Raw genomic sequence first — 265,647 nt, 5'->3', positions numbered from 1 at the left:
GATTTGACCTCAAAAGCCGAGATCACTTTAAGTGCTGCCTGACTATCGCTGAGTATGGCGATGCTCTTATTGCGGTAGTCGCGTTGGAAGTTTATTTCTACACACCGACTTATAGTATAGACCTCGGCTTGGAAAATGCTCGGAAAAATTCCCATGGGAATGGAGAGTTTGGTGTTTGGCCCAGCGACCCCTGCGCCAATCCCCTCCGCCGTTTTCGAGCCGTCGGTGTACCACTTGATAGTACTGTTCCTTAGTAGTATGTCCAGCGTGGAATCTTTCCATTCTGCCTTACTGGCAAGGGTAACCCTGAATTTTCTAGTGAAGCTTACTGTTTTGGTAATGCTGTCCCTTGGAAGAAGGGCCAGTGGCATTGCGTCACTTAGGGCCTTCATCTGCTGGGACGAGATTACCTTCCCTTTGCCAAACCCTTCTGCTGACATTTGAAGCAAGGTCTGTTTGGCCGTCTGCTCGATCACTATATGTAGCGGTGTTAGCTCCAGCATTATTTCCAGTGCTGCGGTCGGACACGTACGCGTCGCGCCCGACGCGCAGATGCAGGCAAGTCGTTGCAGCCTCGATAGTCGAAGTCCTACCGAGGTCTGCGATGCTTTGGAACCCCAGGCCACCGCTCCATATGTTATGATCGGTCTCACAATCATGGTGTAAAACCATCTGATAATCCTTGGGTTGCAGCCCCATGATTTCCCAGCAAGTCGATTGCACGCCATGAGCGCTTTCGTAGCTTTGGCTACGGTGAGGTCCACATGCTGCTTCCACCGTAGAGTGGAGTCCAGCGTAAGGCCCAGGTACTTTACCGTGCTGGCCATCTCCACCTCCGTTCCACCTAGGGATAGGTTTCTGAGGGCTGGCAGTAACCTGCGTCTGGTAAACGGTATGATTGTAGTTTTGGAGGGGCTGTTTAGGCCAACCCCACTACACCATTCCTTTGCCAGCCTTAATCCCCTTTGTACAATATCGCAGGGAGTGTCAACGAATTTACCCATAGCTAATATAAAAATATCGTCCGCATATCCCTGACAGCGGATTCCGTTGCTAGTTAGCAGCTCGAGAAGATCGTCCACAACTAGGCTCCAAAGAAGGGGGGATAGCACTCCACCCTGTGGTCAGTCTCTTGTTGTGTCAAGACGAATCTTAGTGTCGCCTACTGTGGTTTCGGCAATCCTGGTGCACAGTACTGTTTCAATCCATTTGCGCACCGGTATCGCCACACCCCTTTTCTCTAGTACTTTTGACACGCTCTCGTGTGACGTATTGTCAAAAGCACCTTCGATGTTAAGGAAGGCGCATAACAGCACCTCACTGAGGGTCAGCTGATACAGAGCAGTATTGGTTGATCTGCCTGCTCTGTAAGCATGCTGCGTCGCATGTAGCGGTGCAGCTTTCAGCACCATCGATCTTATTTCGTAATCTATGATCTTTTCCATGCTTTTCAGTAGGAAGGAAGTTAGACTTATTGGTCTGAAGGATTTTGCCAACGAATAGTCTTTCCTTCCTACCTTGGGTATGAAGATCACCTTTGCAGTGCGCCAAGGTTCTGGGATATACGCCAGCGCCAGGCTATCCCTCACCAGCCGAACAAGGTGGGGCAGTAGGACCTGCCCCCCCTGTTGCATAAAAGGTGGAAGGATGCCATCCGCACCCGGATACTTATATTTTTCGAAGGAGGCCACAGCCCACTTAATGGAGTCCGCAGTGAAGAGCTGTTTTGTGGTTGTCCAATCTAAGCGAGTTCGCTTTCGTTCGACCCATGGTCGAATTAGGTCTTCTCGAATTGTTTCCGGGAAATGCGCACGTAGAAGGGCCGTGGCTCTTTCCTCTGCGCTGGACGTATAGGTCCCATCCGGTCTTTTAATTGCTAGAACTGTGTCGGTCTTTCCTCTAGCCAGAGCCTTATGCAGCCTTGCTGCCTCTGGCGTTGAGGAGACACTTTCACAGAAATTTCGGAAGCTCTTCTGCTTTGCGGTCCTAATTTCCTTATTGTAAGCAGTTAGGCTGCATTTGTAATTCTCCCAGTTTCCGGTGCACTTAGCCTTATTGAAAAGCTTGCGTACCGTTTTTCTTAGTATTGAGAGCCTGCTAGACCACCAGGAGCAGTTACGGCTCTTGGTGGTTGTCTTTAGGGGACAGCTGCTCTATATGCTGATATGCCTCTGTAATGGATTGGTTTAGAGCAGACAGTCTGCTTTCCAATCCAGAAGCAGTTGCACTCCCATCTACCTGCTCCCTGCTTCTAACAATTGTTGCAAGCGAGTCCCTGAAAGCGGGCCAGTCCGCGTTCCTTGGGATACGCTTAGGAGGGAGTTGTTTGACCTCCATCCCCAGTGCGAATCTTATGATACGGTGATCCGACATGGAGGGTTCCGATGACACCCTCCATTGTGAGATCAGCCCTGCCACAGACTCGTTACTGAGAGTGATGTCCAGCACCTCCCTTCTAACACTAGTTACAAAGGTGGGTTCACACCCCACGTTTGCAATACTTAAATTCTTAATAACTATAAACTCAATAAGATACTCACCCCGTGTGTTGCAGTCTACGTATTCCTCAAAAGTACCGGAATTTAGAGAGTTGTCAGGAATAGTTGCCAAAGGTAATCGATGTTCAATGAACTATCCTCCAGTAAATCATCGTTTAATATTTTACTGAAACAGCTAGTATGGTAGCAGTTTTGAATACACAATATGCTAATGTTTTTTCACGCTTTATGAGGAATTGTAGTTATTGTCATTTACGTTTTCTTATTATGTCGATAATGCACTGGAAAGCTACAAATATTTTTAAAGCACCTTAGTTTTGCTGACTTTCCAGTTAGCATGGGCTTACGTTTTTTTGGCCTGCAAAACCCAACGGTGATTTAACGACAAGAAAAAATTTCATTAAAACTCGATACGAACTCTTCAGCCAGCGTGTTATATGGCAGAAGACCCATGAGAAGAGCGCGATTACTACCAAAGTACAGAGCCGCAACAAAATCCTCAAGTCGATTAGCCGGCAGCTCATGGGAAAAGGACAAAGAAACGTTTTTGGCAACATACAAGGCAATCGGCAATGATATGGTCGCCTGGATGTACGAACGATTACAGGACACCTTTTGATGCCTCCTGTTAAACATTTACATAGCGGGGCCCGCATACTTCCAATATACAATACAAGGAACATTATACACTCTCCTCTAAGCAGTCTCTGCGGAACATCAAGCGATCTTTCCTTGATTACATCGACGCCATCGAACAGTACGCCGACCAGACAATACCTTCACCGGCTTCGTCTCAGTTAATGGCATACTTGGAGTCAACCCTTCACACATTGCAGACGAAGAGCTCGAGTTGCCCCGAGAATCTAGCGTGACCCTTGCTGTAACAACTTCGTTTTGGTTATTGTTGCAGATTAAACTACTACTTATCCAGAATCAAACTTGAAACCAAATATATATCTAGCCCCCACATGGCGCTAACTACCTATTTACATGCACAGCGAATCCCATTCATCTAACACCGAACTCGACACATTTCATATTTGTTTAAAACATGGTAAACCCTGCAATTTCCTAGAAAAATGTACAAATGTACAATAAAAACACTAAAAATATTTAAGACAAATTAATGTTTTCATGCCTACAATATATCCAATATAATATTGATGTACGAAAATAAGAATTAAATGCAAAAATACAAAATTTTCTTGCTCAAAATTTCGTTAACAATAAATAAAATTAATTCGAGTATTTTTTACCAATAATAACTTATAAGAATTTTCCTAATTGTTTAAAATGCGATTAGTGAACTTTAGGCCAAGTAAAGTGCAATTGTTACTTCACATTCCCGTCCATCTCGTCAGGCACACGTTAGGATTGTTGCGGCTTGCTGCCTGATGGTATTGGCGGTGGCGGCACGTCCGGCACAGCGCTGTTCTTGCTCTTCGACGCATTCTTTATACTGTCGAAGTCGACAGTTGGTGGCGGTGTCTGTGGTGGATCTACCGGTTGTGGTTCTGGCTCACTTGCTGCTGCTTCCTCGGGCTGATCTGGTGCTGGATACTGTGGTGCCGGCGGTGGCGAGGTTACTGCTGGTCCAATGGATGCAGCTGTTGGTGGTTGTGGAAATGGTGGTCTGGCCACACCACCGAGAGCAAAATGCTGATGCTGACTAGGGAAATATTGATATGGTGGTAGATATTGTTCACGATAACCCGTGATGGGATCATATATGACTGGGTACTGATTGAAAGCATACGGCGGAAGTGCTACCGGATTCTGAGGATTACGATTTGGATATTGCTGCAGCGGTATAAGCGATGGTGGTAGGCCATATTCGTTCAAAGGAATAGGCAATTTCTCGTTTGGCATCTGCTTGGGTGGATTCTGTTCGAATGGCGGCATAAAAGCGGGATTTTTCAGTGGCGGTGGCTGAGTTGGTGGTTGTACGGGTTGTTGGTCTTCGGTTGGTGGTGTTGCTGTAGGCGCTGCACCCTCTACCGGCGAGCCATCTTGTGGTGGTGGTTGTTGCGCAACTGCATTGGGTGTGGGTAGCAGTTGTGGCCCACTGTTCGGTGGCGGCTGACGCATAAATTGCGGTGGGAAGCGTTGTTGTGGTAGTGGGTAGGGAAACTGCGGATGTAAAGACTTTTAGTAAATATTTTTTGACATTTTTTTTTTAATATAACATACTTGTTGACTTGGTGGCAAACCCGGCACAATAGGTTGACCGAAACGCAGCACCGGTGGCGAGTAGTAACCATACGGATTATATGGCCCGAAGGGATAGTGCGCCACACCACTCTCGTGTATGGTCGGTTGTATGACGGGATAGGCACGGCTAGAAGTCAGATTATCATCAGTTGTAATGAGCGCATTATAGACTTTTGGCGTGCGCCTTAAAGCTGCACCACAGCTGGAGTAACAGTTGCTGGCGATTACTAGCGCGATTAGTATCTGAAAAACACATGTAAAGTTTCAAATAAATCTATTAATTCTTTTCTGAATTTTATGATTTATAAATGGTCTAATCTACGAAAACAATTTGTAGCCGGGTATGTGTGTATATGTGCCCCTATTTTTTATGAGCTAATAAACTTCTATTGCTGAATAGTAAGCAATTATGTAGATGTTTGAGGTGAGTCAGCCGCGGATACCGCATACAGCTTTTGACAGTTGCAGATATGCAAATGAACTTTATCCAACCGGTTTAAACTGGGCTTCGCCATTGAATTGCCTCTGGTACATGTTGTGCGACTACAAGAGAGGGGTTGATCACTGTGGTAATAAATCAAATCTGGAGCAACACCCAAGTTCAATAAAATGGACGAAAAAAAGCTTATACTGCTGACACCAGTGGCTGCGCGGTGCCATATGAACGTAGCGTTTCTGAAACCAAACTTGTTTTGAGCGCTTGGCTAATTCCAGGTGAGTAGTAGGCTCACGTCTCGAACGCGGTTAATTGCCAGTTAATATTTAAAATACGAAATTTCAAATCCTTCCAGTCTCCGGATATTTGGTTCTGAAGTGGCAATTAATGTGAACCTATTTCAGCTGTTGAAAGATAACCGGCTTAGCATTAAGATTAGCGTAGTATTCAATTTGGTTTTGACGAAGTTCGTTATTAAAAATATTGTAACCTATCTATCCACATTCTCATGTTTGATAATTGACGAACTCTATGCATTATCTGAGCGAATTAAAACTAGCAGGGAATGAATCACGATCCGTTTTAGTATCGTTCACTTGTGTTCAACCAATGAGCCGTTTTGGATATTTCTCTTTCAAATGTGTGACATCAACGGTGCTAACTGAGCTAAAGTGTGGTCAGCTAATAGAGCTACTGGCTGAGCGAAACTACTCTGGAACACTGATAAACGGTAATCTCATAGTAAAACAGTGTTACCAATATTGATATCGGTAGTAAAGTATTACACGACTCAATTGAATTATTCTTAGACTTGGTATTCGTAAAACCTGTCATAGTTAGATATCATCACGCTAGAAGAAACTGAATGCTAACGAAAATTCATCTCTGGATGCATCGAAGAAAACCTGTCCTATAAATTAAGAAATTACCTTAGCGAAGCGGAGGAAGTTAAATAGACCGAGTAGCTTTAAATTTGGATCAAGTGTAACCATATTATTGACCTACTTATCCAAAGAAACAAAGCACAAACATTTTCTCTCAGTGCCCGTTTAGTTTTCTACTCCCTCAGTATTTATGCGATATAATATATGCGAATGCGAAACAAATCTTTTTTATGTCAGAGCTGCCAACATTTTAATTCATATAATGGCAGTAATGACAGTTCGGGTGCCTTTAGTTAACGATTTAACATTAAAATATCGTAATTTATGCAACACGCCTGATACGGCTCTTTTCGTCCAAACGCCTTTCTTCATATAAATTACGTATTGTTTATCTTTCCGCATTATTTATGCGCTTATTTAGTACAGTAATTATAATTAAAACTCGAATACTCGAATATCATATTATTAGTTATGTACAAAGATAAATATATTTATAGGTAAACATAATTAACAAACTGCTAATGGTCCGTTATAATGTGATCTAATTACTTAAAGCGTGACTAAATGATGTAATCGTGTAACAGAAAATAGATTTCAAGAGCATCTGAAATAGAAACACGTTTTTCACATACATAATTACTTACTGTTAATTCTGATTTAGGAAAGTCTAGTGTAAAAGGTTTAATGTACTCTAGCATTTAGATATTTATACTCTGAACAGTCTGTCTGTGCAAGCTGAAACTTGAATAAAAACTGAGTAATCTTTATGAAACTTGGTACATATGTTTCTTGATTGGACGGTTGCTATTGCAGATGGGCGTAATCGAAACACTGCCACGCCCACAAAACTCCATTAATCAAAAACAAATAAAAAGCCATAACTAAGCTCCTAGATAAGATACAATACTGTTATTTGGTACACAGGATCATATTGGAGAGGGGCATACGCAGTTAAACCTCTAAAGCTATAGCCCACTCCTCATATAACGGTACTGTTAAAAACTACTAAAAGCGCGATAAATCAAGCAATAAACACGCCAGAGACATTAAATTTTATCTCTTTATAGGAACCGCGTTCAAAATTAGACAGTGGGCGTGGCACCCATATCTTGGGATCTGCTTAACCGATTTCAACAAAATTCGGTACATAACATCTTCTCATATTTCTATGTTATAGTACAAAAATGGGCAAAATCGGGTTACGGTTTATCACGAACACAAGTATTTGAGTGGCACAAAGAATTCAGTGAAGACCGTGAAGTCATCGTAAACTTTCCTCAGGCGAGTCGACCATCCACATCTGTTCGTAAAGATAATATCAAAAGAGTTTAAGAAAAAGTGCTTGAAAATCCTTGTGTTGGCATCAGAGAGATAGCAGAAGACCCAATATCTCGTATGGATTGACTCAACACATTTTGGCTAATGTTTTGGGTACGAATCAGTTCAATGCTAGACTAATACCAAAAGACCTGAATCTTTTGGAAGAAGAACGTCGAGTAGAGGTCGCAAAAGAGATTTTTGACGGCGTAGCTGGGGTGTCCACATTCACCAAACACATCATTACTGGAGACGAGATATCGGTTTATAAATATGACGTCAAAACAGTCCAAAAATTTAGCGAATGGCCCTTCAAAAATATGCCGAAAGCAATAAAGTCGGTAAAAAGTCAAGGTAATGCTGATCGTTTTTTTGATTACCGTGATCAAACGGTCAACAATCAAATACGGAATGCGCCATGAGTCTACTGAATCCATTAAAAGTTATTTTCAGAAGGCACTGAAGGCTATTACAGCAGAGGCTAATAGCAAGTGTAAAAAAATTGGATTAAGTGTTGGCTATAACCGGAACCTACTAACTGAAGATTGAGAACAAAACTTCAACCAGAAAACTTCCCATTGAAAAAAAGTACAAAATTAATGACGTCACACAATGCAACGTAATATACCTGTAAAGAATAAAGTAAAAATAAACTGAAAAATTTCCACCATTTATTGCAAATTTATGTAGTCTCGAACCGAATCACAATTGAGGTTATGGCGAACCCAGTTCATAGCTGTGCAGAATTGTGTAAAAGTAAACATAAAAATTGAAATAAATAACGGAAAATGACGCAAAACTTGGCTTTTCAAAACAATTAAAATATAATATGCTTTTTCTGTGGAAATTATGAGGCCTATAATTGCTTTAAAGCGGAAAGATTGCCTTTAGTGGGTAACTAGGGCAGCTGACTGTGAGATGGTAAAAGTAGAAAATCGGCTGAGTCACTAGCGTGTTCTATGCAACGGCATAGTGTATGCATGTGTAAGAAAAGGTTCTGCTTTAATTTTACTACTAGTTTAGTAGTTTACTAGCTTTTCATAGCTGACATATCATATGACATTTAACAATGTGCTTTCTTAATTGCGGCCTAGCAAAACAAAGCTGTCAACTAGAAATTCACTGCACTCCAAAGAGCTTATAGGTACTTATATTCATATACATACTATATAGATATCTGTGTGATTTTTTTTCATTTAGAAGAAAAGTATCGCAAAGTGTTCGCATTTGTCACGCTGTTGCACGCTTAGCTCATGTCTTGCAATGCTTTTTACGAGAAACGGAAGTTGGAGTCATGCTCTTGTTTGTAAGTATCTGTATGTAAGTACACATATGTGGGATTTTCCATTATACTGTCCATAATTTTGTTTATGAAAGCGTTGTCGCTCTTTCTTCGCTTTGGAAATTGGCACAAAATTCGCTTGGAAATGTAACAGGTAGTTGTCCATTCTGCGGGTTAAGCCCAGAGGCATAACATATAAAGTGTGTACGTATCCATGTGCGAAAATCCGTGTATGCCTTCATTTGGTTATTTAGCTGCTGATTTGATATTTTCTACGATTAGCTGTCAGCTGCTGGATTACTTTTTCGATATGATTAATGATGTGTCACAAATTGTATTCAAAGAATTCAAATTACTAATTTTTCATTTCAGAATATTGTACTTATAATTATATTTTTGCAGGTATAATACATATTTGATATTATTAAATAATTTCTTCAATTATTTTGAGTATCACAAAGCTTTTGTCAAGAATGGCTTGAAGCCATTTCTGCAGGTTGAATGTCACTTTTCTTTGTATCACAATTAACTAATCGATTGATTTTATTGATCAACTAGTTGATTGTCGCCTTGATAATATCTGCTCGTATTTTCGACAAATCTTTGCGTCCGCGACTTGCCACTCAAGTAGCGCCGTTTACAATGTTTGTCATTTCAATCAAATTTATTTAATATGTATGGAATATGTACCAAGTGCCGACGAAAGAAACAGTTGTTTTATGTTTTTATCTGAAACTAAAAATGGGAAAACCGACAAATAGGCATTTTCCAAAAATGGGTAATTATTTATAGAACTTTACATTGCGCTCTCTCTTTTCTAAAAAAAACCTGATGGACTATTCAGAACGTCCTCCATTTCGTCTCTGACTAAGCACTGACCTGAGTTCCCAACTTATATAAAGAATAACTTGAAATTCGTAATATTTTTTATCCTTTCCGTGTAATAATATTTTTCCCATTGGGCTCAAAGTTTATGGAAGCCTGACAGCTTTCAAACTTTCAGCCCAATTCACTCAAATTCCAATTAGGCGTATGCCTGCTAATAATTAATTTTTCATTGTTAAAAAACATATTTCTTTAAACAAAATTCTTAACTTAATTCAACGATCTCCCAACTATTCGATACACCTTTTTTATACCATTTATGAATTGTTTCAAGCATTGCCTTTTCATAGAAAAGAAATTTCAGTGCATTTTTTTGAAGTCTGAGAACAAAAGATTGTGTTAGGGGTTAAATGCCGATAATATGTCACTATCTTTCTCTTGAAGTTGAGCTATTTTTCAAGACTTTGTCATTTAAAATTTCCAATAACCTTACATTATAGTCGCTGAAATTCCAAGAGCATCCCAAAATATAGACACCATAATATTTTCCATTATTATCAAAACATCTTTCCACGTTTTAGATTCGATTTATCTATTTTATTTTACATATTTTAAGAAAAAATGCAACAATAAGTAATTTAGTCTTGAACGCTGTTTACAGTGACTCTTTCCTTTCGATGGTGACCATCAAAAATTGGTGTAACCAGTTTCAAGGTGTCGAAATTCATATTGGTAGCTCGCCGATTGAAAGTATGTACATGCAATAAGGTAGTAGGCAGTTCAAACGACTGACACTCCTGCTATCGTAGATCTCCAAAAAAATTATTTTCAATATGGGCCGAAAAAGTAAAGTATTTATCGGACCGTCTTCGTACAGTCCTGAGGCGGATGAGTAGTTGAGCAGGTCAATTTTTTTCTATAAAATCGCGTATGCGGGAAATGTTTTACGGATCACTCTGAACGAATTTGCCTAAGAGCATATGCGTGTAAAACCGGTTTCCAGTAATTTTTAAGGTTAAGTTTAGTTTGTTAGGGATTATAAAAATTTCGCATTTGTCAGAATACCATATATATTTGCCTAAACTAATTTTAAATAAAAATTATAATTAATAAATAAATAAATATGGAAAACTTTTTTATTTAAAAATAATACAAAATTTAATATTAAACATAGAATTTTGCTCGTAGTTACACTGCAATCTGCGAATTATTTTTCAGATCGGATCACTATAGTATAAACATAGCATTTTGGAATAAGTTTTTAATAGATTTGTCATTTATAGAATATCACTAATGTCTTTTTGTCCGCCAATTTCCGACTGCTTATTAGCCACAATATGCGTGTAGATTCATGATAGTAGAACTTCATGCTTGAAATTTCATATCAGCACAATTAATGGGATTAAAATACCTACCACCATTATATTGGAACTCCAATAGTTAAGAGTCGATGGTGTGTCTTGTTTCTGATTGGCTTTGCTTGGTATTCTAATATGCACAACTCAGAATTGAATTATATACATACACACGCACACTGGCCGCAATAAAATTCCGTATACAAATTCAATTACCATTATCACAATCAAACCAAATACAAAGCGAAATAAACTACCGTATTGTATTTTACGCTAAGTTATTTCAAATGCCTTTGTTTTCTTCTTGGAAATTAATTGTCAATTATGATATTAGCCAGCACGCTTTTTGCTATTCCCTGTGAATGAAGGCATTTTCTAGCAACTTCCGCATTGAAATGCGGAAACTGGCGGGTGTGTATGTCGCTAATGTACATATGTTGCTCTTGTTTTCATTTTTATCAATTGAGCAGCAAAACCAATTTCATATCAATGTTAATCAAGATTACAGCAAAAATAACTCAATCGATACAAAAATAGATTTACCAATTGCTCACCGAAATTCCAGCCTAAATTGCAACAGAACGTAAATTTAATATTTCTGAGCATTTTCTCAGACTTTTGTTATTTATTGGTGCTAAATAAAAATATTGTTACAATTCTTATTGTGTAGTGCGGCTGTCAACATTATATTAGCATTCTATGCATACAATAAATATTGTTATATGTATTTATAATTATGTTTATGTATTTATATGTACTCGCACATGCAATGTATGTATGTTAACGGAACTTGCAAGTCACTCTTGTATTTTACCACAACAATTTAGATTGCATGTAGCATATGCAAATTTTTTTCCATTCCCTCTCATATGTGACATTGTGGCGTGGCATGTCGCTTGGCGCTTGTGGCCAGTGTCGGTTAACGTTTGCTCCAAAATGCTTTGAAAATGCTAAAAATTCCGGTATATTTCAGTATATATGCACATAATTGTATTGTATGTATTTTAGTGTTATGTGGCTGCAAAGCTTTGAATATCTTGAGTCTTATTCAACTTAGCTTAGCTTATTAACCGCAGGCGTCCTGAAGCTCAAGGCCAAATGGTTCGCTCTTTGTTCTACAACGGACTTTGAAATTTTGTTGTATAAAATGAATGAGATTCAAAGCAAATCCACACTTTTTGATTACTGTGCAGTTATTTATTGGTAAATATGTAGGTACAAGTATGTCGCTACTGATAAGAAGTTTGAGTGGTCGCCACTATTTATGGGCAAATAGAAGCAATTTATGATATATCAAAAAGTAATACTGAAATTATTACATAATTATTTCGATATATGCGTATCATTATAAAACATAAAACAACGTTTACTTTGGTAACACCGAAACTACAACACCTTTTACAAATAGAAAAAATCAGTTCCATGCCAAATTTGATAAAGTTATCTCGTCAAATGAAAAAGTTTTCCATACAAATATTTGATTCTGATCGTTCAGTTTATATGGCAGCTACACATACTCGTATGCTAGATGAACATAGCTAAATCGACTCAGCTCGTCACGCTGATTATTTATAAACATAAATATATATATTTTATAGGGTCTCCAACGTTTCCTTTTGGTTGTTACAAACATCGAGGCAAACTTAGGATACCTTGCCTTACTTAAGATACCTACCTGCTTAGGGTATAAAAATAATATCGTGCTTACGATCGTTGCTGAAACAAGTTTGCTTCTTAAGTCTTCTGCTTTAGTATACTCAAAGCAAAGAATCGATTAAAGTATTCAAAATTTATTCGTATAACAGATAATCGCTGCAAACAGCTAAAAAAAAGATCTTATATTGATTTTGATCGGCCAGAAGTTAAAACACGTATTTAAAATAAAATATGCAATAATATTTCGACCAACAGAGTCATTTATCAGAAAACTTTTTAAATTTTAACGAACTCGTTCAATATAACTATATGATTTTTATCTACTTTGATCTCTGCCTCACCTAGCGGGTCATTTACATATCAACCTATGCAACTTCTTTGCTTATAAAAAATAAATCAAATTGATCTATATTATAATTTTTAGCTAAGGAAGAACCCCGCTGGTACATAGCGAATTACAATTTATTCCCGATTTTTTTCCCCAGCATAAAAATCTCTAACGGTTCACTTCGTAAATTCGTTTCAACTTTCCTTACGCGCTTAACCTTTTGCCAGCGAATAAATGAAATAGAAAACTGTGAAGCATGAAATCAAAGAGAAAAACAATTTGATACACTCCTACCCAAAAGATTTAGTAAACACAAATACTCCACTTATGTACAGAATGTATGTATGTATGCCTGAATATACATACACAAACATTGCGTCGCGGCATACTCGACTCCAGCGTATGCCCACTTATCCGATTTCAACTCGAGCGCGCTTAAGCGAGGTATCGATTTTTACTACTTTACTCTGCGCATGCGCGCCCACCGGCTATATTCGGTATTTGCATGTACTTGACCTCAGCTACATATTTCGAGTGGGTGTTAAGTGTCTGACTGACTATCTAGCTAACTTGAGTTGTGAGCAGACAAGCTGTCTGCCCCACTAATTGACTAACGGACGGCTTGAGTGACTGGCTGACTGATAGCCAGAAACATTTGAAAAGTGAAAGTGTAACAAAAAGTCAAAGGAGCGGCAGCAATCACAGATAAAACGGTATGCTCTTAAATGCTTTTCTGATTGCTTTTGTTTATTGTTTTTTTGTTTTTGGTTGTTGTTTTTTGGTCTTATAGAGTATCGACCATGTGTGAATTAGATGTTGTTCAAATAACTTAGTGCATATGCACCAAATACATATGTATATGTAGAAAAAGTGTTCTTTCGAAAATTGGGAGATCTACCTTTGACAAAAGTTTAATAGTCCGAATCATCTCTAGCGAGTTTCATCTCTATCTGACGTATACGTAGATAAAAATTGGAAATATAAACCGTTACTCTCTACTTCAGAACTACAGGGTAATTTTCAATTGTGACTCTCGCTTGTCAGAGGTGCAAAATCTTGAGATTTAACAACAGTAGGATTTGATATTTGTTTTAAATATATAAAACCATATATTTGAAAAACTAAACGACGATAATCTTTAAATGCTTTTCTACCGAAACAGTTTACGATTTTTTCGAAAAAAAGTATCCATAAAATTTCCTTAGAAAATCCTTAAGATTGAAGACTTGCTATAAGGGCAGCAGTCATACTTTAAACTGGAAAAGATTGAACTTTTAACATATATTTTGGAAATTTTTGTTAAAAAGGTCGTAATTCCTCATCACTGAGCGCCTTTGGCTTCGATATAATAAGTGGACTATTACTCTTCGATTTTACAGGAGGGAGAAAATAGCTTTTAAGAAATAAGTTTTTCAGATCCTCTATAAATAAATATTAAATGGTTAAACTGTTGCTCCGAAAGCCTTTGAGCTAATATACATATGTATATTCCTATAGTATATTTTGTTTGCTTTCGCTTGATATTTTTAAAATGAAAATTGTTTGCAATAAAAAACATTTTATATAAAAAATGGTTTTCAAGAAAGAAGTATTTTCCCTCATAACCTTCAAAAAAATATTTTTAACATAACAATATTAACTTTAAATTTCTCTTTAATATGGTTAAACGTTTAACGAAAAAGTGAGACCCTATAAAGTATATATCTAAATGATAAGCGTGACAAACTGAGTTAATTTAAGCATGTCCGTCTGTTTGTCTGTCTCTCTGTATATACCCGAAATTGTCCCTTAGTTTTTGAGATATCGATCCGAAATTTTGCATACGTCCTTTTCTCCCCAAGAAAATGATCATTTGTCGGAACGTTCTTTTCTTGGTGTAAAAAATTTCGTGGCAAATTTAATATACCCAGCTCGGTGTATAAATATTGCTTAAACCTGCACAACCTACAAATAGCCAAACCTTTTCAATCACACTCACCTTCGCATCCATATTGCAGCACTTTAATCACTACAGTTCAGTGGGCTGTTGTTGCTTTCGATTTCGTCAACTTCAGCGTACCGCAGCTGTCACTCACTTTTTCTTTAATTCTTGTTTTTTGTGTTTACTTATTTAATTCGTACAATTTGTAACTTATCGTGTCACTTGTTCAAGTTCCCTGTGCCACTTAACGTTCAATGAATTTTAAAAATTTCAATATTCGGCAAGGCCTTTTCACACACACAACCCACGTGTTGTTGTTGCTATTGCAGACACGTTCGCTTTCAAAGGATGTTCGTTGCGCATGCGTTGTGCTGTCCTCCCGCACGTCACGTTTCCAAAATATGTGAGTTTATGAATAATTAATCGCCGCACTAGCGTTCAAGGAATCGAGTATGCAAATTTTTATCTATTTACAGAGCACGTGCATCTAGATGTGGTGCAACAAGCGTGAGAAAACGCACGCTGCAAGTTGCGAAATTGTCAATAAATTAAATTTTAATTTGTCGCTTTGTTCGTGGGCTTCGTTCTTGTACGTGATTTGCAGAATGTTTCACTTTACTTGTCTAAACTTGAACCGAGTTCACTTGATAAAAAGCGCCTTCAAAATTATTATTGCATTACTGTTATAGCGGTTGAAAAATATTTCCGTTTCGGCTGCTGTCGCCGTCAATCCAAAAGCGCAGACGTTTCGCGTCGAATTGAACCGCTCAGCGATAGCAGCGAACCTTTTATACCTTTTCAGCGTTTCAAGCGGCTGCAGCCACGACGAGTTGGTCAGCGGCAACTATGACAACAGCAACGACAACAACAACATCAACCGCAACAACAAATATGACTTTGATTTTGACTCGATCGCTGTTAGAAAAGTGTAATGTTGTAGTTGTGGCTGCTGCAGCTGCTGCTCCCGCTAAGGCGGCGTTGGAGTAGCGGCTGCGTCAAATCGTGTCTTGATCTTGCTGCGGCAATTAAAGTTGCTTATAAGCGTTAACCGGCATAATGTTGGTTAACTGTCTGACATACACATTTGCCAATGTTGGTAAGTATTTTCTAAATGAACGTTTTGTTGTGCTCTCAAGCGCGCTGCAAATAGGCTTGCTGCTGTTGTCGTTGTTGGCACAAAGAGATTCTTTTGCATACTGTGCGTAGTTGCCGCAAAGATAAACACAATTTTTTATTGCAACTTTGTTTACTTTTTGAATTTTATTCAAATTTTCTTGTGCCTAAAAGTTGTTAATTGTTGCAAACTGAAAGCTTTTGAGTCAGCCTAGAAATGCTTTACTTGTTTAAGCCTAGAATAAGTTGTTATTCTGAGTTCTTACTGAAAATTAAATGCAATCTAATTGATTTAGTGCTATTTTGGTGATTATATCTATATTATGAACTTTAAGTTAGATGGTCAGATTATGTTTGTTTTGGCAAAGTATAGACATTATATTGATTGTCCTCATTATTTGGTGTTCAAGCGGTACTTTAAGATTGAGAGATGACTGACGAATGTTCGCTGTCTGTATTTTATATCATAAAGTATGCTGTCCTTGTCGTTGTTAAAGATTAATTTCAGAGTAGTCAATAGTTGCTGGAGGGTTTTAAGCTTACTTCCACACTCTGAGCCCGTATCTTCACGAAATTTGGAATGTATTATTATTTAAAGCATTAATCGAATTTCCGAAGAAATTGTATAGATCGGATGACTATAGCATATAGCTGCCATATTAACCGAACGATCGGAGTAAAGTGCTTGCATGGAAAATTTTTTTATTTGACGAGGTATCTTCACGAAATTAGGCACGAGTTATTGCTTAAGGCAACAAATTATTCTCCACAGAAATTGGTCAGATCAGATCACTATATCATATAGCGGCCATACAAATTGAACGTTCGGAATCAAGTTCTTGTAAGGGGCCTTTGTATTTGTGAAGGGTATTATAGCTTCGGCGCAACCGAAGTTAACGTTATTTCTTGTTTTATACTTAAAACAAAAAAAATTTCCTTTTTTATTTTACCGATTTTCATTTTTTTTATTTATGTTCTGTTATTTTATATCTCATTCTTCCATACTCGTATTGGCAAGATATGTGTGAGAAAACTCAATGTGTGGCAATGTGAAAGCGATCTTTAACAATCAAAGTCTAAGTATAAGTAAGCCAATTAGAAATGCTCTTGAAGTGAATATTGTCTACGTGCTGTGGCAGAGCAATGACAATCGGCAGCAACGTTTTTCGAAAATGACGCGCCAGAATACGACGGAGAAATGCATTAAGGTAGGAAAAATCGAATTGAAATTATTTGTAGATAACTCACAAAAGCGATTTGAAATCAAGCAATGAATGTGAAATTTTCGCTTATTAATAATTAATAGCAATGTAGTGAATTGACGCTTTAATGAATATGAAAGATACGTTGCTATGTACTTGTATTACATTTGATATACAAAAATTTGTTGTTTTTTGGTCTAATGCACAGTGTTTGGTGTTATTGATTTGCCGTTATTATTTCACGAAAATGATTTATATTGCCTATTTATTGCTAAATTTTATGAATTTATTTTGATTTGACTTCCAAGAGCTTTATTAATATTATTACAGTTTTTGTAGTTGCTATTGGCGTTGCCGTTGTTTGTTTGTCATTTACTTTGACCCAATTTCTATTTCTTGTCGGCACCGCGTACTTATGTATAGCTTTGGTATGTGCATGTATAGGTAAGTGCGCAGCAGAACGACACTGACAGTGGTTGCAGCATTGTCAGTCAAACCAAGCAGCCAAACGGACTGAAAGATTGCAGCCACGCTTCAACAAGTGGGCGTGTGGACAATGGAGGGAGATACGCGCAGCACGGTGGGCATGTCAATTGTTGTAAAGCAGTCAAAAAGCGCAACAATAAAAGAGTAGCAATAGTTGCAAATTTTCGGGCGTTGTGCGGTTGAGGGGCAGCAGTGAGCCGGTCATTGCATTCGCTTAGCAATTTCGTGTGAATATGCAATATGAATACTCCAAAATGGCCAATGTAACGCTTGTTTGTTGGATTGCGCTTGCAACTTGGTCCGCATGTCAAGCCATCAGTCAAACAGTCATACAGTATCACATGAGGCAGGCATCACCACTCGGATCATTCAACCGGCAAATGTGCAATATTTATTTTGCTTGAAATTGTGAGCTGCAAATTTAGAAAAGTACAAGAAGAACGCTAACTTCAGTTGCACCGTAGCTATAATACCCTTCACAGTTACATTTCTTAGTGCAAAGAAGGTAGAAAAATAACTTTTACTTGATTTTGATCGGTCAGTTTGAAGTATGTAAGTATATATTTTTTGAGTATCAGTCAGTTCAGGATATAAATATAGATTCTAGCTTGTAAAAAAAAAATTTTATCACAACTTTTTCTCCTCACAATTTCATGTGCTCAAATTTCCTTTTGTTCATTTTTCGCTATGCATTGTAATTGCACTTTCGCATGCTATGTATGCGTGGGTGTGTGCTGTCTGCACAACGCTGACGTTTGAACTGTATATCCGTCGCTGCGATCGCATTTGATCGACTAACCGCTATAATGCGCTACAGGCGACACTACTTTTATGGCGCGGTTTTTTGTATTATTTTATTGTTGTTGTTTCTGCGCGCGATTATCGCTTTTGTAGCTATTTAGCTGGCGCAATGATCGCTTTTCAATGGGCATTAGGATATTAAATGCTTCCGCTCAGCGTCTGCTCAAGCGAACGACCGCCCGCCCACTCGCTTGCCTGCTGGCTGTGGCCTATCAGCTGTGCTTGGATCTTTTGTTTACAACTCCCTTACGGTAGTAAGCGCAGTGCTGTTCAAATATTCTGCATTGTGTTTACAAAAATGAGTTTTTATTATGGGCAGTTATAATTTTTTGCAAATAAATAATTTTAGGTTGTTTTCAAAATTTAAATCTAGTATTTCTAATCTGCATATTCTTTCCAATAATGTTTTTGACGTTGCAGACGTATAAGGCCTAGTCCTAAAAGTATTTTTTTTTTTAATTCTATACTAATTTATCCCTTTGCATATCCAAAAATTTCTCGAAATTTTTCATTTTGTTTAAGCTGGAAATGACGATTAAAAGTCTCTTTAGACGAATACGAATACGTTTAGACCATACGATTCTTTACTGGTAAAAAAGTTTTGACGAGTTCGTGGATGAGCTTATTCGGACCATTGCCACGTCCAAAAAACACCGATAAGCGATAACATATGAAATGCTATAAGTAAGCATTAAATTAAGATAAAAAAACTGTAATTTAGTACAAGGGATTGCAGCAGTAAGAAGTACCTGTGTGCTAAAATTTTTATAAAAGTGGCTGTTGCGTCGCTCTCTAATAAGTTGAATCTCTCAAGAACCCCTACCGACGGTGTGAAAATGGACGAAATCGGATTATAATGGCTGACTTTTTGTCGAAAATATCGGACAATCTGTAAGATATATTATTGAAATTCGAGGAAAATGTTTCTCTGATAATAATATACCCCTGTGTTGAATCGGGTCAATACTGCCCTTAGTCCCCATATACCTCATATAAAGATTTTCGAACATCCAGTTGATTTTTTACCACATGTTTCGGCCAATGTGGGTGTTATTTTGAAGAAATTGAGAAAGCGTATTTTCCTAATAACAGTGTATCTTTGCGTCTAGAATAGATAAAATCGGCCTTAGCCCCCATTTAACTGATATTCACGATTTTGAAACATCCGGCTAACTTTACTCCTTATATATGTTTATACTCGTATATTTATAACATTGTTTCAAAATAAAGTTCTCAAGAATACCTGAGCAATGTCATAAATTAATGCAATCAGCTCTTCCATTTTGTGTTAAGTTAAGTGAATTTATGACCTTCAAAATAAATTAATATGCTACCAACATTTTTTAATATAAAATTTTGCCGACACCTGAAGGTATTTTTCCTGCATTGATCCTTGCAAGTGGCAAGAGTATGAAATGCTCGGTTTTACCCGAACTTAGGCCTTCCTTACTTGTTTTAACTAAAATATTACAAAGAAAATTCATATTAAAAGAAAACTTTTCAATCAAATTAAAAAAAGCTCTACGTTTACACAATTTTTGCTCCCTACTGTAGAAACTGCTTGTTGATGCTTCATATTGCGGCATTGCGGTTATTAAAGTAAATTGCATTTTATTTTATTTTCACATTCGCTAGAAATTTGTCCCATTTTTACAATTAGACAATGCGCGTCAACCACCGTGAAGCACAGATCTGTATGTTTGCCCTGAGTGCATATGGGTGAACTCATATGTTGCAGAGTTGTTTAAGAATGAAAGTTCTGGAAAGTTGTAAATAATCAATGGGAATCTGATTTGATTTCCACAGTGCTGGGAATGTCGCACGATTGTGTGTTCAATAAAGGTATTTGCTTTGGAACTTACGTTTATTTTCTAGGTCACATTTTATGTTCAATCCTTTGAATTATTCTTCTATTAGTTTCTTAATAGTGCAATGGCATCATGAATTCGTGTCAATTTCAAGCTTCAGCTTTTCCCTTCAGAGAAAAGTAAGTTGAAAATTTGTGAAATTCAGCATACATACATATGTATGTATGTATGTAAATAGTTAATTTTTTTTGGTTTAAATGACAGCTACAAATATTTATGAAAAGGCAAACACGAGTCATTTGAGCAAAAAATTTACTATTATACTACAACTATGTTGAAAAAGTAAACTATTTTCTTTAATCCAAGGTCAGCGAAAAACAGTCACCGATAATTCAGAACGCAGGGTTTACGATCTGTAAGTTCTCAAAATTAGGATAATAGGATTATAGAAATTGAACGAAGTTATATGGTTCGAGTAAATAATTCCGATCTTTACTTTGACTTGAAGGTATTGGCACTCTCTTATAATTCCTCAACCCTATTGGCTAAAAACTGGGACAGTCGATTTTCACAAATTTCTCTTGAGCCAAATTTTTCACCAGCAAAATCATTCTCCATAGACAGGAACAGGTAGTAAATCACTTGATGTGAGGTCAAAGCTATAAAGTGGATACATAAGAACAACCAATCTGCCGGAGCTTTTGGCGTGTATGGACTAGCGTTGTCCTACTGGAACACAATTTCTCTCCTATTGGCCAAAGCTGGCCACTTTTGGGTGATTGCTTATTACAGACGTTCTAATTGTTGAGAGCACAGGTTCGAATTAATAGTTTGGTCGTAAGGGAGCAGTTTATAGTAGGAAATTTTCTGCCACTCCCACTAAACACACAGCAAACCATTTCAGACAGTCAATCTCAGCTTGGCCACTGGGCATTATTATAGAACAAACTTTATACAAACTTTCAAAGAAAATAAGTCACTCAGAAATGCAGGAAGAATTGTAGTTTTCGAGCTTGCTGCTCAAGAAAAAGATATTAGATAATATCTTTCTCTATTGTAAACTTGGGGAACGTTTTCTGGGCGGGATAGCGCATAAGGTTGCGAATAAAAATTCAGTTGAATATAAAATTCTTTGGCACAATTTTAACTATTTCAAAATTATTTACGAAAAAATTAGCTGAAGGGGGGAAAAGGGGTTTAAAATTTTATTTTCCGATTTTTTTATTATTATTTTGAATTTTTAATATTTTTCCATACAATTTTTACTCAATATATATATATTTTAATAGATTGATTTCAACTGTTTCATAAAAAAATGTGCCTTTTTTTAACACGAATTAAGAAAAGATGCGGACTTCATAATTGGCGGAATTTTTTATTTAACTAATAGACTCCAGTGAGTAAATTTTTGTTTATTTAAACCTCTATACTTAACCCTTTTGAAACAACATGCTTTTAATATGGGTTTACACTTTCAATGCTGGATAAATGCTCGTAAACTTTCTTCGCTCACAAATAAATAAAATGAAGATTTTATGGTGTAAAATTTCCAAAGAACGATATACATACTTATGTCATTTTACAAAGTAATTAGCTGGTTGCTGTGAAGTGTAAATGTCGTTTTTTCTTTAATTACCCAGCAGTGCAAAAAGAAGTAGAATTTTCCAACTAAAATTGAACAAGGCTGAATACTTGATTCTATTTTAAAAAGTTTATTTGGAAAGAGAACAATGCTACGTGAGTAAGTGAGTACTTCTTCAGTAAAAAATATGAAAGAACTGAGCACAATCTACTTTAACAATTACAAGTATACAGTTCAAAATAACGCACATTTATGTCGAAAAATCAAAACTTTTTATATTAAAAACGCAAAACTTAAGTGAAATTTAAATAAAAAGTATTGTAGTTTGTTTTGAACTAGTAAAGTATTGGTTTATTTATGATAGAAATCTAAAATTTGACTTTATTTTATATAGAAACAAGAAACTTGACTTAACTTCGACTGCACGGAAGCTATGTATAATACCCTTCACAGATGCCACAAAATGATTAAAAAAAATATCTTAAACTTGATTTTGTTCGATTAGCAATAGTGGTCCGATCTGAACAATTTGTTTCGAGATTGTAACGTTGCCTTAAGCAATAATCTATGCTAAATTTCGTGAAAACACCTTGTCAATTAAAAAAGTTTTCCATACGAGGACTTGAGTTAGATCGATCAGTTGATATAGCAGCTATATGCTATAGTGCTAGTATATAATTTCAAACTTCATGGCAACCAAATATAGTTTTGTTGGTTTATACTAGTTGTTAAGTAGTTTATAACTAGTTGATATGTCTGCGGTGTAAACATGGTTATGCCAAAGCTCAGATGTTTCTGTTGCATCTTCTATTTACACAAGCGCCGAAAAGTGCTGCATCATATATACTTACATAGGTATATGTAAATTATTGTATAAACGTACTTACAAGTATAAGCGTAAGTGTCTGTAAGCAACTGTAACATATTTCGCTCTTCCCTTTCAAGTCCACTTACACATTGTTCGATATTCGTGACGGTATTGGAGAAACTTTCTTTTTCATTCAAATGCCTCAAGTGTTTTTCTACGGTCACCCATTTGAATGCTGAAGTGATTCTCGTTTTCATTTAATTTTCAATACTTATCTCGCACTACAAAAATCATTGATTAATGATTCAAAAAGTGAACAAGTAATACCAAATAGCAACAAACAATTTGTAGCAACTCATTGGAAAATCTGCAAATTACAATTTAATATATGTTTTGTTATGACATCTATCACGAGCGAGCTTAGATAATAAAATTAGCATCAAGAGTATGTGCTTGCCAGCTGTTTGATTAGGAAGTGAATTGTGATTTTAAATATGACCCGCGGTTCGTCTCGGTTCACAGCTTCAATGCCCATTTTACTCATTTATCTTCATTTATTTTCCTCTTAGATTGATGTTGTTGTAGTTTTGCTTAGGCATCGTTTCGCACGTTTACATTGTGGCCGCCGGAGTTACCTACTTAACGCTTGGGACACAAAGCCGTTAACTGTTATTTTTTCACTTTCTTTGCTTTGCGCTTCGTGCCTGGTGTTTCACTTCTTCACCGGATTACGCATTATTTCTGCGACTTTTTCGCATAAGCGGCAAGTGTACGTCTCCATGGCCGCCGTTACATCAGCGCGGTCAAATAGCGCGAAATCGCCTGTTAAATGAAATTGTCAATAAGTGCAACAATCGATTTGTTTACTTTTCGTATTTATTTTGCCATTGAAGTTGTACATGGCCTACATGCTATTTATAGTTCCGTTGTTATGTGAGCCGTACTGCAATAGTTAGATGACATTGAAAGTGGGGGCGCTTTGAACCTTATATAGGATTAACAACATTCTCCATACTAATATAAGTATGTTAGATAAAAACAACGTTTTAAAGAAAAATTGGGTATTAGGAACTTCGGAAGAAGTTTCTGGGTGTCATTTCTTTAAAAGAAGACAATTATCGGAACAACAGTTTTGACTGTGTCATCACCATTAGTCATATGGCATATTTCGCTGATAAAAAGTTTTTTATTTTGCTAGTTAGTAATGTTATTACAAATTACCAATTTCTTATAAATTTAACCATATTACGTCTCAGTGATATGTATCTACCTAATTTTATTAAAATATTCTTATGGGATAAAACTGTAGACAGCGTCTACCAATAGGGGTGAGGTGCCGTGATTTTGACAGCTTGTGGCGGTCATGTATGTTAACGGATTTGTGTAAAATTTTGCCAGTGTGTTCAGTAAGGTTTGTCATTTCATCATGGCACGTTTAACTTAGGTACAACACTTCGAAATTGCTCCCGTTCACGTTCTCCGGGGGCTACTGTAAGCGCTTTTCGCGCAAAAAATCATATTCTCAGATAAGTCCCATTTCCGGCTTAATGGCTTCGTCAACAAACAAAATTGTCGCTATTGGGGTGAGTCATATTCTTGTGTGGTTAAGGAAACGCAATTGCATCCCCAAAAAGTGACCGTTTGGTGTGGATTGTGGTATGGCGGCAATATCGAGCCTTATTTCTTTCGAAATCGAGGCAGGAAAAGTCATTATCATTAATAGCGAGCGTTATTAAACGATTGACTATTGACTATTGACTTGAGTTATGCCAGTGAACAATAAGGTTTTGGCCAACAGTGAGGCTTTTTATTTATTGAGATGAAATATTTCGTCTTGCCGTGGTTTAACTTCATCTATAGTAATATATAGAGAAAGTGGAAAGGGCTGTTGTTTAGCTCGATGATGTTTATATATATAAAACTATCTGAATGATTTAATTTGCTGCTCGATTCTTCTTCTTCGTCATAAGATTACAAATGTGCAAAATATCTAGGATCTTGTCGATAACCTCGTTTAGTATCAAACAGCTAAGCCTGACTTGCAATGATATTGTGGGCTATCAAACTTAGACATAAAGCTGTAAACTCTTTTTGTGCTGTCAAAGAAACAGTGACAATCAGCGCGTGATTTCCTAGTTCTAAAGCCAGTTTTATAAATAAGTACATTGTCCAATATATTCGTATTCCATATTTTGTATAAGAGCTCATCGGCACCATAGTCCCGCCAAGGTTACTGGAACTTCTTCATAATCGATTAATTGTAGTTATATCCTCTTCATAATTCTGGAACTTTACACCCATCTTTACAGACCTTTGGTCTTCAGCACTTAAATTTAGCTTATGAATCATGATCTCAGAATAAGCTCTGAAAATCGAAGCGTTAGAAAAAACCTGATAATTTAAAGAATTTTAATTAGTGGGCGTCAAATTATTATGAAGAGCGTGTAAATGGCGTTAAATAAATTCGTGGTAAATTGCTCGCTTGCCCTTTTTCCAACTCACGTAAACGCTATTACATGGACATTAGAATCAAAATATTTTTACACATATTTATATTCATATACATATATTTTTCAGAACCATAGCACAAATCGAGGCAAAACAAGCCAATTGTTTATTAATAATTGCTTAAATTAACTGTTAACTATTGGGTTTTCATGTCAATCCCACTTGTGAATATGCGCCTCACTTTGTTTTATAATTGCTGGTCATTTGCTTAGCCATAACTAACTTGGATGAATGAACAGCGCTGATTTGCTGTGGGAGTTGCGCGGCATGCCGGCGATAATTCAATTTTGGGGCTGGCTTATCACGTTCTCGGCGCAAATCTTTTGCGATTAAAAATATGCAATTTGATTTGTCTCGTTGTGATTCTTTTAGATTTGTTTTATGTGATTTTATTGGTGACCATTCGGAATTTCCATAGATAGATGCAGCTGCAAATTTGTTATTAAATAAATTACATAGGCATATTTGGTAATAATCATTACTCATATTAAATGATTGATAACGCACATCCGCGTTTTATTACAACTATTTCTAGACTTATTTTGAATTTAGTTTTTATTTTATTTTTTTCAAATTTATTCAGTAGCAATTTATTCGTGCCTAGAAAAGGAAATCTTCATGTGAATATGTCTAAATAAAAAGGTAATCAAAGTGATTAGCAGCTAGCCCCAGGACAGAGAATGTTAATAAATAAACGCTTGTATGGCACAGTTCCTTATTGCAAATTTACATCAAAGATATTGCCTGAGTTCAAATCCTATCACAGATGTTTAATTTAATTTTTATAAACCTTTTTTATTGAATTTACTTTAAATTAAATTTTTGCCTCATTATATAAATGTTCTTTAAAATCTATTATTTCTTGTTTTTATTCTAATTTTCCCTAACACGCATGCCAAAGAACATCTGCGCATATATATAATACATATATTAGTCGTTCCTTTATAAGGTGGTGACAATTTACTTGGTTCCAGCAGAGAATGTTAATGAATCCCTCATCTGTAATTACAAATTAGTACTCAAAAAGATTTCATTTAACATTTGCTCCTTCTCTATTCATTTACATTCTCTGGTTCCAGCTTAGAGTGGTGTAATTTGTTGAATTCGATTATCATGAGGGGAAGGTACCTTTTTGACGTGGTGTAATTAAACTTTCGAATTTGCGCATTTTCGATGTTCCCTTTTTATAGTTTACATTTTAGAACATCAATAAATGATGAACGCCAGAACGTCAATAAATAATTATTATTTTTTATATAATAAATATGAATTCATTTACGCTCTCTGTTTGCGCCTTCTCTCTGCTGATTGTTTAACCACGTATTCGCCGCTAGATGGATCTGCATCACATGGTTTCATTATTGGCTTTTGTGTGCTAGTGGGATTTTCACAATTTATCGCATGCGACTTATTTGCGGTGCAATTAAAACTTTTGCGAAGTTTTGTGGCCATTATGTGGCGATCAAGTTATTTTCGCAGCCATTGCGCCGATATGCAATTTTATTAAACTTTACTAAATGCTTTAGTGTTATCTTTTATATTATCACAACATAATCCTGGGGATACAAAGCTTTGCTCATATTATCATTATTTTGTCAAACCTAAAAGTAATCGGCATAGATATGGTGTTATGATCATATATCAAAATATTCTGTGTTTCTGAGGATTTCACCACCTCCATAAAACGAGAGTATTCGAAAAACAAACTTCAAACTGGGTACAGAGGGTTAGACATATATACCGAAATTTAAAATATTCTCCATTTGATTCGACTTATTACTCTCTTATTACTTTGCTGAGAGGAATTCTAATATACACAGATTTTTTCTAGGTTTTACTTCTTTTTTACTTTATTTTTATAACCGACTGCCGTGGGTTCGGACAAAGCTCACCGAAACTGCTTAAAACTTTTTTAATTTGATTGTGTTTATTTTGGGTCTTTGCGGAGATTGGTATCTCGCATCCATTTCTGCGCTGTGTGGCGTTAGATTTCTTACTAAACAAAACTTCACAGATATTTTTGTGATTGCTTGACTCAGTATTTTTTCAGTACGCGTCAAAATGGACAACAGCAAACAGAGTATTTTCCAGTTTTTTTTTCGTTAAAGACGAGAAAGCAAGACAAGCGGCTGAAAATGTGAAAGTTTTAATAATGTAACAACCAATCACGCGTAATTTCGTTCCGGTAATTTTGAGGTTAATGATGCACCACGCTCTGGAAGGTCAATAGTCAAAAATATCGATAAAGTAATAGAAATCGTCCTAGCCTAAACCGTTCGAATACCAAATTGTGAGATCCTTTTTACCGAGTGGACGCAGATGTATAGACTTTTTATTTAGAAGTACAAAACAATATTTCGGGAAACCTACAGGGCAAACACTGATATAGCTAATATCTCTTGCTTCTAAACACCATAACTCCAATAAGTTCTACATGGTTTATGCTAAGTATTATAATGACGAACACTCCAAGAAACTTCTCCCGTTTTCACAGTCTCGCGGATTTTTGCTTAAAGCTTGGAACAGAACCATCTCTCAGAAATACTAAAAAGGTCTCATAATAAAATACGATGACGTGTTCTGATTTTTCATACAATACAAATGGGACGCAATATTCTTCAAATAGGCGCTTCAGATTTTCTCACAGCGTCAATCAAAACCTTTTCTACCTTTTTTCGCAAGAATGATAGTGGGGGAGTTGCACAGCGGCATCTATGGTATACGAGAAACTCATACATCTCTTGGCGTAACCCCGTCATACTGTATAAAACTTTCCCTGAAAAGATGTCATACCATGAAGTGCCACCCTAATGTATACGTTTATAATATATTGGCATATCGCAACCATTTGATTTTACTTTTTTTGCAAGCCTAGAGTACTTGCTGTGACAAGTTAACGTCTCTATCGTGTCTTCATGTTATGTGCCTGAGCAGAAGATAAGCTCGATGCTGTAAATATGTAACCTAACCTACTAAGGTGTATACTCGTATTAGTTGTTCCCCTGCGAATATAATTTTTATAATTTGTAACCAAGTGAAATGAAAACTTAATGGATTTACAATAAATTATACCGATTGAACTCAATAAAAAGCTGAAAGAAAGTGAACAAGTCGGCAAAACGCCGGTGCCCGAAGCATCTGGCGCCAGATGTACTTTGCATATATTCTCTTTATAACTATAAGTATAAGTATATATATAAGTGTGTACATTATCACTTTAGGCGAGAATTGCATTTGCCTCTTTTTCCTGTGGATATTGCGAGCTATAAAAGCCGCGCGTTAACCTCCACTGCTCAACAGTCACTCCAACTGCTTCGCTTAGCGCATCTCGTCCAACAACAACAACTAAATATGAAATTTTGCTTAGCTTTACTGTCGCTGCTCATCGCTGTGGTTAGTAAGAATGCATATTTTTGAACCGGTTCTATAATAATGAGGCCCTTACAACTTTTGTTTTTAGGTCCTCGCCGTCGCAGATCATCATGCCGATCACTCCGATTATGTGGTCAAAACCAATGCGGATTTGGTACGCTATCGCGATGAGTGTGTCTCACAGTTGAGTATACCGTCCGATCTGGTGGACAAGTACAAGCAGTGGAGCTTTCCGGATGATGAGAAAACTCACTGTTATTTGAAGTGCGTTATGGAGAAGTTCGATGTGTTCGATGCTGAAAAGGGCTTCGATGTGCACAAGATACACCACCAATTGGAGGGCTCTAATGCCGATCACTCAGATGCAACACATGGTGCTATTGAGAATTGCGCAAAAGAAGCCGCTGCTGCTGGCGATGACGCATGCGTTCGGGCATATCGTGGCTTTACGTGTTTCCTCAAGGACAACATAAAGCTGGTACAAGCTGGCGTCGAAAAAAGCAGCAAGTAGTGTTTGTAAATAAGAAAATATTGGTGATGGTGCAAAATATATGTCTCTACTCCAAAATGATTTGTTTTACTCATATAGTGATATAATATATAATTTATTATAAGGTGAAATTAAATCTTCGAGTTTATTTCTGTCTTGGCTTTACTTGATTGGCTAACATCGAGAAATTACTATCGAAGCTGCTCAATATGTTGTTATCGTCAGCCGCTTTTCAGCAAGATTATATCGATTCGGCTACAGTGGTTGTAGATTGTGGGTGCAACCCCTCTTACATAACCCAATAACAAATTGGGCAGCTTTTTTGATACAAGAGGATATATACACGTTTCTATAGGATCTCTGGGTGAAAATTTATTATTGTGTAGAAAAACTTCGCTAAGAACAAATATTTTCTTTGAAGTTAGGTTGGCGTTGCAAATGGACGATGAAGACCCCGTCTATAATCCATTATTAATATCAGTAGGGGCTTGAAACCGTTCTGAGTGAATGCAGGGCGCGCTTCTCAAGTCCTCAGTACGTATATCGGGAACTAATAGTACTATTTCAGTACAAAGCTACTACAAGTATATCGTAATAATCTATTAAAAAAAAAAAAAAAAAAAATTTAAGTTCGGCTGCACCAAAACAATAATACCCTTCACAGATGCATAAGCAATTACTTCAGATGTTGTAACGATTCCTTGGATAATAATCTATACACAAATTTCGCGAAGATACCTTATCAGACCAAAAAGTTTTCCATGCAAGGAATAGCTCACTGATTTCCGTGCCTATGGTTAATTTCTTAATGAAACTAAATGAAAATATTTTGATAACCAGTCATATGGCAAAACAAATAACCGAAATAGGTCCTTATTTTATTCAAGTTCCCATATACCTCATACACCGTACATTTTTATTCCGAATATATCGCTTATTATGTGAGATAAACCAATAAAAAGATAACATCGTCACAAGGTTAGCTAATATCAGATCAATTAGAAAAGGTCCATAAATTCACCTAATAACAAACACTTTTTTAATATTTTGCATTTATGGTAATTTTGGAATTGCCTACACTGAAATATAATAGAAATGTGAACAAAACAAAGTTTTATGGTTTTTATTTATTAATACAATATTATCTGCAATTAAATGAATATGTATAACAGTTGATAATTGCAATTATAAATCGGTAATATTCTCATTCTGCTCATTGCAAATATACCATATGTACATACTCGTAGCACACAGCCATATCGCATATGGGTGTGTCAAGAAGTTGAATTTATATAAGGGTAACATTAAAAACAAGTACAAAATGTGGAATAAGTTCACATTTCACTTTCACACATATTCTTGCAACATGTTTCTACAGAGTATAATAGATTTGTTCACCTAACGGTTGTGCGAATTACCTAAAACTAATCGTGATAGATATAGGGTTATATATATATAAATAAATGGGATGAGGAGACGATTTGTCCGTTTGTCCGTCCGTGCAAACTGTAACTTGAGTAAAAATTGAGATATCTTTATGAAACTTGGTAGACATGTTTCTTGGTACCGTAAGACGGTTGGCATTGTAGATGGGCGTATTCGGACCACTGCCGCGCCCACATAACGCCATTAATAAAAAAAAAGAAGAAATTGCCATAACTAAGATCCACAATAAGATACAAGACTGTTAATTGGTATACAGAATCACATTAGAGAGGGGCATCTGCAGTTAAAATTTTTTTTTTAAAGTAGGCGTGGTCCCTCACTCTAATTGCTTTAATGTGCATATTTCCTGAACCGATAAAGCTATAATAACAAAATTCACTGAGAAAAAATTCGCGTGACTTTATAGGAACCGTGTTCAAACTTAGATAGTGGGCGTGGCACCACCCACTTTAGGTGAAAACCCATATCTTTTGATCTGACATCTTGACAAAATTCAACCAAATTCGGTACATAACACTCTTTTCATATTTCTATATTATAGTGCGAAAATGGGCGCAATCGTATTACAACCACGCTTATTTCCCATATTTAAATTTCATCTCATTATTTCACTTTCCACTATACAAATCAAGCAACAATGATTGTATCGGGGTAAAACTTTGCGCGAATAATGCGTTTAAAGTATGCCACCTTGTGACCAAAAATTGTCTAAATCGACAGTTGTAATGCATTCTACTTGTATATAAAATCAGTTATGAGCGTACAACACAACAAAACACAAAAACGATTTCTCATAATTTGAGTAAATTTAGTTTACAAATTGGTCTAATTAATTTTACTGTGAATGTAAATAACTGAGGCAACAGTTCCTACTTCTAATTATTAAAATATATAAAAAAATCTCAAACGAGTATACCATTTGACTTTGCGAGAGTATAAAATGTTCGGTTACATCCGAACTTAGATCTTCCTTACTTGTTTACTATAAAGTTTTCCTAAACGCTGAGGATATATTCTTTGCATTGATCCTTGTAAGTTGCAAGAGTATAAAATGTTCGGTTCCACTTGAACTTAGCACTTCCTTACTTGTTTAATAAAAAGTTGGTTTTTTTCTTTAAGATCTTCGACCTTAGCATTCTGGGAAAGCAGGTGCGAAACTATGCCAGTCTGAAGGGACCACAAAAGACCTATTAAACACAGTTAAGTGTACAACACCCTTGGTTCTTAGAATACGAAAACATTCTTCATATAGATTTATCAGGTTAAAATGGAAAATGTGTGATTATTTTGACATTTGCTTCGCACAAATAATGTTAGAAATGCTGGTCGTAAACCTGCCAGTCGTGCCATCATCTTGTCACTATACTTGTATCATTCAAATCCCCACCTACTAGTGAATAATAACTTCAAGTTTTAACAGTTTACGGTTATGATGTGCGATTTTAGTTTACAAAGTCAACGATAGTTGTAATTGTCATTATTTTAGAATCTCTTAAAGAACTTTTCGACCTAAAAGGGCAATCTATTGCACTATTGTTAACTAAGAAATATATATTTATTATTTCGATTCCAGTGTTATCTGTCTAATGTTCCGAATACTCTTTTTCATGTGTCATATGTAACACGAGATCCGAATATGAACTAGATTGAATGTTAAGCATGATACTTGAAAAAGTTCGACCAAATTGTTACCTATTGGATCTAGACTCTGTGTCCTCTTTGAACAGATTCTGAGATTTCCTCGAAATTTCATTAAAATCATTCAAACCATTTTTAAGTGGTTATTTTGCATATGTCATTACTATTAGTTTCTGAAAAATTTTACTTATAACACCATGCCGCGACGTTTTTTCTGAGTATTGGACCAAACTTATTTTTTTCGAGATACTGCGTGCTAAGTAAAAAATGAATTTTTCCGTTTGTAGAAAGCTTAGTTTTCGAATTATTTGTTTTCGAATTTGGAAATTGGGCCTATTGAAAACATCATTACATAAAGTAATTACAGTATGTAAGTTCGTAAAAAAGTAAAAATATGGGCATCATTTACGGTTCCCTCTCATTTTAATAGTGTATAACATTAATAGTGTATGACAACAGTCTGACATACTTAACTAATACGACCCTGAATTTATAGCTGTCAGCTGCTGTCATATTCCTCTAAAGGTTTGGTGAAACGTTTCAAGTTGCTGCTTCAAAAACAACAAGATGGAAAATTGTTTGTTTTGAATATTTTCCGAAAAATACATGTTTCCCTCTTTGTCTTCATTTTTTTCTCAATGCATTACGGAATTTTTTCGAAGTGTCATTCAGCTGCGGTGTAGCATAGTTTGAGACACTTATACTGTTTATAGTTGTGGTCTTAAATTACTTCTTCATCTTTCGATAAATCCACGATTATTTCATTGGATTATACTCCAATTTTTTAAGCTTTGCTTGCCAATAGTTTATAAACTCTGTTTTCTTGTAAGTTCTTAAATAAAACTATTTGAATTTGACTCTTGTCAATAAGAAACGAGGTGCTAAAGGGTTCTTCAGTACCAGCGAGCGAAGTTGCTCTAATACCTTGCCCTTGAGTTTAGTAGCTGTTAAAACTTTTAAAGTTCAATTTTGAAGAAGCTTAAGCAAAAAATTTTTGACATATGTCATAGCCTTTATTAATCTACACGTTCACTTTTGGCACACCCTAATGGACCTGTTCGTAGGTCATACATGCTAAAGCAAGTATTGTATATATATGGATGTGTATAATATTCAATACTAAATTAAGAAATTAGTTACAAACTGTAGCAATTGCTGTGGTTATTGCTTGTGAGATAAGGTCAGTTATGACCTGATATACATATATATATATATATGTATATACACGTATACGTGAGTAGACAAATACATATAGTAATATGCAAGCAAATAATCTCACAGTTTCAGTAGCTCTGAGGCACTATTTTAATTACCAGTTTCGTTACTTCTATTTATTTTAAGATACGTTTGCTGATCAGCATATTAAGTAATTATAAAAGCACCGGCATTCACGTATTTTTCAAGCTTCATAGGAGCTCAGCGCCGTTGATAGTTAGAAGAAAATATAAAACAATGAGTTATAGATGAAGTTCAGCTTTACGGTGGCTTTGTAAGTTCTGATTTATTCATATATAATTTGTAAAATTTATATCTACTAATAAATTAGTTCTACTACTTTTAACAACAATTAATCATTGTTTCTGCATTGCTCGACAGAACGTTGTAAAATAATAATTAATAAAATATCCATTTATTTAAGGTTCGGTTACTCGGTAAATTTAAGGCTTGGTTTGTATACTCCCGTAACATGTTGCACAGAGTATAATAGGTTTGTTCACCTAACGGTTGTTTGTATCACCTAAAACTAATCGAGATAAATATAGGGTTAAATAGATATGTATAAATGATCAGGGTGACGAAGCGAGTTGAAATCCGAGTGAGTGTCTGTCCGTCCATTTGTCTCTCCGCGTAAGCGATAACTTCAGTAAAAATTGAGGTTGATGAAACTTGGTACACGTATTTCTTGGCACCAAAGGGGTTTGGTTTTGCAGATGGGCGTAATCGGACCACTGCCACACCCACAACACGCCATAAATAAATGTTTTTTTGATAATAATATAGCCTTGTGCCAAAAATGGGTAAAATCAATCAATCAGTCAATACTTCCCTTAGCCCAAATACCTAATATTATATAAATATTTTCGAACTTCGTTTTGACTTCATACTGCATCTATCGGTCAATATGTTAGAAATCTCTTTCTAATAATTGTGTAGCTTCTTGCCTATGATTGTAAATAATGCATGCAATACTTCCTACTTTTAATTAAAATATATTCGAAAATCTAGTATATCACTTTACCTTGCGAGAGTATAAAATGTTCGGTTACACCCGAACTTAAACATTCCTTACTTGTTTTGGTTGTTCCAATTATAAATTATAGGTTTGTATATTTGTTCTCGCTTTAACAGAAATTGAAAATGTATTCAGTTGAATTATCGAAAACACTACTGACGCTTTTTATGAATTCTAACAATTACCTTATTTGAAAGATGGCAATTGCTTATTCACAGTACTCTATAGACAAGGGAAGCAGTAGAAGAAAGGAATAGATATTGCAAAATAAAGATGGTAAAGAAAACATATCGGTATATAATTATCGATAATTTCAATTATATCGATATATTTTATTTTGCATATATCGATAATTTCGAGCCGCAATTACCTAAAGGTATATCGAAATATCGAATAATGAAATTTCGTCAAGAAACTTAATTAAAAAGTCAATCAGTTTGTCTGGCAGCTATACGCTACAGTTGTTCGATATCGGCTGTTTCTACAAATGAGCAACTTCTTGGTGAGAAAAGGACGAGTGAAAAATTTCAGATAGATATCTTTAAACTGAGAGACTTTTTGCGTGTATATAGACGGACAGACAAAGAGGGCTAAATCGACTCAACTCGTCATGTTGACCTATAAAATATGGTCACGTTTCTTTGCGTGTGACAAACATCGTGGCACGCTTAAAAAAGATTTTATCCCGAAATTGTTTAAAATGGCAGTTATAATTTTTATGAGATTGCAAATTTTCGAGTTGCTTGTTTTAAACTTATTTAAAGTGAGGTGGTAACCACATTATATCACATTTTAGTTATAATATTGTCTTAAATCGTATTAGTTCATGCAATGCTAAATTTTTACTATTTTAAAAAGGGTTGCAACTCTGGAACAGCCTTAATTTTTAATTTCTTTTCGCAATATGTTACATATGTTTTAGCTTTTTAATGTTTTCCTTTTAATTTTTATATTAAGGCAGGTTGCAACCCACACCATATTGTAACAATTTATAAAACCTAATGTTACTGCAATTATTTTTATTAAATATATATGAAAACCATTTTTTAAAGAGAATAATTATATAGATATATAAACAGTGTTGGAATTTGGAACCAAAAACAAACATATTTAAAAATATTTTCTTAAGTTGTTCTTCTAAGCTCTCAAGCTCGCATACGAACTCAGTTAAGTGAAGGACTTTTCAGTTTGACTATTTTGCTACTTCCGAACTAGGCTGTAACAGTAAAGCCCTTATTAATGTTTTTTGTTTCTTACACACAATTTTATTTTATTTTTAGCTAGCGATTAAATGATTTGCATTTGCTTCGTGTAAACTGTACTCGCTCATCCATATTTACATACAGACACCACATACTGTTTGTGGTTTTGACATCAAACGGCGTCTTTATACTTTTCAGTTGCTGTCTGAACTTGGACAATGCCACAAGCAATGAAGTGCACAGTGTTCGTTCACATTATTCTCTTTGCTGCATTATTCGCGCACGTAAGTACTCGCATAATCGCACAGCATCAATTTAATTTAATTGCATTGTTTACTGTTTTTTATTTGATCGCCAATGTTTGTGTGACAGATCAACGCCGATTACGAGGAGAAGACGGAGGATGATTTCTTAAGCGCCGGCGAGCGTTGTTTCCAGCGTGAGCGCTTGGCCGCCCCCTATCAGCGTCGCTTCGACACTTTTGATTATCCGGACGAGGAGCCAGTACATCGTTATGTGCACTGCATTTGGACAGAGTTGAAATTGTGGAATGATCGCACCGGTTTCAACGTCGAACACATAGCGGCACTTTATCGCGATAAGGCGAATACGGAAGTGCTGGTGCCGATATTGAGTGACTGTAATCGGAATGCACAGAATGAGCCGAGCCTCAAGTGGTGTTATAGGGCCTTCAAATGTGTGCTAAACAGTCAGGTGGGTCAGTGGTTCAAGGAGGATGTGGAACGCAAGTTGCAAGAGAGGCGTGTGGGAAATCATGTCGCTTGAATTGCTTCGTTTTTATTAAAGCTTTACACTTACTAATAAATATGATTTAATTGTAAAAAAAAATAATTATATATTATGGCTAGACACATATAATATCAGCAAATATATGGAATATGTATATGAACAAATTTTGAATTCTCTCATAATTTTGCACTCAGCATGTACTCTCTCAGCCAAATGCCCATTCGTCCTGCTGTCGCGCAACGATACGCCTCGTAAGCCCATAAATCCAAATTCATTTGCTGATGTTTTTGATTGCAATAGTCCACCACGGTCATTACTTCGTTCTCACTGTGCTCTTTATTAAAGAATTTCGCTACGCGTTTGGCTTGGTAGCCAGTGGCATCGGTCCATATGCCCATATTACTAGCTATGCAGCGTACATAGACGCCGACTATTTGTTCTGTACTGATATGATTGTCTGTCGACTTGGGCGTAGAGATGTTTTGAACACAAATTCCGTGCGCTTTGTAAAGGCGTCGAGAAGCATCTTCGTGTTCGGAAATCGGTACGGCTGTTGCAGGCGTGAAAAACTGAAGGAATTAAAAATCAAATGGATTTGTGAAAATATTAAAGAATGGTTTTTCATTATCTATAACTGTTTATTTATTTTGACATTATAAGAAATCCCTCAAAGTTCTTATAACCAGTCCTTAAACTACTTATGATAAATTCAGAAAGTTCCTACAGTGATGTGAATTTTTCATAAGCTTCTTTATGGTAATCAGGACATTAATCAATAATTCAAGAGCACCTGAACTATGCGCGTTTGCTCGTGAGTTAGTAAGCTCTCAACGGCATCTGTTAAAAATTGCTAAATGTTTCAGGAAACGCCGACTTTTATGGGAAACATTTTACCTCCAAAAATACTTGTTGATTTGAAACATTATTATTAAAATTAGTATTACCATTTTTAAGGTTCTCTTGTAAAATTTGGGATTGGGTGAAATCAGTCAACAAACGCTCCATTCAGATAAAACGCCTTTTGAATCCCGACAACCGGAAAAGTGATGAAACTCATATAGTATATAATAATAGAATATACTAACTTTCCTTACTCAATTTAGTCAGTACTGTACATATTGGTTAGTGAGGGTGAAATCTCAATAAAGAAGATAATATAAGAGTGATTCATACTTTCCGTCTCCGAGGACAGTCAGTGCAAAATTGCTTCCAATAATGAATTCACTAATTTAATGACGTTCAGCATTTTTCGAATTTCCATCTGCCTACTTCTTTTTATTCAATTGAATGGCCCGATACTATACAAACCCTACTTATTGTATTATTATTCCCTGAACAAGGTATATTAAGTTTGTCACGAAGTTTGTAATACCCTGAAAGCAACCTCGGGGATCCTATAAATGACGATCTGAGTCGATTTAGTCATGTGCGTATGTTCGTTTTTCCCTCCATATGCATATAAGCGACGTTTTTAAGATATCGATCTAAAATTTTGCACACTTCCTTTTCTCCATTTGTCGGGATCATACAAACTGGTCGATCAAAATCATGTTCTTATATGGAAAAATTTTTTATTTGTAATACTATAATATTCCAAAATATTGATTAGATCGGACCATAAATCAACCAACGTGGCTATGAAGAACTAGCTCTTGGACTAACCCTAAAATCACCTCTTTTGAATGAAAATATGGTTACATTGTTTGACGTAATCCTCACCTAGAGAAATGCATTTGTTGTAATGATCCTCCAACAGTTTTCGAATTTGTTGTTATTTTTTCCAATCAAGAAACATTGTTTTATTGAAATACGAAATTTCCTTCTGTTAAATATAAAATAACATCTAAAAACGAAAAACGAAAAATTCAAGAAATAATTAAGGAGAAACTCATCTAGTATCTCTATTATAGATTGTTGCTACATCTTTATTAGAGACTTTATCAAGTTATTTTCACTGTTTGTAGTGCGAATGATATTTGTGATAAACTTCTTTATAGCAGTAATACCTTTTAAGATAAGTTTTTGCCTGTCGAGTGGCGTTTAGTATTAGAATACATAATTTCAACAATTTTTCGAATACGCGGATCAAACTCGGATTCTGTCGTATACCTAGTCTTATAGTCTTATTTAACATAAAATAATTCAATAAAACCTTCGCCAACCATAAGTTTTGCTAAATTTATTTTCGAATGTTGCTGTTATTTGGAGGTGATTTTAGCGGTAGATGAGCTTATAAATCATTTTCAAAAATAAAAAAAATTAAAAAATGCATTTTGATAGCATTTGAGGGTTCAGAAGATTTGAGAAGTCGTGGAGGCCATTTGAATGATGTTTTATTTAGAACTTAATTGTGTCGATTGTACTTCACATTAAAAAAAAAACATTTGAATTTCCTTAACAATTAGTGTGTTAAAAACAAAAAAAAAAATCATATGACTCTTATTTTAAAACTCTTTACATATACGTATACACATTTTGTTACATTTAATAAAAATAATTAATTTAATTATTCAAATGCTTACACTGATTACAACACAAAGCACAACTGCCAACCGTATTATCAGATATCTCCGTATAAACATATTTAAGCGCAATTATTTTATTTCCTTCAAGAAATCAAAAAACTAAAAATATTTTACGCGCTTTTATGGAATATTCGCTGTACCGTTATCACTTTGCACGCATTTGACTCTCGACTATTTGAAACAAAATAAATTGCATATGCTTTTATAGTTACTTCAACCTGAGTTGTTATTACTCAATTACTTATATTTATACATCATATATATGTACATATAAGGTATCTGATTTAAAAAATGTTTCGTTGAAATTGGCAAAAAGTGCTACATAAAAATTATAAAAAGCAACTATGGCAAAAAACCTGGTCGACGCAAATGAGTTTTAGCAACACGCGTAAATACATTTTAGACATACATACATACATATGTGCGAGTATGCGTCATTAACCTAGAATTTAATGGTAGCGGCTTTGACAAACTCGTAGTCAGACATGCAGTCTACCATATGTTTAATCGTATATGTAGATATGTATGTATATGTATATGTGTTTTTGTAAAATGTATACACATGCACCCATTAAGCATAAAATAGTTTTCCAACCTTTGCCGTTCCCACCACAGTCGGGTCTACGTAACCGGAACGGACCTGGATTTTATCCGGCCAAGGATTGTCAAATCGGCAGAATTCTACCGCTACAACAACAACAAGTTCTCCAACCTTTGCAAATCTTCATTATTCTCAATTATTCGTTATTTTTTGGAGATCTTATAGTCCAATGATTATTATTGTCGCACAAGTAATACAAGATCTGTTGTGAGCGGTTATGATTCTCCAATCCAGGTGCCGTTTGAAAGCATTATGGCGATTTAAGTAGTACGGTTGTTCCCAAATTCGACACTATTGTATTTTGACTCAGACCTAAATGTTAGCTGGGCACATATTAATATATTTATAGAAATGCTACTAATAAGCAAAACTTCACAACTAAATTTGATAAGTTGCAAAGTGTAAGCATTCGAGTATTTCATTACATTGATTTTGTTATTTTGACATTTCGATTTCCAATGCTGTTTTACGTCAAGCTGTATATCATTCCTTGGCCACTTATCACTTGCAATTATTCAGTGAAATGGAAATGCTCTCTCTCTCTGAAATTTTTTAGAAGACATTCGAAACTGGTTTTAATTGTGATAGTTCAGAGATGTATTGGTTCAAACACAAATTAGTTTACAATATTTGTGCATAAGTATGAAGAAAGATATTTATGGGCCAGTACAGATGAGATATGGCAGGCTAACTTGAAATATCATCGCACAAAATATTAAATATTAAAAAAAATTATATTAAGGTATTTATATTATTCTCAATAACTCCTTAGTTCTGGGAAGTCCGACCCTATTAGATGCCGACCTACTGAAAAGAGTAAAACTTCGCAAAATGTTAAAAAGCCTGTGATATACCTACAAGTATATACCGAATTTAAGAAATATGATCCAAAAGTATTTGTTTTCGATGTGTGCAAAATCCGATTGTGGTTTGTCGAAAAATCAACTAAAAAAAAGTATTTTCATTATCAAAAAGCTTTAAAAAAATGGAATTGATGTCCATGGTATTTTATTATTTGTTGTTGGCTCTTCTGGACCAAAAAAGAATACTCAAATTACATTCAGCAACAGAATTACAAAATTTTTTCAATATGCTTTAGAAAAATGTAGGAACTTTTCATATAATGTTTTAAATGAGAAACAACTAGGCGTCTTCGGATCTTGTCGTGTCGGAAAAAGCATTTTTGAACTTTAAACTATTACGAGTATACCTCCTCCGAACGTTACATAAAAATTAGTCGCGTCTTGTATTTTAGAAATCTAGAAGTAATACTATGATTATTTCAATTATTATGTAATTACGAGTAAATGGTTATAAAATTACCTACTCAACGATTTAATAAAACTTTTTATAAAAATAAATTATATATACATATATAAGTCAAACATAGACCAGAGCGCTGCTGGTATAAACATGAGTATCAATTGTAAAGCGAAGCAGCACATTTTGTCTACCGAAATATCTCGAAGTTTCATCGCACGAACTGGGTTGCTGTCAAATCAATGGTGTATGACAAGGCTAAAAATTTAGATTCTAATAAAACTAGAGAATAATGATGCTTTCATATTGTTATTCTGGTAAAACAATCAAAAGGTATTTAAAAATTGAAAAAATTGTAACAAATTTGACGATTTAAAGACATTCATATATACATTTTGAACACATATACATACATGTTTATGTATGTATGTATGGAGATATAATATAATTGCCGAAATTAAATGTTATTATAATTTACTGCAACCATATGTGTATGTGAGTGGGTTTGCACTATGCATACATCACCAGCTTTGAATCAGTTTGAGATAATTTAATTGTGTCGTTATATGAACTATTTGAATTTGGTTTATAATTGGTGGAATATTCCAACAAAATTTAATTATAAGATCTTCAAATTCTACCGATTGTATTTGTATATGTATAATGGCTTGTGGAAGTCTGAAAGACTTTGCAAAATACAATGTAGATTAAAAATGACTGTGAGCAAACCGAATTGATAAAAATTTTCAATATATTCCGCATGAAAAACTCGAATACATTTTGTTTGTATATTTTTTACACAGAAAGAGCATATGTAAATTATATATTTATTATAGTCACGCCATATCTTATGTACATACGTATGTATGTTTGTAATATTTGTGGAAAAAACACAGAATCAATGAACGATTCCATCTGAAGAGTTTATTCTCTCCAGCTGATTGATGATGTTTTTAATTTTCTCTTCTATCCTTTGCTTTTCATTTCAACAAATTGAAGAGTGTAAAGAAAGCGAAGAAATTAAGTTTGAAAAATAATTGAATTGCAGGTTGTATTGAGTGGCAAAAACACATTTGCGCTGAAAAAACTTATACAGAGGTATAAATATGTATTTGTATGTACATACATATGTATTAGGGTGTCCGTTATTAACCAAGTTGGTTTGTGCTTTTGCAAACACCCCCTGAAGTTTCAGTTTTTGCCCTAAAAAGGGTCAAGCTAAAGCATTTCGTTTTTCCCATATATTGTATTTTACATGATAATTTTTTGATATTTTTATACTCTTGCAACATGCTGTTACAGAGTATAGTAATTTTTTTCACCCAACGGTTGTGCAGATCACCTGAAACTAATTGAGATAGATATAGTATTATAATGATCATGATGAGGAGACGAGTTGAAATCTGGATGTCTGTCCGTCCGTCCGTCCGTCCGTGGAAGCTGTAACTTGATTAAAAATTACGATATAATATTTCTAAAACTTGGTACACATGTTTCTTAGCACCATAAGCACCATGAGCGAAACCGGACTACAACAACGCCTACTTCCTATTTAGCACAATTTCACATTCCAAATGATTCTATCACTTTCCAGTATACAAATCAAGCACCAAATAATATATTAAGGCAAGACTTTCTACAAATAGTGCTTTTGAGGTATACCATCTCAAGTATAAAAATTGTTAAAATCGGAGCATAACTGTTCAAGCCGCCAGTTACGGGATATGGGAACCCCAGTGCGTGATGCTAACTTCGGGTCAATACTTTCCTTAGCCCCCATATACTTGTATCTTATTGAAATATTTTCAAACTTTCGAGCCAATATTAACCCAATCTCTCATATACCTAATATATAATAAGATTTTCAAGCTTCCGGTTGGACCTATGCCATATATATCAGTCAATATGTAAGATATCTTAGCAAAATTAATCGAACGTATAATATTGCAAATACTATAGTTTAACGTACAATATTTGTAATATATATATTATTATGTGTCTATATATATCTATATATATATATAATTATAAATTACTGCTGAAAATATGCGAATTTAGTCTACGAATGCCCCAACTTCCAAATACTAGCTATATTGATTTTAGTTATTCTAACAAACATAAAGCCGAACACTTCGTTCAATGTGTGTATTATATATTTATAAAAGTGCTTGAAAATATGATCTAAAGTATACCTCAGCAATGTCAAATTTAACAATAAAACAGCCTATCCCTTTCTCTATCTCCAATATAGCCTGTAAAATAATTTCCGACTTTCCACCCGACAAAATGTGATTGAATTCTTCGATTTGTGCCTTGTAAGTTGCAAGAGTATAAAATGTTCGGTTCCATCCGAACTTAGCCATTCCTTACGTGTTGCAATAATTTTTTTTATCTCCAAAATAAATAAATCTACAACATTGAAAAAATTACATTCTTTTAAAAAAATTGTTCGCTTTACAAAAAAGATGTGAATAATGTTTTTCATAAAAATACTGGTCTAAGAGCTTATGAATGGTCACTTACTCAATAACGGAGACTCAGTGCATTTAACGTAAACTTTAACATCGTGTAACTTTAACTTCGCATAACTCTTAAAGCAGTGGTTTCATGAAAAAAAAAATCAAAATACTTTTTGTAGAGCAAAAACTGAATTTTTAGAGAGAGTTTGCAAGTTTGCGGTTGTACCGTAGATAGAATACTGTTCACAAATACAAAAGATTGCAATCGTTCAGTTTGTATGTCATCTATATGCTAAAGTGATCCCATCTCAACAATTTCTTCAGATATTGCATTATTGCCTTAGACAATTTGAAATTTTGTACAGATATTTCGTCAAATAAAAAAGTTTTCCTTGTAAACACTTAATTCCAATCGTTCAGTATGTATGGCATCTATATATTATATAATACTACAGTGGTCCGATATGAGCAATTTCATCAAATATTATATCGTTGCCTTGGACAATAATCCAAGACAAATTTGGTGAAGATATCTCGTTAAATGAAATAGTTTTCCATACAGAGACTTTATGTAGATCGTTCAGTTTAGATGACAGCTATATGCTATAGTGGTCCGATAGCAGTGATTCTGAGAAATGAGCAGTTTCTTGATGAGAAAAGTACGTGCACAAAATTTCAAATCGACTCAACTCGGCATGCTGGTCATTTACGAACACATGAGTATATATTTTATAGGGTCTTCGACGTTTCCATCTGAGTGTTACAAAGTTCGTGGCCAAGTTAATATATCCTGTTCAGAATATAAAAAAAAAAATCAACTTGGGATATAACGGACGCCCTAATATGCATGTGTGTATGTACATAGGTATGTATGTGTTTGAACAATATTAAGAAAACTCTTGCGAAGCTAAAAATCATTTTGATATGACGTCAAAGTGTTTTTTATTTCTGTTAATGGTGGAAAAAGTCGAGCGGTCTCAATTGTGTTTCACACTCACACATCCACTAACCAACATCTGCAATTGCTTGCTATTAAATCGTTGCAAAAGCTAAACGATTGTTGTTGTTTTTGCATTTTTCTGCTGCTTTTGTCACAAGTACGAACTTTGCATGCAATGGACACCCGCCAGGACCCCTTTCAGTCCTCCCGCTTATAACCCCCAATGTGTAAATTCTAAAACACAAGGACTCGGCTCCTTTCAATTGGCGTGATTAGCTTTGTCAATTTGCCACCGTCAATGGCGTCAGTGCTGCGCAAGTGAAGCGTTACAGTACGCTGACAAACAAACAGCAAAACAATGGAGAAATTAATATGCCACCAAAGTGCATGCAAAATCCAAATATGCAACTGCAGTGCATACAACAACAGCAAATTTCACCAAATGCAACTGCAAAGGGCTAAATGCAGGATGCAAAATGCTGCGATTGCGTCAAAGTGAATGGCGAAATGGCACTCGCTTCACTTGTGATTTGAAAATATGTGACTTAATGACTTGACTTGCGCCTCCTTTATTTCCCATGTTTTCTTTTTGAATTTGTTTTTGTTTGGTGTTTGTTGCAGTCTCTCGGTGCAAGCTGCAGCTAACATTTATCGTTGTAAGGTTTAGTGTAAGAATTTCCAATCAGTTTTCAAATTGTGTTCAATGAGCTGTTTAACGCCTTGAACCACACACAATTGTAGGTGGGGTGTGGGGGGTGTTAAGTGCTCGTAGTTAGCAGTGCACCAGACCAAAAATGCTCGCATTGTCCCATTATGCGCTTTTTGGTAACTTAATGTGTTTAACTTTTGTTACACACAGTTAAACAAATTTGAATTTCAGTATTTGGAAGCTCGAAACGGAGCTTCTTGGTTGCAATTTTCGAGAAATGTCATTTTAACCAACTCCTGTTCCCTGAATTAAAATTTGTTGACACATGAAGACTACAGCATACTCGTTTTAAGAATCGCTTCCTCTGAGGGTTATCAAATTCTCACTTCTGTACCTAATATACCTGTACATGATTTCTGCTGATGGAAAAGTAAGGAAGGCGTTGGGAAAAGCGAAAATCAATTAACTATTTTAAAGTTAAGAAATAATAGGAAATAACGACATCGACTTATACATATATATCACTCATTGTTTAAGATATTCATTGCGAAGTGAGCGGAGCAGGCTGAGCTCTGAGTATAAGATGTGTACATATATGGGAAGTAGTGGAAATCGTTAATAATGAAGTGACTTAAGACTACTGAAAGATGGTGCTAAAGATAAACAAAGCAACAATAAAGGTATATCTATTTATAAACAAAATTTATCGGACTCAATACCAAAGTTTTTATCTAAGATTGTCATCTAAATTAGTCTATCAAGGATTTCGAACTTCCGGTTGACTTTATTCCGCAAATGTCAATCATTGTAAGATATCTTAGCAAAATTAAGTTAAAGTATTATATTGCATATATTACAGTTTAATGCATAAATTATGTATAATTGGTCAACGAATTACGACAGCTATTAAATACTACATATAATGATTTTCGGTATGCTAGCAGATTTCTTGACTTGACTTTAAAGCGTTTATGTCGGCCAATATGCGTGATATTTTGATGAAATAAAGTGGATAACTTTTTTTTAAAAATAATGTGATATATGAATCTTGGTCTAAGCCTCTTATCCTTTATATACTGATTTAAGATCTTCTAGTTGATGCTTTTCTCATATACAAGTACCCCAAATATTAAATTTAGCGCTTCTGCTTGAGTATATTTCACCATTATCTCAATGGTGTTAGTTTGCTTGATTTTAAGATAAATACGAGTATTACGGACAAGCAAGATGTTGCAATGAAACTAAGTTAGTCTATGACCAATAATATATGTATGTAAGTTAATAAGATAGCTAATTTCATTGTAATCTATTTCGTTTCTTCAAATAATACATGTGGAATTTATACGCCACAAGTCTGAGAGTACAAAATGTTCGGTAACACCCGAACTAAGCCGTTCCTTACTCGCTTTAATTCTAACTGTTTTGGTTGTTTTTTAAGTTTGCATATATCTACTACAATACATACTCACATAATTTTAAAACCACCTCACTTTTTGAACACATCTCGCATGTAAATAAGAATGTGTTGCCAAAGGATAGCAATTTGTGAAAACAAGTAAGGAAAGCAACTGAGAAAAAGTAATTGAGTTCCTGAAACTAAATGTATGTATGAGAAATGAAAGTGTCATCGAAATGATTTGATTGACATATTCGTCACAAACAGCATTATTAATATTTTTTAATTGGAAAGACGTTGGAATAAGATGAGTAGACAACCATCGCACCATAGGTAGCGTTCATAATATAAAAAAAATAATATTTATTTTTAAGTATAATACAAATCTTAATATTGGAAAATAGGTTTCCTTCTTTTTCATGAAATTATTTAATTTTATTAAAGAGGAAATCGAGAAAAATTCACGCCCACCTCTCATATAATATATTTATAAAAAGTAGCTAATGAAAAAAAAAATTGTGTAACGCTTACAGCGTACAAGAATTTGAGAATGTGATGTGAAAGAGAATTTTCCGATAATGAGCGGCAAAAGTCTTTATGTGTAAACGCGGTCTTAGCATAATATAATTTGGTTCCAAAATTATGTCAAAAGGGGTCTTATCTACCACCAACATTTAAATGACGAACCACTTTTAAAATTCGTTTAAAAAAATATCCAAATATTTTTCCAATGTACTTGTATACCTAGTTATATACCATATATTACAAAAGATGAAGTACAACATCACTCAAATTAAATATAATTTACTCCTTTCCTTTCGAAAGTGTATTTAATAATTACCTATTTACTCATGACGCAATAAACCCCGTTAATTGAAAGCTACCCACTACCTAAACTCAGCTAGTCGCACGGTCATGTAAATTTTCAGGTTTTCCATATATTCTTATTCTGCATTCATGATATTAAATGCATGCCTTTATTTATTATATAAATTATATTTACTCTTAATTCCTTTCAGTGCAGTTTTTATTGTTTTTGTGTTGTATTTATTTACATTTTTTTCATAATATTCATATTTTAAATTGTCGGCTTTGCCATCACACTTCTCCACCATTGCGCCGAGCCTACACGCGTTACTATAGTTACAGCTGCTGGCCAAACGCCGTTCACTTGAGGCCAAGTGCTCAATATTCAGTGTTCGGGCCAGTTGCTCAGTTTAACATGCGAAATGCAAGTGTATTGCTTTAACTGCAATATATTGTGCTCGGATTGGGGTAAATGGGCTAATGGTCAGCGCGTTCTGTTCTACAATTGAATTGGAATGGAGGACGAGGTGGCGGCTATGACGGTGGCAACGATGTCCTTCACATCCGCCGTTGTTGTTGGCGATACTAAAAAAAATACTCCAATTAATTTCGAATAAAAATACTGTGTTTTATTTGCTGAAGAGGTCAGCCGCGATATGCGAAAGTAGTCACAGGGCGGGTGTTGGGCGGCTGTGGCTTGAACGGCGCGTAAAATTGCGCAGTCAACAGCAGCTTTGCACTGCACTTTTCATGCTTCAGTTTCAGGCAGTTTTTCTTTTTTATTACATATACACATACGAATATTCACATAATTTTATTTTTTAATTTGTATGCTATTGAAATATGCGGGTTTCTTTTATATTTGTAACGCTTCATATGTCAAGAGTTGCATAGTGAAACAAACTTTCTTCATATATGGCTTGGTTTTATTTTTTTTAATTAACCAATGGATATTTAATCGTGATTGAAAAACCTCCGTATGAAGAGTAGGCGGGCTAAAGTTTTAACATTTTTTTTCAATTTTTTTGTTTTGTTTTTATATATATATTATTTATTTATTTTAATTGTTATGAACGTATTTATTCGATTTCTTAGTGTTCAAAACTGTAAAGTGTTTTCTTCACAACTCACGTCTTCAAAGTGTGCCCTTCCTGACTTCAAAACTACTGAACCGATGTAATGAAAGATATTTGCAAATTTCTTAATACTTTTTTTTTTACAACAACAAGCTTGCGGATTTTTTGCAAAGTGTTCAAAGTGCTTCAAAGTATTCAAAAAAATAAAAAACTCATATTCGAAAAACTCTTTCGGCATTACCTGAGGAAAACTATTACGGTTTTAAGTTATCAGTAAATCAGCCAAGTTGCCACGTAACTCAAACGACTATTACTTTGAAAATAATTTTAGTTTTGAAAAATTCTTTATAGTGCGTTTTTAATATATCTAAAATTTCGAAAATTAAAAAAGTTTAGATTTTTCCAAAAGTTTAGACTAATATCCTCCCAAACTTAATCTTCTGTGCAAAATACTCATATTCTTTTGTTTTAGAAGATGAGCGGTTTTGAGGATATTGCGATGGCTAAATAGAGTTATTTATTGTAACTAGTCAGAAAAAATTTCAGAGCTTCTGTTGCTTTTTTCTGCATTTTATGATTTTAGCTAGTGTTCTTTTGCTGCTTGTTTAGGAGAGAACTGGGATGTTATATTATATTTAACTACAAATAATTTTAAAAATAAGTAAGGAAGAGCAAATTTCTGGTGGAACCGAAATTTTTTTACTCCAGCAATTTGCAAGAATCAATGAAGGGGAAATATTTTCAAGTGGTTGCAAAAATTTTGTATTACAAAAAGTTCGTTAATCGATGAAATTGTGCAACGAAAATAATGGAAATACGCATATCGGTTCTATGTGAGTTAGGGGAATAATCAACTTAAAATCTCTGTATCTCAAAGAGTATTAATATTATCGATTTGGTGCCAAAGACTTTTTTGTAGGAAATTAAATTTCTTACAATTTTGTTATTAACAATTTTTCTGTAGCTAGTGTTGTTTACGAGATAATTCCAAAAAAACGCGAATTTCATGGAAAAAATAGGTTTGGGGGCCTGTACTACCCCGCAGGTGCAAATTATAACTTTACCGCAATGGAGACTTTTGTAGAGCGTTCAATTCTGAGGAATACCTAATGACGGGTGAGATAATCCCATCAACTGCCGCTGAGTTATAAAATTAAAAAGAAAAAAAAAATCAAATTTTACGTGTATTTTATATGGGAAATCTTTACAGGCCTAGGTCTAGTACTTAATATTATTTTTAGGGAACTTTTTTTTTGGTATTTCCAACAAAATTCCACCATGGGATCGAAAAACAAAAATAGTTCAAAAAAAAAAAAGCAGTCTAATATACATATATACTTATATATTATATATACATATATACTTATACATATATATATTACTCCATATCTATCTCTACCGTTAGGTGAACAAAGTTATTATACTCTGTGCAACATGTTGCACGAATATAAAAACACTTTTACTAAGTTTTATTCCGATATATTCCTTGGTACGTGATTTATCAATTGTGATAGAATTGAAAGTGGATGTCAAGAGAGTTTATTTCATTATAAAATTTTATATTATCAAAATGGTCAAGTAGATGCTGGGGTAGAGCAATCCATTTTGTTCAATTTTGATACCAATTCACCTAAAAAGTTTTTTTGAACATGGGATCATTGAAGATATGTTTTTGGAGGTGGATAATTTCTCATACTCATTATAAACATTTCAAATTTTTTCAACAATATTTATGACTTTAATCACTCAAATTACTGATTTTGTTTTTATTAAAAAAGTGTCTTATTTTCATCATTTCCAACCACTGTGCTACAAACAGTGCAACTCATCGCGAGTGATATATATGTAGGCATGTATGTACATATATAGATATATGTATATATTGTGAATATAAATAAATAAATAAATATAACTTATTTGAATGCAGTCAAACGCGTGTACTGTGTTTAAGCGTAATAAAAGAAGAAACGCTTTAGCATCAGAAGAAAGGAAACATTGCCCTTTTTATATATATTCCAATGTTTTTTATTTAGAAAAAAAGTACATTTTTGTTGTTGCCTTGTTTTGCAATTGTACATACTATATACCATTTTGGTCAATGGACATTCAAGTGTTCGGGCTGTAAATTGTGCTGAAAATATGGAAAATAAATATTGAATGGAATTGGATTGGACTGCGCTTCCAGAAAGAGAGAGATGGGGGTACAATATCTGACTATTGACCATTACGGTAACTTTTATTTTCGGAGCGTGCCTGCATTTAAGGGCGAAACTTTTGCAATTTAGTGCAACAAAGCGAAATGAAAGCGGTTAGCAGCAATTCTATGGATGAATAGATTCAACGATGCGCAATGTGAACAAAACAGTTACTTTGCAGGAAAATATAATGCCAACAAACAACAGTATACAAATGTAATTTGTTAGAAAATACTATACACATTTCTTTATAACAATGTTAAAATACTTTGTATTTTGAGTTTTTAATTCGGGGAGTTTTTGGTGGAACACTATTTATTTTTTTTTTTCAAAATGTAGACCCCCATTGATTTTTGAGCGCATCAAATTCAATTTCATTTAGATGTGTTAAATTTTGAATTGAGGTTCTATCCAAATTTCAAATCCGCGAAAATCGACGATTAGAAGCTGTTGTGTGTTTCCTTTTGAAATATCGTAAAAATGTATGGTCAAAAGAGACAATTTTCTATAACTGAATATTTGCCAAACAACTCAGATCAAAGATGGAAGGCACGACATTTTTTAAATGCACTCAAATAAAAATTTCAGAATCATCAAAACGTATACGATATAACACAGGACTACAGTGGTTTCGTTGCGCGAAGATAAAAGCTCTATTTTGAATATATTTGGGCTCACAAATCAAAAAACTAGCAATGGTTTTCTAAGACTTGCGCTCGTTTTATTTTAAATCTTTATTTTCATTTTACATTACAAAAATCAGAAAATATAAAACCAAATAACATATTACTTTTGATGTTAGTTTAGTTTTGAAAAAAATAAGGATACATTTAAGTAAATAGTTAAGTTAATTAAGTAATAAGTTATATTTTAATAAAACTGATTTTATGAAATTTTTTTTATAATTTTCCATTTTTCAATCTCTTTTTAAGGATGAACAGTAATCAGCTATCATGTGACGATCCGATCAACCTTGGTACCTTTCTTCCATCACTTTTCGATACTGTTGGAACCGCTTTGTGTGTTCCTTACTATAATTTTTAAAATTGATTCATATGACTTTGAACTTGATAATCATATTATATTTGCTTCTAGAGTCTGAAAGTTTGTCTGCATATGTTAGTATTTTTCAAAATTTCGTCATAGTTGGTGATTTATGGTTACCTAGGAAATTTTCGACTATCAACACAAACATTTTCCAACCTTTAATTTGCGGAACCTTAATAAACTCTGTAGCTTTCATTAATTGCTGTGTTTGAGTACCAACAAATATTTCGCCTTTTAACTTTTCTAAGCCTCTTACTAAGCTTCGAAAATGTTTTCTACAAATGTGAGTAAAAAAATATCCTTCCTCGCTACCGCTTTGAAAAAAAAAACAATGTACTAAATCATTCAGTTCATTTTAAGAAAATAACTTTGGCGTAGATGTTTCAACCTCCCATTCACTTTCACTGGTAGAATTTAACGATTTCTAAGAATATGGCGACATCATTGTTTCTGATCCCATACCTTGGAACGCAAGGCGAGAGTTTCATTGATTAAAACACGAAACTTTGTTGACTGTAGTTTGCCACGATGTTTGTAATACGACAAAGTAAATGCCAGGGACCCTATAAAATATATATAAACGATCAGCGTGACGAGCTGAGTCGATTTTTCTTCATTTCGCTCCTTACCGTTCATATCTCTCCAAGAAGCTGTTCATTTGATCGAAATGGTCGATATCGAACCACTTTAGCATATAGCTGTTATACCAACTGACCGATTAAAGTTCTTGTAAGAAATTATTTGTATTTGTGAAGAGTATAACAGCTTCGGTGCAAACGCACGGTGCCATATCAGGTGAATACGGGGAGTGGTTGATTGTTAAAATGTGATTTTTGGTCAAATAATCGGCCACAAGCGTCGATCGATGAGACGGCGCATTATCGTGCAACAAACGCCAACTAGACTAGAGTTTACTTTGTTACTTTTTTACTGTTTACTTTGGAACGCACCTTGTACATATGTATATAGGTTTTATAAAGCGTGAAATAGCACTGGAAACTGCGACTGAGAAGGAGAGACTCATACATGTATCTCGAATTACCTTGACTGTTTTTGTCCTCGGTTTAAAAAGCTATTACATAATATACACAAGCATTAGATATATAAGTAAAAAAATTTCAGTAATTATCGAAATCGTAAAGAAATTATAGAAAGTACGCTAATATATCTAAACTAAAATCCTAATGTATGTGTATGTAATTTCAAGAAAATGCACAAATTATGCATTGCGCAAAAGATGCAAGTTCTGCAATGCTATTAAAATACTTAGAAACTTTTGAGCGTCATTTGCTACTAACACCCAAAGAAAAACGTTAGCAAATCTAACACTTTTGGCCTAATCTAGATATAGGACTATATTTATTCCCAAGTATATCTCTCGGGAGTGCTGTAACGAAGTCAGCAAATGTTCCTTAACATTTTTCAAAAAGTTGTATAAATATTATACAAAAAGCTTCTTTTTATTTGCTATTTCGAAATAAGCTTGCTAGTGAGAACACTAAAATATTTATCTTAACTCTCGAAGCTTTGTTAAGTCGTCGGGTTGACGAAAATCGATGGATCTCACTTGGACATATATTTCCTCTTTGTGTTATCTAAAAACTCATCACCACATATATCGGCGAAGCGATTTGAGCTCACCACTAATTTATTAGAGCGGTTAATATCTATCCCAGCAACTTTGCTAGGTTCTCCAAAGGTGTGTCTACCGAGATATTTCAATCTCAGTCTGACAAAAGCCGATAAATAGAGGAGAAAGTGGTAAGATGATGCCACCTTGTCTTCCTCCATACAGCTTTGCAAAGAGCCAATTGGACAGTGTCTAGTCAGAACACCTACAATGGCGGCAAGAACGACTTTGTTAAGTGTAACTAGTTGGGAGTACCTATTACGGTTCAATTTGCACTCCTTGACTAGTTTTGATCGCACGGTCATCGATTTCAAAGTTAGTATAGCCGCTCTGCTATAGGAGGGAATGCATACCTCTCTAACGAGGCTGCACTTTAGAGCAGTATGTACAAGTATATCTACCGCTAACTTGATGGCAGCCACCTCCGTTACAGAGATGTCAGAGAATCTTAAATCAACTATAAAATTCTCCAAGTCCAGTTGATCCAGGGGTTAAAAATTATAACCATACGAGTATCTAGCTGAGTTACTCTGTTATACGCAAGCCAAGATCACTTTTAAAAAGCATTAGACTATGCTGTGGATAGTTATTCGGGCTACGATGATTAAATTACAACGAAGAAGGTGAATGATAGCTTACTATAAATACTTTTAAATATAAGGCGAGGGGAGCATAAAAATTTTTTTTTTTGAATAAAGGTCGCTGGCCTTGCTTACTGAAATGATTCCGGTGACCTAACTGTCATCTAACGAATTTTTTCGAGCTTTAGTTGTCGAACTTTTTCAGCCGGTTGTAGATTCATTAAGTTTCCACAGTGTGTGCATTGAATCGAGTTGGCAAGAAACTTACGTAAAAATTCCTTACTGACTAACTACTCGTACTTTGCCATTTCTTTGTAGGCATACTCATATTTCAACAACTCACTACGAGAGTTAGTTAAGGAGGGATGCATATAAAAGCAAAAACAACAAGTGGAAAACAAATTCATCCTTGGCAGCGCATTCTTGACGATGCCAAGAAGTGGAAGCAGAAGAAGAAGATGAAGAAGGAAAAGTAACAGCAAAAGAAGAAATTTGCACAGCGTAGCACTGCAACTACTTGGGGCGAGGACAAGACGAATTCTGGCAAATGACTTTTACCCGTGCTTGCCACATTTGTTAATGAAGAAAATGTTCAAGTTTTCTCCGTCTTCATAGTTTATTTTTATTTTTTTTCCTTTCTTTTGCAGCCAGCATTTTGCTCTACATTTACATTTTCATTTCATTTTTCCGCACAGAAGTATGCAAAAGAAAACGATGAAAAAAATTTAATTAATAGTAATTAGTACGTTTAGCGCCCGCATTGTGCGTGCTCAAGAGCGGGCAGTGAAAACGGGGTGGTAATGATTACACGACGCCTTTGGCCGACTCGTCGCAAAAGTTGTGCTGCCACAACCCGCGGCGCCAAGTGCCACTCTCGGCCATTTGCGGTTGGTGGATAAATGCAAATAAAAGCAAGTAAGGCAGCGCTAATTGCGGATGTGGCCGAAAATTGTATACTTTCGCAATGTTGCTTAAGAATTTCATATTCGCTATTCGATGCAATTGTGATTGGATTACATGCAATCATATATGGTATCAGAATAATTTATGGTGTAGGTCTTAAGCTCTCATTGTTTAATTAAGATTTATGAGAAATGCTGTGCAACCCAAAACTTTGGGGGGCTGCTTATTTGTTATTCGCAGATAGTCCCTATATCCAAAAGTTTTGCACTATCTGTAATCTGTTATTCGGATTATTCCAAACCACTACCGAAAAACTACATATAGTATATAGTAGTAGTTTTTCGTTTAACGGCATTTTGTGGGCGTGCCAATGGTCCGATTACTCGCATCTGCAATACCAACCTTCTCCGAGTGCCAATGACCGTGTACTAAGTTTCAATACAACCGTTAGTTTAATTAACAAAACTATTGTACTATATGCAACATGTTGCCCGAGTATAAGGTGAATCGAGTTAAAAAAAATTATGGAGAGAAGAAAGAGCGACCACAGAAAAAAATGAAAGAATATTTAATTTATGTTAAAAAGAAGTTAATTGCAGATGGCAAGGCGACGCGGCGTGGGCTAAGCCATGTAGCTAAATAGCTGTGTGGGTGGCTGAATAAGTGGGCGTTTGGCTGGTTGATCGCTTGAAAAGCGGTTGCAAGTGCACATTAAGTGGTTCCATAAATGCTGGCAAAGCGGGCGGAATAAAGCTAGCCAATGTACGGTTATTATCGCGCGTAAGTGTGTGCGCGTGTGTGTGGGTTTATTGCATTGCAAGCGCAGGAGTTAAAACGCCAATTCCACGGATATAAACATAAATAGACATAAAGCCCTGACCACAAGCTGTTGGCCAACAGCCATCTCATTGACCATGATGCACGCTTATTTCAGCCGCTAAATTGCTTGACAGCGTTGACGTTGCAACCACAAGAGGATGCTTTGCGGCAGGATAACACTTGTATGGATTACAATTTCACTACGCGGGCGTGGAATATCAGAGCTGGGTGTGCGCATCTTGCTTGCACTTCTGCGTCGCTTGGTAATCATAATTAATTGGGTTTATTAAGTAAAGCTTGCACTCCCACAAACCTGCTAAAGCGTTTGCGATCCAATATGTGTATACGTGTGTGTGTATTGTTAAAGCAAAATGTAATACTTATTTTCATGCTCAAACGCATCGCTCAGCCAATAGTTGTTGGCGCAGCTGCCGCCTCGGGATCAGTCTACACTCGATTGCTGGCGAACAAAGGCGCCTGCAGCACAGGGTACAACCATTGAATTCGCTCTAATGATTGACTTTTGCTCAATCCTTAACTAAGTATACTTTGTTGGCATGCAAATCAATAGACAAAGCCCGCGTGGCGATTTTTGGTTGGCGGTTTGAGGTTATGTCTACCTCAATTGTTGGCATATGCTTGGTTTTGCAGTCAGTCAGTATTGACCCAATCTACTGTGTTTATCTTCAGTTAGTTTCAAATACATATGGTGTAAGTGTTGTATGAGGCAATATTCAATTTGTAAGGGAGCCCACCCGCAGTATTGGCTGCTGAATGAGAGCTGTCGAAATCAGAAACATATACTAAAATTTGTAGCCAAGCCAATCGGTAGTTTGTCGCAAAGAAAAGAGTTACATTATGGAAACAAAAGCATGTATTGAGTACAATTTCTGCTGGCTTACAATGTTGGAGAAAATATAAGATTTGTGAAAGAAGACATAGCTGGTGTGTTGTACATGCTAGAAATATGTACATATGCGGGTTTGATAATGAGGATATCTCGATATCAATTTCCATGAATACATTTTTAATGCGCTCATACTCTCACTTCTCTATTTGAATGCAATGTTTATAGTTATTAACATTATCATAATTTTTGACCGCTACTCTCTTACCAATAGACCAGGGTAGATAATTTTTGAAAGCAAAAAAATCATAGTAGGATAAAACCTATTGGAAAAGAAAGAAAAAATATCAATATGCAAGAAAAATTCACGGGCGATCTGACTTTGCGAAAACTAAAGGAAGGGGTGTGGCTGTTAAGTTTTGTGATATTTTATATTTATCTTGTCCAAAAATAATCAAAGAAATTTGGTATAAACTAACCTTTTTTGCAATTTTTTTGCTTTAATATTATTCACCTTATTTTGACTTGATATCGAAAAAGAATCCTAATTTTCAAACAAAAATTCTCACTTCGAAATATCAAATATTTTATCAAAATAAATTTCATCACTCATGTTATTTTGTCATCAAATTTATATGTAAGGCCTGTAGTCTTGGATTCGCGAATATCACATATATGTAAGTATATAAGATATTTATTGAAACGACCTTTGTAAGCTGGAAGTGATTTGATATTTGATCGCACGCATAAAACACGTACGACTCTCTCTTCCATGGCTGTTTAGAAGAAAGTCTTAAAATTTAGGCAAACAACAGTGGTTTTTTTTAGAAAATTAATAATGGGTTAAGAAAACTTGCATGTGAATAGAACTTAGCTTCACATCTGATTGAGTTTCGAACCTGAGGAATTTGTTAATAAAGTATATTTAAATATCACTACAAACTCTAATAAAGTCGACGAAATTTCAAAATAGACAATAATTATAGTATAGTCTATTAAAAATAAGTATCTTGACAACGCTGTTTTTTATGTTTTTTAAGTTTCTACTGTACAGTGTTTTTATAAGCAAATACTATAAACTTTGTTTTTTATATTCTTGCATTACGTCTGCAAGTGGATCAAGTAAAAACGAAGCTATGGAAGTGGTACTCCCTAATTTAAGATGAAATGTCATATCTATGCAACTACTTCAACAATTTGAATCAAATTATGTTAGAAATGTTATGGTATGAAAATGGGCGAAAAACGAGATGTAAGCATGCTTACTTCATATGTGACATCAATAAAAATTCCATTAGATTACTTCATTTTACAATACATAATGCAAGCAATGAAAACTATCAGAAAACAGCTGGCAGAAATAGTGACCCTGTTTAGCAACGCTCATTTAATCTCTATGATCGAAAACAACACTGACGACTAGCCTTCATGTATCGCATGTGAGGACTTCCGTGCACATGGTAGACTTTATACCGAAAATTATCGTTAAATTTGTACGATGCCTACTGAAATGATGTGATTATACTTATACCCATATAGCGTATATAAAGGTTGTCACAAACTTTGTAACACCTAGAATGAACCGTTCTAGCCATTGCTGAGGTAGCTGCGAACTGATTGATCAAAATCAAGTCCTTGTAAAAAAAAACTTATTTAGTTGGCAAGATATCTTCACGAAATTTGGCATTGATTTTTTCCAAGACAACAGTATGATTTCCAAAAATAATTTTTAATATCGGTGCATCACAGCATAAAGCTGCCATACAAACTGACCGATCTGAATCAAGGTAAAGATCTTTTTCAAGAAATGCACCTGTAATTATAGCTTCGCAGCAGCCGAAGTTAACGTTCCTTCCATTTGACTTTATAACGTATATATCAGTTAATATGAGAGAAATTAAGCCAATAAGTATTCTTGATCAAATGTACTTCAGCCTATAATACGAAATGATCTCCGATATTGGTCTACATCCTATATCCCTATGTAATGAATTCCACCTTTGCGATTGATTTTCCCCTTAAATCCTAATATTTTGTATATCGTTCCATTCCTTTAGTTTTTACTATACCATATACAACACTATTACCGCAAGGTATATCAATAAAATTATGCCAAGAAATTTCGTGTGTCACCATGTAATCCAATAGTAAGAATTATTCATTCGGTATCTTCCATCTATTCCGGTTATAAAGTAAGATATAATAATTATATTTCCAGCTGTTGATACTTCCTACGAGTACCTTCGCATATACTGTATCTATGTAACCCCTTTAACTGTGTTGGCTCCTGAACTTCAACCTACCAGCAGCTTCATTGTTATTGTATTGTACTCATTTCTAGTTGATTTCCCTTCAGCAGCCAACCAGCCATGTAAGTTACAATTCTCGGTGAAGGCACGGTTGGGGGGGTTTGAGAATTAATACATACATACATATATACCACTAATACGGTGAGCGACGAACATGCTTAATGGCTTTGTTTATATTTGACTGTGTGCAAATAAGACAATGAAGTCAAACCATGATCTCATCTATGTGTATGTATGAGTATCTGGAAGAGTGAGGGTTTAATTGATAGCGGTTGTGGATGAAACGTATGAGAGTTAGTATTTATGTATGGTAAACACAGTTTGAAGCATGAGTTAGTAGAAAGTGGATTTATATCGTATATACTTGTAGCTATGTATATACATGTATAGACAACATAAATACTTGCATGTTTGTGTAGAGACACGCTTATTATCCTTCGTTACCGTTAATAAGTCATAACCGCGAGTGTGCCGAAATCTAAACAATTGCGACCTCGTATTTAAAATGCTTTCTGATGGCAATGTGTCATGGTACAGGGTACTCAAAAACGGGGATTTGTGATAATAGGAAAAATATATTGGGTGTGAAATTCAATGCAATAGCTTATAATATGTCGAGATATTAGTTTTCTTAACTTTGTTTTATCAATATGACTTAATAACATTTGTTGAAAAGCTCTTGAGTCCGGCAGTTTTAAAAACCAAAATTTAAACTTTAAGGGCATACCTACAAGTAGTGTGTACTTTTTAAAAAATCATTTGTTTTTTTTATATTTCGATAGGTTACCTGGACCTAAAAAAATAACATACTAATAGTTTAAATCGATATCTTTAATAGTTTTTGAGTTACAACCTTCTGAAGGTTAGCCGCGAAACTGATCTGGCCAAAAAACGACCTGAATTTTGGTAAAATTCAAATTTCAATTTCAAAACACACCATTTTGAAACTTTTTGATTTTTTTTACCGTTGGTCATTATATAGATAATATTATTACATTATTATTATTATATTATATTATTGTAGTTAAGAATTTGGTTTATAGGTTTCATCCACAGAGAAGGCAGGAATCACTGCAGCAGTTGAAGACTTTTTTATCGCCGTCTGTGGTAAATTTAATGTAAATAAAAGAGTATGTATAAATATACTCATAAAATTTTTATACTATTGATGCAGAAGTTCTTAATTCCCAAAAAGCCTGTCAATTTGGTGTGCCCCTTGAGACATTAAACGGCGGGAATTATGGTCATACAACTCTTGGTTACTTTATCACGATAATACAGCATGGCATACAGCTCGACACATATAGTTCCCCAACCACCGTATTCGCCGGATTTGGCTCCGTGCGACTTCTGGCTATTCAACAAATTTATAAGGCTAATGCGGGGACGCCGTTTTGACACGATGTTGGAGATAAGTACCAAATAGTTAAAGCTCTTGAAGACTATATCGGAAAAATACTATTCGGACTGTTTCGAGGACTGGAAAATGGGATAGCCAAGGGCGTTTTATCGGACGGGGATTACTCTGAAGGGGATGGAATTGATTTCGAAGAATAAGAAAACCCTTCACTTATACAAAAATTCCTTACATGATCTTTGATTGGTCAGTTTGTATGGCAGCTACATACATGTATATGCTACTTGTATAGTGACTCGATCTGAACAATTCTTTTGGATATTGCACCGTTACCATGAACAATGACCTATACCAAATTTGATGAAGAACTCTCGTCAAATGAAAAAGTTTTCCATACAAGCACTTCATTTCGATCGTTCAGTTTGTACGACAGGTATATGCTATAGTGGTCCGATATCGGCAGTTCTGACAACTGAGCAGTTTCTTGAAGAGAAAAGGACGTATGCACAGTTACAGATTGATAACTCAAAACTGAGGGACTAGTTCGCATATATACAGACAGACGGACATGGCTAAGTCGACTCAACTCCTCATGCAAATGATCAGCATGACATGTATATATATATTTTATAGGGTCTCCGACGTTTCCTTCAAAATTCGTGGCATACTTATATATGTTCAGGGTATAAAAATGTCTAGCAATTAAAAACTTTTTCGGAGAGGCAGTCATGGGATGATTCTTAAATTCGAAATGGAACCTGAAGAATAGTATTCTCGAATTATTAACTAATATGGAATTCAGGTCAATGAGATCTTACATTATTTTATAATCTCATTTTTTCCTAAAACAACACCCTTTATAATTATATTTTAACATATAAACACTTAAATATGTATGAGTATGTTTAGATAACTTACACTATGCTGCATATACATACTCGTAGATAAGTGTATATTTGTGGCCACTTCAAAATCGCCCGGATAATAGATAGGCCTACAGAAGCAGTGCCAACAACATTGTAAATTATTCATAGCAACTGTTTGGCGTGTTCGGCAAAGCTTTGCCAACATTTTACAAGTACTTGGAAGTGTTTTTGTTGGACCCATTCATAATTTGCAGTTGTTGGCCTGAGCCATTGTGTGGACTTTTTATGATCTGGTACTCATACTTGCCATTCACGGCATAATAATCTACTATTGTTTGCAAATCTGTTAGGCAGTTGGCAAGGTAACAAATTAGTTATAGGTGAGCACATGCCGATTTGCGCATATACATATATATATATATAGGTATATATGTGTGTATATGTATGCCTGTGCATCATTCTGTCACTGAAAGCAAGCTAAAATTGGCGAACAACCCGCGATTTGTAGAAACAATAGGTGTTGCTCTGGATATGGTTACTTATACCTAGTTATATTTATAAGGACAAGTATGTTAGTGTGAGTGTCGTCTTAAAGGATTGCACTTGAAGGAGTTTAAATGAAGCAAATTAGTACTAAAGAAATTACTAAAATATTATAAATACAACCAAAATTCCAAACATTGTGCCATCTTATCAAATTTGACTAGGACTGGGACTTTTGGATTTTGATCTTTTGCAAAATCGACATCGAATAGAGGATACTACCATGATTACTGGTGAGGATACGTGAATTTCTGAAAATATCGACGAAACTGTCCAAGAATCTAGCGAATGACGCTCCTAAACCTAAATTCGCTGACGGCACTGAAGACATCCCAGCCGAGAATTATAACAAGTGATAATAAAGGTTTATATTAAAATACGTAAAAATGTAGTTTGCTTTTGTCAGTCTTGGCCAAATTTGATAAGATGGTATGATGGAGATTGCAGAGTTGTGTTGGACAATAATCTATGCCAAATGTCATGAAGTCAAATAAAAAAGTTTTCCATTGAAGATTTGGTCAGTTTTTATGACAGCTTTATGCTATAATGGTTCTATCTGAGCAATATGTTAGGAGATTGTAGAATTATCTTTAACAATAATCCAAGTAAAATTTCGTAAAGGTATGTTGTCAAATGGAAGGTTTTTTCATACAACGACTTGATTTTGAACGATTCTGCAAATTTTAGAATAATGATTTTATATTTGTGAAAATATTGAGATTTTGTTGAAATGCAATATGGCTACTCATTTTATCATTTGAATTTGTCTCGTCACTTTGATCACATTTATATATAGAAGTATGTAATTTTCTGGAGGGAGAAGTTTGACACTTCCGTTCAGCATATTTTGGCAAAACACATGAAGTGGCTTTTCAGGCTCCTTACTATTCAGAAAAAAAAATACTGTCCTGTCTAGTTTTTATGCCATTATTGCGATATCAATTGTCGAAGTACTAAATTGATCCAGTCGGATGTTATATCAAGCCACTGAGCGCGTGAAATCACTAAGTTATGTGGTCGAACTCTTGTTGACCGAAACATAACATGAAACGGTGTTGTGAAATGGCAACCATTGTTTAGTTAGAAGCCAATATTCGGCGACTTACTTGATAAACTAGTCTGGACCAAAATGATGCATCATTGGAACAAGAGTAGGGGGTTCATAAGACGGTCACGATGATTATATGGCTGATATGCGGTTCAAACTATAAATTTCATGAAATATGCGAACTAGTTAAACCAAAATATTCCTAATTTCACTTAATTTCCTGTTTTTATACTCTCGCAACCTGTTGCTACAGAGTATAACAGTTTTGTTCACCTAACGGTTGTTTGTATCACCTAAAATTAATCGAGTTAGATATAGGGTTATATATATATAAATGATCAGGATGAAGAGACGAGTTGAAATCCGGGTGACTGTCTGTCCGTCCGTCCGTCTGTCCGTCCGTCTGTCCGTCTGTCCGTCCGTCCGTGCAAGCTCTAACTTGAGTAAAAATTGAGATATCTTTATGAAACTTGGTAGACATGTTTCATGGTACCGTGAGACGGTTGGTATTGCAGATGGGCGTAATCGGACCACTGCCACGCCCACAAAACGCCATTAATCAAAAACAAATAACTTGCCATAACTAAGCTCCGCAATAAGATACAAGACTGTTATTTGGTACACAGGATCACATTAGGGAGGGGCATCTGCAGTTAAAATTTTTTTTTAAAAAGTGGGCGTGGTCCCGCCTCTAATAGGTTTAATGTGCATATCTCCTAAACCGCTAATGCCATAATAACAAAATTCACTGGAAGCAAATGTTTTTAGCACTTCTATTGACGGTGTGAAAATAGTTGAAATCGGGTGGCAACTCCGCCCACTCCCCATATAACGGTACTGTTAAAAACTACTAAAAGCGCGATAAATCAAGCACTAAACACGCCAGAGACATTAAATTTTATCTCTGAGATGGTATAAGATGACTTTATAGCGTGGCACAGCCCACTTTTAGGTGAAAACCCATATCTTGAGATCTGCTTAACCGATTTCAACAAAATTCGGTGCATAACGTTATTTTCATGTTTCTATGTCATAGTGCGAAAATGGACTACAACCACGCCTACTTCCCATATAACACCATTTTAAATTCCATCTGATTCTTTCACTTTCCACTATGCATATCAAGCAACAATGATTATATCGGGGTAAAACTTTGCGTGAATAATGCGATTAAAGTATGCCACCTTGTGGCCAAAAATTGTCTAAATCTAACCAAAACTGTTTAAGCCCCTAAGTACTAAATACGTGGACCCCAGTGCCTATAGTTGACCTTCTACCGAAAATATCAGTCAATCCACAAAGAAATCTCAAACGAGTATACCATTTGACTTTGCGAGAGTATAAAATGTTCGGTTACATCCGAACTTAGCCCTTCCTTACTTGTTTTATTTGTCTCTCTTGTTTATGCAACTATAGAACACTCTAACTATGTATATACAACTATCTATATATATTATTTTAAGAAGTTGCAAAATGGTATAATTGTATTTAAATTCATCGACTTTTATGATAGCCGATAGGTCTATATTCCGTGTAGAAATAATTCTTTAATATTTTGTCTTTATTATGCCAGTGGAATTTCTTTTAAAGGAGATATCGAAGAAAGTTCAGGCAAAGCGGAGAAAGGACCTCTTATATTACCTTATGTTTTGTCGACTGTTTGTACTAGAAATTTGCAAGACCAATAATTGGAAATTACTAGATCTCGTCTGATAATTGAGCGTCGCTAACCATACCAAATCATTTCGACTCTAATAATTCTGTTATAAAATAAAAATTCTCTTATTAGAAATTTTTCCAAATGATCGTTAAATTCGTTCGTGTCCACCACCTCAAAGCTCCACTACAGTAATAATAATGACAAATTGTCGAAAATGCCTGCAGATTACTTACTTTTTATTCAAATTTTTATTAGAAAATTCCAAATGGTTAAGTGTCAGAATTGCCGTAGCAATGAAATATCGAAGTCATTATAGCCGAAAATGTCTGCTTTTGCCTCTTCACTTTACGCGGTGCCCGAAATTGTCTTCAAAGATATCCACATCTGAAGCGATTTTTGTGAGATCTTTATATATTTTTACATATTCGTATGAGAGTATGTTAAGCCGTGTAAGAATATATAAAAAGAAAATTTGCATATTTTTCCAACCATTTCGAATTCCACACGAAAATGGCAAAGCAAGGGTTCACTTTCCTCTCATATTCTTTACATGTTAGAACACCACTTCAGCGAGTTGATTCTGTAGCCGTACCGGCAAGCTGCCGAAGACCATACCACGACATTAAATAATCACATTTCTAGTTGACTATTATTTTTTCTTATTCAACAGACAATTTTACTTTTTATGACCCAAAAATATTTTTGGCAATTTTATTTTTGTAGTTGTCACAGTGCATGTTTTTAAGAGCCTCGTTTAGAAGGATATTTTGTGCTTTTTATTTATTTCTAATGGCATTTAACATCGATGTTCGTTCGACACTCACGCCAAATCCTTTGCGAGACCGAAACACTAGATATAGCACACACGTACATATTTATATATATGTCTATATGTTGCAGATTGCTCGTTGGTTGATTGAAAAGGGAAACTTGTTAAACAAGTAGAAGTTGGGTTTGGCAAGGATGACAGGATAATATGCTGTTTGCGTGTTGGAATGCAGCTTGCGCCTATCACCAGCATACGACGAAAAGTTAACGAATGTCGAAATTTCTCAGAATATGTATGAAAGATGTCCTTACGTATTTATTGTAATATTTCAGCATGTTAGATTATAATTCTACCAGTTGTTTGTAGGCGAATTTCTGCTCTGAGATACATACCTATACAGTTATGGACAAAATAATAAGTTCATTCATAAAGGGGGTATTCTGGTCTAGAGGCATGATTTTTAGGTATTTTTTAAAGTGCTGTATAAAATAGGCAATTAATAGTTTTAACATCCATTTTTTTATATGTTATTTATTAACCTTTTAAGAGTACAGAAAAAAATTAAAAATTTTTTTTTTCAAAATCCAAAATGTTAGCAGCCGATGAAGTGGGGGGTCTCGAAAAATTGGCAGGTGGCCATACCCATGATTTCATCCCTTCCAGTGGTCTAAATTGAAAAAAATAAAAAGATTATTAATCTACATGAATGTCGCAAGGTCATGAACTAGGGACAAGTTAAAAAAAAAATTTTTGATAAAATGGCGACTGTTTGAAAAAAAAACATAATTTTTGGACCGCTTTTTTGACTTTCTCAATTTTTTTAAAAATACTAAATTTTGGAAGTTGGGAATGGGGCTAGTTCATGGCCGAGAGGAGTCTATGACGAAGATTCCCTGAAAATTTCAAGTCAATCGGTTCAGTAGAACTTGAGATATCATGGGTATCAGGTTGAAAAAGACAGTTTCGAGAAAAACGCGTTTTAAGTTTTGCCCGCCGTTCGTTTCGTTTGATTGCCGCGCCAGCAAAATCCTCCGAAAATAGTTAGAATTTTCAAAAATCCTCTAGTACACACATTCTTGAATAGGTCAACTTTGAAAATATGAAAAAAAAAAAATTGATTTCTTGAAATTTCTAGACCAGAATACCCCCTTAAGTTTTTGCAAAGACCAATAAAAACAACTTTTGAAAGAAATCAATTCAAATACTATATTACAGATTAGTCTTCTATGCAAATGTGTAAGAAATATTAATTTGAAAAGAAAAAAAAACGTTCTCAAATAACATGGAAAAATTGACCTCATTAGATTTTCATTGGATATAAAAATGAGGTCAAAACCAAAAAAGAAGTTTAAAGTCAGAAATTATATTTAAAACAAAATTCAAAATTAATATTGGTAAAATATCTTTTATTAGCAATTGTGTCTATGCAGCATTTGAAAATTAGATTATTATTAGATCCTACCATCTATTTTGTAAGATCAAGTCCATACTGAGTTTACTTCCATCATTGGACGTCAGCGTTCCTTGACTGCTTTCCGACATTGTCTATCGAATTTAAGTATGGAGATTGCGCAGGTCATCACTTTAATTTCGAATTTTCGAAATTTTAAAATGCCTCACACGTCCTATATTTAAACATCCCTCTGGAAATTAACTGCTTTTAATACAAATATGAACACAGGGTCAAAACCAAAATATACAAACAGTTTATATTTTGTTGATGAAAATAAAATAACAATTAATATTAACACACTGAACTTTTTGTCCCTGCGCTACGGCAGGTTGAATTGATTTTTAGCGTTTATATATTTTACCGTTTGTTTTGAGTGTTCATAAAAAATTGCTTTCAAACCCCGAAAGGATCACTAATAATTTCCTCAAACTAACAATTAAGTGTTCCACTCCAAATAATTTGAGTAAATTTACACTTTCAAAAAATGATGCTATTATTTTGACCATAACTGTCAATACGTATGAAGGTAAAACATTTTTTTTAAATTGGTATTTATTAATCTTGTCGTGAGCTCCTGATGACATCCTTCGGAAATGCCGAAATGAAGTGTTTAATGAATTCATGTTAGTAATTGAATACATATTAACATTGAATTTAATTAATTAATTAAGAAACATGAGGGCATGAGCTATCTGAGTTTGTTTTCAATTAATAATAACTAAACAAATTATTTGTGTACTTGCCAGACTTGTTTTATATGATATTTACTGGAAATAAATGGTCGAAAACTGAGGGCTAATGCAAGCATTGACCCGATTTTAGACACAAGTTAACATTATTTCAATAATATCCCTCAAAGTTTTACCGATGCAAAATTAGCTATAAGCACTGAGGTCCACAAGTTAGGTATCTAGGAACTTTAAAAGTTATAGCCCGATTTCGAACATTTGTGAAAATGCGATTACATACTTCAGGAGCACTATTTGTTCAAAGTTTTATCCGATAACTTTATTTATGATTTAAGTATGTTCTGTAAAGTGCAAGATTTATATGGAATTTTTTATATATATGGGAAGTAAGCATGGTTGTTTACCGACTTCGTAAATTTTAATAACATAACGTAAAAATGTCAAAATAATGATATGAACCAAAATTGTTTGAATTTGGTCAAGTAGTTAATATAGGATTTCATCCTATACACCGGCTCTCTTGAAGCCCTTTCGTACCATCTTATGTATAAAACTTAATGTCTCCGAGATTGTGTAGCTCTCCGAGAGCTCTACTGCCGTATTAGTTTAGAAAATTTGAGGTTTAACTAGTCAAACTTTATTATTAATTAGAATGTTCAATTTATTTAATTTGTAATTTTTACACTGTAAATACCTGAAAGCTGCAACTAAATGTTCTCACTCACTCACCCCCTGCCCTCTCCGATGATTACATTTTAAATTGAGTCTAAAAGCAAACATACGCTACGTAAAGCTACACACCGTTTATGCAAAAGTATTTCAAGCAGAAAATTACACTTTGACATTGTCTGCACACACCCAAAGTCAATCGGCAATCGTCAATCGCAAACACACCGACTCGCAGACACCCACTTTGCCGAAATCTACTTTTCAATATGTTTGCTCGCTGACAGCAACAACCGACCCACTTATTGCCAATAAACGTCGTTGTTGCCGCCAAACATCAACAACAACAACATCAATACAAGAGCGAAGCGTTAAACGACGTAGCAAATAATAAGCAAAACGCCCATACCACAGCGTTTAGTGCGTTCCCTCTCCTCCCCCACCAACACGAGCTGGCAATGTTTAAATGCTTAACGCTTTTGTGTAGCAAAGTCACCCTCGGCTACGTGCGCATCGAGATGCTACATTGGCCCACACAAGTATCATGACAGTTCTTTGAGACCGGCGGTGAGTGGGTGCAGCAGAGAGGAACGGGAGCGTGGGGAGTACCAGCACAGGCGTGCAAATGTCTGCGGGTGACAAGCCAAACACCAAACAAATTTTATTTGGTGTTTTCCAATTTTGCTCCCCCAAGCCCAAACTTCTCCCACCGTCTGCCGAAAGTCAATGTACGACGGTACTTTTACTTGTATGTTCTCCCCTCGATTTGGTAACGGGATTCTCGTTTATTGGGCGATTGCTCTCGACCAGGCGACATTGGCAAGTGTTAAGGGTTGTTGTTGCTTTATTGTTATTGTAATTGTCGTTGTTGGTGCTGACGAAAAGATACAGACAACGGTGACAGGCGACAGAAGGTTTTCGGTTAAGTGTGCGTGTGTGTGCAAAAGTGTGGTGAAATGTATTGTGCTTGCAGTGGTTGGGGTGGTAGGAGAGCGTGTCATAAATATTTACCGTTAGCTCGTTCAAAGCTTGAGTGTTGACAAATTTATTTAATAAACTTGCGGTTTTTGTGGGGCACTCATTGCACGAATGTCAATAATTTTACAGTTAATTCGAAAGTAATCAAAAAGAGAGAGCGTGGTATATGAGATGGTTAGAGGCGGGAGGAGATGTACACGTATTTATCTGGGTAGATATACCAAAATTATTTAAAAAAAAAGAAGATTTTAAAAAATGTTTACATTTGAGTTATTGGAAAGTATGAAAAAGTAAAGTAGACAAGAAAAAAAAACTTTTAGACGCTTGTCTGAAGCAAATAAACTGAATTGGAATATGTATTAAAATTTTCTTTGATTTAGGTTAGGAAAATTTATTGTTGTATATTTATTTTTATATTTTATTAAATAGGAGAAGCCTATTTTCGGTGTACATTTTGAAGTTAACTAGAAAGTCGAAGTTTTATTAAGCTTCATAATGTTTCAAGTGGAATTATCGAGTGTCATCTGATACTAGACATGCCTACACCCATTAACTTGATCATAAATTATAACCGAAAGAATTACGTTTCACGGATTTGAGTCTGTCATTAAGTATTTAACCAGCATTTTCTACAAATCGAGTAATTTGTTTTCCTTCAAAAACACTTTAGGGTCCTAAAACCATTATACAAGTGGTAGAGAAGTGAAAAAATATTTTTCCAGTCAATTTCGTTGTTGTGTCGACGCATTTGGAGCAGCCAGCATCAGCAAGTAAAAGTTTGAACGCCAATGGTACTCGGAGACTATCGCACGGATAACAGTAACAACCACTTGCAATTTTATGTTATTATTGTTAACTATATTTAGGAACAGTTTCCTATAATTTTTCATTTGAATATTTAATAAATTTTTACAAGTTTGCCATCTTGCGAAAATTTACGTAAAGAAAACCTTAAATGCAAATTAAGATCGTGCTTTTTATTTTGCTTCATATTGCACGAAGTCCGTTAAATACAGTCGCCCGTAAGGCCCCTTCGTATTCCGAAGACTGCCCCAAAATGACTTTTATATTCAAAAACAGATTTAATAAAGTCTGATTGAGACAAATTGATTTGGATTGTCGATTCATTTTTTCTAACTCCCACAATGAACTGTTGAAATTAGGATTGTTAGACTGGCCTAAGGCCCCTTAAGCTAAGTACTGCTTAATACAGGGTATTTATTGTAATAGTTTTCTCCGAATTACCAACTTGGGTGGAGAGGTTCTGTCATTGTAGATTTGGCTGAGCACTCTAAGTTCTCCTTTACCTTACTTTGAGTATTAGATTAGTATTTTGGTAATAATTTATTTTCACACTGTATGCATTTGAGTGTACATTGTCCGAGCCTTGGGATTTTCTTTTATTTATCTTTCTTCTTAAATAATAATGCACCCGTTTAGAATTGCTTTAATTCCTTATATATGTACATATGTAGGTGCGAGATACAATAAAGGACTTACTAAATTCCAAAAAGCTTTAAGTTTTTGCTCCACATCAGGCGTTTTGACTTTAGTGCTTAATTCAACTCACAAGAATTAAGAAAACATTAAAAACCAAAAAGCACAGAAAGCCTTGTATAAAGTTTCAGTAAACGGGTATACCTAAGTATTAAGAAATAAATAAATTTTTCAGAGAGAGAAAGTCGATGGATATCTCTCTATTGTTCTCTTCACTTTTCACCTTAAAACATTGCTTCTGTCATAGCTCAGTGATCAACACAGACATATTTTGAAACATCCTTTCCTGATAGTACACGCTTAAGTGGACATACCTATATGTGGTATGGCTTCGTTCAAGCGATCTCGTCTAGATAATGTTTGCGCGGAGCTTCTGCTCTTCTTTGTGAATGTCCGTCTCCAAAAAGCTTTAAATTCTTTCAAAACAATTGAAGTGTGCCAATGCCTTTAGAAGATCGACAACTATTAGCAACACCGTTTCTTTCTTTCGGGACTGCGATCCAACCTTGATAACCTAGAAAAAGCAAGCAAAAACATTAACTTCAGCTGCACCGAAGCTATAATACGCTTCGCAGGCACATTTCATATAGAAACTATATGTACAGTGCGTTCGAAAAGTAACGCTTTCGTTTTCCAAAATGTAGGTAGCGTTTAAAAAAAATAAGATAGTTTTTCGCGAATTGATCGTGCAAGGAAAAACATTATTTTTTGAATGCACTCTGCGTATAACTCAGTTTGAAAACGTTATCGGCTAACCGTTTGCATCCAACGGACTTTATAGCAGCTTTGTTTGACTTAAACAAGTAGAATTAACTTAACAATGAAAAATGATATTTTATGAAGATCTTCATCTTGAATTTGATTGGATTTTGATTGGGAAAACATTGTCTTATTGCCCATTCGTACCAAATTTCGTTAAGATATTAAGTCAAATAAAACAGTTGATCAGCAAGGACTTGATTTATTTCGATCAGTTTGTATGTTACCTACATGGTCGGCGACTCTTCAAAATAAGCAGCTTCTTTCAAAACCTGTAGGACCAGTTCATATAAATACAGACGGACACGGCTAAATCGACTCAGCTGGTGCCTCTTATCATATCCCGACTTTAGGGTCTGACGTTTTCTTCTGGGTGTTACAAATTGCGCGTATCAAATAAGTATCGAAATAAAATGAAATTGAATTACCGTTGTTTCATTGTGACCGTGCGAAATTGCCGACCACCAAAGATATCAAATTCGTTCTCCAAATACATATCCGACGAAAGTAATGTAATTAAGTTTTAATTTAGTGCAATTTCTAACCAACCGTTTAATACACTTCACTACACACAGTTATTTTTTTCCCTACTATACCTATATGTAAGTATGGGGTAACGGGGTAACCGCATATCCACAGCAAAGAAGTCTGTGAAAATGATTTATGTGAATCCAGGTATATACCGAAATATATACCCATAAATTCCATATATATATATATATATATGCATGTATAACTGTTTGTGCGCCCCTTTATGCGCTTAAAAATAAATACTTTAAACTCTCAACGACAGGGGTCACAAATTTCAAATTCCAAATATTCTAAAATGCTTTATAAACTCCTCTTATTTCCTTTTCCTTCTTGTTCATCTGCTTTTTTTTAGCTTTGTTTAGTTGTTGCTGGTTACATCTATTATTATGCATTTGTAAATATATTTGTGATTGTTTCCGTGGACATAAACGGGGGTGCAAATCGAGGTTTAATAAAGCGCTACAGAAATTTCACCATCTGATTCTCTATTTCATTATTACATTTATTTCTTGTTGTTGCTGTTTGTGTATGTGTGTCTATTCGCCTCCATACCCCTCTGAATGGCAATCACATTTACCATCAACATTGAGTGAGTGTTCTTTGGTTGGCCTCATTTGACTGCGCATCACTGAATCAATTGTCGCTGTAACGGATGCATTTAATTTATTAGATTTATGACACGGCAATTACAGAAACAACAAAGTTCGCTGCTTTTTTTCTCTATTTTAGCGAAGAGGAGGGGTGCAGCAGCACTTTGGACATTTATGCATGGTTTAATATCAGCAAGGGTTGCCGGAGCGATTGACGAAAAAATTCGTGGTCTTTATCGCCAGAAAAGGAGAACAGTAAGCTACTTCGTATGAAATGTAACTAAAATAATTTAAAAGCCTAAAAGCATTTAAATACACATGTGATTAAAAAATGCAATTTACCTCCAGATCAAATTTGACACGGACTGGTCCATTTTTTTTCCTAGGTTTGATCTCAATAAGTGTGCATTTGACAGCTTTTTTTGAGTTGTCTCGTACATCCTCAATCGACGGTCTGCCAATATGAGATCGTCATCGAAAACCCAAGTGCTAACGCGTTGAAGCTCATGAAACCCATTTTTGACTATTGTCATCGAATGAGGATATTCGCCATATATAGCCAACACTATTTTATTTCATTGCTCGCTTTCGCTTCAAAAAACAGGAAACGGAACTGACTGTTTCCACTTTTTTTGCATTTGTGTGAAACCTACAACTCCGCTTCCACACGCGATTGAAATTTTGACAGATCAAAGGTCGAAATTGAATTTCCATGTTTTCGGATATATTAGTTTTTAAGGATATGTACTCCGTAGACAGTAAAACAAGTTTATTGGCATTAAAAACTAGAGATATCTGAAAAAAATTACGCATCATACTCATTCAGTATTTCTATACCCTGAAGAGAATATTCTAAGTTTACCACGAAGTTTGTAACACCCCGAAGGAAATTTCAGAGACCCTAGAAAGTATATATATAAATGATCAGGGCAATGAGCTGAATCGATTTAACCATGTTTTTCTGTATAGTTTTTGAGATATGGATCTGAAATTTTTTACCCGTCCTATTCTCCTTAAGTAGCTGCTGATTTCTCGGAACCGCCGACATCGGACCACTATAGGATATAGCTGCCATACAAACTTAATGATCAAAATACTCGTAATGTTTATGTATGGAAAACTTTTTTAGTTGACAATATATCTTCATTTACTCTTATATGGATTAGTGTCCAAAGTAACGCCATAATCTCCGAATAAATTTTTCAAATCGAACTACTATAATTGCCATACAAACCAACCGACCTTTATGAAGTTCTTGTATGAAATTTTTTTTTATTTATTTGTGAAGAGTATTCGGACTTTGGTGGAATTGAAGTTAACGGTTTTCTGTTTTTTTCAAAACTTTGTGAAAAAACATAAATAAAATATGACTGTATCGAGATTTTAAAAAGGGAAGTTTGGATATGCAAGCTGTCACAGACTTTATGTGTACCCGTCACAATCACTCTTGTACCACAGTGAATTGAACATCGAATGCGTATTTTTTACACTTTCAAGCATCAAATACAGAAACCCGCTTGATTCATACAAACATTCGGAGTGAGGTTGCGGCGTTACGCTTTCGTTTGCGATGTAACAAATAAACGCTATCAAAAGAAGGAAGATACTGACCGCTCACCAACAATAAATATGCTAACAAATTACTGCTTCTAACTGAAAACTCACAACTACACTTACTTCTCACTTACCCACTCTCTCACTTTGGCGGTGGCGCCGCAAAATGTGGCAGGTCAATTTGATTCTAAATAATTTCCTTTTTGGGCTTTTGTGCGCGCTGAAATATGTTTTGGTGACAGTAATCTCCACGCGATGGGATTAAGCGTGTGTGCAAGGATGCGCTCGCCACAAAACTGCACACACACACGAGTGCCTGGCAATCGCAGTTCCACGCATATTCGGTCGCATTCGAAGGGAGTGAGTGGCACGTGCTGTGTGGTGTATTATTATGATTCTTTTTTAATAGTAAGTAACAAATTTAATTTTGATAAGCCGTAACTTGGCAGCAGCACAATGACCCCACACCACCGCGCTCACTCCTTTCCAAGCTGCTCTCGCACTAATCTGCAGCGTTTCATCTGTTTCAGAAAAAGAAATCTGTCAACGATTTCTAGTGTTTGCGACATATGAAATTGTTGTTATCTCTTTGGATCGCCGTTGGAAACGTACCGACGTAATTTATAGTCCATTCTTGAATGTTGCCGCTTTGCGTTGCGCCCACTCACTGAAACCGCTGTAGTATTGGCATATGCCATCATTTTCTATTACAACAACACAACTTGTTTTTATTGTGTTCGCGCACAAAGTTTCTGTTTAGAAAATTTGTAGTATGTAAATTTTTGAATTATTTGTATGTACGAGTATGCAATCGTTGTATGCTCAAATATTTAACGCAGATCTAACCAGATCGCTTGAGACCGTGATGAATGCGATTTTAATTAAATTACAACTGTGCACTGTGTGAATTGTTTGCATGAAATATTTATTACATATTCAAAGCACATCGCAAACTCGTTCATTCGATATTCGTGCACCTTTTAACAACAACAACAACAACATCAATAATAATAATAAGTGTTTGTTAACTTTGGAATTGGTATAATTAATTTTTAGTGCGTGTGGAAACAGCTGAAAGAGTTGAGGACTTTGAAGTGAACTTGTTACATGGAAATATTTGTATGTATGTATATATAAAAGTTGAATTTGAGAACTTATTTGTTGTTGTCAGCAGCACATTCTTCACTTTTAATAAATAATTAAGATGCGAATATATTTCCTAAAGGTTACGAGCGAAAATTTTGCCGTATTTTTTCATATTATATTTACTGCTTCTGAAAATCTACTTAATTTTTATATGAAAAAAAAATTACTGAAAAGATCCGTTTTGTGTTGGGGGAAACCCATTCAACTCCTTAAGACATCTTAATAACGTTGCGACATACCGTAGTGGCTCGTGAATTCAATTTTATAACTTTCTCTTTGCTTTCACTTGTAAATTTTATGATAAAAAAGCGGGAAGAGTTTTAATCGAAACTCGGTTTTTTTTAAGTAAAGGAATCTGGGAACTACTCCAAAATCGGTCGCTTTGAATTTCAGGCATATGCTATAATGGTTCGATCTAAACAATTTTTGCGGAATTTGTAGCGTAGCTTTGCGCAATAATCCATGCCAAATTTCATGAAGATACCGTTTAAAATAAAAAAAACAAAAACTTAATTTTTTTTTTACAAAAACTTAATTTTGTTGAATTATTTTTTATGGCAATTATAAGCTAAAGCGGTCTGATAATAAAGCAGCTTTTTGGGGAGGAAAGATTGTGAAAAAAATTATTGTATCAATTTCATTGATTTTTGACATCATCGCTTACATACATTCTTTCCTTAAGATATCTCACAAGTCGGTACGGAATACAGTGTAAAGTCATCCTGAAAAACAGAAAGATTTTTTTAGAACTGCTGATTAAACTTTGTTCAAATAAAATTATGCTATAAGTATTTTGACAGAGTTTTAGTTTTTAACCTTTTTTATACCATTCCAGGTTAACTTGGGTATAGCAGAGTAGAAGCTATTATGGAAACTCGTGGTATTTAAGTCAAAAACTTGTTGACGTAAATAAATATTGTTGTATTTTACTCATAAAATGTTTAAACAGATCAATTAGGTAATTAATTATTTTTAAGTAAATGCTAAATCGTGATAAAGTTGCAAAGGAAGAAGGTCTGAATTATAAATTGGCCAATGATTACTCACGAGTTGGATAAATCTCTTAAAAATCGGATTGTAGGTAGACTTAAAGATCATAAAGAATACAAATTAAATGAAATATTTAAATGAAAAAATGGTAAATAATTTAACATGAAAATTTTTATCTGAGCCATAAAAGCTATTAAAAAATCTGGATATATATGTAGTTTATTAAACGCATGTATTTTGTTGTTGGAAAATTTTATACCATATAGTTTATTAAAATCATTACAGTTTGTTGTTAGAACACTTTATATGGTTTATTAAATTCATCACAGTTTTCTTAAGTAATTTTTTCACTACAATTTTATTTTGTTTAAATTTACACTTAACTCAATTAGCGGTTGCTGCTGCTTTTGTCAGAGGTATAAAAAAAAGCCACAGCCAGACCATTTACCCACAGGTTTCACTCCCACATATATAAGTAGTATTGGTTGGAATTTATGAGACCAGGATGATAAGATGATTTTATGTATTTCTTATTTGATTGATGGTGTTGCTACAGAGTATAATAGTTTTGTTCAACTAATGGTTGTTTGAATCATGTACAACTAATCAAGATAGATATAGAGTTATATATATATAAAAATGATCAGGTTGACGAGATGAGAAGAATTCCCGGTGAAGGTCTCTTCGTATGGCTGTGTAAGTGAAACTTAAGTAAAATACAAAGTACATCTGTTGGCAAACATTTTTTTTAAAGTAGGCATAGACCCAACCCCCTAAGCGCTGAAGCTAAATCAACCAAACATGCTGAGAACAAGTATTTTAATCAGATAATAACCACGCCCACTCGCCCTACAAGGGCTATGTTGAAAACTTCTAAAAGTGCGGTAACTAACTGAATAAATAACAATTTCAAATTGGGTATGTGAGGTAAGCCATAAATTTCTATCAAAACCTTGAAAATGGACGAAATCGGTTAAGAACCACACCTTCTTCCCATACAACTAAACTCTGCATTCCATCTGATTCTTTCACTTCCAGTAGACAAGTCAAACACCAACGAAAATATCGGGATAAAGCTTTGCACAGTGGTGCCCTTAAGTTATTTAATTTTATGCCCAAAAATTGTCGAAATCGGGCTACAACACCAACATCTGGACCCCGTTTTTATAATCCCCAAAAACTAAACTTAACCTAATAAATCGCTATCTCGAGACTGGTTTAAGATCTATTTTCGCTTAGACAAAGAACATTATCCGGATACGCGATTTTTCCGTTTTTTGCCTCCCTGTAAATCAACCCATACATCTTATTAGAGTGATAATTTTGTCCCACATAGGAAATCGCCTTATAAACTTGTCACGTTACAAGAATAAGTCTGCGAATTTAGAGATTAGCAATGATTTCAGTGCTTTTTATAGATGTGCACTTTTGAGGCAACTATAAATAGCCAAAAAAAATAGTGGTATGTTTTCTTTTGTGTAAAAAATATACCTATGTTTATTATTTAAAAAAACATCAACTCGAATAGTATTAAAACCCCTTTTCCATAACGATTTATTATCTTGAATACATTTGCTGTTACATACTCTACAGTTTATCAAAGCAATTACGAATTAATCCATTCAAATCAACAATGCCAATTCAAGCGCATATTTATAAGTATTTATTTACCATATATAGTTTTGCTTACTTTGGACGCATTGTATCCAGAAGATCAACAACAGATAATTGGAGGCACTTTACATGAATATTATTATCATTGTACAGGACCTTGTATAAATGCGTATGTGAATCATTTCGATATCAAACAACGCATGAACACAATGAAAGTAAATAAGGTAAAATCAAAATAAATAAATAAACACATAGACAAATGCTGTTGAACTCTGCAGTATCTAACCACAACAAAATAAAAATCTGTTTTTGATGAAATGGAACAAGAAGTGAATCCTTTTTCAAAATTTTTTGTCCCACACGGCAGAATTGTACAATTCCTGTGCACTTTGCTGCACGAAAATATCATATAAATGTTCTTTTGTGTAGATCTACCATAACTGCCAGCTGACACAACTATTAGCAACTAACAAGCATATCTGATGTCTGTAGGAAAGTGTATTGATCTTAACATGCAGTAAACGTTAGGGGAGTTTCACACGCAGACTAGTTGGGGAATGATCTATTTCAGGAATATATAGCAGTAGTCTACTGACTACAAGAAGATTTCGATAACATAGAGATTTAAATGTTATTTTTGATGAAAAATCGATTATTTTATTAATACACCTTGTAGATCCTTTTTAGGACGCGCGTATCTAATCGGTAAAAAGGCTGTATAAAAATCAAGGCATTTAACGAATATGGGAATTTTGTCAAACTCCACATCGCTGAAACACTTTAGGAAAAATATGTAACAGACATGAACATTCTTATTTAACCTGTCCTCCTTCTTTGGAGCTTTTCAAAGTGCGCCGATAACATCATCCTTCAACTCAAACTTATGCCCGTCGAGAGACTTTTTCACATTTGGAAAATAAAAGAAGGCATGCGGAGCTAAATGGTTAATCGATGTAGATCATACCTCGTAAATGATATTTCTGGAAGTGGCTCATCAAAAACCGACTTGTGGCCACGTTAAAGCTCAACTTTTGACAGTCGCCATCGAAGAAGAAGAAGAGTCACTGTAACAGCACCCAATCATTTCTTAGATATACTACGCGATTTGCAGAATCTTTTTAGTTCAGAAAGACACTTACAGTTTCGCCATTGATATTTAAGGTTACAAACCTCCATTGGCTTTGATTTTATTTAGTCGAAATTACAGTTCACGACTCACTGCGTGATGATTAACTGTTTAATACAAATCTTATGGAGTTTCACTGGTGCGTAGTAACTAGTACCAGCCACAAAGGGTGTAGTTCTATACCAGTGTAGATGTACTACAAGCAATCACACACAATATCAGTATGTCACTTCTTGTGACCTGCAATCAAATTTTCAGAATACAAAAAATTTAACAATAAATATCAAAACATACAATTATTTTATTTACTTTTACCATATACTTTCTCAAGTAGCCTATCTACCAAGCAGATCCATAGCCATACAAATAGCAAATAATAACCATGAGAATAACTTGTCGATGAATGCTGGAAGTATATCAAAATAAATATATCAATAAAAGAGATATCAAAACATATCACTTAAGTGTCCCTTATGAAAAAAGAGCACTGCACTTGGCTGAGGGGGTAAGTCCACGGCGTCCACATGAGCGAATACACACGCTCACCTTCATAAATATATACATGCCCATTCGCACACACTGTACTTTTTTATTTGGTTGCAATTATTTGTATAATCCCCAGGATTTTTTCTAAGTTCCCCAGCATAAGCGTGCCCAAGCAGGTCAGTCAGCCAGCCAACGAGTCTTCACTGGGCCACAACAACCACCACCAATAACAGTAACATCATTACCACAGCTCACACAAGGGAACAATTGTAGACCACACCGATACTATGGCCAGACATGCTTGTACATTTTCTTGGCGAGTGGTTCCGAGTGCGCTCACACTCGCAAATTTATTAAGTGCGTGTGCGTTTTCCACTTGACTGCATTAAGAGGCTGCAAATTTGCAGTATAATTTCTATACAATTTAAGAACATTTATAAGTTTTTTGGTTAAGTGACAAATGGTGTTACCAGATGGGTGAAATGTATTAAAAGGTCTAGTAAAAATAACGCAATTAATCTGCAATGGAAGATTATAATGCTTCGTCTTGTACGATAACTTTTTGCCATTTTGAGGGTAATTCCCTAATACCACCTAGTAAAGAAACCTTCGTTGTCGAAAAATTTTAACTGGCGATTTTCGTACGTTTTTCTCGAAGTGAATTTTCGCCAAAAACAGGATCGGTTAGTAATTACTTGGTGCCAGATTCAGACTATCAGGAGGACGCATAAAAACCTCCCAACCAACCTTCCGGAGCTTCTGATGAGTCACTATAGATGTGTCTAACCTGGCGTCGCCCTTATGGAACACAGCTACTCAACTATTGTCCAAAGCTGACCGCTTCTGGGCGATTGCTTCTTTCTGTCTATCCAATCTTTAACAGCTCAGGTCAGAGTTAAACAAACGTTTGTCCGCAGGGGATCAGCTCATAGCAGATTAAACGAAGAAAAAACCGTAAAACTGATCATGGCTTGACTACCATTTTCGCTCAAGATCTCGTAAGTAACCCACTTTTCATTACCAGTGTCGTTCCTTAAGATAGGCCTTTGATATGTTCCGGTGCTGTATAACTATCCTTTGAGTCCTGTCCTGTCCTGAAAACTTTTCTATATTTTTGTTACATGTTATTTTCTGAACTTTTTAAAATTAACGATATACAAATTTCAATACAATTTTGATATTTCAGAGTAAAGATCGTAACGGATACTACTCGAGACTTTACCATACTTGGCTAAAATTTATTTCGTAATATGTACCCTTTTTGGAAAATTTTCTAAAATACGAGTAAGTGAAAAATTCATCTTAAAAGGTTCGCTGAAGGTTCTCTAAATGGTTAGAATCTATCTTGTTCCAATAAAGAGTGATCTATCTTTAGATATTTTGAAAAGATTTTCGCGGAACATTCTTTATAAAAAATACACTCGATGGTCAATTTTGATTCAATTCTTCTTAAAACAACAATTTTTTTGCAGTTAAGATGGTTCTTATTTCTTCAAGATTTTTTAGAAGGTAATGTCAAAATCCTTAGTTTTTTGTTTGTAAGCTGTCACTTAAACATACATTTTGTATATTTTCGAAATATATAATTTCCCTCAATTTAAAAACGGTATGTGGAATTCAAACCTCTGGCAACGCTGCACATTCCATTCGCGTCTTGCCAAAATGTTGCCTTTTTTACTTGGAGCGACCTTTACAAACTCTCCGCCCTTAAACGAACTGCGAAACCGCACTTGAGAATTATTGTATTTTTATTGCAGTTTATTTTCTTAATTCTCTTCTTTCATTCAACTGTTCGCATGTGAACTTGCACGGTGCATTCAGGGATAGATGTACTGGGTTCGCGTCAAATGTGTGCGGATTTTTACAATATTTGATTTTTCACCTTTTTTTAATGCGAGTTTGTGTGAAAAATATAATTGCAAACAATTTAAATGCAATTAAATTAAATACAAAATTTACTTAATGCCTTTACATTGCAATTTCGCATTCACTACATTTATTTATTTATTTTTACCTTCTTTTGTGCGCGTGTACAATGTTATTTAATTGTTGTTGTTGAGTTTTTTTTAGCAGTATTTCCCACAGCTTCTTGCACTTTTCTTTTGTACATGCTTTGTTGTTGCATTAATGCCATAGCCTCATACCGTTACTCAGGAATGTTTGCTCTTTGGCTAAAGTCATAATTTCCTTTTTGCCAGGCAAGTGAGCGAAAAATGGCATAGCTTTTCCGAGCTGCTGCTTCACCTCAAAACGCCAATGCTTTTGATTGTGTAACACGTTTACTTTGTTTCCTAGCTTCGTTTGTTGTTGTTGTTATTGTTACTACATATTTGTGGTTGTTGCAAAGTGTTCTTACTTTTGCACTCCCGCCCACTTCGTGCAAGCGTCTACATGCGAAGTCAAACTCCAACTCGCCCTAACTTTGTAAGCTCGCTCTCTTTAGCTGAAGCGGGAGTCAACTTGAAAAATAGGCATTTATTGTTGCTGGCACCTTCTCATGCATAGAGTAGCGCTCGGTTTTCGTGGCGTATATATTTATTTGTATGTTTCAACTACTGTTATGTTTTCATTCTTATCAGCTGCGTTTTGGTCCCGCACCTAGTTTTACTTGATTTGTGTAAATTTTCCGAAACAGCTGCTGCAACGCCTTTGTGTTTCGCGCGTTATAATGAACTCAATTCTACTCAAAAGAAATAATCACACTTATTTACAAAGCCACAAAGGATTGCCGTAGAAAGTGCCGACTTTCTTTGAAGTGCAAGTATAAGAGACCCTTTGAAAAATTTACTACTGAAAATCGCGTTTTGAGTTTAACTTTCACGCGCTTTTCTCAGTTTTAAACATTTCAATATTTGAAAAAAAAAGTTTATTGAATAACTTTAAACTTTAGTAATAGCGTTAGTAAGTCTCGGTAAGATTAGGTAGTTAAGATTTTAGGTATTCTGCACTACCACACATAATAATATCCTGGAAACGCTGGACAGATAAATGTCTTCACAATACTCGGAAGTTTACTATTTTAGTGAAAATATATGTAGAAGGGATTACAAGTACATAAAACAGCCGAAAAAGAATTTGTTGTTGAGTGCCTGTGAAATAAATATTTCGAGATGCATGAAAAAGTTGATAGAAAGCAATTGCAGGAGAAAGCATAGGCCCTTTTTATCTACTTTGGCACAAAACCACCCTATCATCATCATCAACATGGCTAAATCGACTCAGCTCATCACGCTGATATACCTTATATGGTGTATTAACATTCCCACGAAGTTTGTAAACCGACGTTTCCTTCTGGATGTTATAAACTTAGTGGTGAAGTTAATATGCTCGATTCAGGATATAATGAAAATCATTCGCCATAATTAGGTAGTAATTAATTGGTGTCGGGTCCGGTGGATGCTCAGTAACTTCCAACAACGCACCCGAAGCTTCTGGAGAGTTACCGTTGATGTGCTCCTCTACTATCCCTCTCGTGGTGGCCAGTTTCATTTAAATGGTTCCAAACGTAGTTTGTTGGCTCCTGGACAATCGAAACCATACTTACGTGATGGTCGGTCCATTATTTCATCGAAATTTTCGAGCATTGGCCTTGCAGAGCGTAATAAGTAGTTCGCTATACTAGTTTCAATATCAAAAGCAAAAATCTTTCTCATATGTCCCTGAAGTGTTATATAGATATACTCGTAGTATTTGTTAAGTGAAATTTTTATTATGAAGTAAATTAAATTTTTTAGTTACCATAAAAAACTATACCAGCTCTGGCTTTCCTACGTATATGCATTTGCTTAAATTACAGTTCTACTTTCGAAAATATATGTGTGTCTGTGCCATTGATCCTAGCTACCTATTTCTGTGCCAAAAAAAGGAATTCCCGTTCAAATTAATATTGGTGAACCCGATTGCCATTACCTCATCATGAAAAAAGCAATGTTGCACATGAACCCAGACTGCTTGTCTGCTGTCAGTATGGCCAAACATTATCCTCTTTTTTTAATTTATATATTTTCTCCATATAAAATCGAGTTAAATCGAAATACAATAAGTCAAATATTTACACCAAAATGACGTCAGCGAATCAAGTCAAATCAGGGAACAATTGAGCGGACAGGACCACCCTGTTCGCATACTTTTATCCATTTTTTGCAAAAAGTCGCACTTACATAATAGCCACTAAACCACTTCCACACGTTCTTTGTGCACATTCACACAAAACATTACAACTTACCAATTTTTATACTCGAAAAAACCGGAGAGTAAAAAATTCGCTTTGTGTAGCATTGTGTAATGTGTGGTAAGAGTGCATATTTAAGTACAATTAATATAATAAGAAATTATTTGTGCGAGTTGTACAAAATAGGTATTTTGTGGAAAAAAAAGAATCGTTTAGGGCTCATAAAAAAATATGCGCAATTCTCAGGTAGAAATAAAGGCGAACACTTACACGAGCACAATGAACACGCGAGTGGCTCATTCGGCCGCGAAATGTTCCAATGAGCGAACAACAATGCAATTCTTTCAACGCTTTCTTCTGCAACGTGAGTAAAGGATGTGCTTCAATATATTTAGCATTTTTTGCTGAGTTCTTCTCTCGCTTGATTATGCATTCTGTTTCTCAATATAATACTGTGTTTCTTACTTTACTGGCAATCGATCCTTTCCGCTTTGTGGCCTGAGTGTTTTAAATACTTTTGTATTTGATTGTTGTAGAGCGAGGAAAAAAAATCAATTCAATTGTAATTTCGAATCAAATCACATAGTCTTAAGAATTTGGTGATCTCAGACGATTTTGCGGTAAATTGGTATATCCTTACAAAATTCCTTCAGGTGCGTGTCTGGTATATAATTATAATAAAATCCACACTTCCATTATTGGAGCTGCATTGCACTAGGTCATCTCCCCAATCTATTTTTATACTCACGCATCATGTCGCACGGAATGTAAAAGTTTAGTTCAGTTAATGGTTGTTTGTAACACCTAAAATTAATCAAGATAGATTAGAGTTATATATATCAAAATGATCAGGATGATAAGATTAACTTTATTTCACCACCAATATAATACAGTAGGATTGCATTCAAATCGGTATAAAAATTGCACAATGGGCATATTAGCTCTCACTTCTAGGTAAAAAATTAGCTATCGTCGAATCGGCAGGCGTTACTCTCCAACAATTCGAACAAACTATACCAGATGCTCAAACAAACAGGCAGCACTTGTGGTACAACCCTGCGCTAACATGTCTTTTGACGCATGCGCAATAGTGTTATGAGTATTTCTTAGTGGAGATTTCCTTTTTTTGGCGTAAAATTTTTTTCCTATAAATTACTATAATTGATTTTAAATCTGATGGTTTAAAAATACAAAAAAAAAAGAAATTTGTATCCGCATACTCTCCATAACTCGAGAGCAGAAGCGAGCAGAGAAATATATTATAACTGAACAACTACTAGAACAGATTCAACCAAAGCTCATGCATATCATTATCTTCACATCCTTACGATATATTGTATTTTGAAAATGAGTGAAATCGGCAATCACGCCTACTTCCCAGATAACACAATATTAAATAGCAATTTAGGGCATCGAAAGGACACTACGCATAAATAGTGCGTTTATTGTGTGGCTCCTCTACCGTAAAAATTATCGGAATCGGCCCCGTATATCGATTATGAGGACTTTAGTGGGCATGCTTGAATTTATACGAAAAATATTGTTTAATTTTAATACAACACTAATCTAACATCATTTGGTGATAAGAATGTGGAATGACACTCAAAAATGTTTTAATCAGTTCAGTACTTCTTCTAGCCACATATACACACAAAAAAAAAAACATTAATGATTCCCCTAAGCGAATTTTTGATTTTGAAATCAAAGAAGTCACAGGAAGCCAAATCTGGCGAATTGGTTGGCTGAGCGATGAGGTGTTTGGCCAAAAACTCAGATCTAGTATGCGACGGTGAAAAATCCATGAATTTTCTGCCCACAAATGCAATCGTTTACGACTGACTTTGACGTGGTTTTTTAGGTTTCGGCTAATTTTTGGAACGCCATTCACTAGATTATTGGACAGTTTCAACGTCATATTCATAAATACACGTGTCGTCACCAGTAATATAGTGTCCTCAGTTACGTTGGGTTCTCAGCTACGTTGACAAGCATGTATTTTATGACCTATACCCGAAGTCGCTTTTGCAAAAGATTCAGGTCTTTTGGAACGAATCTAGCAATGGCATTCTTCATCCCAAAACCATTAATCAAAATGTCACGAGATGTTGTCCTCTGGTATCTCTTCAATGCCAACACTACGATTTTTAAGCACTGTTTCTTTAACTTTTTTAATCATTTTTTAGTCATTATCAGAGGTGGATGGACGACTCGCATGAGACAAGTTTTTGCTGACTGAACGATCTTCACTGAATGTTTTGTGCCACTCAAATACTTGAGTTCATGATAAAATAAACTTTCCAAGATACTTCTGCCACATTGGAAACACACAGTTTTTAGCAAACTCGCTGTTAAATATTTTTCCGTAGTAAAAGTCACTAAACAAACATTTCGCGTTATAAACAAACAGCTTAACTTAATGTCGAACTATTTTGGAACATTTATGGTCACTTATGGTAATGTGGTTTGGTGTTAAAATTTGTGAAATATAAACATATTTCCATTACCCCCATATACCCAATATACTAGTTTTCGCATTGCTAATTGATAATAATCGATTCATAAAATAACAGATGTTGAATTTGCAAAATATTTTTATTAATTAAAAAAACTGTTTTCGCCTTAAATTCTTGCGAATTGCGAGATCAATTTTCGTTGCTCCTGAATGTAGCGCTTCCTTACTTCTTTTTAATTTAATTTCTTATTATTTCCTTTCATTTGTCTACTTTTCATTTTCTATTGATCACATGCAGCAGCGACTATTTCCACGCTTTTATATTAACTTTTATTGTACATTTATATTATCTACTTTAACATTTCAATTCTACAATTGAATTCTTTGCATTTTGTTGCATTGCTTTCTTCTTCTGCTGCGCCTGCATGCTTACAATGGTTGGCATTGTAATCGATATGCCGATTTATTGGAGTTGTTGCTGCGCGGCAAATAAATTAATTTATTTCATTGTTTGCTAAAAAGATCAATTGTGCGTGCACTGAATGTATTGGCTGCCTGCGTCTTTGTATTTATGTAATAGAGGTTGTGTGTTGTGGGTGAACTGCTGAGTGTCTTCGTAGAGAATGTATGGAAAATGTCATCGGCAACACGAGGCTCAAAGTGAGTTGTTGTCTGCAGTTAGGATATGTGCACTCTAACACAGGATATGAGAACGCAGCTGTGCGCTTTAAAATTAGAAAGTTTTAGATAAATGTAGTACAAGGCTGAAAAATATTTGGCACCACAAACAAATCAATCTCTATTCTTGTCTTGGTATACAAACCTTAAGCGTAATTCGCTGGGGGTCAAATCCGGAGCATACGGTGAGTGTGGAAGCAATTTGAAGCCAAATTTATGCATAGGAGCTATGTTCGAACCGATACGAACTTTTTAGCTTAGATGTGAGGACATATCTGTTCTTACTTTATGAAGAGAAATAGTGCAAAGGCAGCCGTTTGACAAGTTTCAAAGTAATAACACGTCTAACTCCGATTAGCCATGCTACCACGGAGGATAATACCAAAGATATTATTGACAGACCGCCGAGATGCGCGAAATATCTTGAACAGTAGGAATTTCAAAAGACTGCGTAGATCATATCCTGCTTAAAATTAGGCTACGAGAAAACTTTTGGTGTGATGGGTGCCGCGTATGCTTACTTCGGAAAACAGCTTAAACCGTGAGACCACTTCACAAAAGTGTTTGACAACAGAGACCAAAAAGCAGTCGAATGTGAAATTAACTCGGTAAACTCGCTCAAAAGAGTGTGAAAGAGACCGGAAAGTAGATGGCCACCGTTATTAGGGATTCTCTCCATTTTGAGGAAAAAAGTTCTCTTCCACCATGACAACATATCGACTCACATCCTCCACTGCCGCCTAATAGGTCGAATTAGGCTACTTACTACTGATCCATCCACGGTATTCTCCAGATTTGACCCCGTGCAATTTAATTTTGTTTCCAAACTTGAAAGGGGTTTCGTCGCTTTGGGCTTCCAGCTAAACCCAGTTTATGTTGAGATATACATTTCTATTAAGCCAAAATTTTCGTTTTTTGATTACAGGCTAAATTTGTTGGACGCCGAATCTACGCTTTACTTTTTCGTCAAATGAAACCCTTTTGATTAAATTATTCAGCTACATTAATTAATTTTTTGGAGTTGAAAATTCACCAAGAGTTATAACTAAAACTCTTAAAACTAAAAACTTAAATTAGGTCTAGTTAAAAGAAATCTATTATTTTTGCAATAAATTTAAGATTTTATTTAGAAGAGTTAGAATGATTCGATATGTGATAACTTGTTTGAAGTAATTCCATAATTATTATATATTTACACAGAAACCTTCGTCCCTATTGGCAAGAAACTGGAGGCTTTACTTTAGGCGAATTAATCACTTGGTGCCAATTTTGTTCTACGAGTATAAGGTGTATGCATAAGAATCTCCCACCTGAGCAGTGGAGCTTTTGGCGAGTCACTATCGATGAGTGTGGTCTGGTAATGTCTTGATGGAACACAATTTCTCTCCTATACAGCTGGCCGCTACTAAGCGATTGCTCCTTCAGACGGTCAGATTGTTGATAATACAAGTCCAAACTAAGAATTTAGCTGTAGTAGATTATTCCATAGCAATCTCATCTAACCTTAGCTTGGCCACTGTTTGCGTCGGTTAATTCTGATTCGAACAAGCCTATTTTCGCTTGACGTTGCCGTCAGTGATCTACTTTTCTTCATCAGTAACCATCCGCTTCAGAAATCGATCGATTTGGTTTTTATTATATTTAGCACAAATGGCAATTCGGTTCATGAGGTTTTTGCATTAATGTGTGTAGCACTCATATATCGAGTTCCTTTTTGTTTCCAGCCTTAGTTTAAATGTTTTCAAACGATCTTTTGTGCAATGTTACTGGAAACCGTGTTTACATGACCATTGAACTCGACGCTTTTCGTTATTTTAACGATATTTTCGACAATTGGCCTTCCAGAGCATTTTGTTTCTTTGACTTCAAATTAGTGGAATGGATTCGACGAAACCAACTCAGTGCGTGATTGGTTATTACTGTTTCAGTACTATAAACACTATTTACATTTTCAGCCGCCTGGCCTGCGTTTACGCCTTCATCGAAGAAAAACTGTAAAATATGTCGTACTTTCTTTTTGTTGGTGTCCATCTTTAACTCTTGCTCATACAAGACTGAGACAAGTAAACTAAAAACTGTCTGAGAAGTTTTTTTTTAGTAGGAAATCTTAGTTTTTTATCGTCACATAGTTTACATACCTGATCGCACAATATTCATACATATAGGTACAACGAGAGGTAAATATTACTAAAGCTATCTATTGGAAAAATAATGAAATTCTTTTTACCAGATCTATTAGTTAACTTTGAACCATTTTGTTAAACTTAAAGAAAATACCCTAGTGGAAAGATATTAAGATATAGTACAAGTATAAAGTGTTTTACGATTGCAATATTTTTAAATAAATCAGACGAAGTTTCAAAGCGTTGAGTAGAGACTTACTAATTCAAATTAAGTAAATTATTTCAAGAAGCGTTGATCCCAGAAAAGTTGTGCGGAAATAGTTATTGATTTACATACATAAGTACATGTATATTTGTATATGTATACGTAATATGTGTACAGTCATTAATTTGGTTGAATTTCCGTTAGAGCTGGCATTTATACATATATGTATGTATGTATAAGTGTGTGCATGCATGAGTGATCGATATTCCAGCAAAAAATTCTCAATTGCTTCGCCAAAAGCCACGCCAACGCTTCGCTTACAACTGCTTTTATCTGCAACTATACGTGTACAACAACAACTGCAATGAAATAATGAAATTTCGACAATTCGACTATTGTTTCTGTCAATCAGCAGCGAATGTGAACTTGCGCGCTTTTTGGCTTGGCTGCATACGCTGCCGGCAACAAAGGATACAACACAGGGACAAAGGATATTTCTACCCACAATTGCGTATGCTTTCAGCTAAAGCAGAACGTCTGTGTGTGTGTATGTGTGGATGTGTGTGTATGCGGTGAATAAGTTACGCATTGATTTCGCATTTAAATAGAATGGAATGAAATGGCTCGGCATTGCTGCGTTGCGGATAATATTGGCAGCGGAGAGTGGCATGCAGCAAATTGGAATTCGATGCGAGTTGAATTGAACCGCCGCGCTTGGTATTGCGGCCAATGAGGAGAATGTGTGGTTGCGTATGTGTTGTCTGAATGCGTATGTGTGTGCGTGTGACTTTGATGGCGTGTTCGCTACTTTATAAGGGTAAATTGCATAGTCAGAGGAAACTACACACACACACATACAAAAAATACAAAAAAATAGTTTCAACACAAAAGAAAAAAATTGCCGAAGCACAATGGCAAATGTTGAAGGCAACAATGTACATATGTATTTATACACATATGTATATTGAATAAATATGCTCGTATTTATACGCATATACATATATTTGTTTGCTCTACATGCAGCCCTCACTGCTGCATCGGGCGTTAAGTCGCAATTGTTTCCCCCTCCATGATTTCAACTTTAACTTGATTGCTTTTCACATTTGTTTATTTATTAAACGCTTTTCTTATGCGCAAGATGTGTCTGTATTTAGTATATATATAAACAGTAAATTATATGCTCATAAATACTTATGTATCTACATGCATATATACACACAATACAAATCTATCTATAAATATGCTGAGTGCTACAGTATTATCGGGGCGTGACAACTGAATCGGCCATGTTGCGTTTTGTTCGTGTGCTGCCTGCGGGGGGTGGTTAGCACTATAACACACTTAATCTATACAAAAGGCACTAAACTTACAATTGTTCGGCATATTTTAAGAGCGCAGAGCGCTTAAGCAAAAAATAAAAAAAAAATAATAATATAAAATACTCGATATTCATCTGTCATATACATATACATATGTATATGTACATACATACATAAATGTTTGTGCATATGCCGCACGGCAACGCATGATCATCACCTGCGCGCAGGCGTTTTATGTTTACTTTCAAATTTCCATGGAATTTTTGTGCTTTTCTCAGATTTCAATTCATTCGTTCGGTTTCGAATGATCCTCTTCATGTCGTTTCCTCTTTGTATGTGCTAACTGTGCTGAAACTCTTCAAATAGTTATGCGATTATACTCATGATAAATATGTATGCACATATATGTACCACTGCTTTTAGTGAGTACTTTAACGTATTTTTAAGTACATTTCAGTTATTGTTTAATTTCCTGGAAATAAGTGTATTACTTTTATACAAAGTTTGCCACTCACATCATTCTGGAGACAGGATTTCGATTATTTTGCTGAAAATATAGCGTTGTTATTAAAATGGGCCACCGAGTATCGTCGGAGCTAAGAGCTTGGTAAAACATTAATCTTTAGTATTTAACTATCTAAACGGAACATTAAAATTTTATTTCAGTTTATTAATTATTCAGTAGAAAATATAAGATCAAACATTGTAAAAAGATGTCCACTACTTTTCTAATTGATGGCTTAAGTAATCTGTATTTCGCGTTGTATAAGTGCGATTGGGTTTCGCAATACGGCACTAGTAAGATTAGATATCGTAATATGAAACACAGACAAATCATTTTATGATTGTTTGACTCAATATTGTTTAAGCACGCGTCAAAGATCGATACCGACAAAGAAACATACGCCATATACGCTCTGGGAGGCCAATGGTCGAAAATATCGATAAAATAATGAAAATCCTCCTGTCAGACCATCAAGCACAGTTTCTATTTCAAAGAAGCAAACATTGCACAAAAGATCGTTTGGAAACATTTAAATAAAGCTGGACCACGCGCTACTCCTCCGAAGCTTGTTTGTAGAGTTCTCATGCATCCAACTTATAGTCCGGCCTTGGCATCAAGTGATTACTAACTGTTGCTGTCTATGGCGAATGAATTTGATATGAATATTTGAAAATGAATGGATAGCGGTGGCCTTATATTTAAAATTTGGGTACTTTAAATGTATTTAGACGTGAGCTGTATTCTAAACCTTTCGAATATCAACATCATTTATAAAAAAAATTAAGAAAAATTCTTTTATTAACTTGTTTACAGAATCCAAAGTATTTCTTTGGGAATTCGTCGGGCAAATAAGGTTCCAGTAATAGTTTTGCTGAGTTCGAAAATTTCCAAAGCTTATAATATTGCTAGAACCGCCTTTGTGTACTTTTTTATTATTTATCGAACTTTGATTCGAAAATTTCAGAAAAAAATTACTAAGATTTTTTTTTAATCTAAACTATAATATTATCTGCAGAAAGCTGTTTATAAAATAAGCTATTTATAAACGTGTTTTACATCTACCGAGTATATAATTAAGATATATTGTCGAAACAGCATTCTATTAATGGATGTCATTCGAGGCTTATTTTAGTCGAAGCAGTAGGCAGTTGGCTAAAGGTCAAAAGAACACCAAATACAAGGAACGCATTAAATGTTCGAATGGCTCTGAGGATGAAATTAAAACGATTTTTAATAAGAGGTGACATTCTAAAAATATCTGTGCATATTGAGGGCCTCGTGAGCTCATAACGGACTAAAACAATGTTGAGTTTGTGCTTTTGTGCATTGTTTGCTACTGTTTTATTTTAATAACCTCGATTTGTTACATGCATATGTGACCATAGATGATATAATGCTTCATTTAATCATTTCACTGCTGAGTATAATCACCACACGATGGACCCAATCCAAAGCGTAAAAAGACGACACTATCGTGGAAGAATGTGTTTCGACTAAACAGCAAAAAGAAAACCCAGCAACAGTGGCTATTATAAAATGTTGTCGGAACGTTTCTATGACTAATCTTGATATTCTGCTCTGATCTGGCTTTAGCAATGCTTCTCTGTTCACTGATCTCAATAGGATTACCGCTTGATAGAAAATAAAAAGACAATCGTTGAGGCTATTTTAAATTGGTGGAAAATCTTTCCCTCTAATGGTTGTGTAAAATATTGTAATAGAAAAAATAAGGATGATATATTCGATTTCAATGTAATTTACTACATAATATTCTTATTCGTTCACTTTCGAATATAGGTCAAATGGGACCTTACTACGCTCACTTCGTCATATTGAATTACTTGATTTTATCATTTATGAAGGTATGGTATTACTGACTAATGGAATTCCTATTCTAGAAATGAAATGCAAAAACTCGAATATTGAATATTAATATATATTTAACGTAATTATAAACTCTTTTTGTACATATGTATAGTTTACAAAATGGCGACTACTGTACCTATCTTTGGAAACAATTTTTTGAAAACGGTCTGTACGGGCGACTGTGACCTTAGAAATTCACAATATTTGAAACGAAATAAAAAACGGGATCTTATACTACATATAATTTGCTTGTAGAGTACTTTAGTGTTTATTTTTATTTGTTAAAAAACAAAAAATTCATAATAGATTGAAACCCATCGGAAACGAAAGATAAAATTGCAAACATAAAAAGGAAAAGGAAAGTATTGAATTTTCAAAGGTTAGAAACGGTGTATCTCGATTTCCGACAAGTCGAGTCTTATACGTAAACGTTATATGGAAATGTTGTAGATAATAAAGAGATATATAACTTTGTTTAAAGACTTTTTGCTCATAACCTCAAAATGTATGTGAAAAATTCAAATAACCAAGTTTTCGTGCTTTTTATTATTATCTTGTACAACAAATTTTTTTCATTCACGAGATTTGGTGTACACTTACCTTCTTAAGTTCTAAAGATACTGCATTTTCTTAATTTAAAACATTAAGGAAGAGGCCTTATTTCGACTTAAATTAAATTAAACAATTTTGGATTTTTTTTAAAGTCAGTAGATTTTATGATTGTTGAAATCTCTACTTTCTGATGGTATAAAAAATATACCATACACATTTTTATTATAAATTTGTTCGGAAAATGTGAAAAAATACTCCGCTGGATCCTAAGGCGCTGTTTTAAAATCGACTTTTTGAAAATCCTGGACTGGCCTAACTCCTAAGCGCCATCAGAACTTCATAAACCACTTTGTAAATACAAACTAAATATAATATCCATGTAACTTTTATGTGCTTATGTACTTATATATACATATGTAAACACTGTTAAAAGGCAGCACACTTGCCATATATCTCTTTACAACTACTTAATTGAGGCATGCAAAATGGCAACGCATCAAAGCGCCAAGAAATATTATCATTTGTCATAACTTTTGTTTTATGATCGCTTTCAAAGAAGCCGGAAGGATTCAACATAATAAACTGTGAAGTGTCATTTTTAAAACAATAAACTGAAGCAATTGAAAAGAAATACGCAAAAACATACAAATATGCGAGTAAAGCCATACACACATATATATGTACGTGGGCGTGGGGAGTGACAACTTTCGTTGCTGCAACAAATGGAACAACTCATCTTCAAGCACGCCCTACATACAAACATACACATACTTGTCACACACACGCAAAGACAATTTACTATGGCACACAATGAGTATGCGAGTGTAGGATATAAAATTAAATGTAGTCGTTAAAGTTGAGAACAATAAAAAACAAATGACGGCAGCAGAAATAGCAACAAAAGCAATCATGGCAGATGAAGTTAAGAGTAGGAAGCAGCAGCAATGGCGGCATATGAGCATGCACACATCCATTAATTTACAAAAACTTTGAGTAAACCAATGTTAAAACAAGAAAAATCGTTAAATTCGTTGTACCGCAGCGACAATACCCTTGACACGTGCATTTCATATAGCATAAACGGGTATAAAAATATATTAATTTTGATTTATACTTGTATGGTAGCTATATGCTATAGTGACCCGTTCTCCAAAATTTCTTCGGAGATGGTAGCGTTGCCTTGGACAAAAATCTATGTAAAATTGCCTAAAGATAACTTGCCAAATAAAAACAATTTTCCATACAAGGACTTGATTTTTCTTAATCAGTTTGTGTGACAGCTATATGCTATACAAGAGTAGTCCGAATTAAATAATAGATTCGGAGAATGTAGCTTTGCTTTGTAAGATATGTTAAACCAAATTTCGTGAAGATATTTCGTAAAATTAAATTTTTTTCCTACAAGGACTTGATTTGTATCGATCAGTTTGTATGGCATTATATGCTCTAGTGGTCCGATCTGAAAAATCTCCTCGGATATTATATCGTTGTTTCAGGTAATAATCTGTGCCAAATTTTCTACATGTTATCAATGATCTTTTTCTACTTGAGTCCTTTATACAAATTTATATCATTGCAGCTATATATTTCGGTATATTCTTATGGTATATGTGTGTTTATGCATTTTTTTTTATCTACAATGAAATATTACACAAGCGTTTGCGACTGTTAACACAAACGCAACAACAAAATAAAAAATATTCAATTTTAATTTCATTTCATTTCGTTTGTGTGTTACTCTTTTTAACGACTGTATTTCGTTTAATTTATTTTATTCTCTTTTCGCCACTTATTAACGTATTTCTTTTTGATCATTTTTCTCTTTTGATTGTTGGCCATAGTGTTTATTGTTGTTTCGTCTTTTATCCTTTTGTGCCTTTTGAGTGTGAGTGTATGAGTGCCATTTGCTTTTTTACATTGATGCAACAAAAGCAAAAAAAAAGCAACAACACACCAACAAACACACTCCAAAGGTATAGAAAAACAGTTTTTAATTTAAATTCGAAGTACAAGCAACGCTTTCCGGGTGTGTGTTTGTATGTATTTGTGCCCGGTGTTGAAGGGTTGCAGTGTGCTAAGTACAAATACAGTTTCTGGTGGGAATAGTTGTATATAGCGCGCTTTTTTCTACTTTCGAGCCTTTGATTGAAAACTTACAAATATTAGTATATAATTTACAAAGAGAAACCCTTCCCCTTTCTTCGTCCTTTGTTAACTTTAGTGGCTCTCTTCGCATTATTTCTTTTCTTTTCGTTGTTTTATGGTTAAATATGTTTTTAGTTTCAATAATACGAATAAAATAACAATTTAATATAAATTAATTATTTCATTATTCATATGCCGAATGGAAATAGCTTAGTTCTTTGTATAATATGAAATCAACTTGCAGCGCCTGAATGACCAGATAATTTTTAATAGAGGTAGGGAGAAGATATATGATAGACGTTCAGTAATTCGAATGTAGTTTTTTTATCAATAAGTTCGGATGGTATTGAATGATAAGAGTCTCATGCTTACCGATTTCCATTCATATTCTACGGGTTATCCAAATCATGAACCGTAAGGGGTTATTGCTACTTGTAAGTCAGGAAAACTTGCTTTTTGTGACGTTTTTTTAGGGGGCATATTATTTATTAAATACATTTAAAAATGTACATTTATAGCATTTAAAGTTTTTTACAATAATAATCGGCGATTCAGTTTGGAAAATTTTGGATTTCCTTGCCCTCGTTGCCGATCTCAAGGAGGATCTTCAAACAAAGGCATCTGGCGGTGAGGAAGATTTTTCTACTTATAATTATCTCAAAAACCAGAACAATTTATTGTTATCTAAGGAGGTCATGTGAAAATTTCAAGCCGATGGGTTCAGTCATTTCAGAGAAATATTTTGAAGTTTTAAGAGCCACGTACACTAAGTTCAAAAAGTTTTACAAATACGTTCATATCCAGTATATATCAGTGAAATGGTAATCAATGTACTCGAAGTGAAATTTATAGATAGGTTCGTATAGACCAGGAGATTTTTTATACCCTGAACAGGGTATATTAGATAAGTATGCAACGATGTTTGTAACATCTAAAAGGAAACGTCGGAGACGCTATCAGTGTGACAAGCTGAGTCGATTTATGCAAACTCAGTTTTTGAGACACTAATTTGTGAAATGTATTGTAGGTTTAGTGCAGCCGAAGTTAACAATTGTTTTCTTTTTGATATCTATAAAAGATAAGCTATCTATCTATATCTATATAAATCTCTTTTTAAGGTCAAACGAAACCATTTCGTGACTTGTGCGAAAAAATTGCATTTTTAGGGAATACCATTATTGAAATTTTTTCGGAGTTATAGCAGTTCAGTTGTACCCAAGATATTATAACCGATATAATTTTTAATATCGATATTGGCCGATATGAGTTGAGACTAACGAGCTAACTAGAGAGTAGCATCTTAAGCTTTTCAGATTACAGCATATAACAGCTCTTTCGATTTAAGCCATTCACAATGGTAAAACTGGCCTAAAATATGCAAAATTAAACCTGGTAGAATTGAAGATACCGGTTATACCACATGCTCTGTTGTACGAATTCAATTCAATAACTTTGTTGTTGCTTCTACATGTATTTTTGCTGACGAGTGAGAAACGCGCAAATGTAGCGAGTAGAGAAATAGCGAATCGAAGACGGCAGTTAACGTTTACTCCGGTATATCATGTTTCCTTTATGAATATATCAAAGCTTTAGACCTTCCGGTTCATCGGAGTGTCACCCATGTTGTATAAAACTTATTTCAAAAGCCCACAATTTCCTAAATAACTGTGATTTACTGGTTATTGGCGTTCTGAACAGAAATCCAATTTTTTGGCAGAGTCAAGGAATTCTAACGTTAAAGTTCGTTAAAGTCACTTCAACAAATCTCTTCCAACGTTTTGTATATTTTGGAATTTTAATTAGATTATTTTACTTTAAATTAACGCTAAATATTATTTGTTAGCTAACGGTACAATCGGTGAAATTTATTATTAAGCTTTCTTTTATATTCTTGAGTGTTTACGTACTTACTTTGAGCTTAGAGCTTTCCCTTTATTTTTTTAACTTTAACACTTCTGGCGTTCGTCGCGGATATTTCCGCCGATTGCACAAATAATTCTGAAGATTCGAAGGATTTTAGCACCCAACGTATAGCCTACAGCATTCGCACTCTTATATTATTTACATATGTATGTTTATATATTATATGTATAAATATAATATATATATATATATGTGCATATATAACGTGTGGTAAATATTTGCCTACTATAATCAGGGCATTAATTAGTTCATGCCACAAGCCACAAAGGATATAGTGCCGTGTATGCCAGCGATATTCAAAATTCTAAAGCGTTTCATTAGTGAATTCGACAAAGTCAGAAGGAGTTGGAAAAAATTTAAGCACAAAATAAATAAAAATAATTAGAGAATATCAAAAACAAAAACTCCACATGATTTGTTTTAGGAAATGAAAGCCGCAGTATTCTGTTGTCACACACTCCGCAGAGTTGATGGATCAAAACAAACGATTGAGTGACGCTAATAACAACAACAACAACAATAATTATAATAGCAATAATGACATAATAGTGTTAAATAGCAAACGCTAAACATACATATGACTTACATAAACAAACAAGATTGCTTTGTTTCTCACACGACACGGCGGCTTAACTGGCAAGGACCTGAATGAATATAATATCAGCATGAACGAATCAGGGACGTGCACACGCAGCCGAGCGATGCGATTGATGCGATGTGAATCGCTTATACAAACGAGTATTGAGTATGAAGTTGACGTTTAAATATATATGCGCTATATATATATATATATGTATATGTAAAGTAGGTATAAAAATTGGACAGGCTTGCAAAGAGATTTGAATATGCATTTTTGTACTCTAAACATATACCGGCTTTGGCACAAAGTTTGTAACACCCACGTCCTATAGATTTTATAAAATAGATACCTATAAATGCTTAGCGTGACAAGCTGAATCAAATTAACCATGTCCGTCTGTTTGTATATACGTGAACTGAGCCCTCTATCGGTCTGAAATTTTGAACACATCCTTCCCTCACCAAGAAGCTACACCTTTGTTTTGTGGTATTTCGGACCACTATAGCATGTACATAGTTTTATATTTGCCAAGATATCTTCACGAAATTTGGCAAGGGTTATTGTCCAAAGCAATGGTACAATCTCCACACCTTTTCTGACGGTGACTCGTCCTCATAGTGGAAGTCCTATCATCCGTAAAAAAATCTGAGTCTCGAACCTTTTAGCACAAATTTAAAAATAACTGAAACTTAATTGATTATATTGAGAATACTGTACTGCAGGCAACAAAAACCGATAACTATAAAACGAATTATGCAGTTTCACATTAATTTTAGTTTACTTAAATAAATTCATATATTCATATAAATGGTGTAAATTTTCTTATAGCTGCCTCTCAATCCCACAACGAGGAGAACAAACTCTACCAAGCACCACAAGTGTAGGTGTAATCCTCTAATTATGTCTTCCTTGCTATATTTGAAAACAATTCCACGTGAAAAGAATAACAACATTATCCACTTGAATTCAATGCAATATATTCTATTGCGGATGCACCCATGTATTTTTAAGTTGTATATTCGTTTGGTATTCTTGCTGTACTTGATTATGCAACTGAATATGATTTATACCAGTTGTTGTTTAATTCGCCCCTATTTATTTGCCGAATCGAAAACCGTGATTATTTAAATGTTCAGAAAAGATATTTAACAAATTGATGTGTCAAATTATGTTATGAAAAAGATGTTTAGCAAAATAGAGACGTATAATTTGTAATGCTGGTATAAATATGCATGAGAAATGATAATTTGGTACTAAAATCTAAACACAAGAGCCCAATTGAAGCCTAAGAGCAAGTCATAGAAAATAGGACATAAACAAAACTTCGTAGATTAGTTTTTTTTTTTTTTTGTTTTTTAATTACGAAAATATTTTTAAAGACGTTCGTTATGGTTTCAGTGGTTTGGTTAGATCGAATACACTTTAAACGTTGCAATTCCTGCAGCGAATGCCTTTTTATAATCTTAATCGAAGAAAATCCAGAGACCAAATTGAGTAAATAAAATGTCTGGGCAATAGCGGCTACGATTTCATATGCAAAACATCAACCAAAATGTGTGGGATCGATGATCGACTTCCCTAAAACAAGTTTTTTGTCAACTCACGGCCCCAACTCAAGGCTTTATTATACAGAAATACCTGAGTTTTGGATAAATTAGATTTCCAAAAATACTTTTTATTTAAATACAATGATTTATCAGAAGGCGTATTGCCTTCTAATCTTTATTCTTTCGAAATTATTTACATGTGCTCATTTTCTATCAAAAACTTTATGAATCAATCTGTGGAGGAATATCCCATACAAAACTTCTCATCGCACCAGTTTTAAGGAATCGTACTTAATCTGAAACACCGCTATTAAATTTGCATAACTTAAATTTGTGATATCCTACCACGCCGTCATTAAAAAACTCAAAGAATCCACGTGCGGTCGATGGCAATCGTTTGCTAGTATTCGCTATTGCGATATTATCGAAATTACATGTCAACCCCAAAAGATTTCGCACCACAATTGCCAACATCAACTGTCACCGCTACCACATAAATACATACATATATACAATACAATACATTTGCCATTGTATTTGAATTTTAGAAAAATTAAATTCAATAAACATTTTCATAGTTTACAAAAATCTGTTTGTGTGCCACGTAAAAAATACGCGTCTGTTGCGGCTTTGCGGTACATTGCATGCTGCAAACTCAGCTAACACGAATGAAACACGCGCACCTCGCCATTGCCATTGTCCAGTATGCATGTATGTTCATATATATGTAAAATTATCGGCGCTGTCAACCGCAGCGCGCCACACGTGACACATTTGACATGTGCGCCGTTCGTCACTAACATAGTTCGTCACCCTTCATACGTTGCGACCAAGTTAGCTTGGTAATGCGTTTATCCCTGCAAGTCTACCTTCGCATATACTAGCTACGGTTTTGTTTTGTAAAATGCATTTATTGTTTACTTATATTGTGGCGAGTTTTTGTGTAACGCCCCAAAGCGCGTCATTGCCTTTATGCAAAATATGATGTCCACAGTTTACCCCTTTGTTATGACTGCTTTTATGGAATTGCTAGCTACTGTGTGGGTTAGATTTATAGAGAATGATTAAATAATTTTTAAGTATGGTAATTCGATTACAAACAATACCCAATATACTGATTACTCATCAAATAAGTTTTACCGTTATAATTTTTTGACAATAGTATGTACTCGTATCAGTTGACATTACATAGCAGCCTAAGTGTGTTCCCCCCGCAATTGCTGAGGGATCAGCCATTTAACCTTACCTAATCTTAGTACATCTGTGCCAAATAATTTTCTCATGTAATACTTAGATGACCCTCCTTTTTGACGAAGGTTTGCCTAAGAAAATCAATTAAACTTGTATATTAGTTCTGAAAAAATTGTTAATCTGTATTGAACACTCATTATTGCTCGAATATTTGTTTTTTTTTGTTTATCAAATTAGAGGTTTAAACTAAATTACCGTTAAAAATAAGTTTGCGGAATCAATAGTCAGAAGTCCCAGAGGGCTAAAAAGTAACGTAAAGTGAAAGGGTGCCGATAGGATTGAATGCATATGTTTTGCAGTTAGACCTAACCTTCAGAAAACAGGAGCATAAACATCCCAGTTACCAGACAGGGTTATGCGAAATATAGCGTTTTGACTGACGCAACCATTAATATGTAATAAGTAATTGTGGGAATCCTATGAGTGTAGTCGCAGAGGATCCAAGCGAAGCTCAGGTCATATGAGCATCGCAGGCGATGAAGGTGGTGAATGTCCGAAATTGGATATTACGTACGAAAACATAAAAAAATTGATTTTTGATTATCGTAAAATCCATTTTATCAATATAGCTTATGCTCTAAACATAAAAGAGTATATTTCAGGAGAATTTTGTTATGCGAAAGCAAAGAGTGTGTCAAGCGAACTCACAATCGACCGATTCTCCGTGTCACAAACCAATCAATATGATGGTAAATGAATTGGCTTCGGATTGTTTATGTGTGCATCGTATACTCCAAATTTGGCCTATCGAATTAGCTCCCCATATCTCAATAGATTGATTACTGGAAGAAAATCGTTGAGACTGGCTAATTTTGAAGACAAAGATCACTCGTACAAAGAAATCTTTGCTAAAAATTAGAATTTTTTTAAAGCATTACGTACTTTTTTGCCTACCTTCTATAAAGTAAGAGAATGCCACGTCAAATACAAGAATTGTTAATTATTAAAAGATTTGATAAAAAGGGCTTACCAAAATACTACTTTTTTTGAACGTAGTGTAAATATATGTATTTTTATTTAGGTACAACCAAAAAAAAAAAATGTATGTGGACAATATTTTTAAACTAGTTATAATTTAGGCGTTCGTATTCAAAGTTTAATCGAGAATTTTAAAAATTTTTTAGCAAACTTGCAAAAATTATATTGTATATTTTTGTTGTTAAAATAAATTATACTGCTTATTACCAAAAAGTTATCTGCATTCTGATAACTAATAAATTTCGCTACCAATAGCCTTGATAAAAAAGAATTACGCTTCACCCCGCGGCTGACCCACATACGTCTGTCTAGCATCTAACCAAAAAAGGTGCTCACCTAAAATGCCGTGTTTTTTCCACTCGTTAATCTCATCAACATTATTATCTCATCAAACTCCGCGCACAGCACCCACTTTCTCTCAGCTACGCAGCCCAAACGCTGGATACCGCAGCTGTCGGCACGCCTGACTGCGAGCCGCAACGCTTCGGGATATAATACTTCAACAATTAAGTGGTGTACGCACTTCATTTAAGACATTTATGAAGGCAACAAACGACAAACAAAGCCACAAAAAAAAAAACACAACCGCAACAACTTCAACAGCACCAACAGCATTATGCTTAAGCGGTAATGCCAACGAATCCACCAACAAAAAAATAGGAAGCAACAAATTTAGACAGAACAAGAGAGTTGATAACATCTTGACAGCGTTTAATTGTTAATTTCATTTTCAACCCCACAAAAAGTTGTTTAAATTTTGGCACTTTCCCTGCACAGCCGTCAGGCGGCAGCGAGTAAGGATATCTTTTGGGGGAATATACCCTTTACGCTCAGTTATAAATATTTGTGTGTGCCTCCGTGGGACTTAGCGGCATTTAACAGATACTTTTGTAAATAAAAAAACAACAACAACACTGATTGGTTGTTTGGCTTGTTGCTTGCGCGCTTGTGGGGACCTGGTTGGCTGAATAGCGTTGCGAATCGAGTAATGAGTTAAGGCAGAAACTGATTAACGCCTGCGGTGTACGTAAATTGGCGCGTAATCGCTAAAGAAAGGTTGCCACCGGGTGTTGCATGTTGTTGTAGGTGAAGTTTGCAGCCACTACCCAAGGCGACATATGAAATAAGGAAGATTTGACTGAGAATAATACAAACAAGCAGTTCGGGTGGTCGTCGTTTATATTACACTGCCGAATGCTACTCAGACCAACTCTCTGTATTTTCTTAAAGAAGCGATTTGCTTTTATTATTTTTGAAAGTGATCCACACAGCGAAAGAGTAATATACAACAACAATCAAAAGCCAACAATAACATATCAGCGGGCTAATGGATTGAATTTAAAGTAGCCAAAGCAAGGAAATACTCAAGCAATGCCACCCAAAATACAAACAATTAAGCAGTCAATAGTTGGAATAACAACATTGGGGGAAGATACTAAATGAATTTTACCGACAAACGAATGGCAACAAATGCCAAATGGTTTTCATGATGTATCGGAAATGTGCCAACACCAGGGTAAGCATATACCACCAAAGTCGCTATATGCCACCACACTCATTACAACTACAAAAATACAGACATTTAGTAATTGGGGTCTCCCAGGCGTACTTTAAGTATAAATACTGGCAATGAGCATTGACAGCGCACAATGCTTAGATAAACACATCAAATGTCACGGAGTGTGTGTGTGGCAGAGCGTTGGCATATGCACAGTTAGGCGCAACGAAGAGCGCCCATCTTCGAAACCGCCATAAGATGGGCGTGTGGTGCTCAAGTGCTGCTATTCAGCCACCGTGATTTAACACCAAACAAACTGGTGAGAGAAGCAGAGAACCGACTTCGAAACAACCAAAAAGATGAATGAAATGTTTCTTGCTCTCACAATTCAGTCCCTAACATATTTGTCATAAATTTGTAATTGAAGAGAGTAAAGCAAATTGAAACACAATTATTTAATTGGGGAATTAGATATTAAGAAAATAGTGGTTTCTAGCCGAACTGTTTATTTAACACACGGTTGAATTAAAATTACGTCTTTGGCATAGTCACCTGATCTGGTACGATGCCCCGGTAGAGTTAACGGAGATTACACTTGATCAGTTAAGTTGGACGATTTTTCATTTGCATATACCTATATATGTATATCGAATGTACATACACGAATATTTAAAAATATTCTCAGAAAAATTGAAGTTTTAGAGATAAGAGTGTATTTTGTGAAGCCTTTAACTTAATGTAATCGATTCACAAGAGTTTAAACACGTTTTTCTCGAAACGCTGTTTTCTGTATTGGTGAGGAAAATTTCTCCGAAACAGCTGGACCAATTGGTTTGAAATTTACACACAAATCTGTTAAATGGATTTGTTAGGTATTGATCGAAGGAATTTCGATTTTGTTTGCGCTGAGCTCTCTTGTCAATGTACTATACTATTATATTCATTAATTTAATACAAGAATACTTATTTAAGTATTATTCCAATTATTCGTATTCAACTATTCAGATTCATGTTCGATTCTCCACTCTCCACGTTTTAGTAAATCGGAGACGAAATATGTATATATATAATATAGTGGCGAATAACCAAGTGTTCTCTAACAGCTTTGTAAGAACACAAAAATCATTGTAAAGCTAAGATATTATAATATTTCGATTAGTTCGATGATTTTACGTTCAATTTGTATAAAGTTTATTGAATCGGAAATTAAAGAAAAAGTAATAAGAATTTTCTAAAACAACAAATACATGCTTACATATATACATACAGATATACATACATATGTACAAACATTTTGTTAGACAGATGCTACTGTTTGTGAGGAAGAACTTTTGGGTTGTTTTTAAAAAGTAAATAATATACACATAAATATGATGAAAAAACCCTCAGTGCAGTAGATATCTTTAAGGAGGGATTATTGAGAATTTTAAACTTTGTATTGTGTATTAACGTCTCGAAATTTTTTTTCTTGGATTTAAAAACTTCCATTTCTTCTGTTAATTTATTGGCCTACCTTAGAACTTTATTATACAAAAGCTCTACGATGGACTTTGTTTTTTGAGAATCTTGTAGTATTAAGTCATTATACATATATGTATGCTCTAAAGGCATTTTTCGGTGTCGATTTCCTTATTGGATCCAAAACACTCATTACTGATACACTTTCTCTTAAAAACTGTTGCTTCCTAGTTTTGAGAACTTAATTGTCGCAAAGGCATAAATCTGTAGAGGACAGCTATAAATCGGTGTGAAATTCGCAAAAGTGCCCACAATAACAGTCACATTATTATACGGTCCCACAGTCAGCTTAGAAAAAGACGAAAGCTAGAACAAGAAAAATAGTTAACATCTTTCTAAAATAACCTTCTTTATTCAAAAACCTTTCAACTGTGAGAGCTAAAATGAAATATATGAGATATAAAATGCCTAACTTTAATATATTGGATACATTAGGAAAAAATCAACCACAGAATCGGAAATCATTATATTAAGGCTATATGGTTCCGACTAGGGTCTAGTCCGATTTCTTTCATATTCTCAAAATATCACACATATTGACCAACATAAACAGTTTAAAGTCATCTGGGAAGTCGCAAATCACTACCTAGATCGGGTATATTCGGGCTAGTGGAAAGTCTTGGCTAATTGCATGAAGATTATGAAGATAACTCACATATTGACCGATATATTCAATATAAAGTTTACTAGAATAACGAAAATCATTAAATGTATAGTATATCCAATACTATTCGTTCACTTAGTTTTGCTAAGATATCTTAATTCTTATTAATATCTTATATAAGGTATATGGGGGCTAGGGAATATTTTGACCCGATTTTAGCCAGTTTCAGGTATTACAAACAACCACTAGCCAGACAAAACTATTATACTCTGTGGTAACATGTGGCAGGAGTATAAAAATTAATAACAGTATTGAGTGCACCCCCAATGATCCTCCTTGAAATAGCTGGCTGGCAACACTGCCACACAAATTATTTTTATTATCTTCTGTTGTTTGCACTACATAATTTCAATATTTTGTGATCTTACACATTTGGAAACTTCTGCTTTATGGTTAGCCGCCCAGAGGGAATATCTCCATATGAGCGTGCGTATGTGCGAGCATTTAAGAAGGCATTGCGTGTCAATAAATATGAGGTCAATCGCATTCGAACGTCCATACAAGTTCGTACGTGCGCGTGTGTGTTTGTGTGCTCGACTATAGCTGAGCGCATCAATGAAGCACAAAAAATGCCACAAAAGAAAGTAAAAGAAAATAGTATTCAATTTAAAGAAGTCGAAATGGAAATGTTTACATGACATCCGTGCACTCAAAAATGTCGGTGCTACCGGTATATAGGTATATATGTAGTAGTATACATATGCATATTTACACAGCAATTGGTTGGTTCATCAATAGCTACTAAAGTAGGGGCATATACAATGTATGTAGGTGCTTGCTCGATTCTTATTTATGCTCGCACATATACACACGCATACATACATATATATTTACATAATGTTGATTGCCTTACACTTGGGAGGTCACTTTGTTTACACAGTCATCTCATATTCGATTTCAAATTTCGGTAGTTATTACAAAAAAAAAAAATAAAAAATAACATTTGTCTTAAGTAGCCTTCCGTCACTGTGATATGCACACACACTCGCACCCATAAGTGCTGCGTTTTAGTATGATGCCGCACATGCCTGCGCAAAATAACAACAAAAAGATTGTTGACATTACTTTTTGTCTTATAAAAGAACAAATGTTACAACTCAAAACGGCGCTCATGACAAATATTACTCCGATATATCAAGAAAAATATTACTTTTATTTGTTCTTCTTCTTCTTCTTTGATGATGCTTTTACAAATGTTGGTCGGCCAAATAACTTTCGCCTTTCATTTATTGCAACAAAAAATTGTTTGCTTTTTATCCTTTCGTTGTGTTCGTGTTTGTTCGTGATTGTTGTAAGGCGAACGACTTCGACAAAAATAACTTTTATTATGGTAATATCAATATATCTTCAACAAGATTTTATGATTCAGCGTTCAACTTGTTTTCACAACAATCGAGGTCCTAAGTATGTAGGTTTAAAGTATTATAGAATCACTGGCCCGAGACTAGGGGTTTTTAGTAAATGCTAACGAACTCTAGCCACGAACTTGAATTTGCTTTACTATACTTGTTCGATATTTCATATTACAATTCATAACTTATAAAACCACGCTCTCCTCTCAAGTATGAATTCATTCGAAAATACCATGTCAAAAGTGCTATAACTATATAAAGCATGACACCAGTTACGTAAAATTAAACAACATACTTGTAGATAAAAGAGCAGGATCAGTGTGGGTTGTTCAAAAATTAGACAACCAACATGTCATACCCTAGGTCATAGGTGTTATTTCGAAAATCATTTCAATCAGACCAATGAGCTTTGGACAACAACCAAGCTCATTTATTCTAAATGATGCTTTTTTTTGGTGTGTAATTTTTTATTAGACAAACTTTTTTTGGAGTTGGTCTTTTTGACAGCTGTTACTTGGTTACTTCGGTTTACCACTTCATAATGGACCGACTTACTCCGGAATAAGCTTTGCAAATCTAGAAAATTTATTAACAAAATAATGGTTCGGTTCACTTGGCGCATCGCAAGAAAAGAGTGATGACAATCCACAAGCCATTGTTGAGACGCGTTACACCTTTAGTCACTGTTTGGTATAATTATTATTGTTACAGTCAATGAGGAACTAAATAGTCACAAAAATGGCCAATATCAGGCCTTCCATAAGGCCTTTTATACCGAGCTCCGAGTACCTCACGCTTCCGATATATCTTATCAAATTAGACCTGACTGACGGATTTACCAAAAAAAACTTAATTTTCACGTATTTTAATATTTTTTTTCCTTTTGTTTAGACTCACGTCTCGTTATCAGTACTGATGGGCTTAATAAATATAGGGGCCTTAGCTACCTATCAAGCATCTCTTTTGCGACCTCTCTACTCGATCGTGCGAAAGATAAATTTTTATTGTTAGGAGTCTACTATTGACACTCTTCATTCCTAAAATATTAACTAAAATGTGTTGCTATCTCTGATATCTATCTGATGCCGAAGCGAAAAATTTCAAGAACTGTCTCTTTAACTTTTTCAATGTGGTCGTCATTATCAGAGGTGGATGAACGACTCGTATGAGATACATTTTTGATAACTTCACGACCTTCACTAAATACTTTGTGTCACTCAAAGACTTGCATTTTATCGACATCCAACTTCTTTAAATCCTGTGGTAAACTAAGTATTTTTGAGGTTTCGCCATAGAAAGTGAAGATATATACATCATTAAGGGTTCTTTAATGTCGTTGCACATTTTCCCATTTTACAAAATCCATGGAGACGGCTGCTTCTGTTCTTTACGTTAATAAATGAGAATTATGCATAATATTGGAATGAAATTAGATGAGAATGCGAATTATAGCCATTCTAGAAATAAGCGCGATAAGAATATGGTGTTAACGCCATCTTAATTCCTGTTTAGGGGAGAGTATATGTCTGGAAATCCATGTTATCTGATGGTATGTCGAGAAAAAAGACTATTTCCACAGTGTTGATGGGTTTGAGGGGATATGTATAGAAAAGGATAGAGTCATGTAGGAGTTCGCCGAAGTTATCGTGGTGTCTTCAGTCAACTGTAACTCTTTGTTGCTTATTAATAGGAATTTGGCTTTAACTCCAAAGTTCCCAGGAAGTGTTGGAGAGTGATTATTGTCTCTCTTTAATATAGAGAATTTTATATCCAGGATCGAATATCGTAGGTTTATTTGGCGAAGTTACACGTCATGTTCTTGAAACCTGATTTTTCGTCACAGGTTGGTCAGCAGAATAGATTTTTTGTAAATTTAGAGCAATTTGTTACAGAGAGATGGCCGCCTTCTATGTAAGCATTACCAGCCGAATACTTCATTCATCTTCTACTGTTCGCGTTGCGACTGGTCAAAATCTAGTTGAATCAAGTTACTCGGATTTAGTCATAATTTTCGACTCTTTTGCTGTATTAGAAAGATTTTGATGAGAAACTTATGAAGTGTGGAAATAGTTATCGATTCTATATTGAGTTTCAAGACAAACATTTATCTCGATATTGTTGGCGAAACAATCCAGAACCTCGAAAATGAAGTCAATTTTTGTTATGTCTGTCCTTAAGCCTCCCTGCCCTTCAGATAACGTTTTAAAATGTTTTACTGCAAGTAACCTATTTAATAACCTTTCGGACAACATTCTTGAAAGGATTAAACCTTTCCGGGATACCATTCTTGGAAACATTATTATTTTTTATTATACCCCGAAGATGGTTTAAGTTTGCCACGAAGTTTGTAACTATAAAATATAGATATATATAAATTATCAGTGTGACGAGATGAGTCGTTTTAGCCTTGTCTGTCTGTCTGTATATACGCGAACTAATCTCAAGCTTTTGAAATATTGATCTGAAATTCTGCACCCGTACTATCTCCCCAATAAGCTACTCATTTGTCGGAGCCTCCGATATCGGACCACTATAGCTGTCATACAAATTGAACGATCAAAGTCGAGTTCTTATATAATTTCCGAGTTCTTGTATGGAAAACTTTTTTATTAGACATATTAGTTGCACTAAATTTGACATGAATTTTTGTCAAGGAAACCGCTATAATCTCTTATTATTTTTCCCAGATAGGACCACTGTTATTTATAGCCGATCAAAAATGAGTTCTTAAATGGAAACCTCCTTATATGTGAAGGCAACCGAGGTTAACGTGTTTTTTCCTGTCCCTCCGTCAGTTCGACGTAGCATTTCCCAAGAGTATGAGTATCACAGTTTAACAACTCATTCGTGTACCATTTGATATAGGAATCCAATAAAGGAAATGTCATTTGTATTTGTATTGTATTTGCACACACATACGCACAGACATATTTCTCAAATTTCTATGTAGCTCAACGAAGGCATTGTCCATTCTCTAAGCGAAAGTATTCGGTTTTGTTGTTCGTTATGTTCACCATACAACACACACGCAGGCACAACCGCTCTCCCAACACACAAAAGCCATTGTAGCCATTGGCCAACCAGTTTTGACTTAGAAGTTTAGCAGCGGTGGGGTTTTACTTAGGAAAGAACATAACTTGGCAAAAATTCTCAGCAGCAATGAGAAGAACGTCGATGACAACAACAAAAACAATGAAAAATGGCCAAGCAACTACAAGCAGCAGCAATTCAAATAAATACACTCACAAGCATGCAACAACAGCAAGAACAACAGAAGCAGTAATGTCCATAGGAACAGCAGGAACAACAGCAACAAATAATCATAATAATAACTACAACAATCATTTGTGAGCACAAAAGGAAGCAGTGAAATTTCCACAGATAATAGTTTCCATTGTTTCAGCGAACAATGATGACAAGAGACCACCACAGGCCGCTTAGCCGGACGAACATGGCTGGGCGTAATGGTATGCCTACCACGTACACAGACACACGCATATACAAATATGTACATTCATGCAAGCTATGCACTGTGAGTTATGCGTAGGTGGGGTTCCTTGGCTTTTAGCCAGAGCTTTCGGTTGAGTCGGAGACTGGCATTGGCTGTTCTGTCGCTTGACCATTGCTCAGTTGGATGCTTTTGTATATATGTAAGTATATTAGTGAACACAATGTGTTTCTGCATATTTGCGCGTTTCGAATGTATGTATGTACATGCAATTTATAATAATCCAATGTTATTGTTGAAATCTTTATTTATATTACTATGGTATCCATTTATTTCGCGTACTTTTGCTAATGTAATTTCATACTTGCATTCTCACATTAAGAATTGGACTTGACTATTTGACAAAGCAAATGTAAATATATACATATGTAGGCATTAGGGTGGTAAGCCGTAATTGGAAATTTTTTTGAGTCAAATAAAATTTTCAGCAGGATCTGTCTTTTTCCTTCAAATTGTACATTTTGTAAACTCAGGTCCTCAAATAGTAATCAATTCAATAATATACCTGTCTGAATTTCTCTCACTTTTGCAAGAAGTAAATTTTGTTTTAGAATCTAAATTCTATTATACCTATATAAAAAATTGCAATAACACCAAAAAAAATCGCACATAGTTTACTAAAAAATATGAATGAGAAACCTTTAAACTTTCAAGTGGATACATGCGATAGTTCCATTGTCGCCCCGTTTAAAAAATGCAGTTTCGAGAAAAACGTGAATGCTCCAACACTTTAGCGTATATTTCCTTATTGAATCTTAAAGCCAAAAAAAAATTTTTTTAAAATCCTTAAATGACCCAGCGCCCTAAGTGCCATGCAAGATGGTTCTCACCTCGTTCTGCCCTTTAGCGTTTAGAGACGTTAAGGCCATTAAGTGGCATATTGACAATTTTCGGCTAACATTTAACTTTCTTAGTAATTTCGAACAGTTTAAAGTCGAAATTTCAATATCACTAACCTGAATATCAGTTCTATTCACGTATTTAATAAATATTATTGTATATTATTCTGTAGATTTCGTAGACCATAAAATTTCCATTTTCAATGTGTTCTCTCAATTTCATTTTAAACTAAAATTCTAAAGACACTTCAAATAAAATATTTTCAACAAAAATTTAAAAATTGGCTCACCTTAATGAAAACACAGAGCTGCATGCACACATAATATATATATATATATATATCGGTATGCCATTTAATAAAATTTTCGCCTGATTTGTGTAATCGATACTATATTATTTTGCTATTGTAAATTTTCAGCGCAAACGCTCTATGCTGGTCATTACACAAAAGCAACACAAACACACGCATACATGCAGAAGGCACACAAATAATAAATTTATTATTACAATAGTTAAACTATTGCAGCAACAAATATGGCAGGGATTAGTGTGGCTCGTGTGTGTAGCCATAAAAGTGAAAAGGGATTTCACACTTGATCCCACCAACACATTAATGCCATAGAATAATGTGTGTATATATGGTTGCATGTGTGTGTGTATAGTTGTTAACCGGCCGAGCTTGTTGATTGTTTGACCACTTTCACAGCACTCCTAGCCTTACTGGTCATTAATTCTCACATTCAGCAGCATATCCTTACCACATGATTGTTGTTGTTGCTGCTTTTGTTGTACTCTTGTACTGTTGTTGTGAAAACTATTTGCCGTTTCTCAGTTCAGCTAAAGCTGAAAATGTTTGGCCAAATTCATATGTTACATATCTATTCTAATCCCGGTCATGTGTGTTCATGATTTATAAAATATGGTGACCAACCGTCGGGGGCTGCTTTGTTTGGCTCCTTTGTGAATGGGTGTGATATTCATCAAGATAAATAATTATTGGTGTGAATTTCAACTTATTGACCGCTTATAGTTAAAAGTCAAAAATTTGTTTGTTGTTTCCGCCTCTGTGGGAATAATGAGATGGGCGGTATTGATATGGTGCACGTGACTTCAAATTAAATTTTGATGATAAAATATATACAATTATAAATGGAATTAAATATCTCTTTGAGCAATATACTCACTTTGAACTGGGATTAAATTAGGAAATAAACCAAAATTTGAATTAATTAAGTTTTATTTTGAGTAATTCCCTTCATCAGCAACGTCGTTCAGTTCGTATAAAAGTTATATTTTATAATAAAATACAATTTATTTTCTTCCACAAAAATCTGACTCTCCTATTAATACTCTAATTAAAATATTTCTACTATTTATTATAATCATTGCTATGTTTGTCCAACTCATTTTTCAGAAAGATGGTTTCTGTTCCTGTAGAATTTCAGTTCAATGACATACAAATGATGAATTAGCAAACGAACACTATCAAATAATGATCGGAATTGGCAAAGATATCATCGATGAAAATTGTACGTTGTGTAATAAAAAGGGTCCCTCGTAATTAAGATGTACCCCTCTGAGTATATAAAACCTGTTTAAAACTAGTTTGAGCTCTTTTCGATCCTACTACATAGTTGTTTCATCGATTTTCATTGACTTTTTTAAAAACTGATATGAAAATTTTATAACAAAGAACGCGAAAACAAGAAATTGATTTTGATTTGAACAACTTCTTTGGATATTGCATTATTGCCTTAAACAATAAGCTCTGCCAAATTTCGTAAACATATCTCGTCAAATGAAGAACTTTTCCATTCAAGCACTTGATTTCGATCGTTCAGTTTATATGGCAGCTATATGCTATAGTGGTTTGATATCAACGGTCCTAACAAAAGAGCAACTTTTTGGAGAGAAAAGGGCGTGTGCAAGATTTTAGATCGATATCTCAAAAACTAAGGGACTAGTTTGCGATTATACAGACAGACGGACATCGATTCAGCTCATCATGCTGATCATTTATATACATATATACTTTATAGGGACTCTGAAGATTCCTTCTGGATGTTACAAACTTCGTGGCAAACTATAACAAACAAATAATACGAGGTTTGTTCAAAGAGTATTTCTTAAATTTATTTCTTCATGAATATCTATTTTGTTTCCTTTCCATAGATATTATAAAATGCACTTATAGCAGCGTTCCAATCCTTAAAGCACTTAAAAAAGTCGAAATTAAATTATAAAAATTAAGTTGACGTCTTTTTCGGAGACCTCAAGGTTTTAAGAATTGACACTTGTAGGTTGATAGCTTCTTCATCCACGGCCTCTTAGTTCATAGCGAACTGATATTTGTTGTTTAATTCCAATAAATTATCCAAAACATTTCATGGTCTGCTTTCGAAATGTCTACAGATTAAATATTTGTTTTTTTGCGTTTTTATAATCTGGTCATAACCACAAGATATAGTTGTTTTGCCTATATAACTTTTCCGCAAAATAATTCACATAATTTTTCTGAATTTTAACGCGGTTATTACACGTTGTTGGATAAACATTTGACATTTGGCTTGATGACAGTTTTGGAGCAGCCTAAAGTGAGCCTCATCGCTGAACAATAAAGTTGGGCGTAAGCAACTGAGAGAGCATTTCAACTGACTTATAAAATTTTTCTTACTTCATATGTTTTCTGGAATTATCATTTTTCAGCGCGCTACATTAAGCTCTTCTCCCTTGAATTCAAGAGTGTTCAACATTCAACACGTGTAACTTTAAAGGTAAAAATATACGTAGGTTGCCTTTTATATTTGAGGATTTGGCAACCCTAGTGTTGTTTAAGATTTTGGATGTTATACATACTCAGAACGTTTTGATATACGAGCTCCATTCATGTTGTTTACAGTAACATAAAATTTTCATATCTCTCAAAATTGGAATTAAATCGCTAACATTTTCGAGCGATTATTTTTTACAACTTTCGACGTGGATTAACTCAGCCATTACCAGCGCATCGATGAACTTATTTCAATTGTCCGTGATGAAGCTCCTTCAAGCATCAGTGTTTAGCGATGGTGAATTTAATCGAGATTGTAAGTCACTCCAATATGAATTTCGTGAAGGTCGACCAAAACTGTGTCCGGTTTTTTAAAAAAATTGGACATGTCGCAACAACACCAGCAGAACAACACAGAACAGTAAATTTTCGAGTCGTACGCCAGCATTTGCTTGCCAGTTATCTTTCAAGAAATCAGGAAAATCAACCGCCGAAGAGGGATCACTATTCACAACGACAATGCGAGCACTCACACATTGACTGTAACAACTTCATTTTTGAGCACTCAAAACATCGATTTGATAAGTTATCCACCGTATATTCTTGACTTGGTACCGAATTACTTTTTTACTAAAAGTTTTTCGGCACCTGCAGAGAGTGGCAAAAAATGCTTCGACAACTGCCATGCAATAGTATATAGATCTTAATGGAGAATATTTTGAAAAACAATATAACGATTTTCGATGATTAATACTTATTATTGCTCTTTAATCCTCGTTGCCCATGATAAATTGTCTAAATCATGCGGCTCTTTAGACTATATGCTGTCCTAACCTCTTAAGCTTTGTTTACAAAATTTGAAATAAAAGAAACAACTAAGTGAGCAATTTGAATTCCTAATTAAAGAGGTATAGTCGCTTGTTGTTTTATCTCTATTTGGTTTATATCAATTGTTTGTTCCATTCAACATACTTCAATACTGAAACGAATACAGCTAGACTAATCTATGAAAATTCCATCAGCTCTCTTATTTTCTCTGCAATATTAATAATGTATTGTATTTATTAAATAAAATAATCTTAGCGTGACTTTTATTAGAATTTTTATTATCTTTTACGTTTTAACACAGTATTTATATATAGTTTATAGTATATAATATTTTTGCATATAACTAGAAGCTACAATTAATTTTATATATTGTTTACTTCTTTTAAAATATCTCGATAATTTTACGTTATGCATTTCTTATGTATATATGTATGTATGAACATATACTTCTAAATGCTCATATAGACTTTTTAACGACGCACAAATATATTTCTTAAATACTTCAATATTTTGTTATTGTTTTAACTAGTGCTTCAAGTTTATCTAGGATACAAAGAACGCTGCTTAAAAGATAAAACTTATATATTAAAAGAATATATATTTAAATGCATATATATATATATACATGTGTATGTAGGGTTATGCTAAACTAAAATATGTTTTTGTCATAATATATAAACGACGCTTGAATAAAATGCTTACACTTTTGGTTAACACTGGCTAAAATGGATGTACATACACATACACATGCATGCGTACATACATATGTACAATACATAACGGTTATTCCCTATTGATTTACGTAATTTGAGTTTACCACTATTTACAAAGACAACATATATACACGGAATGAATCACCGCAGCGAAGTGATGTGCAGCAGTTTGAGAGTGGACCACATGCGCCTCTCAAAATACACGTTACACATACGGCCTGAACATATTACTCACACCCAATGGGCACTGTTTGCAGCAGCTTTTTCAATCTTGCGAGTCGCCGGCATTGCTGTTGCGATCCATCGACGCACCGCCATTCGACTCCGCTTGATCGATCACATCGGGCGGCAGCACACCGGGCAGATACGCGGCGCCCGCATACGGACCGGCCAGGAAGCGTTTCGCATGCGCCTGCATGAAGGGCGGGTAGCGATGTGTTGGCGAGCCGAACACTGCAGCGGGTGGCACCAGCGGTGAGAAGGCCGACTTAAGCGGGAATGGCGGTGATGGCGGCACGTTCGGTGGTGATGCCGCGGCCGATGCAGCGGCAGCCGCTACTGCGGCGGAAGCAAGCGCCTGCGTCATGTCTTCGCCGGAGAGCATAGCCTCCATGGCTTGAAGCACATCGCCGCGATAGCGCGCCAACAACTGTTCGACGTCGCTGCGACGACGGTTGGGAAAGACGCGTAGCAGCACATCGACGGGCGAACGTTGTTGTGGTTGTGCAGCTTGTATTTGTTGTTGCATCATTGCTAGTGGCAGCGCATGCTGTTGTTGTTGTTGCTGTTGCTGCTGCTGTTGTTGCTGTTGCTGTTGATGCGCTGCATGATGCTGATGCTGATGTTGATGATGTTGTGCATGCGGTGAATGCTGATTATGTGGATGTACACCGACGCCGGCAGCGGCGGCGGCAGCAGCAGCAGGCATGGCAGCGGCAAGGAACTGCGTATGATGATATGGCATGAAACCTTGTGCAGCGCCATTGTTGAATGTGCGCAGCAAATGCAAATTATCAGTTGGTGTGTTAGGTGGCGAAGTGGAATCCTCCTTTTTCAGGCTGAGATTCTCGGGCGTCGCTTCGTCGGGCGCTGAGTCCACATCGAGATCCGATTCCGGCGAGCTGGGCGGTCCGGTGCGTGTGGGTGAAAGATTGCCGCTGTCATGGTAGTTGCGGGACTTCATGCGCGGACTGCTGGGCGACGACTCGGAGCCGGTGTCCTGATCGGTCTCGTTGGAGAGGCGTGCGCGTTTTGAACCTGCGAATGAGCAAAGAAGGAAATTTGATAAGTTTGCGGTATTGACAAGTAAAATTATTACTTATACAAATGCCTCCAAAGACTACTACTTTTTCCAATTTCTCTCACACATTGATTTCATTTGATTTCTGCTCAAATTACAAAACAAATCGGGCTACGACCCCACTTACCAAATGCAAATTTGCATAAGCCATACAAAAACAAAAACTGCATAATGTTATTTCCTTGGAATTACAAAAACAACCAATTTTTAAAGATGTTTTTGAGCCCACACCAAGCTAACTGCAAACAATAAACAGACACTTGATCCCACTAAGGTACTCTACGCAAACAAAGAACTTGCTCTCCTTCTTCGCAAAAGAAAGTATCGAATAAAAGTTAGAAAAAATTTTAATCACAACAACGGTAAATATTGCAATCAGTAGGGCTATAAGCAGCAAAGAGAAACAAACATACATACATATATGTATACAAGTATATGAGTGTGATTACACTACCTAACATGGCCCAGCTTCAAGGGTAGGCAGGTGTTGGTCGCTTGGAAACGGACCGAGCGTGGAAATAATAGCAAATAGTCATTTGATATCTTCTGCATTTGTCTTCAACTTTTTTATTTGCTTTGTTTTGCTTGAATTGTTATTTTTGTGACTCGCTGTTTGAGAACTATGGCGTTGTAATTTAATTAAGTCCATAAGAGTGTGTTTAATTTGGTTATTGGCAGGTAGTGTAATATTTTTTGATTGTGCTTCGTTTGCTATTTAAATTGTAAATAATACTCTATTCGTGAAATTTTTAATTTTTCATTATTAGGTATTCCTCAAGGTCTCTCTCTATAATATATCTTCAATATGGTTACAAAATATTTAAATTTTTTTTGTATGTTTGTACACTTAAAAAAATTTAAATTTTGAAAAGTTTAGATACGAGTAATGAAAATATTCAAGAATACTCGTATTTTGGATAACAATTTTTTATCGAAAAAACTTCTTTACTTCAATTGAATGGACCAAATATATGATAGTCTCTCTCTTTAAAAAAAAAAAAACTTATTAAGATGTAAGATTTCCCGTCATAATTTTATGGGAATATCAAAATTTTTTATATAGGTGTATCAAACATGCTTATTTAGGTGGAACCATTTTAAAATATTATATTAAAATTTTTTTTTTGTAAGTTTGTACACTTAAAAAAACTTGTTTGTACACTAATTGTGAAAAGTTTATATACGTATTAAAATATTACAGAATACTCGTATTATGGATAACATTATTTTATCATAAAAAGTTATTTACTTCAATTGAGTGGACCACATATATAATAGTCTCTAAAATTTGAACAATGTTAGGATTGCTAAATACATATGTACATGTTTTTGATTTAAAGCCAGCAAAAGTGTTAACTTCGGCTGAAGCTTTAATAATTTTCACAAATAAAAAAGTCTACCATACAGGAACTTGATTTTGATCGATTAGTTAGTTTGAATTAGAGTTATATGATATAGAAGTCCGATCTAAAAAATTATTCAGAGGTTGTAGTGTTGGACGACAATCACATAAAAGAGTTATCCATACAATAACTTGTTGTTGATCGATCAGTTTTTATGGCAGCTATATTTTATAGTGGTCCGATATCTGCGGTTCCGACAAATAAGCAGCTTCCTGGGGCAAATAGGACTTGTGATGGATAACTCAAAAGCTGAGGGACAAGTTCGCTGATATGCAGACAGACGGACATGGCTACATTGATTCAGCTCGTCACGTCACGCTGATTATTTATATATACATATATTATATATATGTTACATGGTCTCCGACGATTTAGTCTGTTTGTTGCAAACTTTGGGGCAAATTTAATTACTCTAATCAATTCTCGAACTTATGGATTGATCAAACTCGATCATTGTTTCAATTCGGTTGAGTAACTTGAGAGATTCGTCTACAATCTTCGTCTCGAAACAGGTGGTGCCAAGCTACTAGGTAAATTTTTAAAATTATAGGTATGAAGCACTCTCTAAAAATTAAAAAATCAGTGAGATACTATGACATGTTATGCATGTTATAGTAGTTAATTTTCGACACAGAAAAAAATTTTTCTGGGCGTATTAACAGTCAGTTTCTGCGCTCTCCCAATACCAACCTGCTCAGTGTGCTATGAAACTCTTGTATCAAGTTTCTTTAATATATCCAAATTTTAACAACTTTTCACATATGGACAGACACATACTGCATATTCAAATGTGATTTCAAAGGTATTCAAATAGTCTTAAAGTACATATATATAATATATACTAGAAAAAAATTATGAAATTCGATATTATTTTATTTACGAAAATTAAAACCAGAAATTAAAAAGCTTTCTAAATATGCGATGTGTGTTTGTGTTCAAAAAATAACCGAATTTTACATTTTACTCTTACATGCAGCGTTATCTACTGATTAATTAAAAATATTAAAAAGTCCGTTTAACTAATGGTATCGATATAAGTTTTATTACGACAACGCTGGCTGGGCGATTAAATATGAGTAAAAATAAATGTATTAAAGCCTAAAAGATCTTTGGAGCAAGTTTAGCGAGTGTCATATATTTGTATATACGAATAGATATTCACAAAAGCTTTCATTTATCGAAATATATAAATAGTTTTTATTCTAGGTCTTCACATTGTACCGAGCTACCATTATAAACAGCAGAAACTTTCTTATCTATAAAATTTTGTTCAAATTATAGAAATATATGATCAAATAAACTTCTTTCCCAAAATTTTTTGCTTATCAAAATTTTCTAATAACATGAAAACTACAATTTCAGTTCGCTAATATCTTTACTCACCGAAAACTCTCATCGCGTTCATAGTTAAATAAATAAACACGTTTTCGCACTACTTTCGTAAACTGCGCAACGACAATAAACAAATCATTAACTTTTCTCTTAATTTTGTCACTTTTCGCATTTCATGTGCAAATACTCTTTCCAAAGCTCCCACACACACCGCGCCAATTGCAGCGAAAACCGCCCACGCACACACCTACACAGCAACGCACGACTTAACCACCCACTCGACTAAACACTCAACGCATCGTTGCACTTCCATCAATGCGCTAACTGCGTGTTCAAGCCGCCTTTTGCACATTTTAAACAGACGTTCGTTGTAATTTTTCCGCACTTTTAACGGTGTTCTTGCGCGGAAGTCGCCAAAGTGCGCGCAAACACACTTCATCGCTTAAGTGCAACAACAGCGGCAACAATCGAACAACATCAGCACAAAATCAACGAGACGAAAGCGTCTTCAAATGTGCAACACCGCGCGCCACTCACAACACAACCACCTACACACACACTCGCTTTGCTCTGCCTCCTCTCAACATTTTGTGCCGAGATTTGTTGTATTTTAACGCTGCTGCTTCATTGCAGCGCACACTCACCTGGACTCTCCACCTCGGTACTGCGATCTGGCGAATAACCCATTGATAGTCGCTCCGACGAACGCATACGCACATCAGTGTCTGATTCATTGCCGTTATACTGTATGCGCTGACCGTTGCTGGTGTCCAAGCCGTCGCTGGGCGGTGACGGTATGCCGGGATGAAAAGCGGTGGCATTGGTCATCGGTGGCGCGGGACTGTGCTGATTTGGTGTGACCACACCACCGCCACCGCTGCCGCCGCCGCCATCCACGCCATTGGACTGGCCCGGCGGCACATTGGTGTAGAGTAGACCCAATTCGCGTGCCTCGTTCTCCTCCTGCGCTTGTTGGCGACGCAACGCAACCTGCAGCGGAAGCGTGAAAAAGAAAAGCAGGTGAGTGTTGTTGCAATTATGAGTTGTTTAGACGTTTTAGTTTAGTCTAATAGAGTTTGAAAGATTTCTAAACTACAGACATATATTTATATACAAAGATTCACACCCATAGGCAGGGCACAGCACGACACGAGACAGCACAACACAGTTGCGAACAATTAAATGCTTAACAAAAAATTTGAAAAACAGTTTTTGAAGTTTAAAAATCTACATTTTATAGGAAAAATAGCTTAACTCAGTTTTCAGAGAAGACCATTGAGAACATTCTCTTTCATTAATTCTTTTCAATTTATTGAAATAATATGAGATATACTGTTTTCCCTTAGTCTAAAGCACTTTGAGCAAATAGTGACAGAGTTGAGTTTTACATTTATAAAATGCTATTCGATTTCAGAAATTTCGAAACAGCATACGTTGTTTTTTTTTGTGATCCGGCCGCTGCTTTGCTTGCAATTAGTGCAATATTTCTCATTAATTTTCAAATATTTCGAATGTTTGTTTTTTTAATCAATCAATCTTTTTTATTTCATTACACAAATTTTCCTGAATTGTCTGCTTTTATTGCACTCCGCTGCCGCTGAGTGCGAATTTTATTGCTACTATGAGTTTTTTGTTGTTGTATGTTTTTTTTTTGTTTTTGTTTTTAGTTTTGTTGTTAGATTTCATTTACTTGATAGCAGTTTCTAAAGTATTGTAACGCATCGTTCCGTGCTGTTAGTTGTGAATCGACCTTAATGCGTACCTGTGCGGCCATAACGCGTTGTCGCTCCGCAATCAAAGTGCATTTCGCACACACACAATCACGCCAACGGCAATAACGCTTGTGTCCTTTGAGGGCGCTAACCTGCAAAATGATATAGAAATTTTTTATGAGTGATTTTTTGATAGAGATACATGTGTTAACAATTTTATTTTTTTTTATGTAATTGACATTTAAATAGCAGTTGAACTTAATTTATGGCCACTGGTAGAAAGAAAATGTAATCTTAATATATTTATTAATTGTAGCACAATATAATTTTTTTAACTACATTTTCACATTATTTTTGGACTAGTCTAACTTTAAAATCCCTATAGTCGTTAGTTTTAAGGAATATAAATATTATAAAATTGCAAATGTCCAAAAAAAAATGTATCGTTCGTATAGTACATGGTATGTACTAAGGGACACACCTAATGTGTAATCAGAAAAACAAAACTAGATGTTTCATATTTATCGATATATTACATAATTCAAAATATCATACCAAAATTTTAAATCGATATCTAAAACAGTTTTTGAACTACAGCCTTCTTAAGTGTAGCGGCTCAGTTAAATGTGCTCTATCAGTTTATTTTTAAACGAGTTTTTCTCAAAACTACATTTATAAATTTGAGTGACTATTTGGATGCAAATGTTATGATCACTATCAAATATTTTCTGCATATATTTCTCTATACAATGACCTACTAGTTATCTGGTCTTATCAAAAATTGAATTCTGGTACATCAAAAATACCAAAATGTTGTGGAAAATTCAATATATTTTTAAACGCAGCCATTTTCTCAATTTTTGATTTTATTTCATTTAGTTGAGAATTTGTTTTTTAGCTTTCATGCACGCAGAAGACCGGAATCACTGGAGGAGCTTGTTTAGCGCCGGCGGTGATCGCGTGTAACTCGAAAAATATTTAAATTTTTTGCTAAAAAACTTAGCTGTGTATTCAAAAATTTTAAAACAATTGATAGAGTCCATTTTTTTATTCCCGCCTTGTTTTAGGCTGTGATGTGATTTGATATCATATATAAGAATCGAGAAAAAATTATAAAAAAATGTTGTTCCATTTTCATACACAAAAACGTTAAAAACTTCTAGAAAAAGATTTATTATAATTGGGAGAAAATAAGCGATTTTACTAGTAAAACGGCATTATAGGCTATAAGATTCACATTTTAAAAGTATTTCATACACATCTATGTAAAGATATATTTAATTAAGTTCTAAAAGATATTTTTGTATATCGTACATAACATTTAAAGGTTAATGTAGATTTGAGTGCAGAGAGCCTTTTGTAATTAAACGCAAAATAAATAAAAGAAGTTAAAAAATGATAGTATTACATTTATTTAAGGTATTGAAATTTATATGTGCAACATTAATGTGTTTAAAAAAATAAGCTTCATGCGCAAATATCATAACTTTGATTTAAAAGTTTAATTTATAGAGAAGATATGTAGCCTAAAATCAATTTATAGCAATGAAATTTGGAACTAAATGCAAAAATATTGCTAAAAATACTTATTTCTATGCTAAAACAACTAAAATTTCCGTATTACTTTCCAAAGCGATTTTGAAAATATTTAACTACACTCTACATAATAAGAAAAACAGTCTCTAAGGTATCCAAAAATGGACGCATGCTTTTTCAAACATCAATATTTTAAATTGAAAAATGTTTGAATACAATATTCTAAAATATAATATTTTTACTGACAAAAATAAAAGAAAACACCCACCACGCCATGATTGCGACAACGCGCACATTTCGGTGTCCGCTGGTAGCGCTCAGAGGCGGCGCGTAGAAAGAAGGCGGGTGGCAAAGCGCCTAAAACTGGATGTTGTGACATTAAATTCTGCATATCCACGCCGGTGGGTAAACTCATGTTGCAGGCGACACTGAAGCAAAGTCAAATTGTTGGCAATGGAAATATGCACAGCAATTATTTAATTAAAATACAGCACTTTTCAAAAGTTTTTAATAAAACATATTCAAATGTATGTGTTGGAAGTAGTTAATAAATTTATAACTCTTTCTTTTTCATTCACTGGCAACACTGCAACATTTTTAATTCATTTTTATTGCAACAACACAATAGTTTTATCTATTTTATTTAACAAATAAACACATTTGTTTAGTTTTCTTTTGTTATAAAAACTGTCATGTAGCTTTTGTTGTTTTCTTTTTTTGCACGCACACAAACCACTGACTGCCTTTTACAATTACGGTTTGTTGCACATTGCCGCGCGTTGCCACCGTTTCGACGTTGTTACACGACGGATACTCAATTGAAACTGAATCAACTTTGCCAAGCACCGACGAAGCCCCCAGTCATTGAGTCCATCAACCAACCAACCAACCAACGCACCAAACAAGCATCAAGCAAGAAAGCGCTGCGCCTTCGCAGGCAACCAGTCAGTCCGCCATTCACACACAGTTACTTTTGGCTAAAGGCAAAAATAATTCAATATGCACATATACATGCATACATACATGCGATTGGAAAGCGTGTGAGTGAGTGAGCGAGCGAGTAAGCGAGCGTGTAAATGTGGCGTACGAGGGTTGAAATGGCAACCGCCTGCTCCTACCCTCGCGCTTGCGGCTGTCAACGGAGTTTCTTCTTGGCTGCTACATACTGTGCAACAACCACCGCAACTGTAACAGCAGCAACAACAATGAGTCGCAGCAGCAGCAGCAGCGGCAATCACCAACTTTGTGCAATGGCAACAGCAAAGCCGAAACGACAGCAATGCTTGGCAGTAGAGCTGGTGACGGAGACGGTGCTGGAGTAGTCTGCTGGCACAGCTGGCTGGCTGCCGGACGGACGGGCGTGTAATTAAAAAAGTTTCCAAATTCGAGTTTTTGGGCACTGTATACAAAGTTGCTCACTCAGTCGGTTGCACCTCTGTCGTCGACATGCTCACCTTATATTATAATCGCATTTGTACATATCTATGTATGTATGTGTGTCTCGCGCAATATATGTATATGTACATGATTACATATGTGCATAACCATTTACAATTCTGGGAGTATATAAATTAAAGAGCGTTCTTTGTTGTTGTCGTCTCTTATACTCGTCGACATTGGCGTTGCGATTTCTTTTATTGTAATGCGGGTACGCTACAGTCTGTCGACCAAGACTTTGATATTTTGGTAATATTGTACTAAAATTGAACTTTAGTATGGAAAGATAATAAATCAAATTCATTGCATAGCATGATAATACGGCACTTGGTATACGCTAGTGGAATATTCCTCCAGATTTATGTGCATGACTTCTTAAATGAAACTAAAATTGCCGATTACATTGGTTGGTTTACTGTCATTCTGTTTAAAGAGAAAAATAGGACTCGAAGTTCTAAAATTTATTTTTTTATTTGATATATGGTTAGTAAAACTGTTGAAAACTATGTTCTCAAAATGTGAAATGAAAATTGCGACTCGTTTTGTATTGTTTAAATGCTTTACCACGGCTTCTAAATCATTCTGCTGGTACCCTTTTGCTCCAGTTTTAACCTCTTTTTCAGAGAAGTGAAGAGATTTAACGCCTTTATAGGAGAGTCGCCAATAAACCATTGGACGAGCTGGACGGTGATTACGTTGAACCTTAGAAGTAAAATATTTTTGCGGCTTTGGAAGTTTTTATATACATTTATATATGATCGGTTTAGTCATGTCTGTGCATATGTATATACGTGAACTAGTCCCTCAGTTGTTGGGATTGATCAAAATCAAGTCACTATATGGATATAGTTTTTGGTTGACAAGATATCTTCACAAAACTTGGCATAGATTATTGTACATATGTTTTGAAGCACTAAAATAATTAAAATTAAATAAGGTGGAGAGTAAAAATTTTAAATGTTTATTAAAAAAAATCTTTCCATTTGCAAATATAATATAACCAAGATGGAACACAAACTACACAGATGTGGTATTAGGGATAAGAAATTTAAAAATTATTTTTAATTAGGATTTTCGAAATTACAAAATAAAAAAAATATTTAAATTTATGTAATATATGCATTGTGTCCAACCCCGTAATCGGTGAGACCCATAAATACTCTAATTTTCCCAATAAGTAGTTTTCTGAAACATTAAGTTCGTTAATGTGCCAAAGGTTTTACATGCTGGGCTGACTTACCCAAACTCTTCGACTCTACGGCGTGTTGGACAGATGGTCTTCTTTCATTATTTTGCCAACTGAACAATATTTTAGAACACCAAAGTGTACGTTAAGCAAACAAAATAATTTTTTCAAATCTTAAACTGTCCCAAACCATAAACTGCAACCAATACATTTACATTTATTTTCTATTTAAATAATAAATTCGTTTGTATACAACCTTAAAAATGTGTTTCAAACAATCAATAGAAATAAATCCAAATAAGCAAATATTATCAAAACAGGAAAATACTTTCAATTCAAAATTCTCTCAATATTCTTAGTTCAATAAATTAGGCAACGATTACAAAAAAAAAATTCTAAGTCATTCAAAATGTCTTTTATACCGAATATAGTTCTCTAACAAGTTTCTCATGTGTTTCTGTTACTTCTTGCTCCTCTCTGGGCATTATGTTTTTGTTCGATTTCCACGCTGCTTTCAACTTGAAAATGTACATACCAAGGGCTTGTTGCCCTCCCAACACCAACACTCAGTCAATTGATTGTTTAGCTGCCTGAAGAGAAAAGTAACAGCGACAACAGCAACATTTGCTGTCAGCAAACGAGTATTAGTAGTAGTAGTGGTAGAGGTAAAGCAGCAGCAGCAGCAGCAACAGCAGCAGTTGTAGTAGCCAACCAAAAGCTTTGCCAACGCTTTGGCCGTACTCTGACAGTACCCTCTCTCTCGGCAATGCAGAACTTGTGTTTCTGTTGCCGTTTTGTTGCTGGTTCGCATGGCGGCAGTCGCACTGATCAACACACACACACACATACAAATTGGCACACAAGTCAAGCAACCAATACCAAGCAACGTTTTGAAGGGGTACAACAATGCAAATGGCACAATATGTGACTGTTAAAATTTGTTGTTGCTCATGATAATGAGTATCGTGGGATGGCGGAGGAACCTACATTATATAATGGGCGGATTGTGGGCGCTCCGGTTTGTGAGTAGTTTACAGTGTGATGTGTACGTGCGCTTGTGTGTTTGTGTAAAATGAAAGAAAGTCGGTGCAATGGCGACTGTATTTCAAATTCTGAGGTATCCTGTGATTTATTTTATTTATATCAAAGTAAAGCTCGGAGGGTTGTTGAAGTGCATATACTTGTACATATGTACATACATATTTCTAACAAATATATAGTGCCATACATATTATTTATACATACATATGTGTTATTTTATTTGCTTTTTAAAACAAAAGCGAATATTTTATTCATATATTTCTTAGATATACATTTGGGTGGATAAAAAAACGATCTTTTTATTTGTACTCTGAAAAATAGATTCTTAGACACCTCTAAGAAAGTCTCTCCAACTATGAACTCTTAATTGTAACGGGAAGTTCCTCCGCAATACAGTTTTCAATTTCTTTCTTATTATCAGATAGAAAAATTCAAACCTCGCTTCCAATTACTCGAAAACATACTTCGTTTCATAGATTTTGTGTGAAATTGAATGCTCTACAAAAAAGTTTCTCATAATTTTTTCGTAAACCTAACCGTTTAAAAAATATAAACGGATATAGTTTGATTATATTTAGGCAAAGGCGAGAAAACTTCGTTACATACAACTCCTAATACACTATAAATTTTTTGGCAATCATTTAGAAGGTATAAGACTTGAAATATCTGGAACTTCAGTATTTTCCATAACAATTTGCAGAATATTTTCGTCTGAAGGGGTTCCCATAGTGCAGACTCTTTCATCAAGGTATTTATATTTTCTAATACTCTGAAGGTCGACCAAAAAACCTGTAGTCATAGCCTTATTCATCGCACAAATTTGATAATAATATTTTTTTTTTTGAACTTTTTGTCCAGTTTCATCAAAATCCATTTTTAATTAAATTCCGCATGTCATCCATGCTTTTTTGTTGAACTCATAATGTACATTCTAAGAATTTGTGACGCTTTTCCGACCCCATCCAAGGGCTGTTTTATCAGCGATCTAACCCTGTTTGGCTCCCAAGTTTTAGGTTTTTTTTTTACAGTTGTAGTGACATTCTGTAACACATATTATTTCTTATTATAAAATTATCAGAACTTCCCTAAAAAAATTTTTGCCCTTTCTTGTATAAAATATATACAAATATAATAGTGTATATCGTTATAGGGATATTAAAAAATTCCTTTTAAGGGAATTCATTATAATGAATGCGAAATATATGTATCTACAGAAAATTCAATGAATTTGCAGTGTTCCATTAATTAATTCAGTATAAAGTGAACTTCGTTGTACAAAAGTTCTTAATTGAGAAGTTCGACTGTAGAGTAGACGAGTACTAACTGGAAGATGGCCATTTATTTATACCCTTGCAACATGTTACTACAGAGTATAAAAGTTTTTTTACCTAACGGTTGATTGTGTCACCTAAAACTAATCGAGATATATATCGAACTATGCATAAATGTATAAATGATCACGATGACGAGACGAGTTGAAATCCGAGTGACTGTCTGTCCTTCCGTCTGTTTGTCCGTCCGTTCAAGCGATAACTTGAGTAAAAATTGAGATATCTTGGTGAAACTTGATACATATGTATGATCCGTGACACCAAAGGAGCATAAGATACAAAACTGTAATTTAATGCAGAGGATTACTGGGGAGGGAGGAAACTTTGGTTTGAAAATTTTTAAAAAGTGGCCGGGACCTCGCGCCCTAATAGGTTTAATGTACATATCTCCCAAATCAAATAAGCTAAACCAACGAAACATGCTCAGCATAAACTTTTTAAGCATCTCTTCGACAGTTTAAAATGGTTGAAATCGGATTATAACCATGCTAACTCCCCATATAACAGTTACGATGAAAACTACTAAAAGTTCGATAACTCAATAAACAAAAGCGTCAGAGATACTAAACCCAGATGACACAAACAAGCTTTACAAGAGCTTATTTCATAATTGGACAATTGGCGTAGCACTGCCCATATTTAGATGAAAACCCATGCTTCGGGATCTGCTCGACCAATTTCAACTAAATTTGATGCATAAAATTATTTTGACATTCTTATGTCAGTGCAAAAATGGACGAAATCGGATAACACGACTGCTTTCTATATAACGGAATTTTAAATTCCATCTGACTCTTTCACTTCCAGTATACAAATCAAACACCAATGAATGCATCGAGATTAAACTTTGTATGAATAGTGCCTTTAAGATGTGCTACACAATGACCAAAAATTGTCATTTCAACTATTCAAGCACCCAGATACCGTATATATGGACCCAAGTTCCTAGACCGAAAAAATACTTTCCTGCACTGTATAGCCGTATGTCAAATATGGTTAGAATCGGATCAGTTCGTCCCTTATCCTTCTCCCTTAGTGGTCATATAAAGTTTTGCCAACGACTGAGAGTAAGTCCCCGGCTTTACACACACCTATGTATATATTGTGAAATGAACTGTAATTTCTTCTATTCGGAAAAATACTATTCCACTTAAAAATATCTAATTTGTTACTTATCATCCTTTTCCTTGCGGAAAACTAAAAAATTCTAAAGTTGCATGTGAGTACTTCTTACTGAAGTGTACCTACAGTACATACAAATGTTTATATACATACATATATATGTATGGTTGTGTAAATTCCGTTGCTCATGTTTATAGCCCTTCACACAATATCCACTATTTGCAACAGTATTTGCAGCGTGTACCAACATGCTTGGGGATGAGGCGCTTTCTCAATTCTCCACTCTCATTTTCATTTGCATTGCTCAAAATTTTACGGCGCAGAATCGGCAACTGAGTACCCGTATATAACGAGAATCAAAATTTTCATTCTCTCATTAGTCAAAGGTTAGAAGAAAAGAAGAATTAAACCTAGAAAATTGTTAGTTTATATAGATTGAACGATAGCCTATAGAACAGCGCTGAAGCCTTTGAAAATAGTAAAACGTGAAAAAATAATAGTAAGATGAATTGGAAATGGAAGGGAATATAATAAAAAGTAAAGGAGAAATATGGTAACTTCTGGGCGATCTGAGGTCGGGAAGCTGCTACTATGATATAACAGCTTTGCAATGTTGGGCTTAGTATTTTTTCGCATTTTCTGAGAAAAATTACCGTAATAATATATCTATTTTTGCATCACCAGAAAGTGCAGATTTCTACGAAGAAAATGTTCACAGACTATTTAAAAAATTTGATATTTCGACTTTAGAATTTTCGATATTTAGTCGAAATTAGGTGAAAAAATATTAAATTTTAAACACAAAAAAAAAAAAACTTTACGTCAGTTGTACCAAAGTTAGAATACCTTTTTTAAATATGTATGACAACTACAATAATCCATACCAAATTTCGTGAAGATATCTTCCCAAATAAAAAACCAATCTATACAACAACTTGATTCTGATCGTTCAAACGAAGTTTGTAAGGCAGCTACGTGCACTAGTGTTCCAATATCGGCATTTCCAACAAATGAGCCGCTACTTGGGGAAAAAGGAGGATATCTCAAAAACTGAGTGATTAGTTTGCGTATATACAGACTGACGGACATGTCTAAAACGATTTAGCTGTTTATGCTGGTCATATATGTATATATTTTATGGGATCTCAATATCTACCAAATTTACGCTACGGCTGTCAGATATAACCAAGTTATAACTAAAATTCAAATTTTGATTCGTTATGAGTAGTTTTTATTTTGTAACGTTTTTTTATTCTGCTGTAAACATATTAAGGGTGACATTTTTGGTGTTGATATGTATACATATATAGTCTCTCTGTAGCATTTTTAAAGTAAAGACTTACAGTTATTTAGAAAATTAGCTCATTAAATCTCTTTAAATGAAGATACTTAGCAATCTTCTTGTAATAAACATTTCTCGCACACACATCTTTCATAGTATGCCCATCTACCATCACGAATTCAAATATCAAAACGATATGTGAGAACAGTTATTTTTAACTAAGAAATAAAAACCATTGTCAAACTCTAATATCCCATAAGAACTTACATACATATGTAATATATACTATGCACACATTCAATTCGATCTGCTAATGCATATCAACTAATTTATATTATTGTAACTGCATTGCAATGTTCACACACATATAGGTAACATATATGTGTAGATATGCATTTATATATATACTTATAGATCAACGAAACATTGGAGTATGTTTAAGATGGGGAGGGCAACCATTCAACCTATAAGAATGTTACAAAATAACAGCTAACAATAACACTTATGTGCAAGCGCTCATACATACCACTGCACATACATACATATCGCAATATAACAAAATCAAACCACAAAAATGTATAATATTAAGAATGCTGCTACAAAACACCATACCATCTGCCATGTCTGAGTATGTGTGCAATCACAAATACACTTGCAGGAAAGCAAACTCCGCCTCAGAGCGCAGAGAAAAGAAATAACGCAACATTTGCTACAAAACGGAAGAGAGCAAAAGAGAGATATAAGGAAATGCGCATGTGTTTCGAATAGAGGTGGAGCTAGCCTACTTGCATATGCATATGTAACACATGCATGCATACATACGTTCAACGGATATGTTGATACAAAATTTAATACAGATGCAAAACTAGAAGTTACAAAAACAACGCTAGTTACAAAAACAACGTAAAATAACTTTTTCAAGTGGGTTGAAAACGACCAAGTGAACATACAAGTATAGATATATGTATACATATGTATATTTATACATATATACCAACGGAAGGAAGTGAATAAAAAGGAAACAAGTTACAAGCAAGCGTTGTCGCTTAAAAAGGGCTTTATTATTATTTTTTTATTTCGAAATTTAGAATGTAGTGGTTTGGGTAATGTGTTGCTGAGGTTGTACGGCTTAGCGACGGCAAATCGAAAAGCTAAATTTGGAGTAGGGATATGCTTTAGGTTATCATATGTAGGTGTATTTATATAATTGTGTATGTAGATATGGATGTATACAATTATGAAATGAAACTTTATTTCGTTGCAGCTGCATAGAGATTTTGTTGGCGGCAGCAAGCAAGCAACTTTTTGATTCATGTGAAAAGTTTTAATAACGAATTGAAGAACAAAAATATAATAACATTTTTTTGCTTCCTTTGTGCTGTGAATATGTCTATATGTATATATTATATTGTAGTTAAATAATTATGTGCCACCTTTTTTATACCATTTTAAGGTACATACATATGTAAATATATGAAAAATATATAAATAAAAAAATATGTATGTATGTAAGAATAAATATCGAAAACAGGTCCTTTGAAAATATACACTTGTATAAATTTATTTTAACGATAACGCTGCTGCATTGTGTTGCCTCAAACTAGTCATAGCTACTGTCGCATTATTATGAATGACTTTAATGAATGCCACCTTGGTGGCATTTCCGAATGACAGCCACTTAAGGCACCACTCCATCGCTTCCAACATATACCACACGTCCCACACGCATCCACTCCACTTCACTGTAATGTATTGGATGCTAATGCACAGGCTTTCAGTGATCTTACAGTAGTACAAGTCATAAGTAGAAGTTTATATTTTATCATAGGTTTTGCATCGTTATAGTATTGTTTTTGGCCAAGAATCCACGCGAAGGCAACGAAGCAGAACGTCAGTAGGTGCATTAACGAAAATCGCCAAGGTCATAAAAACACGTCTAACCTTAACACAGCGGCTGCTACAGACAAAGTAAGAAATAAATACAGCTAAAAATGTTATCTTACTTCTGTAGGCATGTACATATATCAACAATACATCAAAAAAATATTTTTTTTGACAATTGGACTATTCAAAACCCGCGAAATTAAAAATTTAAAAATTCCCGTTGGTATCGGAACACACATCATGTATATAGTTGAATCAGATTCTACGGTGTATTTTAGATATTTTAGACTGCAAACTTATTTTCTCGAAAAAAATTGGTTTTGTGTAATATAATATAATTTAATATTGACCCCTATCATAAGGTACTGATTTATTTTAGCAATGGTCAGTAAAAAACAATTATATTGTCTATTATCTATGTAAAAAATGCCAAAAATAGAAGAGAAGAATGATTATTTGAACATCCTACATATATCTGATAATGTTAAAGATTTCGGTAATTGACTTATAAATGGAATGTGGTACCCAGCTCCAGTCCGCGAAATTACATATAGCTCTGTGGCTGTCTTCAGGTCTAAAGCGCATGTCTCTCAACACAAATAGCTCAGAGATTCGTAGCTTTTTCTGATAAAACAATGGAACACCATTTTCTTTTACTTTGTTACCGATCATAAATAAGGATTTCAACAAATCTGGTTGATCTGAGATGAAATCTCTCAAAGATTTCTAATTTAGGCATACACTATAGTGCAGCAGCTTTTGCCCGAACCTATGTAATCCGGTCTATGTAGAAATGTTCGAGCAGTCAGCTCAGCACGCAAAGTTTTAAACGGGTTGTTCGAAAAAAAACGGCATTTTCGAAATCGGCTACGATGGTGCTCGAAGACAATCGTACTTTCACGGTAACATTCTAATAATTTGCGAGTTTTTGTTAATATTGTACAATGTACTGCTAATTTTTTCGGTCAAAAATTTAGCCTTTTGCTTACATTCCGCTATTTTGCGAAAAATTGAAGTAATTGCATGTTTTAAGTACTATGAAATCATAGCCGTATATAGACGCCTTTTTGAAAAAGGTGCTTTCGAAGATTAGCCCAATAACCACCATTTTTGTATAAAAGTGTTAATAAACTCGGAAAAAGAGAAATTCGATTACTTTTCCCTAATCCTATCATCCAACATATTCAAGTATTTTTTTTGTTCTCTTTATAAATTCATGAAATTAATCTACTTAAATGTGACTTTCATTATTTTTTTCTTCGGCGATATTTATGCAATTGGCACCACTGTGCCAACTCATTGGTCTGCGACCACTTGAGTATGCGCATCATTGGGGCGTTAACTACGGTAGCCGCAGAATATGTAAATTAGTTTGGCAACATCGTTTCACTGGCAACAGTGGCTTGAGTGCTTCATTACCTGACTGACGCACTCGCCGACCATTAATGCTACGACGCACTTACACACATATTTACATACGCAGTCTTGACCAACTAGGCGCGCTTGACAGACGCGCGAACGTCCCTTGAGTTCGTCACATTATGCGAGGCGGTCCATTATGTGTGGTGCTCAATATACGAGTATTTCCGAAATGTTTACACAAATGTTAAGACAATAATAATCACAGTAGTGATAGCAATAACAATGGGATTTTGTGTGTGTGTTAACATATGGTTATGCGGCGCAATACAATATTACAAAGACAGTTCGAATCGCTGTAAGATCAACAAAAATTAATAACTAAGAAATTTATTAAATTTTGAGTAAAATGTTGAAATGCCTAAATGTTTGTTGGACGCTACTACTGTTACGGCTGATTGACCTACCGCGCTGTTGGTTATTTACATTGCTTTATTATTGCTGGTTTGTAAATATGTGCTTTTGTACATACATAGATATATACATATGTAGACATATTTTACTAGTCTATCTTATAGCTGTAGTGATGCTGTCGGTCAATTTCTTTTTGTTGCCTTTGAACTCGTTTCTATTTACCATACATACATACGCACACTTAAATATGTATGTATTATTTGTATGTGTATATATGTATATATGGTGGATATGGATAGGGGAGTGCGGTATAGCAGTATAGTCATAAATGTTGTGAAAATATACAAATATCAATTTGGCATTTCAAGTGCCAAGTCCAATGTCTACGCATGAATTGCAACAATGCCGCTAATAACAATAACACAAACAACCATCACGCGGACTTAAGACAATTAACCAAATGTGGAACTACTTTTTTAATCAGCCAATTTTAAAAGTTTGTTGACAAAATTTTTAAAATCTCGGCAAATATTTGCGTTATAATGACCGCGACACAGTAATTTAAGTACTTTTTTGGGAGCCATATATATATATATGTACATATAAATACATATATATACATAATAATATTTGTGGGACATTTTCAAAAAAAAGTTAAAAGAGGCGGCCAAAATATGAATTGATGTTTGTTGTTTTTTGGAAAACCTGAATAGGGTATACTAAGTTTGTTACGAAATTACTAACACCCAGAAGGAATCGTCGGAGACTCTATTAAATATACAAATACCATATATACATATGTAAATGATCACTGTGACGAGCTGAGTCGATTTAGCCACGTCCAACTGTCTGTATGTATATATACGCGATTCCTTAATTTTTGAGATATCGATCTAAATTTTTTCAGACGTGCTTTACTCGCCAAGAAAATGCTCATTTGTCAATATCGTACCACAATAGCATATATCTGCCATACAAACTGAAAGTTAAAAATTAAGTTCTTATATGGAAGACTTATCTATTTTACGAGATTTCTTCATCTGCTTCGAAATTAGACCTAGATTATTGCCCAAAGCAACGGTACAATCTCCGAAGAAATTGTTCATTTTGGTTTTCTGGATAATTCTAAATTTTTGCTACCTTTATTCATATCATACTACAAGTAGAGCAACACTTAGGCGGGTAAAGTTCGATAACGCTTATGATTTTTACCTAAGTGGAAGAGGTCTTTCCGTAATCAGAGAGAGAGAGAGAGAAAGATGTGCATTGAGCTATGAAGAGCAAATCGATGATGAGAATATCGCTGACGACATTGATCCTACTCTCGAAGTCGCTTGTGAGATTGAGGTAAATTATGATTTGACTGAACACGATTTTTCTGGTCCATTGACGAGCGCATATCATGTGGAAAATGTAAGACGCGTATATACGGCAGAAACCTAATTCGGCGAACCAACTTGGAAAAAACTCAAACGTCATTCATTTGAATTCTCGGAGATTGACGAAGCAGCTCACTCCTCTAGAGGAAAATATGGTTCGTAGTTATGGTACGGGCTTTAGTAACTTCAATTTTTCACAAATTTCGTATATTCTTTGGAATTTCAATTTTTATTCGGTAATGCCATCAAATCAATATTGAATTTCAATGATACTGTGAAAAAAATCTGGTCACATTGAGGAACGACACCTATTTTCTATTATTTATCACTTTTCTTCGTCAATTTGAATGATTTTTTCTCTTAAATATCGATACTTAATGTTAATGTGGATGGCATTACCGAATACAAATTGAAATCCGAAAAAAACTTTGCCATCGTAAAGATATACTTAATTTCCAATATTTTCCTCTTCAGCTGACAAAATTCCATTGGAACTTTTTAGATGTTCTTCGATGACGAAATCTCGACATGATCGTTTCTAACTCGTACAACTACACTTAACCAAAAAATATAATCTTAGTTACTACTCGACAACAAGTTGTTCGCTTTATCGGCTTTCTTTTTCTTTCTGGCTACCATACACTTCCTCAGAAAGGTCGGTTCAGCCGGGCCGGGCTGGCTATCATTAAACAATCAATTACTCGACACACTCTTCGGACACTAATATCGATATTGCATCTGATGGACAACAGTAGCATAGACAACACAGAGAAATTTGCCAAAGTTCGATCCCTGATGGATCTATTAAACAACAAATACAAGAGAGTTGGCATTTTTGTTACACATTTATCGACTGATGAAAAGATGAAATGATGATGATCAAACTGTGGTGCCTCTGTTCCAATTCGGGATTTCTTTTCCATGCCATTCCGCTGGTAAAGCGAGTTCCTACAATAAAACGTGAGATTCGGTTCGGCAGTGATTCTCTCTATGATCGAATCCATCGAAGATCTGGAGATTCATTCGACAACTTTTTTACGTCATATTATTTGGTGATTCGGTCAATCGGCCGAGAGGAGTAAACAATGTACTAGAAACAGAGAAAATTTTAAAAAACATTTCGTAGGATGCGGGACTGATTTTTATTTATTTTATAAATTATTAGTAAAACTATTGAATTATATATCCCCACAATTTTATATCAAAATTCCGTCTCGTTCTATTGTGATGAGCCGTTAAAGTGAGATGCTCTTCTTCAGGCGCTACAGGAAATATTTTATCAAACGCGTTTTTCTTAAAACGATATTTTTTAACTTACGTACACGCTATTTTACAAAGTTTTCAAACAAATGGTTTTGAAAATTGACAGCTACTTTCTTCATAGTATTGTATAAATATATGTAAAAAAAATTTCCTTTTTCCAAACATTAAAAGCAATGACAGAAAGTTATGCTTCTTTTTCAGAACACTGTAAAAAATTCAATTCTCTAATATTTGATAGCATTTACATTTATATAGAAGAGTGACATACATACATACTATATATACATAATAAAAATAAATTTCAATCTCGTTTGAATTCTAAAGAAAATTGTTACTTCCTGAATGTACGCAAAATGCTGAGTATGATTGTGAGCTGCAATATGGGGGTTGCTAATATCTTCGGAGTTTTTCCAAGAAATTCTTCAAACATTTTATGGTATATACTTAAATATACATATTTTTAAGCTCATTGAGAAAACACTTTCCTAACCCTATTTCCCCCTTAAAGTTACTGAAATATGCATTCTGGAATTTTCTTAAAAAAAGTAATTAAAGCGTATTCAATTGGTTTTGAACCGTATTAGAAATAAAAATCGAACTGAACTGTAGATAGATTTTGGAAATAAACAAGAAATGCATTAAAGCTTGGACTGCATTATTGTATAAGGGAGCATATTGAAACAGTATTATCACCAAAAATGTTAAATAATGAGACAAAAGTTTTCTTATAATATAATAGCATGATACAAATATGAACATTAAGATTAAGCTAACGATCCATCGATCGCCCAATCACTATCCCTAAAACCATACTACTGGTACGCGTGATCAATTTGGTCTCTTCAAAAATGATCATAATTGCTCTATACCTTCTGTTAGACGCCATTTACTGCCTCTAAGCAAGTAATTGAATAATAAAGGCATAACATAGTATATAGATAAAGAACGCCCAAAACAAAATTTCATATAAAATTCATAAGCCTTAGAGGGATAACCCAAACACATCTTCAAGTTAGTGTTTTATTTATAAATTTATCACTTCTTACCTAACCACCGGCGTTCTATCGCATCAAATACGCTATTAGATTTGATGAAATGAAGCAACAAATAACGCTTTGTATTTTAAAAATCCGTCGGAAGCGACACAACACATACTTGTATTCATATACAAGTATATAGGTATTCTATTTGCTTTCTCTTATGTTTTGTGCACAGCAATTGTTACCAGCTTGTGTTGGATGTGCTATTCCTGTTTGCAACTGTCAAATGCACTCAATGATACTTGATGGAAAAAAGTTAATTTAATTTCAAGTGCGAAGCAACAAAACCAATCAGAAGGCGACACGGTTTCAATATTGCTTTAGACCTCTGAAGGGAAACCCGCAACAGCAATAAGCATGCCATAACAACAATTAGAATTATTTGCCTTATAAAGTAATTTCATCGTATGTTTTACAATTTTTTTTCCTCACTTATGTTGTTGTAGGCGAAAATATATTTGAAAGCGCCAAGCGGATATTGTTTTATTTCCGTTACGCAACTAATCGGAAGCGTAGTGTCGTTTTTGTAGAGCCGAACGCCGCGAGTCGTTTGGATAACATACGAACTGCCACTTGGCCTCAAAAGTACGTGCCATAAGTAAGCGAGTGGGTCGCAGGGCTTTCGTAAATTTACAAGTAACGCCTGACACAGCTTTTAATTTTTGCTTGACTGCAATTTTATTTTGTCCTACGAATTTCTGATTTTTGTCTTTATCCACTTATTTGGCAATATGCGAGTATATCAACGGTTATCAGCAGCCTCCTCTTGCCTTGGCATACATCACAGCGACGCAACCATTTTCACTTCAATCTCGCAGGTTGCAAGTTCAACACAAGTTTCGTTTGTTGGTATCTTTACGCTTGTTGCCGTCTTTATACTATTGTATTAAGTTATTTATATTGTTGTTGTTTTTGTTGTTATTGTTGTGGTGTGTTGTGTCCAACGAGGCATGAAATTGTATTTAACTTTTTGTATACATTTGAGTCAGTTGTTGTTACTGCTGTAGTTGCTGGTTGCCAACCAACAGTCAAAGTTGAGAAGTCACAAAGTGAATAAAGAAGAAGCGGGAGAATTTGTGCAAAATAGTACAAAATTGCTTTTCTTTCAAGTTCTTCTTCTTACAACAGTTTGCATTGTTTTTGGATTTTGTCTTGTGTGTGGGTGTTGCCTGCAAAGTTATAAAGCTTTTACATACATTTGTAAATTGTCATTTGCAGAAGACGAAACAGTAAAGATGTGCAACTTTGAATTTCTCCGAACTAAGTACAACGTTTTTATAAGGATTTGAGATCTCCTCGATACGAGTATTTTTATACCCTGAACAGGATATATTAAGTTTGCCACGAAATTTGTAACATCCAAAAGTAAAGGCGGAGACGTGATGAGCCCAATTAATTTAGCTATGTCAGTCTCTCCGTCCGTCCGTCTGTATATACGCTAACTAGTCCCTCAGTTTTTAAGCTATCGATCTGAAATTTTGCACACGTCCTTTTCTCAAAGCATATAGCTGCCATATTAACTGAACGATCGGAGTAAAGTGCTTCCTTAGAAATTTTTTTTATTTGACGAGGTATCTTTATTAAATTATATCGGAATCAAATTCTTGTAAGGAACCTTTGTATTTGTGAAGGGTATTATAGCTTCGGTGCAACCGAAGTTAACGTTTTTTCTTGTTGTAAATGTTTTCAGTTTACTTGAACGATGTAAAATGATAAGCATATATATGTATATATGTACTCACTTATTTATGTATTGTAATCTTACCGAATTCTTTCAATTATTTAGTATATAGTTTATAACCGAAAACTGTTAGAAAGTCCAAGTAAAAAGCACATTGTGATGTTAACGAGAAAATTTAGTATTTTTTTTATGTCATTTGGAAAAAAATTAGGTAAGATCTTTCGGCTGCGATATTTTCTTTCAAGAAATCACTCCTTTTTATACTCTGGACAGGAAATATTAAATTTGCCAAGAAGTTTGCAACACTCAGTAGGAAACATCGGAGACCCTATAATATAAATATTTATGTATAAATAATCAGCACGACGAGCTGAGTCGATTAGATTAGATTAGATAACGATCTGCAATTTTGTACACGTCTTTATTTCTCTCCAAAAAGCTGCTCATTTGTCGAAACCAGTATAGAAACATTTTTTATTTGACGAGATTTCTCCATCTTCTTCAAAAAAAATAGTTTAGATCGGCTGTATATAGCTGCCTTACAAGCTGACGAAATCATGCTTGTAATGAATCTTTTGTATTTGTGAAGGTTATTATAGCCTCAGTCCAACCGAAGTTAACGTGTTTTTTTCTTTGGTCTAACTTTGTCTTTTCTTTACGTAGTGTCTTTTCATCTCTTTTCCTAGAACTTGATATATTTTTGGCAGGTCTTATGTATTTCTGTTGACACAATACTTTTGTTGACATCGCATTATTGAATAAAGGGTGTTTTTTGCCATGTGGTTTTCAAGAAAAAATAAAATCAATACAATTTAGTGTTATCGATAAGAAGAATTAAGCTTGATTTTGTTTTAAAAATAATTTCATGTAAGTGACCGCCGCAGCTGGCTTGAATATATTCCAGCCGAGACCACTTCGACCACTTTTGGTAGCAATCAGGGTCGTATGTCTGCAATAACGCGTCGAATATTCTCTTCCAATGCTTCAATTGTCTCGGGCTTATTTGCCTAGACAAAATACTTCACATAACCCCATACAAAATCGTTCAGTGGTGTTAAATCGCAAGATCTTGGAGACCAGGCCAGAAGCCCGCGACGCGAGATAATGCGCTCACCTCGTTTCACCAAGTTTTCTTTAATATTATAAATTGATTGTTTCGTAGGTTGTATGGCATGTAGCGCAATCTTGTTAGAACAATTGACGAGGTTTGTTCAGAAAGTATCGCAAATTTTGTAGTTCTTAAGAAAGTTTTTATTTATTCATGAATATCTATTCAGCGCTTTTCCCAATCCTCGTAGCAAAAAAGTGTTTTTTGGAGATCTTGTTCAGCTTCTCCTTCTATGCAGTTTTTATCTCCCCAATCGTAGCGTAGCGTGTGTTTTGTTTTTGGCAAAATATTCGAGCACAAGCAACGATGCGATGCAGAAGTTCCCATGGGGCAAAAGTCAATTTTTGTTCTTCCATAAATCCGGCGTTTCTGGCGGATTGTTTCGCGCAAATTACGCATAACTTGCAGGTAATATTCTTTATTGACCGTACGACCCTTTAGCAAGAACTCATGATGCACGACGCCCCTGCAGTCGAAGGAAACTGTGAGCAAAACCTTCACTTTTCATGGTTGCTGGAATTACCGACTCTACTGGGCGATTATGTCGACCGAATATTGGACGCAGCGCGCTATGCTTCGCGCGAACCGAACCATTATTTTGGTAATAAATTTGCACGATTTACAAACGTTGTTCCGGAATAATCTGGATCTGTTCATTATAAAATGGCAAACCAAACTGAGTATAAATCACGTAACAGCTATCAAAAGACCAACTCCGAAAACAGCCTCAATTAAAACCACACTAGCCACGTCTAAATAACCAATTATTGAATTTGAAACCCTCTTTTGTGCTTCCGAAGTATGAGTATATGAAAGATATTGAAAGTACAAGTTTCGAAATCAATAGAAACCATTTCCGTTACTTGGTTATCAAAATTAACATCGATAACAGTTTAAACTTGTAAATTCGATCGCATTTCCCAAAAACACATTCTAGAAAGCATAATATATATTACCAGTATCTTTCTCTAATTAATGTTAGGAAGCGACTCGAGAATCAATCTTACTCAAACACAACGATACATACAAGGTGCGTTCCAAACAAAGTAAACAGGACTTTTAAAAAAAGACAGAACAAATGGTTTTATCGGCAAAATCAATTAATTTTATTCAAAATAGTCTTCTTCTGCTTTAATACAGCTTTTTGCACGGTCCAAAAGCATGTCGAACGAGTGTTTTAGCTCGTTGCCCGGTATGGCCACCAGTATGCCGGTGCAAGCCTTTTCAATGGCACCCACGTCTGCATAACACTTTCCTTTCATCGGCAAATGCATTTTTCCCAAAAGGTAGAAGTCGCACGGTGCCATATAAGGTGAATACGGGGAGTGGTTGATTGTTAAAATGTGATTTTTGGTCAAATAATCGGCCACAAGCGTCGATCGATGAGACGGCACATTATCGTGCAACAAACGCCAACTTCCATCTTCGCGATATTCGGCCCGAACACGTTGAATAAGGTGGAACAAATTCTTTGTGGACAATACCCTTGGAATCATAAAAACAAATCAGCATTGTCTTCACTTTTGACTTCTCCAGGCGCGATTTTTTGGGTTTCGGCTCATTTCTCATTTATGTCCTCAAGACCATTTTGAAAACGTTGAAACCACTCGTGCACTCTGCTACGGGACAGGCAACCATCGCCATAAACTTGTTTCATCAATTGAAACGTTTTGGTAAAAGTTTTACCAATTTTAAAACCAAATTTCATGTTGGCTCTTTGTTCGAAGCTCATTTTCGCACCGATGACAAAAACATACTGACACTTAAAACGCAATAACTTCGCCTCAAATAGATGAAATGTCATGAAATTTTTACTGAAAGTCGATAAAGGATAGCAGATCCTAACGCACTAGTCGACATTTAGATGGCGCCATTAGAGTTTACTTTGTTACTTTTTTACTGTTTACTTTGGAACGCACCTTGTAATTCTGAAATCTCGATAATTTTAGTTCTCCAAACACATTACATACACATATATATAAATAATGTTCAGTGACAAAAAAAAAGAAGCCTGCTTGATACATATTTAGTTTCGGTGTTTCGGTTACTTTTCAACTCAACCTTAAATTGGGTGATTTAGTGTAGCCCTCTACCATTGCTTTCGCCTGAAATATTCAAGTAGTTTGAGAATTAGAAAACCAATGTGATGTTAAACTATATTTGCTGGTATAACAAGGTTTTTTGCTGTTGTAGTGAAAAGCGGAAAAGTTTTAGTGAGACTTATAGGAATATCCGATCTACACCAAAAATAATACAGTGTTAGAAGTTTCTTTAGGCTACATCAAATATTCTTATTGGCAATGGCAAAAAAAAAACTAAGTTTCTTACAAAATTTATTTTAAATTGTATGTTTTTTTTCGAAAAGTACAGTTTAAATTCTATTTAATTAGTTATTATACTAATATATATTGGCGTTTTGCAAGAACTTTTCCAGAAGAATAAAAAATATTAGTTACTTAAAACTATAAAAGCACTTACATTAGTCAAATCATACGAGAGACATACCATATATTATATATATACATATATACAAATAAATATAAAAGGATCATATGTACATATTTACAATAACGAATTCAATATTATCAGATGCATCCTGTACAATTTATTTAAGGTATTTGCTTTGTGCGAAAACAACAAAAGTCAGTGGAATTTCCCACGATCCTAATATACCATTAGAGGACCCAGATTGCTCTTCCCGCTATCACCGAATACAATATTACGCGCTTTCATATGTATGTATATTTACATACATATATGAATAAATGTATATTTGTATAAAATTATTTGTTGCACCGCCGCAGGTGGTTAGCGCGCCAAGTGGCGGAGCAAAATTTGATATTTATCTTGAAACCGCAGAGCATTCCAGAATATAATAGAACAAACAAAACCGCGAAAAACGCAAACAAACACACAAAAACCTACAGAATGCCGAATTTATTTCACAAGCACTTGTGTTGCCGAAAGGAGTGGGTTATTTCAAATTAGGCAATTGAAAGGGGTAATAAGTGGCTGCGTCAGCGGGGGTGGTGCAATAAAAGTATCACTTACATAACAACGAAGCAGCGACCTGGGCAATTGCATCTTATCATCTGATTTTTCTCTGATCTACATTGAAAAAAAAAAAAAAAAATAACGGCTACAATGGAAAATGTTGCAGTAGCGAAATGGAATTGTTACTTATAAATCTATGTAGTTACGCAAAAAATTATTTGCTTAAATAGAAAGATAGTGGAGAACTTGTTATAAATAAATGTACTATATGTATCCGTATAAGATAAAGCTGAATATTATTAGTATTAGTAGTATTAAAAAAACGCAGCTAATTTTTTGTTTGTTTCAGATAAGGCAATCAGCCGGAATTGCGGAGAAAGTGCGAGCCCATTTTTCGAGGCAAGGGTATTCAGAACGCTGTAAACTCAGAAAGCAACATGTAGTATGTCTAAAATAAACCTTCCTAACTTGTTTTTATGTTAATTTCGCAAATGGCATCATTAGATATCCAATTTACTTTAGTTATATATTGAAGTAAATTTTATTTATCATAAAAGTGGCAACTCTTTCCAAAATATTCAAAATTCGCAGGAAACCTCTAGTGATTTCAAAAAATATTTCAAGAATATATCGTCAAAATCGGCCAGCATTGATTTTAAAATCCGTAGTATGTATAAGATACATATACATATGTACATATGTATATCCATAGATTAATATATGCATGTGTTTAAATTATATGGCATTGCCTCTACTTTAATTGTATGCTATTTTGTTATTATTTGCTCATATATGTATACATATATAAATACATAGTATCTACATATTTATAATCCATACACATGCGCACGAGGGGGTAAAACTTTCCTAATAAAAATCAAATAAATTTCACAGCTGGATTATATAATGAAATAATGAAATTAAAGAACAAAAAGTTAAAAACAGCAACAACAAACATCTGTTGTCGCCCCATTTCTGACATTACCTGAGGGCATATCACATCATATGGCTACGCTGCAATGCTACAGAGTTAAAATAAACAGACAATTGCATTTATATTTACATACAAACAAACATATGTGCATACATACAAATAATTGGGATTATAAATCATGAATATATATTTTTTAAGTACCCACCCTTTCGTAGAATACGCCATATTCGCACTACTTTTAATTCCCGCTCTCACTAATGAAATTATGAGAGGCCGAAACGGCAGCTTAATAGTTACTTTGCTGCTCAAATGTCATTTGAATGAAAAATGAATGTTTAAAAAAATTGTCTACAAAACTAATAACAGTATCGTGACAGTGAAGGGCGCGAAATGGGCGTTAACCGGTTGCATATTACTTTTGGCGTGCATGAGACCCCGGACGGATATGCGCACGCTAAAATACTTACGACGATTACATACAAACATACATGGAAATATAGAAGTTTACGGTGAAGTACCTACTCAGATATCGGAAACAGTATTTACCCTATAAATGGGCAAACAAAGCATTGATTAGCATCTCAACAACAACACAAGCAAGCCGAAAAGGTCAAAGGTGGTGAACATTGTATAAATTTCATGTTTATCCAAAAATTGCATAAGCGGCTATAGATGTGTGTATGTATGTATGTATATTATTAGTGTTGCATGGCATTTGAAACTCTTATCGAATTAACACCCTTATTACTTGCCATAAATAGTGTTATTACAATAACTTCTGCAATGGCATACTCATGCCTACAAAAGCATACCTTCATTGTGCCATCGAGCACTAGCTAGCCTCAAATAACACAAAGTATACAAATATTTTCGAGTGAAAAAAAAAACAAAAACTAATAAGCTACTCAATGAGAATTTGTGAAATTGCCACAAAGATGGTGTCAAATTGGTTTCCTGCGAGTTTGCCAATGATATATGGTAGTCAAACGCACACGCGCACATAGGTAGATGTGAGAATGTATGTGCGAATATAGGTATGTATGCATGTGTGTCTTGTATCAAATTTGTTTGTAACTTGTGCATTTAATCCGAAGCAGTTAGCAACAAAGTGTTTTTTGTGATTTCTTTCGCAATTTCGTCCACTACAAAAAACGTGTATATATAAATATATAGTACGTGCACATACATACATACACATATATAAGTATAAAGAGTGCTTTGAAATAGAACACTTCAATTTTTACCGTTTTGAATAAGGTGAAATGAATGCACATACGAACAGTGAAATATTGACATCTGCATATACATATATACATACATGTATATATATGTTTGAATGTATCGGTGTATTCACTTTTGTTGAACAAAAATCTTGTGAGTTGTGCGATATTGATTTTTGTGAAGTATATTGTAATCGATATAGTAGATATGAACATGTGTATGTATGAATGTACAAGCATGTATGTATATTGTTTCTGCAAATGATTGCAAGCGTGCATTTCCTCTTGGAATTTGATGCTCTAGTATTTGTTGTTCAATTAAAATTAAATTAAATTGTATTTTCTTGTGCTGAGGAACTGCTGCCAGTGTGCTATTGAAATTATATGCTATCACTTGCATGTGGTTGCGCCTTTACATACCATATATATATACGTATGTATGTGTGTATGTTTTTCTGAATGGCAATACAATGCAATGTAAAACAGGAAGGTACGTTTCTAAATTAGTGGAACTAAGGGGAATGTAGTAATAAGATTATTGGCTTATTATGTTATTATTATAAATGCTAAAATTTCCAAATTTTATCCACTAAGGAATGGAAAATGTTTTATATATATATATTTTTTTCCAATCGTTGGGCATGCGATAATTCATAACCTCTCAAATCGTTGAAAATGTTCGTATTTATTTTCCAACGCCGTGAAGCACAGATATTCCGTAGTAGAACCCACGAGGAGAGCTATTACTTTTTCACTTTCTTTGCTTTGCGCTTCGTACCTGGGCAAGTCCATGTCCCCTATTGTCAGCGCGGTCAAATAGCGCGAAATTGCCTGTTAAATGAAATTTTCAATAAGTGCAACAATCGTTTTGTTTACTTTTTGTATTTGTTTTATTTATTATATGCCTATCTCCCATGCGACTCCCATATAACATGCGATTTTCAAACTTCCAGTTGCTTTATATCATACATTTCGGGCAATGAGTTATTGTTATTAAGCTATTGGCAATTTCAATAATTATTGCCCAAAAAATATTTTCGTAAAGAAAAATTTTCTTTTATTTGCTCTAATCTAAATTTGCCCTCATTTACATTATATTTGTCAGAAGAGATGATATATAATATAATATATAGATAATAATAATAAATTTATTAAATTTTCAAAATCAATTTTACAGTGTACACTGTTCGAAACAACAACCTTTAGTGAATACACAATTCGCTGCAACTATCGACCGCAAGATGTCGCCAATCAATTGTAGTTGTAATAGGTGTTTAGGCAACGCAGACTATATAGATTTAAAAGAAAAACTAATTTTAAATAATAAAATGATATATTTTTGTAGCCTAGTCCAAGTCCAAGACCAAGTCCGATGTTAAAAATTGTGCACCGCTGATTCATTTACAGTCCATATTCAAAGGTCATATAATGCACCAACTCTCTACTCTATCGGTTTAAGCTCTGTGCACCTGCTAAAAAATCAAAAAGGGCAAAGAAAGAGGTTATCCAAACTAGCGGTTATGTGCAAACTTTCTGAAAGTTGTACGGCCGATTTGTATTCAATATCTCTTTGATTTAGCTACTCTACATGAAGCTACAAGTGGTTTATTCGCTTCTCCACTTTCCAAGATATGGAGAATCAAAGATAACCAATAGATGACGCTTAAAGTCCTAAAAATTGCTGAAATTATTATTAAATAAGTATAAATAAGCAATGATTCATATGTTGAACATAATATTTATTAGAAAAAAGAGCAGCAAAAGTATTCTTCTAGAAATGACTGGCACTCTCGCTTCATAGTGACAGTTTATAGAAGCCAGCTCGTATCAGAATAATTTGCTGATGGCTTAGCACACATGATTATATAGTTCCAAGCAAGACAGTCCATAAGTTCAAAACAGCTTATCAACCTAACATGTTGGTAAATAAATTCATAATTAATGTATATATATATATATACAAGGTGCGTTCCAATGTAAACAGTAAAAAAGTAACAAAGTAAACTTTAGTGGTGCCATCTATATGTCGACTAGTGCGTTAGAATCTGCTATCCTTTATCGACTTAAAAATTTCATGACATTTCATCTATTTGAAGTGAAGTTATTGAGTTTTAAGTGTCAGTATGTTTTTGTCATCGGTGCGAAAATGAGCTTCGAACAAAGATCCAACATGAAATTTGATTTTAAAATTGGTAAAACTTTTACCAAAACGTTTCAATTGATGAAACAAGTTTATGGCGATGGTTGCCTATCTCGTAGCAGAGTGCACGAGTGGTTTCAACGTTTTCAAAATGGTCTTGAGGACATAAATGAGAAATGAGCCGAAACCCAAAAAATCGCGCCTGGAGAAGTCAAAAGTGAAGACAATGCTGATTTGTTTTTATGATTCCAAGGGTATTGTCCACAAAGAATTTGTTCCACCTTATTCGACGTGTTCGGCCCGAATATCGCGAAGATGGAATTTGGCGTTTGTTGCACGATAATGCGCCGTCTCATCGATCGACGCTTGTGGACGATTATTTGACAATCACAATTTAACAATCAACCACTCCCCGTATTCACCTGATATGGCACGGAAAGCATTGTGCAGACGTGGGTGCCATTCAAAAGGCTTGCACCGGCATACTGGCGGCCATACCGGGCAACGAGCTAAAACACGCGTTCGACATGCTTTTGGACCGTGCAAAAAGCTGTATTAAAGCAGAAGAAGACTATTTTGAATAAAATTAATTGATATTGCCGATAAAACCATTTGTTCTGCCTTTTTTTTAAAAGTCCTGCTTACTTTGGAACGCACCTTGTATCATATACATATCATATATGAATTTATTTTTAACACATCAATAATTTCTAAATATATATATGTAAGAATATATTTGTCGACATAACAGACCCATGTGTTTTTGTTTATTTGATCTAAAGACAAAAGCGTCTCGTCGTGCATACTTATATAACGCACCACTAAGAAAAAATGCGTCAGAATTAAATATATAAACTTATTTGCTTTTAATTCTATTTGAGCTATATATATAGAGATGTACGTTTGTATTTATATAAAGCACATCTGTTCCTATAAAAGTGTGCAATTTAATTATTTTCTAAAATTATTATTGAGAAAAATCAAAATATAACGGAAAAACGTGCACAAATGTCTATCAATCAGTTTTTGTGTAACATCTTGAAAATACAATAAGTATTATTACACACGGTCAATCCTCCTCTCTTAACTTTTAGTCCAGTACAGAAATGCCAGCCCATGAAAATGGTATAAAGTGAAAAAAGACGTAGTAGGTTGAAACCCAATGAAAAAAGAAGATTAAATAACAAAATGACAGCAATAAGTATTTACGGATGTTCTGAGTTCGGGAAAAGGGTGTGGAGGGGGGCGTGGTTAAATTTTGAAGGTTAAAAACGGTTTATCTCTATTTGAAAAAATTTATATGACAAAGTTATAGGAGAGATCTACAACTTTTGAATTCACACCTTTTTCACATCACCTCAAAATTTATGTGAAATATTCAAATATATGTGTAATCCAACCTTCAGAAGGTCGAATACTCGAACAAGTTTTTGTTGTTTATTTTTTATTTTTTTATTTTAAAAATTAAATTACCTCTTGCAGACTTTTACTAACATTATTATTAAACAAAGTAACAATAACTCACATTGTGAAACGAATTATAAAAGACGCGTAAATTTTTCATTATCTCTCTGGCATTATAGGTCTGCATCTGTTGTATCTGTTGTCTTTGTATGAATATATGGTACTGCATTATTCGCTATTCTACATATAATAGTGTTCAATATAATAAAAGCATTAACAGAAATACCAGTGTTAGGTTAGGTTAGGTCATAGGATTGATTCTAAATCAATGAATCTGACTTTTCTTTTACCCATAAAATCCTAAGTGTGGATCAACAGAGAGAGTAACGAAGCGCTTTGAGCTTTAATTATATTATTTATAGTTACTTACCTACCTTTTAATATATCGGCCATTCACTCTATAAGGTAGTTGTGTTCTGTAAGTTATGGTTATTCTGCTGTGTCGTAAATAAAATCCGAGCACCCAAGGTTGATCGGCCAGAAACTTATGAAAAAAGAACGTAATGTGATATGTATAATTAACTTTAGAAACCTAGTTGTTTATTTCCACTGTTTCAACTGGTGATCATATTTCCATGCACACCGCCGTGTGTGTAAAATTAAATAGTACGTATTTATTCAATTATCACTGAACAAAAGAAAGTTCTCAGATACACTTTTGATCCGAATGAACTAGAAAAGAAATGTACTCCGTGCATATTTACTCGTACATACTGACAATAAGCGATGCTCAAGCCAGTTCTGCAGAGTATTAAGGAGATAAGGTATTGTAGGTACGTATGGATGTGGTTATGTATTAATACATAAATAAAAATCGAAGTATCAACAAATAATCAAATCAAGCTTAAGTTAACAAGATCACTGAATACATACACACACATTCGTACATATGTACGTCATGTTGTGAGAGTTAATCGATTAAAAGAACTATGAAGCAGCAAACAAAATGTGAGACTAATGCATTTGTTCGCTCATCAACCGAGCTGAATGTATAAATATGAGGTTTCAATAGTTCCACACTTCAGTTGTGCTCCGAATCCAGCGTGAAAAGTCAATCGAATACGAAATCCAATATGAAATTCTTCCTTGTGATCCTTGCAGTCGTTGCACTGGTACGTACGTCATAAATATAAAACAGAAATGAGCCGTTACTATACGTTATATAATCTCTCTTTTAGGCATACGCCGACGATGAGTGGGTTCCGAAAAATGCTGCCGAAATCAAAGTTATCCGTCAAGAATGCTTCAAGGATTTCCCACTCAGCGAGGAATACATTCAAAAAATGAAGAACTTCGAATATCCCGATGAAGAGCCCGTACGTAAATACTTGCTTTGTACCGCTAAGAAATTGGGTGTCTTCTGCGAACATCAGGGCTATCATGCCGATCGTGTTGCCAAGCAATTCAAAATGGATTTGGATGAAGCTGAGGTCGTTGCCATCGCTGAGGGTTGCGTGGACAAGAACGTAGAGGGCAGCAGCGCCGATGTTTGGGCCTATCGTGGTCACAAGTGTCTGATGGCCAGCAAGATCGGTGATCGTGTGAAGGCTTACATCCAAAAGAGCGTAGAGGAAGCAAAGAAACAATAAGTTACCAGTACTGCCCTGCGTTGAACAATAAAGTATATTTTATTAAGTATTATAATAGTGTGGTTACGTTTGCTTTATTTAAATTTGTACACAAAGGTACGATTTTCATTTATCATACATCCTTCTGAAAATCTAGCATCGAATCATGTGACAAATAGATGCTTAGAAAGGCACGACACTATTACAGTATTTTCTTAATGAATCACTTAATAAAACAAGAAATATTAATAAATTCTCTGCTCGAAAAGGCGAAGCTATATAATATAGACAGTATCGCGCCTTTCTGATAAGCGATTCAGTTATCAAATATGAGAGTGTGAGATTTAAAGTACACATATCATTTTATTTCAACGCAGTATTTCATTATATTCCATTTTTTTTTCAAAAGGGTGAAGAAACTTGTCTTGAAACTCGGCAATACCCGATAGCAAGTAAGTCTATTAGCGCTTTAACCATAAAATTAAAGTATATTCAACTAGTACAACAAGAAAAATTGTAATGATAATATCAAAGTTAAATCTTTAAAGCAATAATAGAAATTTGCTTTATAAAATATTGTTTTAAATTTAGGTCAATATATTGATTCAACTAATGAATCCTGGGTAAAAGAAAATCGTTGTATGTAGTATATGGGAGCTGGTAATAAGTATATAAATTATTATGCGTTCCCTTAATTTTGCAAAAATACCGCATATATTGACCAATTTAAACGGTATAAATTCAGCTGAAGATTTGGAATTATTATATTAGATATATAAGGTCTAGGTATTAATGAACTGATATTATCCATTTTCTCTTCGATTTTCATTAAAACACCTGAAAGATTGTTTAAGGTAAAAAGTCAGGCGATATTGATAATTTTTAGTCGTAAAAAGGCATACCTTTAAGGCATTTTGTACAAAATTTTATTGGGATATCTTTGTTAGAGCTTGGTAATGCTATGCACCAAATTCTGTCGAAATTGGTTGAGTAGTTCCTGAGATTTAGATAAAATACCATGCTAATGATAGTGTAAAAGGAGGTGCAATATGAAATATAACAGTATAAGGTCAACCTGAAGGACAGAAAATTATATATTCGGTTTATCAGGGCTAGACAAGATATGGACCGACATCGACCATATTTTTACGCGATTGTTAACATATATTAGCACCACTATTTTTGTCAAGTTTATTTACGACTGAATTATTTATTGCGAAGTAAAGCAAGTTGACGGAAATAGAAAATATCGGTCAATCTGTGAGATCTATTATCGAAATTCGGAGATAATCTTTTTCAAATAATAATGTACTCTTGTGGGTTATGGTTAAAATTGCATCAATACTTCACGCTGCTCCCGTATATCTAATACATGTAAAGACTTTCGTCTTCCGGTTGACTTTATACTGTACATAACGGTCAATTTGCGAAGTTTCCTAATAAACTTCTACCTCCGCTTCCATATAATTTTCTACAAATAATGATTTTCATTATTTTAGACAACTTTAAGCTCCATATGTCGGTCAGTGTGTGTGTTATGTACATAAAATTGCGTGGAACCATGTTCTCGATTATACTTGAGTAATGCCAGAAGCTACCGCAATCATTCTAGAACTTCTTCTAGCCCAAATACAACCGGTATAATGATTTCCGACTTTATAATTGACTTTAAGCAGTTTACTTTGGTATTAAGTTATTTTCCGTTTCATTGATTGAATTTTTCCTCATTTTTTCAATATATTAAATTTAGTCTCTTTGATTGAGTTTATCTCACATATACTTATCTCATTTGAGTTAATTAAGTTGATTTTAGTAACAATATCTCGGATATGAAGCAAAATATAGTAACGAGGCTAAGTGAGTATACGACCTATAATATACATAAGTTAATAATATACCAAACAGTTTTGTAAACACCCTTTCGTCGATTACACTGGTTAACAAAAATTTAACTTTTGTCACATGAAAGCTCAAATCAAATTTTGAATGTTTGTGTCTTTTAGTGGCTTTAGACAAAATAATAATATGTGAATGAAAAAAATTAACACGTCAGAATTTCTTGTAACATCAAAACATATATTTTCATAAGACATTAACGTTTATTTATGAAGTCTTTTTAATTTGTCGATTAATGGTTTCCTCGAACAATTTGGACAACGTTCACAAAACATTTCCATTCAGTTTTTCATCAAAGCTCTTATCATTTATCATTTATGCCGTATTTTGTGAACCTACAAATATTCCCTCTTTAATTTTTGCCTCGCTGATTTTGGAGAATTTATCTTTCAGTAAATCGGTTTAGAGGCTTTGACACTATGTTCGGCACTATGTGGAATGGGTATGTTAGCCGAAGACAAGTTTGGATACTAGGTAGTGTGTTTCTACTTGGTTGTAATGCCTTTGTATGAGCAAACACAAATAACAATCAATCACAAGGTCCTCTGGTTTGGTATATGTCTGGGATCTTGTTTAGCCCAACCTAAAAGCAGTTTCACACATGAGTAAAAACACGTCAAGTGGACCCCCCATTTTCCACTTGATCATCGAATTTGAATGTGAGTATCATGAGCAAGTAATCCCCCGCTCAGTTTTTTTTAATTTTATTTTTAACAACAATTGTTTTTTAATTGAAAATTTTTACTACTTTTAGTTAAAAAATTAATAATTAGAAAACTATTGGTGATTTTTAATAAAATTTTCAGGAGGAGAATTTCAGGAGTCATTAAAATTTTTTTTTTAGTATTTTGCAATAAACATTAAAGTAACGAAATCCGGAAAAAAATTTGACTGATCGCGATTAGATTAAGCAAAAACAATTTTTAAGGCGGGCGGTCAGCGCTGCCGGTATAGCGCCCTACCGCGCGTCATTGACTTATCTTTAGAGTTACTTAGTAAATAAGGAATAATACTGCATGTTTTAATTAAAAATATCGTTATTTTATGATTAATTTTATTTCAACAAATGAAAGATAATAAATTAAATACTTTTTCATAAATAAAAAAAAAATAAATTAAATAATTCTTAAATTATTTCTTATAACTTATACGTATTGCTTTATTTATTTTTTTTTACCTTTATTGGTAACGATTTTAATGTATTTGGCGAAAACTTTGTACTCGAGTGATGTATTATTAAGAGCTTTTTTATGATTTATTAAATTCACAAAATTATACTTACTTTTGTACTGAGAAGCAGCGCCGTCCGACAAATAGGAAATCTTTTTTATTTTATCCACTCCGAACTTATTTTTTAGAAATTTTATCAATTTAAAATTAAAAAGATGAACTGAGCTCGCGTCGTGACTAACTTTTTCCTAAATTACAACGTAGTTTATATGTTTCATTTCTTCATTTTCCCTATAGTACACAACGTAAGGGTGAATTGTAGCCTGACTGGTATTCCAATGATGAGATTGGATGGCATTTTGAACAGTAAAAGTATAATTTTCAGAAAAATCAAGGCAAACGATAAATTATCCATCCTCAACAGATTCTTTCTTGTCAGTAAAATATGACACTTGAGATCGTGCAAGAAAATCATGTCTTAACAATTCAGGCAATTTTTGTCTTAAATCATTAAGAAAATCTTCTTTTGTCTTCGTTTCTTCAATGATTTCAGTTCTCAAAAATTCAAAATAAATTAACTGAATTAAATAGTAATAAAAAAATGGATACTCAAAAGAATTAACAATTTAAACATACAAAATCTAATAATTTAATTATTAATATGTAGATTGCGTAACAAAATATAAGGAATATCATTAATTCCGTGGCGTAAGTATAAAAATTATTTGATGACAATAATTACAAAAATTTTAAAAGAAAAGAAGAAGATTTGAGTGAAAATTTCTTTACCTATCAGAACATTTCCATTGGCTGTATGTAACTTCATTTATTTCATGGTTATTAAGCAATAGTTCCAATTTGTTTATAATACTATCACTTCCTGGACACTTAGTACACTTTGAAAAGTAACATAATGATGCAGAATCTTGGCAAACAGAGCTTTTAATTAAATCATTTGAGCTTTCTGAAATAATTGTCCCCTATTTTTTTAATTCCTTTTTAAATCCAACTAATTGCAATTTGAAATTTTGATGGATTTTACACACACACACATTATGAGTTCCATTTTTGCCAGCAGATATACATTCCCGAGGTCGGAGTTTTTGAAATTTGGATAGTCCAATCTTCAATACGATCGAGGGTTTCAATGTTTAGAAATTTTCCACTCTTAATCATAGGTTGCGATGCGAATCCTCGTTCTTGTCGTATTTTTTTTGCAGTTGTCACCATTCGTTTGGAAACTGTAAACTCTTTCCTTATCATTTTAATCGACCAATCTGTAGGAGCGTAGTCAAAACCTAAATTTTATCAGCTCTACTAGTTTTATCATTGAATGCAGATTTAAAGTTATTAAGTAAAAGCTCTTTTGGACTAATTTCACTATTTACATTGTTAATATTATCCGTAAATTTACTCACAACATTTGTTAAAACGTTTTGACATTCTTTATTACTTGAGACTCTCTTGATTTTGATTGGAGGTTCACCAATTTCCGTTAAAAATTTATTAACCTTATCAATTTTTAATTTGTTATCTACCGGTTTGCAATGAAAAGTAGCATCTTTTTCTTCGTCATCTTCGATAACATCATTTGACTTCTCAGGCTTGTTGACTTCATAACATTTATTCACCGATTCACATACTTGTAGATACTGGGACAGAAAATATTAAGATGCTTTCATATTTATTTCTTTTAAGTGCAAAGGATTTAGTTCGAATATCATTTTATTTAAAACAAGAATTGTAATGTTAATTGGATGTTTTATAATGAATAGAAAAAAATATGGGGTAAAAAAATTATGGATTTTTAATACTTAAAGAATAGGAAATGCCAGTTAAAAATTTGGCCTTGAAATATTAATAGCGGGTATTCAATACATTCTGGTGGATTAGGGAATTCCCGTTTTAAGTATTTCTTTGAAACCATTAAGCGGGTATTATGTATAAGTTATATTTTTATTATCACTACTTTTACTTTATTCGGTAGCGACGGTGTTGTCGACTACCGCGGAATTATGTTTGAATATTTATGTGCGTTGTGAGTGGTAACGACGGTGTTGTCGACTACCACGGAATTATGTTATTTTAAATAAACACAAGTTGAGTTCCGTTCTAAAACTGTTTTATTAAAATTACATTTCTCTTATTTATAACCTACTATTACTATCGTCGCTACTGCCATTGACGCTGCTTTTCTAAGTTTCTGCTGACGCCTAAACTTGTGTAAGGCATTGCGTTACATCCTCCTGGTCACACGGTCGGTGACTACTGCAAGGTGTTGAATTGCGGCTGTCGGTCATTCAGAAATCCAAACTGCATAGGTTGCAATTTTGGCAGTTCAAGAGACTGATTTAGTTAACTATTGTTAACTTATATTGTTCTAACACATTCATGGTAATTCACTGCAAGCCAAATGTGAGACCATCATCCCAACATACAAATGAAATATGCAACACACTCTAAGTGTCGCGTTGCCGAACCGCACAAACATAAACCGCTATACCGGCAGCGTTTTTTTTTTTTTGCTTAATCGAATCGCGATCAGTCAAATTTTTTTGCGGATTTCGTTACTTACGCAATAAACATTAGCAAAATACTAAAAAAAAACTTTTTAATTTTTTGAGAGGAAGTCATTAAAATTTTCATTTCTTAACTTAAAGGTTAATTAACAAATTGAAAAAAAAAAATTATTTAAATTCATACATATTTTCTCAAAGTACAAGTTTTGAACTATAACTCCTAAAAATTTCATTAAAAAATCACCAATAGTTTTCTAATTATTAATTTTTTAACTAAAAGTAGTAAAAAATTTCATTTAAAAAAAATTGTTGTTAAAATTAAAATTTGAAAAAACTGAGCGGGGGATCACTTGCTCATGATACTCACATTCAAATTCGATGATCAAGTGGAAAATGGGAGGTCGACTTGACGTGTTTTTACTCACATGTTACACCACAATTTATGTGGAATCCAGGATTTATCTTGATTCCTCACAGAAAATCCAAAATAGTCTACATAAATACAAGTAGCACTGTTCAATTAGTGACGTGAAATTACGACGCAGAGATTTAAAAGTTATTTCTCCAAACACATAACAAAAACTGTCGGGGTCGTTAGTAACTATACGTTTGTATGATGTACAATAAGTTAGTCGCAATAGTTATACAGTCGTATTAATGATTGATTATTACAATATATATGATATTGTTAATGAAGGTACGCCAACATAAACAAAAATCATTACAAAGTTTGTGTGTCAAAAATTATTTATATGAAGTTTTGCCAACACCAAAGGTATTTCAGCGGCTTTGATCCTTGCAAATTGCGAGAATACAAAATATGCGGTTACACCCGAACTTACCACTTCCTTACTTGTTATAACCTCGCGGGTACGCCATGTAGTGCGAGTAAACCGATCGAACAGCAAACAAAGTGTGGCACACGCAATACATTTGCTCGCTCACCAACTGAACTGAATGTACTATAAATACGAAATTCCAATAATTCCATAAATCAGTTAGGCTCTGAGTCAAACGCGAAAAGTCAATCGTATACAAAGCCCAAATCCAAAATGAAATTATTTATTGTAGTCCTTGCAGTCGTTGCACTGGTACGTACATCACACACATACATACAACCACTCATATACAATTTCTCTTTAAGGTATACGCCGATGAATGGATGCCGAAAAATTTTGCAGAAATCAATGTCATCCGCCAGGAATGCTTCAAGGATTTCCCACTCAGCGAGGAATACATCCAAAAAATGAAGAACTTCGAATATCCCGATGAAGAGCCCGTACGCCAGTACTTGCTTTGTACTGTTAAGAAAGTGGGTATATTTTGCGAGCGTGAGGGTTATCTTGCCGACCGTGTTGCCAAGCAATTCAAAATGGATTTGGATGAAGCTGAGGCCATTGCCATCGCTCAGGGTTGCGTGGACAAGAACGTAGAGGGCAGCAGCGCCGATGTATGGGCCTATCGTGGTCACGAGTGTGTGTTGGCCAGCAAGATCGGTGATCGAGTGAAAGCTTACTTTAAAAAGAGCGGAGAGGACACAAAGAAGTAATAAATTACTAGACGAGGAATGGGATCGATTCCGTTACAAAGAAAAACAATTAGTTGTAGTGTAAACGTTATAAAATTCAATATTGTGATATATTATGGGTATAATTGTGGGAAAGGTAAACATATTTGAGTATATAAATATATGTGTGGCTCAGTATAAACACTGTTTGTTAAATGTCTTATGTTGTGTGTAAAGTCTATGTTAGTTAATTAGTAAACATAGTAACCTGAACATAAGGTGGGGCTCGATAAGTCCTTCGATCAGGTTTTTATGCCGACTGTATCAGTGTATATATGTTGGTTTTAATGTTGGATTAATTAAATCTTTTTATACTCTTGAAACATGTTGCTATGTTAGAGAGTATAATAATAACCCAACGATTACCCTCCTCCCGCCCAACCGACGCGAGGGGCGCAATCCGCATACGTGCGGAATTAGCCGAGTCAGAAAAAGCAAGAGAGTTTTTTAAGTGTTGAGATCTAAAACTGCTCAGCTACAGAAACAAAAATTTCAACAGCTAAGATCTAAAGTTACAATATAATAAATTGTTATACTTTCATTTATTAAGAGAAAACAATAAAGTCTTTTTAATTTTGAAAAGTGAGTCAGATAAGTCAAATGTGCTGGAATGAGAATTAAAATCATGACATATACGGCGGAATGGCTCGTTTAGTTCAAAATTTGATCTACAGGATTTTAGCAGTAAAGGTCTAAACTGCATCGAAAGGCGAACCGGGATATTAAATTTAATTTCAGACAGGAGAAAAGAACTGCAAACAGTTCCATTCAAAAGTTTCACTAAGAATGTTATGCCAAGCATTTCCCTACGACTAGAAAGTGTAGGTAGATTAATAAGTTTTAAACGACTAGTGTATGGAGGTAGACTTACCCTAGCATCCCATCGGAAATGCACTAAGGCGAAAAGTAAAAATTGTTTTTGAACCGACTCTAACTTGTCAGAATGGATTTGGTAGCTAGGGTTCCGTACCACAGAGCCATATTCCAATATAGGTCTAACCTAAGTTGTATAAAGTGTTTTAGTAATATACGGATCTCTAAATTTTTTAGACCAACGTTTAACAAAACTGAGGACAGCTTTTGCTTTCAAGATTATGGTATCAATATGAAGACTGAAATTAAGCTTAGGGTCCATAATAACTCCCTAATCAACATAGTTTAAAACTTGCTCTAGTTTATGGTGTTTTATTACATAAGAAGAGGGGTGCACAGATCTACGGGAAAAGCACATCGTTTTACATTTATTGAGATTCAATGGCAAATCATTTCTATCACACCATGCTACCAAATTGTTTAAGTCTGTTTGCAACAGACACCTTTCCTCAGTTGAAGTGTATGATTTAAAAAGCATTACATCGTCAGCGTATAACAAAATCTTTGAGAATTCTATTACTGAAGAGATATCGTTAATAAACAACAAGAACAGAATCGGGCCAAGATGACTACCTTGCGGAACACCAGAAGAAACATTAATTGTATCTGAAGGTGTATCCTCAAATATCACTCGTTGTGTTCTATTATAAAGATAGGAAGATACCCATTGAAGGAATCTTGGCTGAAAGCCCGGCAGATCAAATTTATGTATGAGAATCGAGATATTTACTTTATCGAAAGCTTTGCTAAAGTCTGTGTATATAACATCCGTATGCTTATGTTCCTTAAAACCCAATGATACATGGTTTACAAATTCAAGTAAGTTTGTTATAGTCGAGTTCCCTTTACGAAATCCATGCTGAGATGAGGAAATTAACGGAGAAATCGAAAAGGTTATATGGTCAGTGATGATAGCTTCAAAAAGTTTAGGTATAACTGATAGTTTTGCGATACCTCTATAGTTTTCAATGTTGAATCTAAATCCACTTTTATGCAAAGGGATTATAAATTACTGTTTCCATAAAATAGTTTTGTTAGTTACACAGCCCCCAGATTTCAAGAAAATTCACTACATAACATTATAATAATATTCTCATGTTGCAGTGCGAAAATGGAGGATATCGGGTCACAACCACGTCTACTTCCAATGTAATACAATTTTAAAATCCAGCTGATTAAGATGTTGGTATGTGAGGTACTTCAATGAAACGCAGGGAGCACTTTATTCTGTTAATGGTACATTGTATTGCCAAAAATCGGGTCAATATTATTAGGGTAATCAAATACATCATAATACATCATAATATTTTCAATTTTCCGGTTGGCCTTATATATGTAAAGTATCTAAGCTAAGATCTTACGCTATGCCTGATATATAATGTACTGATTATCGTTTTTTTAGCAGACTTTAGCTCCAACATGTTCCCGAATATACTTACCTAAGTAATGCCAAAAACAAACGCTATCAGTTCAGACCTTTTCCTTGCCAAAATCCACCCGATATAATGATTTCCGACTTTCTAGTTGACGTTAAGTCGTTTATGTTGGTCAAAAGTATGATATTTCAATGAAATTAAGTGGGTAAGCTTTCGTAAACATAATGTGGTCTATACCACTTATTCATGCTAATAATATAAAGAGGAAAGATTTCATTGTTTGAATTGAATAGGCTCCGAAACTATTTGATGCATTTGAAAAATTCTTTCATCGTTGAGAAACTGCACTCTCTTCGTTAACATGGGCAATATTATATTTTCAAAAAAGTTTGGGATCCTTAGTAAAACTCAAATAATAAAACCCTAATACTATCTAACTGTACCTTTGTATAACTTTTTGAATTATTCGGTGCGGGTATTCCATTCAAAAGATATCACGATTTTCAAAAATGTATGTATTAGAAAAAATTCGCGTGGTGACGATCCAATCGGCTATGCTGCAACATAATATGCGATGTAAGCGTGATTGGACCACGGGAGGGCAGTCAAAATCATGAAATAAAGTGCAGTTGGCACCCTACGAAGCGGTCATGTGCGAAATTGAACACAAATAATATTACAAGTTCGATGTTCACATCTCATCGTCTATATGAGGCCCTCTTCCCGCAAGTGGGATGGCAAATGGAGTGATCTGCTTGTCACTAAGTTAATGATTTCCATTTCATTGGTTGATTACCCAATTTAGTCTCTTTGGTTGAGTTTATATAACATATATCTCATTTGAGTTAACTATGTTGATTTTACTACACATATCTTGGATATGGAGGAATATATAGTAATGAGACTAAGTAAGTCTACGACCGATAATATATGTAAGATAAATAAGATTGTAATCCTTTCACCCTTTCATCGAATAATGAATGCAGTACTATTAATTTAATATTATATAATGTTTTGCCAACAACTGAAAGTATGTCCACATTTTTAATCCCAGCAAATTGCGAGAATGTAAAATGTTCGGTTTCACCCGAACTTACCACTTCCTCACTTGTTATAACCTCGAACTAAGTGGCCGATATGTCACATAGTTAGAGCAAACCGACCAAAAGAACTATAAAACAGCAAACAAAGTATGAAACAAACGGAATACATTTACTCGCTCACCAAATGAGCTGAATGTACAAATATGAAGTTTAAAAAATTCCATAAATCAGTTGTGCACGAAAAGTTAATTGAATGCAAAGCCGAAATCCAAAATGAAATTGGTACGTACATCACACACATACATACAACCACAAAACATAACTAGCCAATTACTATAAACTATATAATCTCTTTTTTAGGCATACGCTGAAAATGAATAGATGCCGAAAATGCTGCTGAATTTATTGGTATCCGCCAGGAATGCTTCAAGAATTTCCCAATCAGCGAGGAATACATCCAAAAAATGTAGATCTTCGAATATTCCGATGAAGAGCACGTACGCAAGTACTTGCTTTGTCCTGTTAAGAAATTGAGTTTATTCTGGGAGCGTGAGGGCCATAATGTCGATCTGTTGCAAAGCATTTAAAAATTGCGTGGCCAAAAACGTAGAAGGTAGCAGCGCCCATGTGCGGGACTGTCGTTGTCGCGAGTGACCAGCAAGATCGGTGATCGTGTGAAGCAGAGATAAAGGGCCGTCCAATTCTATCCAGTTTGATAGCATCTGGATATTAGTGTTTTTTATAAAATATTGCATTGCACCCAGATTAGACATTCTTTTTTGGCATTTAAATTAAAACAGCCTACATTTATTTAGATTAAAAATTATTAGATATGTTGGTTTTAATTTAGTTTATCCTATCGAATGTTTTGCTTGTGACATAGCAGAACCCTAAATTGGTACAACCTCCATTATTTTGCGTTTAGTAGGTGTTTGTTTATGACGTCAAAAGCTTGTCTGGCATTTTTTGTGCAAATGTTTTTAGTTTTAAAAGCAGAAAAAAGTCAGATTGAGTGAAATATGGTGATAATGGTGGCTGAGCGATGAGTCTCGTTTCATGTTCGCCCAAAAGTCAGTCACAATCACGTTAGAATATAACGACGCGCTCAGGTATTTTGGTCAAATGTAGTATTGACACGCTTGACATACAAAATATTAACCGAAATGTGTTGAATCGATCCATAAGATATGTTGAGATTCTCTGCTACCTCTCCCAACTCACAATTTTAGAGCTTTGTTCCTTTATATTTTTCGGTGTTATTGTTATACCAATTTAGGAACCAAAAATTATATCGATTTAGTGCGCGCCAGCAATTTAAATGGACCCATCGGTATTGTGGAAATATTTAGTACAAATATTTCATGTATATTTATGTAGTGGTCATAAATCAAAGAGTACATAGACTACCGTTAGAAGTATATGTAACTAGCAGTTATATTACTTTTAATGGATAAGGTCATGATCTCTCAAATGAAGATCATGGAATGGATAACTTTGTTGTTACTTTCAAATGTAATTTGTTTAACAAGATAGCTGAGTTCAAACAAAGCGTGCAGTGAAGCGACGAATCGAAGACGACTTGCATGGGTATACTTATACAATGTACTTCGAAATGTTCATCACCAAACCTCTCTAGCACGCACATTTACACGCTTCACCGATTCGCACAAAATATTTTAAGTTCGTAATTGGTATTTTCTTTGATTTGATTGATACAATTATTTTGCATTTATATTGACATTAATGATAAATTAATTATCAGCGTAAGGAGTGACAGGTGAATGCCAACTCGTCAATTTGATGTGCACTCACAGCACTCTAAACTGAAATTAAGTCGTTAGCGATATTATACTACATATTACTTATAAGTTATGATATTATAAATATTTACCTATAAGTTGTATTTCGTTCTTAGGCAGCGTTAACTAGGGAACAACAAAGTTGAGATAATAAGCTTTAACGATTTTTTTACAATGTTTCTTAAAATTTTAACTATATACCTTCTATAAAAATAGTTACGTTTTTCTCTTCGGCCCATAAAGCCCCTAAGGCAATTTTGGGTAGTTTTTTGAACTTATCTAGTAATTTGGCACCGTTCTTTATAATAGTGCAATCCAAAAACGCTAAAAGAAAATATTATTGTGAATGTATTATCCTTTTCATTACTTGAACAGTTAGTTGAATGTATATTAGGCTTTTTGAATAATCAGCAAACAATTAATTCAAATATTATGAATATAATATGATTAACGGTTTGCTTAATATTGAGGGTTTTTGATTGTGTTCTTCGTTTTTACAGGACTAAAAATATAATTGGTCCGCAATTAGGATATTTTGTTTTAAAAGAAAGAGTCCAAAAATATTTATTGGTTAGGATATTTAATATAAAATATAAATTTATATTTCTTATTGACGATTTTCCTTCGCACTCCTCAATAATTTTTAATGTAGTTTGTACTAATTTTCGAAGCAATTTATTGATAGCCATAATATAGGCGAATCATCGCCAAGGTATCTCATAGCAGGAATGGAATTAGACAATTTTAATTGTGCCGAATTGGGTCCAAAAAATGTAATAAAATGTAGTTGACAGTGTCGAAATTAATCGTGTATATTGATAGGTTTTTATAATACATAATGTGCATTACTACTTATGTGTATACATAAATTAACAAATAAGTCACCTTTACTTAATAATTAGTTTCATCAAGTTTTCTCCATATTTTAAATTTATTCTCACCTATCTATAGCCAAAATAGTGCTCAACAAGTAATGCCGAAGGTCGGGTGTAGCCGAACATTTCCTACACTTGCCACTTGTAAGGATCAAAGCCTGGGAAATACTTTCAGGTGTTGATTATACAAGTATTAGGGATACACGGTTTCTAAGCCTTAACATTCATATTAACACTAGAACTACGAAGATTTACCATATACCTATATTAAATAGGTCTATCTCTTTCTGAAAATTAGAAGCGTAAGAACAAACTTATCTATAATAATATTCTATACACAAATTTAATAAAAATCATGACATTTTCGTAAAATAATAAATAGGAATAAAGAGGAAATGGTATAAGTAAATGATGCAACTGGTAATTTTGATCGGTTCGTAGTTTTAGTGTTAACATTCATATTAAATAAAACAAATAATTATTAGGTAACTTGTCTACTTAATTTCATTAAAATATCACAGATTTTGGCCAACCTTAATGGTTTAAAAATAGGTGAAATGTCGGAAATTACTATTTAGAGTTTATTGGAGGCAGAAAATGTCTGAGGTGATTGGGGCTAAGGGAATTATTTGATCCGTTTCAATCTATTTGTGACATACAGGCATACTATTATAAGAAAAATATTTTCACCCGATGCATTCATTGGTTCTTGATTTGTGTACTAGAGAGTGAAAGAATCAGATGAAATTAAAAAATATACTATATGGGAAGTAGGCGTGGTACTCTGTAGCAATATGTATGTAGCAAGGGTATATAAATAATACGTGCACCATTGAAATGCCCACAATTTTACATTTACCTATCTAATGTGAAAAAAATACACACTTTCACGCTTCACTATTTGTCAAAGCATTTTTTTCTTTTCTCAAAGTTAATTTTAATATTATAAAAAATTGTGTGTATGCTGTCCTACTGTATGGTTTTTAAAATATCGTTTTTTTCGCAAATAAAAATATGTACATATCTGATATATATTAGTATTTGGTTGGAAAATATTGAGACTACTAATCGGAGTTTCATTGTACATTTGCAGTGTTGTAGTTAAGTAAGCTAGATAATACTAAATGAAAGTTCTAGGAAAAGGCTCTCTAGCAACAATTGGCTACCCCGAAAGAACAATCCCTCGTCATATGTATGCACATATCTGGCAGGATAATTGTGAGTTTACCTCGTGCGTTCTCTACGTACATTTAAAAACCCTATTTCGTAATCAAAACTCGGTCAGCGAATAACTTTTATTGGCTAAATGAACTTATGGCATATTCTCCAAAGCGGACTTTTTAGTTTCGAAAATAAAGAAAAGTCACATGGACACAAATCTGAGGAATATGGTACTGTGATTGAGCAATAATTCTCTTCGTGTTTGGCCGAAAAGTGATCCCAATTATAAAAGAATGTGAAGGAAGATTATCCTGGTAAAAAATCCATGAATTTTCTTCCCACAAATCCGGTTCTTCACGACGAATTGCTTAACGTAGACGCCTAAAACCGTCAAGTAGTATCTCTTATTGACTCTTTGACCCTGTAGAATGAATTCACGGTAATCAAAGAATACAATAAACATCACCTTAGTTTTTGATCGCCTTTGACGTGGCTTTTTCGGTTTCAGCTAATTTTGGAGCGCCATTCGCTAGATTTAAGAACAGTTTCATCGTCATTCTCATAAACCGACATATCGTCACCAGTATCAGGGTTCTCAGCTACATTGTCAAGCTTCTCTTTTCGACTTCTACTGGACGACGTTTTTGGAAAAGATTCAGATCTTTTTGTGGGTTTGGGCTTGTTATACTGCGGGAATATCCCTGTTATGCAAATTATAGTTTCACGTTTTACGGTTACATTTACATATTACATACTGACACAAAACACCAGGGAAAACTTAGCAATACCAAGTGGAAGATCTAAAAGATCCAAGCAGTACCAAAAAAATAATAAGATAACAACATGACTGCTCTAAATTTTTATGCAAGTCGAAAAGAACATTATTTTAAAGAATTTTTGTAATCACAAAATTTTCATTGCTCACTTACCAAAATTTTTTATTAATATAATAAGGTATATCACAAACTATAATGGTGATAATCTACAGTTTAAACAGTGCACCTCCAACTCTTACTCTGATCTCTTTAAGATCTCTTTAATATCTTCACCGAGTTTTGTTGAACAAGTACACTTCATAATATGGTAGGCTTTCTCGTCATCGGTGTCCTCCTTGGTCTTTGCATCACAATCATGTACAATGGTTTTGATCTCGTCTTCCGTTAAATCGCCTTTGAACTGCTGGGCAACACGATCGGCATTAAAGCCTTTACCATCCTCGTAGAGTCCCCATGCTTTACTAGTGCACAGGACATACTTTCGCACTGACTCTACATCGGGATATTCATTCTCTTTCCTCTTTTCGAATTCCTCATCGCTGGCTGGCGCTTGTTTGACACATTCCTCGCGAATACTTTTAATATCATCAACGGTCTTTGGGCTCCAGTCATCGGCTTTTACCTAAAGTGGGACAATTTATTACCTCATAAGGATACTCAAAGCTTTTGTTAAGTTTACTTACCAGCGCGACGACTGCAAGCATCACAATACACATAAAGTATTTCATTCTGAATTTCTCGGTTTTCAACTTCACTTAGTGAACTACTAAATTTCTTCATTGTAGCCTCCTATTTATACTGCTGCAGGTTGATAACTGCATTTGTCCCTTTACAAGTAGTATTAATTACCTTCGTAGATCATCAATACTTTTCTATTTATGTAACCGACGAGCTGATTAAAGTTTTTTTTTTGATCTGCATATATATTATATTTATGCCTATGTAGTGAGAGGTGCACCTATGCGCTATGGTAAAATATATATACGAGTATACATATAGGTATTGAGTATTGTATATGTTTAATAATTACCGTTTGAAACGAACTACTATTTACATTTGTAAGATTCGCAGAATAAAACACATTCTGATCAAATGTTAAATTGGTAACCCCATTTGGATTATTTGGATTTGAGTATAGGGTGCTTGTTTTATGTCGGTTTGGAAACTTTAAGTTAGACATGCTTTGAATACCAAGTTTAGTATAGCTCTAATCTGAAATCGCTGCGCTCATAAACAAAAAATACTTTACAAATAGTCGTTTAGGAATGGATGTCGAAGGAATTCCACACTGTGTGGTGATATTAATAATCAAAACTGCCATTTTAGACGAATGAAAATTCTAGATCCATGAAGCCATTGCATGGCCAAAAAGTCACATAACCTAAACCACCATATTTTTGGCTCATTATTTCTGACCACAAACGCTCGAAAAAGGCCTTTATTGTTGCTGGTTTCAACAAATTGGCAAATACGGAGCTTTAAATTTGCGATTTTAGTGTCGTTTTTAGTTCTGAGTTCTGATTTAAAAGCAAACTATCGAACCGAACAAGGCAAGTCTATAAGAACTTTTCCAACGCGCACCTTTTTCTTTAACATTATTCGAGATACAAAAATGAACTAAGCTGGAAAGCTGCTGCTAAAGAGACAGCGCGTAATCGTTGGCAAATCTAACTAATCATATTGGACAATTGTTCAAAAACAGCTAAAGATGGTTGAGGTTGTAGGTTTCTCAACTGTTTATCCCAAAGGAGTACCACATTTTACATTAAAACAGTGGCTTGAACGGATGACTCAATTTTAACACTAGCGACCACGGAACAGTGGAAATTTGGACCTTTAAATTTACTGGTTTCTTAGAATACTTTGTCACTATAGGTAATGACAATAAAGCTCGATTGAAGTCAAATATAATGAAAGACTTTTACATAGGTAAATGAATAGATATACAACTTTTTTAACGACCCTGTGTATATTATATTATCAGTTAGAGCATCGGTCAACAAAATACTGAGGTGAGTTAAATTAAATAATAATAAATAATAAAATAAATTTAAACAACATATATAATACATAAATATATATATATATATTTTTGTTATTTTGTATGTACTATTTATTATAATGCTAGGAAAATTATTGACAAATAACTGTTTGTGCTGATTTGGAAGGTGAAGCTAAACAGTGATTATCAAGCCAATACTAAATCATTCGCTTTATAATTGGTGCACCTATGCCTATACAATAAATACAGTTTGTTCAAAAACAAAAAAAAGAATTAAAAAGCAAAGAAGAATGTTATCAATCTTTTCTGAGGATTTTGTGTTTACAATTACATGAATGCATATTTAAAAATATCACTTATTGAGGTAGCATATATCTTAATTGGACATAACTTGTAAGTGAGAACATAAGTTTCGTCATTTCGTTTAAATTTTTATATACAAATCGATAATAGTGATCGATAAGTTTATTAAAAAAAATATTCAACATTTACTGGACATATTATTAACACATAATCAAATATAATACATAAATAATTACTGACTTCAAGTGATGTTCAGCAAATTGCTCACTAATAATTATCAATTAATAATTAATGATAAAAAAAGAGCGCGCTGCACGAAAAATCTATAAGACGCGTGTAACTGAATTAATGAGACTTATTAAAGCGTAACTAACATCAAGTGCATTAAATGGGCTCAAATTCTGTTCCATCCAGGGCTGTACTTTTTCGATATAAACCTGAAAGCAACCATATCACATGCTGTTATCCAGCCTGTATCAGCTCATCAGCTATAAGTCCATGTTGCTTAAGTATTTCTTTATCAACTGCTCGACAGTGCACCTATAATTTCAGACTATGCACAGTCACGCACTGCGAATTACCAACGAAAAACACCGAAGTTTCCCATGCGATCAGGCCAACAACTCTCACTTTGTACCATTCCTACTTCATTCTTCATACACTTTCAGCCTTCGTGCTAGGACTACCTCTTCACGATCCGTATATATCATGGGCTTGGCCAGAATACATTGAAGACCATTTAGTGTCAATTGATTATTCAACGCAGTAGTCATTCGGGAAAAAAATAGCATCGTATTTCCCACATTAACCATGCCGCAACAGCGTAATACGACTCAGAAAGCTAATGTAACTGAAGATATGGTAACTCTACAACTGAAAATGTAGAAACTTTAACCGCATAATAAACTAATGAACCTAACTGGGCAACAAATTTGTCTGAATACTACTATTTTTTGCTGCTTATGTTTCGGGATATCAGTTAACATTCACACCCATGTACAATTTAGTGCAGAGCTAGTGGGTTAGCTTCTTATAATTTCTCAGAACGCCTATACTTATATAAACTTATGTAACAATTTTTTGCGTAATGTTGGGAACTTTGAGGTTGGAAAAGTTTTTTGGAGGGACACCTCCAACTAATTCACTAAGTATGTCATCAAAATATTTTTATTCTATGAAGCCACTTCCTTACATTCGTACAATTTTACAATCTAATTTTCGACCGTATTCGAAATGAGCCCTATCTTACTCTTTAAATTATTCAATATTTAATGGCCTGTTTTTATGTTTGACTTAAAAAAAATTTTCAAACTGCTTCTGTTTATTCATCTTGGCATAGAGTTCGCTTAAAGAATGTAAATACAAAACACATTTTATTTTGTCGACAGTAAACTATGTGTTATTGTTATTTTTATTATTTTAAAACATATTTTAAATGAAATGCAGAGACAATTCTGAAATTCACGTTAAGGTTTCAGTTACACATTATTTGTGACTGTGGCTGCATTACAAGTATTTTGCGTAAACGTTTCATTTAGTAAAAAAAAAATCGTTTCATGATCTAATACATTCAAAGTGTTCTAATAAATTTAAAAAAAAATTTAAAATTGTTAAAAAAAACCTGTAAAAAATGCGTTACGTGTTATAGAAAGAATATGTTTGACTAGTTTCAAATGGAAAGATTGTCAAGGGCAGCTTTGAAAATTCAATCGGAGAGACAAAAATTGGCTTCAAAATGGCACGAGTAGCACCGAAGTTATGATCAGCTATGCTCAAATTATATTTTTAACATTTTTTATTATTGATGGTGAGATACGCACTAATGGAGTAAATTTACAATATTTACCTTTTCCAATGACATCCGTTTCCACTGCATCGAGAAAAATTATTCAACTGGTAATAAACCGTCAACTTTATTTCTCAAACACAAATGGAATATCTATTCACTAGGTTCCAGTTTGACTCGAGAGTTGTCACAAACTGTTATAAAAATTACCGACGAATGTCATTGAATTTGACGTAATGAAAACTGCGTAATAAAAAGAAACTTACTTCTTTTCTTTTTTCTTATGACATACAGACATACAGATTTAAATAGGTCATTAACCTCAATATAGGCAAAATTATGTCAAAGTTACAACCAATATTTTAAATCCAAAAAAAATGGACCAACTAAAGTATATATCGATTGTGAACGACATCACTAAGCAGAGGTTTAAGAACAATTTGGTGACTGTCTTTCTTGCAGTCCAGATCTAAACCATATTAATAACCCTTGGTCTCACCTAAAAAAAGATACAGCCATAAAGAGTAAAAAATTTCGAAGAATTATACGAAATATGAAAAAAAAAGGTGAGAAAGGTTTCCATAAGATATATGGCAATGATTAGTGGAATCAATGCAACGCAGATGTTAAGCGGTAATCGAAAGTAATGTTTTTGCTACAAAATATTTTTTTTAAATAGTTGCTTTATTAAAAACACATAAAGCGTTGTTAATTAGTTGCATGACCCATTTAGACTTTTAAATAATAAAAACTCTACTTTTTATTGCACAAATCTGCTTCTTTTGTTTTAATTATACCCATACTTTTCTTGTAAGCAAGGCACTATTAGTGCTTGTACTAATATCGTTAATACTTGTAGTTAGTTGGACGCAACTGTACATAGCTCATAGAATTTGAGGAATTTATTGTACTACACGGTACATTAAGTGCTAGATTGCATTGAAAAGTACGAGTCGAATTGAAGAAATTGTATTGGCACAATTTGACTTTATTATTCCACATGATTGATATTGGGAGCGATAAAAGCATTATAGCAACATTTCGATACCGTTTTTATTATATTGTCTCACTCTCTTACGAATTTATTGTTGATAGACTCCTTTCCAAGGGAGTATAGTGACTTTCCGTTTTTCAAGATATTCGATGAAAATTATTCCATTTACATAAGAAAATATAGGGGTCATAATTTTTGTAGCTGACAGATTCTCATTTTATATCCTCTCTTTTATATCTATTTGTTTTTTTAAATATCAAAAACTTACGAACCAATTGTCTTACGAATTAAATGTGAAATATTATGCAATTCAAAATACAAGTATTATGAAATGAAAGTATCAGAAACAGCTTACGATTCTACAAGCACACTTAGGAAAAACGTCAAGGGCTATATACCAGATCTGAAATACAAAATAAATATTCTGAAGTTTTCAAATTGTAACAGACACAAAAGTGAAATCGAAAAGGAACTTCAGTCTCTCAAATGAACGCGTTAATTTTCTTTTGCCTCTCGGATATTTTTTTAAACATCCCTAAAACCGCTTTGGCATTCAACAACAGTGAGGACTCCTATAGCGAAGATCTGACGGAAGCTGAAGGTAATGATTTTAGTGGCGCTGAGACACCGGGTATCTTTCCGGGCCTAATACCAGAGGTTGTACGTTATGCAAAGCATCGATGCAGCCACGATCTGCCAAGAGCGAATGTCAATTGGGGAGCGCAAATTTTCAGTAACGAAGCAGAGGCACACGACACGCACTGCTATGTAAAATGTTTTCTGCGTCGCGTGGGACTCATACGGCTAAAGAAGTTGGGTTGGGATGTAAGTATGTAAGTAGACTTTTGGCTAAGGATCTCATTTAATAATTCTAACTTATCTTCGTAATATTGTAGTCTAACCGTTTGGGAGCGATGTTTTGGAATTTACGAGGGCATCAAAACTTTCCCCCAAATTGTTTTAATGCATTGTACTCATCGGATGAAATGAATGGCAAATGTGAGCCATATTACCAAGTGTGGATAAAAATCTTACGGGATTGTCAATTGGGTTTCAATTCCTTCTTTTATTATGACGTACGATTGGAGGATTTGTCATTTGAAATAGTAAGCGATGAGTTACCTTTATAACAAAAGTATATTTCCCTTTATTTATGTCATTGCAGCCCCTACCTCTATATCGGGAACCTGGTGTTGAACCATATCAATTTTGTTCCGTTGCATTAAAAGAAGATACTGTGGATATGAAATCACCAGTTTTCACGCTTTGTATTTATTTACAGTTACACTACATTGACAGTTATGGACGAATTGATGTAAGTTATTCTTGTTGTATTATAAAAACATACATACATCCCATTTAAGAGAATATAATCAGCGAATAACAATACGGGAGCTGTCCGATAAGTACTTAGTATTGGCTTGATACACTTGACCCAGCGATGCCCCAATTTCTTTAGCTCGACTGAAAAGTACGTTTTCTAGATATCTGCAACGAAGACCTCCTTGGCGGCGATAATCTCCTCTTTCATCTAAAAGTTATGCCCAATGTTTGACTTTTTCAAATTTGGAGAACACAATGATAGTAATGATGTCAGAAAAGCAATTTTCTATCCATTTTTACCCGACGGACAAGTAGTAGTAGTAAAGTAGGCTAATTTGTCGGTTTTTTGTACGATTTAAGCAAACGCGACACCCAACGTGACGATTATTTTCCTCTATCATTTTGAGTTATCTACTGTCTCAGTTATTTCAGCACCCTTAAGTTAGCTTCAGACCTTCAATCCAAGCGTCCTTGTTATCACTATGCAATTTCCTTTCCAAGAATTTTTTTGTGTTTTTCTAAAATCTACGGATCATGTTCTAGACGCTTTTAAAACAAAACGAGTCCGATTCGGCTGAAATTACGATAGTAGTCGCCTACGAAAATCTAACACACGAGGTAAGGCTAAGTGCTTGATTACCGAAACGTTCTGGAAACTAGTTACGACAGATAGACGGACTAATGAACACATATCACAAAATTATTATCTATCTTAACTACGATCGTTTAGTTTTATATAAATGTATATACTTCCTCGAATATTGTTTGATATTACAAGCAACCGTTAGTTGACTAACGTTTTATACTGCGATTAATTAATGTTGCGAAAGTTTAATAAATTCTTTACTTTGCTTTCATTATTTTAGTCGTCGGAAATTATACACAGCTTTGCAGGATCGGGTCGTTTAACGACACACAACGAACGGGTGATAAGAAAATGCGCACAGCATGCTAATGCCTATTTCATGCATGGTGAAAATAGCAAGGAGATGGCTCAACAGATGACGACTTGTCTAACCAAAAATGTACCAGACGATTACTCATTTGTTCTCCAATATTGGAATCAAGTAATGCGCGATTATTGAATAAAATTGTAAAATAACACTGTTAAAACAAATAGTCTTCGAAATAAAATATCACATCTTCTATATGGTACTTGTTATTTGGGCTTTGGCCACGTATGCTTTATTGAGTTTTTGATTTGCTCTTTTAACAGCTCAAAATAGATTGTGCATTTATCGGCGATATTTATGAACAAACAACAATAAATTTAACACTGAAAGTTTCGGTTTTTGCTTAGAGGGTGCGGCATTGTGTCGACAGTTAATTATGTTGCGTGCCTCAATCACTTATGCTTCATTTTATTTGTCGCCAGCTTTGTGTTTTTATGGGATATAATATCGTACATTATCATAAAGATTGCATCTCTTTTTGACTCTTTTTGTTTTTTTGGCTTATTGCTCTGAAATGGACTTCAGCGCCTCACTAATGTGCTCCACGAGGGGCAAATGTGCGCTCAATGTTGGATGACGATAACCTTCAAGGAAGTAGCAGGTTTTGTCACCGCTTGTATCCGGGAACTCTTTGGGCAAGCAGGAAGGATCTCGTGCTTTTAAGTCAAATTCGAAACCGGGATATTTAACCAGCCAACTGTAAAAATTTAGAAGGTAATCAAATATTTTTTGTATGAATGATTTATATAAATTGAAACTTACTCTTTAGTTGTTGGACTCACATTTATTTTGCAAGCCTCACTGCCGGACTCAAACTTATTGGCTATAGTAACATTATGTCCGAAAAGGCAATAGCGTGGCATTTTACGACCAACAACGCCAGCCAAAACAGTGCCGGTGTGTAGCCCAATGCGCATTTGGATTTCCTGATCTGAAAATAAATATTTTTATGAATACCCTCTAAAATATACAGTAGACTAGTAAAGGTTGGTATAAAAAGCCGCGGAACAAGGTGCACTGATGAGAATGTGAGTGCCAACAACGGTTACTACGGTGTTTAAAAACTATGGTGAATTTGTTTATACTCATAAAATGTAAATTCATTCTTCCAAACCAATCTTATTCCTTTCAAAGTAGTTTCCGTCTAATAAAATTTTTGCCAACACTTTTTCCAGTCCACGAAACAGTTGGAATAGCCTTTTTCCAGTATAGCCTTCAAGACCTTCTTCTATTTGGTTTTTATTTCCTTATTTGTTTCAAACGGTGTCCCGCACTGGCCTTTTGAGTTTGTTGAATAGCCTGTAGTCGCACGAAGCCAAATTAGGGGTATACGGAGGTTGCGGAACGATATGAATCGAGTTTGTGGCAAAAAAGTCGCAAAGAAGCAATGCAGTATGACTTGGTGCATATATGGGATGAAAGGACCAAGTTGTTCGCCTAAAATTCTGGTCCTTTTTCATCTCGTTGGTTATACTAAAAAGCAAAACTTACGGTCCTTGGGTTTGGGAACCATTGTATCAAATGATACGGAATCCGGATAACTTGACTTTTATTTAAAAAAAAAACGATAACAGCAATAAACGTCGGCCCGTCACGATAACCGATTTTTTGTGGCTGACGTTTAAAGACATAAACTTAGCCGATTTATAATTCTGAAACAAGCTACTGAACTGCAATTTTAACGGGTTATACCGATCATATGAACATTGAGAAAGCCATTCAAAAAGTGCAGAGTGCCGATTGAAGGACATGGAAAACTGGATTAACAGATTACAACATTGTGACACCTACCTCGAATGAGTCTATCATGAATGAAATCATATTCAGAAAATATTTGAAGCGTTTACTGTTACAAGTGAACCAATAAAATATCGGAAATTGACACTCATTAATTGCACACATTTTAATGTTCCATTACCCGATAAAATAACCGAAAAAAGTCGATTTCGATAAAGCTTTTTGAAACGGCGATATTTAGTTAACTGAACCTTTCAAAAGTTCTAATTTGTTCATTTTTAATGCTTCTTGTGGTCAACGTTGAATATCTTTTCTAAACATCATAGAAATCCTTGAAGAGAATATTATATGAGACGTTGGGCTACTTCTCCTTACCACTTCAATGAACCTTTTTCCCGTGATTTATTTTTTGTCTACTGTTGACCGCTTGATATTGCTCAATTGATGTTGGAAAAATCGACTTATTTTGAATACATACAAAGTACTCTCTAAGTTATTTGCTACAAAAATGGAACCTGGAATCGCCTGCCAAATGGCACTTTACAATTTGATGATGTCACCAAATGGCGGCAGATTTTATGAGAAGTTTTGATATAAACTATAATAAAAAGTCGATCGTATTAGTTAATAATTATTCTCCACTCACCATCATGGGTTATGTGCTTGGCACAAGCTACGATCATCTTCAATGCCATCCATGCTACCTTGTGGGCATCATAGATCGAAGCTCGGTGCAAACCACTAGCCACGCAATAAGCATCGCCAATTGTCTCCACTTTGTACACGTCGAAGAGATCGCAGAATTCATCGAAATCTTTATACAAACTCTCGAGCATACTGATGACCATGAAAGGTGTAGCACGCGAACAAATACTGGTAAAACCAACAATGTCACTAAACAGTATTGTTACATCCGGATAGGTTTTGGCGTCGATACTGGCACCCAACCACAAGCGTTCAGCTATCTCAGCTGGAAATATTAGATGTAATAAACTGACATTCTTTTTACGCTCTTTAGCGACAGCAGCATTTGCCTCTTCGATTGAGCTTTTCAACTTGTCCATGCGACGGCGCAAACCATCTTGAGCACGTGCTTGTTCGCCAACCAAAATTACTTCGCGCGTAGCATCATGTAGTGGAATATCCGATATGAAAAGTCCATTGCAAGTGAGACCATCCAAACCATCGAGAAACGGTGAGCCCATGAAGAGTAACGAATTCGATTCCGGACAATGTACCATTTGCCCTTTGATCTCTAGACCCTACAATTGTGAAAATAATATTGGATAATTGATGTTTTTTGAAAGGCATAATATTTTTCTAAATAATCTTTTGGATTTTTATTGTTGTCCTGTGCTGTAACTTTGTAACTACTTTTTTGAGGTTTACAGTTTTTATTCAACTTCGACACGAGGCGTTATCGTGAAAATAGCATATGTGGTTTAAGAATTATTTAGGCCATATTATTTTACTTTACAAAATATAACTAAAACATCAATGCAGATACCAACTTATAGCGTAGGACAAAAGGTGCCTGGGATATATGAAAACTCGCATTTAAAAGGTCTTAATCAGTCCATACCTTGTTAAAGTATGACCTTATGTAGATATTGATTCGAAAAACTAATTAAAGTGTGTACCTTTACTTAAAGTAAATGTAGAGTAGTCCTATTCAAAATATTGCCCATCTAAATCTATAACATTTTTCCATGTTTATGGCAATTTATGGATATCATTAAATAGACAGAAAGGGCAAGGTCTGTGCTGCTGTTTTCCAAATAGTTTTTAAACGGTCTTGCAACGTAAGGTCGAGCGTTGTAATTGGAAAATTATTATCTTGTGTCTAGTAGGGAATACCGGGTGTTTTTCTGCAGTCGCTCGCTTCAATTTGTTGAGGTGTGGTTCGTTAGCGTTCCCATCAATATTTTTAGGAAGTTTTGGAAGCTCTTAATACGTCAGGACCTTCGGCTTTGCCCTATGATTTTTTGCGTTTAGGGTTGTCGTAATGGATCCATTTTCCAGCCCCAAAACGTAGTGTTCAAGCAGCATTTCTGACATACAAAACCGTCTTTCAACCTTGGCTTCAATTCATTTGGCATCCAGTTTACTTGCTTTTGAATGCATCCGGCTGCTTTTTAAGCTTTTGTAATGACTGCTAGAGTGTCTCCCAAAGATACTGCGAGCTCTTCTAGTGTTTGGTAACAATCTTTATAATGCTTCCAATTCCTCATCTTCAAATTCGTCTTCCAAACAAAAATCACCACTCTTAAATCGTGCAAAAACCACTTTTGACACGTTAACTCAGCTAGAGAAGGTTCACTATAGACGTTCACTAAAATACGATGACTTTCGGCAGAAGTTTTCTTCATATTAAAGTAATGAAGAAAAACTGCAGGCAAAAACAGCCACAAAGTTGAAAAAGAGTAATTGTTTACGCGTCAAATGAATGACTATACTTAAAAGACATACAAGGGGAGCTTTGCAACGCTTGGAACAATGGAATAATAATCACGTTACGCCATCTTTGTGCAAACCACACGAATATATGTAGTTATACCTTAGACCCAATAAATTAAAAGAACTCTTATTTTTCGAAACAAAAATTAATCGGGTTGATGGCAATAATTATATTCAGTGGATCAAGGTTAAAAATAGGTTTTCTATTTTCGATACAGAACATGTTTAGGCTCCTTCGTAAATTTGCCTTATTGCCAGAAATTAATTAATGGTCGAACCTCATTATATTCACCTTAGCTGGAAACTCACTGATGTTTGGTGGACTCTTCAAACCAATCAAAAATGGTGTGTATGTACGACGTGCGATATCGCGAAATTTCATGGTCAAACCTTTGGGTCGCTTAAAGTCAAAATAAGTGGTCGCCTCACATCCGTGTTCGGCCATATGTAGCTTGTATAGCTTGCTAAAACCGCGACCTAAAAAAAAGCAAATAATAAAGATATATGCATATCATTTCAAAATTATAAATAGGGCCTCACCCATTTGCAGCAATTCCAGTTTCTCATTCATTATGAAATGCCAAGGGAATGCCTTGCAAAAGGTATGCGAATTCATCGCTAAATCGGCAACTTTGCTCGAGTTATTCCTTTGTGCTAGCAAAGCTGTTGGTTTAACCACCTCGACGCTACTGCGTTGCAACGGTACCGCTGAACCAGTATACTCCTTAACCAGCGAGAATAAATAGCGATAGCGACGCGAATCACCTTCGACCGGTTCAATTTTTATATTGACCTGCACATTGTATAGCATTCGTGTTAAAGCCTTCAATGAACCGAGTAGCAGCCAAGCGATTACAGGACGTTCAGAGGTGAATATTAGCTCACCATCGCCTGCGCACACGAAACCGGTGTCGGTGACGTCTTCCTGAAAAAAAAAAGCTTAATTAATAAATGAATATTTTTGCGTGTGCCAGAGAAAAATGGATCCCTTTGAGAGTAGATGTATTATTATTTTTTGGATAACAAATTTATTTGAGAAAGCAAACTGCAAGTTAGTAAATTTTTGGTACATTTTTGATGTTTTGATGTGTGGGAGACCTTTGCATGTATCCATATTGGCCTTCAACGTCTTATTTCTTAAAGACGGCGATACACATTATTTGACTTAATTATACCCTGAACAGGAGTATTAAGTTCAGACGGAAACGTCGGAGACCCTAAAAAATATGTGGTATATAAATGAACAGCATGACGAGCTGAGTCGATTTAGCCATGTCCGTCTATTTGTCAATATATACGCGAACGAGTCCGTCAGTTTCTGAGATCTCGATCTTTAATGGTGCACACGTTATTTTCGCTTCAAGAAACTGCTCAGTTATCAGAGCCGCCGATAGCATGTAGCTGCCATACAGATAATAATCAAGTGCTTGTATGAAAAGCTTTTTAATTTACTGAGATATCTTTACGAAATTTAGCATGTGTTATTCTCCAAGGCAGTAGTACAATCTCCGAAGACATTTTTCAGATCGGAACACTATAGCATATAGCTGCCATACAAACTGCTCGATCGAAAGAAAGTTTTTGTATGGACTCTTTTGTATTTGTAAAGGATATTATCGTTTCGGAGCAACCGAAGTTAACTTTGTTTTTTTTTTTATGCTTTAATTGTTTTTCACAGGGTACACTATTTAATGAGCCCCCACCTTTAAGCTTACTGATTAATGTGAGCGTTTAACTGTCACCAAGTAATTGTTTCCGAATTCGCCTTACTGTCCTCTTGATATATGAGAACTGATAAAAGTCACAGAGAATTGACTGAAAAAAATCCCAATCGACTTCAATATAAAAATCGATTACTTTCTAAAAACTATATAAAGCTTTCAAGTTCTTGAGTAATAAGGTAAATCAAAATAAATTTGTCTTACCTCCTGCAGCTTTAGTACATCATAGACGCCATCTAATGAGCCAAGAAACTCTTGCAAATCAGTGCCGAGGCAACGAAAAGCGCGCTCAATAATGCCAGTGCAGCACGAAGTGATCAATTCCTCGCCGAGCAAAACAAGAATTTCGCTAGCACTCGATTCGTCCATTTCCAGCAGTATATCCTGTATATCGGCCAAGTAATCATAATTCGGTATACTTTTCAGTGTGTCCAAATCAATGCGTCTAAAAAGTAGAAACAATTACAGATCGTTGCGGTTAGCACAGATAAACCGTTACTTATATTCTGCTTGTACTCACAATTTGGAAATCTTCGGCCAACTTTGACTGTACTTGGCAATAAGCGATGTAACAGCGGTATTCAGATCAGAATTCTATAAGAATAAAATTTAAGGGGTTAGTACTGGAAATTTAAACTATAGTTTCAAACTAATATTATCTTTTTTATAAACACTTAACTGCCAATATTTTTAATAAAAAAATTAATCTGTTTGTTACAAGTCAGTCATTTTGGGAAAACTGAATATTCGGGGGCAGTACGATTATAATGGTAGTTTTGCTTGGAGTCAATGTAGAAGAGCACGTCTCCGAGCACATTTTTTTTTTAAAACCTTGAAAAAGGTGTTTCGATTCCTGTTTTTGGAAGGCAAATCGGGCAGTTAAATCTAAAGACACTGGGATACTGCCTATTCTACTTCTATTCACGCTCCTACCGTCGCTATGGTTACATTACGCTATGAACTGATGCTCCATTCACCGTATTCTACAGATTGGGTTGGAGTAATCAGTACCAGTAGACGACATTTGTGTATTATAAAGAAATCAGGGCAGACAGCGCTTAAACAAGGTGGGATACTAAATTGAGAATTGAGAACCTGATTTTATCATAATTTTGTGTAGATTAGAAGCGTTGAATTTTTATTCATATTTCCATTATATTATTGTGCCTCAGTCTTTATTTTTACTAGATACTATGACGTGACTATCGATAATTTCTACATATAATCATAGTATAAACACTATTCCTCATAGTGCTTCAGTCATGTTAATGCTTGGTGTCGATTCAGATAATTCCTTCTGCTGGAACCGGACAACAGATGTTAAACATGACTTGTTTGACATAACTAACCCCGTAAGCTGAAAATGGAGCCTAATCATTCATTCACAGTATAGAAGTTTTAATATACCCTGGTAATAAGAATTAAGCACGAAAACATTGACGTTCCAAAGCAACTTTTATATTCTTCACATAATTATTGGTTAATAAATATCGTAACTTAATTACTAAATAAAATGTTTAATATATGTAGTATATATATAATATATAGTATATATATAATATATGTATATATATACTCTTGCGTTTATGTATTGACTTACCGATGGCGCTGTGAGCAGCTGTATGGCCATTTGCAAATGTGTCAGTGTCAACGCATCTCCCGGCTGCTCTTCATCCTCCAATTGCCAAGTGTTGTTGCTCGTCTCTGCACAAACCGATGGCTGACGCGACAACGAGTCGTTGCGACGAAAAAAGGGGCAAGCCATTTTCAATGTCCTACAATGGAAAGATGTGCGTACTGCGGTGCTATAGGCTCCAAGTTTGCGCGCCAATTATATCTGTAGGTTTATTGTGTTACATATACGCCACACCGCACGCTGCCAAGTGTTATGACTAACCGCACACAAGTGAGCCGTTGTTGGGTTGCAACGACTTGACACTGAAATGCAAAATGAAAATTGTAGACATACGTATACACATATACTCGTATATGTAAGTGTGTATTGCGTCTTATTTGTAAAGGCAAAGCAAAACGGAAAAGCGCAGACAAAGACAAAACACAGAAAGTAAAAGTACAAAGCAATAAAAGACGGAACACATTCTAAGGCCACGGCGAAAGCAAGCGGCGGACGGTAAGTCAGGCTGCAGCGGCTTTGAGACACTTTGATAGCCTCACAATCAATTTGTCATAGCGGCAGGGCTTATGTGACTCGAGTGTCGCTATGTCGTCGGCTTACCAAGTTCAATGTGCACTTGTTCAATTTCCAGTGACAAAACGTGATTATGACTGTTTGAGTTGTTGTAATTTATGACATTTTTCTTTGCTTCTGCCAGTGGAAACGAAAAAAAAATGCTAAAAGCATATATTTGACCCGCAAATAACTGAAGGTTTTTCCTCATTGGCATGACCCTTATACCATGGGCATGTCACAGGAACCATTGAGGCGGAATTGGTATTTTAAATGTAGTATATAAAGACACCGACATTCACACCATCATTAGAACATGAATAACCGTTTATCGCAACTAATTTGATTTCATAAACTCAAAGGTGAACTTAATTCGATTTCACAACCATAAAAGTAGTTACAATGAGAATCGTATTGAAGTAATAGATTATGTATGTTGAGACCAGCTTTTTCCTCTATTTTGACAGAAATTTTATTGAAACTATAAATATATTTTTATGAGAAGTTTTTGTTGCGATCGTGATTCAATTCTTATTTAATTAACTGTTTTACTTGTATTTGGAATGCTCCATAACCTAACAAAAAGATCCAACATAATAACAAAACACTCAAAGCGCTTTGTCGATTATTGAGAGTCTTTTCAAGCAATACTTAGGTTTATTTAGGCATCACAATGGAGTGGCGTTCTCAGCTATCCAAGTGGATTTTGGATCAACCGTTTAACATAACCTAAAATAATTCGTTGACGTATACCATATATCTTTTGAAAACAAAAACTATGATATTAAAACCTTCACAATATGGATATGTTCCAATTGAAGAAGTTTAAAAAATTGTATGATTGAAAATATTTTTAAGTATACTGCTTAAAATATAGTTGGAAAAAGTTGCTACCCATTCCAAATATCATACATTAAAAAATTGGTAATATTATATATATATATAATAATATTATAATAAGGGTTAAGAAAGATAAAGATTTCTGAAAACGATATTATGAAAGAATTGTCACTTATTGAAAAAATGTAATGCATTAATCTATAAATAATGTAATAATGAATATTTGAACATAAAGATTTTTTGAATTTGGAAAAACTAATAAAAAAACCTGCTACACCGAATACCCTCCACAAATAAATTGTTTCCATACACGATATTAATTTTGATCGTTTAAACTGCGATCCGGATTAGCTCAAATGGGTCATAAATTAGGACGAAACGTGGGTATATGGTTATGACGTCAGAACCAAGGCTCAATCATTTCAACGGAAGCTACCAGATGAGCCAAGACCGAAAAAGGCATGCCAAGTTTGATCAAATGTAATGGTTTTGCTCACTGTTTTCTTTGATTACAATTGTGTGGTGAATCGTGAGTTCCAGCCAAAAGACCGTACAGTTAATAAGGAATACTACAAGGAGTTTATGCAACGTTAGCGTGAAGCAATACGGCTCAAACGACTAGAATTGTGGAAAAACGAATCGTGGATTTTGCAACACGTCAATGCACCAGCTTACACATCAAAGAATCGAAAAAAGAGCTGATAGCCATACCGGGAGAATTACTTTGAAAGTGACAAAATAGATATTGATGAATAAATAAGTAATTTTCAAAAAATTTCAAAATTTCCTTTGAATACACCTCTTATTTTATAAATTCAAGAAAATTAAATAAAAATTATAAGTTAACTAAAATTATTGTGACTGTGAGTCGTAAAATAATTTATGAACGGATTATGAAGATTGTTGTATTAAGACATTTTTAATATCTTTAATTCTTGCCAAGATACAGTCACAACAGAAAATCGCATTGGCAGTTGCTTCGTCAGGCATTGCGGCCATTTTGTTAGAAGGTGGGCGAATTACATATTCTCACAAACATTTACTCGAAACACTGCCCAAAACAATGCTAGATTTTAACGGAAACGAAAAACTTTTCTGTAGTGCAGTCTTACTATTATCTGGTGATTACCGACAGACCATTTCCGGTCATTCCTCGATCCACTTTCGCAACATGTTTAAAACAGTTATTCTTATGTTGAAAAACTTCGATTGATCATAAACATGCGCATACAGTTGCAAAATGATCAATTAGCACAAATGTTTTCAGAACAAATGCTAGAAATTAACAACGGTAGAATAGAAATGCAACCAAATACCCAATAATTATTTGAATCATAATCGTGCTATATTGGCAGTAAAACTTGCACATAGATATTGACGAATAGTTCTAAATTAAAATAAAATGGAAAATATGGATAATAAAAGCCTACCTACTCCATTCATAATATTAAACTTTAAATGTTATCAACTAAAAGCTTTTAAAAATTTCATTTGATGAAAACTATAATATAAAATTATCTTATTTTGAATTGTGCAACTTAAAAAATTGTAGTAATCATTTTCAAATTTAAAGTATCATTAAAATTTTAACTCCGTACATTTTTAAATACTTTTTTTACTCTTCACTCATAACTAATATTTTACTGTATTCAATAGTTTAAAATTATATATGGTAATTCATTGCATACTTAGCCACAGCAAAGCGTGGCCAAGGTCCACTAGTAGAATTATAATTAAAACGAAACACGCAGTTATTATGTTCAAATATATAGCAAATTTATTGCATGCCTTAGAATTGTCTTCCTTACACAATTTCCCGAACACAATAAAGCTTCATTGAGCATTAAATCCTCCACATCATTTACAGATATAATTCACAAATAACTGCACACTTTCCATTTAGGCACAAGAAAATTCGAATTTTATAATTTAATGAATTTGCCGTTATTCTGCTCACGCAAACTATTTATGGCGTGCCTCTCTTGACCTCGGGCCATAACACAAATCGGCCGCTTAGCCGATTCACTTTCTGTATCCTAAAATGAATAATTGCACCGAATACACATTTTGCCTCGAAGTTTTGTAGTCGCGAAATTGGAATACTTTTTTAGCAATACAAAGAGAATAGTTTGAAAAAAATTTATTTTTGAAAGCATCTTACCGTTTTTTGCACTTTTTCTATGAAGGCAAATTGGTGCTGCGCCCACACCCGATGTTAATGGTGGCGTTATACTAGGTATGCGCTCACCAACAACTTGCTGTTTATTTGACGAAGGAGTAACTGCTACTAAATCGCTGCCAAACTTCTGTTCGTATCCTGTTAATACCTAGAGCTTCAAAGTTGCGTATTTCAAAGCTTTATCCGAACTTAAAATTTGCTTCGGCGCACAGTTCCTTATTTTCTCGTTATTTTGTTTGCTCATGAGATTTGGCTTTTATTTATTAAATTTTTTTCAGATGTAGCTATATCTTTATGAGATGTTGACGTTAATAATCGATAACAGACCGTTAAGCGCCCGCAAATCGTAAAATGATCGAGACCAATAAAAATTGTAATTGCCAAATAACAAAATAAAAAAACAAAATACTTGTAATATGAATTGGGGTTTGAAAATACTATTTTTTGTATCCCCTTAAGAAAGAACACTTAAACTTAGAGAGTTTTAAACAGACGAATAGTGTACAACCAAACACCATAGGTTAGTCAATCAATCATCAATTATGGTACCAAACCGATTAAATACTCTTTTAGATTCACCGATGTAATACTCGCATGATTTAAAATACAAATGTTCAGTGTGTTGCCATATGTATGAAAATTTTGCAAATAGAAATTCAAAGAAGTTTATAAGCCGCCAAACAGCACTATATATGTGCATGTATATCAAACTTAAAAGAACTTGAAAAATATTGCATTTTAAAATATATTTTTTGCAGGGCTGCCACCTGTTTAACATTTTTAATTTGATAAATTTAACATTTAATAAACTTAAAGGTTTTTTGCATTATAGTAATAAAACTGAAGATATTTTTAAGAAGACGTAGAGTTAAAACTATTGAAGTTGCCACCTTTTCTGAAAAATTTAATCAACCAAATTGATTAAATATCAAAGCTATTCCTTCGATAGGTGTTATATATAATATATCTCTTTAAAACAAACGTTAGTGATTACTGTAGCTCTAACCCTTAACCAGGAAATCACTCTAACTCACTGCCTAAATGTATGCAAATAGTTTACTATCACCCATATTGTCATTGCAATGCATTGGCGGTAATATCATTTCAGTAGCGCAGCGATAACTTCGCGATTTTTTAATAAGTGAACTTTTATAGTCATGTAGACACTTTTACCTCCGCTGCCCAGTCTCAATAAATTTTTGTCAGTCATTTGGCGCTTTGTCGATATGCGACGATCTTTTTGGGGCCTGGGAGTTCTGGGCAGCACAATGGACTGGTGTCTTTAGCTGTCCAAGTATGGTTATTCGTGTTCCCAAGTATATCAGCCCATTTACCTAACCTAACATAAGCTATTATCAACAATTTTCATTTAAAAAGTTCATTTGCTAGCAATTACAATACAAGAAGTACTAAATATTTTTACAAAATCACAAAAAATGCCCTTTTCAACTAGTAAGACTATTTTTCAAATATTTTTAATATCAAATACTAAAATTCTTAATAAATGATACTTGAAAGATTTTGTAAAAATTCATCACAGAAACAATAGCCGATTATTGTTACGAAAACAACAGCTTTCGACTCTCATCACCAACACAATTAAATGCGCAAATCCAACAACAACAATAATTTCGATAGCAAATTACTTATCTATTCTTTCTCTCTCAGTCTCTTAACGATAAGCGTAACAAATCATAAGAACCTGTTGCTTATCAACACATTAAACTGTGGGCGTGCAATGTTGATAAAAAAAAAAACAAAAACGGAAAGCTTCGTGCCGCCGTAAGTGGTTTCGCGAAGCTTTTTCGACACACCACCCATCTATCGATTGTGTGTAAACAAAACGAAACAGCGGAGAGCAGTAACAGCTGTCAAAAAGCTTGCACTTAAGAGCGGAGTAGAAATATTTCCGAATGCATTTCCAAATATCCAGAAACGTGTAACGTGTGGTTCAAATGCAAGTTTCATGAAAACTTAGGGGGTTAGGTTAAATATTCTTCAAATATGTATTTAATTTTCTTTCCTTTTGCCTAAAGTACTCTCCTAAAATTATGAAAAAGAAGTGTTGAAGTCAGTCAGCGTGGGCACGTTAAATTTTGAAGGCATATTTCCGGTAAACTACAGATCATTTTTAACAAGTCCACCATTTGGCAAAAAATTTATGGAAAGCTAAAAACGATAATGCTAAATATTATAACTAAAACTAGTTGCAATTTAAATACTTAATTATTTTTAGATAGAAACTAGTCGATATTTAATGGTTGTTGAAAAATAATCGATAATTCTAATTCGAACTAGTTGATTTTTTAGTATTTTTATTTTTTAAAGATTTTTATCAATTCCATACAAAATAGTGGACATTTTGTGAATGTAATATTTAAAACAAGCTTTTATTTAAAGGTTTATATTTTTTCGAGGAAATTTTATCATTTTTTCTTCCCACATATAAAAGACATTGCTCCAATACCACATAAATCAGGAAACCACCTTTCAATACTTTTTCACCTAGAAACGAATTCTCGAAGTGAGAAAAGTAAAAAGAAAGATAAATAGATATAGAAAATTTATTAATTAAAAATTCAAAACAATTTGCTTACTAACATGTGGGGCTCTTTTGAAAAAGTTGATTTCGAGTTGGTCCGGTAGCCGTCAATATGTATCGAATACACATTAATAAACACCGAAATTTTCTCTACTAATAATTAAAACTTTCTCCGAAAAAATTTCAAAATCACCTGCTCAATAACTGGAACTTGCATATGGCGCACCATATATACAAATATTCGTAAACGCAATACGTGCATATTTGCGTGTAGATAAGCGCAAAATCCCAGCTGTAGACCAACGAAACGATGTGCAATGTCCGTTGATTTTGTTTTTGCATTTTGCATAGCGGTCGGTCATTTGCTTATCATCGTCGCCGCTCTGATTTCGACATCGGTATCATCATTGACACTGACGTTTTTCGGCGTCGTTGAGCAAATTGCAACGCACGACGCTCATCTATTTCGGCGAGCTTGGAGACACTCAATTGCCTTTCGCACGTTTCAGTTTTAATTGGACACCGTAAGACGACGCACGTTGGCGGGGCGGCTGGAAGTTTGTGTAAATAAATTCTTTTTTTCGGTATATTAATGTGCGTTTGCTTGCTTTCTTTATTCGCGGATACACGACGCGCTGATTTTGTGTAGAGTTTTATTTATGTACAAAGTGCGAAAAGAGTTTTGAAATCAAAACAAATGAGGTATAAATAATACAAAAATACCGCCCACCTAAAAGAAAACAAAATTGTGTCAGCACTTGAGTAAACAAAGGAAAGAAGTTTTATACAAAACCAGAGCAAATGAGTAGTCGTGAAAAACCAAAACGCTTGTAAACAAAAGCTTAAAACTTGCGCAACACCTCACCTCACAGAAGGGGGCGGGGGCCTACCCAACACACAGCTTATCGAAGTAATTGCTAGCCGGAAGGGCGTCATGGCTGATACAATGCATCTTGTAAGTTTTCATCCGCCACAAGTGCAGGTATGCACATACATGTATGTACATTTATACATAACAACTGGCATTGGCACATAAGCCGTCACATAACTAATGTGATATGCACATATGTTTACTTAAAATGCGTGCAATTGCACTTGCATTACATGGACTTTATGCATTGGGCTTTAATCACCTAACATACATACATATGCACATACGCGTGTACATACCTTGTATCATAATATAAAGAGAAATTTTCCGTTATAGTCCTTTTTCAACTGAGGCTACACATCTACTACATTCATTGCCACCAATGGCGTATACACCGTTGTTAAAACTAATTTCCAAGGAATATTAATTATTCTATTTAATTTTATTAGTATTTTTGAATGTTACTCACATAACCTATTCATATTTAAGTTATAGTGGGTGGCCCATTACTGAAGACAAGAACTTTTGACATTGAATAAGTACTAACGACTTACTGTCCGAAGGGATTGGAAGTTGCAGGGCAACATAAAGATGGGCGTCAGAAATATTTCAAAGTCTCGCTGAAATTCGTATAAAATATGTATATTGTATGTATAACTAAGTCCCAGTGTATTTAAAGTAGAACAAGAAAAAACGTTAACTTCCGCTACACCCAAGCTATAATACCCTTCACAGGTGCATTTCTTATAGTATAAAAGGGTATACAAAGATGTTTGTCTTAATTTTTATCAGACAGTTTGTATGGCAACTATTTGCTATAGTGGTCCGATATCGGCGGTTCCAGCAAATGAGCAAGCTCTTCAGGTAAAAAGAACATGCGCAAAATTTCAGTTCGATACCTCAAAAACTGGGGAAATAGTTCGATTATGTGCAGACGAACAAACGGACATGAATAAATCGACTTTATAGGGTCTCCGACGTTTCCTACTGGGCGCTACCATGTTCAGGATATAAAAAGATCTTGAATTAGATTATAGTACTAATCTATTATAGAAATGATTATTATAAATTTTATATTTTTAATTTTTGTAGATAGAAAACAATCCATAGTTTGTAGTTGTTGGAAAATAATCGATAACTTTAAATATTTCAATACAAACTAGTAGATTTTTAAGTATGTTTATGTTTTGAGGATTTTTATTAATTCGATAAAAAAATAGGCGATATTTTGTGGTTGTTGAAACATAATCGATAATTTAAAATATTATAAATAAAACTAGTTATTCAACGTTTTTATTCTTGATAGAGAAAAATATATTGATGTTATGACATCGAAAATTTCATGATTTCATGACTAAAAACATTGAACGGTTTTGCAATAACATAAATAAAAAAAATCGATCGGTATACTTAGTTGAGTTCAAATTTCAACGAAATCTTTCACATAGTTGTTCAAACTGAAAAAATTTTAGAATAGAATGAAAATAAGGTACGCACTGCGACCCAGGGTTTATTGTGCCCTCCCCTAAGTCACAACGACTCACTCAGCCTCAGCACATTGAAGAATTCCAATATACTGCTAGGTGCTGATGAGGCGAGGAAGTTCTTAATTAAGAAGCCAAAGATATGATTTTTTTTTTCGAAAGGCTCCTTTAAAATTAAGGTTGGATAATTATTTATAAAGTTGAAGAAATCTGCCCTTTCTGTTGTTTAGGATAGGTTGATTGGTTAAGTGACGGTCAGGATTGAGCCCCTCGACATTCAAGCAACACAAGGATTACTTTTTGGCAGTCGCTAGTGAATATTTTATTATCTTCGCCTTAGATAATTCAATTTTGGACACTTTACTACTGTCAAGAACCTGAATTAAAATTATCTAGTGTCTCTAGGCCACAGAGTTAGGCAATATTTTGCATTTCCATACACACTTTGGCATTAGGGTCTCCTTGAATAAACAATCCTGATTTATTTTAATTTATTATTATTATTAGTAGTGTTTGACAGCAACTTTCAATGTCTAGTACTTTCACTAAGAAAATACTGGTAAAAGAAGACGAAGGAAAGAGTTAGTGACACACCATTTCGCTTACTTCTATCTCCATATGAAGCCGTATCCGTTGTATGGATTGAATCAGGGTAAAGTAGAAAAATAGCACGTCAGTTTTTACCTACTTTATCACCTCTCAAGTCCAATCAAGAATGATAAATGCCCTCAACGAATTTGGTAAGCTTAAGTCGTGAAGAAGAAAGTCGGACTTTATTCGCTTTAATAAGAGTTTATAAGCATACTTGCAACTTTACAATCACAAAGTTTATTATTATTTTCAAAAGTCTAATTCCACCGATACTCAAAACTTCTAACTCAATACAACAAACTACAGAGCTATTAGTCAACTAGTATCCACCTTCTAAGTGTTCATATATCACAGCATATACGCAATAATTTAAGTTGATAAATGCCTCGGTTTATTATAACGATAATCTTTGGTTACACGCTCAATTCTTCAAGAAATGCCTTAGCAAATACTACTTGAGTAAACGCACTTCCTCGCGTTATTATGCAAATGAGCCAAATCATGCATACTAGAACCTGAAGTATTTCTGCTAAGTTAGTGTTTTATTCGGCGCTTTCGCTTTTTAGCGTCTCTTTCGTGCGTATATTGCATAAATCCTTATAAAAAAAGCGTCATGTCATCTTCCCACAGCCCCCCAAGTAGTACACACACACTTCTCAAACGATTGAGCTTGATTGTTGAGTGCATGCTATTATTCGTCAATTTATTTAACTAATTTGGAGTAATTCTTAAACAATGTGTTGTATGTGCATACATACATAAGTATTTATGCCCAACAAGGAAATATTTAGCTTGGTCATGATTTTTGTGGTTTTCTTCGGTTTAAGTTAATCTCTGAATGGACGAAAATTAATTTATCCTTTTATTATTATAGTATATAGCAAAATTTTCCATCATAGTTATAGTTGTAATCACATAAACTAATGAAAGTTAGATATTATTATATTATATAATATACATATATACAAATTATTTGAAAAATGAGGCAAAGTTCGTCCTCGAGGTCGGCTTGATCGCTTGAATGTTCGTGCATAGGGTAGGTAAGGTTAAAAGACAGCTAAAGCCAAATTCCAAAAATGGATATAAGCCCCGTGTGGCATCGAGACACCTAATATACATCATAAACCATTGATTGATTTCGGTTTCAGATAATGGGATAAAAGTGTGGTTTGAACTCGCCGTACAGTACCCAGTTAAAACATATACCGTTGGAGAAATAAATATTGCTCAGAATTACGCGTTTATGGGGACTCTTGCGACTTAGCTGGAACTCGAAGTATCTTGGGACTGCTCTTACCAGCTAGATGAGAACGCCTTTCTAATCCCGAACACATGCTCAGTAAGTTTAAAGATAAAATCGGTGCCCTACTATCGGTGTAAACCGCTTTCACCGCTATAGAAGAACGGTAGATCCCGTGTTCATGCATAACTCATTTCAAAATTGAAATGTTTAAATTAAAAATCTATATAACCAATTAAGCTATAAAACTCAAAACCGATACCTGTATAAATGGTCGACAGGAATCCATATCTTTACTAGCCTCTATATAGCAAATACGATGTCACACATATGTACATGCCTTCGGTAGACTTTATAGCACATATTTTGGACAATATGATTTATAGTTATAAATTACTACATAGCGCTATAAAAATTTTTTTTTTTTGTTGCTCAGGATATCAACTATCTGAATAGCAAATTTTGATGTTTTCAAGTGTCCATATCACGAATTTATTCATGAATTTAATACTTCCATGATTATCGCATATCTTATATTTTAATCAATTATCGGTTTGTTAGTAATAAAATTTATTTTTCGAGTCATTATTTTGTGAATGTTTGAAAATATGTGAAAAATTATGCAGAAGGCTTCAATAAAATCAATAGAGATATCTATATATATCTATACTTAGAGTCTACTTAAAACGACTTAATAAAAACTTCTCTTTGGAGTTCAAAAGTCATTGGCATGCTCTCAGAAACAATTTTGTCGCCAAATTCCAACCAACCGATACAGTCAACCGATAGAAGTGAAAGATAGTGTGAAACATCTACGCCAAAGTTATTTTTTCAAAATGAACTCAGGAATTTAACACGAGATCAATTTAGAAATGATAAAGCAATTTGTCAAGGGTTGGACGTGGAAAGATAATGTGTTAATTACATTTATACAAAATTTCCGAAGTTTAGTATGGAAAAAATATTAATATTCGAAAATTTCCTAGGTAACCATTAAGCACCAAATTATGAAAAAATTGTGAAAAAATATATACTTATTTTTCAGAACAAAACTGATATCATAAATACTCGTATGTATGTAGTCGTATGTAAAACACTCGCCTATAATTGCGAACTTTATTTGATTATATTTGAATTAATGAACTTTTATAAAATATTTTAGATTTTTTATTTATTTCAAAACATGTTTAACTAAAAAATTTACTTATTTCCATTGATTTGATTCACGTTGCTATCAGCATTATGCAATGTATGCACGTGAATTACATATGTTTATCAATTTTCCATATTTGTGTTTCTGCCAACAATACCCACATGTTGTAGCCACTTGCGTTTTTCATGTCCTTGACCTTGTCGTTACAGATTTTCCGTATTATTATTTTTTTTTTTTCATTTTTGCTTTAAAACACACATTTGCTGTTATGCCTGTAGCACAGTTTTCTCCCTAACCTCAATTACCTGAGAGTAAGGGCGTTTGTTATTGTTTCGGTTGTGCCTTGTGTCAAGATTATGGAGAACAATTTCAATGCTGCGCTGAGATAAAGCTTTTATTTGCTCCGACGAATGAGAGCAGATGAAAGTAAAAGTTAGTCAAAGCGATGTACAGAAATTTAAACAATGTTGCGAATATATATTAAGGTGAGCCAAATAAAAATGTTCTTTTTTACGCTTGGTACGCCGCAAAATGAGTTGATAGGCACCGCTAGAAAAAAGTCTCTCCAAGTATGAGCACTTAAATGTAACGGGAAGGTTCTCCGTTATCAGTTTTCTATTTTTTTCTTATTATCATTTATTAACGATCTCCACGATTTTTTCGTTAACCTAACCGCTTAAAAGATATTAACGGTTGAAGTTTGATTATTTTACGGCATATATGTTTTTTCAATAAATCATAAATAATTATTATTTTTGAGCATAAAATAAATATCAAAAATAATCATTATTTTGTAGCAATAAGCAGGTTTCAGGCCACAAAGGGATTTCGGGAAACGAAAGTGCTGATGAGATTGCCAAAATGCCATCCGTCTGGCTACCGAACAAGTGCAGGAAATACAGAAGTCACTAAAAATGATATAGATTGAAATTTTCGAATCGGCTGACAGGCGGATTTGGGCGAGCCTTAGGTACATGCAGGATCGCCAACATCATGGGCAAGAGCCCCGAAGGAAAACTTGCACGCACTATCTAGAAATCGTCTGAAAACTCTACGAGGTTCACAGTTCAAAGGATGAAGTATCAAACTTAGATATCAAGTTGCTCTTAAAGTTCGCAAAAAGCGTTAACGTCCTGTATGACGAATAATTCACCTCAAATAAAACAAAACCTCCAACTGGCATTACTAAGGACCAGTAGGTCTATGTATAGTGTGATAGCCGGCTATAAGCCGGTATAACCTTACCTTACTTAAGCGTTCACGATATATTCATCGTCAAACAACAATGCCTATCAAAGTGAAATAAAATAAAAAAATAAATAAAAAAGAGAAAAAAACAGAAATATTTTTATGTATCGTAGTACTGTTTTTTTTTTTTTTTTTTTTTGATGAGCCCAGACGGTACTGAAGAAACTGCATATTTTTAAAACAAAAGAGAGTTTAATTTATTTTTGGACAGTTAGCTTTTTTACATGAAAAAATATTCAAGTTGAGGAGGAGAGGTTAATTGGACTTAACACCATATCATAGCGGGTCGATAAGTGCTTATCCTAGAAAACATCTAAAACTTTAGAAATAGGAATAACTGAAGCGCAGTGCAAAGCCTAATTCGACCAATATGGACCGTTTTTCTTCGTCAAAAATGACCGTTTTTTTCATCCTTTGTCCCCTTCTCCAGGTAGTCAATGTAAATCACACGTTTAGACTGTTCCTTGGTGTCTGGTGTGTGCAGATGAATCGATGATAACTACCTCAGTTTTCGCTTAAACATTTAACCCTAGAAAGATAACGCTATTTTATACCACTTAATAGATAACAATACGTCGAAATGACCTGGACCTGGGTCATCAAAAACCGAGTGGTCGCACGCCGTGAAACACAATAAACTAATTTTTGATGGTTCACTGCGCAATTTCCCTTCCAAAATAAAGCAAATATCCGTATTGCTCTTTTTCCATTTTTTTAAAATCAGCGAACGCGCTAGTTTCCAGACATAGAGCTCAAGCGACATAATAGTAAATTTCTCTTGCGGCTGATAGTTGAGCCATCAGGTGGTGCGGCTAAAATTTATCGGACCGCCCTATTCTTTCTGAAGTATAGAAAAAGGAACATTGGTTAAACTTTTTTCAACTTTATTCTACGTGTTTATCAAATAAGAAAATTGTATATAATTGTAATTGATTTTTGGTGAGTGGCGAATCGAACAAACCAGTTGCATAAAACAAATAGTAGGCTAACATTATGAAAAAGAGATAGAATAGCAAACAGCGTATCCTCAAACGCTCTTACATGGAGATCAAATGGATGACTTTGTTGTTGCTTCCAAAGGTAAATTTTTGATATGAGAGTAAAGCTCAAACAAAGTGAGCAGTGCAGCGACGAATCGAACACGAATTGTATGTGTATACTATCTATGCTCTTCAAGTTGTGCGTCAAACCTCCATGACACTTACATTTACACGCTTCAGCGATCGTGAGCTATTACGTCTTCCCGCCGTCACAAGCCAGTTCACTGCACACAACTTATTCTAGATTCGTAATTTGTATTTGGTTTGACAACTGCACTAACAATTGACACAATTACTTTGCATTTATATACACATTCATGATAAATTATCAGTGAATTGAGTGACAGGTGAGTGCGCGCGCTTTTGCATTTTCCCATTCCAATTCGTCGGTTTGATTTGCATTCGCAGCGCTCTCGACTGTTATTAAGTAGTTGGTAACCCTTTGTGTTTTTTAGCTTCAAGTAAACCGTCCATGACAGTGGATAAATTGTTGAGTTAAATTGTTGTTACATTTTCAAGTATACACACATATGTGCTCATACATACAGTATATTATATTTACATATTTATAGGTAGTAGTTAGTGCTTAATTAAGCACGTTTACTAAGGAACAATGAAGTTGAAATAATAACGGTTATATAGTTTTTTGCAGAATGTGTATAAAAATATTACTTTTTGCCTTCAATACTATTTATTAAAAGTTGTCTGACAACTTTTGGGGGATATAAACCGATTTACCGTTTTTATGATGGTGAGTTATAAAACTCTAGAATTAAAGATAATTTTAATAAAAGTTTACGAATAGTTTTAAGTCCACAAAATTCTTTGAAATGTAGCGTTAGCTCTTTTAATAATCAGCATATTTTTAATTCAAATTATGTACATATGTTTGGCGCTAATCGTTTAACAGTTTAATATCGAAGGTTTTAGATTTTACAGGATTAAAAAAACTCCTGGTCCGCTATTACGGAATATTTTATTTCCAATGAAAGAGGAAAAAAAAAAAATATATATACTATATATGTACATATGAATATATATTATAAATAACATATATTTTATGAAGTTTGCTTGGTTATGACTTTTGTTATACTTTATAGTAATTTTTGAAGCAATTACGAATCGAACGACGAATCGTCGCCGAGATAGTCATGGTGGCTCTAGTCTGCTCTCATACCCATGATGGGTATTTAAAAGGGACAGCGAGTTCTTTTATTGATCCCTCGTAGCTGAAAGACGAGTTTGTTGTTGAAGTCTAATGTCTGAACTCTCTATTAACTCCAGCTTCAGTTTTTCACTGTAGCATTTTAAATCAGAGGTTCTCTCTTCCCCTCGTATTCCCGTAGTAAACCCAAAAATATTACCTAATGGATATACGAATATTTATTCCTTCCAATTAGGCCAAACATATCCTAACATGTTGCTAAGCGCTTAAAAATTTGCGCGAATCATGATAATCTGTAGTTAGTATTTTTCAGTTATATAGTTTTCGTATGTGAGTACAAGAAATTTAAGAAGGGCGATTGGAAACATTTTCCAAGTTTATTTATTGTAATATTACAATAGAGGCTGCAGGCCCATAAACTCCATAAGGTCATAATTCTAGTTCTCTTAGAAATATTTTAATAGACTAAAGCGTTTTGCCACGAACTGAATCCATTTGTTTGGAACTTAACACTAACTTTTACATGAACAGCTCTCGATTAATTGGTTTGTGAGATATACCACCATAAAGGACACAAGAACTGGTATTTCGACAAAAAAAAATTATTTCAAAATTTCAGGGATATTCAAAACTGGCAGTGCAAATGTACCTCGCAAGTTAGGTAGCACAAATACAAATCAAGAAAGCGTATGGTCTGTTCCCAGCAACTTTTTCCTCACCCCAGCCCCTACAAATTGCTGCCGGAATAAAAAATTTTGTGACGATGGCAATCGCCGAGGCTCATTTTGAAGCAAAAGACCATTCTTGCTGCCAAAAGCGCGTCAAGATCGCCATAGAATGGTCTACCGCCCTCAAAAGCAACTATTATGAATATTGAATCGAATTTTGATTAAAAAATGTGTTCTGTTTAAAGCGATATAAACTTTTCGGTCCATTCAGTTAGATTGTAGAGGTTTTATCTGATATACATATATAGTAGGGTGGGTCAAAAAAACGAATAGTACTACTTGGGAAAATATTTGAATTGTAATAACAAACGAAGATCTTAATATATATACTCGCACATACAAGTATTTATGTACGTATCATTTTTTGTGTCTACTAATTTCAGATAAGAACGCACACATTGAAATTGATGCCATTCTTCAATGCAATTTTTGTTTACTTTGCCTTCGTACAAGATCCACACGGTGAACTTTGGACAACAGTTCTAAAATGTCTGCCGATTGTAATGTTAATTTTGTATGTTGTGGTCAAAGGCTTCGCGTTTACGACCGCGTAAGTTAATTCGATATATTTCTGATTCAAAATCATCAAAACATTTTTTTCTACTCCGTTGTAGTTACAAATACTCTCAGCGCATACTGTTCGGCTTAATTTGCTCATGCGTCGGTGATGCTTTGCTCAATATTAATCTCTTCCTAGAAGGCATGGGTGCATTTGCTATCGGTCATATCTGGTACATATCAGCATTTGGTTGGAAACCATTGAGACTGCCAATCGGTGTGGCATTGTATATTTGTGGTGCTTTGGGTGAGTAAAGTAGATAATACAGCATAAAAATTCGAAGTGAATGTAGTAACGAAGTAAATAATGGACACCGCGTTTGTCAAGATTGATGATCTCTGAATAGTACTACAACTATTTGACTTAAAAAATCTTTCGAAAAATTAGTGAATTTGAAGATATTTACATAACACTCTAATTACTTCTAAATATTTCAGCTATTTCGTTGGCTTTCACCCGTCTGGATGGCGTGCTCGCTATTGGCGTTCCTATTTATGCTGTCCTTTTAGCGACCACTTGTTGGCGCGCCCTTGCTCGCGCTCTCCAAAACTCCAGCTTCATAAATAACTTCTGTGCTGTGGGTACAGTACTGTTTCTCCTATCCGATTCAGTTATTGGCATTAATATGTTCTTGACACCGGTGCCGTATTCAAGAGTAAGTAAAAGCTATTAGATGTTTATTACAATTAAATTCCCGAATAAGAGAATAATTCGTTTCTTCCGATAAAACTGTAGAGAGGAGACTTTCCGTCAATAACTCTATGATTTATAATTCTTTAGAGAATAGAGATTAATGAAACTATCGATGGGATACTTTTTAATTCTCTAGAGAATATATATTTTTCGAACCGTTCGAGTATTCTAAAGTTTTTTACTTTTCATTAGCATATCGGAAATACATTATAGAACGAATCGTTAGCCGTTCGGTATCTATTTTTAATATTATTTAATCAGCAAACTAAAAAATATTTTTTATATATTTTAGTTTTCGAGCTCATGTGAAATATATGTGAGAAACGATGGAGGTCGAAGGTTTTTGTGTTTTTTGGTTAAATTATTTTATTGACTTTTGAATACAATAAACCAATTTCTTTCGTTATTCATTCCGTTTTCAAAAACTTTGGTCGAATTGAATGATCTAAAAGTTATTACTTAAAGTTTTATTTTATGATTTTCTCTTTTCCCAGATCATCATTATGTCCACGTATTATACTGCTCAATTCGCCATTGCATTCAGCACTGCCAACGACAGCCCAGGGTCTTGTAGGCATATGGGGAATAGCGAACCAGCGCATAAAGGTCATCGCGTCAAAACAAAAGACTGATCAGTTACCGAGCAATTTACGCTCCATTAAATGTGTCGCTCAAGTTGCGAAGCAATAACATTTTCATAAGCAAAACTACGTTGCCTACGCCGAACAGTCACCACCAACATAAAATACGAAAAGAACTAAAATGCCCTAAAAACTTCCATTGTACCTTTACTGTCTGGAGATTTTCGTGCGGAAAACGAGTTACTTTACCATATACTACAAACACATACATACATGCATTTCGAAAGTATGTGATACATATAAACATGCATTGATCTATATACTATCGAAAAGTATGGTATATGTTATAAACATACATATTATATATTATACATATTTACTTATTTAATCTTACTAGTCTAGGTATTATAAATGTGTCAATTTATTTATAAATAGTAGTTGGTTAAATTAACTGTAGTTTTTAGATTTTGGTGTTTTTTTCCAAGAAATAAAGGAACATCTTATTGTAAAAATTAAATATTAAAAAGTGTATATTAGGTATATGGCGTCTAAAAGATTTATTGACTCGGTTTTATCAATTTTCGGCAATACCACATACTATTAACATGCCACAGGTTTTCACCTGATTTTATCTATTTTAGGCACAAAGATACTCGTACATTGTTATTAGTAAAACACGCGATCTTGTTTTCACTCCGATCGGAATGATTCAGACCTCCAAAAATGGATTTTTCAGAAGGATTTAAGATGTTTAACACTAGAACTAAGAAGATTTACCATATACCTATTTCAAATAGGTATCTCTCTCTCTGAAAATCAGAAGCGTAGGAACAAAAGAATCTTTAATATTATTCTATACCCAAATTTAATAAAAATCATGAAATTTTCGTAAAATATTAATTAGGAATAAAGAGGAAATGGTATAAATAAATTATGCAACCGGTCATTCTGACCTTTTTTTTGGTACCCTAAGCATTAGTAGATAGTATTCAATATTTCTATTTCTAGTTATAATTCTAGTGTTTTACTTATAGTTCTACGTTCTCCTAATATCTTAAGCACTTCATTATTTCATCGATTATATGGCATTTGGCTCCGACTCATTTTACATCGGAATATTGTTTATACTACAATATATTATACCTAATCTCCAGAAATAATTTTGCTTGGGATGATTGGGCTCTGTTGTGAGGTTCATTTTGTCAATAACTTTTTTTTTATTATTAATACTCACACTTGTGTGTATAAAAAATTATCAATAACTCAACGGCTGTGTGCCAAACGGTAACATTTATCCCTGTGTTGAGTTGGGGTGAAATTAATTCGTATGCTGCAAACAAATTTTATATTCTGCTGTGCCAAACGAAACAACGAAATGCGTTGCTTGTATGTTTGCCTTGTTTTTTAAATTATTAAATATATTCGTGAAATGAATGAAATGAAAATCAAATACTTTGCTTGCTAGTAACAATATTAATTACATTCGTTCATTAATTTGAACATTTGTTATGAAGTGAGAATTTTATTATTCACAATTTTCATTTTTCTACTTCTGGCTCACAGCCTATTATATATACCTCTGCAATGTGGCAGCATTAAAATATTGTATTGCACAGCAACCCCGATGGAATATTTTCAAAAACAACTGTTTTATGCTTATGGTGAATTACCGCCAGAAGAAGAACAAGAGCGCCAAAATTTGTACGCCGGTTTATAGAGTGTGAAATTTTAGAAAAAATTAAACTATATATAGCACACAAAATAAAGAGCATGCGTCCAACAGAAGTAAAATTAAATAATCCGCCCGAGGATGCTATATCGGCGGTAAAATTTGGTCCTAAAACTAATCAATATCTCATCGCATCTGCCTGGGATGGCACGGTTCGGTTCTACGACGTCGTCAATAATGCCATGCGCCAGAAGTTTGTCGAGGATATGCCCGTATTGGATGTTGCATTCATGGTAAACATAAATGTTTTAATTAAATATACCCACAAATATTTATGTTACACTTAATTGTAGAACATAGTGCATGTCGTAAGTGGTTCGCTGGATAAACAATTGCGTTTGTATGATGTCAATACGCATACGGAAAACATTGTTGGTTCGCATGATGATGCTGTAAGCTGTGTTGAATATGCTGAATCTGTAAATGGTATATTGACGGGCAGTTGGGATAAAACTATTAAATTATGGGATATGCGGGAGAAACGTTGTGTTGGTACCTTTGAGCAAAGCAACGGCAAAGTGTATTCAATGTCTGTGAATGATGAGAAAATTGTTGTAGCTACGTCAGATCGTAAAGTTTTCATTTGGGATCTTCGAAAAATGGAAGAATATATGATGAAACGTGAATCATCGCTCAAATATCAAACACGTTGCATTCGACTGTTTCCAAATAAAGAGGGCTATGTAATGTCTTCGATTGAAGGGCGCGTGGCTGTAGAATATTTGGATCCTGACCCAGAAGTACAAAAACGAAAGTTTGCTTTCAAATGTCATCGGAACAAAGAGGATAGTATTGAACATATTTATCCAGTAAATGCAATTAGTTTCCATAACGTTTATAATACATTTGCGACGGGCGGATCAGACAGTTTAGTGAACATATGGGATGGTTTTAACAAAAAACGTCTCTGTCAATTCCATCAATATGACACTTCTATCTCATCGTTAAATTTCAGTCATGACGGCAGCACACTAGCTATTGCATGTTCATATATGGATGAATTTGAGGAACCACCTGCCAATGTGCCAAATCCTGTTATTTATGTGCGTTATGTAACTGATCAAGAAACTAAACAGAAATAAAGTATAATTGATACATGTCTTGTTATAATATAATTTCATGAAATTTCTATGGGCATTTACACCTCTATATACTTAAGAATGCACTAATACTTGTGTATTCGCTTGAATATGTTGTACTATACACACGTATAATTTTTGTTTAAAAATATACAAATACGCCGACTAACAAAGAGAATGTCTGATATTATTTTATTTCTATTAAATCCATTCGTAAAACTCTACTTTAAGTGTTTGCATTTTTATCTTTAAGCAGCGAAGGTCTACTTTTACGTCACAATAGGATGCGTTTCCAAATATATTAGGTTTTATCCCCAAAATTCTTCGGTTTTACGTTGCTCAGAAAGAAATAAAAGTATATATTTATAGTAACAGCAAATTGTTGAAATTCTATTTTTATTAATGGCACACGCACATGTATTTGAAAAATCACAAACACAATTGAAGTATCAATGTATATAATTACCAATTAATAGTTAATACAGTATATAATACAATGTTATGCCAAACAATTAAACAATACATCTGTTTCTTAGAGATCTTAAGCTCACTTTTCATTCTGTAACTTATTATAGAATATTTACAGATTTTCCAATTTTGATATTTTAGTCGCAATATTTGGAGAGTCCGCTTTAATTTTTGTCTTAGTTGTACTGTTATATGTAGATGCAGGACATATTTCACGGTTTAAGCATTTCGAACAACACGGCCGCAGAGCTTTACATACGGTTTGACCAAAACCAACTAGCAAATGATTTACATCTTGCCACATATCTCGGGGAAGCCACGATTCAAGATCCAATCGGGTCTGATCAGGTTCTTTTGTAGGTTTAGGTAACCACTTAAGGCGATTTGCTATACGATGTACATGCACGTCAACTCCAATACCGGTTACTTGATTCCATGCCGTTGCCATGCATAGATGCGCCATCTTTGGTCCTACACCGGGCAAAGCTTGGAGTTCTTTAATAGTACCAGGAATGTCACTGTCGTATTTATCCACCAGGATTATCGACGCTAGTTGCAAATATTTAGCTTTGTTCTTGAATGAAAAATAAATTAATATGCGAAAAATTTCATTAAATTACATTTTATTTTACTTTATAGAATGAAACTGGTTTTAAAAGGTCTTCAAGTTTTCCTGTTTCTATGTCTATAATAGCTTGTGGTGTTAAACCACTACTTTTTAGTCGCTGCATTACTTCATAAGTAATTTCATCCCTCGTTTGACTTGATAGCATAAGGGCAACAAGCTTTTGGAAGCGTTGTGTCTGTTAGAATAACATATTTCGTTTTAAAGTTAAATGGTACAGTAAACTGTCAGTATATTTACCTTCTCATCTGCCTCATCATCGGAACATTTGTGACATCCCATTGTGTCTACTGGGGCTTCAGCGCTAGAACGCATTGTTCTAATATTCTCCAAAATAAGACGCCAATTTTGTGGTTCCCATTTTTTATGACTGTCTGTTTCAACATTAGCTTCGGCCAAATCCAATTGCTTTTTCTCTTTACTCACACCAACATGTTTCTTAATTTTACCGCTTTGAAGTTGAATATTATTAGTTAAAGCATTCACTTTAATAGGTTTTCTGATCGCTGCGCTGGAAGTTGAATCTTCCGTTTTGACTGGCATTTCAAAACTTTTAAGTTGCGTCTTGGTGGCCTTACGTTGGTTTCGGGTTTGAACGGGTGAGAAAAAAGGTGATTTAACAGCATCTTCAATGTCCTATCCCCAACAAATAGTCCGTTATTCGCAAAGTATAAAACTGAAATCACAAAACATATACTCACCTGAACTTTAACAGGTTGTACAACTCGGACCTTTTCAGATAATTTCTTTGCTAAGGCTTTTGTTAATACCTCTTTTCCACTCATTGTAGCAAAATTTCATTTATTGTTATAGCGAAAACAGTAATTTATTTTACCGCTCAATTGGAGGCGCTTATCAGTCACAATGAGACACAACTATCTCGGCCGTTGTAGGGCACTTTTTTCTTCTTTTTAGGTCATCAGTTACATTCACAAAGATGTCAATCAATTTATTATGCGAATGCATTCCTCGCAAGAATACTACACTATTATTTGTGGTTATAAAAGAGTGGCAGAAAACATTCTCTATACAGCTGCCGGGTTGACTCTAATTAATAGGATGCAAGTTCAGGTATGTTTCAGCTATCTAGACCAGACTGTTATCTGCTTCCGCCATAAAATACTACTTCTTCGCTTTCAAAGATTTTTTTGTCGCTCTTAAGATGATTAATGGAAAGGAAAAATTAGGTATTCACGTTATCCTAAATATCAGCCCAACTTAAAATTTAAATGGAATTTGTATTAAAGACGAAAAGGTGAATAGCGTAGTAGATAAACGCCCATTCACATACAACTTTCCACAATGAACGCTTTGCTTTCAATATTTCTCTCTAATAAAAATTGCTACTGTTGCTTGTCAAGGCCGTAAAAAATGAGAGATGACGAACATTTTTCTTGGTTTCACCTCCAAAACTTTTTATGTGAACGCATTTTCATTATTTCATGATATACGTTCTCTGTTTTCGGTCCAAACAAATGTCTGACGCAAAACAAAAAAAAAGTTCTATGTGAATTGGCCATAAAGAAAAAATTAGAAAAGTTATCGATAACAAGTTAGAAGTAAGAATACAGGAATCTATTCATTTAAGTCTGTATGAAAAATTTCTATTATATTTCTATCCATTTTATTACTATTATTATCATTACTTTACATAAAAACATACACATATAGAGCAAACAAATTAAAAAATCAGTTTCTTTCTTCCAATTGCAACCAGAAATCATAGGGGGTTGTAATTAAACCGTTAAAATTTTTCGATAAATCTGGCAATGAATCTTCCGGACCTAAAACAAAATTGAAATTTTGACAAAGTGATACGGTCAAAAGAAATAGCATATTTCGCGCAAATGTTTCTCCCGCGCAAAGACGTTTTCCTATAAAAAAAAAAAGTTAAATAGTTACATTTACGAAAAACAATATAGAAAAGTAACATTTGCCGGTTATTACCTGCGCCGAAAGGAAGTGACACATCCTTCTGCAGCGACAGTTTTCCGTTTTCATCAAGAAAGCGTTCCGGTCTAAATGTTTGTGGATCACCCCAGGTACGTTCATCAGCGTGGTATGCATACAAGCTGGGCACAACAATGGTATTCTAAATAAAGTACATGTAAATGCATTAAATATTTTTTTACTATTTTATAGAAAATGCACAAATTACCTTTGGTATCTTGTAGCCCATAAGCTCCGTGTCCACCAACGCTTTGTGTGGTACATCTGATGGCACCAAAGTCTCAATTCTCAAGCCCTCACGAACAGCAGCTTCTGTAAAGTGTAAATTCTTTCTATCTTCAAGTGTGGGCAAACGCCCTCTACCTACAACCTCATCTATTTCCGCTTGCATACGTCTCATCACTTCCGGTTGAAGAAGAAGATGTTGTATCAAAAATGTAGCTTGTACACCAAGCGCTGTGAACGCAGGAAAAGCAAAATCTACCAAACCCATTATGAATTGAGTGCGATAATAAACATCCGCTTGCTCCTCCGCATGCTCGAGCTTCATTTGTTTAATATATAAATCGAGAAAATTTCGCTCACTACACTCGTCATATGTGGCTATATGTTGATCGACAATTTTTTCGAAATACTCAAAAAGAAATTTATTCGACTCCGTCAAAACATCATAAGCGCTCCATTTGGGAAATGCATAGCGTATCCATGGCATTACAGATAGCATTTTTCCATAATCATCACCGTTACGCTGAAACTGCATACCCATTTTAATCAACTGCAATATCTCGGCCTGTTCTGAGCGTGGTCGTCGCTCATTCATCATGATGTGAAAGAAAGAGTTGTATGTAAACGGGCTAAAAAGATTTGGCACACAAACTCTATAGCCGCCGGGCTTAGATAATTCTCGTTCATGCGCATAACGGGGACCATTTCGAATAAGATCTAAAAGATCAGTTATCTCTTCTTGTATGACTAGTTCAAGTTCAGTGAAGCGTCGACCAAACCCAAAATCACGAAGATAACGTAAAATGAAGCGCCGCTGTTCTTTCCATACTGGACCGTCTCGGAAGAATATGCCTACAAAATAGAGGAATAGAAATTTTTGTAAGTACATTTACTAATCCACTAACTACTGTTATGAAAAATATGCAGAAATATTTTTTTGCTTCTTCTGCTACAATATTAGGTATATTTTGCAAATACATATATGTATGTGTGTATACGAACGCAATCACTGCTTTTAGTAATTACTTAATTCGAGTTAAATACCGGTTATAAATAGAGTTATAATTGGTTATTTATGTGATCGGATAAAGAAGTCCGTCCGTATGATACAATTACGTCTCCATAAATAAGCAACTTCGCATATAAAAGGTTCATGTACCCATACATGTTTATATACGCGAAAATATACAAAGATTTGAAGATTTGGTTTTTAGTGAATTGCGAACGTAATTATATGTATGTATACATATTTTAAAATACCATATATATTCTTATATGTGCATACATATATATAAATATATTTTATTTAAACATTTTATTGCTAATGTTCTCCTTAATTGCTCCCTATCTCTTTGTATGTCACCATCAATCATTCCATTGACATTATTTTCAGCAGAGATGCACTTTAGACTCATGTATGGTTTAAACTTCTACTATAGCTTACAGAACGACAGTAAGGCTACCTATAAGGCAAGTAATAAAATGTATTGCAATTTTAAGGTCAAATTCGTTGCTTTAAAAATATGTACTATTTTTGGTATTTATATGGGTAAATACTAATTTTGCGTTATATCCATCTCGATGCTGAGAAAAAAGTCGACTATGTTATACAAAAGAACATTTTCTCGCTTTTGTAGATTGTCACAAAAGGATCGGCAAAGCTGTTGTCGCTTTAACAACATGTGTTTGAAAGATTGCCGTGGACATGGCTATGATACTGGTAGTAATATGCGCGGTAAATATGAAGAAGCGCAAAATCACACCCAACGTAAACATAAGTATGCAGTTAATTTACTTTTTTTGGTGTTCATATATATTTCAATATTTTCAAAACGTTGAGAAATTCTAAAATTCAAAATACCCAATTCACTTCACTGTCTTTCTAATACAAGATGGTCTGCCAGTACCGTGACCGTCAAGCCATTTGCGCAAAATCTTTCTGGATGGAGAAACGCTTTGAAAGAAGTTAAAAAACTCAACCTTACGGCAGAAACTCGACGAGACGTTAACGAAATTTTTAAATATATGAACAAATTTGAGTGCGTATTGATGACCTCCATATGGTTTAAAATCACTTAGCTAATCAATAAAAGAAACTTGCTTTTTAAAGAGATCAATGCCAAATGCAATTTATAATGAATGCAAACTTGTTGTAGAGAATTTAGAACATGTCGAGGCGATGTTATCATGAGGAAGAAAAAAAAACATGGAATCTATCTAATTAAAGAAATGGATAAAATTTCAGTAAAAGAGAAATTGAATTCAAAAGAAACATTTCCTACGCCAAGCTTGAGAGCATTACCTGTGGAATCAAGAGAATATTCGCCACAGTGAGTGACAAAATCAAATCGTTCTTATTTCTATAGTAGTTTCATGACATGAAAGAAGATGAACTCAAAGCAGCTGCAACAATTTTTTTTTAAAAAGTATTCTGTTTATATATCTGATAAGTTGTTCAACGAAGCTATCCACCTCAGACACGTTTACGATGAAGAATATGAAACACGTCTTACTCCATACAACTTATTGTATGCCATCAAGGCTCGAAAATTAGGAAGACCTTGCCCAAATATTTGCATCGCTTTAAAAATATTTTGCAATTCACCTGTTTCTGCTTCAAGTGGTGAACGTTCGTTTAGTGCTTTAACAAGATTCAGAAATTTTCATTCACCTTTTCACCCCTGAGCTCGGTTTTTCTCACGGCGGCTCTCACTACACGATGTTCGACAATTTAATTATTTTTTCACTTTGTTTATGAAAAACAATACAATTTTAAATAGTTTTTTTTTGAGGTACCTTTATTTATATCATTCCCAACTCACCCAACAATTCATCCTTGGGAGCACGCATTGCTGCTAAAAATATTTCTGGCCGTCCATCGAATTCTCTCCTATTCAAAACTTCCCTCACGCCCTCGAAATTGTGCACCGCAACTACGGGAAAGCTGCCAACATGAAAGCCCACAATATCAGACTTGTACCACTTGGTGAACTTCAAAACACCTTTATGCAAGTATTTTTTATTAGCCAGCATCATAAATAAATAACTGCCAAAGAGCGGTATGCGAGGCGGACCTTAAAGGATGGCATCATCACAAAAAACTTCACATTATTTTACTAAAAATTTAAAATTGCAAAAAAACTAACCCGGCGGAAATCCTTCTGGACGACCAACAGCATAGCGATAGGATAAGTAAAGAAAGAACACTGCACAAATGCATAAAAGTATTTCCGTTAACATTTCTTAAATTTTACCTCGCGATTTCTATAACAATAACACGTCGAATCAAATCAATGAGTGATGGTGATCAACTGAATTGCGACACTTGTTGACACTTGGTTTTTGTGCGCCAACATTTCCAGTGCAGTCAGACTGCGCGCAGAACAATCTGATCATGACGCAATCCTGCTCATTTCTTCAGAGTTCACATCCATGTACTGATAGACCTCTATATAAATGGTATACACATACCTACATATATATGTTACCTCTGCATTTATTGCTTGTCTTAAGCAGGCACGTGTTGGTCTTTTGGTAATTAATCAGCCAAGGAAAGCAAGTAATATATCAACTTGTTTCTATTTTTGTGGTGCACGAACTCTGCAATAAATATTATCTATATAAAAAAAATTATGTTTTGAAATGCATTTATTGGAACACTGCTTAAATTTTTCGAAAAATATCAGGCTTGTTATGAAAAAAAATTAATTTTTGACCGATAAAATTAATTTTTTTCGATATTATACCGCTGCTTTGGATAATAATCCATGCCAAATTTCGTGAATATATTTGTGTTAAAATTAAATAATATTTTTTACTAAAAGGAGGGAAAGGATTTTATTTGAATATTGAAGTTTTTTCTTATATAAATTTAAATATATATTTATAGTAAATTTCTGTTGTCAAATACAGGAATCCGCATACATTCATATATAGGACATATCTTAAGAGTTATTTGTTATGGAAAAAAGTTGTAATAATGCTAAATTATTAATTACTAACGGCTACATTGTATTAACTTAAATTTAACGATAGATAGATAGATAGTTGGTAGGAGGTTTGCACCACGGCCTAGGGTTAACGACCTAAAATTAACGATAATTCAACTTTCTAAGAGATATTAATCCCGAGTAATTTCTTATTTTTCACGCTATACAAAACCAAATTCGCTCAGTGCAAACCTTTTTGGCATCCCTACGGACCCTGTGTATTCGGACTATATCCCGTTCACACCGCATATAACGGCTTTGTTAAAAACTACTAAAAGTACGAAAAATCAATACCTAAATGCGTTAGAGACATTAAATTTTACATTCAGGGTGGCATATTCCACCATTACAGTGCGAAAATAAGCGAAATTTGACTAAAACCACGCCTATTTTCCATATAACACAATTTTAACTTCCATTTTATTCTTTCACTTTCAAGTATACAAATCTAGAACCGGAAAAGGTATCCAGATAAAACTTTGCACGAATAGTGCCTTTGAGTTGTGCCATCTTATGACCAATAATTGTCCAAGTCGGACCAAAACTATTCAAGCCCCCAGATACCGAATATGTGGACCCCAGTTTCTATTGCGTTGCGTTGAAGAAATTAATAAAATATTTTTGGGGAGTCATCGAATCCTCATTAGAGAAGTTGTTACTGTGATGTAATTCTTCCCATGTTTTGCCATGAGAAGTGTGTCAAAGAAGATTTTGTATTGGTTGATTAACTAACGAATTGTTGAACGGCCTAATGGCGATTATAAAATTTAAACCAAAATCCCTATACTCCAAATGGGTGGGATAAGATGAGCTACAACCGATAAATCATTTTCGATCAAATGTCAGGGTTTGCCGTACTGCTATCTTTGCTTACCATATCAGGATTACTACTCTACAACTTTTTTCTATATCCAAAATAGGTCCGTTACAGGATGGATGTTAGCTACCATTGAAGGGAAGGGCTGAATCGCTAAAATGGTTTGATAATTGGTAGAAACGTCATAAGTGTATTAAATCACTTTGAAACAGGCAATATTGAAAACAAAAATAAGTTTTTTGTTCAAAATGATATATTTTGTATACCGATTAACTACAAGTGTCTATCTATTTGTTTCCCATTATACGACTTTTAATATATCACCATTCTAAACTCGAAGTTGGTGGCACTAGTACGCAATTTTCCTGCAGGGTATTACATTTGCTTATTATCTTCCACCTATTAAAATAATATTATAAGAGGCAATGTCAAACATTTCAATAAGTTAACGAACGCGAGAAATCGGCAACGACATAGCTCAATCACCCACTTTTTATGCATTTAATTGCACACCTACAAACATATAGTAAATGTATGTATATGCATAGGAACACGGGTAGATAGGTCTGACGATATATTTTTGAAATGTCATGTCCAAGACGATTTCACATACAAGTACATGCAATTATTTGTATATGTATAATTTCTTTGAATGCGCCATCATTGCTGCTAATGACCCTGCGATAATCTGCCAGACTGCTAACAAGCAGCTGAACAATAAAAAAGAACACATCTGAAAATAATCAAATATTATTAAATATAGGTATATGTCCTTTACTGCGAAAAATTATCGTTTATAATTTTATTAGCTTTTTGTTTTATAGTACATGCGTGTATAGCGCCTTTCTCTTCGAACTATATTAAAGGCATCTGTTTAAAATTACATTTTTTAGCTATTTTGAGGTGTAGTCATAGTCGAACGAAATATATCCGTAAAATAAAAATCAGCTTTTGATATAAATATCTGTTGAACTTCGGTCAAAATGGTTTATTTTTAATTTAGAAATAATTTGTTTGAACTTTAACTAATTTTATACTCTTGCAACATGTTGCTACAGAAAATGATAGTTTTGTTTACCTAACGGTTGTTTGTATCACCTAAAAATAATCGAGTTATATATTATATGTTATTTTCACTGTCATTGTTAAGTACAAGTATACAAAATTATGCAAAATTATGTGCTCTTCGCCTTTATATTAAAGGCAGGTAACCGAAAAATGAAATAACTGAATAATCGGTTGTATCATCTCATGTGATATAGTTGTCCGATCAGGCCGATTCCGACAAATGGCCAATAGAATGTCAAAATGCACATATGTATTAAATTTCATTTGGATGTCTCAAAAACTGACGAAGAAATTTTTATAATCCCTAAAAATTATACCTAAAAAAAAACGCTAACTCGAAACTGGTTGTAATCCCATAATAAGGCAAAGTTGTTCAGAATGAAATCAATCTCTCTGTAAATCAATCTATTTGTATTTTAAGTGTATTTTATGGTGTCTCCGACGTTTCCTTTTGGGAGTTACAAACTTCGTGGAAATCTTAATATAATATATCCTATATAAATAGGGATTTTTCTGAAACTTGGCATTGCAAATTTTCAGATCGATATCTCAAAAACTGATAGACTAGTTCGCGTATATACAGATATATACAGTAGGGTGGAGCGAAAAAAATTTTTTTTTGGTTTGCTTAGCCTGAGGGTAAAATTTGTAGTTTTTTTTTATAATCTAGAGGTGGCCCACTTACTTTTAAAGTAAATTTCGAGTTCAAATTTTTTTGGACAAAAAAAATTTTTTTTCAACACCTAGAGGCGGAGCACTCAGTTTTAAAGTAAATGTCGTGTTAAAATTATTTTTTGGACAAAAAATCATTTTTTTTTGGTTAAAACTCTTCACATTTATATAAAAATGACCGAATTTGACGGTTTTTGACTCAAAATTTATTTTAAGGCTTAAGGAAAGCATGTTGTCGTTTAAGACTTTTTTTTAAAACTCCAATAATGACCACAAACATATTTTTAAGCTGATAACTTTTAATTGGCCAGAAAGAGGACTCTCTACAGCTTCTAGAACACTTATCAAATAAAAAACTTTACTTTAAAGGTGAGGGACCGCTTCTAGATGTTAAAAAAAAATTTTTTATTCCTAAAAATTTTATATATTTATATTTTTTTTTTTTGCTCCACTCTTAAATATAACATATATAATATATAATCATTTATATACTCGTATATATTTAAAAAGGTCTCCGACGTTTCCTCTATTCATATTCATATTCGAATAAAGTATGTCTAAAAATAAATTTATTTTACAAATTTAATAATTTTTGTGTATATGTATATTTATGTTATATGTATATTATATTATATAAAGCTCAACTAGCACTCTCTACGAATATAAAAAATTTTATAATACAACATTCAACATTTTCTCTTTGAATTAATAAATAAATTTACAAATGTAAGTAACAATAACAAAAACAATACGTCACTTTCTTTCCTCCACTTGCACCCAGAAATCCAACGGTGTTATAGAAAGTCCGTTAAAATTTTTTGACATATCGGGCAATTTATCACCGGGCGCCAAAACAAAGTTGAAATTTTGACACAGCGCCGTTATCACTAAAAACATAATATTACGAGCGAAAGTTTCGCCAGCACAAAGTCGTTTACCTAAAGTAAAAAGTATGTCAACATTTTATTAATTATTGTTATAGAAATTCAACTTACCCGCACCAAACGGCAACGTAATATCTTTCTTCAAGCACAATTTGCCATTGTCGTCCAAAAAACGCTCTGGCCTAAAGTTCTCCGGGTCACCCCACAGACGTGGATCTGAGTGAAAAGCGTAAAGACCAGGCACCACAATAGTATCCTAAAACAATAATGGAGTTGAAAAATATTATCTAAATCGCAAAGTCGCAAAGTAAACCCTTACCTTTGGTATCTTATAGCCCATGAGCTCAGTGTCTACCAAAGCTTTATGTGGCAAATCGGATGGTACTAAAGTCTCAATACGCATGCCCTCGCGCAAAGTAGCCTCAGTATAGTGCAAATTTTGGCGATCTTCCAACGTTGGCAAACGTCCGCTGCCCACCACCGCATCGATTTCCGCTTGTACGCGCTTCAACACTTCCGGATAATATAGAAAATATTGTATTAGAAAGCCCATTTGTGCGCCGACTGCTGTGAATGAGGGGAAGGAAAAATCGGCCAAGCTCAAAATGAATTGTTCACGATTGTAGCAATCTGTGTGCCCATTGGCATGTTCCTGTTTCATTTGCTTAATATATAAATCAATGAAATTGCGTGCACTACACTCATCATAAGTGCGTATATGATAGTCGACGATTTTTTCAAAATAACTGTAAATAAATACGTTCGATTCCATGAGTGCTTCATATGAGCTGGCCTTCGGAAAGACATGACGTATCCAAGGCATTATACTTAGCATTTTACCATAATCGTCAGCTTGACGCTGGAATTGCATACCCATCTTGACCAGTTTTAGTAATTCCGCTTGTTCAGCGCGTGGAACACGCTCATTCATGAGAATGTGAAAAAATGAATTGACCACGAAAGGACTAAGTATATTTGGTATAGAAATTCGATGACCTCCTACTTTGGAAAGTTCATGTTCATGCGCATACTGTGGCCCGTTGCGTATGAGATCCAAAAGATCACTGACCTCCTCTTGTATGACCGATTCCAATTCGGTGAAACGGCGACCAAAGCCGTAGTCACGTAGAAAACGCAATATAAAACGACGTTGTTCCTTCCATACGGGTCCTTCACGGAAAAAAATGCCTGTAAAATGAAAACGGAAACGATTTATGTTCAGGTGAGTCCTACGCTAATTTTAAGAAATGCATTTTTTAGTTTAAAAAATTTTTTTTTTGCATTTTAAGGTCCTAAACACATATTCAGTTGGTAGAATAGATAGAGAATGTTGCTGTTGTTGTAGCGGTTATTTAGTCGCGCTTGGGTGGTAAGGTTCGGGTTGGTTGTCGTCGAAGTCATCTATCAGTAGGCCCAAGAAACTCGCTGTTTCGACGGTGTCGAGCCATAGGGAGAGAGGCGCTAAATGAGTGGGGTTCGCTGAGCATGCAAAGTGGTTCTTAGAGTCATTCGGGGACTCATTGCACGCTGGACATATGTTATTCTGGATAAGCAGGAGCTTACCCTCTAGATTCTCAGGGCAATACGAGCTCTTTGCCTGAAAGTGGTTGTGGTTTGACTCCAAGCACGCCATTCACTGAGAGTTAGTGGGTGAAATTATTAGTTATACTCTTTTTGGGGGCTTTAGCTTGGAATAATTTTAATATGTGGCGCTGGTGTCTAAATAAAAAACATCGTTATAACGAGAAAATATCAAGGAATTGTTGACTCGGATTTGAACATGAGATTTGTCAATATATTTTTATGTTATTTAAAAATATAAGCGACAGGAAATGAATTTTTTTTAATTCTATTCCTATTTTGTTTTTGCAACAGTAATATCGTCTGCCATAGTTAGACATTTTCTGATAACTAGGCGAAAAAAGAAGAAAATTTCAATATCTCTATTTTTAATCCTTTTTTGAAATCTGCGTCGATAAGGTATAACAGCCGACCAAATTTTTACATACCACCGACACAACGTTTTAAAGGTAGATTTTGTTTCAAAAACAATATTTTCTAATATATATTCCACAGTGTGTTATAATAATAGCATACCAAATCTTTTAAGTAAACATTTTGAGCAGGGCGTGTAAAATTGAAACAACACCCCGCTTTATTTATAACGCTACCTCAGTAGTCATTCTATGCCAGCGCAGATATTTAACGAAAAAAACTTCGACGTCTGCACTTTAAAATTCTTTAACAAAAAACTTACCCAAAATTTGTTTACTTGGCGTACGTATTTCACCCAGATACACTTGAGCACGCCCATCAAACTCCTTTCTATTCAAAACTTCGCGCACTCCCTCCACATTATGCACTGCCACCACAGGAAATGGGCCAACATGAAAACCAACAATGTCGGATTTATACCATTTACTAAATTTCAACACACCTTTGTGTAAATATTTGGCATTCGCCATCATCATGAATAAATAGCTGCCGAAGAACGGTATGCGTGGGGGTCCTGCAACACATACGAGTGTACACAAATTGGAATTCAATTACATAATATATATAATACGAAAAATTTCAAATTAGAACTTTAATTGAATATCGGTAGAAAAAGCACGAAAGCACACACACGCACACGGGCATACTCACCCGGCGGAAATCCTTCCGGACGCCCGACTGCATAGCGATAGGATAAATATAGGCAAACCACAGCACAAATACACAATAAAATTTCAGTTAACATTTTCAAAATTTCTTAAATGCAAATTTGTTCGACAAAATGATGTGCGACAACGTCGATAACCGACTGAACTGCAATTAACGGCGCGAATGTGCTTTTGTTCGCCATATCAACGCTAAATGCACAAAGATTAAGCACAATTGATATTAAATACTACGTATAGTAATTACGAATATTTAATTAAATCTAATATAGCTTGTCACAAATGTGCTAACTACTTGTATGTTGGCACTTCCACTTCTAATTGATGGCAAAACAATTTAATAGATTAGCATTTATTTAGTAATCGGTAACGCTTATTAATTTTATTTTTGAATTGCAATTCAGAATGTTTGACAATATTATAATTAAACATTTTTCTTGACCTAAGGTTAAGCTGATTGTAGAAATTTATGATAACTTTCTTAATTAGACGCAAAGCCATATTTGAAATACATTCATAACGAAAGACATGGCTATGTTTATTATATCCGATCATGTCTGTACATATAGTGAAACAGTTTCGAAGCAGCTGCTGTCTACAGCAACAACTATGTACTTGACACGCAGATTAATTATAATTATTAAATAACCGCAAAACGATAACGTTTAATAATATTAGTATACGAATAAACATTCATACTTATAAACATATTACAGTATCGCCTGTCAGGAAGTTTGGCCAAGGAAATTATTTGTGTGCCTTGAGTGTTGTATGTACATACATATAGTATATTAGATAATTCCGAAAAAGTTGTTGGTGAAAGTGCTATTTTGTTAATACAGAACACACCGATTAGGAAACTTTATTGCGAATATTAGAACTGTGAAAATTTGTATACCCTAAACCGGGTTTATTAAGTTTGTCGCAAAGTTTGAAACGTCGGAGACCTTATAAAGTATTTATATACATATTTACAGGATCAGCGTACCGTGCTGAGTCGATTGAGCCATCCGTCTGTCTGTCTTTATATACTTACTTGATCTAGTCTCTTAGTTTTTGAGATATCGAACTGCAATTTCGCACTCATCTTTTTCTCCCCAAGAAGCTGCTCATTAGTCGGAACTGTCGATATCGGACCATTATAACATCTAGTTGCCTTACAAACTGACCGATCAAAATCAGGTGTATTGTATTGAAAACTTTTTTATTTGACAAGATATCTTCATGATATCAGATATTTTCAAATTTAGTATGGATTATTATCTAAGAGTATGTTACAATCTCCTAACATATTGATCAGATCAGACCAATATAGCATATAGTTGCCAATCAAATTGATGATGGAGATCTTCATAAAATTTGTTTCTTCTTATTAAGTAACCTTATTTCGACCTGATGGTTGTTTATTTCAAAAAATGTGGCTAGAAAGCATTAGCAAAACGTTTACAAACGTTGCTATAAGAAATGAAAACGCGAAGCCTATTATAATTTAAGTGCAGCTATTTAGATGTGAGATTTAGGCGCAGTTTCTCGACTCTAAATAATTGAATTTGTGGGAAATATTCTTATACATCGCATGTTAATCAATGAATAATTTCACATATTTACATATATTATGAAAAATCTTTTAGATATTTTTAAAACTCGGAAATCAGATTACAAAAGGGAGATGTTCCAATGCCAGCTCACATTCTTTATCGTTTTCATATAATATTTTATGGATTTATGTCATCCAATCATGAGAATAAAGTTCTCAGTATTTATGAAATATACAAAAAAGATATGCTAAGAACGCATACAACTGAAGAAACTTTATATAGCACAAAAAAATCTATAACTTCTTAAATCTTAATTTTATTTTAAAAAGTATTTAAAAGTGTCTTGCTGGTCTTTATGCTGGTTTTTAATGCGTGTTAGCAATTCAATTATTATTTATTAAAAACAAACTTTTTCTAACGTAGTATTTAAACGGTATTTGACAAATGATTGAAAGCTTCGTAATAGTTGCAGAACTACGAGTATACGCGAACATAAAAAGTTGCAATTAAAAAATAGAAGACAGATGTGGTTATAGTTTAATATCTACATTATAGTAAGAGGAGTCCTCGACGTCCTACGTCTCGAATAAGAACAAAATGATTATTAACGAAATTTTCATGTATTTACATATATACATATGCATACGTAGATCCCATCGATGGCGACACGTCGATTATAGCAATCAACATTCATTTCAACATTTCGATACCATTTTTAGGTCAAACTTGTGTTTTACTTCAAAATAGGCTTCAGCTTTGACAATTTCGTCGCTAAATATCTTTCGTGCTTGTATTATCTTGGGGTCTACGGACAATATAGGTAGGTAGGTAAGTAAAGTGGCTGTCTTTCGACACACCTAGGCCTTTAGGAGCCCCATTGTGATACCACCGGGATTAAGGTCCCCTTACTATATTGGCTGCTCTCTAAACCACCCCGTACTTCTGATGAACTTCATCAGTAAGTCAAGTTTTATCCGTATAACTTCCGAGACGTGTTGGCATGTGCAGCTCATATTCATGCCACGTTTGCCTTATTAGAAACCTATCATGGAAGCTCAATGTTGAGGAAATGGGGAGGAACGCATGGGTTGTCTTATATTGTAGTAAATGAGCTTTTGGGGAGCGGTGCGGACTCTCACCAAAAGTTGTGTTTTGGCTTTACGGAAACGTAGTTAAGCCAATAGCTTGCTATCAGACTCCGGGAAGCCGGACACATTAAGGGTCCCATAGAGGAACATTCCGAAATCCTCTCTCACTTTGATTGTATCCCTGATAACTTGGACCACTGCACCTCGGAGTCTAGTATTAGCGGCATCTCCGCATACATACTTGCCTCCGAGGGATATATGAGTAGAGCGGAGTGGCTGGTGAAGAGGCGCAGTGAAGTGCATATGCTTTTAGGGAGGTATGCATCCACTCCGACAGCAAAACTGCTGTATAGACCCTGAGCTCGCAGACATTAAACTAGCTGCACTCCTTGCATGACATCAAGCTACTTCCATATTAAGATTGTCTGGGTGCCTAACCACAGCGGAATCGTCGAAAACTGTATAGCCGATGAGCTCGCAAGAAAAGGCACCTTACCAAAATCCGTCTCTGATAATTTTGCCAAATATTTTTAAGTTATGTTTCATTATATAAAGTAGTTATTATAAAGTTAATGGATTTTTATGTCACGAACTACAATACACATATGTAATTAAAAATTCATTATATTTTAGTTAATCCATTTATGGAATTTTCGTTTAATTTTTCCTCATCAATATTAATTATATAGTATATAATATTTAGTAGTGTTTTGATTAACATATACATGTATTTAGATTAGTATTTATATTATGTATTTTCAACAGTGCATATCGACCAATTATAGAATACGAATATGATAACTTGAGAAAAATTTGGTTTAATAAGATTAGCAACGTTTAAATTCACAATGAAATAGTAAAGCTAACAAATACAATACAATTAATTAATTACACATACATATAATGCATATGTAAGCTTAAGTACATATGTACAAATAGTGAGGATTATGTGTGGGGGTGTTCAAAAGCGATAAGTTCATTTAAAAACTTAACATTATTTGCAATTCCATTTATTAAATTTTTGTTATAAATATAATTTTTTTTATTTAATACTATTATTAGTTTTTATTTTACTCTATTGTTTTTGTTTTGCAATTAATTACCATATTTGTTGTAAATGTTCAAATTTTGTATAATAATTGTAAATATTTTAGAACTTTATATGAACTGTGCATAATTTGAATTGCTTTTATTTAGGCTATTTTACAGTGACGTGCATAAAAAAGCACACAAGTTTTGCTCTATTTTTCTTCCTTGAAAACTCGTCTGAACAAATGAAAAATAACTTTTTTCTTAAATAAAAAGTTAATTGCATTTGTTTAAAAAAAATTAAAATATACGTTGTTGTTGCAGTTTTAACTTACAAATATATTATGTGTGTGATGTACATATGTATATAAATTGTAAACTATTTGATTTGCTTTCTTTTTAAGCACATATATCAATTATTAATAATATTCAGCTCTCATATAAGCCAGTGGCAAAAGAATACTCGCTAAAATAGAAAAAATGTTTTTGGTATAAAAACATAAAATCGAAACTTTTTTCGATTTCAATGAGATTTATTAAAAATTTAGCGAAATTACTTATAGTAATAACTATATAGTATAGTTCGAATCCACGAACTTTTGAGCATGAGGAATCAAACAAACAACTCACATAAGTCAAATAAAATAGTGAAGTGTCACTCTATAATTTATACCGCTCTTACATGTAAATTATGTGACAATCGAGCAGTGCTCAACAACGTTGGCAGTGTTGTGGCGAATCGAACACGGCTATAGTCATGTTATTAAGGATGTACTAGAAAATTTTCAAGTAACTGGAGGCAATATCTCACGAAACACCAACAACTGAGAAGCTTCCAGTATTCTTAAAAAGAAAAAAAAAAGAATTCTTTTGGCACTCGCTTACAAAAACACAGACTTAATACAACTACACATATAAATATATATTAGCACATTATTTGAATTTTTTATTTTATTTTATTTTTTCAATTAATATGTGAGACACGTGCGCATACACATTTACGTTGCAATCGAATTTTCGAATTTAGGGGGCACACCTAACCTAAAAAAGAGTGTTTTTTGGAATTTTATTAAAACGAGAAGACTACTGTTGATAAACTAGTTTTTTTTTGTTTATTTAAGGTTATTTTAAAATTTTAGGGGCATATTTATAGATATTTTCAGAATGCACAGAAAAAATTTAGAAGGTATAAATTAAATATTTTTGGAGTTACGAGCGATCTCCAACGGCACTAAAATAGAATTCCTTTACTGCTGCAACATCTCCGGCCTCCTCCGTGGATAAAACCTAAAAAAAAATTCTCACTAAGAGATAATGCCCGTACAAGGACGTGCGGTTGGAAATAAAAAACAAAAATCGACAAAATGGCCGCGTTTAAAAAAAGTTGAATTTGATCCAAAATTTTGGTCGTTTCGAGTTTTGATCAGATTAAAAAACTGTCTGGAGAACTTGGAGAACTATATACAAAACATGTACAAAAGATTTAATAGTTATCGGATCATTTGTCTCCGAGTAATCACTGCAGCAAATTCGATAAAGTTGCTTCGACAATAACTTGCTTGAAGATAAACTGATGTAGCTGATTTAGCCGAGCGGGTGCACTGTAGAAAACTGAAACTTAAAAACTATTTGAGTTATCGTTTTATATTTTTAGTATGTTATTTTAAAAATTATAACCTATCGAAATGTGAAAAAAATCTATTTTTTTTAATATCACACTAGGTGTGCCCTTTAAATGCATCAGCAGGTGCCACGCCCACTAAAAGTGATGTACTATATGTTTTGTTCGCAAATGTATATACACTGAGCACTTATTATTGAAGTATTATTGAACGGTATATATATACCTATATATGGTATATATCTCAATCGCTTAATTTGAAGTAATGTAAAATATTCGTTGATTCATTTTCTTTCGAAATTTTTTTTTTATTTTGCTTAATACCTCGAGAACTTAAAAAACAATTAGTAATTAAATAACTTAAAAATTAAAATAAGCATAAATACAAAAGTAATATTAAATTTTCAACACTTCCATAACAACGCGTGTATTAAACAATGTATATGTATATATCAATACCGATATCTTAAACGTTTCAGCGAATTGATTTTTCTACAAAAAATTGCTGTGTTTCATTGTATGTTACACTCTTAAAAAAATCGCATGTGCAACACTGGCTAACAATTAGTTTTTGGTCTTTTAACGCTTTGTTTTTGTTTGTGTTTTTTTTTTTTGGAATGTTTCGTATGGAGTGTCTTTAACATTTTGTTTTGTTAGTTTTAAATTTACTTGTTAACATATTTATAAATACATCTACATATATGCAATTAATTGTATTTTGCCTTCATCTTAATATTGTGAATGTAAATATGTGTATGTTTATATGTGGGTATGTATGGTATATAGTATCTAATGCATGCCTTGCGTTGAACCACTCATTGTGAGTTGGCAAGTTAACTGGCAACAAATGATCTTCGTCAATATGTAGTATGTAGGTATGTAAGTATTTATATTCTTTCATGTAATTATAAAACGCTTGCTGCGCTTATTCATGCGCCTGCGACTCTTGTTGCACCAGCTTGAAGCGTCGTGGTGACTTTATTGAGCCTCGGGAGAGTGACTTCAATTGCCCTTTCTGCGCCAACGTTTTGCATATGTAACGCGAAATCAGCGTTTGCGGCCGATTCTGCCATTCGTGCATTACCTCCTTGGGTGCATTTACCTGAAAATATTTAAATATATTATAATTCGATATATCTTTTCCAAATCGGCATTTATTAAAGTTTTTCATATCCATCGAAAGGTTAAGCGAAAATTCTTTTATTCCGGAATAGTGAGAAACTTTTTGCCTAAAAAAGTGTTATTATTTCAATATGAAGAAGACCTTAGCCAAAATTTATGCTATTTGGTGGGATCAAAAGGGTGTTCTTGATGTCAAGTTCCTAATGAATTGTTTATTGTCTTTCATAGATTTATAACTTCTACTTCAGATAAAAACAAATATGCGACTAAGTTATAATACCTCATCATTTTGAATTATGATGTACTTTGATCCCTTTTTAACTCCGCTAGAACTCACCTGATCTCCATTTAGACGATTTAATAGCGCAACGCATACGACTGCCGCTTTAATGCCAGCATGATATGTAAGTGCAGCGAAAATGGTGCTCTCCATTTCGATGTTGACCACACCTTTGCTGCTCAACATTTCCAAATACTCCATTTTATCGGTTTCGGTGAATTCGCAGAATGCACCATCCAAACGACCTTGACCTTCAAATGCAAGAAAAAATAATAATGTCTGATTGGTAATTTTATTAATTCATTTTTCATACCTTCATAGAAGTCATTTGTACAGAGAGTTTTGCCGATAATCGTGTCATAAGGATCATCCTCACTGGCAAGCGCTTTAAGCTCACGTGCCAGTTTCTTATCCAATTTGGCAGGTCGTAGAACAGTTTTGCCCAAAATTGTCTGGAAATAAGCACATTTTTGTAAGAACCAGTTATTTCAAGTCATTGCAAGGTAGTTTTCACTTACAAATTCATGTGCATTCCGCATATGGCTATCGAGCGCTTCTTCGGTGATGATAACAGTACCCCCCTCAACTCCCACACCACCACAAGTGCCAATACGTATAAATATGGGGTCTTGACACTTGGCGTGATACATGAGTTTGATCAATTCGTGCAACAATATGCTGACAGAGGGTGTTCCCATGCCGTGACTTACGCAAAGCACTGGACCTACTTTGTACATTGAGTAGCGATATGAATAGGCGCTGATATCTTCCAATTTTGTACCGGCGGGTAATTTATAACCAATTTCACCCATAATGAAATGTGCAAAATTTTCCATTCGCTTTGGTGTTCCGCCCATGCAAACAAACTGAAAGTAAAAAAGGAAAGCAATTTTAAGTTTTAATATTAAAGTAACAATTAATTTAGCGTATAATTGAGTAATGATGTTTTTAAGAATTTGGAATTAGGAATTAGAAGTTTCTCCATATATAACTATACACTCGATCATGGCGGTATGAAAGAACTCTTGTTTTTTGTAATGACGATTACGCGATATGACGTATGTATAGGACCTCTTGAACCTTCCTCGTAAATAGTCTATTTCTCTATCTTATGAAATCAACGCTAACCCTTTTCAACATCTTGATGAATTGACGAAGGAGTATAAAATTTCCATTACTAACGCAAACTTTTGACAGTTTGTACCTATACCTGTACTCTAAATACGGTCAAAATAAAAGAGCTATAAGGAATCTAGCTGGTCTTGACGAGAGCGTAAATGAATTGTTATTGATTAGAAGGCAATCGGCTGATAGTAAACTTTATATTAACTGTGTAGTTAACTCCCTGATTTGGAAATTGGTTTTCATGAGCATCGAAATGAACTTCCTAAAACACACAGACGATAACCGACTTTATATAAAGCACTCTTCGAAAGCTATCATATTCAAACACCCTCTGGATATCAGAGAAAAGCTTCATTAATTCACATCCTGTGAATGACTGTCTGGAAATCAAACCCCAATCTATTGCACACGAAAACATCCAGTTAAGACCAATAATCTAACAACACTTCCCAATGGTCACAGCCAGTCGGAAATTGCCTAACTGACGTCAATTTACTGACAAAACTAATTGATTGCATGATAGTATAAAGTTGTTCATAAAGAAGATAAATAAATAGTATTTTTCATGGATATTTTCATAATTTTTATCCAATAATCATTACGTTCATTTTATAGAGTGTGAACTGTATTGTCGCTGGAATGCATGCTTGTGTATGAAATTTATTAAAAATCGAAGCATACCTTTAGGTGCCAATTATCGCTCTTTTGATTGCACAATTTCCAACCGATTACTCACATCAGTTATTTGCTTTGATTAGTTTAAATACTGAGTTGTTGATATACACATTCAAACTTTAAAATTGTACTTAGCAAACAATTTGTATACACTTATGCAATTTTAAACTTGTTCTTGCCCGAAATTGCCGAACACAAATTATGCATATTTGAGCCAATGTGAAAGTGGTCAAGTTGAAAGTAAGGCAGTACGGCGAAGTGATATGAATTTAATCAAAATCTATACGACTGCTAATGATATTGTTTTTGCTAAATTTTTTGCTCTTCAAAAAAAATCGATGTTTTTTAGTGAAATTTTTGTACATTTAAGAGCTTGACTTTGCGAATATTTTGAAACAATGTCACACATGTGTTTATATAACATAAAAATATCACTTATTGTATATACGTGTGTATATTTCTTTTCGTGTGCCATATTTGTTCATCTTTCGTCTTTAATTCCAAAATATATATACACATATCAGCGACAATCATTTGAATTAGTGAATTAATTATGATACAGTTATTGATTGATAATTTTCAATTGTACGCCCAGATGTACATATGTATTTATGTAAGTGCTGTATGTGTGTATGTAAGTGCTTATCAGTGCATATTTAAATTTGATGTAAGGATTTAATTTAAATGAAAGCTTATCACACCAATTACGTTTTAGTTTAATAACAGGCGAATTAATTATCTCAGAAACGAATGCTTAATTTAATTTCAAATTTACAGAATTTTAATGACACCTCCAAGGCCCAGTATTATAATTCAAAGTGGTATTTTCAAGTTTATTTAATATTATTAAACATTTACACATATGTTTACTATAATTATACTTACATATTAATAATAAATTTATAGTGTAGTATATTTATAAAAAAACATTGTGATATAGTTTCAGTGTTAATTATAGAGGTTCAAAATCCACGACCTGCATAACAAGCTTCTAGGAAAATGTATTACTTGTCTTTTAATTTATTCATAAAGTAAAAATACTGTTGTAAATTGAATGCATTTTTAGTAAATAAGAAAAAACGTTAGCTTCGGTTGCAGTGAAACTGTAATACCCTACACAAGTGAACTGCTTATAACTTAAAGAAGTATAAAAACATCTTCACTTTGATTTTGATTGAACAGCTTGTATTGCTGCCATATACAATAGTAGTCGCATCTTAACAATACGTTCCGGGACTTAAGCGTTGCTTTGGACAATAATCTGTGCCAAATTTCGTGAAGATATCTTATCAAAAAAAAAAAGTTTTCCATACAAGGACTTGATTTTGATCTGTATGTTTGTTTGGCAGTGTTTTAATATCGAAGATTCCGACAAATGAGCAGCTTCTTTAGGAGAAAATAAGGTTTGTAAAATTTCAGATCGATATCTTAAAAACTGAGGGACTAGCTCGTGTATATACAGACGGACAGACAGGTGGACATGGCTAAATCGAATCAGCTCGTAATAGTGATCATTTATATTATATACCTATATGTATATACTCGTATATAGGCACTTTATAGGGTCTTCGAAGTTTCCTTGTGGGTGTTACAAACAACGCGTACTACAATTATTGTAATTACTATAATTATGTAAATTAATATACCTTGGTCAGGGTATAATAACGTTAATCATGCAACTCCAATTTTCTTCAGAGAGATTAAGTGTTAATTGATTAAAATAACTCAAATATTGACCGTTATACTCGTATGAGAAACGGCGTGGTCGTGAACTGTATTTTAAACTTCTCTAAATTAACATAAGCGGTTTTTGTTTCACCAAGCGAATCGAATAAACTATACTAGATGCCCAAACATAGGGGCAGCAATTGTGTTGCAACCTTGAGCTAATATGTCGCCCTACGCATGCGCAATAGTGTTATGATTCTTTCTTGGTGGAAAAACTAGTTTTCTTTGGCGTTAAAAAGTGTTGCTATAACTCCTTATTTTTGTTCTGTATTAACTACTAAAATTGATTTTAGGTCTTATACAAAATACAGATATTTGTAATTTCATTTGTCATTTGAACCATTCACAATAGTAAAACTGATCTAAAGTATGCAAAACAAAACTTGGTAGCATTGAAGATAGCGACTATACCACTTTAATCAGGAATCCTCATACTTTCCTGCACCAATTCAACTCGACAACTTTGTTTTTGTGACAAGAGAGCAAGCGATTTGGGTTCATTTACTTCATACATTTTACTACGAGAGTGGCGAATCGAATAAAAAATTAGCAAAATAAAATAGTCTAATATGATCTAATAAATACAGATTATTATTTTAATGAGGTAAACATTGAGACTCTTGTATATAATTTAACTTGAAAACATTCTATATGTACATTTTTTGAAGAGCTCACTCATAGCGGGTGGCGAAGCCAAGACGGTTATACTCGCAAATTACCAAAAAAAAAAAGTTTAAAATAAAAAATAATTTTTTTTTTTTAATAAGAGAGTTATTATTTCTTATAAATATTTTAAATATAAATCCACTTACTTTAACATCACCGAACATTTCGTGTAAATCATGACTTTCGCTCCCCAAAGCGAGATGGTAGAGAATATCTTGATCCATCAGTTCGATGTTCGAATTACGCAGCTTGACGGTGCCATCGGAATATCTAAGCGAATAAAAAAATAAGAAACTGTTAATAAAATTTTGAAACAATTTAGTAGGTAACACGCTTTCATATTAAAATGTTTAGAAATACTTGGGATCTAGCACAATTAAGAACACTTAACAATATAAAATATTATATATATTATTAAAAATATATAGGTATATAGGTTTATACATTGTCTAGGAAAAGGTTCAGGCATAAAATAAATAGCGCAATAAACAAAAATTAATTACACCTAATTCTGTTGTACACCTTCTTTCTTTACACGGTTTGAAAATAAAACAATTTTAATTTTTTACACGATGTTATTCCATTTAACACGATTCAAAATTTTTTGGGCTTAAATTGTATATGTCAGATTTAATTTTTGCGAAATTTGTTCATCATACAAATTTAAAGGAATTCCCTTTTTGTGGATACAAGATAGTTTACCGGACCGAGCACAAATTTATAGGAACGATCAATGTCTTTTTATACACGGTTTTTCTGGAACCAATCTACCGTGTAAAAGCAGAATTAGGTGTACACGTTTCTAATAAAGTGCTGATTAATCGGATATTAGATGGCATAGGTCTTTTTTATGCAGCTTAAGTATATATTAACCCTCTCACAGCTTGTCATATCTGCCTTTTTGGTCATACAAGTTATGTTAAAAAAATAGCTGGAATTTTAAAATTTCGCGGGTTTGGAAACTCCAATTGTAAAAATTGTCCGGGCAGATCGCCAAGCTTATAATAACGCGTCTAACCTTAACAGACAAATAAAGCAATGAATACAGTTTAAAGTTTTATCATTCGCCAAACTTTTTTATTATTTTAAAGTTATATCTATGCATATTTTAAAAATACACAGTAAACAAAAAAACAAAAATATTTTTCGAGTTACTCGCGATCTTCGAGGGCGCTAAAGGATAGAGGTCCTCCATTACTGCAGTGATTCCGGCCTTCTCTGTGAATGAAACCTAAAAATTCTCTCTAGAAGACATTGACTGTACAATGACCTACGGTGGAATTTATTAAACACAATTGACGACGTTTTGAAAAGGATTTATTAATTTCACTTAAAAGTTTAGTCGTTTTTGGCCTGCCAAAACGATTTAAAGACTAAATGATATGGCTAATTGAACATATCGGCCAAAAAATATTTAAAATATTCGAAATATGCAAAAACAAAAAAAAAATTTCCAAATTTCACGTCAGGTGAGCCCCTTAAAAGACTTTTAAATCGTTGACCGTTTAAATCGAATTTTTAATATTCGGGTTTCAAAAAAAAATACAGACTTCAATATGCCAAGGTTGCAGTGTATGTATTTAAAGAATAAATACAACATTCATACTTTCGGTGAATAGGTTTTTGAACATGACCTATCTGGGAGAATTTTGGAAAACAATGACAAGTAATATTCAAAAATGTGTGCAAATATTAAATGGTTATTTCAATATTATTATAATTTACCTGTACAATTCTATTTATATTTATTTTTATAATTTTTAAAGCAAATGAGTATTACAGGAAGCTTTACTTTACTACGTAGTTGTTATTCAATTCTCATTTAATATTTATTTACGGGTACTTATAAAAATTAAGATTTTACATTTCACAATATTTATACATATGTTTATTTGTATAGTTCTACTAACAAAACTTATTATAAAACTATTATTAAACAGTTGTTCAACCAAAACGAAACTACGACCATATTTTTACAATATAAAACGTGAACTCAAACATAAAACAGCTGATAAGACATACTATATATGTATACTTATATATACGTATGTATATAAATAAATATAAACTCAGTAAACAAATATTTATTGCTTGAGCAACAGTTTCATTTTATTTCGTAAATTATTCATTGATAATGTGTAGTATTTAACAACGCTCATTCACATTCAAACTCATTTAATAATCGGCAAACATCAGCAATGTCAATGAGAATTTCCCAAAGCAGCAACTAGAGTCATGTAAAAGCATGAATTTTTCCAAATTGATAAAAACGAAAGTGCAAACGGTAATGTCACAATCTACTACCAAATATGTCCATAAACTACGTATATGTACATTAGGGTGGTCGTAAAAAAATCGAAAGAAAATTTTTTCCAATAAAATTTTGATACATTTCATATACGAGAAATTAGTACTTGAACTTGAATACCGTATCAAAAAACTGCACTTGTTAGTATTTACAGTAATACTGTAGGTATTTTTAGATATCAAATCATATTTATTAATCACGCTTTTAAAAACTAGTTGCACTCTTTACTGTTACTAATAATTTGATTCATTGCCCTTGGCCTTTCAATTACTTATCAGTTAATTAGGGTGAGACACCCACTTCAGCGATTACTTTCTGACATACATAAGTATGCTAAAAGACTAATATGTTGGGTTAAAAGATAAGAAAGATTAAAAAAATATTTTCATTTAATGGCAATGAGATAAACAATTGGGGAATGATGACGAGGGCCATTAAACAGGTCGCATCTTCGATAACGGTAAGCGTGTGTTTTTTAATGCGCTTAAAAGATTTGTGTTTTATGACAATTAAAAACTTATGAAAATGGTAATCGGTTTAGATACCCCATTTGCAAATGGAGGCTAGATTTAAGTCAAGTGATTAGTAAATTTAATTTATTACTAATCATAAGCAGAAAAATCGATCGATTTTGATTTTCGCCTAAAAATATAAAACATGGAAGAGATAAATTTAATTAATGCTGTAAAACATTAAAAAATTAAAAAAAATATAAGAGGAAAAATTAAAAAGACCGCTATAGTTTTGAGTTACAGTTATCTGATGAAATTCGATTGTTTATTTGAGTTCTTCATTTATAAAATAATCAGTTTTTCCAACTGCATCTTATTTAAACAGTGTTGACATGTGTACTCGTAAATGATGAGGGAATTGTTGCCTTGATTTGACTGACAATACTTTAATAATGTGCTAACAGCATCAATTCTACAAATTTCAAGTAATAAGATGCTTCTAAATTACTTTTCTCAAAACAAATAATCTACTGAAAAAACAAAAAGAGGGGAATTCTTGTAACTGATTGGCAAATATTCCTAATATTGCAACAAAAACCACTTGTTTTCTAAAACAAGCAACTTTAATTTGCTGTCTTCCCAGACAAGAGTTGATATCTCGATAAACTTATCAGCGGCAATATTGCCAATGCAGATCAAATATTGCTTGTGTGTGCTATGTGCATAATTATCGGAATTATTCCTGAATAATTATCCGTATAACTATAACTTGCACTAAACAGTAATTTTAGTAGTTTGACAGCTATATTTTCATTTCCATAAAAAAAAAGTTTAAATATTCAAATCCTAGTGTACGAAGGCAACATTTTATGAATCCTTTCTTTTCTGGGGTTACATTATAACTCCAAAATATCACATATTTGTAAATTATGAAAAAATAAATACCGACTTCAACTCACAAAATGTAGCCGTAAAATTTTGACAGACATTTCGTTGACAAGTTTTTTTAACTGTCAGATAACTATTTACGTATGTATGTACTCAGTTTAGAGTTGACTATAATCAAAACTCTGAAATTATTAATATCCTAAAACTCAGGATTTTAAAACTTCTTATTTTTATTTTTTTATCTCGATATTGCGATTAAAAATTGAATTTAAATTTTTTTTTGGATTGAATGACGTACGCAAAGGAAAAACAATTTAAATTCTAAAACAATTTTTTATTATTGGGATTAAAATTGCATTATTTGCAACCCTGATATAGGGAAATATCATAATTAATTTTTATATCATAAAGCATTGGACCATAGAGGCTTAAAAAATTCTTTCACTCCAATTAAGAATTTTTTACTTTAAAGTTCAATTTAGAATTGTCTAAAAATGTAAAACAAAACACTTCGAGGTTTTACAAATTACAAATTTTCATAGAATTGAGGCCGATGCCTTTTCCAAATTGTTATGTATTGTACATACATGTTTTAATTATTTTATGCTGTTTTAAACTATTTGTCGAGAATCTGGCATAAATTTCACGACTTGAGGGCAGACAACGATTTGCAATTTTTATTCACTATAAATTAATTAAAAAGTGCATGCGTCTACGAAATACATTATTACTACCTGGTCCAAACACAAACACTAGCGTGAAACTCATACTCCTCCTCGTAGTCTTCATTGCAGCGCTCGCAATCCTCGCTATTTACAGCTATAAGACCCGTTGGTGGCATCTTTATTCGATATTTCACACTTTCTTTTAATTTCTTTACACAATTAATATTATTTTTAATGAAAATCACAATTTGTAAGCTTATTCGGCCAACAGTAACTTTGAGCAGAATATAAATTTCTGCAATATTTAGTCCAAATCGAATATAAAGCACAAGCTAGGTACGATTTCTACCGAAAGCAACACATTAAGCGACTTAAACGCTTCAAACGCTCAAACTCGACTGATTAGTTTTCGCCGCGGCAAAATTTTTTTATTAAATCATATATATTATACATATATATGTATGTTCATTATACATAAATCAACAATGCGGTGAGTCTATAAGAGAGCAAAAAAGAAATCAATCACATACATATATGTACAGGACGTATAATCGGGTAACAGTGAGAAGAGGTATTTGGATCTACCATATCACCACTGTAGACGCTTCTTTACAATACATTATATAAGCGTCACCCGTTTGTTACCAATATTAGTTCGTCATTACATCCCTGTAAATAGTTTTTTCTGTCATATAACATTGGAATGCAGTTTCGTAACGACCGATTCACACAAGCACTGGCCGAATGTTTGATGTATATTTATATGTATTTCCAGGTATCTTGTAAGCGAGTGCAAAAAGAACACTACAGAGTATTAAAATTTTGCTGAAGATGTTTAACCAGAGAACGTAAATGGACGTTTATTTTTACGTTCTCTGGTTTAACAATACTGACAGCAATTTAGATAACCTGATCGTTCAGTTTGTATGACAGCATTAGTGATCCGATATAAAAAATTTATTCAGAGATTGTAGGGTTGCCTTGGGCAATATTCGTAAAGATATCTCGTCGAATAAATAGTCTTCCTTAAAAGGACTTGATTTTAATTGTTCTGCTTGTATGATATATATATATATACGCTTTAGTGATCTGATCTGAAAAATTTATTCGAAAATTGTAGTGTTGCTTTAAAACTATTTTGGCCCAAATTTCGTGAAAATATCTTGTAAACTAAAAATTGTTCAATTCAACTTGATTTTGACCGTTCAGTTGTACGCTGATTACGGCGGTTGTGACAAATGAGCAGCTTTTGGGAAGGACAGGACGTACGCAAAATTTCAGATCGATATCCCAAACACTGAGGACGTAGTTCGCGTATACAGACAGACGAACATGGCTAAATCATATATACTTATAGGGCCTCCGACCTCTTTTTCTTTCCTTCTGGGGACTACAAAATTCATGGCAAACTTAATATACCATGGTCAGGGTATAATAAAGTCGAAAAGCATTGTGATAGGACTAAGAATATCGAGCGAAGTTGGTTGTAGTTGTACGAGTACGAACGAAAATTTCCATAGTAATTTTCAAGATATTTTCTACAATGGATGTTTTTTTTTTTAATTTTTTAATTAACCTTCTTAAACTCATTAAATAATCAAGTCGGTGTTTTTTGCTTTACGGATATTTTTTTTTGCAGATTTTCATTATTTTGACTAGTCCAATTCTAACCACTCGAATTGCAATCAGTAAAGGACTGGTTTCTTTTGAAAAATTTGTCTTCCACTACCGGTTTTAATTGATTACCTTCGTTTGTCAGTGTTCGCACAGCTGTACTGTGGTATGAGTAGTTGAATAATCGCAATTAGTTTGAGCCGGCAAACAGCTGTGCAGTTTTTTATTCTCTATCCACATGAAAACGGCTGTACTTTTACTTACAATAATTATTTCAAATGTATGTTTTAGGGGTTGCAGAAAAGAAAGATTACTCACGCCTAAAGAAATTCCGTGCATAAGCCTTGATAATAGAGAACACAGGGCGAGAATTATGCTTCTCAAGCTGATTTAAATTCGTTTCGCACCTCGTATTGTGGTCTCTTATGTAATATACATGTATATGTATAAACAAAGGGGGAGTTTCGACCAATGTACACTGCAGGAAATTATATGATTGTATAATTATGATCTAAGTATAAATAAACCTCTTTTTAATACCGAATAAATTTATTTCAAACCTCGTATACTTTAAATGAGAGTTATGTTTTGGTTATATAATCACTTATTTGCTCACAAAAATTCGCAATTTTTTGAATAACATTTTTTTTTTTCAATTTTTCGAAAGCTGTTCAAATATCAAAAATTACCTTATGCATATATATTTTTATACCCTGAACAGAGTCTATTATGTATGCCACGAAAATTGTAACACCCAGATGGAAAAGTCGGAGACCCTTTAAAGTGTGTATATAAATGATCAGCGTGATGAGCTGAGTCGATTTAGCTATACTTGTATATTCGTTCGAGCTAGTCCCTTAGTTTTGGAGATATCGATCAGAAATCACTGAACGATGCAAGTCGAGTTCTGATTTTGAAAACTTTTATTTGGCAAAGTACCTTCAGGAAATTTGGCATGGCCGCGCCTCGGATCGAATTTTTTTTGTTCAGGCATTCTGTGGTGAATCGGAAAAATAGCTGTCATCTAATCTGACATATCAAGCTCAAGTTCAAGTTACTTTTTTAACTTGTAGTTTTTTTTTTTGCAATTTTATATATGTAGATACCTACATACATATGTACATACGTACATGTATATAAACACAATTTTTTTTTTTTTTGTTCAATGTAAATTTTTTTCTTCGCATCCTTTACGTCTTTGCTGATTGCAATCAAAGCGTACGTATGTGTATGCCTGAATATTGTTTAATGAAATTATTAGTCACCAACTGGTTTTATTTTGATATTCCGCAAGAAAACCAGTTAATTTGCGATATAGAATTTTAATATTTCTTCTAAAAAGAGGCCAAATATACATATATATGTACATAAACCATACATTCATATACATATGTAATATGTACTCAATATTTGTATTTTGTCGCAATCAAGCCTCTTTGAGTCTGTCAATTCAACCGCTACCGGTTTTTATCTTAATGGAGAGACACATTTAATAGGTAACAGAAGTGGAGTGTTAATTTTAATTTGTTTCCATTTTATTTGGCTTCTAAAATCATACTCTACATTTTGAAAAACTAATCATTTAATTGAACGCAGCTTGAATATACCACATCATAGTCCGAAGGTTTAAAATACTGAACTTTGCGCTCATATTTGTTCAAGAAGACGGACTGGTAGAACATTGGCGCCAAGTTTAAATGGAATAGAGTACAATTTTTTACTAAGTTTACTTGAAAAAAACAATTGGAACATATATTGCAAACATTATTTTCCAATATACCATTAGAAGTCTGTTCAGGGTCAGGTTTTTTTTTCATTTATTTTAGCGCTCTAAAATCATTTTTTTAAAAAATACAATAATAATTTTTTCAAAACATTAACTGTTATGTTTCATTTTTGAGCTTCAATCTATCTATAATTTAAATAATAAATCATAAAATCTTTCTTAGAGGGTATACTAGATAACAATAACCTTATTCAATTTCAAAAGTACATAATCTCTCGCTCTCCGCTTTTTATAAGCAGGTAACACGAAACCTGTGAATATCAAACAGAGGGGCTCGACTCTGCTAACTACTTACATATATACTTATACATATACCTATAATTGATGTGTGTGTGAAAAAATTTTTTAGATTACATATGTAAGTATATTTACGAATGAAGGCTAAAAATTCAACAAATTCACTTATTGGAATTGTCTTAAATAAACATATGTATATCGCATTCTGCACGTTTTCCCTCTTTTATACAGATATATACGGTATATATATATATATATATATATATACATATGTATATGTATATAAATATATGTATATGTATATGTATAGCTCAGTATGGCATTATATATTATATGTACCTTCCGATGTTCATTCATTATTTTTACTGCTAACTGTTAAAATATATGAGTCAGCTCTTTCAACGCACTTGAAGAGTAGATAAAATAAAATGCCGAAGAAATGTTTGTATAATGCATTGTTTTTGTTTTTCTGCTTCGTTTATCATTTATTGTAAGCTGAAGTATAAACCTTGTCGTACAACCCGTAAACTACTTTACAACTAGTTGAACCAAAGTTACAACTTAACAATCAACTGTATTTTTCTCATACAAACAATTGGTGTTTTTACTTGCTGTTGTTTTACGAAATTTCGCCTGTCAGATTTCGATCAGCGATATATTAGCCAGCCTCACATACCGTCGTCCATTAGAGATACTTATATCAGTTTCATACTAGTTGAAAATAGATAAATCTATACATATAAGTATATGAAGTGTTAAATCAAAACCGCGTAAATATATTGTATATATTGTAGTAGAAATCGATTATCACTCTCTCCTTGTCTCTCAGTCTTTGTAATCTGAGAAGAAATTGGACTATTTATTATTTGCAGAGTGAATTAAGTTAGGGATCGATTTTAATTATAGTTGATAAGGTTTATAAGTTAACCAAAGGAACAAAATGCGCTAACAAAAAATCATAAATTTCTACTTCAGATGTTAGACCAGTCTAGCATATCCAAATTTAGTAATTTCTTGGTTCAAAGACACTTTAGGGTCTTAAAAATATCATTATAACAGGGTATGTAAAGTCGTTTTAGCGATGTCCTTCCATCTATATATATACGTCAATTAGTTTTCGAGTCAATTAGTTTTCGAGATATCGATCTGAAATTTTGCATTTGTTCTTTCCTCCCCAAGAAGCTGCTTACTTGTCGGAATCGCCTATATCAGTATACTATAGCATATAGTTGCCATACAAACTGACGATCCAAATCAAGCTCTTTCAAAATATGGCATCGATTTTTATACAAGGCAACACTACAATATCCAAACATATTGTTCAGATCAGATCACTTCGCAATTAGCTGCCAAACAAACTGACGAGTCAAAATAATGATTAAGATTTTTTTTTTACCATTTTATGCTAAAAGAAATGCAGTTGTGAAGGTTGTAGACGAAGTTAACGTTTTTTCTTGTTGTAATCTAAATTTCTCATAAATAGGTACATATAATAGCTGACATTATATAATGACAGATAAAAATAGTAAATCGACTTATGCTCTTTTAATTATGAACAAAAATATATTATGAAGTAGTCAGTTATACGTAACTGACTTAACGAATGCTGCTAATACGTAATTTGATGCATTATTAAATATCAGCTCTATATAAGAATAAGCTCCTAGAACTCATTAGTCAACCTGATAAGATGAGCTGCACGTGTCAAACAGAACTCAATAAAATGCAAGTAATATTAATTTTAAATAAGAATAAGCATTACGTTGACATATTTTTAATCTCAGTTACAAATATCAATCTGTATTCTATGCATTATGATAATTTTAATTCCTTAAACCACTATCTTATGAATGTCAATGTCTTACATAACGTCTAAAGATCGTCTTGTCTTCATACTCCACTTGAATATTGAAGAGTATGCACTTTCAGTTGGTTAACGTCATATATACATATGTATGCATATCTTATGTAGTGTTGAACAAACCATGCGGTTGCATGCATAAGTACATACTGCAATATATACCAATAAAATATGATTGAGTCGCACTGTTGCCTGACAAACATCCCTGATATTACAGCAAGAGACAACACTGATTAAATCAGCACGAGCCAATTTTCTTACATATCTGCAATTGTAATAGCGACGTAGTTTTTTATTAAATACAACCATTGATTGTTGCGCACAATTACAATGCAACTACGCGACCGGAAAATATACTATTTCAAACCTTGTCAGGTTGTGGTTCATTATGCATCATAACTAGTTCGTGCGTATGCGCTGACAAATTTAACACTGCAAAGCCCAACTAAGTTTCAATTTATTTTCTTTGAACTTTATCCCTTTTTATAGAGTCGAACTAAGTAGTATGAAGTAGTAATTTCATTAGTCGTATTTAATTATAGGTATTTTTGAACCATTAGGTTCTGGTTCGAATATGACAAAATCACTCTACTTCTGAACGAGTTATTCATTTCATCAGCCTCGTTTCTCTGTAGGACACGTAAAAGTTTAGATATGTACTTATATACTTCTGTAGCACACGCTCATTGTCATTTCATTCATATAAATTAACTTGTTCACAATCTTAAATGTCCGTTGGTATGAATGTGCGAATGTATGAATGCTACTCAATTAATTTGAAAGCTTTATAATTTACTTTCAATATTCAATTATTACTGTATGCTTATTTCACTTTTTTATGAAGGAATATTCAATTACTAACTACTCAGCCGTAAGACGTATACCACAGAATATAATTAGAAACAAGTAAGGAAGAGCTAGTTTCGGGTGTAACTTTGCAACTTGCAAGAATCAAAGCCCGGGAAGCTCATTCAGGTGCTGGCAAGATTTTATGTGAATTAAAAAATGTTGTGAAAGAATTCAACCTTCGCTATTCAAAGAAATCGTAAATAAATTACAATCAAATTTGGTATCTTTATCTTAGACTTTATTTCATTGCTATATTTTAGTTCGCGTCAGTTAAAAGTTTATTAAAAACATCTCAACTAAGATATATGTATGTGATATCAACGTGAAAACGTCAGTCAGAAGATCAGAATTCAATATATGAGGGATATGAGGCTTAGACCAATTCCATTCATATTCCCACACAATTTTTAAGAAAAATTGTTCATTCAGTTGTATTAAAGTATCACACATTATGTCAGGTTCAAAGTCGAAAAGTATTATACTATATTGGGTACAGAGAAAGGGATGGGCTAATTGAATTAATTTTGACATTGCTGAGGTATGCTTGATATCATACTTTCAAACAATTTTATAAATATATAATACACACATTGAACGACATTTTCGGCATAAGGTTTGTTAAAATAACGAAAATCAATATATGTAGTATTTGGGAGTTGGAATAAGTCGTAGACTAAATTTTTTCAGCATTAAACTATTGTATATCCAATATTATACGTTGAACTATAGTATATCGAGTATTAATCAGTTAATTTTGCTAAGGTATCTTACGTATTGACTGATATATATGGCACAAGGCCAACCGGAAGTTTGGAAATCTTATGTTAGGTATATGCGAGATAGGATAAAATGCTTCCTGAGTTTCATTAAAGTACCTCACATACCGTCGCTCGTATATGGAGTAAAATCAACAGGACTTTTGAAAATTCTTCGATTAGTGCCATGGCGGCTAGGATAAGTTTTCACCCGATTTAACTTATTTTAGGCACAAAGATGCACTGTTATTAATAATAAAGGCCACGCTCACTTTTTCACGATTTTCAATCCACAGGTGCCCCTGCTTAATTAGATTCATTTTGAAATTTGAGTTCTGCATCTTAATTTTTGGCTTAGTTATAGCACTTTATACGTTTCCGATTAATGAAGCTTTATGGGCGTGGCAGTGATCCGATTACGCCCATCTGCGAACTCGTCCTTACATGTGTAACAAGTATATATATGTGAATGTATGTATGTATTAATATATATATTAACTCTACTAACTAACGATACGTCGAAATGACGTACTCATATTTGTTTACGCTCTCAGACTTTCGTTTGCGTTCGAAACAACTTCAAAAGCGCACTTTGCTCAGTCGGAAAAGCGTTATCTTTCTAGGGTTAATACATATTTGAATACAACATATTTGATGTTCGACAATGAAAGTTCATCAAGCAATATTTGTCCTATTTCCCAATTTAATTTATTCATAAAGTCATTCAACACAGCTGCGGATAAAGATATAAAGTACAAAATGAAGAGGAATCAATTAAAATATGCAAATGAAAAAAACGTTAGTGTCCTCATCGCGCACCGCAAAATTTTCCAAGTAAAGCAGATAATCCATAAGTGTGGTATGATATTTACATATGCAAAGGCATATAGGTCCTATCTTCATGCATATATGTATGTATGTATAAATATTTGAGATTGCTCTTGCTTTTGCTTGTCATTTCCATCGAAAGGCATTTTTGTTACATTCAGCGGATATAAAATCATGTGACTTTTGAAGGTTTGTCGCAAAAGGCAGAAATATACAACAAATGTATGTATGCATACATAAGAACCAATATGTATAGGTATGCACTACACTAAATTAGAATTCCCCTTTTTCCTACAGATGCTTAATGGACCGTAAAATTTAAAATAAATTTAATGTTTACAAATGTAATGTAATCAATCTAAAGATTTCTAAAGAAATATACATATAAATATTATGAATACAATAAATATATACACATATACATATATATACATACTTCTATATAAACAAGACTGCACCGAAGCTAGAATACCATTCAAAAATTAAAACGTTTTCTATACAATAACTTGATTTTGATCATTCAGTTTTTATAGCTGCTATATGCTATAGTAGTTCGATTTTTCGAAATTGTTGCGTTGCTTTGGACAATAATTTTTCCCAAATTTCGTGAAGATATCTTGTCAAATAAAAAAGCTATAGCTCGTCGCGCTGATCATTTACTTATGTGTATACATTTTATAGGGTATCCGATGTTTACTTCTTGGTGTTGCAAACTTCGTGACAAACTTAACACACCCTGTTCAGGGTATAAAAATGTACATATATAAAAGGATGTGGGTTTGATTCTGTACAGGGGGCTAAAGAATTTCCAATTAAACTGAAAATATGTGTTTGACATTTACCCTCAGTAAATTTTGGAAAATTACCATATAAAGACATACACAGGAGCAATGTTCGTTGAAAGGACGTGATTTGATTTGGGACAAAGTAGTGGAAAATGAGATCAACACGATCGTCTTCGTTATTTTCTGAATATTAAACTCCATTTTCCATTTTTCAGTTGAATTCAAATACTAAATAATATGCACTATTCAACCTAATAAAGCTAAATTATTGATCAATTTAATATTTTCTTATTTTACAAACTTTTATACCTCTTAAAAGCTATCCTACTTGTATATAATTGATCTCACTGTCTATATAAAGACCCATGTTGGTATTTCCAAGCACATACAATTTCTACCGCAAAGAAAACCAAAAATTAATGACCATATTAAAATCATCTAAAATCAAATCATACTTTTTTCTTTTATCTTAGTGCCTCACCCTGTACATGCATACGTAAATCTACTCTGATGACATTTCCAGATTTGTTGTTCTGCTGAATTCTGCAGAATATCTCAAACACTCAGCATATAGTAATGAAGCAAGCACCTCCATTGGTACAATTTGCTGACATTAATTGCACTAATTAAAATAAACTTTATTCGCATTTATACCATACAAAAGCTTTTATGTTATATATACCATACAACCATATACCATATACCATACAAAAGCTTTTATGTTTCAATGAATTTAAAAGAAGATATGAAAAATTAAAAGACAAGCAAAAGAGAGATTAATTAGATAGTAATTATAAGACTCTTCATTAAATGTCGATTGATGTTTTCTTTTATTGAGTGAAGAGCTTTTACGCATTGTTGTTATACTACCTTTATGGGTACAGGGGGAAAACATATCAAATATAATGAATAAAAGATAATACGAGTAGAGAAAAATGAAAGCTACTTATAAACTTATGATTTTGATTTGGAGATATGTCAAAATAGAGATGGTAGGATGGATAGGTGACCTATATGAATCCGTAGTATTAAAAATATAAGGCATTTAAATAACAGAAGATGTTATGTCGACTAAGAATAGAGTTGTCACCTCTTAAATATGTACAAAATTTAAAGTATTTAAAAAATCTTTTCTGAAACTCATGAATAAGTCTTCACTTAAGATATATTTTGAAATAAAGTTGCCACCAACCAAATAAACAATATTCATAAATTAAAATATTTTTTGAAGATTGTTAAGATCTTTAGAAAACATTACAAATGTGTACTAAATGTAAGGTCTTTAAAAAATCCTTCCATAAACTCTTTTAGAAGTCTTTAATTTAGACATATTTTCAAATATAGTTGCCACCCACCAATGAAAAAATTCACTAATGTCATTAAGTAAGCCTTTGAGAAAGCTTATGATAAAAAAACATTTTAATTAATTAAAAAAATTATTTTAATATTGTTGCCAACTATAGAAAATATTGCAAAATGTGCCAAACTCATGTAGAAGCCTTCAGTTTAGATATATAATATTATGAAATAGATTAGCCACCTACCGATGAAAAAACTGAAAATACATTTAATCAAGTAGTCTGACAAGCTTTTAATTATAATTTTCATCAAATTAAGAAATTGAATATTCTTGCCACTTTTATATAAAATTACTTAATGTGTACTAAATGTAAGGCGCAAAATATCTTTCCAGAAACTCATGAGGAAGTCTTCGGTTTAAATATATTTTGAAATAGTGCTGCCCACCGATTAAAAACCTCACTTAAGCAAGTCTAGAATAGATTAATTTTGAGGTATGCACCGGGACCTATGGTCTATTGTGCCCTCCCCTAAGTCATATCGTATCATCTAGGCCCTGCATGTTGATAAATTCCAAGCCTGCCTAGTTTTAGAGAGATACATATATTTAGATATTATTAAGAAAACTTAATTTTTATTTTAATTATAAATTAATTACAAACCAGTAAACAAATTTAATTTTTAATTAATTACAAGTCAGTAAACAAATTTTATTTTTAAGTATTAAGTATATGAAGGGCATTTTACAGAACATTTTAATGTAACTGCCTATATTTTCTACATAACCGTCCTATACACTTTTATCCAAGCAATATATTTTAATAATTTTGTATACTGAACGTTTCTGGTGATATAAAGTATTAAATTTCAATGTGTACAGTCTCTGTGTGCATCTCACCTTAGCAGGTCAATATTTGCCCTTTCATAAAAAGGCCGGAGCATGTGCACACCTGCATTCATAAACCACATATACATATATATGTGTATGAATGTATAAAACACTTACTTATATATTATGTATTATACAGCAAGATGCACATAACCCATATGTTATCAAGTAAGGCAGCTACAAACATAAGCAAGTGTATGTAAAGGGTATTAAAAGTATGAGTAGAAAATTGCGTAAATAGATATCGACGCAAGAACATATACCTACATACACACAACCACTTATTTAGAACTCTTCAATAGAAATAGGTGCATGTATTCATTTGCTAAACAGGGCCGGCACAATATAATATAATAATAAAATTTGTTTCCAAAATGAAATAAAAACCAGTTATAAAGAAAGCGCCAATTTTAAGAACAGCCGAGCATTATGCATTCTACCAATTCATAGAAAGTTAAGACATTGAGCTACATACATATATGTTAAGAGAAAAATCTGTCCACAGATCCCATCAGTTTATACCATGAAACCACATTATGTCTAAAATAATTTGTTCGCTTAATGCTAACAAAATATCTCACTCATTAAAGGGTATATTTGGCATAAAACTCAACTAGAAAAAATCATTACCATAGATATATGAAGACTAGAGTAATGTCTCAGCGTTATTAAAACGGTAAGTATACAATACCTAGGCGAAATATTGATGCGATTGTTTGAAAGAAGGGCCCATTTTTATCGGGAAAATATTCTCTCTGAATTGTAGTAATTTATCTCAATTGAACGATATTTTCGGTAAAACGTTAACCATAATATCTGGGCTCCACATTCTGAGTGCTTGAAAAGGTATAGTCCGATTTTTCCTTTAATGCGCTATTTGGTCAAAGTTGGAAAGTAGGCGTCTATGTAGTTCGATTTCGATAATTTTCAAACGATGTCAGAGAAATATTATGTACGAATGTTTTCATTAAGTCTGGTTGATATAGCACAAGTAGTTTGAAAGTTTTATATATTTCTGAAGAATTTTATTTTTGAATCTTAGAAATTGGTTGGTCCACCCAGGGCACCAATCACTGCTTGTAGACGTCGGGGCGTTGAAATCACCAAGTTTCAGTTACATCAGGAGAAACTTCGGCCTAAGCTCGGATAGGGGCAATTTTTAGAGTTTCACGTCTGCTAATGTCATATTGGTGTATTTTTTTTTCTAGAACGTCCCAAATATATTCAATCAAATATATATCTGGTGACTATGGTGGGCATTATAGTATTTGATTTTTTTCAACTTTAGATCGGCTATCACTTCCAAAAATATCTTACTTACTTTCGTCGGTAAAAGCATCCGCTTCTAAAATTCTACCCCTTTTATATTTTTTTCGTAACAGTTTTGCCAAAATCGCAAAATCGAAAGGTGTGTTTAGACTTTTTTCCTTGATTGTATATAATAAATAAATATGTATAAAAATGAATGGCTGTAGGGGCGAGGACCGCTTTAAACAAAGTTAAACCCCAGACACCTTCCTTACTGAGATTATTTGTACCAAAAGCAAGTTTGGTATCTTAAATAAGTTAAATTATTTCATCTCGTCATCTTTCTAATTTTGATATAATTATATATACATATATTATCAATATCTTAATTTAAAGTCTTATAAACAACCATTAGGTGTACAAAACTGTTATACTGTAGGCTAAATGTTGCGAGGGAGAACGGTTTGGAAATGTTAATCTACAATTTTGACTTTTTACTTCTCGCATGTATTGTACCTCTTCATGAATTTTCTATTTTAGCTGCTTATTCAATATATTTTAAGTGTCAAACAGTTCGAGTTTTTTGAATTATTGTAAATTTTTTTTATCATTTATTTTATTATCAATTATTAAAAATTACGATTACATTTTTGGTTAAAAAGCTCTCATGTCCATATTTTCTTTCCACACACTGTACATGCATTGCAAAGCGTATTATTTTACGCTTGCTTCTCTTGTAGCACGGCTAACTGGAACTGGAAATTATATTAGGAAAAGCCGTGAACAGAGGATCAAATGTGCAAGTATTAGCTCATATGTACATACGAGCATATACTATGTATGTGTGTATATATGTATGTACACATAGAGTGTGAGCTTTTGTTTTCTGCTTTCGATTGGAACTCAATTTAACAATTGACTGAGTACTTGACAGGTTCACAAGCTGTTAGACATTCCTATTGTCTGTGCCAAACAAACACAAAAGAAATATGTATGCCAACATGAATATATTTACCAGGATGTGTCTGAGACTACTTGTGTAGTGGGTAAATGTTGCTGCACCCAGGCTGCGCTTCTTCGATAATATTACCACAATTACTCGGGCGAAAGCATTGATGAGCGAAATCAACGATCTATGAAGGTTAGTCTGTGTGAAGGACATTTATAGGCGACGCAATGTCGTCCTACGATGTGCGCGCCTAAGTATATGCTATTCAATTTAATACATTACGCTGTGCAGGTTATGTGTTGCCACCTGTAGCGTAATTTTTATTATTTGCTCTTTATTTTTCTTTATTTCCAATTCAATTTAGTATTGCGCACTTTTTCCAGTATCTGATTACAATGTATTATTGGGTAGGGTGATTTATTTGGCTGGAAAATTTATTCTTAAATGTTTACTTTTAGGTATTTTTATATTTATTGGTATCGAAGGCTACTTGCCTGATTTAAATGTCAATTTGAATGTCGTCAAAAAAGATATTTAAACAACATCTAGCAGAAATAGTATTGACAACTCCGATTGCAAAACTTTTGAAATCATAGTTACTCGCTTTTTAAGTTAGAATATTTTCCAAAAATAAAACAATGATCAAAAATAATTATTACCTTTTTGTGTCTAACTAAAACATAAGGAAGTTAAAGTAGAACTCTGAGATGTTGCTACAAAATGTATCTCTAGAAAATTAAGAAAAAAGAGTATTTAATTTAATAAATAAATAAAAATAATGTACATTTACAGAATTTAATGTACTTTATGTTAATAAGCGGTGATTCCTTTTGGAAAATTTTGGAAAGGTCGTAAAAAATTCTCATCAAAATCTATTGGTATACAGCCAATCTAATCAAGTAAAATCCTCAATATTCTTATCATGAATTCTAGGTAATATGTTAAAAAAAAATTTGACAATTTTTATATGATTTGATGAGAAGAAATCTTTCGTAAGCATGTGTTCTAGTTTTGATCATTTTGTCCCTGGATCCTCTTTTTTTACATATCTTTTAGTAGTTTTAAACTATTTTTGATCGAGTTTTCCACTATACCGAACAAATTATAAATTTTTGGTACAGTTCTAAATTAAACTATTATAAAAATTGATTTATTATAATTCTGAATGTCAATGGAAACTATACATATATCGTACTATATAATAGCATAGTATAGCATAGAAACAGAAATAAAGTTCAAACCGGCAAAACATATGGGCATGGCTTAAAAAAAACTCTTATGCATGATTACACACACTTTTATAAATAATTTTAAGCACAAGCTGAGCCATAGTGGCGTTACATTTTTTCTATAAATAATAAATTCTTTGTTTAAGCAGTTAGTAACTAGCAATTATTGTGAACTTGTTTCTGGCATAACTAAAAACTAAAAATAATTATAACATATAGCATATAATTAAATTCAATAATCCATTACCTGTTTCCGCAGCATATTTGTAATTAGTTATTGACGTATGTATGTATGTTTGTGATTAAAGTATGCAGATATGCTACGTATAATATTAAAAAGTTTCATAGTAGTAATAAAAATTTCATTCACAAAGTCGTAACCCTATCACAAAATAATTTTGATCTTGCACATGCCAATTTGACTACAAAAAAAATTCGTATAGCTGTGTTTTAGTAAATATAATATCTGTTACACTTAATATGAACTCACTCATCGATCTCCTCCTCGGAAATAGAGTGACTGTTGCCGCCGAAAAGGGACATCTTGTGTTTTATCGGCAAATCCTCGAACTTAAATATTTCTGTAATTAAATTAAAAATGAAGAGTTAAAAATATTTTTTACTTTCATAATTAGCTGAAAACTTTTAAATAATAGACAAACAAAGGAATGACTTAATTTACTTTTATTTAATTGTTCATTGTTTAGTAAAATGACACCAGTTTAAGTTATTTGATGAATTAAATCAACTTAAATAGTATATGGTGTATGTAACTAGAAATCGATTTTCTGAAATTTCCCTACTTTAGGGAGATTCGAGTTTAAATTACGTATGAGAGGGGCTGCCATCTCTTTAAAAAACAATTAACATATAAATGACACATTACAATATGGACATCAAATAAAACGAGATTTAAAAGACGTAAACCAGAATATAATTTCAAGCGTTGCCATCCGATAGTTTGTATAATGTTAGTAACAATATAAAATAACAAATGTATTATACTACACTAACCCCGAGCTACAGACCTTGTATAAGCACCCCGATATTGTAACAACAAAAAAATTAAACAGGCTACGGTGGTCATATTATTCGCGCCGATGAATACTATCCTCCTCAACAAATTCTTCTGCGCAGATGCAGAAATAATAGGAGCAGAGGCAGACCAAAACTTAGATGGATTGACGGTGTGGACCAGGACGCTGAAGCGCTGAAATTACGATGATGGCAAACTCAAGCAAGGGACAAAAAAGTTGCAGAACTAAATTACAGCAAGCGAAGCCCGCACCGGGTTGTGGAGCTAATGCTGATGATAATGACTGTACTACACTAAGCGCATCAAAATAGATCGAAAAAATATACTTAAAAAGAATTGCGACCGCTAAAAAACTTATACAAAAAATCCAATATTTAAATATTTGAATAAACTAAATAATGTTTGAGAAATTTGTGATGTATGTACATATAATTATATCGAAACGGCTTCGGAGTTCTTGTCTCTTACTTCAATTATCACAAGCCAATCATATAATTTCCACAATATTGTGATGAAAAATATTTATTTTTAAGTCCTAAATTTTTTTAACTGTTTTTAGCTGTTTTATTTTGTTCGAAATATTCCTAAAAACACTTCAGCTTGTCATAGCTACTCATAATCCATATTTACATATTGGCAATTAAATAAATTGATTATATTCAATTGAGCTATACAATTTATGCATGTGTTGGTAAATATTCTGTGAGTTTATAAGTATACATAACATATATTCAAACATTAATATTTCATTTATCACAGCTGCTCGCACCACATGCCATGAACATTAAATAGCCATTTACTGAAATTGGCAGCGCTACGTTGAGGTAATTGGGGCAATTAAAAAAGTACTATTATTGCCTATAAAAAATCGAGTATAAGATGGGTATATTAACCCAGTGCTCAGTAATATTTCGTATTGAAAAGAAAGTATTAACATGTTTTATTTAAATTGAAAGGAGAATATTTCTTCCATTTGAGCTTAATGCATAAAAATTGAGCAAAATCAAATGTTCGAGTTTTTAAAAATCCTAGACTGGCTTCACCTCTTAAGGACGATATTAACATATTATATAAATAAGGATACATACCAATAGTCGGAAAAAATACTTTTTTACTCCAAAACTTCATCAATTTCACAAAGTGACTAGGTTGTAAATATTTGTTGAATTGATATTAGTTTATTTGCGATTCAAATGAAAATGACAAAAATGAAATGAAACTTTTTAATTTGAAATAAATTGCGAACCGTCGTTGATTGGCATTATACACAAATTATCCATATATTTTTGTATGTACATCACCACATAATTTTATTTTCATAAGTTTACATCAATCTCTATAAACGCTGTTACCAAGAGCAATTACCAAGCAGTGCTAAAATTGAAATCGCGTGGTAAGCCGCAACTTTATTAACACCACTAAAACAAAATTACCAAGAAACCGAAATGGTATGGCGGTTTCAACGAAATGAAAAAGTTCGCAAACTTTCTGCACAAAATGGTTATACAACGTGATAGTAATAAATATATTTTTATACCCTCAACAGGGTAGATTAAGTTTGCCACGAAGTTTGTAACACCCAGAAGGAAACGTCGGAGACCCTATAATATATATATAATATATAAATGATCAGCATGATGAGCTGAGTTGATTTAGACATGTCCGTCTGTCCATCCGTCTGTATATATGCAAACTAGTCCCTCAGTTTTTAAGCCTATATATAAATTAGAGCGGGTCGATTTTTTCCATAAAATCGCATATGCGGAAAATGTTCCACGGATCATTCTGAAGAATTTTGCTTAAAAAGCTATGAGTAAGACCCATTGATTTCAAGAAGGCGAATTTTACGTCGAAGTTTAGCTTTTAGGAATTATACAAATTTGTTTATTCCTTTTAAGTTATCCGAATGAAATTTAATATTAACGATTTTTCGGTTCGCTAATGGTAGGTATGTACATGTACAGAGTCTACCAATAAGAACGTGATATTTATATTAAATAAAATACTCAAATTTGGTCAAAATGTAATTTTTTTTTTTTTTGTTATGCAGATCATTTTATGTCTTCTAGCGTTGCTGATTGATTGGCGTAAACCTTTAATTTAACATACACCCAGAGAAAATAATCTAGATGCGTTAAATCGCATGATCTTGGCGACCAATTGACAGGGCTATTTCTCGAGATTAACGAGTCGCCAAACTTCGCTCGTAATGTGTCCATGTTTAAACGTGAAACATGAGGCGGCGCATCGTCTTATTGGAAATATAGATCGTGTACGTAGATTTTTATCAAATTCTGCAAAAAAAGGCAGACAACATCGTGGTAACGTCATTTCCTGCCTCATTTCGAAAGAAATAAATACAAACCGCACCAAACTGTAATTTTTTGGGGATGCAATCGCGTATCCTTAACCATACGAGGATTTGATTCACTTCAATAGCGACAATTTTGTTTGTTGACGAAGCCATTAAGCCAGAAATTGGCCTCTTACTCTTAGCAAGCAGTTATCGGAGAGCGAAACCTTTAAAAATCTGACATTTGGATAAAAAAATACCACTTTATTAACATCATAATAATGAAAAGTGTTCCGAATTTTGTTCGCCGGGCGCGTCCATGTTTCGAGTGCTCCTTGACTTCGGAGTCGGGTTGTTAAAGAGCGTCAAACACTGCTGTGTCAAGATCTCATAGTTGCGCTTATTTTTCGTCCCATCACGCACGGTTATTTGAAATGCCATTGTGTGGGTCTTCCTCAAAGAAAAAGAAGACTCACCAACTGATGTTGCTCTTTTACCATTTTCCTTAAATTGGCGGACACAACTGTTCCACACGCGTTCAAAACAAAATTACAAGTCCGATTCGGTTGTATGCAATATCGATAGTATCGCCATTTTGCGATATTGGCGTTGAAGATGAAACTAAGCAAAGACTTCTTGGACCCTTGTTAGTGCAAAAACTCAACGATAAGTTGTAAAACGGCTTGCACGATCCACCTTAATGGAACATATTTGAATATAAAATGTAAACATTCCGAATAGTATATGTATATCTTATTTTGTGATTACTGTATATGTTTTTGTGGCATTTAATAAAAAAGTTACGTAACACTGCAGCAAAATTTTGACAGCATTACTGCTAAAACTTTTCCGTCTGCGTAATAGCAGACTTTTACGATAGTAAGCTGCTATGCACCACCGACCACGAAACCACTACATGCAACCAACACTCTGCCTTTTGCACATGTAACAACTCGACATATTCTGCTCACTCACCAAGCGTTTACCCTCACACATTCATACATACAAATAGTGTACACAAAGGCGCCCAAGTATTCACAGTTTAGCCAATTGTTACAGCTACAACCTGTATGTTGTAGGGGTCGCAATATGCGAAGAGATGTGGTTAATGCTTTTTGTTTTGGGCGTAATTAGATTTGGAGGTGCACGTGGCCTTCATGTTGGCTTCTCACCTTTTGTCCTGCCAAGAGCGACTGTTAATTGTTCAAGTTGAAATTTCATAAAGGTCGAATCGCTAACACCAGCTATTTCATTGTTTAACGCGAATATGCATTCTCTTGTTTATGGTACACGATTTTGTTCATGCGACGAAACTCTGTGGCCGAGCTGTTGTCTTCAATATCTACAGAGGAAAATGTTTAACATGCCTCCGCTATGCTCATCTTTGACCAAAATTTTAGTTAAAGCATACTTAGCAAATCAAAACTGACCGAAACTCCAATACATTGAAAAATACTTAACCCTATGAGTAAGAAAGAGATGAAAATGCGCAAGCTTACCTTCAATTTCTTGAAGCAAGGAATTGTCTATAATGCGTATATAGAGTTCAACGTCGAACAAAATCGCGTTTATAATGCTAACTTTTTGTAAAAGAAAACTATTGATAACTTTTTTTAAGTGATACAGTTTTAATGTTGAATTTGTACCGAAGCTTTGATAAACGTACAGAAATCTGATTTTGATCGGCCAGTTTGTATCTGAACAAGTTATTCGAAGATTGTAGCATTGCCTTGAATAATAATACATATCAAATTCCGAGAGGATATTCTCTTGGAGAGAAAATAACATGTCAAAAATTTCAGATCGATAACTGAAAAAACCGAGGGACTAGTTCGCGTATATACCAACAGACATAGCAAAATTCCTCGGCTACGCATTCACTTCTCAATTATGACGTGTCGTGCTTCCGATTTCTCGACTCAGTAATCAAACCAAAACAAGAATTTGAATGCTAAAAAAATATGATTTTTCGATATTTTTAATAAACGCGACATAACATAGACTTCGGATATGAGTTTTTAATATTTCTAAAGTAAATTAAGCGTAAAGAGTTTGGTTTCGCAGATACGATACAGATTTCTGACCAGATTTTCAGCGACAGAGCAGTCACCTGAGTTCGTCATTATTTAGGGTCACCCAATAAATAGGCTAATGTACCCATGCGAGTATATGCGTATCTGTCTTCCGAAAAAGTGCGGTTACGTTGCTAGTTTGACGAACGCAAACGACAGCAGAATGTCCATGCCAGTACCATACCCACCAACATGACATGCACCGAAAATTTTTGCTGTTTCAACTTGAGTAGAGGCGAGTTTTTTCACACTGTCTCAACTGTTTCACCTGTGAGCGTGAGGAGTTGCCCACTACTCGTATGTTGTCGTGTTTTTCATCGTTTGCTCTGCCATTTTTCTAGTACATTGCTGACTTGTTTTGTCCGCATTTTTTTGGTAGTAAAATATTAGATTAAGCACGTCCGCAAACAAGGCTCATTTATGTGAATAAAGAATGGGCTTTTGCGACATTTCACACATACTCTCACATTCATAAGTTTTTATGTGTGTAATATGTGTTGGCTGGGGGCACTATTTTTCCACTAAGCATTTAAGCTTTCGCTTTTTCTCCTGTTCTGCACAATATTAGAGTTCAAGGTTTTTGTGTGCGAAAAGTGAGACAATAGAGCTGGGCTTAGCGGTGAAATGTTTGCAAAGACCTCTGGGATTAGTGAGTCTTACAATAAATGCCTGCGACATGATAGGTGTGCGTCACTGGAGTTCGCAAATGCAACAAATCATGTTGAAACGACTTTGTCACATAAGATAAAAACATTTTTTTTTGTATAGAGTAGTTATTTATTTTATATATTATTATGCGGGCATTAAAGGCAAAATGTGTTCAATAAATTTCACGTGTCTATAAAATGAAACTCAATAGGTGACTAAATGATATTGTCAGAATTCGTTGCCAATTCGATAGACAATTGAATATACAAATGTGGGAGTAAAGATATGTATGTATATGCCGTTATTTACAACAGCATGTTATTATAATGCAACAAAGCTTTGCACAGAATAGCCAGATTTGTATATTCTAAAAGGAAGATTTAAAAATTAGATACTGGTTTTTCAATATACAATCATTCATCCTATTAAAATAAAATAAAACGAATGAATTTCCGACTAAAATTATTCATACCACGTGTGGTCCGTTAAAAAATACAGAACTCTATTGCAGTTAATACTTTAGAATTTAAAATATATATAATAGTACTAACATTTCCAGGAAGTCTTTGTTTAAAAGTAAAAAAATTCTTTGGCGAAATTTCGATTTCATTCTTCAACATAGCGGCTATCGAGGGCGAATCACCGATTATATAGAACTTTCAACTTTTTGACACCATTTTTTTAGTACAATTTGTTTTTTGCTTCAAAAACAGCCTCAGTATCTATTATTGCCACTCTATTGAGGACAGAGAAAGTCGTTAGGGTCAGTCTCGAAGACTGATTTATACAATTTGGCCATGGTTTTTATTGATTTGAAGAACAATTTATTCTCTGGATAAAACAACACTTTCTACCTTTATCAAATTAAACGTTAATCTGCAATTTTGTCCATATTTAAATACTAATATAAATCGGTGTAGATGTTTTTTTTATTGATTTTAAAGATAGTTAATTGGCAACTTAGTGATTTGACAAAATGTTTGATTGTTTAAATTCTAATTGCCCAAAATCATTTTAGTTGAAACATTGAGAGCCGTAAAAGATATCCCATCTCAACCGACTAAAAACTGGGCATGCACAGTGCTGATCAAGCGTCTCATCATCTTTTGCACAAACTACATATTGTGCCGATTCTACTCTACCAAGTGTCTGAAAGTGGGATCTTAAAAATATATTTTCTACGATGTTGCTTAGTTCCCTCTTACCTAAGAGTAGAAAGTTTTGGCCTGTCCGCCATCAGCACTACTCTAAGGTACTTTTGTGGTATGCCCTGTGTTGCTGGTGTTCCAAGACCTGAAGTACTCTCCTAGATCCCATTGCTTCAAGCAGCCCTTGAAGGAGCTTAGTAATCTAAGGAAGTTTATGAGAACTCTTTTCATGGCTGCCGTAGAGCGGGCTAAGGGGTGTTTTGCCTGGAACAGAGGCTCAATAGCACTCATCAAGCCGCTTTGTCATCTCAGCACCTTTTTTGTTTTTTCAAAATACCAAAACTTGAGGTTTTCAAACAACAGCTGTAAAATCTACACATGTGATTTGAGAATTAGATCTAACTACGCAACTTATTCTAGCGGCGCTCTCACACTTACTTAATAAAACTATACATGATTTTATTTGTTTCGCAGCAAAGAGATCTTTAGTACTCGGCCAAATTTCTTTTTCTTATATCTTACTTCAAGTTTTGAAATTACGTGATATAATTCACCATTTAAAGTCGAAATTCGATATACAAGTATACAAGTATGTAAGTATACATATATGTTAGATGAGACAAATCGTCTTGCTCAATTCAGATGAAAATATGTGGTCAATGCAGCTGGCCTAACGGAAAAATTATACGTGAAGTTTGTTTGTGTATAATGAAACTCCTTTATCCCATAAGATTAAAAACATTGAACTATTTGAAAATCACTTTTCAATATTAGTTAGTAATATACATAAGTAGTATGTCGACTAGATTTTATAAACTCCACAAAGTTCCTGTTTTTTCTCAGTTTACAAGTGACTTAAACATTTGTAATGGACTGTTATATGTTTCCAGTATACAATATATAGTAATAGACTTAGTATTAAAACGCTTATACGAGGTCTGTAAGCGGCTCCACACTCATCTGTTACATGAGCTATTACATTCATCAATTTTTACAAACGAAACCCAATTATTTCGGCTTTCTTTTCTTTTGCCGTTTTTGCATCACAAAACAGGTCGTTGAGGTTCGCTTGCGTGACTAAATGTGAAGACATAAATTCTATTTCATCATGATAAATAAAAAACATTTGCATTTTATGTTAATGTTATGTTTTGTTCATGTTAGCAATTATCAATTGTTCGGTTATATTATTTTGTAATTTTTATGGCCTTGGTGTTTAGACGGAATCCAGAGTTCCACTGATTTTTACAATATAAATGGTATTTTCTTGTATGTAATGGTTGTTTCCAACTGGCCACTGGTTTAATATTTTTACGAAGTCTTATCACATAACCTAGGCGACAAATCGGTAAAGTCGGCTTCATTATGCATCTATAATGTATTGACACACAAACTACATCAGACAGTATTTTATGCAAATACAGTAGAGTTAAAGGAGTGATGAAAATATATCTTCACGATAAAAACGTTGTTCCAGTCCTCGTATGACAAAGCAAAGCATACCCAACATATACATATGTCAAAAATATGTGTGTACTTCGGCAGCTAGTTTGATATTGTACCAAATTGCAGTTTTGTATCTTAATTTGCGGCTTAATTGTGGCAATTTATATGTTTGCGATTAATGGCGTTTTGTGGGCGTGGTAGTAGGCCGATTACGTCCTTCTACAAAACCTTATGGATTTTTACTCAAGTTATAGTTGCGCGGATAGCCGGACGGACGGTTGGACAGACAGTTACCCGGATTTCAACTCCTCTTGTCATCTTGATCATGAATATCTATGACCCTATGTCCATCTCGACTAGTTTTAGGTGATACAAACAACCATTTGGTGAACCAAACTAGTATACTTTGTAACAAGATATAATTTTTCTATTCACAATGGTAAGTATATTGACTTTTCACTAAATCTATAAATATCATCGAGCGGTTTGCCAAGAGATGGCATAATTTATTTTTATTCCAATATTCCGAACATGCGCTTGAAAGCTACTATCATTGTGCATATTTTTCAATATACCATATGTCATTAATTTGAAGCGTTAACAATAAAATTTTTTTTTTATTCCAATATGTCGAACTTTGTTCCTGAAAAAGTTTTTTTGCGGAGAGGTTTTCTTTATTCTTTTAATCGGATGAAAATCGCAGTCGAAAGACATCGTATTTTGAAGGAAGTGTATGCTGAACATGTTCTATCTGAGCGACCTTGCGAAAAGCCACAATCAAACGCAAGAAAATTGGGTATTGGGTGAATTAAAGCCAAAAGACGTTGAAATATGAGTTTAATTTTCAGTAAGTTCCTTTAATCCTACAAAAACAAGTCGTTTTTGCATCGGATTGTGACTGATGGTGTAAAAAAAATCCAATTAAATGTAAATCTTCGCCAAAATGGCCTGGCGGTTATGGTTATGTACTACATATGAATAGTGTTTGTAGATCGCATTTTTACTAGAGTTGATATCATATCTATGTGAACCCCCTGAAAATAACCAACATCATGTTTTTAAATTGCAAAAAAATGTTCGAACAAAAAGTTTGTATTATCTAGTACCGTATGTTACACAGTCGTCAACACATATGATATACATATGTACACACATATAGAAAATGAGCAGCAATTAACCACCACAATGATTGTGGAAGCAGTTTTTCGAAATTTGAATGTAAATAAATGGACACAAAACAAATTATATGCAGTGCATAATTATCTTTAATTAGACTTGTTTATGTGAAAATTTTGTATTGCCAACAGCTAGAACGCCACAAAATGTGTAACCAGGAATGGAATTTATTGTACCATGATTGTATGTAAATAAGTTTGTAACATGTGTATTACAATAGGATATCTGCAGAATATAAATTTCGTTTTTCGGTTTCTTTTCATGCTTTTATCTCACTTTTAACGGTATGAACTTGTTTTTATTTATCATAGAGTTGCCATAGTTCCAGCAATTTGCATTTTTCAACCACTGTGCACATATTGTTGTCAGCAAGTGCCCTTGAAAAAGTAATTCAACTACCCAAAGTATGAAAAATGAACTTTACTTTCGCCGAAACTTTGCGGCAGTTAACAACACTTGCACTCTTTCAAGTGGCAACAGTCTACATAATGACGCATACGCGAATGCATATGTATGCGTATATGTGTGTGTATGAATATGCAATTATATTTAAATTGTAGTACTTAAGCTTACTTTTATTTGCGTTGCTGTACTTAATGTTAATAAAACTGCATGAAGATGCGGAAAGTTGCCGTTCAAAGTTCAAAGCTTTTGAAGTTAAAGTTTCGGAATTTTGTATGATATAAGACTTTTTTGTTGTGCATTACTTTTGAAACGGCTTCGAAGCTGTTCTTCAAGTAGAATCGACTTTAAACTGGGAATGACTTCTCTTTTCTCACTTCTCTGTATTTTATAGCAAGACGAAACTACAAAGTCGTTAATAACTTCTACATTATATCATTATCATTTGCTGTATTTTCCGTTAACCTTGACCAAAATCAGTACTTTACTTGAAATCATTTTGTGACTATTGAAGCAATGAAGGATTGATGCGTTTAAAAAAGAATATGTGCGTCTCATTTTTTAATATAATGGGTGAAAGTTCCCTTGACTTGTTGCCTATGTGCGTATATGAGTTTGCGTTGCAAAGTGCTTCTGACTTTAGTGAATCTCAAAGAGGCTTGTGAACTACTTAGGCTAAGCTCAATAAAATATATATCTCTCTTCTAAAAGAGATTCTGACTAGTAATTGTCCAACTGTCTCCAAATTAGTAAGGACAAAAACATGGACTGATACCAATTTTCTAAGTTGCCTAGACGATGGTGAAATAAAATGATGTCAGCATTTCCTTCTGAAATATGCAAGGTTAAAGCAATTTTTTATTTCTGGTATTTAAATAAATAACCATAATAAATTTAACCTGCGCGCATGACGTTCCGTCGATGTATGAAGGCATAGCTGTAATTATACAAATGGGATTTCCATATTGGGAATCAGTCCAAATCCCTCACCTAGTCACTTGAAGAGGATTTATGTGAGAACTACTGTGTTAAAATTTTGTATGGAAATTCCAAATTCCTAAAAGTAGGAAATTATTAAAAAATTAAACCGTGTCTTCCTATTCGGCTTTACTATACTAAGTGTATGCTATTTTTAGCTTAACTTTAAGCTAATGCCTTCTGAAACTTATTATAATACTTTTGGATTTGAGATCATAATATAACATATATATATTATAACGTGTCATAAGAGTTTTATCAGCTTTTTTACAGAAGTCAGTGAGAACATATCGTTTGAGTTGAAATTAAATTCTACACTGAGTCGTATGTTGTATAGCTAATTTGATATTAATAAAGTGTGCAATTAAAGTATAAAGAAATATACTATTGAAAAACAGAGTGAACAATGTTGGTAAAAGCACCTACACTACTGATTTAAAATCGTCAACTTTTTGATATTGTGATATGCGAAAGTGTTTTGAAAAAATGTACAAAACATTTTGATGAAAGATACAAAAAAGCTTTGACGCTGCAGTGAAAACTATTGTATTAAAGGATTATTTAGCCCGAAAACTCTCGTTTGTGGTCACCTTCAAATTATTAGAAAAAAACGTTTCCCGTCTTTTGGTAAAGACGTTCTCCCTTTAAATAGACTACCATTGCCATGGTAGCCAAATATGTTTTATAAAGATATTTACAATAGCAGAAGAAACAATTTACAACCAACACAGACTGCAAAGCCACACAAAATAGGGTTGTAAAGGAAGAGTCTATAAGTTTGAAACCCGGCGATTGATTAAATATTTATATGAAAAGTTTTTCAAGGAGAGAAATGCGCTCGTACGTTTGACTATGCCTTGCACAACACTGTGGTACTCACATATACAACTCAATTGGCGATTCGAGTAAATAAAACTTCTCCTGCAAGATATTAGTCTATCCATTTATCTATATATTTTAGGGTAGTAAGAAAATATATTTATCCTGATGTTACAATTTATAGCGCAGCTAGCTCGAATTCGAATATTCTCAAAATTATTGAAATATTTTTAATATCAAATTACTATACTTATTACAATGAAATACAATATATGTATATAGTCCCACAAATATATGTATATATATTGAAACATTCATGAAGCATAGTTATAATAAATCGTCCTTATAATGTTCATGTATTCTGATATGGTATATTTAGTTTTTATGTGTCAATAAATCTTTCTATAGACACATACAGTTATATAAAAATTACATTTAATAAAATTGATATAAAACTATATATGTAGCGCATTGTATATGTGTCTGTAATCAGTAAACATTTGTCGACAACTATTTCAACAATCTGCAGACGACTTATTTGCCTATCATGTATGTGGTTATATAACCGTTATACATAAATAATGACAGTAAGAAGCAATAAATGGGCCTCATTGGCATTTCAACATCAGAATCTTAAAGTAATGCCCTGCCATGAAATGTATTTCTATAGAATATGAATAACTGTTCAATGCAGGTCTTAGCTGCCGCACCCCTCCTCCGACCCTCCTAACGCATAATGAAAGTTTTTGCTATTGATTTTTCTGTTGTGTCTATTCGTCTGTGACTGCTCATATTTTGGGCGCTTTCTTCGGCATACACTTGTAACCTTTGATGCGCCTCTTTTGCTTTTAGTTTTATCAAGATAAATTTTTTTTCGAGTAAATTTTGAAAGGAATTGTTACTTATTTCGGTGTGTGGGTGTGCTATGGATAGCAATGAGTAATGAGGTTGAGTGAGGTTACATATATTTACATACATATGTACACATTGTTACTCATGCAAACAAAACAAAAGCATTTTCGAAATCAAACAATCTAAGCTATGCTGACATTAGCAAAAGAATGCTTAAATATTATTTCAAGAAATTTTTAATTAGTTATTTGTACCTGCATAGATAAATATGTAAATATTTGTGTGAACTTTGCTTGTTGTTTGTTGAACTAAGGCATATAATTTCAGTTAGGTCCCGCAGTTGCCCCTACATTTACTTTATATACATACATATGTGCAAAAATAGCGGTATTTGTTTATTTACATACATTCATTCATCTATACATACATACATTATATATGGTACATGTTTATTTCTACATATATGTTTATAGGTAGCTTATTTACTTACTGAATTTTGAAATTATGGCAGTTATGGGTAAGAGCTCCTTCTACTTTGGCTACCAAGTTGGCGTCCAGCAACGTTTACACTTTTACTTTTATGCGGAAATTTAGTAAATTTCGAAGAAAATTCAATTTTTATCTATAGTAGATATGTATGTATATTCAGCTTGGATTTATGGTATTTCGCTCACTAAATTAAGGGTAGTGGTTTAATTAAGTAATCAGCGCCTTTTTTTTTTGCGGTAAAATAAATTTTTCCCAGTTATTTTCTTTCAATAACAGTTTTGGAAAAAATTTTTTGTGATTATTTTTTTCGGTAAAATTCTTTTTGATAAATATTTTATTTTTTTCAATTTAATTTGATCTTATCAATTTTTTGTACGCTTGAGATTTTTTCAAATAAATTTTTATTTATATTTTTGCTACTTTAACTGAGCTACCGTTGTATAATTCTCGTGGAATGCACGTTGGTGATTTGTGTTACCAATCTGTCACTGCAACTACCCAATGTCGTGATGCGAACGCGAACACACAATTACAACCAACACCCCGAAATGTACAACGCTAACTGATTTTGCTGTTTTATGGCCAGACTAACTGAACAACTGTATATAATATGTGTATGTACAACTCCATGTTCGACACATCTGAGTTATCTTATGTAGTGCTTGCCAGAAGCGCTCAGCCGACATTTCACTCACAGCTGGCGAAAGCTGCGCACAACTTCCACCAGACAGCACAATACGTCAGATAATTACAGCAAAAGTATGTATACAACAACAAAACGAATTGTCGAACTTGCTTAAATGGTTGCAGAAAAATGCCAGCGTGTATGAGGTAATGGCGATATAAAAGTTAATTTTTTTTTCTTTTCGGACGCTGATACATACAAGTACCTTTACTCATTGACATTGCCGGCAGTCGGTGGAAGACAATGGAAAGCGAATATAATGAAAAAGTAGAAAAAATAAAACAAAATTTGTAATTAACTTTAATGTTTAGCGCTGTTACGCCAAATGACTCAATAGCGGAGCATTAAATGCAGAGCGCACTTCCACTCACACGTCAAATAAGTCAGAGAGAAAGCTTTTCTCCGCACCTTGCTAACACTCGATATACAGTTATTGCGATTTTTGAGCGCAGTCACCAACAACAGCAAAGCGCTGAGTTGTGCGCATGATATCCTGCAGCAACAACACTCACACACTCATATACTCGCACTCTCAGAGTAACGTTCCTAACGTGATTTGTGATTTATATATCAGAGTATGTATGTACATACATATATAAACGAAATATATTTAGCTATATATATTCACACAAGTTCTTTGTTAGCAATGACGTCGAATGAAATGCGCTTGCAAAGGCTGGTGGTGTGACGTTGGTCGGGGTCATATCAACAAATGTCACAATGCGGTGAGCCAAATGTTGATTAATGTATGAGAGCATACAAGTGTGTGCACCTTCAAGCTTATGAAATTATAACTGTATTCAAATATACATCTACATTTTAAGTAAGCAGTAAAGCATTTGTTTATAACAAAATTGCTCACACGCACACCTCTCTCTTACAACTAATGTAATGCTCATTTCTTCACTTTTCTTTTATTTGGTGCTTTTCCTGAAAACCTTGCTAACACTTGCTATATGTTAAATCAAATGCACGCAGCCAAATATATAGGGCCATTTCTGTGTACATATACTTGGATGTCTACCGGCAGCATATCAACTTGGACTGCTCACTTCGTAAGTACATATGTATGTACATATGTTTCTATTTTTGTCAATTTTATACTATTTTTCCTATCTTGTGTATACTAAAATATGTATAAGTCATATTTTAGCATAAAAAATGCGACATATGTTTGTGAAAACATTAGAGCTACATACTCACATAAGTAGAAAATTTCAATTATTAATCCTTTAAATATCAGAAGGATTCAGCAAAAGAATTTTATCTAAGCTAAATTAAAGTTTTGATTTTATGGCTAGAAAACTGCACACAATCGACGTGGTGTCGAAACATTAAAGGACCGTTAAAACAAATTTGTTACTTAAGATGAGAATTTAGTCGAAAAATAAAGGCGTTCCACTCAAAAAAAAGTGGTTTTATTGTTAGGCAAGAGATTTTCAGCCCAAAGCTGGAAACATATTTTCGATTATTAGCAAAATTTTATGTCAAAGGACATTTTTCCCAAGAGTTAAATATCTTAGTTTCATAACCACTTAGTTTCATAACCACAGTTGGCTTCAAGATCCATATATTTACATATACATATTAAAATCAATCTCAACCAGAAACGCTAAATTGAATATATAAAGAACATATGTATGTATATGAGGAAATAGTCTACCAGAAAATCAAAAATCAGTATATTAGAGATATGAGATTTATACTCAGATCTATACCAATTTCATTTATATTGAGAGCTTATTAACCAACATAAATAGTTTCAAGTCCGGTGGAAAGTCCGAAATCACTGTATCAGATATATTGGTTCTATTACGGTTGCCATTACTCAAGTATACGCGAGAGCATGTTTCCGCGCAATTTTGTGAAGATAATTCACAGGCTAACTGACATATCCGGAATAAAGTCTGTTAAAATAACTAAATTGTTCCTGAGATATTTTACATGTTGACCGATATATTATACATAGTATGCTATATAAAGCCAGCCGGAGGTGTAAAATTCTTATATTGGGTGTATGGGAACTAGAGGTAGTATTGACCCGTTTTTATTCGCTTTAGGCATTACGGCATATCATTACCAGAAATAGATGCTTAATGAGTTTCGCCGGAAGTTTGAAAATCCTTATATTAGTTATATGGAAGCTAGGTGAAGTATTCACCCGCTTTTATCTATTGTAGGCACAAGAACACACTGTAATTAGAAAGTATTAATGAATTTCGATTATATGTGGTATAAAGTCAACCGGAAGCTCGAAAATCTTTATAAGAGGTATATGGAACGCTAAGGGAAATATTGATCCGATTTAACCCATACAGACATACTATTATCAAAAAAATATTATTTCCGTATTTCAATAATCTATCTCACAAGTTGAGCGATAATTTCACTAAAAAGTCAGTTATAAGCACTGAGATTTTCATAATCGGTATCTGGAAGGGAGTTTACACATTTTTCTTTAAAATTTCTTTATATAATATTTTAACTACTATACTTATTACTCATTATACGTTTTTTTGTTTCATTTTTTACAGAAACTAAAATGTAACCTTACCTTGGAGTCTTCAAAGCATATTTAGTTCGATATTAGCAAAAGAAAACAAACAACTTAAGGCGAAAAAGGTAAGTTAATTAAAACTTTTATATCCTTATTTGAACCCATATTCTGTATTAATTTTATATGAATACGTATAACATTTTTTTATAATATTTTAAATGTCTGGGGAGCTTCCATTTAAGCCATATAGTATCCATTACTAAACTTACATAAATGCAAGTCAACGCTAAGAGTTGATTTATCAAATATATACTAGTGAATAAAACAACAAGGTGTCAGATTTATGGATATATTCATGGCACAACTAATAAAAAAAAGCATTGAAGTTAATTACAAATTATAACATGCCAAATGTGGTTTGAATTAGTTAAAGATATTTGGCTTGAATTCGTATCAATTGACCTTGAATGATTCGAGAGCATCTATTATACAAATTTACATCTACATACATATATGCAATACATACATAATTTCATCCTGAAAAATACTTGAATGCGAATATATTTAATACAATTTTTAGGGCAGCCACAGTAAAATCGCAATTAACTTAAACGATTAGAATAAGTGCTGCTAGCTTATATTAACTTGATATCATTACATTCTTAAAGTCAAAGTTTATTCGGATGGCTATCCTAAAATGTTCAAAATTAACATGAAAACTTTTTAAAACAATAAGGAAATGATTAATTTGCACATATGTCGTTGACTTCTTTACTATAAATACCACATATATCAATAAAATAGCATTATTACTGTCAATATTAGCATTTATATGATAACTTAATTTCAAAGTCGAATATGAGCGAGTCCGCCCTAATAGTTTGTCGGTTTGACTCATTTCTAATATATATAAATACTACATAATTAGCATAACCTCAAGTCTTAGTCACATTAACTGCTTTATAGGTAACCATAACTATAAACATCTAAATGGATTCATAAATATGTATAAACCCTTCTGTAACTCAATATATTTGTGTTTACAGTAAGTATGTAAATAATGTATACACAAATCAATAAATCAGCAAAGCTTTTCACACCATTGCGTATGAGCAACTAATTTTCGTAATGCAGTCGGCTTAGGTCACTCATACGCCAAGGCGAATGTGCCCATAAGAAATACACACACACACATCTACCAAATTAATATGGGTATGTGAATTTATTTACATTTCACTGTAATACTATATTAATGAAAATTTTTTTAAAAGCAGGATTCATGATTTTTATGCATATATGTTATTAAAGTTATCGGATATTGTAGGGCAAAGAGGAAGATTTGTATTAAGCTCGAATTTCCGGACCATTATTTACTGGAAAGAACACCATTCACCATGAAGATGCGATCTTTAAGAAGAATGAGTTAGGCTGATCCTGATTTTACATTAATTTTTAGAATATAAAATTTTTTTATAGGTATAGATGTAAAACTTAAATTAGGAAGAGTACAACTCAGGCACATGCCTATAGAACATATTTTTTGGAAGTATAGAGTTCAATAGAGTGGTCACCCCTTCACTTCACTCAATTGACCACCTAGGTGATGTGATTAGAATTCGTTATACGACTTTTTGTATGAATACGTCAAGTCATTAGTGGAATCAATTGGAAAACAATGTTCGGATATGCCCAAACTGAAAAAAATATAAGTCGCCAACATTGTATTATGTGCCCATTATGAAGGCAATCGAATATTAACTACTTTTGTCATCTAGGGAGCTCTTTAAAAATATAGTAATAGTATAATATTGTGAGGATTTAAATGGCGACTAAAGACCAGGTAGTCCAAAAGCTAGTAATCGTGCTGAATTGGTGAAAAAACCCGTAAAATTATTGGTATCGAGGGATAAAAGTCAAGTAAAACACTATTTGGAGAATTTTAATTGAAGATTTGGGGAAATAAATTAAAAGAAGCATTTTAAGATGATATCCCAGCCATTCAAGCCGCTGTAACCGAGGTGCTGAAGAACATTCCTATAAATGACATAAATCAACAAAAAAAGTTAACTTCGGTTGCTTCGGAGCTATAATACTCTTTGTTTGTATGACAGTTATATGCTATAGTGGTCTGATATGTACATTTTCTTCGGAAACGGTACAATCATCCTTAGACGATAGGGTTTCAGACGCTTCCTTCAGGGTGTTACAAACTTCGTATTCAGGAAAAATATGCGTAAGATAAGAAATCATTTAAAATTAGTTATAGCAAAAGGGCGTAAGTGTAAGTTGTTATTAAGCTTATTACGCCTATAATATCTACTGTTTAGGCAACTTGCCAAAGGGGAAAAGTGAAAGCATACAATCAACAGCATTTGTGTGAATTTTTGTATGTATGTAAGTATGTATAAGGGAGCGTGACCATAGTTGTGCACATTACAGATGGTTTTTCACACCTCGCACGCTTGTTTTCTCTTCGTATATGCACAGACATACACTCATATTTATTTCAAAGCCTGTGACTTTTGTGACCTTTAGAAAGCTCAAAGGCCCATTGGTGCGAAGTCGATATTCTAAAATATGCGTAGCAATTAAGGCGAACCGTCGCTTTTCTCCTCCCTTTCTGTTGAAGTTCAAATCCCTAACAGCGACAATTTAGAAATATTGTTATGTAATTCAATTTAAAATGCTGCCAACTATCGTACAACACAATAACTGTTCTTAATAACTCTAAATTGTATACCCGTTAATGTCCTTGTACGCTAAGTTGAGTGAATGACACTAACAACAAACAAGTGTGCTTCGCCTGTAGCGTCTCACGTCAATCATAACTGTATACTCGTATATATTCGTATATAAGACTGTGTTGATTCACTTGTTGGATGGTAAGAAAATAATCGAAAGTGGGTCGCAGAACTCCTGCCACTCTCGAACAACTGTAAGAGCGACCGAGTTGCCAGCGCGTTTGAGGCGGCAGGCAGCCGTCTGATTATTGTTATTATTATTGTAGGTAGTGTTGTTGGTAATGTTGACGGCCCACACGTACAGCTGGCAACTTATGCCACACAAGCAGGCAATTCGAGAATTATTTAAATTGCCAGCGACAGCTGTTGTTGTCGACAGCGCCAAGAAAAACATGGGAAAACCGAGAAGATAAAATGATCAACAAAGGAAAGTTTAAAGGGGTTTGGCATAACAAATGGGCATAAAAAAATTACAAAGAACGCAGAATGCGTAATAAATCTTTTGGTTGAAAAAGAAAATAAAATCGTTAAACTCTTATTTATTCTGGAAGTGAGGCACAAGGAATAACATTTTTGTCTTTTAAGCTTCACTAAATATTTATTAGAGAGTATAAAAATATTGTATATCACCACGAAACTTTTAAGACCCAGAAGGAAACGTCGGAGACAATATAGAATATATACATATGTATATATATAACGACGAGTATACAGTTATAACTGAGTACATTTTGATATATCCATTTGTCTGTACGTCTGTCTGTCTCTATACATACGAACTAGTCTCTCAGTTTTTGAGATATGGAACGGACACGTCCTTTTCTCTACAAGAAGTTGCACATTTGTCAAAACCGCCGATATCGGACCACTTTAGCATATAGCCACCATACAAATTGACCGTTCAAAATCAGGTTCATGTGAGGAAAACTTTTTTATTTGACGAGCATGAATTGTTTTCCGAGGTAACGATAAAATCTACGAAACAATTGGTCGGACTACTACAATTTTGAGAAAAATTCCTATGCTGAAACTACTGACCCGAACGTATTATACAAGGAAATATTTTTTCCCACTATTCTAGTAATTCAATCATGTTTTGAAGACCCTAAATTTTATTAAAAGCCAACAAAGTCGATCTTATGAAAATCCTAGACTATCATAAACACTTAACAAAGCATTGTGAAATGCACACAAGTAATTTTTTCGCAATAAAATTGTAAATAATGTATTTAAAAATGCAGGACAACGTGTGAGTATACAACTACAATATGTATATACAAACTTTCAGTATGCGAAAATTGTAAAGGCATTAGTTTCGTAAGAATCCCTTCAAGCACGTCATAGACCGGAAATTCCGTTGAAGATAAGCATTCAATTCCGGCACTTTAGTGACACAAATTCATAGAAAGCCAGAGAGCAAGTGTGAGGAAGAGAAAAGAGGAAAAGAGTGGTTAGACCGCACAGGCGCGGCGGAGAATGATGATTAGGTAGTTGCTAGTCATACCAGATGCAGAAGGATTCTCGACCGGTTTTGCTAGGTGCATAAGTACTATACAATAATACAGCAAAATGTTTTCCGTTAAGCTTAAGTAACGCAACAACCACGCCCACTTCTCCAACTATCACTCATACATACATAAAACACGTGATATTTACAGAACAATGAAGAAAGTGATAGCTAAAATTTTAATGCAATACATCCATAAATAGACATATATACATATGTAAATGTATAAATTTGATGGTATATAGTATCAAAATTTATGTATTTATTTATTTATTAATTTATTACTTCTAGTATCTATTATACTATTATATATAATATGAGAATATGTGTACACAACAAAAGCCAGACAGCCAAACAGATAATCGGTCAAAACCGTCGAAACTTTTACCACTATCGTTGCCATAGACGACTAAAAGGGGGCACGTGAGCCGCAGGAAAGAAATACATATATTTCATTGCATAACAACAATGTTGAGAAATTTGTATATATTTAATATATAATGCATCATTAGTTACGGGGTTGCATATATAATAGCATAAGATGAGCCGATTCGGCGTACACGAAAAGCTTTTTGAGCGCACTTTGAGTACTTCACTCAATACTCAATTCTGAGTGGTAAAAAGTTTTAATTCGTTTATGCTTTCTTTGCGAAATATCGATTGTGATATCGAAGTGTGCACAAAATTCGTTATCCTTATCATTGCAGTTGATATTATTGCTTTGTAATATTCATACGCTAAACAGAGTATATTAAGTTTGCCACGGAGTGTATAACACCCAAATGAATACAAAATGTAAATAATCAGGGTAACAAACTGTTTACTGTGGACGATTTAGCCATGTCCTTCTATCTCTGTATATACGCCAACTACTCCCTCTGTTTTTGAGCTATCGATCTTAAATGGTGCGCACGTCCTTTTCTTCCCAAAAAGTTGTTAATTTATACCAACACTATAGCATTTAGTTACCATAAAAACTGTCCAACCAAAATCACGTCCTCGTATGGAATACTTTTGTTTTTGACAATATGTCTTCATGATATTTGGCAAAGATTTTTGTCAAAGGCGATGCTACAATCTCAAAATAAAATATTCAGATCAGAGCACTATAGCATATGGTAGCTATCGTACAAACTGACTGATCAAAACAAGATAACGATCTAACGCGAGAAAAACGCATTTAAAGACTACTCGTAATTGATTGGGCTGGCTGAACTGAGCGGCTATGCTTGAAATACGAAAAATATGGCACAACCATCTCACGATTTTCTCAAATTAATACAATATAAGTATTTTTCGGTCAATATTACTATCAGTTGATTTAGGGAATTACTTGTATTTTTCACTTTTTAGTTTGAAGTGCTTTGAAAGCGTGTTTTTTTAGTTTTTCACTTTTCAGTATAATGTGCTTTAAAAGCATGTTTTTTTATATTTTAAAGTATACTTGTACTTATTATTTAGCCACTCATGGTTTTTTCACTTTCTTTAAGGATGCGTTGAAGTAAATTCGTTATTCAAATGACAGCATGGATAGTTCGTACTCTTCGCTGCATAGTTTTTTAGTCGTTGTTTGATTTCGCTTGTTTTCACAGTGTGATATAGGAATGGGTGGGTTACCTTACATAGTTCCTGAGTTATAGGATTTCACCCTAAGGTTGGTGGTGCCACGCCCATTTTCCAATAACACCTCCTCGCACTTTTAGTAGTTTTCAACATAACCGTTATATGGGGAGTGGGTGTGGTTGTTATCTGATTTTACCCATTTTCACAACTTATGAAAAAGTGCTGAAAAGACTTCCTCCCAGCAAATTTAGTTGAATTAGCTTCACTTTAAAAAAAAATTTCAGCCATTAAGGGACTCCATTAACCTGATCCCCTCTACCAAATTACAGTTCGGTATCTAAATTAACTGTTTATTAGTTAATTAACTTCAAGTTTCCAGTTTTTTTGAAATCAATTTACTAAAATACGATTCTCTCTTTAATAAAAAGCAACAAGTGATAAAATATATAAATAAAAAAAAAACTTAAATACTTTGTACTATATTTTTAAATAGTATATGAAAAAAGTTTAAATTTCGGAACAGTCATAATCTTCATAACTTTCTGTAA

At 34.0% G+C, this 265,647-nt stretch overlaps 16 protein-coding genes and 1 long non-coding RNA gene across 37 annotated transcripts; 8 read left to right on the top strand and 9 right to left on the bottom strand.

Moving 5' to 3' along the window:
• Window positions 1–3,608: 3,608 nt before the first annotated feature.
• Window positions 3,609–15,484, bottom strand: LOC106617786 (uncharacterized). The gene is made up of 3 exons (XM_014235190.3): window positions 14,771–15,484; window positions 4,689–4,952; window positions 3,609–4,628 (listed from the first exon to the last, which is right to left on the bottom strand). The coding sequence occupies exons 1-3, from the start codon at window positions 14,780–14,782 to the stop codon at window positions 3,867–3,869; spliced, it is 1,038 nt and encodes a 345-aa protein (XP_014090665.3). The 5' UTR covers window positions 14,783–15,484; the 3' UTR covers window positions 3,609–3,866.
• A 12,816-nt stretch (window positions 15,485–28,300) lies between these two features.
• Obp99b (Odorant-binding protein 99b) lies at window positions 28,301–28,961 on the top strand. Its single transcript, XM_014235214.3, has 2 exons — window positions 28,301–28,414; window positions 28,482–28,961. The coding sequence occupies exons 1-2, from the start codon at window positions 28,373–28,375 to the stop codon at window positions 28,902–28,904; spliced, it is 465 nt and encodes a 154-aa protein (XP_014090689.1). The 5' UTR covers window positions 28,301–28,372; the 3' UTR covers window positions 28,905–28,961.
• Window positions 28,962–33,360: 4,399 nt separating this feature from the next.
• On the top strand, window positions 33,361–36,316 carry LOC106617795 (general odorant-binding protein 99a). The gene is made up of 3 exons (XM_014235205.3): window positions 33,361–33,456; window positions 35,481–35,686; window positions 35,775–36,316. The coding sequence occupies exons 2-3, from the start codon at window positions 35,621–35,623 to the stop codon at window positions 36,186–36,188; spliced, it is 480 nt and encodes a 159-aa protein (XP_014090680.1). The 5' UTR covers window positions 33,361–33,456; window positions 35,481–35,620; the 3' UTR covers window positions 36,189–36,316.
• On the bottom strand, window positions 35,830–38,840 carry Obp99d (Odorant-binding protein 99d). The gene is made up of 2 exons (XM_014235207.3): window positions 38,675–38,840; window positions 35,830–36,721 (listed from the first exon to the last, which is right to left on the bottom strand). Exons 1-2 carry the CDS (start codon window positions 38,732–38,734, stop codon window positions 36,329–36,331), a joined length of 453 nt encoding a protein of 150 aa, XP_014090682.3. The 5' UTR covers window positions 38,735–38,840; the 3' UTR covers window positions 35,830–36,328.
• Window positions 38,841–114,133: 75,293 nt separating this feature from the next.
• On the bottom strand, window positions 114,134–154,328 carry dmrt99B (doublesex-Mab related 99B). Of its 7 annotated transcripts, none has more exons than XM_070106017.1 (5): window positions 153,490–154,328; window positions 152,813–153,027; window positions 120,230–120,403; window positions 119,184–119,529; window positions 114,135–115,761 (listed from the first exon to the last, which is right to left on the bottom strand). In XM_070106017.1, exons 3-5 carry the CDS (start codon window positions 120,311–120,313, stop codon window positions 114,770–114,772), a joined length of 1,422 nt encoding a protein of 473 aa, XP_069962118.1. In that variant the 5' UTR covers window positions 120,314–120,403; window positions 152,813–153,027; window positions 153,490–154,328; the 3' UTR covers window positions 114,135–114,769. The 7 variants fall into 7 exon arrangements, with proteins under 7 accessions (XP_036212836.1, XP_069962118.1, XP_069962119.1 ...); XM_070106018.1 differs by having other exon boundaries at window positions 152,813–152,991; XM_036356943.2 differs by lacking the exons at window positions 152,813–153,027; window positions 153,490–154,328 and adding an exon at window positions 122,056–122,762 and having other exon boundaries at window positions 114,134–115,761.
• On the top strand, window positions 149,018–149,986 carry LOC106617794 (general odorant-binding protein 99a). The gene is made up of 2 exons (XM_014235204.3): window positions 149,018–149,178; window positions 149,245–149,986. Exons 1-2 carry the CDS (start codon window positions 149,140–149,142, stop codon window positions 149,653–149,655), a joined length of 450 nt encoding a protein of 149 aa, XP_014090679.1. The 5' UTR covers window positions 149,018–149,139; the 3' UTR covers window positions 149,656–149,986.
• Window positions 154,329–156,152: 1,824 nt separating the features above from the next.
• On the top strand, window positions 156,153–156,928 carry LOC106617804 (general odorant-binding protein 99a). The gene is made up of 2 exons (XM_036356942.2): window positions 156,153–156,310; window positions 156,364–156,928. The coding sequence occupies exons 1-2, from the start codon at window positions 156,272–156,274 to the stop codon at window positions 156,766–156,768; spliced, it is 444 nt and encodes a 147-aa protein (XP_036212835.2). The 5' UTR covers window positions 156,153–156,271; the 3' UTR covers window positions 156,769–156,928.
• A 7,896-nt stretch (window positions 156,929–164,824) lies between these two features.
• On the bottom strand, window positions 164,825–165,526 carry LOC106617785 (general odorant-binding protein 99b). The gene is made up of 2 exons (XM_014235188.3): window positions 165,373–165,526; window positions 164,825–165,311 (listed from the first exon to the last, which is right to left on the bottom strand). Exons 1-2 carry the CDS (start codon window positions 165,415–165,417, stop codon window positions 164,925–164,927), a joined length of 432 nt encoding a protein of 143 aa, XP_014090663.3. The 5' UTR covers window positions 165,418–165,526; the 3' UTR covers window positions 164,825–164,924.
• Window positions 165,527–168,483: 2,957 nt separating this feature from the next.
• Window positions 168,484–172,245, top strand: LOC106617816 (uncharacterized). 9 transcript variants are annotated; one of them, XM_070106016.1, is made up of 5 exons: window positions 168,484–168,801; window positions 170,222–170,599; window positions 170,671–170,880; window positions 170,940–171,089; window positions 171,964–172,245. In XM_070106016.1, the coding sequence occupies exons 2-5, from the start codon at window positions 170,261–170,263 to the stop codon at window positions 172,180–172,182; spliced, it is 918 nt and encodes a 305-aa protein (XP_069962117.1). In that variant the 5' UTR covers window positions 168,484–168,801; window positions 170,222–170,260; the 3' UTR covers window positions 172,183–172,245. The 9 variants fall into 9 exon arrangements, with proteins under 9 accessions (XP_069962117.1, XP_069962116.1, XP_069962114.1 ...); XM_070106015.1 differs by having other exon boundaries at window positions 170,150–170,599; XM_070106013.1 differs by having other exon boundaries at window positions 170,141–170,599.
• Window positions 172,241–183,290, bottom strand: Gycalpha99B (guanylate cyclase 1 soluble subunit alpha 2). The gene is made up of 9 exons (XM_014235235.3): window positions 183,155–183,290; window positions 179,566–179,903; window positions 178,486–178,559; window positions 178,170–178,410; window positions 176,785–177,169; window positions 176,537–176,721; window positions 174,434–175,049; window positions 172,813–172,981; window positions 172,241–172,747 (listed from the first exon to the last, which is right to left on the bottom strand). The coding sequence occupies exons 2-9, from the start codon at window positions 179,728–179,730 to the stop codon at window positions 172,552–172,554; spliced, it is 2,031 nt and encodes a 676-aa protein (XP_014090710.3). The 5' UTR covers window positions 179,731–179,903; window positions 183,155–183,290; the 3' UTR covers window positions 172,241–172,551.
• Window positions 183,291–186,210: 2,920 nt separating this feature from the next.
• LOC106617814 (lysoplasmalogenase TMEM86A) lies at window positions 186,211–198,227 on the top strand. Of its 3 annotated transcripts, XM_070106007.1 has the most exons (6): window positions 186,211–186,669; window positions 189,809–189,999; window positions 195,618–195,784; window positions 195,849–196,039; window positions 196,231–196,448; window positions 196,981–198,227. In XM_070106007.1, exons 3-6 carry the CDS (start codon window positions 195,642–195,644, stop codon window positions 197,116–197,118), a joined length of 690 nt encoding a protein of 229 aa, XP_069962108.1. In that variant the 5' UTR covers window positions 186,211–186,669; window positions 189,809–189,999; window positions 195,618–195,641; the 3' UTR covers window positions 197,119–198,227. The 3 variants fall into 3 exon arrangements, with proteins under 3 accessions (XP_069962108.1, XP_036212832.2, XP_014090708.2); XM_036356939.2 differs by lacking the exon at window positions 189,809–189,999 and having other exon boundaries at window positions 186,211–186,696; XM_014235233.3 differs by lacking the exon at window positions 189,809–189,999 and having other exon boundaries at window positions 186,212–186,669.
• Window positions 198,228–198,724: 497 nt separating this feature from the next.
• Window positions 198,725–199,911, top strand: Bub3 (mitotic checkpoint protein Bub3). Its single transcript, XM_014235238.3, has 2 exons — window positions 198,725–199,029; window positions 199,090–199,911. The coding sequence occupies exons 1-2, from the start codon at window positions 198,838–198,840 to the stop codon at window positions 199,876–199,878; spliced, it is 981 nt and encodes a 326-aa protein (XP_014090713.1). The 5' UTR covers window positions 198,725–198,837; the 3' UTR covers window positions 199,879–199,911.
• Window positions 199,912–200,237: 326 nt separating this feature from the next.
• Nthl1 (Nth-like DNA glycosylase 1) lies at window positions 200,238–202,189 on the bottom strand. The gene is made up of 4 exons (XM_014235237.3): window positions 201,670–202,189; window positions 201,209–201,604; window positions 200,976–201,146; window positions 200,238–200,917 (listed from the first exon to the last, which is right to left on the bottom strand). The coding sequence occupies exons 1-4, from the start codon at window positions 201,751–201,753 to the stop codon at window positions 200,456–200,458; spliced, it is 1,113 nt and encodes a 370-aa protein (XP_014090712.3). The 5' UTR covers window positions 201,754–202,189; the 3' UTR covers window positions 200,238–200,455.
• Window positions 202,190–202,546: 357 nt separating this feature from the next.
• Window positions 202,547–206,472, bottom strand: LOC106617790 (probable cytochrome P450 304a1). The gene is made up of 5 exons (XM_014235196.3): window positions 206,290–206,472; window positions 205,966–206,217; window positions 203,127–203,995; window positions 202,916–203,060; window positions 202,547–202,842 (listed from the first exon to the last, which is right to left on the bottom strand). The coding sequence occupies exons 1-5, from the start codon at window positions 206,381–206,383 to the stop codon at window positions 202,658–202,660; spliced, it is 1,545 nt and encodes a 514-aa protein (XP_014090671.3). The 5' UTR covers window positions 206,384–206,472; the 3' UTR covers window positions 202,547–202,657.
• Window positions 203,932–205,267, top strand: LOC118679853 (uncharacterized). The gene is made up of 2 exons (XR_011394976.1): window positions 203,932–204,022; window positions 204,540–205,267. It is a non-coding gene; the product is annotated as an uncharacterized lncRNA (long non-coding RNA).
• A 3,764-nt stretch (window positions 206,473–210,236) lies between the features above and the next one.
• LOC106617800 (probable cytochrome P450 304a1) lies at window positions 210,237–213,395 on the bottom strand. 2 transcript variants are annotated; one of them, XM_070106006.1, is made up of 6 exons: window positions 213,220–213,395; window positions 213,011–213,082; window positions 212,831–212,935; window positions 210,893–211,761; window positions 210,685–210,829; window positions 210,237–210,627 (listed from the first exon to the last, which is right to left on the bottom strand). In XM_070106006.1, exons 1-6 carry the CDS (start codon window positions 213,311–213,313, stop codon window positions 210,443–210,445), a joined length of 1,470 nt encoding a protein of 489 aa, XP_069962107.1. In that variant the 5' UTR covers window positions 213,314–213,395; the 3' UTR covers window positions 210,237–210,442. The 2 variants fall into 2 exon arrangements, with proteins under 2 accessions (XP_069962107.1, XP_014090686.3); XM_014235211.3 differs by having other exon boundaries at window positions 212,831–213,082; window positions 213,220–213,394.
• A 5,668-nt stretch (window positions 213,396–219,063) lies between these two features.
• On the bottom strand, window positions 219,064–256,666 carry LOC106617789 (uridine phosphorylase 1). 4 transcript variants are annotated; one of them, XM_036356936.2, is made up of 8 exons: window positions 256,541–256,666; window positions 256,108–256,290; window positions 243,238–243,328; window positions 224,252–224,375; window positions 220,430–220,777; window positions 220,225–220,363; window positions 219,969–220,162; window positions 219,064–219,611 (listed from the first exon to the last, which is right to left on the bottom strand). In XM_036356936.2, the coding sequence occupies exons 3-8, from the start codon at window positions 243,288–243,290 to the stop codon at window positions 219,435–219,437; spliced, it is 1,035 nt and encodes a 344-aa protein (XP_036212829.1). In that variant the 5' UTR covers window positions 243,291–243,328; window positions 256,108–256,290; window positions 256,541–256,666; the 3' UTR covers window positions 219,064–219,434. The 4 variants fall into 4 exon arrangements, with proteins under 4 accessions (XP_036212829.1, XP_069962106.1, XP_014090670.1 ...); XM_070106005.1 differs by having other exon boundaries at window positions 256,108–256,666; XM_014235195.3 differs by lacking the exons at window positions 243,238–243,328; window positions 256,108–256,290; window positions 256,541–256,666 and adding an exon at window positions 228,524–228,828.
• Window positions 256,667–265,647: the final 8,981 nt, after the last annotated feature.

Source organism: Bactrocera oleae, chromosome 2, assembly GCF_042242935.1.
Source record: "Bactrocera oleae isolate idBacOlea1 chromosome 2, idBacOlea1, whole genome shotgun sequence".
Classification (NCBI taxonomy): domain Eukaryota; kingdom Metazoa; phylum Arthropoda; class Insecta; order Diptera; family Tephritidae; genus Bactrocera; species Bactrocera oleae.
This window is presented reverse-complemented; position numbering and strand designations above follow the sequence as displayed.

What these genes read in the sequence shown, in the direction of transcription:
- LOC106617786 (XM_014235190.3), bottom strand. An exon ending in GTTTGCCACCAAGTCAACAA is followed by an intron (nt 4,629 to 4,688) that starts GTATGTTATATT and finishes TTACATCCGCAG; the next exon opens with TTTCCCTACCCACTACCACA.
- Obp99b (XM_014235214.3), top strand. Translation starts at nt 28,373, where the DNA reads ATGAAATTTTGCTTAGCTTTACTGTCGCTGCTCATCGCTGTG. An exon ending in TGTCGCTGCTCATCGCTGTG is followed by an intron (nt 28,415 to 28,481) that starts GTTAGTAAGAAT and finishes TTTTGTTTTTAG; the next exon opens with GTCCTCGCCGTCGCAGATCA.
- LOC106617795 (XM_014235205.3), top strand. Translation starts at nt 35,621, where the DNA reads ATGCCACAAGCAATGAAGTGCACAGTGTTCGTTCACATTATTCTCTTT. An exon ending in TTGCTGCATTATTCGCGCAC is followed by an intron (nt 35,687 to 35,774) that starts GTAAGTACTCGC and finishes TTTGTGTGACAG; the next exon opens with ATCAACGCCGATTACGAGGA.
- Obp99d (XM_014235207.3), bottom strand. Translation starts at nt 38,734, where the DNA reads ATGTTTATACGGAGATATCTGATAATACGGTTGGCAGTTGTGCTTTGT. An exon ending in TGCTTTGTGTTGTAATCAGT is followed by an intron (nt 36,722 to 38,674) that starts GTAAGCATTTGA and finishes TAATTCCTTCAG; the next exon opens with TTTTTCACGCCTGCAACAGC.
- dmrt99B (XM_036356943.2), bottom strand. Translation starts at nt 122,202, where the DNA reads ATGAGTTTACCCACCGGCGTGGATATGCAGAATTTAATGTCACAACAT. An exon ending in GTTGTCGCAATCATGGCGTG is followed by an intron (nt 120,404 to 122,055) that starts GTGGGTGTTTTC and finishes ATCATTTTGCAG; the next exon opens with GTTAGCGCCCTCAAAGGACA. An exon ending in TACCGAGGTGGAGAGTCCAG is followed by an intron (nt 115,762 to 119,183) that starts GTGAGTGTGCGC and finishes GCTCATTCGCAG; the next exon opens with GTTCAAAACGCGCACGCCTC.
- LOC106617794 (XM_014235204.3), top strand. Translation starts at nt 149,140, where the DNA reads ATGAAATTCTTCCTTGTGATCCTTGCAGTCGTTGCACTG. An exon ending in TCCTTGCAGTCGTTGCACTG is followed by an intron (nt 149,179 to 149,244) that starts GTACGTACGTCA and finishes TCTCTCTTTTAG; the next exon opens with GCATACGCCGACGATGAGTG.
- LOC106617804 (XM_036356942.2), top strand. Translation starts at nt 156,272, where the DNA reads ATGAAATTATTTATTGTAGTCCTTGCAGTCGTTGCACTG. An exon ending in TCCTTGCAGTCGTTGCACTG is followed by an intron (nt 156,311 to 156,363) that starts GTACGTACATCA and finishes TTTCTCTTTAAG; the next exon opens with GTATACGCCGATGAATGGAT.
- LOC106617785 (XM_014235188.3), bottom strand. Translation starts at nt 165,417, where the DNA reads ATGAAATACTTTATGTGTATTGTGATGCTTGCAGTCGTCGCGCTG. An exon ending in TGCTTGCAGTCGTCGCGCTG is followed by an intron (nt 165,312 to 165,372) that starts GTAAGTAAACTT and finishes GTCCCACTTTAG; the next exon opens with GTAAAAGCCGATGACTGGAG.
- LOC106617816 (XM_070106016.1), top strand. Translation starts at nt 170,261, where the DNA reads ATGAACGCGTTAATTTTCTTTTGCCTCTCGGATATTTTTTTAAACATC. An exon ending in AGGATTTGTCATTTGAAATA is followed by an intron (nt 170,881 to 170,939) that starts GTAAGCGATGAG and finishes ATGTCATTGCAG; the next exon opens with CCCCTACCTCTATATCGGGA. An exon ending in ACAGTTATGGACGAATTGAT is followed by an intron (nt 171,090 to 171,963) that starts GTAAGTTATTCT and finishes TCATTATTTTAG; the next exon opens with TCGTCGGAAATTATACACAG.
- Gycalpha99B (XM_014235235.3), bottom strand. Translation starts at nt 179,730, where the DNA reads ATGGCTTGCCCCTTTTTTCGTCGCAACGACTCGTTGTCGCGTCAGCCA. An exon ending in TGGCCGAAGATTTCCAAATT is followed by an intron (nt 178,411 to 178,485) that starts GTGAGTACAAGC and finishes TCTACTTTTTAG; the next exon opens with ACGCATTGATTTGGACACAC. An exon ending in CAAGCACATAACCCATGATG is followed by an intron (nt 172,982 to 174,433) that starts GTGAGTGGAGAA and finishes ATTTATTTTCAG; the next exon opens with ATCAGGAAATCCAAATGCGC.
- LOC106617814 (XM_036356939.2), top strand. Translation starts at nt 186,649, where the DNA reads ATGGCTGATACAATGCATCTTGTAAGTTTTCATCCGCCACAAGTGCAG. An exon ending in GGCTTCGCGTTTACGACCGC is followed by an intron (nt 195,785 to 195,848) that starts GTAAGTTAATTC and finishes ACTCCGTTGTAG; the next exon opens with TTACAAATACTCTCAGCGCA. An exon ending in GTATATTTGTGGTGCTTTGG is followed by an intron (nt 196,040 to 196,230) that starts GTGAGTAAAGTA and finishes TAAATATTTCAG; the next exon opens with CTATTTCGTTGGCTTTCACC.
- Bub3 (XM_014235238.3), top strand. Translation starts at nt 198,838, where the DNA reads ATGCGTCCAACAGAAGTAAAATTAAATAATCCGCCCGAGGATGCTATA. An exon ending in TATTGGATGTTGCATTCATG is followed by an intron (nt 199,030 to 199,089) that starts GTAAACATAAAT and finishes ACTTAATTGTAG; the next exon opens with AACATAGTGCATGTCGTAAG.
- Nthl1 (XM_014235237.3), bottom strand. Translation starts at nt 201,753, where the DNA reads ATGAGTGGAAAAGAGGTATTAACAAAAGCCTTAGCAAAGAAATTATCT. An exon ending in TACAACCTGTTAAAGTTCAG is followed by an intron (nt 201,605 to 201,669) that starts GTGAGTATATGT and finishes TGTTGGGGATAG; the next exon opens with GACATTGAAGATGCTGTTAA. An exon ending in AACCAGTTTCATTCTATAAA is followed by an intron (nt 200,918 to 200,975) that starts GTAAAATAAAAT and finishes TTTTCATTCAAG; the next exon opens with AACAAAGCTAAATATTTGCA.
- LOC106617790 (XM_014235196.3), bottom strand. Translation starts at nt 206,383, where the DNA reads ATGTTAACGGAAATACTTTTATGCATTTGTGCAGTGTTCTTTCTTTAC. An exon ending in TCCAGAAGGATTTCCGCCGG is followed by an intron (nt 206,218 to 206,289) that starts GTTAGTTTTTTT and finishes CCATCCTTTAAG; the next exon opens with GTCCGCCTCGCATACCGCTC. An exon ending in GTCACTTCCTTTCGGCGCAG is followed by an intron (nt 202,843 to 202,915) that starts GTAATAACCGGC and finishes TTTTTTTTATAG; the next exon opens with GAAAACGTCTTTGCGCGGGA.
- LOC106617800 (XM_014235211.3), bottom strand. Translation starts at nt 213,313, where the DNA reads ATGTTAACTGAAATTTTATTGTGTATTTGTGCTGTGGTTTGCCTATAT. An exon ending in TCCGGAAGGATTTCCGCCGG is followed by an intron (nt 213,083 to 213,219) that starts GTGAGTATGCCC and finishes TATGTGTTGCAG; the next exon opens with GACCCCCACGCATACCGTTC. An exon ending in GCCAAGTAAACAAATTTTGG is followed by an intron (nt 211,762 to 212,830) that starts GTAAGTTTTTTG and finishes TTCATTTTACAG; the next exon opens with GCATTTTTTTCCGTGAAGGA.
- LOC106617789 (XM_014235194.3), bottom strand. Translation starts at nt 228,594, where the DNA reads ATGCCACCAACGGGTCTTATAGCTGTAAATAGCGAGGATTGCGAGCGC. An exon ending in AGTGTTTGTGTTTGGACCAG is followed by an intron (nt 224,376 to 228,487) that starts GTAGTAATAATG and finishes TTATTCGCTTAG; the next exon opens with ATATTCCGATGGCACCGTCA. An exon ending in TACAAATGACTTCTATGAAG is followed by an intron (nt 220,163 to 220,224) that starts GTATGAAAAATG and finishes TTGCATTTGAAG; the next exon opens with GTCAAGGTCGTTTGGATGGT.